This window comes from Salvia splendens, chromosome 6, assembly GCF_004379255.2.
Source record: "Salvia splendens isolate huo1 chromosome 6, SspV2, whole genome shotgun sequence".
Taxonomy (NCBI): domain Eukaryota; kingdom Viridiplantae; phylum Streptophyta; class Magnoliopsida; order Lamiales; family Lamiaceae; genus Salvia; species Salvia splendens.
In genome coordinates this window covers 574,883-856,595 of record NC_056037.1, presented here as the reverse complement: position 1 = coordinate 856,595, position 281,713 = coordinate 574,883, and the positions used below count along the sequence as shown (strand labels likewise).

Here is a 281,713-nt window from a genome sequence, read left to right as displayed (position 1 = left end):
GCAACAATACCACATACGTTGATATTACTCCTAAGCTTTGCACTACAACTGCTTCGGTCTCCATCTTCTTAATAAAGTACGAGGCTAGACAAAGATTTCCAAGCAATCCTGTAAGCATGCCCTGCAACATAAGAGGATTTAATGCACACCACTTATAATTTTCATTCCCCAGCAACAATAAGGCCCAACAAAATCCCTAACCAGCCATGGAACAGCCAGAAGTGCAGAAGTGTTCCCCGACAGAAGATTCCGCGTATTGAGTATGATCTGAGGCAGCTGCAACAGCAAGAATGGCAAATTCGCAGCTCCAGCAAACTTTGCTGTCATTGAATCCCATTGCTGAAAGCCTTCGCCTTTTTCCACCTCGGCTGATTCCTTCATATAGTTTTATTTTGTTAAACACAAATGGTAAGAGGAACAATAAATGAACAAGTTAACAATTAGACATAAAAACCTGACTGCTCGAATGCAGATCATCTGAGCTAGAACAAGAAACAGTCTTGTCCCTATAGCAACAGACTGATTGACCATGAAAGAGAGCCTCCTTCAAGGGAAGCTTGTTCTTGATGCCTCGTCTCAAGTGTATCGGAGGGGACGAGACAAACTCCAAACTTCGTGGATCAGAACTGAACGAGCACCTGATTGATGGCCTAGGCATCTGCAGCGGTATCTTACCCGAGATTATCATCGCACCCGCCATCGATTAAGAAAAAGCAATCACAATCCTCTAATTTGCAGCGCTCCAATAGTGAGAGTTAACTTAACTAGTCACTTTTACACTCAGTTGCAGAAACTTATAACAATCAACCGCAACTTCAACACTTCAAGCTAAAACCTATTGACAGAGCAATGGCAAATAAAGGACACCATTGTTAAGAACAAATTCCCTCAGCTCAAATCAAGAATTATACTCTCCACAATAAAAAAGATGAAATTTTGGCATTGTGTAATCCACATTCAAGTACAACAATCTTTCTACTGCAATGCCAACCAAAAAAACAACAAAAACAATCAAACTTCAAGAATTCTGCAAAACCCTTTTGGGCATTTCATCAAGCAGCTAGGCAGCTTCAGCAAAATAAAGCTCAAATCAATCATCAGTCACAAATTAAAAGGCTCAACTTACATATATCATCTTCTTCCCAGAATCTTGAATTTAAGTCAGAAATAGTGAGTTCTTGTCGAAGATTGTTTTTTTGAGGAAATTTTAAATTTCCGAGCTATCGTTGTGGTTGCGCAAAAAAGTAAAAAAGGTGGTGCTTTGTCTGTTTTCTACTTGCAGAAATATCTCAAGATTCACGATCTTTTATTTAATTTTATGGGAAAAGGGAATTGGAGAAGATAGAAAATTAGGAATCACGGTTTCTCACTTTTTTCGTTTAGCGATCCAATGAGAATTAATATGGGAGTAAATAACTTTGACATGAATTGAATCTAATTTTTCCATAGCCACTTTATGAAATATGCACAAAAAATATGCAATTTAAATAGTAAAATGATTTATGTGATTCCATTCTTTTGGATTCAAATACAATTACGTCTCAACCACACACAAAAAATACCTATTTTCGAGATAATTTTTGAACTTTTATTCGAATTTATTAATTCCACCAAGTTTCAATATACCTATAATTACTACAATAATACATTTGAATTTATATATTTCTTGAGATAATCACCTTTTCCTAAAACTTTGTCAATGTATCCAAATAGACGGTGCTCTTACTTAGAAAATAATATTGCAAAAAATGATACTATTGTAATTATATTCATTGTTAAAAGCATCCAAGATCTTTTTTGTTTATAACTTTTATTTACATTAATTTGTGAATAAATCAAATACTAAAATTTCATTAAAGAACAAAAGTTATACTCATATAAAATAAATGAAAATTCACACACAAAAAAATTGGGGAATGTTTTATAAATGAATAATAATAATAATAATAATAATAATAATAATAAAACCTATTTTTATAATTATTAAAAATTATAATGACACATGGCATGTTTTGATTGGATAGCGGATAGTCTCTTACATGGACCACTGTACGAGCACAACATACTCAACTGTCTGCCGACACGTGCTCAAAATGATTGTAGAGCATGCGGCTACGGTTGCTCTAAGATTAAAAAACTTATGAATAAACTATAGGTTCAAATAAAAATAGTGTCAATTTCAACAATTAATCATTCATACATAAGTTTGTTAACTTCCAACTCCATACTGAATTAATAATCTTGAATAAACCAACAATTTTTAATTATAGTAAGTAGTACTTCACTACTGCTGCTTCAGTCTGCAGCTAAATTTATTTGCTATAATTTTTCCAATAAGCAGAAATTTATCTACTTAGAAGCAGAAGAAGCTCCTTTCTCATTATCAACACAATACATATCATCCTTCTCCTTCTTGTTGAAATCTTTCTCAAACCTCTCATCCTTTTCAATGGATATAGCTTTGGCCTCTCCTCCATTAGGCCCCCTCACAATGTCTTCCTTCACCCTCACATGCTCGTCTCGACGTATCACCCCAGCCTCCTCCTCGGTCTTCTTCTCACCCTTCTTCCTCGTCAGCAAGTGCCACATTGCTAGTAGGCACAGGGCCAGAAGGACGCACCACCCGAACGAGACCACCACCACGATGAAGGCAATATGAGCAGCCATTTTAGTTATGATAATGATGATGATTTGAGTTTGTTTTGTATTTTAGTTTGGGAATGTGGATGAAGAGAGATATGGTTTTGCCTCTCTTTATATTGTGATGGAATGTTCATGTATTTTTATGCTTTGAAGGGTTGAGAGACTTAGCTCCCATGTTAAGGTTTGCTTTTGATTGAAGTGGAAAACACCTTTTATTTCATTCACAAGTTTTTTGGAAAAAAAAAATTGTTTGGGGTGTTACCTACCACCAAGAGATTGTATGAGTTTAGAGGCTTATGACCATAATTTTATTTTAATTATTGGTCTTGACATGCTACCACAAATAGATAAAGTATTGTTACATATGTAAGGGTAATTCTGTTCACAGTCCTCATTTTACTTACTAAAGCATAGTATCTAATTAAAAATGATGAAGGTGATTTGAATATAGTTTTTTTTTTCATCAAATTTTAATTTTGTATACGTTTTAAAATCTACTTATAAATTATATACTATTAAACTATTAATTTATTTAGATTTTGTTATTAATCAAGATTCTAGCGTTGTTTAGTTTTATGGCTTACTTGCTTATGTAGCACTATCGGACGCCAATATTATTCCTAAACCCTATAATCTTTGATATATTTTTAGTTTAACGACATCGTTTTGGTCTAGTTAGATATTTTGACATGCCACATCAGACCAAGAGGCATCGTTTTGGACATTTCAGCATGTCATCTTGAATTCAACTTGAGGGAAATTCAATTTTATAGGAAATTGACTACACATTAAAATTTATGAATATTTCACCATATTCAAAGTTGGTGATAAAAGATCTTATAAACCCATAACTTTTGTACTTTTTTGGCTATTAGTCCAATTTGTAAATTTCAAGTGCTTCGAATTCAAATTAGAAGCTAATTTACTTAGGCATGTGTGCAAATGCATAACCAATTTAATTGGCTAGAAACGCTAGTCTTTCAATTCAATTTAACCTATTCATTAATTTAGTGAAACAGTAGTGTTTCAGTATCTAATTTAATTTACAGTAAACTGTCGTGTCTCAATTAAATTCAGCATGACCCATTTTAAAGCTTATTTAAGGGACATCCAAATTGCAAAATACCATAACCTAAGTTAACAAAAAAATGTCTTCTACTTCAGTGACACTATTATTTGCCACAACATGCTTTACTTTCATTTCGATCGCACTGACGCTCGACATCCCTGACGTAGGTGATGGCAGCTTAATCCCGGGACTTCCCATCCCAAGGTTAGGTGATGGCAATTTAATCCCTGGACTACCCATTCCAGGACTAAATTTGCCCGGCATCCCATGCCTAAACTCGGTGACAGGTGTGTCAGTGTGCATCAAAGATTTGATATCATCCGTTTTGAGCATCCAGTTGCGGCCCATCAGCACAGCATGTTGTGATTCAGTATTAAAAGTTGAAGATAGTTGTTGGCCAAAAGTTTTTCCTACCAACCCGTTGATTCCAGTTGTGATAGAGAGCATTTGCCAGTGGAGTCAAGCTCATCCGTTCCCGTTCTCGACCTCGGCCCCCCCACCGCCGGAACCATCAGCATAGTGGTTGTGTCGATGTAGTCGATGGTTGTTTTAATATTGTCGTTGTGATATGTTGCAATAGGCTAAGGATTCGTCCCTTTCATCGTTAAAAAAAACATTATTAATTGGAATATTAGTATTTCACATGTTCACAAGTTTTTTTGAAATAAGTTTTTGGAAATGAAATTGTTTAGTTTTGTATAATATCCTAATTTCTCATGTTCACAAGTTCAATTTGAAAGTATGTCTAATTTGATTTAGGAGAAACGGTCATGTTTCAATTCAATACAACTTTGGCTCATTTAAAGCTTATTTAAGTGACATCCAAATGCAAAATACCATAGCCTAACTAAACAAAAAAAAATGTCTCCAGTATGGTAAAATTATTATTCACCACATTATGCTTCTCTTCCGTTTTAATCACAATTGCGTTGGACATCCCTAACCTACCCGGCGTGGGATGGTGATGTCAATATTTTGCCGCGACTGTCTAAACTCGTGACGGGTATAGGAGAGTGTGCATCAAAGATTTGACATCATCAGTTTTGAGCATCAAGTCGCAACCCATCAGTTCAGCATGCTTACTTACATGGCATTGTCAGGAGCCAACGACATCACATCATAGGCAGCAAAACAACAACATTTTATATCAAATTAAATTATTTTATTTGTTGAATTAGGATATATAATAATAATAATAATAATTAAAAAAAAGGAATGAGATGGGAGAGAGAATGAAAATCAAGAAACAAGATGGAAGGGATAAATAAGTTCAAGAAAGGCTGTGCAGTTCCAATACACACCCAAAAAAGTTTTAATAAAAAAAATAATTATAGTCCTAACTAACTATGCTAAATGTAACACAAATGCAATACACAACTGTATAATCGAACACTTCATCACAATCTAAGGTCTATAAAAAGAAGAGGGAGAAAAGAAAAGGAAGTGATTCAAGAATTTAAGGTCCATAAATAGAAAAGGGAGAATAAAAAAAAAGGAGTGATTCAAGAATCTGTCTTTTGACAACGGTCCACATAAGCCTGCAGAGAGGGAGAACACAAGTTTGTGTGTTAGCACAAGGAATCAAAACTACTGCTTCACCACATCAGAAAATCCAATAAAATTGACTACAGATTTTGATGATAAATGAGGGATTTGGAGGCTGAGATCACAAACTGAAAGTAGCAATTCAGTCATAGGAAAAGAAAAATGTTAAGCAAAAGCACAGAGTTTACTTTACCTGTACAAGTTTGGTGATTTTGGGTTCGGAAAATGAGAGATACTGCTCAACTTTCTCTTGCGTCTTTGGAACGTGGTCGGTTTGAATAGAGCTTGTTATTTTGTCAACCACCTTTTTCACGATAGTTTTGTGAACGTCTCTGCTCATCCGGCCTTCCTTCCATTTAGGCTTCAGTTTGTCCTTCACAAACTCTACCAGAGAATTTTTAAACAGACGCATCCCTTTATCATCCTTGTTAGCGGTACTTTCATCGACTTTCCCATGGCTATCCAAAGTTTCAGATTGCTTGCCGTCTTGAACTCCTTTACTTTGCTCCCCTGTGCCCACTTTCACTTCATCACATTCTGGATTTTCTCGTGCTGTCTCTTGCGGCTTATGTGGCCTTCCGGGATGATCTATTTCTGAGTTATTTGCCGAAGGTACTTGATTGCCTTCATGCTCATTACTATTTCTACCATTCTCCACAGAACTGATTGGATCATGAGAAACTGTAACTGGATTGAGTTGTAGATTGGCTGTGCCGTCAAGTGGAACGTGGCCGGATGCATTAGATGTAGAAAGCACCATCCCTGTAGAATTGGAGACTTCTTCGACTGGAGGTTTTGTAGAATGTTGATTCTCAAATTTTTGATTCAGGACAGGAGCAACGTGCTGAAGAGCAGCAGATAGAAGAGTGTTTGCATATTGAGCAGACTGCTCGCTGGTTAAATTTGGAAAAGGCAATAAGGTGCTCGTCTCTGTCATCCCAGCCATTTGGATAGCGTTTTGAAGTTTCTGAGAGAGATTCAAATTAGCAACCTGGTGCATCTCAGCCCCATTCAAGGCTGGCATCTCTTTGCAAACGGCTTCCTTTGGAATAGATGAATACCCAGCAGGAAGTACACTTTCGCCATTTTGATGCGAGTTTTGCGCAGAGATAAAAGCTGGAACGGTGGCATTTCTGGAGTCTTTCACCTCATTGATAATGTCAGAATGGAATGAACTTACTACGTTGTTTTCTACTACTCCAAGGTTCTGATGTTGAATATGTAAAACTGGAGGAACATTCTGCTGCCAGGCATTCGAGGGAAACATTTGCTCTACCTGCAATTTGTTCGTACCATCTAGATTTTGCAACTGCAAATCATGAAACGCGAGGACATCCTGTTTGGCCATAATATTTTCCTCTATAACAGATTCAGTAGTACCTACATCTCCATCATAACTAGGCGCTGAAATATTCGTGTGTTGTGGAATTCCCCAATTTATATTCTCATTTCCCAAACCGTGGCTCATTCTATTGTCAAGAGTGCTGTCTGTAACAGTAACAGCAGAACTATTCCTACCTATATCATCTGAGATTCCACCTACATCATCCCATGGTTCCCATCTAGGGCCATCCCTCTTGTTAACCTTGTCGTGTGAGTGACGGTCATTGTCGCGTGAGCCACGGTCATTGTCACGTGAGCCACGGTCATTTTCGCGTGAACTACGGTCACTGTTGACTTTACCCAGCCTGCCCTCTAGACGATTAAAATTTGGATCCTCGTGAGAGAATTTGCAATTATCCCGATCACAATTCCCTGCTAGAAAATACTTGCAAGGTGGGTTCCTATTTCTGTAAGTCGAGGAGGAAAGTTTAGTACCTTCAACAGAAGTTTCATCGTGGTGAGAAAATTTGCAAGCGTCTCCCCACCTACACCTGCCTTTGACAAAGTTTCTGCACGGTACTGCACTTCTACTTTTATGTTGGAACTGCTCATCCTCTCCATGATAAGGATCAGAAACATCACCCCTTAATTCAATCCGAGGACCTCTGCTGTAAGACTGTTTAGATTCATTTCCGTGATCTGCCCTATTTCTCCGACTCTCTGATGTGTCCCCTCCCCCAAGGCCGCCATCCCTGTGACTGGTGTTTTTTGGATGGAAATGTTTGCTAAAACCATCTCTTCTGCCCCTTCCTGAAGCAAAATCGCCTTCAGTTGCCATCTCAGGTAGAATTCTCCTGTCACTCCATCCAGAAGCTTGATGTTTGTAATCTCCTAAAGGGCTACGACTTCTTGTCCAACCCCTTGCTTCACTGTCACTTCTGCTTCTGCTCCTTACGCTCACTCTTTCCCTTTCCCTGCCCCTACTCCTGCTCCTACTGCGACACCTGCCTCTACTCCTGCTTCTGCTCCTACTTCTTCCTGGGTACCTACAATAATAAGACAACAACCAAGCATGCACATTCAAAAAGATTGCATCACAATCCCGACATTTCATATTTCGTTTCAGAACATCTTAAAATAACTCCACTCCACCATATGCCACCTTATGACTAAAGGTAAAAGCTATTTTGTTATATACACAACAAAACACTGTTTAAGCACTCAGTAACATTACAGCTTAAATTGCTGCAGTGAAAGATTATTTAGACTTACTGATAAACTGAGAGAAACTAGAAGAGGGGGAGGGATATTAGAAAACAACAGTCCACATGTCGTAATCTTATTATGTGATGCCAAAAAAGGTCAACGATACAATTATAGCCTAGATTTACAGATACTACTGGTGTACCTGCGAGAATGGCTTCGGTCATCTTCAGGATATTGGTTGTATTTGAACTCAGGAGACATGTCCTGATAATAACTATTTTCACCGCCTATTCCCTTTTCTTCATATGCGCTCTCTCTACCTTTGGGATAGCTGTCATTCATCCAAGCAACTGGGTCTTCATGAATTGATTCCATAGACGGGTGACCAGAATGATACCTGAACTTCGGCACTCCGTGGGATCCAGATGCAGGAAACTCATGATTATGTTCACTATCATGACTGGGATACGTAAAAGGTTTTGTTACAGCTTCCTCGCTCCACAATGATTTGCGTTTTCTGCGCTCACCCATTAAAGAACTCTTGCTACAAAAGCTTGCCGTATATTTGTTTCAGCTCATGCAGCTGGATCTGTACAAAGAAAGCAATATAGCTAAACTCATCATTCTTGCACCATTTCAGGTTTACCAAATGTTTTCTTCTTGAAAAATTTACTCTACCATGTTCTCAAATAAGAAGCACAATTAATGAAACATTCTTCACAAACGTAAGACTTCTGCATTAAAAAAAATGAAATGTGCTGGTCCCTGAGCATGAACTATGATAAGCATAGACTGATTACCAATCAAATTTTGTTAAACAGTAGTAGACATCATTATGCTGCTCCTAGGCAATGCAAGCCAATTCATTCATGCAAGAAATTTATTTTTCTCTCTTTTCTTCGTGCGCGCCAGTGCACACAGGGAAGGGTGGACTATACTTCACAGAACTACACTGAGCTCCTTCCATTCATGTCCTATACATGTTGATTTTCTAAATATATCCTAGAGGTTAACCATTTCCAGCAAAGATCAAAGCTTCCAGTTGATTACAGTTCGCCTATGGAGTACCTTATCGAACTCAACACTGTGCCTACACTATCCATACTTTGTTGATGGTGCATACTCCTGAGTAATCAGAGCATACAGTATCTAGAACTGGCCCAGCCGCTCAGATGAAAAGAGGCTAACTTTTCACTTACGTACTATGGTCAAGTGGAAATATAGACTGGATAGCATTCCAATTATACGATGTCAATCTCAAATGCTCATCTGAAACATGGCGGTTATCTTAGTTAAACAATCATACCGAAGTTATACACTTGGATATTTCCTTATCCTGTAGACGCGCACATGCACTTTGTTGTTAGCTCTGTTAAATTAGTGAACCATTTAAGCAACAGATAGGCATACACAATAAATGGCTTCTCCAGAAGCTTCAAATGATAGTAAACAGCCAAGAAATACCATAAAGAGAAGAAATACGAAATGAGAAAAACCACCCGAATTTTAGCTCTAAGTAACATTCACAGTCAATCCGCAAATGCTATGCACCATCAATGACAGAAACACTAGTCCGAAACTCTCGTTTTGGGTAAACGATACATTAAGCAAAAATATGCTGCAAAAAGTAAGCCCAAAAGTATTGGAAAGTGAATACTCAATTAAAGAACCAATCTTCTACTTGTGGAAGAAAACAAATGCAGAAAAAACAAATCAAACAACTATACCAAATTATTCAATATATGCAGCAATTCACCAAACAGATAATCCCCAACAAACAACTCAATTAATTCCAAATCTGGCTCAAAGTTCACAGCTTTTCAGCTACACCTTCAAAACACCAAGCACTCGTGAGCTCAATTTGCAGGAAAACTCAAAATAAAAAAAGGTTCGAGCTAAACACAGAAATCAAATAACCGAAAACTAATTGAGCAAAAGCACAACCAAAAAAAGAAGAGGACGGCCAAATTAAACCTTTGAATCGAATCCCCAAACCCTCGTGACCAAGCTAGAGAGAGAAAGGGTGCGGGCCTGAGATTTACAGAGAGAATTGACTCAGTGAAAGTCGTTTGGTCGCAGGTTTTATGCGAATTTAGTAGAAAACTGTAAATTAGTAATAAAAAAAGAACCAAACTTCAAACAAAAGGTAAATTTCTAATTGAATCTAATCAAATAAATAGCCTTTGAAATGTGTACATTTGTTCTAACTAAATTAAATCAAATTAGGATTTAATAATCTTTAAATATAGTTTATAGATCCCTACTTATGTCTATTGATGGTAACTTATAATCTAATTATGGTGTATGCACAATTCTTAGTCATGGACAATTATCTACCCATATATATTTAGGTCTCGTTTGGTAATTGAGTTGGGATTTACCATATTATCAAATAATAAGAGTCAAAGAAAGCAAATCAAGATTTGGATCGGCCAGAACTCACCGGTAGAAGATTGAATAGGTTGTGCAAGAGATTTTTCTTGAATTTGCGGCGATATGCAGAAGATTTCTCTTAATTGTTGCGGCGATTGTGTGCCAATGTGCCCTATGTGTAAAATCCCGCTCTTTTATTTGTGGATAATTTGGTAATTAATTATTATTTTTGGGTAAAATTGTCCATTCACAATTTAAACATAAATGAAAATCTCTATATACCAAACAAGAAAGTAAATTTTGCAAATTGATCTAACATACCGAATACTAACTCATGATAATTTAATCATCTAAACCTAATAATTTAACATGATTCTTAACTGTTTAAGTAATCTCAATTCTCAATTACATACCAAACAAATCCAATATAAGTTAGTATTTAGTTTTGTGTAAATAAACTAACATAAGTAGATATTTTGTGTATTATATCAATAAAATAAATATTTAAGTTCAATGGATATATTAGTTTGTATTTAAATATGAAAGGTGAAAATTTTGAAAGCAATATATCATAATTTGACACGCATACCAAATATCAGGTTCATTAGGATAAAACAATAATTTTAATACTCCCTAGTATATAGATTTTTTTATAGTGATTTATTATAATCATATTTTATAATATAAAAAAAATAATAAATAAAAATGGACTTATATGTCTTATATTCCACATATTTTTCTGATATCCAATAGGCTACTTACTTTTTTTACATTCATATTCAAATCGGAAGATTAATGACTTGACTAAATTTTATGCAGTAGTTAACATAAATTGTATGAGTTGTTTACGCAAATGTCTCATATTCCTACGTAACTCGAATACGGGTCAATCGACTTTTTAGTTTATATTTTCAGTATAAATTCAAAATTATTTTAACCTCTCAAAGAGCAACATACTATCACTGCATCGTTCCATCTAAAAAATAAAACAAAATAATAGCTAAAATAGCAACATACTACCACTCCATCGTTCCATCTCAAAATTAAAACAAAATTATATGATAGCTCAAACAGCAATATACTATCACTGCATCGTTCCATCTCAAAAATAAAACAAAACCATAAATATATTTGTTCCAACTTCCACAAAACGAGGCTAACTCAAAATGTGAATACACAGCACAGCAAGATTGCTCTTGTTTGTTCATCACAAGCACAAAAACAAACCTCAAAAAATGTACCAACTTACAGTCTCTCAAATTTAGGCAGTTGATGCCGATTGCAACGTTTTGCTGCTCTCTGTATCTCTCTCCTCAATGAAGTAATCCTGAAGAGCCGTCATTTTAATCTTGTTCGATCTCAAGCTCTTGATCGCCGCAGCAGTAGCCAAGGCGCCGGCCACCGTTGTTATCACCGGAATCTTGTATGCCAGCGCCATCCTCCGGAGCTTCAGGCCGTCGATCTGGTCAAGCTGGTCGCCCGAGCTCGTCACCACCATCATCTGAATCTGCCCGTTGGCGATCATGTCAGCGGCATGAGGCCGCCCTTCATGCATCTTCAGCACACGCTCGACGGGGACGCCTCCTAGCTCGAGGACTTGAGCAGTCCCGGATGTCGCCACGATCTTGAAACCCAGGCTTGTGAAGGCTACGGCAATGGGGCCGAGATGGGGCTTGGTCAAGTCGTTCACGCTGAGGAATAGCGTCCCCGATAGCGGTGGCTTCTGCCCTGCGGCTATCAGCGCCTTTGCGAAGGCGATGGAGGATCCATAGTGGATGCCCATGACCTCGCCCGTGCTCCGCATCTCCGGGCCGAGGATGACATCGGCGCCTTGGAACTTCTCAAATGGGAGGACGGCTTCTTTTACAGATATATGTCTTGGGATGATCTCATCTGTGAAATGCAGGTCTTGAAGAGACTTGCCAGACATAACCAGTGCTGCGTACTTAGCTAGTGGGTGACCGATCGCCTTCGACACAAATGGGACGGTCCTTGAGGCTCGAGGGTTCGCCTCAAGCAAGAAGACATCTCCGGAAGTTGTGATTGCATATTGACAGTTCATAAGTCCACAAACATTCAAGCTCTTAGCTAATTTTGTAGTCCAAGACCTTATTGTCTCCAAGCTCGAAGACGACACTGTTTGTGTGGGAAGCATGCATGCTGAATCACCCGAATGGACACCGGCTTGCTCAATGTGCTCCATTATCCCACCAATCACAACATTACCATATGAATCAGCAAGCGCATCAATATCAATCTCGATAGCATCAGATAAGTACTTGTCAACCAAAACGGGACGGTCGGGATCCACCTTAACTGCAGTTTCGAGATAAGTAATGAGCTTCTCGTCACTGTAAACAATCTCCATTGCACGGCCTCCCAGAACATATGATGGTCTGACTACAACAGGGTAACCAACCTCCGCTGCAATAGCAAGAGCATCTTCCTCGCTCCTTGCAATTCCTCCTTGCGGCTGCTCAATCTTTAATTCTATTAGGATTGCGTTGAATCTCTTCCTATCCTCAGCCGCATCAATAGAATCAGGCGATGTGCCCCAGATGCGAACATTTCCAGAACCACTTCTGCATTTGGGCTTGTGCTCATCTATGTATTGCTGAATAGGAAGAGACAGTTTCAGCGGAGTTTGCCCACCAAACTGCACAATAATGCCATCAGGCCTTTCCAAGTCAATGATGTTGATAACATCTTCCACTGTGAGAGGTTCAAAGTAAAGCCGATCACTGGTGTCATAATCAGTTGACACTGTTTCAGGGTTGGAATTCATCATGATTGTTTCAAAGCCTGCGTCCTGAAAGATAAAGAAAAGAAGATATAAGCATGGACAATCAAATTGATGAAACTGAAATCAATTTAAGTTCCCCATTTGCTTATTCTTGCACTAACTGAATCAGATCCCATTCGGCAAATCAACAAATTCCTCTACCCAACTAATCAAAGACAAAGCTCTTATATAATTTTAGTATCAATAAAATTGATTTGCTAGTTGCTACTACATACGGGCAGTGAGTATATAAATCATACGAAATGGCACTATGGAATGACTTATATTTTCATCTTGGCCTATAATCTCAAAATAAACCATATTACAAGCTATAGTCAGATAGTCAGTGATATTTTCATCCAAGTCCTACAATGACCTATCACATGTAACATCCAAAATTGGAGTAGGAAGGATCAATCGGCAAATATAATTTCTAATCAGTAGCATATTATATTAACTGTTGCACATTTGCTAATCCATTTAGAAGATTTCTTGTATTGTAGTTGGGGAACTAAATTGCAAATGAGAGAACACAAAAGGAAATTAAACAATGACCAACCTGAAGGGCAAATGAAGTATGGCAGCAGCAGTAATCAAATTCAATTCCCTGGCCAATTCGATTTGGTCCCCCACCAAGGATCAAAACTTTTTTCTTGTTGGTAGGAGCTGATTCACATTCAGTTTCATATGAAGAATACATGTAAGGGGTATCAGCCTCGAACTCTGCTGCACATGTATCAACTCTTTTGTAAGCTGGTTTGACACCTAAAGACAACCTCTTTGATCGAACTTCATTCTCAGTGGACTTCGTAGCAAAAGCTATCTGAACATCACTGAAACCTCTCCTCTTCACTTCCCATAAATCATCCTTGGTCAATTCTGACAAACTCCGTGCTAACAGATATTGCTCCACATCCACAAGTTCTTTAAGCTGAGTGAGGAACCATGTGTCTATAAGACTCAACACATGGATGCCCTCCACTGTCATTCCTCGCTTCATGGCAGCATATATGGAATAAATACGATCGGGACTGGGTACCCTCAGGCTGTATTTTAGTTGTTCCCAGTCCCAGTCAAGTTCCTTGACCTTTCCACAACCCCATCCAGAGTAGCCACATTCTAGCGAGCGCACTGCTTTCTGAAAAGATTCCTGAAATGTCCGACCTACAGCCATGGATTCACCAACGGACTTCATTTGGGTGGTCAAAATAGGCTCAGAGCCAGGGAACTTCTCAAATGCAAACCTAGGTATCTGCATTCAAATATACAGAGTATATGAACATGTTTTGTGTTACAACACATCAAACTAAGAGCAACAAGATAGAGATAAATAAAAAGGGGAAAATGAATATTACCTTGGTTACAACATAATCTATAGAAGGTTCAAAACTTGCTGGTGTCTTCCTAGTGATGTCATTAGGAATCTGATCCAATGAATAACCAACTGACAATTTGGCAGCCATTTTGGCAATTGGGAAGCCAGTTGCTTTAGAGGCCAACGCAGATGATCTTGAAACTCTAGGGTTCATCTCGATTATCATCACTTCTCCATCTTTGGGATTAACAGCAAACTGAACATTTGAACCACCGCATTCAACTCCAATTTCCCTGATAATCGCAATAGAGTAATCCCTAAGACGTTGGTACTCCCTGTCCGTCAAGGTCTGTGCGGGGGCAACAGTGATGGAATCCCCTGTGTGAACCCCCATTGGGTCGATATTCTCAATTGAGCAAATAATCACCACATTGTCTGCCAAATCTCTCATAACCTCAAGCTCATACTCTTTCCATCCCAACAGCGACTTCTCCACCAAAACTTGTGTTGTCACGCTAGCCGCCAGGCCCGACTTACAAATAGCTTCAAACTCCTCCCTGTTATATGCAATTCCGCCTCCCGTCCCACCCAATGTGAACGCAGGCCGGATAATCAAAGGAAACTCCCCAATCCAGTTAGCAATCTCAAAACACTCCTCCAACGTTGTCCCAATCCCTGAAGGAGGTGTCTTGAGCCCAATATTCTTCATCGCCTGCTTGAACAGCTCTCTATCCTCAGCCTTCTTGATTGCATCAAGCTTCGCTCCAATCAGCTCCACTCCATACTTCTCAAGAGCACCACTCTCCGCCAATGCAACAGCAAGATTAAGCGCTGTTTGGCCCCCCATCGTGGGCAGCAGAGCATCCGGCCTCTCCTTCTCAAGCACTTGCTCCACCAACTCAGGTGTCATCGGCTCGATGTAAGTCCTATCCGCCAGGTCCGGATCAGTCATTATTGTAGCAGGATTTGAATTAATCAAGATCACCTCATACCCCTCCTCTTTAAGCGCCTTGCAAGCCTGCGTCCCCGAATAATCAAACTCGCAAGCTTGCCCTATCACAATCGGCCCCGCACCTAGGATCAAAATCTTCTTAATGTCGGTCCTTTTACCAATTTTTCCAGCACTAAACCCCTCTACATTCGATAAATCACCACTACTCTTACCACCACCACCACCACCACCACCACGCTCATTCTCACACTTCACACTATTCAACACTGACAGCCGAGTCGACAAGTATAAATTACTCAAATCCCTCCCCGATGCTACTCCCAATTGCCGCGAAACGCGCGGAAACCGCCTTTTTCCGGCGGATAAGTAACGACTGGATTGAGTGGACTCACATAGCACATTACCGCAGCTGTGCAGAGACTGACTCATCTCCTGTCAAACACCCTTATTCAATTTAGAAGCAGAATCCTGCATAAAAATTCATTCAGATAACAGGAAACCAGCAGCAATCATACAGATGCAACAGTGGGAAATACCTCGCTGACGGCGGCAGAGTGAGAGGTGAATGATTGGCGTTACTTTGTCACTGCTAGAGAGTGTGTGATGGTGCTGAAATAGAGAGGGAGGTGTGTTTGCATTTATGGTGAGGCTAGGGTTTACAGAGGAGGATTTGCCGGCGTTTTCTCCATTTGTAGTAAATAAATTAATGCGGTGAAGAAGGCGACAAATAAAAAAGATTTAATCATATAAAACTGGGTATATATTTTCGTTTGTCATCGAAATAGAGATTTTCGAAGTTTATCCAACCTTTTCTATGTGAAGTTTATTATAGTACTACAGTGTGTATTTCGGTTAAGTATGCCATCATCACATAGATACGAATCACATAGTCGTTTTAACAACTTTAGGTTTTGTAAATTCCATTGTATTTTTACCTCTTTGTATTATGTAAGTACAGTTTAGATAAAGTTGGGGACAAATAAAAGAGTTATCGGCATAGTGGTATGACAATTCTTTCTAACGGATGAGTTTTGTATTCCTTCTGTTTATAATATATGTCAGTTTGTTCCATAAAAGATGTTACATTTTATTTTTTTAGGAAAGCTCTCTCTCGTATTTATGGGACGGAAGGAGTACTGATCATAATTTTAGAAACACCAACGAGAAGGGGAGTAAGAGGTGAACCAATGTTTATCATGAAATGCAATTGATCACTATTATGTCTACGGTCTTAATTATTTGGGAGTAATTTACTGTGACTAGTTTTTTTTTTGTTCATTGCTCCTAGTATATGTATTAGTGTTTATATTTACGGTTAATTTTATGAATTCTTAAAAATTGCTTTAATTAGCATCTATAGCTCGTACTCATATTAATTGTTTAATGTTTATTCTATTTTTAAAGCACGTAACTCTGGACTTTGAATGTTAATTTAAGTTAAAAATTATTTAGCCATAAAAAGAGATCAAACTCGCCAATCTTCCGAAAGTTTGAGATTAAATTTGTTGACATTTCAAAATATGACACTTGATTTTTCAGGAAAAAAGATTTTTGCATTTTCTTATTTTCTTATAAAATATAATTATTTTGTTAAATAATTAAAAAAAACACATATAGTATTTTTAGAAAAGAGAAAAAACTAAGAAAAATATTTTATTAAATAATAAAAAATGTATAAGACATGAGATGCCCCATCTTTTTAAATATGATTGTTCAATTCATGGAAAAATAAATTATAAAATTGATTAATTAGAGGAAAAATATTCGATTGTGATATGCTACGTCAATTAACCTTATAATTAATTGTTTATATATATTTTGTGAGGGAATTAATTAAGAAAAGAAATGCAGTAGAAAAATAGAGAGAAATTCAAAAATTTCTTATTTTGAAAAATTCGCTGTGCCACCCTAAATTTTGAAAGGCGAACGGATTTAATTCCAAATTTCAAAGATGAAAGAATATGATCTCTTCATGAAGTTTCTCAAAATTTTTAAATAGAAAACATAGACATATATTCCGTCTATCTCAATTATTTGAATGGTAGTATTATGGATTATCCCTTATAAACCGTTTTACTCTATAAAATTTTATTTTTATTCTAAATAAAAGACCGCCGTCCGACCTACCAGCTGAACAAACGACGTCGTACTGGATCCCCTTCACCTGAATCTCTATTGACTGACTCTCTCTCCCAATTCCGTTTAATCCTACCATTCTTAAACCCCAATTCGTAAAGATTTGTGAATCAAACTGATCAGATCGACAATCCAACTGGATCTTTCGAAAAGGGAAAATGGTGCTGATTGCGGTTGTGCGAGATTACATCAATCGAATGCTACATGACATTTCCGGCATGAAAGTTCTCATCCTCGACTCTCAAACGGTGATTTTCGCTTTTCGCTTTTCGCATGCTCTCTTGCTTCTTTATATCGTTGAAATTTCGGTCTCGATTCGGCAGTTTATGTAATTTTTCTGTTATGGTTCTTAATTGATCGTTGAGCGTCTTTGTTCTGAGGCAATTGGGGTTAGAATTGAAACTTGGAATTTTAGTGGTATGCATTTTCATGATTCGTATTGGAAATTTGGATCACTAAACTGTACCTGAAATATGGATAAACGAGCTCAATTTGTTTGGCTCTATAGTATTAATTACAACTACGTTGAACAATGGAGTGAAATTAGGGAAGGTCAAGTGAACTGATCACATGCTCTGTTATCAGAATTCAAGATGCTAGTTAGCTTTTTGGTTGATGATTCGATGTGCCAACGTATATTTCAGAAACGGAACAAAGTTCAGAGTGTCTGATCGTCCACTTATTTAAGTTGAATATTGAAAATTGGCTGCAGGTTAGCGTTGTGAGTGTTGTATATTCACAGTCAGAGCTGCTTCAGAAAGAAGTGTTTCTTGTGGAACTTGTGGATTCCATTTCAATGTCAAAAGAACCCATGACACACCTGAAAGCTGTCTATTTTCTCCGTCCAACATCTGAGAATGTAGTTCTTGTGAGACGTCAGCTGAATCATCCTCGGTTTGGAGAGTACCACCTATGTGAGTATCATTTTATCTAGACCACGCATTAGTCATCGCGGAAAAGTAGGATATGGTTTGTTAATTTGCTTGTCAGAATTTCATTCAGATTTTACTTCAGAAGCTGCTTATGAATAGTTGGTGGTATCTTAATTTAGTGGAATGTGTTGTGGATGAGTGACTGAAGTCCCTAATGCCTGGTCATATTGTTACAGTTTTCTCCAATATGTTAAAAGACACTCAGCTGCACAATATGGCAGATGCAGATGAGCCTGAAGTAGTTCAACAAGTGCAGGTACTTCAAATTTTGTAGAAGTGCCTCTTCACTGCCAAGGAAACTGACATTTTTTATTACCCTATTGGTTTGCTTCATGTAGATGAAAATTGGCCTTTGTCTATTCTTTGGTATGCAGGAGTTCTATGCTGACTTTGTTGCACTTGATTCCCATCATTTCTCCTTAAATATTTCATCAAACCATATGTATATGCTTCCAGCCGTGGTGGATCCATCAGGTTTACAGCACTTTTGTGATCAAGCTATTGATGGGATTGCTGCCATCTTCCTGGCTCTAAAACGTAGACCTGTTATTCGTTATTCACAGACGTCTGATATAGCCAAAAGGATAGCACAAGAAGCGCTGGTGAGTTAAATTCCTACAGTGAACCTAGCATGCTTACTGGATGCTTTAGGAAGATACTACAGAACTGATTTGGGGTTAATTTTTTTGTTTCTGCAGAAGCTGATGTATCAGCAGGAGAGTGGTCTCTTTGATTTTCGGCGTTCAGAGGTTTCTCCGTTGTTGCTTATTCTCGATAGGCGAGATGACCCAGTGACTCCTCTTCTCAATCAATGGACATATCAGGTCATTGGCTCCTAAAAAAAGTTATTGATGTGGTATTACATACTAATATTCTTTCTGAATATGGCAATTTATTAGCTATTGTTATATGTAGGCCATGGTTCATGAATTGATAGGCATTCAAGACAATAAAGTAGATCTCAGAAACATTGGCAAGGCATCAAAGGACCACAAGGTTGTTTTCAGTATAACGTGGCTTTCTGCTTTGTCATTTCCAATGCATGAGGAAGTTTGTAACTTCAATTTATTTTTCACGCTCTCAGGAGGTTGTACTGTCTTCCGAGCAAGATCCCTTTTTCAAAGCCAACATGCATGAGAATTTCGGAGATATTGGGATGAATATCAAAAAGTTGGTGGATGATTTCCAGCAAATTGAAAAAAGTAATCAGAATATCCAGACAATAGGTTCGTCTTCAGTCATACGTCTTTATCAGACAGACACTCTATGATATTTTTCTTCTTTCTGTATCTGTTCATATGTCCTTGATGGAAATCTCAAACATGATGACATTTAATAATTTTGCAGAGGACATGGCTAAATTTGTTGACAACTACCCAGAATACAAAAAAATGCATGGCAATGTTTCCAAGCATGTGACATTGGTAACCGAAATGAGTAGGATTGTTGAAGAGCGGAAACTAATGTTAGTCTCACAAACCGAACAAGATTTAGCCTGTAATGGTGGGCAAGGGGCAGCGTTTGAGGTACAATGGTGCTTTTTCAAGTATTGAGTATAGATTTTCTTCCAATTATTTTCCCATTGGTCCTGATATTTTAGATGATTGTTACAATAGCTCTTATAGTGCATCTCAATTTCAGCAGTACATAGTATTTAATGAAAGGACATAACCTTAGGTCACTAAGCATGCCTGATATCTGCATTAAGATGCTGGAGATGCCATCCCTTGGATATCGTTGGATTTCATATAATCTGTTCCAATTTAAAAAGTGTCTATGTAACTGTCTTATACTGTGTGCTCCTATGCAGGCTGTTACAAACCTGTTAAACAACGAAAATATCTCAGATATTGACCGACTGCGCTTAGTCATGCTGTATGCTTTGCGGTATGAGAAAGAGAGCCCCGTCCAGCTGATGCAGTTATTCAATAAATTGGCATCTCAATCTCCAAAGTATAAACCAGGGGTATGTCTTTTTAAAACCGACCTGGAATTGGGTTCACATTTCTAACCGATTATCTACTCAATTTATTGGACTATTAGTCTCCCTGTGCGGGGATGGTATTCTGGACTTTGTAATACTGAAGTTGTCGATACGGGAGTACATTAATTGATTTTTGATGAATAGATTTTGTACTTTGCCAACGGGTTCTTTGATAGTTTACAAGATGTATAACATTTGCTATCTTGTTTGACAGCTTGTGCAATTCCTACTGAAGCAAGCTGGTGTTGATAGGCGAACTGGGGATCTTTATGGGAACAGAGATCTGCTCAATTATGCTCTTAACATGGCTCGCGGACTCAAAGTATGTCCACAAACTCACATCTAACTTTGCTTAATTAAAAAAAAAGTATCTCACTAGGTTTTGAAAATAAATCGTCTCTCTTTCTCAGGGAGTGGAGAATGTATACACTCAGCATCAGCCCCTGCTATCTCAGACGATGGAGAGCATTACTAAAGGGCGTTTGAGAGATGTGGACTACCCTTACATCGGAAACCATTTCCAACAAGCTAGGTACAGTCTTTGAAGTGTTCCCTCCCTTTAGAGCTAGTCAGGCGCGAGAAACTGCAATCAGCCACAATTGAACATATAGTTAGTTCTCTTTACAAAATGACATTGTTAGTAGGAGAGTATTCAACTAGTTTGTGTCTGCATAATTGGATTTATAGTGTTCAGCTGTAGATCATCTTCGAATATATTTCTTTGACAGGCCTCAGGATGTCATAATTTTCATTGTGGGCGGAACTACTTATGAGGAGGCCCGCATGGTTTCCCTCCAAAACGCTACAAATTCTGGAATTCGTTTCATCCTCGGTGGTTCAGCAATCCTCAATTCAAAGAGGTATGTTTGACTTTATTTGATTCAAAAGTTTCCCAATTCAAGGACTGCCTAAATCACTGCGACTGCTATATAGGTTTCTGAGGGACCTCGAGGAAGCACAGAGAATCATTCGGACAAGCACAAATGTGATATGAAACGCAACATGATGCCTCACACGAGGGAAAATTTTGGCTTGACATAGAGATTTGATTTCTAAAAATACCTGAGTTCGATGAAGATATCAACCTTGCTATCTGGATGGGTTTAGATTAGAGCAATTTTTGTTGTTCTGTACAACGTTGGTTATGTATTGTTTGTAATTGTACAACTATTTTATTCTTGTTTATACAACAAATCTTTAGGAATTCATTTGCAGTGAAACATTTGTGAAGTTGCATAGTGTTATGTATACATAGAATAGATAATCAGATTAAGGCTGCACTTTTATAAAATGTCTATGAAGTTTGCACATTTGAAAGTTGAAATGCTTTTGCTGTTTGCACTTAGTAAATTTTTTCAAACAAAATTACCCCCAGTCCACTAAATGTCTTTCTCCCCTTATGTATTTCATTTTATTTAATTCTATATTAGTAATTTTCATTTTAATAAATTCATATATTTTTATAATTAATTTACTGGATTGTAGTTTTATTGATGAATTAATTTACTATATATTTTTTATCTATTGATTTTATTTAATTTACTATTGTATATTTTTATTTTAATAAATTCATAGTAATTCTTACTTTAGTATTTTTTTTTAACAAATTCATGTATCATTATAATCAGTTAACTTTGATATACTAGTAAACAATTAGTAAACTACATTTTCCTCCAAATAAATATAGTAGTCTATTTCTTTTTCCAGGTTTACAAATAAATTAAGTCATAGTAGTATTTATTTTTAGAATGTCCCAGATTAAATAACTTATTTTATAATTTATTAAAAAGTAAAAATTCATTAAACACAATTTTCTCTACTTAATTCACTAAATATAACTTTTTTCTACTTAATTTAGTAGTAATAATTTTAAATCTGTGGAAATATAGCCACATCTCAACAGCGTACAGAGAATCTCGCCACGTATTTAGACTGTGAGATACTTGTGTGCCGCGACGGTGACACTAACACGATTCCTGAGTTCCCAACCGCCGAAGCAAAGGTCGATAGAGACGCGCTCGCTCTCTCAAAGACACGCATTCACACACGCTCGAACTGAGACTTTTTTATCTGAACCGAATCTCGATAGTCAGTCCACTTGACTATCGCTCCGAAAATCGGGAGGAAGCAAAACTTAGTTGATTTTGGGGAAGAGTATTTTCGCCATCGGTAAGAGGTTTAGCTCCGGCCTGAAAAAGCACTTTATACCTTGTTTTGATTGTGCTTGGTAAATTTGATGAACTTGTGTTGCTAGGGATTTGCTCGGATTTTTTAAACGATATTTTTAGGCGAATGAATTATTGTTTGGTGAACTGAATGCTGCACGGATTATTTTTGTAATTTTTCTTTAATGTTTGATAGTTGTTTACTAGAATTGATTATATTTCATTCAATATTTGATTGCACATAAGCTATTTGTGATAGGCGAATGGCGAATGTGATGTGATCTGGTGGAATGGGGTTGTTTATCAGGATTTTAGGTTCTCGTTGACGGAGCTCGATTTGCATTAATATGCTGAGAAGCTTGGATGATCTGCTGCAATGCGGTGGAAAGGGGTTTTAGTATCGTTACTATGTCTTGCCTCTTCGGGTGAATCAACAGACTTGATTTCTAGATTTTCTTCTATAGCTTTGGGTACTGAGACGTCTTCCCTGTACAAATGGACGGTTGCCAGTGCGGGGATATTCGTGGCTGTGGCTCTTCTTCTGTCTACATTTCTTATCTTTGAGCATTTAGCTGCGTACAATAAGCCTGAGGTTCGTTATAGGTTTTGCCTTTTGATATTTGTTCTAGCTTCATAGTTGATTGTCTATCTTTGGGTAGACCCGTTATCTTTATCATTTACTCCATTTATCAATGCTATATGGAGTAGTTCTGATTGATTTCTGCAGTTTTAACAAGAATGTCTTTATATGTTCAGGAGCAAAAATTTTTGGTTGGCCTGATTCTGATGGTTCCTGTTTATGCAGTGGAATCGGTAAAGATAGCTTATCACAACTTATGTTTCCTATTCCTCTCAATGTGAGAGCATCACTGCATTCAAGAGATGAGAGTTGAACAAAACCATATAGTACTCCAGTAAATAACATGTTGGAGGAATTGTTTCCATGATTTGTTTTTTTTGTGATGTTTCTGTTTAGTGCATTATACACTTATGCTAAGTTATGACAAGGAACTGGGTTTTGTTTCATGTATGTTGAAATAACTTCATCAAGTCGATATGCGATTTTGTTCACTCTGCTTGGTGTTAGTTATTAGGGAGGGTGTATCTCAATATGATTGCTTTTGTACGGTAATACAATCGTAGAGATCATACAGTTATTTTGTTGGACATAAGATTAAGATGTTTAAGTATTTGACTCCTTAGGTGCACTTCACCGTAATTTCATTATCAATAATCTATGCTCTATAGTCTATATGTTCGCATTTTTCTGGATTTATTTTCTCTAATTAGGATGGCGCAAAGTTTTTATTTTATAAATGATGTCCTTGCTTTTTTGTGAACAGTTCTTGTCGTTATTGAATGAAGATGCTGCTTTTAACTGTGAAGTTATCCGGGATTGTTATGAAGCTTTTGCCTTGTATTGCTTTGAGAGATATCTCATAGCCTGCTTAGGTATGTCCTCTGGTGCAAAACTTGTATTGTAAACATATCATTATGTAATGCTAACATTATATTGAGTTACAAATCATACCTTCTTTTGTGGCCCTTCTTTTGGCATTCTAAAAGTTGTGTTCCAAAATGTTATCTGTTCAGTTAGTGAATAAATCACTTGTACACTAAAGATGTAAAAGGTTCGAATCCCTCGATGCAGTTGTGCTTAAATAACTCATTGTCTCATTCTAATGAATGGCTTCTATAGCAATGAACAATGTTATCTCAACATTTAGATCTTTCATTAATCATTAACTTAGATTATCCTTGGGTCTTTCTAGTCCTCGGGTCTTCAAAACTAGAAAGAGTGTTAAAAGTGGAATGTTGAGTAAATGAGATTCTTGTTTTTTTATTGATTAACATTTTAGATATTTAAGATTTGATTGTTTGATGCTTATCTTTGTGCAGCATGATACTAGTATGTTATTATATAGGCAAAACAGTAATTATTTTGTGTTGATCACATTATTAGTTATTCTTTACATTTTTTTCTTTTCAAGAATAAAAGATGTACTAAGTTGATGGGCATATCAAATCCTGCAGGTGGGGAGGAAAGTACCATTGAATTTATGGAAAACCAGAACTGGATCACTTCTAGTCTACCTATTATAGATGAAACTTATGCTTATGGTGTTGTCGAGCACCCTTTTCCATTGAATTGTTGTCTGAGGGATTGGAAACTAGGCTCCGAGTTCTATCAAGGCGTGAAAATTGGCATCGTCCAATATGTATGCATGCTATTTTTCATTAAACAAAATTTAATGTTATGTATATGTATTGACTGCAATCTGAATGCCTATATCTGTAGATGCTACTGAAGCTGATATGTGCCTTACTAGCAATGCTCTTTCAGTCTTTGGGTGTATATGGAGATGGAAAGTTTGAATGGGGTTATGCGTAAGTTTTTGCTTTGAGGCTCTTTAGTGTACCATTTTGGTGTGTATTTACCCAAGATAGTTTTTTTTGCTAATCAATTTATAATCTGCTTGCAGTTATCCATATTTGGCAGTTGTTCTCAACTTCAGCCAGACTTGGGCCTTGTATTGCCTTGTGCAATTCTATTCTGTTACCAAGAATAAGTTGGCACCTATTAAACCTTTGGCTAAGTTTCTGACATTTAAGTCAATTGTGTTCTTGACATGGTGGCAAGGTGTTGCCGTAGCTTTTCTTTTCTCTTTTGGAGCTCTGCAAGGGTCACTAGCACTGGTTCTGAAGGCACGTATACAAGACTATATTATCTGTATTGAGGTGTGGGAAGTATTTCATAAGCAACCTTCCAATTTAGATAATAAAGATTCTAGACAATGCTGAATTTTACTATCCTTATCCTCAAATTTCCAATATACTTGTTATTCAGATGGGCATTGCTGCTGTGGTACATCTGTATGTGTTTCCTGCTGTACCTTACAAACGTGGAGAGAGATGTGTAAAAAATGTAGCTGTGCTGACAGATTATGCATCATTAGGAACTCCACCAGATCCAGAGGAGGTTCGAGATAGTGAACGATCAACTCGAGTTCGCTTTTCTCGGCAAGAAGACAGAGTGCAAACTCCAAAGCTCCATCAGAGTGTTCGTGATGTGGTCATTGGTAGTGGTGAAATTGTGAGATCATCATACTTGCTTCTCTATTTACTCAATTAATGCACTGCATGAGCTTTTCTTTTGGCCATCACCATAAATAACTGTTAATTTGATATTTTTTCTAGATTGTCGATGACATGAAGTTCACAGTATCACACGTTGTAGAACCGGTTGAAAGAGGACTTGCAAAGATCAACAAAACTTTTCATAAGATATCCGAAAATGTGAAACGGTATGATGAGGAGCGTAAGAAGTCGAAAGATGATACCCATCTCGTCCCTCTGATCTCAGGAAAAGAATTCTCGGACGTGCATGACAACCTTCCTGAAGGCAGTTTGAGTGACAGCGGTGTTTCGGATGGGAAGAGGCCTCGGTACAAATTTAGAAGTTCGTCTTGGTTGAAACACAGATAACATATTTTTATCACAGGTGACTATCTCTAACTGCACTTGCACATTATGAATTTACCCTCTTGACGACTTTCTTTAGTTCAAGTGGGCAGTTTGAGTATCTACTTCTTAGGTTAGGCGTGACGATGCAGGAAAATACATCTTGTAAATCTGAGTAACCTTTTAGGTTTCTAACCGCGACGAGACATTGTTTTTATGGTGTCCGGTCGCATTGTTTCGTAGGAATACAAACTGGCACTTTGCAGAGTTGAACTTTCCTTTACTGGAATAGTTTGTAATTCATCAATTGAAGGATATTCATGTAACAAACATCATATGTAATATCTGATGCAGTTCTATGATCAGTTCTGCAAATGTTTGGTCCTCAATCAAATGTGTTTCTTGATCTTGTAGATGCTTGCTTGAATCATAAATGTGAATTTATATGGAAGCAGCATAGTGAAATCATCTTCTTTGTGGTACTAATGTGTTTTGAACTATTCAACTTTTAACCTATTTAACTGTGTAAGAATTGATAGACCCAACGATAGATGTGAATTTTAAATGGTTAATTAAGTGTTGAGATTAAGATGATCGCTTATTTTTTGATTAAAACAGAAATTCGTAATATTGAGCATTAGAAATTATCAAACATAATATTCTACTATCTATTAAAATCACAATACAATAGTAGTGGTAATATATCTAGAAAAAAAACCATAAAATTAGTACTATTACTTTCTTAGAGCATCTCCAATGGCGGCGAGCTGGCCGGTCCGGCGAAAAAATCGGCGACCCGACGCCGATTTTCCGGCGCTGGCCGATCCGCTCGCCGGTCGGCTGGCCGCCATTGCAGGCTCCCAATCGGCGAGCGATCGGCCAATTCAATTTTTTTTTAATTTTGGGGTAGCCGGGTCGAACAACGACCTCAACGTACTCAACTCGTCGCCCCTTTTCAACGAGCAGTGCCAGAGCGTCGGTCCGGCCATTAGCTTTATCGCCAACAAGGACGTGGAGCGCGCATTTGGTGTGCTCCAGTCTCGATGGGCGGCAATTAGGGGTCCAACGCGTTTGTGGCATGTCGACTGCATTGCTGATATAATGTACGCCTGTATTAGCTTGCACAACATGATTGTCGAAGATGAAGGTGTACAACTGACTAGTTGGGCCAATGACGATGCTAATGAAGCTGGCTCAAGCCACGGCGTTGCCGCCCCCAACGTACGAAGAGGGTACCTCACGATGAAGTCGGCCGCCTCAAGGCACATGCCGACATACACCAAGTGGATGCTCATATTCGACTCCAAAAGGATTTAATTGAAGAGTTGTGGGCACAGAGGACTGCACGTAGTTAGATTTTTTTTAATTAATGTAATTTTTTAATTAATGTACTTTTTTTAATTTAAATATTATTATTGAATTTTCTCGTATTTGTGTCGTAAATTTAATTCTGTATTTTGTGTGATTGTTAATTATTTATTTTTTATAGTTTTGTTTATTGTGGCTAGCCTATTGCTTGTCCAGCTGTTTATCCGGCAGGAGGAGTTCGTGGCTAGCCTATAGGCCAGCTTAAAACCATTGGAGATGCTCTCCTTATCAAGTAGCCAAAGGGTAAGCCGTAATTCAACATAATGATTAGGGTTTTGAATATTTTTCCTTTTATAAATGAGGAGCCTACTCTCTTAATTCCGCTGAATGCATCTGCTTAGGGGTGGGTCGATACGATATATCGTATCGAAAACGTTGTATCGTATATCGTATCGAAAATATCGATATGAAAGAATTTCATATCGTTATCGTATCGAAAGTTTCGATATATCGAACTTTCGATATGGAGGATATCTATATCGTTATCGTATCGATATTTCGATATATCGTACCGAAATTCGATATATCGTACCGAAATTCGATATATCGAAAATATCGATATATATCGTATATTCGATATAAAACGATATATCGAAAATATCAATATATATCTTATATTCGATATAAAACGATATATCGCGATATAAGGAAATTCATATCGTTATCGTATCGAAAACTTACCATACGGTATCGTTTCGTATCGAAAATTACGATATATCGAAAATCCGATAATTTTTCGATATTTTTCAATACGATACGAGTGAATAGTGATATATCATTTTTTCGATATTTTTCCCCAGCCCTACATCTGCTATACTCTCTTGTTTTTGCTCTGTTTCTTTTGACTCTGAAATTAGGCCGTTTTTGAAACTTGAAATCAGTTTGATTTCGAAGGGCGGTGATGAGAATGTAGATAATGTCATGCACCACTCCGACGATCTTCGTGTGACGACAACATCTCATACCCAAACAATTTCTGACCCCTTATCTCTATTCCATTTTATTTTTCCAAATGTTATCTCAATTTGTAATATTTTTTCCAAAATACTTATTTTATCATAGATTTGTTTGATGGGATCTTTCTTATGAAAGTTCAAACCATGATGCGGACCGTACAGCATTTCAATGCTTCTGGGGATAAATTTTGGTGTCTGATGGTTCTTCATTTTTTTTGGATAATTTCTGGAAATGTTGTCAAATTAAAATTAGTTTATTCTATTTTTGGATTAATTCAAAATGTGTACTAGTATTTAGCAGTATGTTTGATATCGGTATTTTTTTTCTATAAATAATCTCGGATTTTATACCGCTTTTTGAAATTGTTGAAGCTAATCGTTCTATACTTGGTCGAAATCTAATACTGTTACAAATTGTTAAATTCGAAACAATTCAGCTTCAATAATTGCAAAGTCTTAATCACAAAATCCTTATGCCATTTTAAAGTAATGTTCTTGTAAGCAGAAATTTATTTTACTTTATTAAACTAATAATCCACTAGTAATAAATTTAGTAGTGATGAATCTTTACCTATACCACTACCTCATTGTAAAAAGAGAGTAAATGAAATGGTTTGTATTGTTAGCCGAAAGTGAACAATATAGGAAGTAGTAGAAGAAAAATAACGTCACATGCATTAAAATTTAAATGAGATTAAATTTTGTAAATGGATCAAAATTGAAAATTTAAGACCATTGATCCTTCAAAAAATAAGTATAAAAAAAATATATTTATATTTCATCAACTATGCAGCTTATGTTGTGTAAACTCAAAAAATAAATTAAGACAAAAGTTATTAAGCCCAAGGCAGCCAACCAGGAAATGGTGCAGTTCCACAATAACTGAACAACCCCTTGATTTCCGGGCATCCATTAGGGTACGGGATCGACCGGTGAAAGGGATCGCGCCCGAGCTTTTTGCGGCTCAACGCACCTAAACAACCATAAGGATCTTCTTGAAACTGAGACCTCACCAGGGCTTCGCCTTTCAGTGCAGCTTCTCTTGAGTTTTGAGAGGACGCCGTGCCTGAATACAGGAACCGGAACTCTGGAAACCTAATCGCCAAACGGTGTAAATGGACGAACCTCTCCTCCTTAAAGTCGTAGCCTACCACCTGAGTAAAGCCATAGGCAGTTCAAATACTCCTTGGTGGACAAGTTCGTAATCAAATCTTACTTAATTCACTAAACAAAACTTTCTCAATCTTGTGATGATGAAAAGAAACGCTTTATTTAACTTGGGACATATGGAGTATGAATAATAGGAATATTAGAACTAAATATTACACAAATTTTTGTAGTTTAAATAATTGAAAGAAATGCTTTTTAGTTCGGAAAAAAGCACACTTTACAAATTTTAACTACCAAACTCAAGAGTTTGAGATTTTACAATTTAGAGACAGGGAAGTGTAATGAACTTACAGTAATGTTGTGTGGATATGTGCCGGTAAGCTCCCGAAAGCGACAGACGCTAAAGAGAAGATTCTCAAAGCTATCTCGAGCATGCTCTTCAGTTAGTGCTCTACTTCTCACGCTGTCTCGTTTGCCTGCAGAATTTTTGACGGTCGGGATATAACCATGAGATGCATTACTAGAAAATAATCAGCAATCTAACATCAAAATAGGTTTCTTTGGTATTAGTCTAACACTGTATCGAGACGAGTAGCCAAAATCCATCAACCTCAGAAAGCCATACGAAAGCAAAAGATTACTAAATAGCAATCATCTGAGGGAAATATCAAAGCGAATACCAAGTTCAAATGTTACCACAAGTCTAATAACTTTCTAAACAATATGAGTCAAATGATGAGCTAAAGAATTAGAGTATATGATTGAGGTCAAGTACCACATAACACAGATTGCAGAACAAACTCTTTCGTACTTCAAATGATGTACATACAGATCAAACAAACAAAGTCCATGAGGTTTGAGTTCTCTCACCTACTTTCCATAGTCCTAAAATGATAAATGATCTTATAACTTCATCAATAATTGGGAATGATCAAACAAACAAATTCCATGAGGTGCAAGTTCTCTCTTCTACGAGCAATACTTGTATTTAGTTTCAAAGACAACTAGTTATTTAGTTGTACAAGTTTCGAAGAATCTTTGGTTGCAATAATATCACAATATTCACTCATACCACTTCCCAAAGGGAATAATCCAAAACCATCCCGATCCTTGTACTTAACCACGTCAATTTGGTTCTAGAGAGATCACCAATGTAGACCAAGACTTCCTAGCTAGGATCCAGAAATGGCATCAAATTATCTCACTTAAATCTGTCAAGGACTAATAGCCATGCTCGAGTCCAGGAAACACAGATAAAACAAGAATGCAGACGAAGTGAGATGTGGAAATGTTGCAACTTAGGTTATTCTAGAATACGAAAAAAGGATGCTAACTTTCCAGTAGAGACAACAAGTTACACATATCATCTTAAAAATCCAGAAAAAATTACTTTTAACAAAAACTTCACAGCTCGAACGCTCAACAGCATCAACCAACAAACAGTAAGTGACTTCAAGAACTATCATTCAGTCCAATTCATGAATCCATGCTTCACTAATATATACTCAAACATCAAAATCATATAAGGTTGATCATCAACATTAGTTTCCATCTCACCAAAACCAGCCACATCCACACAACTTACAAAAACTACAAAAATTGAAACAAGAACTCACCAAACCATTGCTTGGACTCCGCCACGGTCCAATAACTCTGAGCTTCGCTCCGTGGACCAGCTTCCTTCCGAGTCTCACCCCCACTGAACAAGAGCAACGCTGCATCATCCTTGGCTGCAATCTCCACTCCCCTCTCAATATGCGTGACAAACGTTGCAGCTTGCCCCGGATGCTTCTGATACGGCTCCAAATACCAAGCATCCTCCTTATCCACCTTCTCACAGCTACTACTCGTGTAAACCGAATGCCCGGCCACCATCACAAGATTCCTCAAGCTACCAAAAGGGTAACTATCTCTATCCGCATTCCTATCCACTACCCCATAAGAAGACATCATTCTCACACCTCCATCATACACCGAGAACAAAATCAGGACAGCAATGCCAATTGACAAGAAAATCAAGAACACCAGCAAAAGGGGGTGGAGTTTAACACAATGATGTATCCTATTTCCTAGCGATTTGATCATTCTCAAGAGATTATTTTTTGGCTTTCGTGATTTCTTAGGAATCCCAGATTCCAAGTCAAAATCCCTCCTTGGATATGCTTGGAATGACTTGGGACTATTGCTAGCTCCAAATGAATAACTTGGCTTCATAGATTAGATAAATCAAATCCAAGAACCTAGTGCAAATGTGTGCAACAAATCAAGAAAAATAACAGTGGACACCATGAATTTCAAGCATGCCCTTTTCAAATTTCAACACCAATAAATGAGGAATTCGCAACGTTGAGAGTGAAAAAGTTGGGGAATTGACGAAGCCGGTTGGGAATTTGGTCGAATGAAGTGAAATTCGAAGTGATTGTAAATCTGAATTGGGTGATTTCAGATAATGAGCTTTTGATCTTCAAGAATAATGCAGCAGTGCTGAATTCGACGGAATCGATAGAGAAATGAGAGATCAAACAAACAAATCACAGTGATTTAGGGTGATTTGTAATTGATGGGATCTAGCCAAGAATGAGTCAACTGAGAATTTGTTGCTTTCATTTTACATAAATCTGATCAAAATGAATTGAAAAGGCGTTTTTGTACTTAATTTAGGATATACTTATGAATATAATTTACTTATTCTAGCATAGACTTTGAGAATTGACTTTCGAGAAATAATTAAAATCAACGTTATTTTATTTTCTAAATTTATGTTCAAAACATCTTCTGTGTTTTGAGTAACACAAAAGTTGTAATTTAATACTACTATCATTATTACATAAATTTAATATTTATTATCTAAATTCAACCAAATTTCTTGAAGATTAAAAATAAATGCTGGTTAATTAGTTTATAAACTGAATTTTCAGTATTTTAAAGTTTTAATTTCGATTTTGATTTACTTTTGTACAATTTTTGTTTTTTTTTTAAAAAAAAATTATTGTCTGATATATTTTTTGTAGCTTTAACTTCGAGAAATTTTCAATTACTATAACTTTGTAAAAAATTGAAATATTTCAAAAATGTTAATTCTAGAATTTTTTTATAAATAATTTAAAATTGATATTATAAATTTAAAATTAAAAAACAACACTAAATAAATCAAATTAATGATATAAACTGAAAACAATTGAAACTTAAATCTATATAAATGCTTCCAAAACCCAATGGAATTGCAAATGCTATATTGGACTTGGGCTACACCAATTAATTAGGCTACATAGTCCATGTATCTTTATTTTTTGAGTCGCTTGAAATTCATAATCTGCATCGAATATTTTAGAAAATATAGTCCAATAATTTGGAGCTTTGATATATAATAAATATTGGTCCTTGCAGATAATGAATGAACAATAAATTTAGCCCCACTTAAGGTTGTGAGTTATGTGATTCTTGATTTTTCTACCAAACCACTATCAACATTCCACCTTCTTGTCTTCAATACAATTACTTTACATATGTTATATATGGAAAAAAATGTATTTTCTATGAAATTTTGTATTTCATTGAACTTATTTATTTATTCTTCATAATTTATTTCATTGTTTGGTACTCGTATCATATTATTCTCTTTTTAGTCACACTACTATAGAAGTAATGGGGCCCATTAATTACTGAAATTAATTTGGTCCATGAATATTTGGAAAGCCCAACACGGTTTCTAAGTTCGTGACTCTATAAAATTTCTTCTGTTTTTCTTTTGAAATGGAGTACTATATAATACTAGTAATATTCTTTAGTTACGTATAAATAATACTCCCTCCGTCCCATGTTACTTGCACGGTTGCTTTTCGGCTCGTCACAAATTCCTTACACTATTTATAGTTTAAGTAAGAATTAATGCATTTAACGAATATGCTAGATTAAGTTAAGATCGCATTTATTAAGTGATGTCTCATTACACTTAAAATTCTAATTTAATTATAGTAAAAAATCAATCCAAAATTTACGGCCTAAAATGAAAAGTGCGAGTAACATGGGACGGGGGAGTATATAGAATGCATATAAATAATGCGGCAAAGAGCATATTTGTACATATAATTAATATTGAGTTCACTCGTGCTCTGCTTTGAATATAGTTTATTTAAGTGCTCCAACCACTCGTACTTAAAATGTTTGGTTATGGCGACTGACAAGGAGTATAATATTTCGAAGATTTAATAAAATTACGTAACTTCGAGTTTAATTTGTGTTTTGATTTCAAAATAAATTTTAGTGAGAAAGTTGTGAAATACCATCGTTTTGGGTTTCAGAAGTGAAATGTCTGGCTATGCCATAATATACGAGGGGTGTTTTGTTGCTCAAGATTAACTTGTCTTTAAGTTGTTCTAGATTGAATTATTGGTTCGAGATGCATTGTCTCGAAATTAAGTATCGGGCCCTCAACACTGAAAGTTAGCTAGAAAAATCATAAGTTTTGAATTTATTTGTAGTTAGACTAAGAATGTTGTACTCCATTCGTTTACGAATAGTAGTCTCATTTCATTCCGGCACTGGTTTTAAGAAACGTTAAGAAAAAAGTATGTGGAAGAAAGTTAGTAGAATGTAGGTCTTACTTGTTTATACTTCTATTAGTTTTAAATGATATGAGTGGAATGAGTTAGTGGAATGTGTGTTCTCTTTACCATTTATAGTAATTATGAATCGGACCAAAATGAAAAAACGGGACTCCTATTCGCGGACGGAGGAAAATATCTAATATAACAATCGGAAAATTTTACGCAAACCTCACCATCAATAAGCTAAACAATATAGTCTATTCACGAAGAAAATAGTTTAACAATACTATATTACATGTAGTTCATCGGAAAGTTCGGAAATTTTCTAAAATTATGGGACAAACCAAAATTTGACAAAATTTAATGATTTTCATATAAATTACCCAAAACAAACCCAAATCAACCCCGAGCTAAACAATACAAAATCATACTGTATTATTTCTGCTTAATAAACCATTTCATTATGTAAATTACGCACTTTCATCAGTATTTCTCAAAAAAGAAAACAAACAAATTCCAAACAAAATCACACCTTAACACATGTCTAATCTCAACCATACTAGTAGTAGTTGTATTAGTTACGCTAGACACAAATCAAGAATTCAACCAAGTTCCACACTACACCCACCAACAAAAACTAAAATAAACCAAAATTAATCATAAGCCGACAGATCCCAATTGTCACTCATCAAATCCTCGTACGACATTCTCATCCGATCGCCGCCGCCGCCACTCCAAAACACCTCCTCAAATCCCTCCACCTCCACCAACGGCCACTCCAGCTCCGGAAACATCTTAAAATTCTCCGCCGCCGGCGGAAACACAGAGGCCTCCGGAGGAGCGGCTGGGGGAGGGGTGGAGGGGCGGGTTTTGCGGGAGCCACCGCCGATGGGGACGTTGCGGAGGGAGCCGCCGCGGGTCCAGTAGCGGCGGCAGGACTTGCAGAAGTAGCGAGGCTGGGAGACGCTGTAGTTGTTGTAGTAGCAGAACTTGGTGTTGGAGGAGAAGCATCTCGGGCAGCTTGGAGCCACGACGTCGTTGCTCGGCCTCCATTTGTTGATTAGCAATGGGGGCTTGGTGTGATCGAAGAAACGGTGGTTGAAGCTTGATGATGAAGGTCGCATCTTTGTTTCAGCTTGTGTTTTTGGATGTGTGTTGCTTTATTATACTCCATATAGAGATATATATAGAGAGATGGTGTAGGGTAGTGTGGAAATGAATATGCATGTGAGAACAAAAGTCTTAGTTTTGAATATATATTGTTTGTTTGTTTGTTACTAGAATCTTATTATTGGTTTGTTTGTGTTTTTTTTTATGTTATGGGATTTTGCTAGGGGCAAATTGTCGAAAAAATGTGGAGTTAATAATTGGTCAAATTCTGGTCTGTTTTGCATTTAAAAATCAATCAGAAAAAATACGATATTTGAATTGGTTTCGCGACTAAAAAATCTGGTCGCCCACGTGCAATATATTATCGGCGATTTGGTGGTTTATGAGTTGACGCTATTGTTAACTCGTTGTCCATGATGTCCATGTTTGATTTTCGGGCGGATATATTTTAGATACTAGCACAACTTTAAGCATATACATAGTTGGTGATTTGGTGGAAGGGTAATTAATAGTATGCAAAATATGCATATGAAATTTTTTTTTGTTATAGTATATTGTTTGCATGGTTGGTTTAAATGTATTTTTGGTCTTACAAGTATTCGCCAATTAAGTGACATTTTTAGTGTAATTAGTTTTGCTATATAGAATGCATAAATTTACTTTGGTAGGGGATATTCAATTTATACACCTATAAAATATAAAAAAATTGATGATAATATAAGAATAAGAAAAATTAAGTCTCAATAGTGTATGTGTCAAACGTTTTAAAATATTGGTGGAGAATTTTGAGACTGCAATTCAATAATAGTACTCTTTTGTCCTAAAGTGAGTTGGTTGGCAAAAATTGAAATAAATTTACGCACTATGAAGTACAATAGAAATGATGAAATTGTGTACGGAAATTTAATTGAAGCTCTAAATTTTTTATAAGTTAGATTTATAAAACACACTATTCTATAATTAATAATGTAGAGATTACTCTACATCTATTTATAAGGTAAAGCCTACACCCCTAATTAACATTATTCTTAAAATTTCCATTGTATACCGACTATATATAAGTACTTTCAATTAATAATTAAAAATTTTGACAAACAAACAATGGGAAGAAAACAAGTGTGACCGAAAGGTGACTAGGAAAATCTAAAATAGTGGACCAACTAGCTAGTAGCATTGTGGTATATATGGAAAATATCACTTTTAATCTTGAAATTAAAATTTTATTATAAATGTCTTTAACTTTTAAATTATTCATTAATTTAAAAATTAAACTATGGTCTTTACATAAAAAAAATCCATCATCCATTTACGACTCCATTAAAAAGTATCGATCAATTCGATTAATAACAGAATAGAATAGTCTATTAACATGAAATACGGAGTATAACTTGTTGAATGCCAATATGCATTTTTAATAAATGACATGACACAAAACAACGTTAACCATAATACTTAAATGAAAATTTCCATATTGAATTAATTAAAAGAAAATGACATCATTCTTTTAAATAATAGGGCACATCTTACATTCAAAATAAAATAAAAAATTTACACAGTGACATCCAATTATGGGCAACATTAAAATTTGAAGTACGTAAATACGAATGCGTGATATTTTTTATACAAAAGTCAATAATTTGGAATTAATTTAATTGAATATTTTTTATTATTTGAGACATTATATTTAAAAAAATGTGTATATTTTTAGTTTAGAATGAGCAAATCAACAAAAGATTGTCACCAATAGTATGTGCAAAATATTAGGCAAGTTCGACGCACACATTCAGTACCTAAATCGCTAAGTAAATATAAATAAGAATAAACATCAACAAATTATATAGTACTAGTAGCTAATATATAGTTCCATAATTATCAATTGCATTATCCCTTTTTTATGGTAAATAGATATCGATGTTCAAATTCGAAACCGTCACATTCTTATCCATCAATATTGCCACTTATGCTCAATTTTGGCACCTTCTTTTTTATACACTTGAAGATGATATCGATATACGTATTTCTAACATAAATATCAATCTATCAAGTGCAAATTGCAGGAAAAATATATAATTAGCAAAAAAGAGAAGCTTTGACCATCCCTTATCCAAAAATTTGCAAATATTTGGGATACATTTCTCCTCTAATTAATAAATGCATTTTTTTTCAACAAAGCAGATGTTATGTTAAATAAATATAAATTTAAATACATAAGGAATAATGGGTGCTTAATAATTTTTTAAATGCAAACTTTACTATAGTGTATATATATTTTCATAATATGATTACAAGAACCCAAGTTGTACTCGATTAGGGATGGGAATTCATGAGAACGAAGACTTCATGTGGAGTGTTTTTTTTGTCATTTTCGTGTATACATGGCACATGCAATACAAATACCTAGAGGCCTAGATTTGATTTGAAATCTCCATTTTACTTTGAGATTTTTTTCTTTTACTTCTATTTGTTTTCAAATTCTAACTATATATATCTATTACAATAGCATCTTATTTTGACATGCTAGTAGGCTCAAATTGAAAAATCATGACTCCAACACAATTCACAAACATAATTGTCATTAAAGAAGGTAGAGACGCTTACAGTGACAGTCGGTAGATGCAACATCCGATGGAGTATGGAGCCTGAAAGGAAAGTGAATTAGTCTACGACACCAGCAATATGTATTTTAGGGCCAATCCGACCAGAATCCGCTACTTTTTGCCTAAGTATTACCCGTGTGATGAAATATATGGATTGACCGCTCCTAGACGTAGTCGCGTAGATAAACATCATATCAAACTGAATAAACAATTTATGTACACTTGTTTTTAGTATTCATGGTTACTTCAACGTTGGCATTAAAAGTGCTTTCGGCAGTAAGCTGTGGGAGAGAGAGGCGACCATTTGTTTGTGACCCACCCTATTCTTCATATCTCACCTCACTAGTTGTAGACAGAGATTGTGCATATTGAACTAGTGTGACATGTTATAGAGTCCATTTTAAATGTGTTACATAGTATCTTTTCCTCTCTTACACCTACTTAGACTTAAGGGTTGCATTGCATGTGGTTGGTTCTTAGCTAGAAATGGGCATGCAAAGAAGGCCCATAATTTGATGAGATGTGATTGGTGAACCAAATTAGAGAGATGTTTGTTATGAGGGTCATGTGCCACCTAGGGCTAAACATTTTGTGTCAATAGTCTCATAGTTGATTAAAGAATCCAAAATTATAAAATTGCAATCAAATTCAAACTAGTTTTGCTTGGATGGAAAGAGAATTAAAGAGGATTTAATGAAACGAGTATAATTAATTTGTAATACAAATCGAGCTAATATCAAAACTAAAAATAGTGGCACGAACATGTAAAATTACTACATTGACAATGACATTAATAGTAATATTCTTCCTAAGAGGCTACTACATATTTCAAAATAGAGTAATAAATTGAATAACCTATTGAATAATAGAAACTTATAAATTTAAAGTGTTTACCTAAATTTTAAAAATAAACAAACTAAGAAAATAATAGTGATCGATGAAACTCAATTACTTACAAGAAAGAGCAAATTAAATGGCCCATATCTCAAGTCTTTCAAGACTAATGGCCCACAAACAAATGGATCGAGTCAATATGATTGGGTGTAATTACTCCAATTAGTTGAGTTTATTTAGTTTCCTAAAGTCTCAAATCTTAGTTGAATATTGAGGACTCTTGTGATAAACAGAGCTTACTCCCTCTAGCAAATGTCTTGTAAAAAAAAACTACAAAAAGTTTCATTTCCAACTAATGAACTATGTTAATTTAATACTGAGAGCTCTATTCAATGGGCATTGACATCAAATTTTTAATAAATTAAAATAAATAAGAGTAATTATATCTTTTTAATTAATTGATGGCTCAACTTATTTCATTACTAAATCAGTACTAACAGAAATCAATACTTTCTCTCCTAAACTATTTTAAAACATTAGTGATACAAATTAAAATATTATCTCCTAAATATTTTAAAACATTGAATTGATCATGGTTGTCCCTTTTTAAATTATTTTGTAAGAATTCTAACGAATTCTATTTGTATATATATTAACAGTAAAAAAATTTATAATACAATCAATATTATTTGTTATGTATATTTTTTTAAAAGGATCAATAAATGGTTCATCATATATCCGTGGTGACTCATACCCTCAACCTATTGGATGATCGATGGAGAAACGTTTTATCAAGTGAGATGTTCTTCTTCGTCTAGTTACCGTTTATGGATAAGTCTTCTACATATATTGAATAAGTGTTTTATCTTTGTTAAAGCACTAGCAATATTTTAATTAAAACTAATAAAAGTTTTTATTAAGAAGAAACAAGACTCAAAGTCTTATTTTAATTTGGTGTGGGTCACACGTGCGATTTCATTGTCCATTTCCAAGCTGATATGCGACAATTTCAACTAGAAACCTCTAAGACTGAGATAGTGTCAATATATAAAACGAGTTGACTTAGCCAATACACTCTCATATTCCTACTCATTCAAATATTTTCTCCTACATATACATACACACATCATTTTTCGACAAATTAACACTCATCACTCTTTCCCGCCTCCCAACCGCCGCCAACATGTCCGACGCCGCCGCTTCCCGCAGTCTCCGTGGGGCCCGCCCCTCGTCGCTTAGCATAAGCAAACAATCCCATAACATAACAAAGCAAAAGGCTGCGCCGCCGCCAGCAGAGGCAAAATCTCACCGCCGCCACCCTCCACCGGTAATAATCTACGCCGTCTCTCCCAAGAAAATCAACGTGGAGCCCGGAGAGTTCAAGGCGGTCGTGCAGCGCTTAACCGGCTTGAACCCCTCCTCGTCGGGGCCGGCGCTGATCGACGCTCCGCCGCAGCCGGATTTTGGAGGAAACGGCGGCGGAGTGTTCCCGGTTGAGTTTTCCGGCTGCGGCGGCGGCTTTGGGATGCCACAAAATTTATTGTGGAATGGAACTGATTTCGATAATTTGCATGGAAACAGAAATGTGAATAATTTGATGATGAATTTAGCTTCTTCTTCTTCTAGTAATTTTGACGTTATTAATTATTTTTATGATATCTAATTATTAGTCAATGATAAATATGTTAGGCCTCATGTATTAAAAAAATTAAGTCCAGTGAGTTTTAGTCTTTTAGTCAATTGTTTTTTTATTAACAGAGTTCTGTTTTAATTACTTATGTCAAAATTGATGATATGGCGATTGCTTGGAATCTAGCTTATTTACGTGTATATTACTAGTAATTGTTAAAGATTGTGGTAGCCGTAATTTTATTTCAAAATCGTCACTTATTTGTTTGTATTGTTTTTAGTTTTGATTATGTAATTTTTACTTAATTATTAATAATAACAAAGTTTCAACAATTAAATTTTGTAAATTATTGTATTTATCACAACCGTATATTTTACACATTTCTTAAGAACCAAAATATATTTCACCTAGAATTTCATATAGATTTTACACATTTCTTAAGAATTTTTACAGTAGAGCTCAATTCAACAAGTACGAAAACTATAACCACTGCATTTGCTTAATGGAGTACTGGGGCTCTCCCCTCCAAAATTTGTTTCAACAACGCCATTTTCGTCCATGCGATCTCTACGCATCACCGGGTTGTAACTAGACGGACAGCGTGATGCTTCCCGAGCCTGCTTTTCCCTAAAGACCCCCCACATATAATATTTGCCCTGAAATCCTGCACACAAAAAAAGCAACCATGTCAAAGAGAACTTTGTTTTTTCGTCACATGGCTTTATGCAGTATTGTTAAGTGGAGAAAGAATAAAGTAGAGAGATTGATATTTCTATTTTAAAAAAAGAGTAACTGTGACTGGGAGTGGACGGAGGGAGTGTTTACGTACTCCAGTGTGATAATGGCAGTTTCGTCGAAGGAAACACCAAAAGCTCAGCATTCTTAACAATGGCTTTCAGAGCAAGATCCTCTTCCACCATTTCATCAACAAGGTTATCATATAATCGCTCGCTTCTATACCAAAAAAACAGTGTAATTCCCGTTAATGTAACGTGAAGGTAGTGCAACAACATGTTTAACAGCAACGAAGAATGATGTCAAACCTTTCAGATGGAAAGAAATAGAGTGCGATGTTTCCAGCACTCGATTCTGAGCTCTCGAAACGTGGTGGCCAGACATGAGATCTTGGCAGCATTTCTAGGTGGAGCAGTGGTATAAACTGGCGTGCCTCGTTGTATACTTTCTGGCATGCCGATATAGACATGTGAGCCATGATATCCTCGAGTATTTCATCTCCATTGTTGGATATACTGAAACTTCCCCTGTTATTAAGTAGAAGTTAATTCTAATAAATGCAGAAAATAACTTCGATGTAACAACTTTACCATGTTTATTATTTTTCTCACCTCCAAATTGGTTCCATGACTGGTTCGGCTCGGATTTGGCAATCATTTGAATCCTTCGGAAACCCATCACAAGTTGGATTGATGCTCCTTCTCTCAGCAGTCATGCAAGCAGACGGAATTCCTGAGTCGAACCCTTTGTGTTTCTTGACACGTTGAGCAGACAGAGGTTCACGCTCGTGGCTGTTGAGATTAGCTGCAGAAGGCGTGTCAGGTTTCATATTCTTTGAACTTCCCAAAGAAACACTGTCTGACGAGAAACGAGATAATGCAGGAGTAGTCTTGACATCTGACCTGCGATGCAGGCCGTAATATCTCTTCAGAGAGGCCGTAACGCCCTTCATATCTTCCGATAATGTAGATTCACTAGCCAATTTAGCACGCTCGCTGAAGCCAACATTAGTGCATTTGTTATGAGGCCTATCCGAGGTGTTACTACAAAGTGTATCCCGGCCTTTTCTCAGGTCGGATACTGGACTCGTACTTCTCTTTTCCACGGCACAATCTTTCCGAGATGTATCATCAGCCGATAACGTACTCAAAACCAGATTATCCTCGATATTTTCCTCCTTGTACGAATGGGAAGATCTCTGCTCACGTCTTTTGCTTTCACCTGCTGAAAGAACGATAGCATCGTCTATCATTCTCAAGCCCGCAACGTGACAGTCACTGTCAGTTGCAGACAGTTCAACCAAGTCCATCTTTGCACACAGATCATTAGATCGAGACGCGGGCTCTTCTATCGTGATCACCACTACACATTTTTCCTTCGTTCCCGTTCCAGAGTCGCTTGGAATATGCTCTGAAGTTGAGCAGTTTCTTGTTTTGTTACGAGTGTCGTAATTTTTTAGGCGAGGCTGTTGGTTTTTCACCTCAGCTTCACAATCATCACACAACCATCGAACAAATTCATCGAATGACTTGGGTACTACGTTAAGGCAATAGCTGGAAACGAAGAAAAGTTTGAATGAAGTAATAAATAAATTATAAATTCTCCTCTTAAGAAGCTGCTCCTCCGAAAAGGGCCACAGGCCACAGTAAAACGATACATTGAACGTAGGCACATAAACATATATCTAACCTTAAAAAAACAGAAAGCAGTAACATGTCACGTTCAGCTGCCAACAGCTTGAAGATGTATAATAATTATAGATGATGAATGCAACCTAAGCTCATATTTCTGCATTTTCATTTTCTTTGGTTCATGGAGAGGTTAAAACTTTCAATGAGGAAATAGCGGGAGAAAGGAAAAACTTCATTATGCAACTTACCGATGCACAGCATATTTGAGGCATTTGACACAGTACACAAATGAATTACGGAATCCTACGTCACCACACTGCAAACATACTATCTCCTGCACGAGGAATTTATGCACAAGTTCATTATAACAAAAGCTGGTTCATATATATAGTTAAGTTTTCCATCGACATCCTAAATTGCAGTTAAAAATTGGAAAACTAAGCTGGCTGATAATTCTAGAAATCACAATCAGTCATTCAGTTGATTAACAATTGATATTTTCTATGTAACCGGGGTTCACATATCCAGTTAGGATCCTCTAGCATATAAAAATAAACAAGCAGACTAACTCAAATCTTATCTGAGAAGTTTTGTATAGGAGATCAAGTATCATTCATGTCGATAGAATATATCAAAACCACAAAAAAGTTCTCTTTTCATCTGTTCGTGAGGTATTCTGTCTAGTGATTTTCATTCGACCTGTTGTCTTTCGAGTCTAGACTTTCACTGCAGCATCAATGTTTCATCTGCTATTTGTCTTTAAAAAGTTCCAAAATGGAGTACTTTTTTAAAACTCATTTCCATTGAAATCACAGCCAGACTTCATTTAAACAATGAACAGTGGAATTCAAACTTGCAACGAAAATAATGCAAACAAACGATCAAGTCACAACCATTGAACAAAGTAATGAACATAAACTAACTTAAGCTTTCCAAGTAAGATTGCATCGACATTCGACAACCAGCTATATATTCATAGCAGAGACACGACAATGGAGACGATCAGCACATCCATACCGGGGTAGAAGGCCGTAGAGTCATGTTTCCACACGAAGGATATCGAGGATGATCTACATCAACTACGTCCACATCCTCACAATGCCAAGATATTCCTTTAAATCTGAAGAAAGGGTAAAACAAAATTGAAAGCTTAATCATTTCAACCAATAGATATTCACATTAGCTACATTATTATCCAGTAAAATCTAAGCAAACCCCTCCCTATTTGTAAACTGCAATCGAAATTCTCCACAGCAGAAATGATTTTTCCCAAAACAAAACCAATAACGTGTTTAATTTAATAAAAAAACACACACATTCACAATCCACAGAATCCCTAAAAAATGAAGGGCGACAGAAAATGGCAAGAAATTGACATGCAGCTGGGAATGCCATCAAACTCAAAAGGGGGAAACCGAAAACTTGAACGAAATTACTAATCGTGACAGCAGCTTTGAATTGAAGTAGAAAATTGAATAGTGACTCACTATCGCAAAAAAAACAGCGAGAATTATGTGAAAAGAGACGAACAATACGGAAAATTCAAGCTTCGTCATGTCATCAACGGATTAGAAATTTGGACAGAGCGAATTTAATCCAGAAAATCTGCGCGAGATTTCAATTATTTCTATCAGTTTGGTGAAATATTTTTCACATCAGAGTACATTTTGGACTGAAAGAAATCTAAATAGTTAGAGATAAACCGTAAACACTCTAGAAAAAGGAAATAGAAAAACTTTATTAATGGAGTACTTTTTAAAATATTACTCCCTCAGTACAAATAAAAATATGTACAACACGAAATTTAATACACAATTAGTATAAGGCCACAACGCGTCACGCGAGTGGCCCGTATTCCGTCACGAAGGGACGGGAAGGCGGCGTGACGCGTTACAGCGCCCCGTCTCGTCCCCAGCCCGTTCCGCGTTACGTCACGCCGTGACGGTTGGCGAGACGTCTCGCCACGCGCCGAGACGACGTGGCGCGCTCCGGTGCCATGCGTGACGCCCACTCGCGGCCCGCAAGTGGGCATCGTCACGCTGACGCAATAATTCATTTTTAAAAAAAAATCGAATTAAATAAAAAAATGAAAAACGGTAATATTACCGTTATATTACCGTTTTTTTAATTTTTTTACTCTATAAATACTCATAATTCATCCTCATTTCACACACAAATACACATCTATTCTTCCCAAATCATCTCCATTTCCTCTCCAATTTTCATCTAACCTCTCATCACAAAATGTCTGGCGATAGAAACTCTGGCGGTGGCGGCTCCGGCGGGTTCGATATCAACACGTTCGGCGACTGGTTACAATGTCCTCGATGGCTGGGCGGTCCGTTCGGCGCTATTGCAGCGCCCGGATCGCCCAGCGCACCGCCTAGCGCGAAAATTAATTTTTTTTTCCGAAACACTATATATACGCGCTTTGCTCGTCATTTTCATTCGCACCACTTGTTTTAACGAGTACTCTCTCTATCTTAATTTCTGTTCAAGATCAACAACGGGAAATGGATCTCAACAACGAGCCTAGTTCCGGGAGTAGCGGGTCACAAACTCCGACGATCCCTGTGGGAAGTGGATGGGGTCAGGTGCCCGGGTACTACAACATGTACCCGTGGCAGCAGATTATGCCCGGGGCCCCAATGGGGGGGAGTCCGCCGGGGGGGTTTCCGCTGATACCGGGGTGGGTACCCGGGATGCAGATGATGCCCGGGGGAGCACCGGCGACACAGTGGACTCCGGGGGTCGTACCGGCGACACAGTGGACTCCGGGGGTCGTACCGGCTACACAGGGGACTCCTGGGGGGTCCCCGGCGACGGCGGGGGATGTCTATCGCCCCAGTTTTGATTTTTCGACGGGGTCTTCGCACACATCGACCCAAACACCCTTGGGGTTTGATAGTTTCTCCTTAGATGAGTTGGGGTTTGATACTCTCGGAGCTCCGAAGACTCTAGTTCAAGGGGGGGCAGTGCCGGTGCGTGGCGCCCCAAAGAAGAAGGGCAAGAAGAAGGTCGGCGAGTCGTTGCAGCCGGGTGAGGAGGAGGTACGGAGGAGGTGGACGGACGACGAGAACGTCGCGCTCAGCAAGGCGTGGGTGAGTGTTTGCGACGATCCTCTCGTTTCGAACGAGCAAAGGATCGTCAACATGTGGGGCAAGATAGCAGCAGCCTACCAGAGATTTTGCCCGGAGGGGAGGCCCCGCAACGGGGAGGATTGCCGGAAGGGCTGGAACCGAATCAGGGCGGCGGTCTTCCGATTTTTGGGTTTGTACACCAACGCACTCCGCATGATGAGCAGTGGCCAAACGGAGGATGACTGCAGGAGAATAGCGGAGAAAGCCTTCCCACTGAAGGGTTTATACAAGGACTTCACCTACTGGAACTGCTATCTTGTACTGAGCGAGTCCGAGAAGTTCCGAGTAGGTGTCGACTCTGGCTGGCCGAAGAAGCAACGACTGAACTACACCGGCGATTATAGCGGCAGCATGGGAGGTTCCCACGACCTCCCCGAGACGACGCAGGAGTTCCCCACGTCGCGTTCGGTCGGTGGCCGACCTCGTCCGATTGGGAACAAGCGCGCTCAGCAGGCGGCGAGAGGGAACGCCGGGGCTTCCCAGGAGGTCCAGTCGGCATCCCCCCTTGGCCAATCCACCCAGGAGCTCAAATTCTTCGCTCGCGCCCAAACGCGCGCTCAGTTGATCAAGACGATGGCCGAATGGCGGGTGGCGACGGATCCCGTGGAGAAGAGCGTGCTTCAAACCTTGCTCATGAGCCTGCAGGACGAGTTGGAGGCTATACGGAGGGAGACCGGTGGCGGCGGCAGCGGCGTAGGCGGCGGAGGCGACGGCGATGGTGGCGGCGGCGATGGTGGCGACGGAGGCGACAGCGACGGAGGCGACGACGACGGAGACGAGGAGTGAATTGTCACTCTTTTTTATTAATGTATTTTTTTTTAAAATTAATGTACTTTTTTTAAATTATTGTACTTTTTTAAATTTTAATAGTATTATTAAACTTTTCCCGTATATGTCTCGTAAATTAAATTCCGTATATTGTGTGATTGTTAATTATGTCATTTTATATAATTGTTATTAGTGATGTGGCTGGGCTATTTATGATGTGGCTAGGCTATGGCTGGCCTATTTATGATGTGGCAGGAGGATTTTTAGTGCTGATGATGTGGCAATGGCTAGGCTATGGTTGGGCTATTGCTGGGCTATTCCTATTGTGGATGGCCTTAAATCCATTTTTCAATATTAATTTAATGATATTTAATTTATTATAAATTAGTATGAAAAGTAATACTCTATCCAACCTATTAAGATGATCCACTTTCTTTTTTTAAGTATGTCCCAGTCAAGATGATTCATTTGTAAAAAAATGAAATATTTTATCTCTACTTTAATTAGTCCATCTTTCTTACTCTATTCTCTTCACTTAACACACAAAATAAAATTGCATAAAATCTCGTGTTGCGCTTTATTGGGACTGAGGGAGTACTATTTACAATTGACAAATAAGATATAATTATATTCATTAGAACACTATAATATCAAAATGAATAATTACTATAAATTTAATGGAACTGGATTTGAAAAAATAAAAGTGGAAAACGAAGTGGTACACATTGAATTGCAAAAGATGGGAATCTAATATCGGACCCCCACTCTAGTGATATATTGGTACCTACATATTTGCTATTTATACTTACTATATTACTATTTCCATTATAATTAAAAATGCAAGGAAAAATATCAACAAATTAAATTTTAAGAGGCGAAGGACAAAACGGAATTAAGTAATCTCGTTGTGTCTTTTTTAGATATCCTCCAGTGTAATATTAAGACTGTCATATTTGACTCGCATTTCTATCATAAAACTAATATACAAAGAATTACTACATTTCACTTATTTTTCTTGACCGATATTCTTTCACATTTCTTGAAATTCGTGATAATGGCTGAATGTCTGAATCTATATATACTATGAAGAGCTTGTCATTTCATATCTCCACATGAACTGAACTCACTAGTTTTTTTTCTTTTCACATACATTGAGTGATGGCAAAATCATTTGATATAGTGAAAATGTTAGGAGAAAAAAAACCATATTTGGCCATGATATTATTAGTGCAGTTAGCATATGCAGGAATGGCCCTCTTTTCAAAAACAGCAATGGCTAAAGGAATGAATCCATTCGTCTTTGTGGCATATCGTCAAGCATTTGCTACTCTTGCTTTGCTCCCTTTTGCTATATTTCTTGAAAGGTTCATTCTCTTTTTCTCTTCATGTTATATGTTCTTAATTTAATCTGATTTTTTTTTTGCTATTTTTTTCTTAGGAAAACTGGTGATGTGTCATACAGTCTACTATGGAAAATATTTTTAGTTTCCTTATTTGGGTAAGTTATATACGATGTTCGTGTTTGCTTTTGATCTTTACATGTTTTGCCAATAGCCATTTGACAATGTTTGACCGTTTTATAGGATTACTTTGAGCCTGAACCTCTACGTATACGCGCTGCAACCTTCGGTTCGGGTAGCAACAACAGTGTTCCTGTATTCACCTTTGTCCTCGCAGTTGGCCTCAGGTACATCAACCAAATAGTATTATTATGTGTCGGACTGTGTATATAGTCATTTTGATCGGGATCTCGAGATTGTCTGACACGTGACTCTCCCGCTCCCGTGTTATTGATTAGGATTGAGAGGTTTTCAATTAAGGAATTGTCAGGGATTTTGAAGATTGTGGGGACTGTGGTGAGTTTTTCAGGGGCAATGGTGTTTGCCTTTGTGAAATGGCCACAATTTAGTATTGTGAATCTGTCTGAAGGAAAAGCTATGAGCTATCATGGAAACTATATTAGCAGCAAAGAGAAATGGATACAAGGTTGTCTACTTATGCTCTTGTCCAATGTTATTTGGGCTTCATGGCTTGTCATGCAGGTAATGTTTTATTTATACAATAAGATAAAAATTGATATTTTAGTAAATCCGTTGCCAATAATACATGCATGTCTTATTTTGCTATCCCATTTTAATTTTATTATATAGGGAAAATTGCTAACAAAAATTTATAAAGTTTGAGTTTGTTCTAAATTATATAATGATAAAAATATTTTGGTTTTTTCAACCAAACAATGTCTTCTTCTTTATGAATAGACCAAATTATATAATTCATCAACAACGATCACTCACATATGATTTTTTGAATGCCATATGAAAAAATATTTCACAAAAGAAATTCATTATGAGATAATTGAGTATAAATCTAAATTTTATAATTTTTCAAAATTACGAGAATGACCAGATTTTACCAACTTCATAAATTTACCGATTTTTTTTTCTTTTTTTTATATGTGGAGTAGTATATTAAGTAGACCACATGACCTTAACTCATTCGGTACCCATTTTATTATAAAAATAATACCTTTATTTTGACTAATTTTTTTCATTCAGATTCTTCTTATTTCTTCAAAACTTAAGACAATTATTGGTGTATAAAAGAAGTGCTAAAATTGTAAAAATGAACCGTTGCTTGAATATACAGTAAATGAGAATAAAAACATAGATTATTTTTGAACTTTTGAATTGATTCACTTTTCTTTTAGACTCTATGTATACTCTTAATAAAAATATAGTTTTTCCTACATCATTAATTATTATGTAATAAAACACATTATATTGGTATTTGATTGTAGACCCCTCTAGTGAAGATGTATCCAGCAAAGTTCCGATTAACAATGCTGCAATGTTTATTTAGCTGCATACAATCAACAGTTTGGGGCATGGCTGTGCAAAGGGACATTTCTTCGTGGAAATTGACGTGGGATTTCAATCTTTTATCTGTCACATATTGTGTACGTCTTCATATCCCTTTGTCAACCGTTTTGCCATTTTTGTCCATCCGACATTCCTTATTTTATTCACTCTATTATAGGAGTAGTAGGCAGTCACAACATTTAATACTCCATAAAACTACTTGATTTGTCGTAAGTTAATTGATGAGTATTCACTTTTAAAATATCCCCGACTAAACAAACTATTTTCTTTTCTAGAAAAAATCAACCATTTTAATTGTTCTTATTTTATTATTTCTTCAATTATCTATTTTGTTATCTATGCAATACTACTCTCTCCATCCCATAAAAATATGCACGCTTTCCTTTTTAGTACGTCCCACAAGAATACACACTTTCCAATTTTAGAAACTATGTTCACTCTAATGAGGTGAGACTTATTCTCCACTAACAATACTTTAATTACTTTTCTTCCTATCTCTATTTTACTTTCCTAATTTTGCATTAAAACCCTTGTCGAACCCAAAATGCATATTCTTTGGGGGCGGAGGGAGCACTACTTTCTAAAATTTCGTGTCGGAAAGAAATGCCGATTAACTTAGGATTGAAGGAGTAATATATAAAAGTGGAACCAACATTTCCTAAGTCGCCAAAAAGTAATGTGTCTATTGACGGACGGAGGGAGAAATTAATAGACGTTTGTGTTTGAATTTGATACAGGGTGTAATAGTAACTGGATTAAGTTACTGGCTGTTTCTTTGGGCTGTGGAGAGTAAAGGCCTTCTTTTCACCGCTGCATTCACTCCTTTGCAACTTATTTTTACTGCCATCTTCTCTGCTTTTTTATGGAATGAGATGCTCCATATGACCATATCGGAAGGTCAGTAATTATAGTAATTATATAATTTCGTATTTCAATTTCAATTTCAATTTCGTGATTTATCACTTAGTAAAAAATTGTCAATTTGACCTTTACGAAAAATGTCTAACCATTTAGATAATTATCATTTAATCGTGCTACCACTATAAAACTAAGTTGTATGATCAAAAGGCCAGTCTTGTCAACAAGTTTGTGTGGGATAAAAGAAGTGGTAAAGAAACCGTAGTTAAAAGTGAAAAAAGAAAGTGGTTTACAATTTTGTGTGCTATTCTCAATCATGTATAGTGTTATCTTGTTGTACACTATTTTATCATAAAGACAAAATGTCAAAACTAGTGATAAATAATTGTGTTATGAATCTTATGATGCACTATAGTGACTTTTTCACGATTTGAAATTCCAATTAAATTTGGGAGAAAGTTTTAAATTCAAGTAATGTACAAAGCAATGTTTGTATCCATTAAATACGACGTCGTTTGTTATTTTAATTAGGTTTGTCTACCTACGTAATATCACGTGCCTCGTTGAACTCAATTTAGAAGAAATCCAACTAGTGGAAAATTCGCTACAGATTTAAATGATGTTGACCGCCAAATTATAATTTTATAGAAAATATCAAATTTCGGCTAGAATTTGTAATTTTAGGGACAATGACACAAATGAATTTAACAAGCTAAAACGAGATGATACTCATATAATTTCGTCTTTGCTTGGATCTAATTCATAATTCCTCTGATCTTAGCTGATTTTGGCATGTCAAACAATCTGATACAAAATTTACACAAAATTAAAAAGATATTTTCCATTTAATGTGAACTAGTATATGATACCCGACCATGTCATGTCCTTTTATCTGTAGTATATTGTGATGTGCCATGTCGAAAATTGTCTGTTTCTAACGAAAGTGTTCTTTTGTGCAGTATATGCGGGGGCATGTTGCTTATAGTGGGTTTGTACTGCGTGTTGTGGGGTAAGAAAAAACAAGTACAGAGTGAAGCGGATAAAGCTACAATGAATGAAACTAATGTGTAGTTATAAGTTTTGGATGAAGAATACTAAGTCTATTGATATTGGTGATGTTTGTCATTTTTATCTATGTATAAATATAAATCTGGCTATCAGTAACACCTTGACTTTGAATGCTAGTATGATTTTATCAGGTATATACTGATTGCATGGGTTAAATATTAGCCACGAAAATCACGAACTTTGGCCAAATTAATGAACTTCCACGAATTTCAAACCTCGAATGATAATGCATCAAATTTCTAGATTTTAGCAGGCCATTTGGTAAATAAAAAATGATGTGTTAATCAAAATGAATCTTCATATACACAAAAAACGTTAAAACTTAACTGAAAAACATCATTTATTTATATGCACTAACTTAGTATACAAATTATAAATTGTAAAGTATTGTAGAATTATTTGAAATCCAAGCCCATTAGCCCAATCGACTAATGGGCCGATGGACTTAAAGGTGAGTTTGTTGGAGGTATATATATTGTGTGAATATATAATTAAATACTTCCAATATGGATGTATACAGTTAGCACTCCACTTTTCATATGAAAATGTCAGATAATAAAGAAGAAGCAAAAAAGAGGAAAGGCAGATGAATTTAGTTATATTTGCAGCCCATTTTAATGCCATCACTATTTCGGACCCCATCAATCCACAATCATCATAATTCATGAAAATGACGCAATTTCAACCTATTTATTTATTTATTTTGGATTAAACTATTATTTTTAACAAGTGTCCATGAAAAACTTATTCATAGCTTCAGTTATAGTACTTATTTTTGGATGGATTGCCAGAAAAATCATAACATTTAATTGATTTTTGATTAATTGTCTATATATTTAGCTAGATTACAAAGGGATCCGGAGAAAGTAAAAATTGTCGATAGTTCATATATTTACGTGCAATTATGCAAATTGCCTTTTTCTAAATTAAGAGAGAAAATAATGTAGAGAAGACTCATATGTACATTATTATCTCTCTTACTTTATCTTATTTCCACTTTAGCTATTTATTATCATTTTTCTAAAACGAGTGCAGAAAAATGAAATATGACAAATTTTCACGGACGGGGAGTATCATTTTGGAAATTACTTCATTTAAAAAAAAATAATCTCTACTTCTCCAACACCTCTTGACCACCCAATATTGTGGGTCCAAAGATAAATGGGAGGACATCATCAAACAATAAGCATGGGAAAGCACAATGAGGCATTCATAAGGTCAAATAATTGTTACTACTATCTTTCTTATGCATATCATAATGGAGATATATAATAAAACTATTTTATCCTAGACATATGCATACCCATCATGTTTAATGATCTTAATTCATTTTTATCATAAAAATTTAAAATACTAAAACATTGTGATATATTTGTATAAAAGATACATAAATTCAAATTCTATTGTTGCATTCATACAACAAAGATATGTAACTATCTACTAATTAAAGAGATTTGTGATTGAATGGTTAAAATTTTTAAATGGATATGTCCTTACATTGTACTACTATGACTTCTAATTTGAACACCTCCCTATTATGTACATGTGATCGGTTACACTGCAAACCACTCTTAAGACGAGAAACATGAGAACATTTGTTTTAACGTATAAACATATAAAGTAATTGTATTCGCAATAAAAACGAAATATATCAAAATACATTTTACATCTCCTTTAAGATTTGAACTCGGGTTTGCATTCATCTAATAAGAGAAATGCATCTATTTTAGATGTTTTCTAATTGATTTAAAAATAAATCCCGTTACAAAAATAGATTTTAATTTGAACACACACACAGACACACACACACACACATATATAGAGTTGTGATCAATGTCGAACCAATTTTAAAGACCGAACTAGAGACCAAATCTGGGCCATTAGATCTAGTTTTTTTGATGAGATGTGCTGCTGTGTAAATTTTTCGGTGTTCATTACAAGCCCATTTTACTTCATTGTATAGGTTTATTACTTCATTCCGTACGTAATACCTTGAAACTACAACATGTTTTTACTTTCTTCCAGTAGATTTTGAAATGATTCAACATATGTTTCATTTGAATTCATTAAACTGAGTTTTTACTTTATTTACATTAAAAAATACAATTTATTCAAGTGCGTTTATTATTTCATTCAGAAACGTTATTACTTCATTGGATAAGGTTTTTACTTCATTCCAGTAGGACTTCAAATGCTTCTACACATACTTCATTATAATAATTTATTACATCATTCCATATGTTTATTACACCATATCAACGTTGTGGCGGTGGTGATAGATAATATTGTAGAGAGAAAGAACGGCACGCGACGGCGAAACCGCATTTACGTACTGGAATGAAGTAATAATCCTACTGGATGAAGTAAAAACCTACTGGAATGAAGTAAAAACTTACTGGAATGAAGTTAAATCTTCGTAACATGTTAGTATGACTTATTTACCTTCGGATGAATTAAAATAGGCTCGTGATGAAGGCGAAAATAATTGATAAATTTGTGTCTCTCATCCATAAAAAACTAGATCTAAAAACCCTAATTTGGTATGGTTCGGTGGTTCGGTCTTTAAGAGTGGATTTGTGAATAATGAGACTATATATATATATATATATATATATATATATATATATATATATTCCTATATTCTTTGTTCAAGAAATTAGTTCATGAGTGAGTGGTAGGGTCGTATATAGATTGTGACAACACATTGCTAGTTGATAGTAGTATTTGCAAAGTTACGTTGTTTGAAGAAATTATCCACTTCAATTGGCTTTTCTTTTGAAGAAAAGCAAACACGAAACAAGAAATCCTATTATATATTATTATTTATAATTAACATATAAAATAAAAAGAGAATAAATATTTGTACGTGCACAACATCAACAATACCGCGTTAAACTTATAAGTGAAGTACTATTAATTTGTATGTCATTATAAATGGAATTAATTGTTTCGAAATATACGAATTTTGGCTCATTTTACTTATATTTCTCATATGAATTTTATACTCACCGATCCCAGAACACACAAATTAATATTTTCAAAACTTTATTTTAAACCACAATCTTTATATATCCCCATGATTGTCATGTTAAATTTATATTTGGAATATTGCTATACATGAAATTAATTACATATCAAAACTATTTTAACGTTGAATGACTTTAATTAATATCTGGTACCATACCTAGAAACTATTCCAATAAATATCTGCCCTAATTTACCTGCCCAAATCCCTATACTTCAAACCCCACACGTCTTATCCAGTTTGAGTATATTCACTATCTATCATTATAGACTATAGTGAATAATTAATTTTCTATTTTATGTAACAAAATAATCCTTTCATTTTACTCACACGTAAATATTTTTTAATAAGGTACAAGTGTTTCAAATGTTATGCATTGTACATTATCTCCAATTAAATTCTAATCCAAATAACAAAATAGTTTTGATTTGAGATTAACTAGTTTAAATTAGAGAAAAATAAATTCTCTTGAATTTAAATAATGTATCGCACATAATAGTTTTTGCCGACTTCCAAAAACCAGTCAAATTCTTTTATCAGTGATTTATTTCATATGAGGGTTGTAATCCAACAGAAACATTGTTAATATGGTAGACTTCGATTTGTGCATACAAGAGATTTTCATTGCGTTTATTAATATTATTTATCGTTGTTTGTAAAATTCTGTTTTCTCACCAATATATTTGACTAGCTATAGTATTGTAAAGAATCTGAAATGGGTCCAGGTCAATAAATAGGAAAAAAATTAAAGAAAAGAAAAGAAAATCATACACGTATATATCTTCGATTAATTACTCCTTTATATAGACCAAGATTTTTTGGCTTTTTCCCAAATGTAGAATCTTATGCAATTATAGGGGGAAGTACATTTTATCAAGACATCCCGAAACCCTTGTGATATTTCCTCATTTTAATTTGAAATATATACTCCTATTTTAAGTTCGCATAAAAACAATCATGTTTTAAATAACATGTAACACTTGATTTATATTTTGTACAAAATCATATTTTCCTAATATTATTTAGTATTGAAAAATGTGATATCTTGATGAACCGAATTTCTTAATAAAAAATAATGCTAATACTAGATAAAATTTTCAATATAAATCAAAAAAGTTAAACTCTACTTGGATATCATGAATCATGCATGATTAAGGTTTGTAAAGTTCAACAAAAACAAAGAAATTAAAATTGAATAAAAAGGATAGAATCAAACTTAAACAAAATAAATTTTACTAATATACTTTAAATATCATTTTTAGTTATCGCGAAGGTTTACCATATATGCATTTGTTTTATTAGGATGAATGCAGATCTAGGTTCAAATTTTGAGAAGAATGTGGTTAATTCTCACGGAAAATGCAGTAACTTTGTACGTTCTATTCAATGCAAATGTTCTTACATTTTCATTTTAAGTTTTTAACTTTATTTTAGTATAAAGGATCATAATACACACACATATAATATATATGTATATATAGATATAAATAGGATGTGGTTCCTAGTAAAAAAAGTGAGCTCAGACACCTCACATGCCAAATGTTTTATTCTGTTATGTACTGTATGTATTTTATATATTTATTGTGTTCACTTACATTAGAAGCAATAATTTCACAACTGTAAATTGCTCCCAACTTATCTCATTAATTATCTGTATTATTGCACCTTATTACTGCTATATACCAAGTTGCTGACAACAGGTGCATTCATTAATAGATTTGTCTAGTACATATCATCAAATATTAATATCATGTGCACGATCATTTTTAATTTGTACTAGTATACACTTTAGCACATAAAATATAACTCCCTCTTATTGTATCTCATTTTTCAATATTTGTGACTGTTTACTAGATTTAACAATTTTATTATAATGTAATTTAAGAATTAATTATCTTTAAATTATGCATGATTGTTGTAATCATAAAATTATTATCTTGAATGATACTTATATTATAATTTGGACAAATTTATATATAGCAATAAAAACTATACAAATGTAGTTTCCTATTTTTGTTGTTCATGATCATTTCACATATTTACTAATTTGGTGTCTGAAGTCACATTTCAACAAAAAGATAATACTATTAGTTACAAGAAACTGAGTTCATTTGAGTACAATAACAACACCCATGAATTCCTTAGTTTCTTATTAGATTTTTTTCTTTACTAGAAATTTGAAGATAATATACTAAGAATTAATCAAATTGCTTGATTATTTTGTTCTCACAACAATAGTATGAATAGCCAAATAATGATTAGTTTTCATTTGTATATAAATTTGAATAAATATCTGTAATACCTATAAAAAAAATTATATAATAGTACTTAATTATATAAATGAAATACATTTCTTTTTCCTGTAGCTCAACACATGGCAGGACCAATCTGAATATGATCATTCACATATAAAATAATATTAAATTTGTCATCACTTTATCCAAATTAAATACCCCTACATACACCGTAATAAATGTTAGCATAAATAAATAGACACAATTTACGTAAAAAACTTGATTTGTTACAAGTTGCTTAGAATTAGGGTTTATGTCTTGTCAGGTCAATTTTTCTGTTATCCCCACAAGTTTAACATGATCAAGCAAAAAAGATATTTCCAATCCGAAAACAAAAATTATACTCTAACAAACATTATCAAAATCAATAATCTTTGACATTTACACTCCATGAACAAAAAATAAAACAAAAAAGGTAAAGTAATACAAATTTTAAATACTGTCCCCCTCTTATTTCCTCAATTTATTATTTTTTCAAAATAATAAATAAATTGTAAATAAAAACATCAAAAAAACAAAATTAAATTATATAACCTTCCGGCGGCGGCGCCTCCGCCCTCCATGTGAATTCAGAGGTTTTCCACTGCAAATTCAAAACGGTATTCTGACAGCTTTGCAGCTTTTGCCCCCACCATTTTTTCTCTCTCTTCATTCCGGCGGCTGCTTGTTAGCCACCATTTTGTAGTCACCTCCTTCGTCTTCATCGCTGTCGTCGTCGTCGTCATTGTTCTCGCTCTCATGGTCTGGCAAGGGCAATGCAGGGTTCTGCTGCTCAGTCAGCGGCCACTGCTGCTCGGGCCGGGCCATGATCGGCTCTGCGTTGATAGAAACGACGGCGTCGGTCTTCGCCCGCTCTTTATAAATCGCGTCGAGCTGGTGGAAATACGGGCACGTTTTCGAGTCGTCCGGCCTCTTCTTGCTGCTCTCCTTCACCTTCTTGAAGTATTTGTTTATGTTTTCCCATTTCTCTTTGCATCTTTTCGAGCTCCGGTTGTACCCCATTTTCCCCATCGCGGTCGATATCTCCTCCCACAACGGGCCCTTCGGCCCGTTCTCTTGATACTTCGTGTCGAGGCCCGTTCGCAAGTTGATCAGAGCTTCCACCTCGGCCTTCGGCCACCGCGACGAGCTCGCCGAATTCGAACCATCCCCACCGCCGCTGTTGTCCGCTCTTGGCGCATCCGGCACTTTTGCCGTACGCTCTGGTTCCGGTACTGGTACAAGTATAGGTTCTGGTACTTGTACCGGTACTGGAACCGCAGCAGTCTGCTGCGGTGGAAGTGGGGGCTGCGGTTGTGGCTGCATTGCAGGTGTTGTGGGAACTACATTAGTAGTAGTAGTATTAGTGATTGGGGTTGGGATTTGTATTGGAATTGGGATGTTGTTTTGGTCGGTGAGTTTCTGCAAAAAGGCGATCACTGCGGCGTCTTTCTCCGCGGCGATCGACCTTTCCTGGGCCAGGAAATCGTGCTCGCGGTTCATCCTGGCCATCTCCTGCATCCGCCACGCCTCCTCCCGCACCACGCGTTCGCGCTCGCGGCGCTCCAGCGTGTCGAGGAACTTCCGCTGCAAATCCTCCTGCTTGTGAACCACATCCGTCATCAGTCTCTGGAAGAAATCCTTCCATTTCCGCTTCTTCCCCCTCCGCCGCTGTATGTCCTCGTCTGACGATGTCGAGCTCGTCGACGCCGAGTCCGAGCGCGGCTGCGGCGGCGGATGGAAAGGAGCGGAATTCATGACGAGGCGGTCGGAGGTGTGGATCGGAGGCGGCAGCACGGTCAAAGGCGTCGGGCTACAAGTGGATGGAACAGTAGCCGCGATCTGCGATAACGGCGGCATTGGTAAAGAGCTCACCGCCATTGGCCGCGGCGGAGGCGGAGGTGTGAACGGCGGCGGAGGAGCGTTTTCCAACGCCTCTAACTGATCGAAGAATCGATACGTTTTGCCGTCGGATTTCGAGGCGCGGCCGTCTTTTGTCCTCTTGTGGTACTTGTACACGTTCTCGAATTTCTCTTTGCATTTCTTCGCGCTTCGTTGAAATCCAAGCTCCGCCATTTTCCTGATAACAACAACTCGCCCAAATTCATCAATCAAATTCAAATCGAATTCATTTCTCCAATTCCTTTTCCTTTTACACATCGATTAATCACAGAAACTCATCAATAAAGGCTGATTTAGATGAGGCGATCCAGATTAGCTAGCTGAGGAAAACGACGATCGGATTGATTACTCTTTTAAACTTCAATTTTAGCTAAAATTAACAAAAAATTGACAAAAAACCGCAACAATTCAGCTGAATTCCGATCTAGAACCGCCATTTCCACATAAAATCGAAGCTCAAAACAAATCAGAAAAACAAATTACCTGGAAATCTCTTCCCATAACGGACCTTTAAGGCTTGAATCTCGAAAAGCAGCGTCCATATCCGAGCGAATCCGCAGCAAAGCCAGAGTCTCCTGCCGCGGCCAGCGGTTTCCGCCGCCGCCAATCTCCTCGGCGGGGATGGAGCTGGAGGCGCCGACCTCGCTGCTTCCGCCGCTTGCTCCGCCGCTCTCCGCAGCTACCGCAGCGGTGCCGTCGCCGGTGCTCCCCATGAGGCCTGAGACGCCGAGCATCATGCAGCAACAACAACACCACACAAGTCTCTTTCTTCCAAACGCGAATTACTGGAAAAAAATATAAAAATTTATATGGGTGAAATTTTTGTGAGGGGTTTATGAGGAGATTTTAAAGGTGGGGTGAAATATATTTAATTTATTTCCGGTGGGATCTTCCTGTCAATTTCATACTTTTAGATGTATATAAATAAATAACAATTAGCTTTTTAAAATAAGAAAAGGTGAATTATTTTTTATGAGGAATCTTATATTTTTCTGGTCCGATCTGTAACTGTGTGGTAAAGAGCAAAACCATTATTTTTCCAAAAGGGTCACTAATTCCACATCAAACTCAGTAATGAGATAAAAAAAATCTCTACATGCAGCCATCTATATATAGGTAAATTGTCTCTAAATTCTCAATTTATGATTTTGTATAATAACTTTAAATTTATCGGTAACTACGGCGTACTAAATTATTAGTTTATTACTATGATTCTATAATTAATCAAGATTGGCACGACTCAATTACTTGCACAATTGAACATGAACTAAAACGATATCGTATTTTATTAAATTAAATAACTATATTTTTTGAATTATGGTTTATTTTATAAAAATAAAAAATGGAAAAATCTAGAAGCGAGATATATCGAAGTACAATAAAAAAAAGTTAATATGGAGTAATATAATAAAACAATGTTTTGTTGGCTACAATAAATCTAGTTATAGATTTGACAAACACAGATTTTGCATGTTTTTAAGAACAAGATTTGGTTCGTTTTAAATGTTAATCATGCATAGGTTCTTAAATTGCATATGTTATACATTTGGTACTTTTGACGTGTTTGTTGATAAATGATAGAAAAAAACAGAAAAATGTGCAAAAAAGGCCAAGGTGCAGCAGCCTCTGTTCTAGCCCATTCTTCCAGCTAGTTTGAAGTCCAAACAATGCTTACTATATACCATTCTCTTCTTCTTCGAAAGAGCTTCGCGTGATATATTGAACATCTAAATTGAAGTTCTGTGGAGAAAGTTATGGTCATTTTACGAACGTCGCGTAGTGCAGTAAAAAGCTGACGAAAATTAGGCGGAAATTCAGGGAAGAAAATAAATATTGCACAAATCTCTCCCATTTCTTTTCTTGTAGGGCACGAAAATTATCAAAAATAATCATTTTTCCAGCCTATAAATACCTTTGACCCTAATTCTTATTCTCTATCTCAGAGCCTTCAATCATTCTCTCACTCTACACCTTCTTCCATCCCATATTCCACACATAATTCATCCACATTCAATTGGAGCGGAGCTCTGCAGATCCAGGCAAGAGAAGACTGGAGATTGAAGATTCAACCTTGGGTTTTATCAATTTCTTTCATGTCTCGTACTTTAATTGTAGTTCTTACTTGTCTATGAGTAGAACATCATTTGTGGAATTTTTGATGAAGATATTCAATTGTTTTTCCTTGTTAGCTCTTGTAGTTATTTGATTTATCCTTATGCTTTCCATATTCAATTGATTAGCTACCTCTTGAATACATATTAGAGTTGATTAGAGTACTCGGGAGACGAAATAGTTGACTTGAAAAATGAATAATTCACACTTTAATTCAATAGAACTCGGGAGAGTTGAGGTTTCATGTGAGGTCATTGGTCTTAATGATCTTTTGGGATTTAGATGTTAGAGATTTGAAGGGGACTTTGATTTCAACACCAAATTTACTGAATTCTCTCATCTGGAGGGGGTTTAATCTAGTTAAGTGACCGGCTTAATAACTCTAGAGACCGTAATAGGAAGTCAATTGTGTTTTGGATCCTAAAATTCTACATTCGTTCGCCTGTTTTGTATAATATGTTTAGACGCTTTCTGTTATTTGTTTATTTATTTCTGTCTAGTTTAAATATCAATCCACAAATCTCCGTATCTCTAAATAGTATATGACGTTTAGTATATGTAGTCAGTTGCATTCTTATTCCCAAATCTTCGTATCACAAATCTCTAAATAGTTGATATCCGGTACTGACCTTTAGCTATACTAGATCTACCATGTATGCTTGCAGGTATTTTTAGTGCTAATAAATAGTGCATCAAGATTATCGAACATTTGATTTATTCTGATATTATATACTCCTACCAATCAAGATTTCAACACTAACATGACTTAATGGCCAAAACGAGTCCATTGTAGGCATGAAAACAACATCATATCATACTGATTTAAATAATTTCATTTGTTGAATCACAATTTATATTATAAAAAAATCGGATGGAAATGAGAAGCAGAGAAGTTATTCAATTTAGTTGCCTACAATGTTCACATAGATTGACGTACGTTTGACAGTACCACATAAATAAGTAATCAAGCCACGTCAATGCTAATGATATTATTTTGATTGAAGTTTAATACTAACGTCTAAGTAAGCAAGCAAGTTATACAATCACTAGAATCTTAATAAATCTCTATAAATCAATCGAGTAACTTACGTATAAATATCGCTTTTATTTATACATGATAAATACATGATAAATGAATGAATTGTATGTATAGAGGGGGGGGTGTTTTGAAGAAGCAAAGGCTCCAGATAGCGACGGTGGTGATAATAAGTTGGTTTTTGTCTGTCCGGCTAAATATAGTTAAAAGCCGGCCCATGTAGGTCATCCTTGCTTTTTGGGCGTTTTGGATTTCAGTGGCTGTTTTTGCCCTTTTTCATCTTCGAATGCCAAAACTGCCCCTCGCATGTTAACCCCTTTGACCTTTTTTAATCATGGAGCAAACGTATTTTTTTATCTCCTTTTATTGCTGTGAGGAAAAGAGTGCTCTTATCATTGGTAAGCCTTCTTGATTTGACTAAAGTACCCTTATGTGAAGAGATCGGGCACTAGGACTACTTAATTAGCTATATTGTTAGGCTATCCGCAACGCTGTATCTTAACCGTCGCATCTCTTAATTATTCATGGGCTCACTGTACTTTTCATCTCATCTCTTAACTAAGAGACAACACTTGCAACCCTTTATCTCTAAACCGCATCTTAACCATCTTATCCCTTAACTATTCATTCAATTTCATTTTTTTATTTTTATTTCCAACAAATTCAATTAAAAAAACACACTTCATTAAATAAAATAAAATTACAACTTAAAATTCTAAAAAAATTAAAAAAATATATAATTAAAAATCCTAAGAAAATAAAAAATACATAATTTAAAATACAATTAATAGATGTGTGTTTGTGTCTGTGAAAGTGGAGTATTTATAGAATAAAAAATAAATAAATAAAATAACCGTTGAAAGGATATTACCGTTTTTTAATTTTGTTTTATTAAATTCGATTTTTTTAAAAATGATTTATTTCCAGCGCGCGCCACGTCGCGCGGGCGAGTGGTGAGCTGGCCAGCCAGCCGTCTCGGTGAGACGGGCGTCTCGGCGAGACAGGGACGAGACGGGACGCTACAACGCGTCTCGCGCCCGTCTCGTTTCGGAGGGACGAGATAAGAGACACCCGCGGGATGCATTGCGGGTGCTCTACGGAGTACTTTTGTTTCGTGTAATTTGTGGTTAGTTATTGAATTATAATTTGTTTTGGTTTTTGAAACGAATACGGTTTGATGTTTTTTTTATCACACGCTAATTAAAATGGTAGTATTATTTTGTGTGTATAAATGATGTCGTAATATACAAAATTAAATAATTTCGTATCTCTTTTCTGTCTTTTGCTCATTCTTACTTAATTTAAACCTTGATTCAATAAACTAATGAAATTATTTAATTTAGTAATATACAATATTGTTTTGTTGCCTACAATATGATGTCATTTTAGCTCAAAAAATTATTAAATTGCAAAATTATAATAAATTAATAATTTAAAATTTTACAAGAAATTTTAAAGCTATAATCGAAATTAAAAGGGGTTAAATTAGTAAAATGTAATTTTATTTTGATTGAAAAAACAACGGAAATGGAATTGTGAAAAAGGAGAGAAATGGAAATGTCAAAAGTAAATGTTGTGACGTGGCATATGAACTCTCTATGGTAATTGTATTGCCACGTCGAATGGGGGAAGGCCGACATTTAAGGTGGGCCATTTCAATTTGACACACTTTGTTTTCAAACTATTTTAATAATTATTTTTATTATAAGGTTATTTTTAATGTGGGATCCATGGTTGAATTAAAACTTGTTAGATGAAGGTCATAATATTAGGCACAGTCATTTATTGAGTACAAGTAAATTGTGGCCAATCTTGATAGCGTCAACCTACCCTAATAAATGGAACATGGATTCAATTTTATGTATTCTTTTATCATGAAATAAAATAATATGGGTATTATGGTTTTGGTAAAAAAAATTTGATGTGGGTTGGTAAATGGTAAGTTTTTGTAAATTCAAAAATGTATATAGATGGAAGATTCGTGACATTTGATTTAGTTTGGACAATTTTCATACTAATTTTATGATAAATGTGTTACGTTATGTATATGATCGATAAGGATTTTACACTAAAAAGTGTACAACTATTTTTTACGAGAATTATCCTAGAGATGCTTTTCTGAATTAAATATTTCCCAAATTGATTTTAGTTGAGCTTTCAATTATTCTTACAAGTATTTAATTTTTCTCTTTCTGGCTTTTTACTTATGGATTTGCAAATAAACTCTTTACTTAATGTCATTAATTAATATATACTTTTGAATTCCTTTTTTTGTAATCCTTATTAATACGCAAACAATATGACAAAACATATTTGTTTTTGTGGTACTATCTGGAAAATTATCTAAGATACCATAAATTATTAGAAATATTACTAATGGTATATACTTATTTTTGTTGTTCACAGGATGGCTCGTAATTAAATTTTCGACCAAAAGGAAGTCAACGTGTATTATCAGAAATATTAGAGGTGAGTATTCTCTTCAACAGATAATCTAACTTTATTCGTATTCAGTTCTTCAATGCGAATTTAACTTTTGGCATACACATTATTTGCCGAAAATTTTGACTTGTTATCAAGTAAAAAAGATAAATACATATATAGTAGGAGTACATTTGTAATATTTATATATTAGAACTAACAAAAAAATAATAAAGCTAAAATTTTCGATTATAATTTAATTATCCTAAAATTATTTGTTTCTATGCTTCAAAATATTATAGGAAATACTACTATGTATACACATGTATATTGGAAATTTGGAATCATATATAACGTTCTGAAATCTCTCCTTATGTAATTTATTGTTACACCTGCAAAAAAAATTAATTTTTATTTATAAAAGACAATATATCAGACAAAACATCTTAACGGATCCTATACCACTTTCAAATTATTTAATTAATTTCCCAGAAAATAAATTATCAAAAAGAGAGAAGATAAACATTGCACCGCCGAAACACAAATAAAATATAGTAAAAGGATTGCGTGTGATTATGAAATAATTTAACTTTATAACAAACTCAAATTGTCCAAAGTATTTGAAAAATATAATTATTTTAGAGTATAGTATACTACCATTGAAATGGACCAGCCCAAAATAATGCAGGACCAAGTGGGACCCCCATTTAATCAATAAGTGATAAATGCCGAAATCAATAATCCTTTTACAGATATAGCATAAGAGCATCACCGTTTCAAGGACGACGTCAGTCCGTCCGTGCCAGCGGCACGGCACCCGCTGTCCGCCACTCTCGCCGCTAGCACGGCGCTGATCGATGCATCGAGCACGTCCGTGCCAGCGAGCAGCTGACGTGTCCTCTTCTTATTGGCCAACGACAATACCGTTGGCAATTTTTTTTAATCGGATTTTAGTTAAAAAATCGGATTAAAAATAAAAATATATATTTTCCCACTTCTCAAAAAAATTATATCCGTTTTCTCCCCACTTTTAATTTATTTTTCAATCTTTTTCCCCTAAAAATTCACATTTTCATCTATAAATACCTACACTTCCACATAAAAAATTTCACACCACACTACACAATTCTCATCTAAATTCTCTCATTTCCATTCTTACAATTCTCAATCTTTCTTTCACTCTTACAACGAAAAAATGTCCGGCTCCGGCGACGACCCCTCTGGCTCCCGCGGTTGTAACCACGAATGGTTCGGCTCGCAACCATTTCCTAGTATGGAAACAGAATTTTAAGCCCCTCCTCAAACCCAAAGTTCGCAAGCTCCGGGTGGCTATCGGCCTTACCCGGTGGACGATCAAGATGCCCCCGATGGGCAATACGGGTGGGCACCCGAACCACCTGTACCTAGAGCGGGAGGGAGTGACAGCTCTCAAACTCCTCATCTTCCTACTCGTGGTGTCCGCACCCCGTACACTCCGGGGGAGATGGATCAATTATTCAAAGCGTTTTTGTCTATCTCCGAAGATCCGGAGATTGGCACGAACCAATCCGGGGACCATTTTTGGTGGCGCATCTGTCGCCGGTACAATCTAAACTGGCCGGCTGGAACAATCGAGCGCAACGAGAGTATGGTGCGCAATGCCATATACAGAGCCAACGAAGAAATCCTAAAGCTCCAAGGGTATTACCTCCAGGAAGAGCGGTAGACGGGGAGCGGCAGAAGCGAGGTCGACATCATCAGTGCCGCGTTGGCGACCTACCAATCCCAACACTACAAACCGTTCAAGTACCTCAATGTTTGGCAGGAGGTGCGTGTGCATCCTAAGTATAGGGGAGGCGTATCATCCTCCGCTAGCTCCTCCAGCAAACGGTCGAGGTCGGTATCCCTATCCGACGCCGGCTCCAATGAGGTGTCCACCCAGCTCGCCGGAGCTAACTTGGGTAGCCCCGACGCCGGCCCGAGTAGTTCCCAACGCCGGCCGCAAGGAAGGAAGAAGTCGACCGCCAACCTTCATCGCGCTGCGACTCCATCCGCCCCCGATCCCGCTCCTGCTCCCCCACCCTTTGTGCCACCTCAACCCCCCACCAACTCGTTGTGGGGAGTTTTGGCCCAATTCAATTTGGCCGATATGTCAACTATGACCCCCGAGCAACTTCGATCGCATGTGGCAATGATACGGGGTCTCCAAAGAACATTGGGGGTAGAGCCGGATGAGTAGTCTTCCACGGGGGTATTTTTAGCCTTTAATTATGTAATTTTTATTTTTTAGGATTTTAATTATGTAATTTTTAATTTTTAGGATTTTAATTATGTAATTTTTAATTCTTAGAATTTTAATTATGTAATTTTTATTTTTTTATAATTTGTAATAGTATTCCGGGTAATTTTAATGCATTTTAATATCGTGGAAATGTTTTTATTTAAGTTGAATAATAGAATGGTGAGACCCTTGAGCTTATTCTTGCGGAAGAGCACGAATGTGGGTGTTGCCCTCTTGCCTAAGGACAGAGAGTAAAAGTGGGTCCGGGTCCACATCCGTGCTCGTTGGCAAGAGCAGGGGCGGACGCAGAAAAAAATATGATTGGGGGCTGTGATTTCTAAATTTGTTCTAAAGTTATATTTTTGGTGTTTTAGATCATTTATAAGGGCTTTAGCCCTACCCTATTTTTATTAAGGGCTTTAGCCCTACCCTATTTCTACATGGGTCCGCCCATGGGCAAGAGTACGGATGTGGATGCTTTAAAACCAAATTCTTATGTGTACATACATCTTTGTTAAGGGCTTTAGGCATAGTAACTTTAGCAGTTTATCTGTTACGGGAGAGGATCCCCTGCTGTGGAGGAATCACAGCAGGGCTCTGCTGCCGCTCACATTCAAATTTTTTATTAATTTTTTTTCTTTTTTTTAATATTATTTGTTATTATTAAAAAATTGCAATGTGAGGGGGCTGCATGCCATGCTGTGATTCCTCCATAGCAGGGATCCTCTCCCTATCTGTTACATTATTATTTTCATCACGCATAATTATTGTAAGTAGCAATATTTCAGCTTGAATGTATTGGAAGCAACATTGACCTCGATATATGCTTTATTTTATAAGTATATAGATATACAATAAAAGATTGAGACGACAAAATCACTTTCGAAAATTTTAAGTCAACCCTGAGAAATTTAATTGTTTTACCCATTATTTCCATTAATATTGACATTGGTTTCAAATTTATAAATACTACTCTCCACATTCGATAAGAATATGCACTTTTAATTAGCACATATTTTAATACACCATTGATAAAGTCAGAGAGAAATAGAAAGAAAAGGTAATTAAAATAGATGAGTCTTACATTATTGTATGTTGTATTGATCATGCTGTCATTCTTTTTTACTTTGCTCGTCAATTTCCAACTTAGCGATCATAGAAAACAAAATAAAAGATGATAACATATAAATAAGTTAATGGTAAAATCTATACCCCAACAAAATAAAAGTGAAAAAATGAGGGAAGGGCAAAATAGTAAATGAAGAATTGAGAATGAGGGATGGAGAAGTAAGGTTAGGTAAACATCGAAGGCAAATGGGCACCTCTAATATTTGTCTACTTTCATGAGGTGAATGGTACGTAATACATGATGATAACAAGACTACACACATTATCTCTCTCTCCAAAATTCCATAGTAGTATATATTGGCGTATATGTATACTCCCTTCATCCTTAAAATTTGTTACATTTTATTTTCTATACTCATTTTAAAAAAACGATAGTAATAAATAGCTACAGTAGATAGAGAGTAAAATAAGAGAGATAATAACGTAGATGAGAGTCTTCTCTACATTATTCTCTCTCTTACTTTATCATCTCTTCACTTTAACTATTTATTACTCCATCCGTCCCACTTTAGGAGTCTCGGTTTACCATTTTTGGGTGTCCCACTTTAGGAGTCACGGTTGGAATATTCCATAAATGGTATTAGACCCCACATTTCGCTAGCTTTTTTTTCACTCACATTTTATTATAAAACTAATATAAAAAAGTAGGATCCACATTCCATTATCTTTTTCACCAACTTTCCTTTATATTTCTTAAAATTCGTGCCGAACTTAACTGGGACTCCTAAAGTGGGACGGAGGGAGTATCGTTTTTCAAAACGAGTGTTGAAAATGAAATGTGACAAATTTTCAGGGACGAAGAGAGTATTATTTTAATTTCTTGCTTCTCTGGGCTCCCCAAATAGGTATAATATATTATACAAATATATATGTGGTTGCTTATCTTGGAAAGCAATTATTTTTACTAGGGTGTTTGTTTATTTTTATACCTATGCTTCGCTGGCAGTGGGCTTCTTCTCTAGCTGTTACAGATGCTTTCACACTTTCATTCTAAATTTACGGCTCATATAACTGTTTCACTTTGTACATATATACAAGTATTTAAATTAGTATTTGTGCATTTCAAGCCATAATATTATCAATGAAGAAGCAAAAAACTATTTATGGTGATGTTTGAATTAAATAAGGTTTTTTATTTTAATCATTTATAATTATAGAGAAAATGAAAAATTAGGCTTTGATTTTTATTAAATGTGATTTAAAATTTTATTATGCTAGAATCTAACTAAACATACCAAATGAAGATAAACGATAAAACGTGCATTAAACGAGTTTGGTATTCACAAGTGGTGTTCGGTATGCAACTTATCATTTCCTTATGTATATTTATTTTTATTAGTGTATATTTATTGAAAATAACTATCGCAATAAAATTATTATGCTGTAAAATGGATGGGAAATTGTAGAACCTCAGATAACACAACGAACCATGTCATTATTGTAAATAAGTTCTTAACAATACTACTAATTTCAGCGTATAGTTAAAATCTGGTATATTTTAGTAGTAAATAGTTTACACATTCATAATAAAAAAAAAAGTGCTTTATATTTTTTTCCTATAATTAATAAGTATGTATATATTTTTGTGGAGGACTGGAATTCCCAACCGTTACATCCCATTTACAAGTGGGTCACATGGCACGCTCAAAAAATATGAATAATAAATGAGAAAACTGTAAAAAGAGGAGACAAAATAAATAGAAATATAAATTTAAAGTCTGTATTATTAAGACATATAAAGTCATATAGTGAAAAGTTGGGAATAAAGAAACTCTTTTTATTAAAGAATACCAATTATAATTTCACCGATCAAGAAAAGTACTGTACGTGATTATATCCACTATTTAATGTGAGAGAAACAAGACAGTAAAATCTGCAGATCCCAAAGTTGCCAGCCAAACTATATACTATCAATTTAAAAGATTTATATAAAAAAAAATACTATAATCCAATTTGGAAATATTAGCTAAATTGTCGATTAACGCGAGTCTTACAAAGTTGTTCAAATCGATTGTAATAATAGGAGTATATTTGTATTACTGGTTATATATATAATTAAATTCAAAATCTGACCAAATATCCAATATAATTGTGAAGTTTTTTTTTCGTATAGAAGATTTTAGCTTTATTTAATTGTGAAAAGTAAAAAAATATGCTTTGGTGTGATTGCGATGGAGTGTCACTGTCTTTAAGTTGCTAGCACCATTTTTTAATAAGTTATTTACAATTATGAGAAGAGTTTAAAAATAGAAATATCTATACAGTATCTCTTCATTGATTAGTTTCAATAAAAAAAATATGTTAATCATTTTCAGTAACCTAAAAAATATTCTTATGTTCTCTATTATGTACAGTATGTAAGTATAAAATTCTATAAAACCTTTTGCATCTGTTTCACTCTATTTTTCAGTTTGCATCTTCTTCTCGCAAAATTCCTATGTTCTTAAATCCCATCCTCTCAAACTGCATTTTCTGATTATGCAGTTGTCTCTTCTTCTTGCAAAAATCCTGACTTTCTCACTATGTTTTAATTAAATAGAAATAGAGATTAAATAGTGTGTTTTAATCAAAATATGGACGTTGTGGAGACACACTCTCCAACTATAATTACTTATTGAATACTTTTGATTACTTTATTTTGAAGCATAAACATAGTTTGAAAATGTACTTTCATAGTTATTATGCGATTCCTACGCAAATATATTCTACGCAACATGCATAGCACCCTCGCTGGATATGTTCTTAATTTAATTACATATCTTTTCCAGAAAAAAGGAGAGAAAATCGAAACCGATCTGAGAAGTGTACATAAGTTGTAAAGCTAAAGGCTCGATCTCTAAATACTAGGTTATAGTCCCCAAGTGCAACACATAAATACGTCAACAAGAATGAGATTCTTGTTGACGAGGCACAAAATAGAGAGACAGATTCTCTCAAGAATGTTGACATTTGGAAGACGATTTCTCTTTAGATTCTTCAAAAAATAATATGAATACAAGAAACACTTACACTTAATGTTTATCAATCATATTCAACATGTATGACATGTTAATAATTAATTGTGATATTGACCGTCATCTTTTCTTATCTTTTTCAGACAACATATATTGAGCATCGTTTATCCAAACACAGTAACAATAGATATATTGATTGTTGCATAAGCAAACATAAAAACGGATATATGTGGTTAAGAAAGGGACAAAATTAAAAACTAAGAAAAAGTATTCTTCATATATATGTCACACGCGTGAAGTGAATGTAATATTGATGAGATAAATTCGATTCTTGTTTATTTCTTAAACTAGTTGATGAACACACAAAAAAAATGTATTTTGAAAATGGAGAAGGATTACATAGTCTTTTTTTCACAGCAATGGAAATGCTTCACCCCATTTCTAAAAAGGGGTCCTCTCTTTTTAACATTCCTTTTCATACATATCTATATCCACTATAATAGCAACAAAGTATCTAACACCCCACATGAAAAATTATCAACAATAGAATGGCATAATCATTAACTGTTACATCATACATAGAATAAATAGCAATACTAACACCAATCTTTCATTTTCTCCACACTTTTCATTGTGGAGTATCTATTTATATTTTGTGGAGAAGTACATGGGTGCTTGTGAGACTCCATCTCATATAAAATAAATACCTATAGATGTAAATTTATTATTATTATTATTATTATTATTATTATTATTATTATCATCAATATTATTATATTCATCATGTACTTGCAATTTTGTTAAAATTGTCTCCAAATCAATTTATTAAATTTAAATGTTACTAAAAATGTCAATTATAAGGCTATGTGAGTGTATTACTCCTTAGGACATGTAATTTAAACAAAACTTAGAAGTACAATATCTAAGTTTGTTTGCAACAAGAGCAAGTAAGACACTTAATCTATTTGAATGTATTATATCAAATGTGACTATTCAGAATTTTAGCTCTGTGGATGCAACAAATAATCATATAATTATTTGGAGCGGGCGTAGGTGGAACACTCGGCGTCGAATCAGATCAGTATGCATTTCACTGTCTAAGTGGCGTTGAATAAATGAATTGTATACAAATAAACTATCAAGTAAGGAATTAGATAATGAGCTTGATAATTCGAAAGTTTTTAATAAAAAAATCAATAATTATATAAACTTATGAAAAATGGGAATTTAACTGTACTCTCTTAGGGTTTTAGCCCTAAAGCCCGCCCTATGCACCGCCACGTCAGCATTTTATCCTTCTACCCTTCCTCCTGCAGTGGGGCACCCTATAAGCCGCTCTATAGGTTTCACTATTGTTTTGTTAATTAATTTAAATGTTTTCAAATATGTCAATGCAAAATAATTAAAAAATACCACGATTAATTAAAAACGGCAAATCCTACATTGATTAAAAAAAAGTTTTACACCAGTTAGAAATGAAAAAAAAAGTTGACTACTCTACAAAAGTCTCAACTTGCGGCGCAGCTCATCGATCATCCCCTGGAGGTATTGGCTTTGGTCCATTTTATAGTATAATTTTAGTGTGAAAAAGTGAATGGAAATGTTACAAATGAAAGAGGGGCTGGGGGTATCTATATAAATAAATTTTTCGGAATTAAAAAATAAAAATAAAAACGGGTTGCATCGTCTGCGTCGCCCATAGTGGGCGGATGATGGCGCGGACGATGCCCTATCGTCCGCGTATCGTCCGCGGATGATGCATCGGGCATCGTCTGCGCACCCTTGGGCGCGCCATCGTCCGCCCCATTGCGGATCTTATTAAATAAATTCTACTCAACAGCTAGTTTTACTATAAGGTGTAGTGACATGGACCAATATGAATTGTCTCATCTAAATATTTATGAGACTAAAGTCCCAAAATGGTCCCTAACATTTGACGTTTTTTTGATTTTGGTCCAAAACATTATCTTTTGGATTTTTCGGTCCCTCACATTTGAAATCGGGCCATTTTTAGTCCTAAATTGACGGAATTGGTTAAAATTGACGGAATGTCACAGTCAACGCGATTAAAATCAATTTTGACCGGATTAACTTTTTTTAAAATTCGATTTTTTAAATCCCCCAAATCGGAAGAACATCAAGTAACCTAATTGAATCTTGAACCAAAATCGGAGCAAAATTGGCAGCAATAGTCACAAGGAATCTCCTTGGTGGGCGAAGGAGGCGCGGGATTATGACAGAGAATGGCTCTCCCAATCATCGAAATGCTGGAAACAATCCCCACAAAATACAAGAACACAACCAATCCAAGAACCCAAGGCATCAACATAAAACCTAAGTAAAACCTGACCGATCCACAGAGCATGAGCGAGAGCGAGATCCCGAGGAGCAGGGAGGCGAATCCCGCCGGCGTCATGCTCTGGAAGGAGATGGCGTCCCACCTCTGCCGCGGAGAGTGGTGGTCGGCGGTGGGCGGCGAGCGAATGATGTTCAAGACTAGAGCGGAGAGCTCGTAGAAGACCTTGGATTGGTGATCCTGGTGGTTTTGGTGGCCCATCATGATGGATTTTTGGCAAAATTTCCGGGAATTCGAACTGGAATTTGATAAGGGTGGCGATTTAAAGATGGGAAATTTTGTTCAAAGATCGAGGTGAATGGATAATCTCTGGGAATTGAAATGGATAAAGCAGCTGGTATTTATCTCCCTCCATCTCAGCTGGTATTCGAACTGGAATTTGATAAGGGAAATTTTGTTCAAAGATCGAAGTGTTGAAGAAGGGTTTTGTTCGAAGAATTTTTTTTTTCATGTTTAAATTTTACATTTTTAAGTTTTTGATTAATTAGGTTAATTAGGTATTAGCCTTAATAAACTATAGTTATAACTATTAATGTGGTCCGTCAATTTTGACTGTGACATTCCGTCAATTTTAACCAATTCCGTCAATTTAGGACTAAAAATGGCCCGATTTCAAATGTGAGGGACCGAAAAATCCAAAAGATAATGTTTTGGACCAAAATCAAAAAAACGTCAAATGTTAGGGACCATTTTGGGCCTTTAGTCTATTTATGATGGTCCATTTAGGAAAAGTTACATGTACACAAAGGGTTTAATTGAACATGGTTGGCATGTGAATGTAGACATAAATCATGTGTCATCCATGTGGATTAACCCTTTTCCAAATTTTTATTTTTATCTGGCATTAGCTATGCACCATCAGCCACCACATTTTTTTATATCTACTCCCTTTTTTCATCTTTTTCATGACTAGGATTGATTATTTCATCTCTTTAGTATTTTTTTAATTTCTTATTATAGTTACGGTAAATTCCATTCAAAATGACTATTTTCTCAAATAAAACATGATTCTAGATGACATTATTAGGTGCAGTAAAGTAGAGATGAATAGATATTTAAATATTTTAATAACAAGAAAAGATAAATTTTATTCTGAAAATAAATATAATATTTTGGTTAGGATAAACTAAAAAAGATAGGTAGGTGTAAGCATTCTTGATTATCAGTCATTCTATTGTTTGGCTGTGGAATTCTTGATTGTTTGTTGTTGTCAATATATCGGTATTTTTATCTTATTTTTAATTTTATATCCATAAAAAAATTATGATTAGTTTCAATCTATAATTATTGAAATTGGAAAATTTTCAACTGTACACTGAACGTTTAAATAGGCAGTTATGTATAACTAAAAACAAGGGGTTCAGGCATGAAACTAATCACCCTAAAAAATTGCTATTCACCCTAATAATAGGTGATGTATTAAATTTCCATAATTTACCAATATGGCAGTGGCAAGTACAGATGTAAGTAAATCGTACACCTGGAATTGACACTTGATTTTTTTTTAATTTAATAAAATTAATGAAATTCAAATATTTACATAACTTAAATGTATATATAGTTAATTATTAACATAGGCATTTTAATATTAATCAGATTTATTAATTTACGTATTTGTAGTAAAAAATCTTGTGTGGTGAGCATAGTGTTGTTTTAGTTGATTCTTTTATATACTTAGAATATGGGTATTCACTATTATAACAAACATATCACACAAGCGATAATACAATAACAATAGCTAACAATATAAACTAGACGAACACAATAAAAAAAAGGCACATGGAAAAGTGATACAATTCGCTTCTCGGTCATTCTAAGGGCACCCACAATGGGGCGTCCGATGGCACGCCCTATGCGTGCCATCGTTCTCGGGCGCGGACGATGCCTTAATTGTGGGTGCTTGCCATAGGGCGTCCCCTATGCCCACGCCCTACGCTTCAGGCGCGGAAGAAGCACGGACGATGACCTATCGTCCGCGCCATCGTCTGCGGCATCAGGCACCACTGTGGGCTCGGCGGACGATGGGCACGGACGATAGACCATCGTCCGCGGCATCGTGCACCATTGTGGGCTCGGCGGACGATGGGCGCGGACGATGGCACACGTTTTTTATATATTTTTTAAAATGTTAAATTCGAAAATTTTGTATAAATACCCCCTACCCCACATTCATTTGTAACATTTCATTTCACGATTCCACTCTCGAAACTCATATTTACTACGAAATGGATTCAAGTCTCAATAGTCTGATGTTTAGTGGTGATACGCGTTGGTCGGGTACAGAACCCGATGAATATCGGTCGTTCGACGCCAACACGCAGTACGATGCCAAATTCAGTACGAAATCATACGGTTTGTCTGACATGGAGCCATCTCCAAACCGACTCATCGCCCTCTCCCAGTCCCGATCCTGACCCCGACCCCGACGGCCGCCGCGTATGAGTCGTTGGCAAAAGCCTCGATGGCGAAGACCTTGTTGCAGACTCACAAGGCCCTCGCGAAGTGTACGGACCCCGCCCAAGCCGAATATCTCCGGGGGTTGATCGATGAGCTGCGCCGGAAGTTGGGAATTGCGTAGATTGGCCAACTTGAATCGTGTAACTTTTGTTTAATCAATGCAGTCTTCACCGGTTTTTAGCTACTCGTTGTGTTTTTTAATTAGTTTGCATTAAATATTTAAAAAAATTTAAATTAATTAACTAAACAATAGTAAAACATATAGGGCGTGCCATATGGCGCGCCTTAGGGCGCCACACTGCAGGTGGGAGGGTAGGAGGGTAAAAATGATGACGTGGCGGTGCATAGGGCGTCTAAGGGCGCCCCATTGCTAATGCTCTAAACCGAGCAGATTGGGTGGCAACCTCAAATTTGGGGGGCCTTTCTATTTATTTCTAATAAACAAAATTAAAGAAATTTTTTAAATAATAAATACAATTAGTGAATTCCTAACTAGCTGGGGAGTTAATACGAAAACATTTGAACATGTGAATTGAAAGGCAAAACCATGATTGTTAACCACATGATGCAACTGTATATTTACAAGACTTACAGGGTGTGATCATAATTGAGATAATTAATATACCCATATAATTAATTTGTGTAGCTCAATTAGATTAGGCATGAAAATATATAAAAAAAATACCAGCTCATTTATTCATTATTATCTAGCATGCTATATTTGTGTAGATTGGTTTGTCACGATTTAGTTTGGATTATAAAATTTGTTTATTGATGATTAATTATTAGATAATACTACTACTTAGCATTGATTTATAGGAAGATTGCGTGTCGTGACAGGAAGGGCTACAAGCATTAATCATTTTTTTTTTCTAAACGGTACTTTTTTTAATTCAAGCATCCTCTGCCCTATCGTCCGCCACTGTAGGTGGGCAGACGATGCACCTTCCTTCCTTCGCGACCTATGCATCGTCCGCGGACGATCATTGAATCCGACGATTTTCCATATTTGCAAACATAAAATATAAAAAAATAAAAAACAAATTCTGACAATAGGATTTGGCTTTAATTTGTGGTGTTTTTGTATTTATTTTTGTTAATTGATATATTTGCAAACATAAAAAATAAAACTAATACTACAAAATAGGAGTTAAAACTATAGGGCGGACTATAAGACGTCCCACTGCTAGTGGATGAGGTGGAGAATAAAATGCTAATGTGGCGGAGGATAGAACGCCCTATAAGGCGCCTCATTGTGGATGTTCTAATTCAGTAAAGGCACACTGTACTAAACATTGAACATTTTCTGGAAAAAAGAAGTGTTACATTTTCCTATATTTCCCTTTTCCTATATGTGCAAAAAATAAGGTCAAGAATATACTACACGAAATGAGGTAGATGTACATAGCATTGAAAACCTACAAAAATCCATATTTTTAAAGTTTAATGAACTTCTTTATTTCTTTATCCATGAACTGTTAAATAACACTTATTGACATTTAAGAGCTATAATAAATTTGTTAAAAAAAATAACACGGTAATTTAATTACAAGATAAGGCGCAGCATGTAAAAAGGGGTCCCCCTCTCTATACTTAAAATGAAAGTAATTAAATGGGTGATGATTTTAATTGGGAGAGTAGAAAGGACTATAATCATTATTTTGGTGATAATGGTTTTAATTATTAATAATGGAGAAGATAAAACCGGGAAAGTCATGTCAAGAAGCCACAAAAGTCTTTTCATTGTTACCATTGACAAGCCGTTTAATTAATACTCCCTCCGTCCCGGACTACTCGCACATTTCCTTTTCGGCACGGAGATTAAGGAATGAGTGTATATCAAAGTCAACAATTGTGGCTGTAGGTGATAATTTTTACTAAAAATGGAAAGAGTGCAAATAACTTGGGACGCCCAAAAAGGAAATAAGTGCAAGTAGTCCGGGACGGAGGGAGTATGTTCACATACATATATTTACATCAATTATTGTTCAAATTCAACTTTATTCCTTCAACAAACTCGAGCTTGAAATTTATACTACCCCTGTCTCACATTAAATGTCCACATTTGACTCAGCACATATTTTAAAAAATATAAATGAAAGTGGATCAAAAAAGTTAGTAGAGTAAAGAGTCTCACTTTATATATTTGTTTTATATTGAAATGTGTGTGGAATGAGTTAGAGGAATGTGGTGTCTACTTACCATTTCTAGTAAAAGTGAAAGTAAACTCTTATTGTGGGACGTACTAAAATGACAAATGTGGACATTTAACGTGGGACGGAGGTAGTATATGATAATTGAACAGAAATAAATATTTTAGTTATATCTAAATAAGATACATTAATAATTGTTAAGTAAGAATTATTATTGTCATTTAAAATCACAATTTATGTTGACTTTTCTAGCAATTTTATACTCCATCCGTTTCTTCATAGTTGAGGCAAAACTTTTCGACACGGAGTTTAACAAAGGAATGTTGAATGTGTTAAATAAATAGATAAAAAAGTAAGAGATGGAAAAAAGTAGAGAGAATAAAGTAGAAAGCGAATAAAGTAGAGAGAATAAAGTAAGAAAGAAAAAAAAGTTACTATATAGGGAAATGACTCAACTACGAGGAAACTTCTGAAAATGGAAAAATGACTCAATTATGGAGAAACGGAGGGAGTAATTTTTTAAATTTGAATGTTAAACTATAACTTTTCAATTTTGTGCAATTGCTACACGATGGTCAAAATCGAAACTGAATCTTATATCGTAATTACCATAAACTACTAAATTATTAATTTAAATTCGCATTTGAATCTTAATCAACCTCACAATTAGATAGTACTATCCCACATTTAATTTGTCATATCAAAAATACATTTAAAATCCTATAGTTTTTTCAAACATTCTCTCAATTATGAATCAGTCAAAGGCTTCTTTTTTATTCTTTCGAAGTGACAAAATCCCAGGAAAAAATACCTGTTCTTTTGAAATCTAATAATAATTGAAGCAATAAAAGACAAAGATAAAAGAGAAGGAAAAGGGGAAATCACAAAACCCAAAACCCCCACCATGTGATAAAGAAGAAATAAAAAAAAAAGTGAAGATAAAAGAAAATTGTTGCTTTTTGTAAAGTTTACACTATTTTGAGGCCCCATTAACCTAAATTTACCACTGAAAAGCCCATATTTATTACCCAACTTAAACCAATTTTCAGCCCACCAATGTGTGCTGGTTGGGTGGGCTGAAATTACATGCATTCTACTATTTTATTATTTTACACTACATCTTCATTTATTTTTATTCTAATACCTCAAAAGTTATTTTGCACAAGTAATTTACGAAGTATACGACAATCAAAAAGCCGATTTGTTCGTTTCTTCATAACTTGAAATAGATAAATGAATGAACAAATCAGACTTTCATGTTATACTTTAAATACAAGATTTTTCACATTTTCTTTTTAAACATAATTTGTAGCATAACCAATACTACTATTTTATACTCCATGTAAGTACTATTTGCGAGTCTCGCTCTCATTTGGGTCGTGTTATAGCTTTATTTGTTTTGTACAACTCTATTTATTTTGATTTTAATAACTCATAAATTATTATTGACATCAACATAACAGTCAAAAGTCTATTAGTTCATTTTCTCTATAATTTTAAATAACGAATAACAATAGTTGCAAATGTGTGGAGTAAACTTTTTTTTGGAAACCCATGTTCTATTGTGAATGGTTGAGTTCGAAAAAGTGATTTGAAACTAATTGCATAATCTTTTTTTCACTCTAGTAATAATGGCGACGACCTAAAAGTTTACAACAAAAACATGGCACAATATTTTGTTGGCACAATTTATGTCACCTTTGATGTTTGGGGTAGAGGCCTGTTGCGTGATGGTTCAGGATGATGCTGAAATTTGGTGCATATTTTATGATTTAGAAATTGCAAGTAAATGTAGGTTGATGTTTGAGGAAGAAAGTGTATTCTAATAGTTGTTGTTATCATTATAATTTATAGGATAATTTGAAGTAAATGTAGGTTGATGTTTGATATAAGGAGGATTGACGGTCCACAGTTTGAATCTGTATAGGTGTGTCATCTGTATCGAAAATGAACTTATCAACGGATTTCTTGCCAATCCATATGAATACATATTTGAATCGGGGCGTGCATTTTACAGAATACATTAAATTGACATGAACTTTTATAAATTCCCAAACTTCATGACACATAAATTTAAAATCTAATAAAATTAATATTTGATCGGTGAAAATTGAAATTTGGAGCAAGCTTGTGTGGCCGTTATCCATCGCACCGAAGTTCAAAATGAGTATACGACGAGCCCTCTGAAATTTAACCAATGCGAACTTCCAACTACATAATGTCCTGACAGATGGAATATACGCTTCATGAGATGAATATGATTATGTGTTTCAAACTTTTGAATCATAGATAAACTAATTATCTTAAATTTGCATTTTTTATACAATAAAAATCATAATAATATAAGCAATAATTATCATAATTAAAATTTACCAAGTGATCCTATCCGAAGTACCGAAATAGATTGGAATATGACTAAATTTATTTTTTTCAATAATTAGTCCTAAAATATATAATTTCGTAAGTAGACCTCAAATGTTTAACCAATAGTTATACCACATTACATGGCCAAAATGAAAGACTAATTTTTCCTAATATTTTTTAAAAAAGACTCATGTTTTATTTTTAAAAGAAGGCAATTTAGTACATAAAAATCGCGTTTTAAGTGAAAAAAGCGTTGTAACTGCAAACGGCAACCGCGAAAGAACAAAGGTACAGAAATTTTGAGAAAAAGTTGAGAGAGAGAAGAAAAAAGAAGAAAGATGGGAAGCGAAGAGGAGAACGCCGTCAAAGAGCCATTGGATCTCATTCGTCTCAGCCTCGACGAGCGCATCTACGTCAAGCTCCGCCACGACCGCGAGCTCCGTGGAAGGCTCCATGTCTCTCTCTCTCTCAGTTTTTCTATGATTATTGTTATTATGTGTGTGCTGATCTTTATTTTTGTCATGTGCTGCTCGATTTCACTCGTACATGATGATATTATTCGATAATTGAGTAGCTTTGGTAGTGTTATGTTTGAGGAGCAATTGGAATTTGAGTGAAATTATGTCTGCGGTTGGTGGAGGGGTTTTGGAAAGTTTTGAATTGTTTACATTTCCAACTATTATCTTTGAATTGTTTACTTTTTTGTTGATTAGATCACATTTCACTTCTTTCTGATCTATTAGCCTCTTTGATTGGTAAAATTGATTTAGACTGTGTAGTTTTAGGGATTTCAGTTGAGCTGAGAATTTGTGGAAACTAGTTTTGGATCTACTTGAATTGTTAGATTTTACTGTGAACATGTTTCACCGAGGTGTGTGCGGGCACAGACATATGATAGCGACTTTGATAAGACTTCTAGAAACAAAAGGCCCAATCATTGCTCTCACGGTGCCTCTTCAAGGGTAGTCGCACAGTTGCACTGTTACTGAGGCATCCCAGCTTCATTTAGGTTACGATTTACGAATTACCAGTATTGCTGTGAACTCGTTTATCATTGTCGTAGATTAGATGCGACAAAGTGAGCTTTACGAGTTATGCTATTCTTGAGGTTTTTGCTTCCTCTAATTTGTTGTTAAGTTAATTTTGCAGGCTTATGATCAGCATTTGAACATGATTTTGGGTGATGTTGAAGAGATTGTTACAACAGTAGAGATAGATGATGAAACGTATGAGGAAATTGTCAGGGTATGTTGATACATTATTGCATACACTATCGTTAAACATTCTGTTGCACATTATCTGTATATGTTATCCCACATGAAATTTTTCTGTCCAACAACCAGAAATACGATTTTCTAGTTATTCTATGCCAGTTCTGTGCTGATTAACATGTTTTCCATATATGCGAAAAATTTTTTACTCAGTTACGAAAAAAACATTGGTTTACTTCTACCAACTTGGACTTGTTTACGTAGTTTATGTTCAGGCTGAGAGTGGGTTGATCAAAATTCGTCTCACCCTTTGCTCATATATTGCGAAATACATTAGAACTATTTTTTACCTCGAAGTATTGTTGACAGTAGATTCAGAGGACGGTGTTACAACACATAAACTTGATAATTTTATAGGGCTAAGCGATCCTTCAGTTCGGGTTTAATTACTTTTAAAGAGTCGTTGCTTGATAGTTTGTAATGGTATTAACATCTGATATGATTTGTCTCGCGTTTACAGACCACGAGACGCACGGTGCCATTCCTATTTGTCAGAGGGGATGGTGTCATTTTGGTGTCACCTCCACTTAGAACAGCCTGATATGGAAGATTTAAGAGACTTCGAAGGCCGAAAACAAAGGGTTTTTATATGTAATCCTTTGCATTTCTGGAAATTGGGTAGAAATTCTTGATTTGTGTATTTTTACTGCTATGAATGATTGTTTCAACGTTTATTCATGTCTAATGTTGAAAACGCATTGTTCGTTTCTGAGATCATTTGCTTTCAATGCCTTTCTGATATCATTGGTAATATCCTTCGCTTTAAATATAACCTTTATTCAAATATGCATCACAGATTCACAGAGCTTGGATTAGAAATTGAACCTTCAATTTTGAATTAAATTTTGAAATTGAATAGTAGCATCAATGAAACTCTTTCTAGATTCTATACCTAAATCAATTATTTAAAATTGGATTTGAAATTGAATAATAACTTTAAACTCTAATTTCTATGATTTAAATTCTATACCTAAATTAATTATTTGAAACTTGCAAATAGTTGAAATTAAATACTAACTCTCAAACACACTGCACAAAACACAACATTATACATATAAATATATAATGCACAATGCCTACACTCAATACCCCACCCACTAACTTTTGATTAGCGAATAAAGAATTTAGATTAAAATAATTTTATATCAATTACTACTACTTTATAATTGGATAATAATATTATAGCTTCAAATTCAATTCCAAAAAACACAATTGCAACACAATTCCAATTTCATTATACCAAACACACCGATCAAAGAATTGCCTAAACCCTAAATTGCCGATACTGAAAAATTACAAACCTAAATTAGCATAAGCTATCACACAAAATTTTATCCCTATCAATATTAATAACAGTTTGGGATACACACATCAATGTGAATTACAAACAGAGACATACACCAATTCCAAAAGAATATAGCCAAAAAATGCAACGTGACAAGAAGATACAGATATAGTTACCGGTTTATCTCTGTCTTTGCCTGGAGTAACCTGGTGAGCCAGAAAAAGACGGTGAGTTCCTGTAGTTTCGGCTGGGAGAATCCATCGACCCTCTAAACGAAGCATACGCTGCTTTGGCTGATTCTGGTATAGAGTCAAATGGAAGCGATTCCACGAAGCACGCAGTGTTGATCCTTGTCCTCTCCAGCTCAGATTGAAGTAGTTCCGAGCTGTACTGTTGGGCGAGCGCCTGGGAAAACAACAATTTAAACGCGAGAATATGCAAGTCATCGTGAAGAAAGTGGCGAAGCGAAGTGGTTTACTCCTGAAGCTGCATTCATGATGCCAGAAAAGGGAAGCAATTGCCAGATATATGGTACCAAAAATGACGAGTAATATAGTTTGTTGCGCAGGGGTACAAAATATGTAGCTTCATAGAACAAAACAGAAAATGGATTTGAGTGTTTTCTCACAATGAGGTCATCCGGGGATGCAGATGATCCCGACAGCCTGTCATCTGCCACTGCATCATCACTTCCACGTGTAGCCCGGGGCTGATGATTTGGGGTCTCGACAGACTCTGTGACAGTTTCTATAGCCTTCTCTAGCAGGACCCCTTGTAAGGACTTGAGAGACTCTCTTGCACCTTGAGTGAAATAGGGATTCAATATGGTTTCGAAATATTCAAGCTGCAGAAAATGAAGAAATAATCAGCTGAAAAACCATCATAAATATTAGAGAAAAAAGAGCCATAACGAGAAACTAGTTAGTTCTCAATCGAACACAACTAGTGTGCAGACTGCAGCATACTATTACTCAATCTTTCCCTCTCTCTCAACATGTTCTCACAAATAGTTGCCCACCGTTCAGCAAACGATGTGTAATACTATTTTGCAAACAAGTTCTAATCGTGTCCGTGTCTCAAGGCATGTTAATGGTATCTTGGTATTCATTATGCAGAACGAGAAGGAAAAGAATAACACAAACTATAAAACTCTATAGACTTACCTCAAGCATAAGCTGACAAAATCCACTTGGATCCAATGCCCTAAGATCTCTACTTTTGTTTTCATTAAACAGACCAAGAAGTATATCGATCAGGCCTTCAACAAGAATTCCGAGAACCTTGTCCAGCAAAGGCTTGCAGCCAGAAAATACCTGCATGAAGAAATTCCATTCTTGAAGGAGGTCAAAGTGAAACTACATAGCACCTGGTAACTTTGCACATCTCCGAGAGACTTAATTTGATGCACAATTTCAGAAAAGGATATAAAGAACTTAAAGAAATCTGTGCTTGGAATGTGCCAAGTTGTACAACAGAGAACGGAAGAAAAAAATCTGAATTTATTTGTTATGTAGTACAACAAAGAAAGGATGAAGAAGCCGAAGTTTCTCGAGTTGAGAAAAAATACCTCTGCATGTACAGCTACCAAGGTGTGAAGTAGGTCAACAGTGGCATCTCTGACACCCTGGCAAATGTTTTGTATCATTAGAAATATGCATTACTCATCTTCAAGTCAGGAAAGTGTGAAAATTAAGAAGTATACAGAATCCTCACTTTGATCGCAGGTGCTGCTCCCCACTGAACTCCAGCATCCAACAAGTAGTTTGTTGCAGCTTCTCTAATCAAATTTGTCTAGAAAAAATAATGCAAAAATGATAATGTGAATGAAGCATTAAAGTAGTAGAACGGAATTCAAAGCACAGCAGAAACTGAACATCTAACAGTTTACCCCAATAGGAACATACAATGAGATGTACTTTTTCGTCTCTCGGGCACAAATTACAGGCAGGGAATCGAATATAATAATCTTGCATGCCAACAATCCTCACCAGAGTGCCACACGCATACCAGTCTTATGGTAATCAAATCGAACAGGTCAATTGTGGTTTCAAAAACTTAAACATACTCAAGGAGAGATTGCTCAGTGGCAATACTTAGAGAGCAACCTGGAAAACTTCCTAATAGAGTTAAACACTGCTTATACGCAACCAAACTCAGAAAGTGTACATCTTAAGAAATATCACGATTAACTTCAGCAGAGAACATTTTGATGTGATTCAACGCAAAACCCAGAGGTGGAAACATTGTTCACTATTGTCAGCACCCTATCACGGATAACTCCAAGCAGAAAGGTTACTAAGAAGCCACATAGGGAAACTCATTATCTAGAATTCAGTTAGCAAACATTATCATAAGGTAAAGTATACAATAGGTTTCGGGATAAAATGATGATACAAATCAATATGCACTATAGAAGTCTAATAATCTTACAAGCCAACCCAACACAGTTCTCATACCTTGGCCAGAGTATACTGTTCGATGACCTTCTCTTCAAGACCAGTAAAAGATATAACCAGCTCTTGAATGTCACCATCATCCTCAACTATACCGCTGAATAGAAAAGTAAACTACAGCATGTAATTTCCCAGAAGATATAAAAAGAAGGTCACCAAAGCAAGCGACATTCGGAGAAAACATGATAGGTAAAGGAGAATTAGTGCATTAGTTTCCGAGAATGACCAGTCCTTCAGTCAAAGTTTATGGAGAAAATAAAGTTAATTAGCACGTAAACATTCACAGAGTATACACTAGAACTGTATTGATCAACTTTACTCCCACTACGATGACAGATACTACTTTCTCACAGTTTTTATATACAACTGATGCTTTATAATGTACCTGGAATGTTGTAGCCATATATTTTTATATTTCCCATACAACTCCAGAGAAAGTTCGTCTTTGCAATACCCAATATTGCTTAGGACCATCAGGAACTTTTGATGTGGGTCAGTAATACTTCCAGGAAGAGGATCATCAGATATTTCAACTGGTTCAAGAGAAAATCCATTTTGGAAGTGCAGGCTTCCAATGTCTGGTCTATTCTGTGTAAGCTCAGAGCCAATATGCTCCAAGTGACCTGTTTATTGCATCCACAAAAAAAGATAGAATCCCCAGTCATTATTACCTCGATCATTTCAAATTTATACTTCCTCCGTTCCGCCTTAATAGAGACGTTTCATTTTCTGCACTCGTTTTCGAAAAATAATAGTACTAAATAGTTAAAGTGGAGAAAGAGTAAAGTAAGAGAGAGAATGATATAGAGAGGAGTCTTCCCTATATTATTTTATCTCTTAATTTACTTTTTCTCCACTTTAACTATTTATTACAGAGTATTATTTTTCCAAAACAACTGCAGAAAATGAAACACCTCTATTAACATGGAATGGAGGGATTATTAAATAGATTCAGCACAAAGTTCATCATTCTTAATACCAGCAAAATCCAACAAACAGTTCAACAGAGCAAGTCTAACTGATTCTTGAATTTCTTGAAGCTGGGCAAAAGCATCTTCAGATTTTGCTGATTCACTTTGCAAAGAATGAAGCATCCTGAAAACAAGATTTGAGAAGTGAATAGATACCTAACAGGGGCCCAAATTTCTCAATAAGGTGCAGTTCACACATACAACTCTATTTAGCTTTAGTTGTTCAAACTATAATAGCACTAGTACTATGGCATGCATTATCACCTTACTAGATTAATGCATGAGAAGAACATTTATTTGTTAGATGCAGCTAGAGAGGGGCCAGTGAATTTCATTGGAGTGGACAGTTGCATGGGATTTAGATTTAGACAGAAATCAACTCCAGGTAATCAAAGGTCAAGATAACTTAAATGGGCTGTTGGCTTAAGTATTTTCGTGACCTAACCACAAAAATATGATGCTCAAATGAGAGTAACTCAAAAAATTATACTCTTATTTTGTTTTTTTTCTCCTGCCACAGTAATTATATATCCACAGCTTCTGCAGCTGTGTCAAACCAACAAAAGCTTCTTCATATTTCAAAAAATGTTCAGACAGTCCAAACACTCTTACTTGCAAGCATTGTGTCTATGTATCATTGATTATTATATCCTTGATACTGGCATGCCTAAAACTTTTTTCTCTAACCTTTTTTTTTCGTTCCTCTTTCTGTTTCTATATTTCTTTCTTTTTCTTGGTTCAATTGAAAAAATTTAGTCCAAACAGTGGAAATAACAAAATTCTAATTCCAATAAAATAGAAACCCAAAGAATGAGTTTGGATGCTAACTCATTGATTTGATCCATAGCGGAGATCATAACTGCCCGGAATGCAAGAGGCAATGATGAGATTGAATACGGTGATTTGTTTCTTTCTAAGATAGACACAGGAACCCAAGATTCATCTTTTGATATCTCTTCTATTGAACTCCGCATCCAAGAACAAAGCCTGACTATGTAGATTTTTGAGATCTCATATTCAAGTGTCCTTATCGCAGAGACTGCAAATAAAGCAAAACTAATCAAAACAATACTATCTCAAATATAAGAATCTCCTTTTAAAATGGAGTCAGGATAAATAATTCCATTTTCCTGCTTGTTAAATAGTACCAGCAACTGGAGGGGCAGATTCTTTTGCTTCAAAAGCTTGGCCAGCCCTGGAGACCTCCTTTACAGCATCATTCATGTGAGCACTGAGGATGTTGGATTCCTCGAGATCGCGAAATGTACCAAGGACCTGGCACGAAGAAAATAGCAACCTGAGTTCTAATTTGAAGCAAAAAAAAAGTTTACAAATGCACAAACTAAAGCACAATGAAAACTAATAAGCAGAATCCAAGAAGTGAAATCATTAGAAGTGCTAAACTTCAACAGCTCTACTTTTGATAATGAAATTTGAATGGCCATTAAGGAGCTTTGTAAATACAGACCTCTTTTGCTGATCACCAGCCTTGGAGTTCTACACCTTATTTATTACTGATGTGATTCCTTTTAAGCCTTACGACAATTCTGAATCAAACATAAAATGAAGAGGCATTTACCTTAGACTCGTATGCTGATAGAGTATTGCGTATCATCCCAGAAACTTCATCAAGAGTATCGCCCACCTCGACTCTATTCACAGAACCACTTGTACTTGTATCAGCAGACACTTGGGAAGACTGAAGAAGGGAAGATGCATATATTACAATAAGAATTGGCTAAGACCTTAACATTGACTATTCTTGGGATAGAATAATCCTTGATTAATTACGTAAGGACCAACAACAAGCATAAAAAGTCAATTTCTAGAAAAGATATCTTCACACTTTGATAACACAACACAACATCAGGTTCCTCATTGGCAACCAATAGTAACTCTGCAAGTTGTGGTAGGTGTTGGATACTACAATATTATCTATTTCTTAATCCTTAATATAATAAACATAGCCCAGGTGTTTATCAAATATATGTATAGTAAACAGAACCCGAGGTGAAAAAGGTTAGAAGAATATATCACAATAAGCCTTAAGAAAGTCTGGTGGTAACAGGTACTGAAGCATAAATCATGATGTGTAATTCTAAGAAAATGTTTTGCTAGCCACTTATTGTTGTGATGAGGATTATCAGGAGGAGAAGCCCTAATCTAGTATCAGTGAGGTTAAAGTAACCTAACATGACAGACTTGAAAACATACCTTTGCGAATTTTCCGCTTGACACTGAAAGTGCAACTTTCCAGAAAGCAGGTATGTGATGGATAAGCACACCAGTTAATTGGCGAATATATCTAGCGCGAAGAGCATCAAGTTCTTCGCTGGTCATTTCTGCTGGGAGTATATCTCCAGCCAGATAGTGATCCAAAGCTGACTGATAGTTGAAAACAAAACATAATTGTTAGGTAGAAGGATGCCAGCTAAATACAAATATGATAGAACTAAGTCTTGCACTTACTGATTGATTCATATCTTGCTGAATTTGCCTCCACTTAGCATCAGAGAGTGCTTTTTCACGAAGCTCATTCTGCATATTCTCCATTCTTGCTTCATGAGCCAAAGTGCATTTTTCAAGCAACCCTCTAATTTTTTGGTTCTGTGGCACGGTAAGAAAGAGGTAACACCAAAGTTTAGTATAACAGTTCTCCAGTTATTAAGATTGTACTCATTAAGTTTCACAAGTAAACAAGAGGTATTACAAGAGAACTACAATTATCTCATTTTCTATCACATGAATTTTGCACAAATATCTTGTATACATAGAGCATGTTTAAATAACTACCATTACAGGGTGATTAGAAATATATTCACACTTAATTAAATTAAATGGATGGTTAGAGTAAGACCTAGAAACTCCGCACCTGTATATTCAAATAATGCTTTATAGGATCGGACTCAGGCTCAAGTTCCAGTAAAAGCCGCACAGTATTTTCAAGCTACAAAAACATCAAATAACCAATTAAGCAATCAGCCATAGATATATAAAATCAAAGGTAGAGGTTTGTGCTTAACAGAAAGGCTGGGTGATAAAACTAGCATTGGTTTTATCAAAAGAATGCTCATCCATCCAATTTCAATATGCTCAAAAACAAAAACGAAAATACTACACTTTAATATACATTTAATTCTTGATAGACTTTCCTTTTTCTTCATATCTTAATTCTAAAATATTTTTCTTGTTCTGAGAGAAGGATAATATTTCTCTGATGACATCAACGAAGGCCTAAATAACCAGATGGACAACATAACCAATAAGGCATCTCCCATAGGAACTCTATATCTAGACTTGTATATAACAGATCTTACACTTGTTAGATCAATATTTGGATCTTCCATGGTCTTGTAAAGCATGGCTTTGAACTCTTGCATTACTTTTTCGACCTCTTCAAGAACACGTTTGAGAATTCCCACCTGAAATCAATAAGTTCCACACACATATAGAAGGTTCAAGAACAATTGGCGGACATCTCCATTCCCATGGAAAAAGATTAAGCAGTTTTCTTGGGAGAACAAGGAGCACATAACAAATAAAGCACAAGAACGCTCAAAGCATGCCTTCATGATAAGAAAAGTTATATACAAAAGATACACTTAAAGTTGTTTCAGAATGCTACTACGTCAGAGAACACCAATGAGAGGGGTATAAAAAATCCTTACATAAAAAGTAAAAGTGGGACATAAATCTCAAGCTCTGAAATTTAAATCGATACACACAATAAAAAAATTAATAATCAAGATAAAATATCAGCATGAACAAAGTGAGATGGTAAGATGAACAACAATTTCTTAGCCAACAAAATTGTCTGGAGAGTGAATGTTTTTAGCACTAAATCTGGATGAGATATTTACCATTTGCCAGAAAAAAGAACTATAAGAAGCTTATTGAGTAACAGTACATACTTAATGTGAAAGAAAGAAGACTTACATGAGAAGGCAGAACAATTGACTTAGCTTTTCGGTACTCTCTTACTGCCAAATCGTATTCACCCTTACTAATGTTACCACGAATTGCACTGGGCAGGTTAAATAGTGTTCGAAACCTCTGAAGCATTCCTTGGACAGACCTAATCTTCTCCGCTTGAGCCTTGAAAAGAGTCATTGTTTCAATTAGATAATTCTTAGTGTATCAATAAACTACTCCATGATTTGGGTCCTAACTACCTGTCTCTCAAATAGAGGTCCAAAAGCACGATTAGCAAGTGAACTAACTCCCTCAATACTATTGAACAACTGAGTTGTTCCAGCACCATCAGGATCTTCTTCAATTCGTTTCAATTTTGATTCAATATCTGCAACAAACACAAGTATATTAGAAGTTCAGTGTGTTCACTGAAAATGTATCAAATACCATACCATTACCAACTGACCATCAATAGTTGTTTTGCATGAAACAAAACAATCAAAGTTCTCTTTGACCAACTGCTTTCTCTGTTGGGTGCGTCCTTTAAGATCATTCTTTAATGCAAAGGCACCAGCTTCCAATTCGGCCGCACTAGTATCTTGGTGGACTCGTGATAAAAAAAGTTTTGCATCAAAGTTCTCTGAGTAATAGTTCAATTTTTCTGCAAAACATGCAAATAGGGAAGCCTTCAAATCTAATGAGCAATAACTCCAAACAGAATTTCTCTATCTCGAATCATGCAAGTTGAGCAACAGCTAGCCCCACAGTTAATCATGTCTAATGTTGAATTCCTTGCCTCTTCCAAAAAACCATATCAGATACTTTTATCAAGTACCCTGACCATGTTAAAGATACCAAGACAGTAGTGTTTTCACTATTCTGGCATTCGGCAAAAATATAATGGGTCTCTTTTAGAGAGCTTTTGCCCCATATTTTCTGGTGTGAGAACTGAGAACCAACATAAAGTTGGAGCAACCTCCATATGAAAGGGTTAATCCTTGAAGAAAGAAGCCTCTAGACATGAGCTGTTGATGACTGGGACAAAAACACATGCACGTCTACATCATTGATATACTAAAACAAATACCTCGTGCACTTTGATCAAGAGGTTCCACGTCAGTGGTGAAAGTGGCACTTCCCATATTGTCGCTGATCAATCTGAACGTCTTGTGGTTAATTAGCCTGGCCATATATAAGTACATTAGCAAACAATCAGTAAGAAACTCAAATTAGGGAAAGAGGCTCAACTTATATGGCTTACCCCAATCCAAGAGGATCCACCCACTCCATGCCACGGGGAAGTGACTGTACAGTGGTCAAATTTTTAGGCTTGGGGTCATACTTTGGGAGCACAGGAACTACTTTCGCATCCCTCATTTCACGGACTCTCCGAGCCAGCTGATGAATAAATTCACTTGTATAAGTTGTTTCCATGTATTAGAGTATGATAAATAGCAAATATCCAGGATATCAAATAAATTCAGAGGAAAGTAAATATGAAAACAATAGTAGCCTGCAGTCCTATATAGTCTGTGAACTATGGTCCTTTGCATAGATTAATGAAAATAAATTACTCTATGAAAGAAAAACTAGCTCACTCATGAAATGCCTCTTTTGAAGTAAACTAACACATCAATTGGTAATGTCCATTAATCTTAGCTTTGAATCAAAACAAAGCAAAACTCCACTTAAATTAACAACTAAATTAAGAATCCACAGCAGTAAATGATCCAAATTGCATAGATGCATATATTAGAATAGCTCACACAGCTAGCTCGAGATGATGCAAGAAGATCGAGCTCAAGTGTGAAGATGAAGAAGTGCCAGCTGTTTTGGTAGTTAGAGGCAGTTATTCGGTTATGAGTAGTTAGTTTGTTATAGAGCTTTCATCTTGTGCTTTTCGTTGTATATGCACCATGCACCAATCATATATAAGGTGCCTTGTATGTGTTGGAATTCATTCAATAAGATTCAAGTTCTCTCCCCCAAAATATCTTTCTCTTTTCTCTGCAACTCCATCATGGAGTTTCTCTCATAGATTTGTTATGGTATCAGAGCGGTGGTGAAGGATCGACTCCAAGAGACATAATTGGAGCCAGTGAGCTGCTGTTGAATGAGAATGATCCCAGGATTATCACTGGGATGAAGAAAGTGTGGACTAGATGTGTCTTCAGCTGGAACTTGAGGTTGAGCTTTACGATTGCGACCATTCATGATGATCGAGAAGAATGAGATAGGAGAGATCAGATCTGTGGAAGAGAAATTGTGAAAGCGGAGCGATTAAAGAAGAACCAGAGAGAGATTGCGGAAATTTTTCACTGATACCATAACCAGCTGGCACTTCTTCATCTTCACACTTGAGCTCGATCTTCTTCCATCATCTCGAGCTAGCTGTGTGAGCTATTCTAATAGCATACTCAATCATATCAGATACACAATACCTCAGTTTCATCAACATGCTTCCAGCAACTCGGCTCCCCTCCATCCCACGCCTTGTCGGCCTGCTTCTTACCGCCACCGCGGTTCTTAGCAGCCATGCCGCCGCGATCATCCTCGTCCCCGGATGAAATGCTCAGCATCTCCACCTCCGAGTCCTCTTCGTCTTCTTCTTCTTCTAATTGCTTCTTTTTCTTATGGTGCCCCTTCTTATGATGGTGCACTGCGTGGGCGATCTTATGGGCGCCGACGCGTGCCGGAAGCTGGACGAAGTTGCGTACGGGCTTCGACTTAGACGACGGCTTCTGGTAATTGACATTGCGCTGCGATTGCTCCTTCAGAGCCATCTGCAGCAGCTCGTCCTCATCCAAATCGTCGTCGCTCGACATTTTTCAGCACGGAATTCGACAATTAGGGGTGATTGTGTGTAAATGTGTGTGAATTTTGTGGGAAAAAATGTGAAATTAGATCTGATTGGAGAGTTAATTGATCAAAATTAGAGAAATTTCTACAGAAGTTTCTGCTGAAGGCGATGGGTAATAATCCAGTGCCTCGCGCGCTAACTTTGAAATGTCAGTCCGCGGATGCCACGTGGCTTTCTTCTTTTATCAGTGGTGTGATGTGTGCATGTGTTCTACTGTTCGTCACCAAATATTCATCCACATTTGTTCCGGCTCGGTTTTTAAGAAAGGTAAAAAAATTAACTTAAAATAATTACTTGAATATGAGTCTCATTTTTACTATACTAAAGTAAAGAGAATATTTATACAAATATGAATGGAATGAATTAATAAAATAATAAAATGTGAGACTTATCAATTATTTATAGTAAAAAGTGAAAATTGATAATTAACGGGGGATAGAAGAAAATTGTAAAAGTGGACCATTCATAAAAGATGAAAACAGTATCACTAATAGGAAAAATGCATGTTCAACAGTTCAACCAAAAAAAGCTGAAATCATAATAAAATATTCGATAAAATAATAAGATATGCTAGCATTTCATTAATACTCCATATTACCCACAATCGTACTCTTGCCAGCCAGCCCGGTTGTAGGCCCGGCCCCACTTTTTCTGTCTGCTCTCTGGAAAGAGCACAACACCCATAGTTGTGCTCTTCCGCAAGGACGAGCACAATTCAATTTAAAATTCAATTAAACAAAAACATTTCCATAATATTAAAATTCATTAAAAAAACCTAAATAATATTACAAATAAAATAAAAATGACATAATTAAAATCCTAAAAATTAAAAAGTACATAATTAAAAACCTACAAATTAAAAATTACATAATTAAACTCCTAATAATTAAAAATTACATAATTAAAAGCTAAAAATACCCCCGTGGAAGAATACTCATCCGGCGGCACTACCCCCAATTATCTTTGGAGGCCCAATATCATGGTCTCATGCGATCGAAGTTGCGAGGGGGTCATAGTTGACCTATCGGCCATATTGATTTGGGCAAAGAGGGTCCACAACGAGTTGGTGGGGGTTGGAGGTGGCGCATATGGAACGGGGACGGGAGCGGGTTCGGGAGCATTGGCGGTTGCAGCCGCCGCCTTCTTCCTTCCTTGCGGTCGGCGTTGGGAACCGCTGGGGCCGGCGCCGGGGCTACCCAAGTTAGCTTCGGCGAGTTGGCTAGCCACTTCTTCGGAGTCGGCGTCGGATAGGGATACCGACCTTGACCGTTTGGAGGAGCCGCTAGAGGAGGATGTTATGCCTCCCCTATACTTCGGGTGCGTCCGCGTCTCCTACCAAACGTTGAGGTACTTGAATGGCTTGTAGTTCAAGGATTAGTAGGTGCTCATCGCGGCAGTGATGATGTCGACCTCGCTCCGGCCGCTCCCCGCCGACCGCTCTTCCTGGAGGAAATAGCCATTGAACTTGCCAATTTCTTCGTTGCCTCGGTAGATGGCGTTGCGCACCATACTCTCGTTGCGCTCGATTGTTCCCGGTGGACGATTTTTATTGTACCGGCGAGCGATGCGCCACCAAAAGTGATCGCCGGATTGGTTCGTGCCAACCACCTGATCTTCGGAGATTTCCAAGTACGCACCGAACAATTTATCCATTTCCGACGGAGTGTACGGTGTGCAGACACCGCAAGTAGGAGGAGTCGGAGTTTGGGAGGGGGCAGTCGGCCTAGGCTCGGGTGTCCACCCGTATTGCCCTTCGGGACATCTTGGTAGTCGATTGGGTATGGCCGGTAGCCACCCGGAACGCCCGAACTTTGGGTTTGAGGAGGGGCCAAATATTCTGTTTCCGGACTAGGAAACGATTGTGAAGAGAACCATTCGGGGTTCCAACCGTGGCAGCCCGGGGGGTTATTGCCTTGGCCGGACATTGTTATGTTGTATGAGTGGAAGAAAGATTGAGAATGGATATGAGAGAATGAAGATGAGAATGGATATGGGAGAATGAAGATGAGAATTGTGTAGTGTGGTGTAAATTTTTGGGTGTGAAAGTGGGGGTATTTATAGATGAAAATGTGTATTTTTGGGGAAAAATAAAAAAAAATTAAAAAGTGATAAAAAATGGTAAAAAACGGATATATTTTTGTGAGGAAGTGGAAAAATATTTTTTTTCTTATTTTTAATCGATTTTTTAATTAAAAACCGATTTTTAATTAAGAAAAAAAATCAAAGGCAACGGCTATGCTGTTGCCTAATCGCTGCGCGTCACGTCAGTTGCTCGCTGGCATGGACGTGCTCGATGCATCGAGCAGCGCCGTGCCAGCGGCGCAAGCGCAGCGGCGGTGGAGCTTGTCCTTGCCAGCGGCACGGACAGACGGAAGCCGTCCGTCCACCGTTGCAGATGCTCTAATCTTCATTTGAGCTTATTTGTACGATGTCAAGCTAATTTGTTTGGGTTCAGGCCAGCTCATTCGGGTTGTTGGACAATATAGATGCGTGCTATCATGTTATAGATTTTTAACCCCAATTCTTAGACGCCTATTCGCAAACGGTCTAAAATGAAAAATGAAACTCCTATTCACGTTTATCATTTTATAAACGAATATATCATCTTATGAATTTAGGAAGACATTTTAGTCATTGAGGACAATTGAACAATCACGTACAGTATCTAATTTTGGTGACTCATTAGCTTTAAATTACAAATAATTTTCTTAGCTAGTTTTTTACGAAAAATATACGTATCAAATAAAGATTATTTTACGAGAATTCTAACGAAATCCTAATTGCGTGATGTTATAGCAAATGCTTAAAAAATGATATTATAGGATATGAACAATGATACTCTCTCCGACTCATAAAAATATGGATATTTAGGATGATACGAAATTAATGCACAATTGGTAAAGTAATAGAGAAAATGAGTAGCGTAGTTAAAATAATATTAGTGGATAATGAGACTCACGTTATTAGTGTTTAATAGTGGGCCCTAGTGGTATAAGAATAAATTGTATGAGTAATGAAATGAGGAGAACCTTCCATAAATGGAAATGAACTATTTTTATGAGACGGACAAAAAAATTGAAAGTGTCCATATTTTTATGGGACGGATGAAGTATTATTTTTGTCTGATAGCCGCCATACAACACAACTCCATATAATTTTTTATTCGAAATATATCATTTTTAAACCATGAAAACATCATTTCTAACTGCTCAAAATATAATTTCTAATTTAACGAAACAACACTGAACTCTATATCATTTTTCAAAATTAAATGATATATTTGGTTGTTGTTTTGAATATGAAATGATATTTTGAGGGATTTATAAATGATATGTTTGCTACATAAAAGGGATATATTTTGTTTATAAATGATATGGTGTTGTTATCAAACAAAAACAATACTATTATTTTTTTTTCAGTTTTTTATATCATGCAATTAGAAATTCCTTAGAATCACCCTATCTTTAATTTGATATATTTTTTTTATAAATAACTAATTTAAATAAAAATATTATGTGAAATTTGAAAATTTGAAATTGTTTTAGCAGAAATAAATTGATTTCCGCAATGGATTGAGAGGAATAACCGTATGGCTACACCAGTATTCTTTTACAATTAATCTAAAATTATATATTTTGGTCTAAAAATAATATTTTCCGAAATCAATTCAAATCACAAATTTTTGAACGCGTGTACAAAATGAAGTTACTAGTTATCTTTTCAAATATGGATTATAACGTGCAAAAATCTAACCCAACACATACACTGATACACACAACTTACAAAAATCACATGCATGCACACATAAATCAATGGAAAGGTGAAATAAGGAAAAAAGGGGATGGTAATATATAGAAGGGATCTTCAACGACCTTGTTGAGACAAAGAAAATCTCAATTTTCAACCGAATCCCTTGCTATTTTAAATGCTTCCTCCGTCTCTAAATAATATACACTTTGGGGTCGACACGAGTTTTAATGTAAGATTGGTAAAATAAGAGAGAGGTAGAGAGAAAAAGTAATTAAAATATTATCAGTGGAGAATGAGTCTCACCTCATTAGAGAGAAATGACTTTCCAAAATTAGAAAGTGCATATTTTTGTGTGACGGACTAAAAAGGAAATAGTGCATATTTTTGTGGGACAGAGGGAGTATAAAACTATTTATATTTTGGTCCGTATTTTAAAATAAAGAGTTTATATTTTAGAAAAAAGTTATCTCTTATGTGGAGGAACACATTTTATACGAACACATTTTATACAATCAATTTTTTTTTTCTTTTTATCTCTTTCTTACTTTATCACTTTATCAGTCGTGCATTGGAACCTTACTATTTTTAAAAAAATTGTTTTTAAAAAACGAGAAGAGTATTAGGTAAAATGTAAACATTGTCACGACAACCGAACTGAAGTCATGCACTCATGCTGAGACTGAATCTAAGACCAATTTCAGAAACCGAACATAACAATGTATTACCATTCATATCATTTAATATAATTTGCCTCTAATAAAAAAGGGAAATGTATTACCACTCATATCATTTAATAAAACTTTCCTCTAATAAAAATGAATGTATTACACTATTACCACTCATATCCTTTAATATAACTTGCTTCTAATAAAAAAAAAGTATTACCACTCATATCATTTAATAAACTTGCAGACCATCTACAATGTCGCCCAGCCGACCGCCCAGCCGAGCGCCGGCGCTGGGCGGTCTATTGCAGTCGCCCAGCGGGCGAATGGAGAGAGAAACCGCGCAGCGCTGGGCGGTCGCGTGGCGCTGGCCGAATGGCGGGTGGCGACAGATCCCGTGGAGAAGAGCGTGCTTCAAACCTTGCTCATGAGCCTGCAGGACGAGTTGGAGGCGGCACGGAGGGAGACTGGCGGCGGCGGCGGCGGCGATGGTGGCGACAGAGACGGAGGCGGCGACGACGGAGACGAGGAGTGAATTGGCACTCCTTTTTATTATTGTATTTTTTTTTAAATTAATGTATTTTTTAAATTATTGTACTTTTTAAATTTTTAATATTATTAATAAACTTTTCCCGTGTATGTCTCGTAAATTAAATTTCGTATATTGTGTGATTGTTAATTATTTCATTTTGTATATATTTGTTAATAGTGATGTGGATATTATGTGGCTAGGCTATGGCTGGGCTATTGCTGGGCTATTTGATGATGTGGCAGGAGGATTTTGAGTGCTGATGATGTGGCAGTGACTGAGCTATTCCTATCGTGGATGGTCTAATAAAAAAAAGAAATGTATTACTATTCATATCATTTATCATAATTTGCCTCTAATAAAAAAAAGTGTTGTATCATTTATTATAACCTGCCTCTAATAATAAAAAAATGTATTACCACTCATACAAAATTAATTGAAAAAGTTTGACTTCTCTTTTTAGGATTTGCTCTCCAAAAAAGCCAAGCACGACATATCAACGTTAACTGCCGTTTACATTCCCATCATACCCCTGATATGTAACCGCAGCTCGCTTATCCGTACAAGGGTGAAACCGTCAAGTTATATCGTGTTTCCCACAGAACGACGACGTACAATATTATTCCCAACTACCTGAAGATGCTTCCCTTTTCATTTCGATTTTAGGAACCCTACTTCAGCTTTCACAATTATTTCCTAATCATCTTCTCGATTCCGAAAATTAAGTGCTGAATTGGCATTGAAAGGCAGGCAGCTTGTTCGAAGACTCGAATTCAAAGGTCTTGTTTATCAAAAACCCCAATTGTTGGATTAAAGCTGCGAGCTTGGCTCATTTCACCGAATTGCAGCTTTGATTTCCGGATTGGAGATTGAATTGCGGATTGATCTCCGTCGATGGTAGATCAAGAAGACGTGGAGATGAAGATGGCGTTGAGACATGACTCACAGCCGCACGAATCGCCGGAGCCGAAGAGGAGCAAGCCCAGGGACAGTTCCGGTGGGGAGGATTCCCAGCGGCGTATGCAGCGGGAATTGAGGGCGGCTGCTGCGGAGAAGCGGATGGAGGCGGCCAGAGGTACTGCCTCAGCTGCGGGGAGTAGTGTGGTAGGGAGTGGGAAGGGTGGGGAAGTTGAACAGCAACGGGTAGCGGAGGGGCAGAGTGTTGCTGCGGCGGCGGCGACGGCAACGGAGGTGGAGAATGTAGAGAGTGTAGGAGATGTGAATGTTCAGGAGTTAGAGGGTGCTAGTATTAGAGGTAAAGGTGTCTTCGGTGTGGAGGGAATGCAGAGTACAAGTGGAATTTCTGACATCTCGTTATCGGTGTTGGAAGCTGACGAGCTCTTCTTCATGATTTTTGGCAATGGAGTTTCGAAAGATGTGCTTTCGCAGTGGACCAATCAGGGTATCAGGTTGGTTATGTTGTTAAAATGCTGGTGGCCGAGTTCATGTTATGATCAATTTCAATCTACTTTATGTGGAGTGAATGTTCGAATTGATTAGAAGTTTGAAAGGAGAGAGAAAGGAGTGAATGTGGAACTTGTTTCACCATTAAAAGTGGTGATATGTTATGATCATTGTATATTGATTGTTGATGTAGATCTGTAGAAGATCTTATTAGAGTTTTTTGAAAAGGAACATCAAATATGGTATTAGGTCAGTGAGAACAAAGGTAAAAAAGAGCTGGTCTAGTTTATTTGGAAATATGGCTTTAACAAAATGGGAGTTTAATAGAGATATATCAACTGTATTCATTTACCAATGGTTTATTGCAATTAGTGTAAGTGTTTTTATGAAGCACGTTGCGCGTTATTGTGCTCCATGGTGACCTTATAATTTCATGTCATAACTTTAAAGGCATGAAAGCACCTAATATTTAATGATGCATAATTCATAAACTAACGCTTTTAATATTTATAAGGATATTTTTGCTATGCAATTTTCCCTTCATGCTAGACTTAATAACAAGAGAGATGTTTCTATTCATCAATTAAGTTCTGGGATTATGTAAATGTATTTATGAAGCACGTTGCACGTTGTTGTGCTCCACGCAGACCTTACAATTTCGTGTCATAACTTTGAAGGCATGAAAGCATCTAATATTTAATAATGTATAACTCATAAACTAACTCATTTAATATTTGTAGGATATTCTTTGCTATGCAGTTTTTCCTTCATGGTCTGCAAATTGTCATTCACTTAATAACAAGAGAGATGTTTCTATTCCTCAATTCAGTTCAGGATTTTTCTCAGATAAATTTAAATCGCGGAGCTAGTGCTTAATATTCCAGCATTTGGTTTAGGACTAGTTGGCATCGCATATTTTATTCCCTCATACCATTATCATCTTCAACACATTTCATTGAGATCAAGCTAATGATCTCCATTATCTCTTGAGATTATTTTCATTATTACGGAGATTGTTCAAAGATCACTTTAAATGCTGAGGATTTGTTTCATTGTTTATTTTTATGTTGATTCACTGTCCTAGATTAGAGTTTGTAGGAGTCCTACAAATAGCTCCTCTTTAGAAGTACTAGATATTTCGGAAAATAAAGTGTTTTCGGTATCAACCGTAGGCATCCTCGGAAGATTGTATTGGGCCTCTTCGGAGGATTATCTTGGGCCTCTTTGGAGGATTGTTCTTCTTTTGATATTAAATTACAGTTCTTGTTTTCCTTTCGCCTGTCACTCCGTATCAACATTGTTACCATCACTATTTAAGTCAAAGCTTTTGAAGTTACTTTTTGCCATATTAAAGCACTGAGTATCTGAAAATGTAAATCCAATAAATAATAGTTCAGAATATACTCTAAAGCAAGTGTGTTTATCATACTTTAAAAAAGAAAAACTAAATGATAGGCTACTTAGAAGCTGCCAGGCCTGCCTGACGCCAACGAGGCCGACCAGGCCAAAGACGGGGCATTAAGCATTTGTAAAACACTGCTAATGATATTTAAGACCTCATTTAACCTGAGTTGGTGGTAAAATTACTCATGGTAGGGACCATCCAGATAGACACCGACCTTCAGTGTATCAACTCTTCACCGCTTTTGTGATTTCATCAATAATGTCATTTCCCCCCCTTGTCGTTAACTCTTCACCGCTTTTGTCGTTTCGTCAATAATATCATTTCCCCCCTTGTTGTTTCGTCAATAATGTCCTTTTCCCCCCATTACCCATATACAGCAAAAGTCGAGAGATACAGTTTAACTTTTTTTAAACCTCCAATGTCAAGTCATACATGTTGGGCTAATTGTCTATAGTCCAACCTTTTGATCCTTTATTAATTACCTCATCATGGTATGCCCCCTTTCAGTTCATGAATCTCACATATTATTTGTTAACCTGTTAATTTACGAGATTATATATTGTACTGACAATGATCTTTAGTTGTCTAATAGCATATAGAACCATTTGATTTTATCAGCAGGCATGGTCTTGTGTACTTCACTTTTATACATGCCAATTCAAAAGCCATCTCCTGATAGTTGTTTCGAGTGTATCTGTTTTTTCAATGATGAGTTCTTATTGAAACTCGAATGTGCTTCTGTTGCTTTGTCTTCAAATGATCCTAATTATCTTTAGAATCAATTTTATGGTGGTTGCAATTGAATTATTTCATGTCTGTTAATCAGTACATAGTGTGTGTCTTCTGTAGCTCCTTAAAACCGACTTCCCTTGCAGGTTCAGTGATGATCCGGAGACATCCATGGGACTTGTACAGCATGAGGGTGGGCCCTGTGGCGTGTTAGCAGCAATACAAGTAACAACTTTTATATCTCATTTTACCTTCCTTGTTAACATAAATCAAAGTGTTACCTTTCATGGCCTTATCATAACTCGGATATGATAATTTTTTTCTGGTTAGCACTTTTTATATTATGTTTTCCTTCGCAACACATCGCTGGAGAGTTGACTTTTGTTATCTACCTGTAGCATAACTCTGTTTAGATTGGAGATTCATTAGCTAATGTAAACTCTTATAGAGATGACCTAGTTATATAATCGTGGTGTTTATACATTTAAACAATGCATTTAGTGTTACCTTTCATGGCCTTATCATAACTCAGATATGATCATTTTTTTCTGGTTATCACTTTTTATTTTATGTTTTCCTTCACAACACATCGCTGGAGAGTTGACTTTTGTTATCTACCTTTAGCATAAATCTGTATAGATTGGAGATTCATTAGCTAATGTAAACTCTTATGGAGATGACCTAGCTATATATTCGTGGTGTTTATACATTTAAACAATGCATTTTGCTTTTACATTTCAGAGATTACACGCACAGCACATGCACAGAAAAAAAAATTCTGTTTTGGAATACGATATATTCTTTCATCAATGATATTTCTTCTGGTAAAGATGGAAGTTATGAGTTGAGAGTTACCGGCGCATATAATACTGATAACTGGAGGTCGACTCACCTAAGAGCATCCCCATCCGTGCTCTTGCCAAAGAGCACGGATGTGGGCCCGGACCCACTTTTATTACTTTTTTACTCTATGCTCTTCCCCAAGAGCACAACACCCACATCCATGCTCTTCCGCAAGGACATGCTCAGGGTCCCACCATTCCATTATTTAATTTAAATACTTTCATTACTAAAAACATTTCCACAATAATAAAATGCATTAAAAATACCTGGAATAATATTACAAATTACAAAAAATTAAAAATTACATAATTAAAATCCTAAAAATTAAAAATTACATAAATAAATTCATAAAATTAAAAAAACACTACTCGTGGCCGAATTTCGCCCAAACGGATGATGAATGTGTGTATTTATAGATGATTTTGGGATTAAATTTTTTATTAAAAATTTCAAAAAAAATTCAGAAAAACGGTAATAAAACGGCTATATTTTTGGTAATCCGAAAATATATATTTTTAAAATTTTTGGTATTATTTTCGATTTTTTAAAAAAAGAAGAAAATGCCAACGGCCAATAGAAACGCGCCACGTCGCCCTGCTCAGCGGCACGGACGTGCTCGATGCATCGAGCAACGCCGTGCCAGCAGCAAGAGCACATCAGCGGACAGGGGTTGCCGCGCCAGCGGCACGGACGCCGTCCTTGCGGGAGAGCACCGCTGCGCATGCTCTAAGCTTCTTAAGCCTTTTATCTGGAAACTACTAATAAGGGGATGGATGGATGATTGATATTTAGTCTCTACTAGGGAACCTTTTTAAGATATATTTCCTTTAAAAGTTTGGGGATTTTAGGGAAAAAAAGTATATATTCCCTTTTTGTTGATTGTTGTGCATTTAAAATCTGAAGGATATAGATTATTAGACACTTCCCAGATGATGTCCTTTTCATACTTGAAGGTGTAGGTTTCGTTGAGAATATGCATCTGTCAATCTGGTTTCTTATATCCTTTTTTCCGTTTAGTGTGAATCTTTATTTCAGATCCAAAATTTCCCCTAACAGCAGATTCTATTGCTATGCAGGCATTTGTACTTAAGTATCTCTTGTTTTCTCCAGAAGATAATGTTAATGCTGCACATCATATGTCAAATTTGTCTATGAGAAGACTGCCCATAAATGAATTTGTTGCTGCAGATATTTTCTCATCACTTTCGGAAGAGAAAAAATCCAGGTCAAGAAACTTTTTATCCCTTCTCCGTCTGAGACTTACTTGCTGCTTGTTCTTATGATTTATAAACTAAAGGGGCAATTTAGGCTGGACTTCGCTTGAATTATCCCAGTCTTTCTGTTCCCTCTTCCTATTGTATCAATTTTTGTGCCATTACATTAAGAAAATTGTGATATGTAGTTAAATATATTCCCGTCGTCCAGCATAATAGTTGGAAAAAGGATATGACAGTAAAAGACCCATATCTGGTGATATATGGTTGAACCGTTCTCTCCGTTATTAGTGATAATGGAATGTTTTGCGGAGAAACTAATATACATGGAGTATATGCTTCCATAACTTCAAGCAAGACTTGTCATTTGTCCATTTTTATCACACCATAACCAATAATCATGTCCATGTGTGTGTGCGCAGTGTGTGTGTGTGCCGTGTGTGTGCCCAATTTTATAACTATTTGAATTCAAACTATCTACTTTTGATATGGATTCAAATTGTGGACCAAACATTGGATTTGGAATTGAAGGCTCCAATTCCAATTCCGCAGCCCAATTCAATGACACCAAACGGAACCTATGTGTTTTTAGTTCTTGACTTCTTTCTCATTCTTTGAAGACACACATCTTGGCCGATGCCTAAGCCAACAAGTGTTGAGAAGTGTACCTAAGAAAATGGGCTTTGAAAGATTGCTTGAATTGGAAACTGTACCTGGAAAAGTGATTATCTCATCCATTGAAAAGTTTTGTTTTGTGAAACTGACACGGCTCTATTCGGATCTATTATTCTACTTGAAATAATGCTTAAATATTTTCCTTCCATTGTTCACTTCAATTCTCTCGTAAGTGTTTTGTCTACTGTTACTTATAAGTATTTTACCTTCAAACAGAGCCTTGGTAAGGAGTATGTGCGAGATTCTCTTTCTCTGCGGACGTGGTGAAAGAGCTGTCATAGTGTCTCTGAACTCTGACGGCTCTGATTCTATTAAGTCTGCTAATCGCTCAGAGGATGAGGTGCGTTTTTATCATCTTCAACAAACTTTATGTCAGATTTCTTCGGGTTCCTTGTTCATGCTGGAACCAACCTTCATTGTTTTCATTAATGCTTCTTGTGCAAATTTGTGCAGTAATCTTAGCACATATGAAGTTTGTCTCGTGATTAATAATAGTTTTTTATGCAGGTCATTGCCGAGGTATTTGGAGGCCTTTCAGTTGAATCTGGGGCTGACTTGCAGAAGGTTTTAAGAGTGCATACCTGCACTTCATTTCCGACTGCAATTAAGAGGCTGGAAGCCATGCTTCCTGTATTTCGAAGCCGTATGGGAGCGTTGCTTTTTCTCATATCGGCTTTGTTGTCTCGAGGACTGGTACGTTACCTTCTCCTATATCAGGTTTCTCAGTTATATCAGCCAAGACACTCTCATCACATTCATCCATTCTTCGATAAATATATGTGCTCTCGATTTAGTTAGTGGACGAAATGGAAGGCTTCGATATATGTGTGTGTGCAGTGTGTGCGCAGTGTTATTTTGCTCATCCCTTTTGATTTATTGTGATTCCCGATTCGTTATCAGGATAACGTTCAAGAGGACAGGGACGATCCCACTCTACCATTAGTCACTGCTCCATTCGGGCATGCATCACAGGTACTCAAATACAACGAGGCTGTAATCTATGCTTGATGTTATCATTTTTCTTCGTCTTTAACCTTCTCGCGTTTCGACTTCTCCCAAAACAGGAAATTGTGAACCTCTTGCTTTCCGGTAGTGCAGTTCCAAATGTGTTTGATGGGAAGATAGATTTGGGCAGCGGCATGTTCGTGAAGGGCCTTACGACACCCGTAGAAGTGGGATTCCTCACTCTCCTCGAGTCTCTCAACTATTGCAAGGTCGGCCAGTATCTGAAATGTCCAAGGTGGCCTATATGGGTGGTCGGAAGCGAATCTCACTACACAGTCCTATTCGCTCTCGACACCAAAGTCCAAGACGAGAACGAGTTCGAATACAGGGAATCACAGATCCGGAGAGCGTTCGATGCCCAAGATCAGAGCGGGGGCGGTGGCTTCATTGGAGTCGAAGGCTTCCATCATGTCATCAGGGAGACGAATATCAACCTCCCAGCCGACAAGATCGAGCATCTCTGCAGCACAGGGTTCATCGTGTGGAGTGAGTTTTGGCAGGCTCTCCTCGACTTAGACAAGAGCCTTGGAGGCATGAAGGATTCGACCGGGCACATGGGAAGGAAGGTCTTCGATCTCTATCATTTTAATGGGATCGCGAAATCGGTTGTGAATGGCAGCCAAGCATTGGGAAACGAGAGCCCGGTCCAGAGACCTAGGATAACGAAACTGAGGGTGTCAGTTCCCCCGAGATGGACACCCGAGGAATTCATGGCTGGCCCAGACACTAGAGATTCTGGTAACTCGGGTGAGGTATCTAAACCTGCACCGGGTCAGCACGCGCCCCTGGTCGACTGCATCAGAACGCGTTGGCCTCGTTCCGTCTGCAATTGGGAAGGGGATGCACCAAGCATCGTGTGATGGCATCATCCCATGGAATGTTATAGCTTGCAACTGTTTAAGATACAAACTACATATTTTTTCCCATAAATGTATGTTCAGTGAGAAGGATTTGTTTGAGTTTTGGAATTCAAATTTTTTTTTTCAAAGCAAAGAAACGATATACACATACCTTGTCTGTATGTTGTAAAATTAGAGAAGCCTTTTTTTTCTCTTTTTATTGATGTTAATCAAAACGATTTTGCAAGTTCACAAAGTCCCTTTTCTTATTGTTAAATTAAATTACTATCATTTCAGTGTGTGTGTGTGTAATGTGCATTGCATGTATAGTTTGTGCAATGTATTGTAGTGCTATTTAAAATTCTAAATATTATTTACTTTTAATATGAAATTCAAATCGTAAAATTAGTAGGAATTAGAATTGTAATTCAATTTCAATTCCAAATATTTTGTAAGCATTGTAGTTAGAATCGAAAGCTCCAATTCCGCAATCTTAGTTCCATAATACCGAACAAATTAGAGATTTTTTTATTGTTTTCTAAAATAGAAACATCATTTTATATACTTTAAAGCCGGTTCAAAATCTAAAATTAGTTATAACTATCTAAATTCTAAGTTTAATCATAATTTCGGGTCATGACATTCATGGCCGACATTCAAAATTCAAACGAAGAGTAATTTCAAAAATGGAATGCTGATTTAATTTGGGCGGTGCAATAAATCTATCTATTTCAATTTCAAGTTGGGGCTAGAGTAATTGAGAGATTTAATGAAATTTTAATTTGAACGCTTTCCACATAGATGAAAAGGAACGAAAAAGTTTTTAAATTGATTCTAACTATTTAAAACAACACATATTTTTTGTTGTAAGATTTATGCAATATACTAGTAGTAGAAAATAAGATAGGAGCAAAAACAAAATAAAGAATATAATTCTATTTCATTTTCCAAAAAAGTAGTACTCTGTCAGTCCCACTTTAGAAGTCTCAATCACTTTTTTACACCTATTTTATAAAAATGATAGTAATAAATATTTAAAGTGGAGAAATAGTAAAGTAAGAGAGAGAATAATGTTGAGAAGAGTTTACCATTTATCCACTTTAACTATATTTTATAAAATGAGTGTAGAAAAGTGACTAGAACTCCTAAAGTGGGACGGAGGGAGTATAACATGAAATTATGAAAATTATGCCAAATTTATTGGTAATCATATATACACATAATATTTATAAAAACATACATATACATACACACGGTGTATTCACATCCTTACACTAAATATAAACACAAAACTAATATCAAACCCTTAGATATTAAAATCCAACGCTTATAAGTATGCCATTTTGAATTAGTTAAATAATATAAAAAATTCGAAAAGGGCATAAACGGATTGTGCAAAACACCTAGCAGTTATTGACTCCTAAATTCACGCCATCATGATTTGGTTTTCTTAGTTATTGAATTAATTAATTAATTAGATATTTCATATGAAGAATCAATTATTAAAGATTTTCTTTAAGATTAGTGTTTTGTGTATCGCCGTTGTCTTCAATTCCTCTTACCCAAAAATATTCTTAATTCATGACACTATTAGTTGAATCACAAATATTGCAGAAGTTAAAATCATAGTTTATGCATGAGGACTTACAGGACTTCATTTTTGTTTGAGGAGTCCAACGATTTAATTTCTGTTTGTATACCGTAGATAACATGAGTCACGGTACAGTAAACCACTTTATTCGTACATTAAGTGCTGCAAACTTTGTAAAACATATCATTTGGGTTTAGCAATCCATGGGGCTAGGTTGTAGTACCCGCTCTAAAAATGAAACAATCACCAAGGGTATGGAGTTTGAATATGGTTTAACAATCCATTAGGCTAGGATATAGTACCCATGTCACATGCATTGAATTTCGTTTTTTATGTGTTTTGGATTTCATATAGTAAATAATGTACGAAAATTGGCCTTTAATGTACATGTGTAATACCAAATGATGTACATGTGTAAGGATTTAATGTTTGGCGGGAGTTGAATCCATACACTTTGGGTTTAGCAATCCATTGGGCTAGGTTCTAGTACCCACTCACAAATAAAATCATCACCAATGGAAGGGAGTAAGAATCATTCCAATAGGGTTTAACAATCCATTGGGATGAGGCATATTACCAACACATACCTAAAAATTCACTTTCTGATGTGTGTTTTGGATTATACAGGAAATAATGTACGGATATAGTCTTATAATGTACATTTCTAACAGTGAATAATGCACAAAAGTAATCGTATAATGTATATTGTTTTGGATTCTGTTTGGTGACAATTATACTTGTTTTTTGTGTACAGATGCTAGTCGTATGATCTCCCAGAGGGAAAAAGGCTATAAAGGAGCCGAGCAGACCGCTTCGAAAGTGTAGGACATGTGGTGTGATGTGCCATCATGATTCGAGATCATGTCAAGAAAAAGATACGGATATAGGTAAGGGGAAGAAGAAATCTTGATATTTTTTCGTTTGTTTTCCAAACATATTGTTTCTAATAGCTTATTTGAGATCGATATTATTTACTACCGAATGATTACATTATTAATATGTTTCCGTACATTATTCATTAGTGAATGACTACATTAGTTATGTATTTTATTGCAACGCAGGCTGGCTTTGCTGGTGATGATTCTCCGAGGGCAGTTTTCCCGAGCATTGTAGGCCGACCCGGCGAGGATGTTTTTTTTGTTTTTGTAGGGGATGAAGCTCAGTCGAGACGAGGTATTCTCACGTTATAGTAGGCAACTGGGACGACATGGAGGCGATCTGGCAGCATACGTTCTACAATGAGCTCCGTGTTGATCCTGAAGAGCACCCTGTTCTGCTCACTTAGGCACCTCTCAGCCCCAAGGGTAATAGAGATAAAAATGACTCAAATCATGATGCCAAGGCGACGGAATCGCCTTTTTTTTGCTGCAATGACAAGTAGTTCAAGTATTGCTTCTATCCAGAGTCATCACCCTCAACTCTCTTAACGCATTGCTGCGACCACAACAGAGAAAACATCAGTCTGTGTAGCCATGATTGGTCTGCCTAGCAAACAAGGCCGGAAATTGGTTTATCGCAATTGCAAGAGCAAAAATGAAGAGCCTCGCTTATGGTGGGACGGATGGAATAGTATATTTATTTGTGAAACAATGTTATTTAACTAAAAAAATTATACATGTAGGTAGTCATAACTTTTTACTATAGGGTAATTAAGAAAAATTAATTTTTAAAATTACTGAACAAATCAGACCAAACTTTACGACTTTCTAGTCAATTTATTGGGGTAAAAAAAAATAACTAGGACGTCAATTTCATTTCACCTCATATTTGCCTTTTCATTTTTATTTCATATCGCAGCAACAATGAAACCCAAATAAAGAGCAACATTCTCTCTGTCACATGCATGCGTTTGATATTATATACTCTTGGCCAAGAAACTATGATGATGTACACTTGTTACCATAAGCAAAAATATCGGATTCAAACGTAACAAACATAATGAAATAGTAGCAATAAAATTCGTCAAATTCTGGGTGATCCTTCTTCTTGTCAGGGTTATTAAATAGCTGCAACGTCAAATTTTCATTTCTCGAAGCAGATCGTAGGTGAGTAACGAGACCCATTTTCATAATACTGATCGTTTCTTTTCTTTTTATGGACAAATGAATATAAATTTAAAAATTGAACAATTGTGTGTCTCGAAAAGGAATATGAATCGATGAAGTCTGTTTTGTTTTACAGTAAATCAAGATGGGGGAAGGAGAGGCTATTCAAGCCCTTGTTATTGACAACGGTTCCAGTAGTGTAAAGGTGAGCAATTATTTGGTGTATTGGTTTGCATAAATTGGCTTTGGCAATAAATATACATACTAGTGCTATGTTTGGTTGATTAGGCCGGCTTTGGTGGTGAAGAAGCTCCGAAGGCAGTGTTCCCGAGCATTGTAGGGCGGGAGGGGAATGATGTTTATGTAGGGGATGAAGCTGAGTCGAGACGAGATGTTGTCACGTTGAATCACCCCATCGAGCGTGGTATAGTGCGCGACTGGGACGACATGGAGAAGATCTGGCACCACACGTTCTACAACGAGCTCCGTGTTGCCCCTGAAGAGCACCATGTTATGCTCACCGAGGCACCTCTCCATAATATGGCTAATAGAGAGAAAATGACTCAAATCATGTTCGACACCTTCAACGTCCCGGCCTTGTACGTTGCTAACCAGGCCGTCCTCGCACTTTATGCCACTGGTCGCACCACAGGTATGCAGCAGCATGCCGTCTTTCGTTTCACTTAGGCTACGTTCACAGTCACACACACACTATGTAACATATCAAATTCAATTCCAATTATGTGTACATTGAAGCTCGGTTGAATAGAACAGGTATGGTGGTAGAGTGTGGTGAAGGTGTGAGCCACGCGGTTCCTATATACGACGATTATGCGCTTCCCCAAGCTATATTGAGGCTGAATCTCGGCGGCCGTGATCTCGATGCGTATCTCATGACTAGCCACACATCCACTGCGCCAGAAATTGTCCGCGATGTGAAGGAGAAGCTCGCCTTCGTTGCACTTGATTTCGACAAGGAAACTGAAACTAACAACAGCTCCAAGAGCTATGAGCTTCCCGATGGTGAGGTGATGACGGTTGGCGCTGAGAGGTTCGGGTGCCCGGAGGCGCTGTTCCAGCCGTCACTGATTGGAAAGGAAGATGTTGTTGGAATCCACGAAATGACCTACGACTCCATCATGAAATGTGACATAGATATGAGGAAGGATCTGTATGGACACATCATTCTCAGCGGCGGATCCACCATGTTCCCGGGCTTCGCGGACAGGATGAGCAAGGAGATGAAGGCTCTTGCTCCGACCAGCATGGAGATCAAGGTGGTCGCCCCCCCTGAGAGGATGTATAGCGTCTGGAAGGGAGGATCCATCCTAGCATCTTCTTCACGCCCTCAGGTTCGTTTCATCATGCATGCTCTCTTTACTTTCTAGTATAATATCACTCATTTGTGGTTTTCATTTTCATGTAGATGTGGATAACAAAGGCAGATTACGAGGAGTCGGGTGCTAAGATTGTTCACAACAAGTGCTACTAATTAAGCTGTTGATGAATTATATTATATTTATATTGCAGTGTGAGCTTGTCAAGTTTTTCTCTAAGCTCTTATAAGTTCTGGTTTGGAATGGATGATAGAATGAAATAAGGGCAAGGGTAGAATGGAATGAAGGTAGTAATGATAGAATGAAATAAGGGTAAGTGTAGAATGGAATGACAATTTTCTTACTTTTTTTTTGGCACTTTCTTTTGGATTTGAGCAACGTCTACGAGGTACCGCGGGGAATAATCACAGATGAATACGTGATTACCAAAAAAATAAAATGAAAATAGGAATCACATTCCCACTATTTCTCATAGTAGTAAAAAATGGCCTGATTCCGTCACATTATGAAGAGTCAATTGGGCCTGGAATTCTAGCTAGTCCAACGACTCCAATAATTGATTTGCTCAAGAATTCAATAATTAATCCCGACAATAAACTAATCGACTCCCATCATTCCTGAATATAATCAGCCCAAGAATTTAATTAACACTGGCCCAACTATCCTCTCCCAGCCTTCTCTTAAGCAATGCAGCCCAACTAAATAAAGGGCCCAAATTTATGAAATTTAATTTCTCTCTAAAGGGCTTATAAAAGTGGAGGAGTTAGGATCACCAATTTGTCAAAATGGGACAAGAAGAGGTTTCAATATCACATGCAGCCTCATTATTGAAATATTCACAGCTCTTACATGTTAATCGGTTATGTAATGTGAATAGCTAAAGTATTAATCTTGGTTGATAATTTTTCTAACTTATGCAGAAATTATAAATCTACAACAACATTATAATTGATTGATGCGTAGTAGATGCCAGAAATGAGAGAGGAGACTCTAATAAAAAAAGAAAATTTGAATTGGGACAAAAGGGTCACACTTGAAGAAATCGCTGCAACCTACCGCGGTAACAAACATACATGAAAAAATAATGCATTCAAACGTAACAATTCAGCTCAAAAGAATATGATAACTAATAAAATTAGTCATATTCAGGGTGTACCTTCTTCATGTATGGTTATTACTCCAATGCTAATTTCTTTGCTATCAGTCACGCATTCAAACTTCCGTTTCTCGAGGCATATCGTAGGTGAGTTACGAGACCTAAATCTATAATACTAGCATCCACTTGATCGTTTCATTTCTTAAATTTAAAGATCGTGCCGCGGTGGACTTGAATCCAAGACCTTTGGCCTCAGCATTACCACTCCAATTGATCGTTTGTGTTTCACTTAATTGTGTTCCATCTATTCTCTTCAAATGGCAAAAAGTGGAAATGACGCATTTAACTTCTTGAAAAGGAATACGAATCGATTTAACTCTGTTTGAATAATACTCATGCCCTTTGTTTTACAGTAAATTGAGATGACGGAAGGAGATGATGCTCCCCTTGTTATTGACAAGGGTACCAGTATGGTGAAGGTGAGAAATTATTTGCGTTATTGATTTGCATAAATTGGGTTTACCAATGATATCAGGCCGGCTTTGCTGGTGAAGATGCTCCGAGGGCAGTTTTCCCGAGGACTGAAGCACCCCGGCGCACAGGAAAGATCGACCATGGTTTAGTGAGCAACTGGGAAGACATGGTTACAATCTGGCGCAGCACGTTCGACAAGCTCTGCTTGTTCTGCTCACTGAGACACCTCTTAACCCAAAGGAGGAGCTTGCGTACGTTGCACTTGATTTCGAGGAGGAAACTGAAGCACCAGTGGAGAAGAGTTATGAGCTTCCCGATGGTCAGGTCATATACTGCCCGGAGGCGTTGTTGGAATCCACGAAATGACCTACAACTCCATCATGAAATGTAATGAGAATATCAGGAAGGATCTCTATGGAAACATAGTTCTCAGTGGCGGATCAACCATGTTCCCTGGTCTCGCGGATAGGATGAACAAGGAGATAACGGCTCTGGCTCCGAGCAGCATGAAGATTAAGTATAGCGCCTGGATAGGGGGATCCATATTAATTTCCAGCAGGTTCGTTTCGTGCTCTCTTTAGTTAAACCTAAACCTATATAACTGCTTAGATTTACCAAACATTCTGATTTGTGGTTTTGATATTCATGTAGATGTGGATAACAAAGGCAGATTACGAGGAGTCGGGTGCTAAGATTGTTCACACAAAGTGCCCCTAAGCTGTTGATCAAGGTATCGTTGAGTTTTTCGTGGTGAATTGGATTGCAGTTGGGGGGTTCTGAAGTTTTTCTCTAAGGTCTAAGTTCTGGTTTGGAATGTTTTTACAGTATGTGTTTCAGTATCAGTAGTAATATTTTGGCCTGCATTGAACTTTTCACATATTTATATGTTACTCCTATCATGTCTGGAGTGAATGGATTGGTCTCTTTATGTTTTAATGGCTCCTTTTTATGCCCAAAGTTGACAATCTAATTTGGCACTTTATCGTACTAAGATATTTTTGACAAGAGGAAATATATATAAGATTTTATATCGGAAATATATATAAAATTTTATTTCCAATTAATATGTACACCCTCCATCCCTAATAATTCGTCACCATTTGACCCGACACGAGTTTTAAGAAATGTAATAGAAAGTAGGTTGAAAAAGTTGGTGACGTGTGGGTCCTACTTTTATACTCCATCCGTCCCACCACAAGTGATCAACTTTCCATTTTGGGTTGTCCCACCACAAGTGATCAATTTCCTTTCTTAGTTAAAAACAAAACTTCAACTTTCTTTTACTTTAATCTCTCTATTACTTTATTCTCTATTTATTACTTTATTATCTCTTTATCTCTCTTACTTTTTCCTTTCTCATATTTTACTTGATGTGTAATTTTTAGGCTTATTACAATAGATAAAGTATCACTCAAGTTCAATTAATTAACCCAAATATTACCACTTCACTGCAAGATTACAGCTTCGTGTGTAGTATTTTAAGGTGTCGATCCACAGGGAATGAGAGATTATTTAACTCTAAAACAAAGATCACACATGCTAAAAAGGATTTTGGTTTGAAAATTTTGATAAAAAGATTATGCAAAAATAATAATAAGAACTAAAACAAGTAAGGCGATTTAAGAGAAGAACATGTTACTCCAAACACTCATGGATAAAACGGTGATTTATTCTAATATCCAACTCTATCTTATGAATTACGGGACTATGAAATCAATTCTCGATGCTAGCACTGAACATGCTTGACAACCAATAGTTTAAGAATAGTTGAACACATATTCTATAAACTAATTTTCATTAATCTACGGATCCTACGGAAGCGCGAGACTCAAAGATTAATTACTATAAGCACAAGAAATCCATTATCAAATTATTATTTGAACACATCTAATTGATAATTCATTATCACAATGATCCATCTTATTCAAAGTTAAAGAGACATTTGAATAAGAATAAGTATCTACTACAAATGATGCACCACAAGTAATAGATTTAAACAATAAAATTGTGATAAAGACGATCATAAGATAAAGAAGAACATAGCATAAATCACATGAACAAATTATCCAATTACATGTTTGGAGCAACACAAGATTTTTAGCCAAGCATAATTAAACTAGGAGCAATTGACATGGAAGAAGAAGCCTTTGAATTATGGAGTAGCTTGAAGAATTAACAATTCATCAATACAAATCAATCGGCACTTTTCAATTAAATCTCCCCCAAAAGTCAACTTCTTTTTCCTCAATTTTTGTTGAGTGACTGAAGCTGTCCCCTCCGTCTAATCACTGCTGCCTATCCCCCTCTCCCTTTTCTATTTCCTTGTTTTTTTTTTCTCCAGCAACCGCCCACGAGGAAACTGCCAATTTGCAGTTAGAGTCACCAAACGCCCGACCGGGCGAAATTAGAAGGGATAATCGCACGACCGGGCGAACTGCTACTGGGTGCATCGCGGAAAACGCCCGACCGGGCGTTTTGTGTCTTGAAGAATCGCCCGACCGGGCGAACTTTCTGGACTCTCCTCATGCTTTTACGTGTTTCGCCCGACCGGGCGTTTTGAAGCTCATAATCGCCCGACCGGGCGAACTTTCTGATCTTTGCATGCTTTGCCAATTCCACCCGGCGAACTTCCAGCTTCCAACCCTCCTAAACTTCAATACAAATACAACTTGATGAGTTATAATTAACATAAAAATGTGTAGTTTAGGGAAAAAAATATCAGAAATATGCTACGCATCAAATACCCCCAAACTTGAGCTCTTGCTCGCCCTCGAGCAAGGTTTATTTTAAGCACAATAACTCAACACAGGTCTAACCCACAACGAGTTTTAATCACAAAGAATCATGTAGGGACGTGAATGACAAAGTCTAAACCCCCAACAATTCCAATCAAAAATTCCCACTCTCAAGAACAATCACCTATCAACCTAGAACTTCAAGTCAAGGTGCATTTCAAAGTAAGTCCAAGCATAAGATCATACAACTCAAACCGTCATCATTGACTCGTCAAGCATTACTAATCACATAGACTCACGGATTTCAAATCAAACTTCTTTAACTCTACCAAGCTATTTACACAACATCCACAAGCATCAACGATTAGGTCCAAGGTCTTATTTCAAGGTTGTAATGGGGCTAGGGATGAGGTAGGATAAATATGGATAGTGAGCTCAAAAGCTACACATTTGAGTGCCAAATTCTTCCCCCATACACTTCCTTCCAAAGATCAAACAATAAAAACTTACACATTACAACCAAACTTTCACTCCCCCAAACTTGAGATCTACTCTAGACAAGATTACATCAAACAAAAATAGAAGCTCTATCTTTATTCCATCAAACTTATTCTTTCTTCTTTTTTTCTGTTTTTTTTGTAAGACCTCGACTTTTGCAAATTTGGAGGTCGTCTTTTTTTCTCCTTTTTTTTTCTTTCTTTTAGAAGAACTTCATTCTTTTCACAATACATCAAGTCTAGATATGTCTACTCTTTACAAATCACCACCTACACTCAAACTCAAACCACCAAAGCTCAAACTTGTTTTTAGCACCCAAATAGTAGCAAGGTCAATTGATGAGGCTAAAATGAGGCTTATTTAAGTAGCTAAGTGATCGGCTAAGTGTTTACACAAACAATAGGGAATTAAGCTCAAAGTGGCTTCTAGGGGATCATTTGTTGGACTAGGCATGTGATCAATTGGCCATGGAGTTCATCCTAGTGCCTTATCCTCCCAAATCATTAACACAAACGGACGCAAGCACTTCACTCGATAAAGCAAATCAATCCAAAATAATTTCCACAAGACATGCGATTTTCACACTCTCCTCAACTCAAGAAATCGATTGTAATCACAACATGCTCTTTCAAGTAAATTCATGCACCCATTCCATTCATCCTAAGCTTCAAAGTTCAAGTAAAATCAAGCAAGATTTCCCAACCAGAAAGCCGAAGATAAAACATGCATCCGTCAATTACATAGATTCAAAACATCTTTATCATATAATACACCCAAAAACATGCAGCGTGCATCACAAATAATTCACAACCCCCCAAACTTGAATGCTTCATTGTCCTCAATGCATGCAAAGAAGACAAATAAAGTAAAGGGAAAGAAAACTCCCCCAAACTTGGCGTGATATCCATAGTGCATTCGGGTGGGAGGGTGGGTGTAAAAATCCTTTGCAGGTGTGCATCCTCCTAAGCTCCAAATCATTCCTATCTCCATGTTGCTCCTACAAAAAAGAAACAAAACCTACAACAAAGAAACACTCAATTCAAAATAAATGTTAGAGGAAAGAACTGAGCAAACAAAACCTCCACATATGAAATCAAAAATAAAAGAAAAATAAAAACTTGGGTTGCCTCCCAATCAGCGCCTTTGTTTATAGTCGTTGGCTCGACCTTCTTCTTCTCTTGCTCTACACTCTAGGATCCACTAGTGTAGTCACTTCTCTTGCCTCCATGCCACTCTCAATTCCAACATAGGCCTTCAAGCGTTGGCCATTCACCTTCCAAATGTTGTCATTCTTCTCATCTCGAATATCCACAGCACCATAGGGGTACACCTTGTGCACAACATAAGGCGCCCACCATCTTGACTTGAGCTTGCCCGGAAATAGTTTGAGCCGAGAATTGTATAAAAGGACCAGTTGTCCTTCATCAAAACGACGAGGCTTAATGGCTGCATCATGTATCTTCTTAGCACGCTCCTTGTAGAGATCAACGCTCTCATAAGCATGAAGCCTAAACTCATCCATTTCGTTCATATCAAACATCCTCTTCTCGGCTGCAGCATCATAATCCAAGTTTAGCTTTTGCAAGGCCCAATACGCTTTATGCTCCAGTTCTACCGGCAAATGACAAGCTTTTCCAAAGACCAACTTGTATGGCGAAGTTCCAATCGGGGTCTTATAAGCCGTTCGATATGCCCACAAAGCATCATTTAACTTTTGAGCCCAATCCTTTCGAGACGGCTTCACCACTTTCTCAAGCACCCATTTTATCTCACGATTGGAGACTTCAACTTGACCACTAGTTTGGGGATGATAGGGGGTAGCAACCTTGTGTTGGACACCATATTTTCCTAGGAGGTTTTCAAACAACTTGTTGCAAAAATGAGTTCTTCCATCACTGATAATAGCTCGAGGTGTCCCAAAGCGGTTAAAGATGTGATTCTTGATGAACTTCAACACCACTTTGGCATCATTGGTTGCCGAGGCCACTGCCTCCACCCACTTGGAGACATAATCGACAGCTACGAGAATGTATTGTTGTCCATTAGACTTGGGAAACGGTCCCATGAAGTCTATTCCCCAAACATCAAAAAGTTCCACCTCGTGAATGTTATTCATTGGCATTTCATTTCTCCACGAGATATTGCCGGTTCTTTGGCAACTGTCACATCTCTCTACATAGGCTTTTGCATCCTTGAAGATCGATGGCCAATAGAATCCGGACTGAAGCACCTTAAATGCGGTTCGACGTGCTCCAAAGTGGCCGCCATACACAGAATCATGGCATGCAGACAAAATCTGAAGGTGCTCATGCTCTCCAACACACCTTCGAATCACTCCATCACTACAAATACGGAAGAGAAATTGATCTTCCCAAACATATGTGCGGGTGTCACTCAAAAACTTCTTCTTTTGGTTAGATGACAACCCTTCTGGTATAATGCCAGTGACAAGGTAGTTCGCCAAATTAGCAAACCACGGTACATATGTTTCCCGAGCTTCCACTTGCAACACTTGCTCGTCGGGAAATTTCTCATTGATCTTTTTCTTTCTTTCATCTTCCGTCTCTTCCAATCCCTCTAGCCTAGACAAATGATCAGCTACCAAATTCTCGGTCCCCTTCTTGTCTTTAACCTCCACGTCAAACTCTTGTAGTAAGAGAATCCATCTCACCAACCGAGGCTTTGCATCTTTCTTATTCATCAAATATTTGATAGCTGAATGGTCCGTGAACACTACCACCTTCGTGCCAAGTAAATATGCCCGAAACTTCTCAAAGGCATACACTACTGCTAACATTTCCTTCTCCGTCGTGGTGTAATTCAATTGAGCTTCATTGAGTACTTTGCTAGCATAGTAGACGGCGTGTAGGACCTTGTCTCTCCTTTGGCCTAGAACGGCCCCCACAGCATAGTCCGAAGCATCACACATTAATTCAAATGGCTTCGACCAATCCGGTGTGATAATAATAGGTGCTTCGACTAGCTTTTTCTTCAACAATTCAAATGCCTCAAGGCATTTCTCATCAAAGACGAACTTGACATCCTTCTCAAGTAAGTTGCAAAGTGGCTTTGCAATCTTTGAAAAATCTTTTATAAACCGTCGGTAGAATCCCGCATGTCCAAGGAAACTACGGATGCCCTTCACATTTGTTGGGGGAGGTAACTTCGAGATCACATCAATCTTAGCCTTATCCATCTCTAACCCCAACTCCGACACCTTGTGTCCCAACACTATACCCTCCTTGACCATAAATTGACACTTTTCCCAATTTAGCACGAGATTTGACTCCTCACATCTTTGTAGGACCCGTCTCAAGTTTTCTAAGCAAAAGTCAAATGAGGATCCAAAGACGGAGAAATCATCCATGAAGATCTCCATGATGTCTTCATTCATATCGGAAAAAATTGCCATCATGCATCGTTGGAATGTAGCCGGTGCATTACACAAACCAAAAGGCATCCGACGGAAGGCATAAGTTCCAATAGGACATGTGAATGTCGTCTTTTCCTGATCTTCCGGGGCAATTGCAATCTGATTGTACCCCGAATATCCATCTAGAAAACAGTAATGGGAATAACCCGCAATCCTATCAAGCAACTGATCTAGAAATGGCAACGGAAAATGATCTTTTCTTGTCGTCTTGTTCAACCTTCTATAGTCCATACAAACTCTCCAAGAGTTTACTAATCGAGTTGCTAACACTTCATTTTGCTCATTAACGGTCACGGTTATTCCTCCCTTCTTCGGTACACATTGCACCGGGCTGACCCACTCACTATCGGAAATGGGATAGATCATTCCAAATTTCAGCAATTTCTTCACCTCTTTTTCCACCACTTCTTGCATGAGTGGGTTCAACCTTCTTTGTCTCTCCCTTACCGGCTTAGCTCCATCTTCTATCAAGATTTTATGCATGCATATTGCGGGGCTAATCCCTTTGATGTCAGCAATGGACCATCCTAGAGCTTTCTTGTGTGACTTCAGTAGCTCTATCAACTTCAATTCTTCTTCATCATTCAACATCGCCGATATCACAACCGGTAAAGATTCACCCTCACCAAGGAATGCGTATTTCAGATTTGTCGGGAGTGGCTTCAATTCTAGCTTTGGTGGTACTTCGATTGAAGGTTTCACATCTGCCGTGAAAGTATCCACCACACATTCATTCTCGAGACTTGGTTGATCAACTTGAGAATCTTCTATTTCATCAAAATCTACTTTGATTGTCGAACCAAAGTCTCTTTCCAAACTCCCCTTATCATATACACTTCCTTCCATTCTAGCCGAGCAACACATCTTATCAAAGATGCACTTGTCAAGGACATCCACTCTAAAACACGCTTTTGCATCACTAGGATGCTTCATCGCTTTCTCCACATTAATGGTCACTTGCTCACCATTAATTCTAAACGTGACAGAGTTGTCTTTCGCCCCAAGCAACACGTCTCCCGTGGCAAGAAATGGTCTACCAAAAAGAATTGGTACCTCTTTGTCCTCGGGCATGTCCAAGACTATGAAATCCACGGGGATGACAAATTTGTCTACCTTGACCAAAACATCCTCTACTATTCCAGTGGGCTTCACAATGGAGTGATCAGCCAATTGTAGAGCAATGTCGATGGGCTCCATTCTGTTCTCCAGTCCAATGGCACGTGCTGTTTTCAACGCCATCAGTGAGATCCCCGATCCTTGATCCAATAGACATTTGGTGAAAATTGTGTTGCCTATCTCACAAGGAATCACACAACTTCCCGGATCCCTCTTCTTCATGGGCATCATTCCCGAAATCAGTTGTGAGCAATTCATGCTCAATGCCACTATTCCCTCGTCTTGAAGTTTCTCCTTGTTTGCCATCATGTCCTTGAAGAACTTGGAGAACTTGGGGAAATTAGTGAAGAGGTCCACCAACGATACATCCACATTCACTTTTCGAATCACGTTCATCATCCACTCGAAGCTTTTCTCCTTTGGAGCTCTCTTCTTCCTCTTCGGTGGATATGGTGGAGGAGGAATGTGATCAGGGAAGTTGAACTTGCTTTTCGGGTCTAATGCCGGACTTGTCATCAGCTGTCCCTTTGATCCCATCTCTACTTTCTGCTTTCCCTTCTTTTCTACCAAAATCCTCTCGCTTAACTCAGATTCTACACCATTTTCCATACTGCCGGATGCAGCCTGTTCTTGACCATGTTGGGCACCCTGCACCAACGCGGGACTTCCCTTACATGCCTCGTCCGCCCCTGCGTGCGAGGAATGCAAGCCTAACATCTCATCCGCCCCTGCGTGTGAGATGACGGAAGTACCTTGGCCGTCCATTGATGGTGTCGAATCCAACTCACGACCACTTCTCAAAACCACTGCTTTGCACTGTTCATTACCTCTCAGATTAGGTACAGTATTACTCGGGATAGTGTTAGGAATCCTCGTGTGTGATGCCGTGGCAAGCTGCCCAATTTGAGTCTCAAGATTCCTCATTGTCGCCTCCATCTGTCCAAACTTTTCCACTGTTCTTTCCTTGAAATTCTCATTCTCCTTTTGACTCTTAGTCATAAAAGAGAGAATCTGTCCCAATTGATCCTCAACGGTTGGCCTCTTCTCATAACCCGGGGGTTGAGTGTTGTTCCTCCATTGATTACCCGAGTTGTTGCTAGGACCAGCTTGATTCCATCCCGTTTGTTGAGGCCTCCAATTTTGCTGATTGTTGTATTGGTTGCCTTGATTGAACCCTTGGCGATTGTTGCCAATATAGTTCACATCTTCCACAGGTGGTCCTTGAAGACTTGGACATTGATCAGTATGATGTCCACCTTGACACAACCCACACTTCATAACGGTCACTGCTTGGGGTTGAGGAGTCAGTTGAAGAGATTTAACTGCCTTTGTCATCGACGACATTTGAGTGCTAATGTCCGCCAGTTGAGCCTCAATTGCGGTCACTCTTTCCGCATCCTTTGTAGCACCAAATGTATCTCCTGCTCTATCAGCCCCTCGCCTTGGATTGTGCCAATTCCGTTGATTGTTGGCCAGCCTTTGAAACAAAGCCCTCACCTCATCGTGAGTTAGATCATCTAGGTTCCCATTCGAACCTGCAGTCACCAATCCCGTGCCTTCACTGTTGAGTCCCTTGTAGAATTTCAAAAGGTCATGCCCCGGAGCTAGTCCGTGACTTGGGCATTTTCTTATCAATTCCGTGAATCTCTTCCAAGCTTCCGCGAAGGACTCATCATATTTCTGTCGGAATGAGGTGATCTCCTCTCTCAACTTCTCAATCTTCATTGGAGAGTTGTATTCCACAAGAAACAACGACTTCAACTCTTGGAAAGTTGCTATGTTGTAGCCCGGTAATGAGTCATACCACGCTCTTGCCTTCTCCCTCAATGAGAACGGAAATAGGGCCCTCTTAATTCGATGATGCTCCACATTTGGAGGTCTATGAGAGTTTGTCAGCTCGTAGAAGGCATTCAAATGGCTCACCGGATCTTCATCATCCCGTCCATGAAAAAGATTTCCTCCATTCACCAAACTGATGTAGTGAGGTGGAATGTTGACGTTGTCATTTGCGTAGGCACACTCCCCTGGGTACTCAATTCCCGATCTCAGAGTGTCGCCAAACCTCACCACAGGTGGTGGAATCTCATTGTTCTCAGCCATTGATTCACCGTCTGACTCTTGTCTATCCTCCCTTTCTTCACCAAAAAGCCGGTTATTTCTGATTGGGCTCGGATAGTCCGGAAAGATCTCAACTGAAGTACCTCTAACCCTTCTTCTTTGATAACAGAGTAATCCAAACGGTGGTGTACCCTGTGATCGTGTGTGCATTCACTTTTCTTTCTTTTTTTTTTTTAAATTTTACCTACACAACAGAAAATACACCAAGCACAATATATTCCTATAACCGAAAGCGAGACCTCTCGACAACTTCGGGGTAAGTCCTATAAAACGTGTGTGCTTAAGTGAAAACTAAACTACCTAACTAAGAGTTAAAAGAAGTCACCTAGAAAATATACTCCTTCATCTCCAAGTCCAGACGTGGTAGATGACTATCACCTCCAAGAACACGAAATGAGTACCTACAAAAATAAGAGAAAGATCAAATAAAAATAAAACAAAACACAAACTAGAAGTTAAACAATCTATTGCCTTCCCCGGCAACGGCGCCAAAACTTGATGTGTAATTTTTAGGCTTATTACAATAGATAAAGTATCACTCAAGTTCAATTAATTAACCCAAATATTACCACTTCACTGCAAGATTACAGCTTCGTGTGTAGTATTTTAAGGTGTCGATCCACAGGGAATGAGAGATTATTTAACTCTAAAACAAAGATCACACATGCTAAAAAGGATTTTGGTTTGAAAATTTTGATAAAAAGATTATGCAAAAATAATAATAAGAACTAAAACAAGTAAGGCGATTTAAGAGAAGAACATGTTACTCCAAACACTCATGGATAAAACGGTGATTTATTCTAATATCCAACTCTATCTTATGAATTACGGGACTATGAAATCAATTCTCGATGCTAGCACTGAACATGCTTGACAACCAATAGTTTAAGAATAGTTGAACACATATTCTATAAACTAATTTTCATTAATCTACGGATCCTACGGAAGCGCGAGACTCAAAGATTAATTACTATAAGCACAAGAAATCCATTATCAAATTATTATTTGAACACATCTAATTGATAATTCATTATCACAATGATCCATCTTATTCAAAGTTAAAGAGACATTTGAATAAGAATAAGTATCTACTACAAATGATGCACCACAAGTAATAGATTTAAACAATAAAATTGTGATAAAGACGATCATAAGATAAAGAAGAACATAACATAAATCACATGAACAAATTATCCAATTACATGTTTGGAGCAACACAAGATTTTTAGCCAAGCATAATTAAACTAGGAGCAATTGACATGGAAGAAGAAGCCTTTGAATTATGGAGTAGCTTGAAGAATTAACAATTCATCAATACAAATCAATCGGCACTTTTCAATTAAATCTCCCCCAAAAGTCAACTTCTTTTTCCTCAATTTTTGTTGAGTGACTGAAGCTGTCCCCTCCGTCTAATCACTGCTGCCTATCCCCCTCTCCCTTTTCTATTTCCTTGTTTTTTTTTTCTCCAGCAACCGCCCACGAGGAAACTGCCAATTTGCAGTTAGAGTCACCAAACGCCCGACCGGGCGAAATTAGAAGGGATAATCGCACGACCGGGCGAACTGCTACTGGGTGCATCGCGGGAAACGCCCGACCGGGCGTTTTTTGTCTTGAAGAATCGCCCGACCGGGCGAACTTTCTGTACTCTCCTCATGCTTTTACGTGTTTCGCCTGACCGGGCGTTTTGAAGCTCATAATCGCCCGACCGGGCGAACTTTCTGATCTTTGCATGCTTTGCCAATTCCACCCGGCGAACTTCCAGCTTCCAACCCTCCTAAACTTCAATACAAATACAACTTGATGAGTTATAATTAACATAAAAATGTGTAGTTTAGGGAAAAAAAATATCAGAAATATGCTACGCATCAAATACCCCCAAACTTGAGCTCTTGCTCGCCCTCGAGCAAGGTTTATTTTAAGCACAATAACTCAACACAGGTCTAACCCACAACGAGTTTTAATCACAAAGAATCATGTAGGGACGTGAATGACAAAGTCTAAACCCCCAACAATTCCAATCAAAAATTCCCACTCTCAAGAACAATCACCTATCAACCTAGAACTTCAAGTCAAGGTGCATTTCAAAGTAAGTCCAAGCATAAGATCATACAACTCAAACCGTCATCATTGACTCGTCAAGCATTACTAATCACATAGACTCACGGATTTCAAATCAAACTTCTTTAACTCTACCAAGCTATTTACACAACATCCACAAGCATCAACGATTAGGTTGATGAATCCGCGAATTTCTGATGTTTGTAAATGCTGGTAGAAGATAAAGACTACGACACAAAAAATTTACGTGGTTCGATTTACTGAAGTAAATCTACGTCCACGGGAAGAAGGGAGGGCAAGATTGTATTGCTTGATCTGGGATTACAGCTTACAACACAGACTTGCTTGATGATCTTTTTATCTCTAGAGTTAGTAAAAATCCTGGTCTATCAGATCCAAGTTCTATTTATATATTGAACTGAGATCGTGGCTTGCATCACCACCCTAAGTCGTGGAGGTCATGGAGGTCATGAGATCCTGCATGGCCACTGACTAGGCAGCGGCTTACATCATCAGTAATTATGTCGTGGATGTCGTGGAGGTCATGAGAGCCTGCATGGGTCCACCACTAGATAGATCGTGTAGTGGAGGTCGTGGCTCCCAGTTCGGTATTGCCGATGCTGAGACCGAACTGCTGAACTATTGCCGAGCAGCTTTTGCCGACCTGAGAGTAGAGCTTGATTGGTTGGCTTTTACCGAGCTGTAGGCTGGGGCCGAACTCTTTGGTCGTGCCGAACTGAACTCTGATACTCTTTAGTCATGCCGAACTGATACTCTTTCTTGGGCTTTAGGCTGATGGGCTTTACTGCTGTTGGGCTTGTTTAGTACGTACTCCATCACTACCCCCCCCGAAAAGCGAAGTGAATTACTTCGGCATTCTGGATAAAGGTACGGGGTAAGTTGATGTTTGTCCTCGGTCTTATGAAGTGAACTCTTCTTTGACCGGACTCGTCTTTGGTCTGATGAAATAAACATCTTTGACCGGACTCGTCTTTGGTCTGATGAAATAAACATCTTTGACCGGACTCGTCTTTGGTCTGATGAAATAAACATCTTTGATCGGGCTCGTCTTTGGTCTGATGAAATAAACATCTTTGACCGGACTCGTCTTGTGTCCTAATTTGGCGAGTTTTATCGCTCGGATCGGACTTTCCGTTGTCCTAATTTGGGGATCGGACTTTCCCTTGTCCTAATTCGGCGAGTTTTATCGCGTGGATCGGACTTTCCTTTGTCCTAATTCAGGCAAGTTTTATCGCGAGAATCGGACTTTCGTTGCAGTTCGTTTCAGACGAAGTGCTTGATTCTTAAGCCGAATTGCGGTCTTGTATCCTCTTTAGAAGCTTGGACTTCACAATCGTTGGCTTATTGCAGCTCGTTTCAGACGAACTGCTTGTTTAAGCTGAATTGTGGTCTTGTATCCTCTTTAGAAGCTTTGACTCGCAATCGTTAGCTTATTGCAGCTCGTTTCAGACGAAGTGCTTGATTCTTAAGCCGAATTGCGGTCTTGTATCCTCTTTAGAAGCTTTGGATTTTGAGAGACTTGATACATAGACTTTGCGCTAGCTGGAGTCCGGCAAGGAGGGCTTCGTATTCGGCTTCGTTATTAGTGGTTGGGAATGAGAACCGAAGTGAATAGGTTACCTCGTGTCCATCGGGAGCGATAAGCAGAATACCAGCTCCACTTCCCGTTTTATTCGAAGCTCCATCTACGAATCCGCTCCAGCAGTCCGGCGGCTCTTCTTCGGATTCCAAGGGCTGTGCTAGTTCGGCCTTGGCAGAATTTTTCTGTTCGGCAATGACAGGGATTGCTTGATCGAACTTGGCCTCTGCAAGAAAATCTGCCAAGGCTTGTCCCTTGATGGCTTTCCGAGGTAGGTACTCGATTGAGTGTTCTCCCAGCTCTATGGCCCATTTGGCGATTCTGCCTGATGCTTCTGGCTTGGTCAAAACTTGCCGAAGAGGCAGATCGGTTAAGACGCATACCTTGTGAGCATAGAAGTATGGCCGCAGTCTCCTTGCTGCATTTACTAACGCCAGAGCAATTTTTTCCAGAGGTTGATACCTTGTTTCTGGACCTCTTAATGCTCGGCTTGTAAAGTAGATGGGAAACTGCTTTAGGCCTTCTTCTCGTACAAGCACCGCGCTAATGGTTTGATCGGATGCCGCTAAGTATAAGAAAATCACTTCGGCATCTGTTGGAGCAGAGAGAATTGGAAGCTCGGCTAAATAACTTTTGAGCTCGTCAAAAGCCTTTTTCTGCTCGGCTCCCCACTCAAACTTTGGTGCCTTTTTTAACACTTTGAAGAACGGCAGTTGCTTTTCGGCTGCTTGGGAAAGGAATCTATTCAATGCGGCTAGACATCCAGTTAGTCTTTGCACATCGTGTATGGACTTCGGCATCGCCATGTTCTGAATAACCTGAACTTTTGAGGGATTTGCCTTGAGTCCGTCCTTTGAAACCCAACAACCCAGAAATTTTCCCGAATCTACCAAAAAGGTACATTTTTGGGGGTTGAGTTTGAGGTTGGCTTTTCGGAGCACGTCGAGAGTGGATTTGAGGTTGTCTTCGTACTCCGAAGTGCTTTTGCTTTTGACAACTATGTCGTCGACATACACTTCAACCTGTTTTCCGATTAGGTGCCGAAAAAGCTTATCTACCATCCTTTGATAAGTGGCTCCGGCATTCTTTAAACCGAATGGCATCTTTTTATAAGCGAAAATGCCGAAATCGGTAATGAAAGCTGTTTTCGGAGCGTCACTCTCATCCATCAACACTTGGTGATATCCTTTGTATAAATCAAGAAAACAGAAAATTTCGAAGCCGATCAAAGCTTCTACTTTTTTATCTATACTCGGAAGGGGATAGCAATCTTTAGGACAGTGCTTGTTTAGATCGGTAAAATCTATGCACATCCGCCATCCTCCTCCTTTTTTCTTGATCATCACAGGATTGGCCACCCAAGAAGGATATTTCACCTCGAATAGTACATCCGCTTTTAGTAATTGGCGGACTTCGTCATGGATGACTTGGCTTCTTTCTGCCGCAAAGAGTCTTTGCTTCTGTTTTACCGGCCGGATTGAAGGATCAATATTTAACCGATGAGTGATTACCTCGGGGGGCACTCCGGTCATGTCCAACGAAGACCATGCAAAGACATCTTTGTACTCCTTGAGGAGCTGAATGGTCTTTTCCCGGAGTAGAGGCGTTCCTGTGAAGCCGATCTTGACCGTTCTGGATGGATCATCTTCGTATAACTGAACGGTCATTGAGTTCGGCTCTGAAGTGACTTCGGTCATCTCGCTTGCCTCTGACTCCGGTTGCTGTGATTGCTATGCTTGATGGTGCCGAACTGATTGCTCGGCACTTTTAAGCGCAATCTGCAGACATTCTCTTGCTCTCTTTTGATCACCTCGGATGACCGCTATCCCACCTTTAGTGGGGATCTTGATGGTGAGGTGATAAGTAGAGCAAACGGCCCGAACTGTGTTGAGCCAGTCTCTCCCCAGGATGATGTTGTACGGGGACCGAGCTTTCACCACAAAGAACTCGATCATCGTATTGGAGCTTGTAGGCGCTTTTCCCACCGTGATCGGAAGGCTGATAATACCTTCTGGACCTCTTAATGCTCGGCTTGTAAAGTAGATGGGAAACTGCTTTAGGCCTTCTTCTCGTACAAGCACCGCGCTAATGGTTTGATCGGATGCCGCTAAGTATAAGAAAATCACTTCGGCATCTGTTGGAGCAGAGAGAATTGGAAGCTCGGCTAAATAACTTTTGAGCTCGTCAAAAGCCTTTTTCTGCTCGGCTCCCCACTCAAACTTTGGTGCCTTTTTTAACACTTTGAAGAACGGCAGTTGCTTTTCGGCTGCTTGGGAAAGGAATCTATTCAATGCGGCTAGACATCCAGTTAGTCTTTGCACATCGTGTATGGACTTCGGCATCGCCATGTTCTGAATAACCTGAACTTTTGAGGGATTTGCCTTGAGTCCGTCCTTTGAAACCCAACAACCCAGAAATTTTCCCGAATCTACCAAAAAGGTACATTTTTGGGGGTTGAGTTTGAGGTTGGCTTTTCGGAGCACGTCGAGAGTGGATTTGAGGTTGTCTTCGTACTCCGAAGTGCTTTTGCTTTTGACAACTATGTCGTCGACATACACTTCAACCTGTTTTCCGATTAGGTGCCGAAAAAGCTTATCTACCATCCTTTGATAAGTGGCTCCGGCATTCTTTAAACCGAATGGCATCTTTTTATAAGCGAAAATGCCGAAATCGGTAATGAAAGCTGTTTTCGGAGCGTCACTCTCATCCATCAACACTTGGTGATATCCTTTGTATAAATCAAGAAAACAGAAAATTTCGAAGCCGATCAAAGCTTCTACTTTTTTATCTATACTCGGAAGGGGATAGCAATCTTTAGGACAGTGCTTGTTTAGATCGGTAAAATCTATGCACATCCGCCATCCTCCTCCTTTTTTCTTGATCATCACAGGATTGGCCACCCAAGAAGGATATTTCACCTCGAATAGTACATCCGCTTTTAGTAATTGGCGGACTTCGTCATGGATGACTTGGCTTCTTTCTGCCGCAAAGAGTCTTTGCTTCTGTTTTACCGGCCGGATTGAAGGATCAATATTTAACCGATGAGTGATTACCTCGGGGGGCACTCCGGTCATGTCCAACGAAGACCATGCAAAGACATCTTTGTACTCCTTGAGGAGCTGAATGGTCTTTTCCCGGAGTAGAGGCGTTCCTGTGAAGCCGATCTTGACCGTTCTGGATGGATCATCTTCGTATAACTGAACGGTCATTGAGTTCGGCTCTGAAGTGACTTCGGTCATCTCGCTTGCCTCTGACTCCGGTTGCTGTGATTGCTATGCTTGATGGTGCCGAACTGATTGCTCGGCACTTTTAAGCGCAATCTGCAGACATTCTCTTGCTCTCTTTTGATCACCTCGGATGACCGCTATCCCACCTTTAGTGGGGATCTTGATGGTGAGGTGATAAGTAGAGCAAACGGCCCGAACTGTGTTGAGCCAGTCTCTCCCCAGGATGATGTTGTACGGGGACCGAGCTTTCACCACAAAGAACTCGATCATCGTATTGGAGCTTGTAGGCGCTTTTCCCACCGTGATCGGAAGGCTGATAATACCTTCAGGGCGGGTGTCCTCCTGGGCGAAACTTTTCAGAGGAAGTGGAGCTGGACTAAGCCGAGCTGGATCCACTTCCATTTTATCGAAACATTCTTTAAAAAGAACGCTGACTGACGCTCCTGTATCCACAAATACTCTGTGGATCAGTTTGTTTGCCACTCCGGCTTGAATGACAATAGCGTCTTGGTGAGGAGAGATGGCTGGGACGGGATCGGCATCTGAAAATGTAATCACTTCGTCTTTCTTCAGCCTTTTATGTGTCGGCTCCTCTTGATTGGAACCTCTGCGTTCTGCTTTTAGGGACGACTTAGTCTTCCCGGCAGGGAGAGCATCAATAGTCTGGATTACTCCATCATATTGCGGCTCGTCGTCGTCTTCGGGATCTTCATGCCTTTTCGGATCCTGAGGATTGCAGTTCGCACCTCTCTGCTTTTTGTTCTTTTTCGGCTGCTTGCTTTGGTATTTTTTTAACGTTCCTGTTTTCACAAGAACATCAATACCTGCAGCCAAATTTCGGCACTCCTCGGTATCGTGACCGTGGGCTTGATGGAAGGAGCAATATTGATCCTGAGGTCACCGCGCGGCTGATTTCGTCATCCGCTTTGGTTTTTCGAACATATCGGAATGTAGTTCGAAAATTTCCGTTCTTGACTTGTTTAATGGTACGAACTGAGCGGGCGGCTTCTCAGGATTGAGACGTGGCCCCAATCTGCCTTGTACCGGTGCCCTTTGAATTCTTTCAAAAGGAGTTCGGCGAGGAAGCACCTGGCCGCTTTGATCGGGCTTCTTTTTCTCTTCTCGGGATGAGCTGTCTAAAGACCGTTTTCGACGGTCTGCCTCATCCGCACGGGAAAACTGGTCCGCAATGTCCCACATTTCTTGAGCTGTTTGCGGACCGCACTCCACGAGCTTTCTGTAGAGAGCTCCGGGCAGGATTCCATTTTGGAATGCCGAAATGACAAGTAGATCATTGAGATTATCTACTTGTAGGCATTCCTTATGGAATCTCGTCAGGAAGTCGCTGATCTTTTCGTCGTGACCTTGACGTATAGAAAGCAGCTGAGCCGAAGTAATCCGGGCTTCTGCTTTCTGAAAGAACCTCCTGTGGAAAGCATCCATTAGATCTCGGTAGGATCTAATGCTGCCTTGAGGAAGGCTGTCGAACCACCTTCTGGCGTTCCCGATGAGCAGCTCGGGGAACAGCTTGCACATATGGACCTCATTGAGACCCTGGTTCGCCATATTATATTGATAGCATCCCAAGAAGTCATGAGGATCCACTAGCCCGTCATAAGTCATTGACGGTGTCCGGTAGTTCCGCGGCAAAGGAGTTCGGGTGATATCGTCCGAGAACGGAGTCTTTAATGCTCCGTACATGGCGAACCCGACATCTCTTCGGTACGGAGGAGATGGAGTTCTCCTGTGGTTCCGGTACCGAGGAGGAACAGGAACATGTCGGGGTTGAGGATTCTTTCTCCTGGAAGACACGTCACTACTGCGGTAGTGACTTTCATGTCTGGATGAGGAGGGAGAATCCGCCGTTGTCTTCTCCGGCTGTTGGCTCTTCTGCAGGAAGGTTAAGAACTCCTCCTGCTTCTCGGCCAAGAACAGCTTGACAGCTTCATTTAAATCGGGCTGCTGGGAAGACTCGGTGCGATCTCTCCTGGAGTGGCTTGTTCCTTCTTCGTGAGAACTGGAGACAGATTTCTCACGAGGCTGCTTTCCAGGCCTATGGGCTGCTGGATTAGCTTCCTCGTGGTTATCACGGACGGAGGCACGGGTGTTATGTGATCTGGTATGCATTTTTTTTTTTTTTAGTGGTGGAAAAAGGATCAAAAATTCGCTTTATCACAGATTTGGTTCTCTGGTTTTCCCACAGACGGCGCCAGTGATGAATCCGCGAATTTCTGATGTTTGTAAATGCTGGTAGAAGATAAAGACTACGACACAAAAAATTTACGTGGTTCGATTTACTGAAGTAAATCTACGTCCACGGGAAGAAGGGAGGGCAAGATTGTATTGCTTGATCTGGGATTACAGCTTACAACACAGACTTGCTTGATGATCTTTTTATCTCTAGAGTTAGTAAAAATCCTGGTCTATCAGATCCAAGTTCTATTTATATATTGAACTGAGATCGTGGCTTGCATCACCACCCTAAGTCGTGGAGGTCATGGAGGTCATGAGATCCTGCATGGCCACTGACTAGGCAGCGGCTTACATCATCAGTAATTATGTCGTGGATGTCGTGGAGGTCATGAGAGCCTGCATGGGTCCACCACTAGATAGATCGTGTAGTGGAGGTCGTGGCTCCCAGTTCGGTATTGCCGATGCTGAGACCGAACTGCTGAACTATTGCCGAGCAGCTTTTGCCGACCTGAGAGTAGAGCTTGATTGGTTGGCTTTTACCGAGCTGTAGGCTGGGGCCGAACTCTTTGGTCGTGCCGAACTGAACTCTGATACTCTTTAGTCATGCCGAACTGATACTCTTTCTTGGGCTTTAGGCTGATGGGCTTTACTGCTGTTGGGCTTGTTTAGTACGTACTCCATCGTAGGTCCAAGGTCTTATTTCAAGGTTGTAATGTGGCTAGGGATGAGGTAGGATAAATATGGATAGTGAGCTCAAAAGCTACACATTTGAGTGCCAAATTCTTCCCCCATACACTTCCTTCCAAAGATCAAACAATAAAAACTTACACATTACAACCAAACTTTCACTCCCCCAAACTTGAGATCTACTCTAGACAAGATTACATCAAACAAAAATAGAAGCTCTATCTTTATTCCATCAAACTTATTCTTTCTTCTTTTTTTCTGTTTTTTTTTGTAAGACCTCGACTTTTGCAAATTTGGAGGTCGTCTTTTTTTCTCCTTTTTTTTTCTTTCTTTTAGAAGAACTTCATTCTTTTCACAATACATCAAGTCTAGATATGTCTACTCTTTACAAATCACCACCTACACTCAAACTCAAACCACCAAAGCTCAAACTTGTTTTTAGCACCCAAATAGTAGCAAGGTCAATTGATGAGGCTAAAATGAGGCTTATTTAAGTAGCTAAGTGATCGGCTAAGTGTTTACACAAACAATAGGGAATTAAGCTCAAAGTGGCTTCTAGGGGATCATTTGTTGGACTAGGCATGTGATCAATTGGCCATGGAGTTCATCCTAGTGCCTTATCCTCCCAAATCATTAACACAAACGGACGCAAGCACTTCACTCGATAAAGCAAATCAATCCAAAATAATTTCCACAAGACATGCGATTTTCACACTCTCCTCAACTCAAGAAATCGATTGTAATCACAACATGCTCTTTCAAGTAAATTCATGCACCCATTCCATTCATCCTAAGCTTCAAAGTTCAAGTAAAATCAAGCAAGATTTCCCAACCAGAAAGCCGAAGATAAAACATGCATCCGTCAATTACATAGATTCAAAACATCTTTATCATATAATACACCCAAAAACATGCAGCGTGCATCACAAATAATTCACAACCCCCCAAACTTGAATGCTTCATTGTCCTCAATGCATGCAAAGAAGACAAATAAAGTAAAGGGAAAGAAAACTCCCCCAAACTTGGCGTGATATCCATAGTGCATTCGGGTGGGAGGGTGGGTGTAAAAATCCTTTGCAGGTGTGCATCCTCCTAAGCTCCAAATCATTCCTATCTCCATGTTGCTCCTACAAAAAAGAAACAAAACCTACAACAAAGAAACACTCAATTCAAAATAAATGTTAGAGGAAAGAACTGAGCAAACAAAACCTCCACATATGAAATCAAAAATAAAAGAAAAATAAAAACTTGGGTTGCCTCCCAATCAGCGCCTTTGTTTATAGTCGTTGGCTCGACCTTCTTCTTCTCTTGCTCTACACTCTAGGATCCACTAGTGTAGTCACTTCTCTTGCCTCCATGCCACTCTCAATTCCAACATAGGCCTTCAAGCGTTGGCCATTCACCTTCCAAATGTTGTCATTCTTCTCATCTCGAATATCCACAGCACCATAGGGGTACACCTTGTGCACAACATAAGGCCCCCACCATCTTGACTTGAGCTTGCCCGGAAATAGTTTGAGCCGAGAATTGTATAAAAGGACCAGTTGTCCTTCATCAAAACGACGAGGCTTAATGGCTGCATCATGTATCTTCTTAGCACGCTCCTTGTAGAGATCAACGCTCTCATAAGCATGAAGCCTAAACTCATCCATTTCGTTCATATCAAACATCCTCTTCTCGGCTGCAGCATCATAATCCAAGTTTAGCTTTTGCAAGGCCCAATACGCTTTATGCTCCAGTTCTACCGGCAAATGACAAGCTTTTCCAAAGACCAACTTGTATGGCGAAGTTCCAATCGGGGTCTTATAAGCCGTTCGATATGCCCACAAAGCATCATTTAACTTTTGAGCCCAATCCTTTCGAGACGGCTTCACCACTTTCTCAAGCACCCATTTTATCTCACGATTGGAGACTTCAACTTGACCACTAGTTTGGGGATGATAGGGGGGTAGCAACCTTGTGTTGGACACCATATTTTCCTAGGAGGTTTTCAAACAACTTGTTGCAAAAATGAGTTCTTCCATCACTGATAATAGCTCGAGGTGTCCCAAAGCGGTTAAAGATGTGATTCTTGATGAACTTCAACACCACTTTGGCATCATTGGTTGCCGAGGCCACTGCCTCCACCCACTTGGAGACATAATCGACAGCTACGAGAATGTATTGTTGTCCATTAGACTTGGGAAACGGTCCCATGAAGTCTATTCCCCAAACATCAAAAAGTTCCACCTCGTGAATGTTATTCATTGGCATTTCATTTCTCCACGAGATATTGCCGGTTCTTTGGCAACTGTCACATCTCTCTACATAGGCTTTTGCATCCTTGAAGATCGATGGCCAATAGAATCCGGACTGAAGCACCTTAAATGCGGTTCGACGTGCTCCAAAGTGGCCGCCATACACAGAATCATGGCATGCAGACAAAATCTGAAGGTGCTCATGCTCTCCAACACACCTTCGAATCACTCCATCACTACAAATACGGAAGAGAAATTGATCTTCCCAAACATATGTGCGGGTGTCACTCAAAAACTTCTTCTTTTGGTTAGATGACAACCCTTCTGGTATAATGCCAGTGACAAGGTAGTTCGCCAAATTAGCAAACCACGGTACATATGTTTCCCGAGCTTCCACTTGCAACACTTGCTCGTCGGGAAATTTCTCATTGATCTTTTTCTTTCTTTCATCTTCCGTCTCTTCCAATCCCTCTAGCCTAGACAAATGATCAGCTACAAAATTCTCGGTCCCCTTCTTGTCTTTAACCTCCACGTCAAACTCTTGTAGTAAGAGAATCCATCTCACCAACCGAGGCTTTGCATCTTTCTTATTCATCAAATATTTGATAGCTGAATGGTCCGTGAACACTACCACCTTCGTGCCAAGTAAATATGCCCGAAACTTCTCAAAGGCATACACTACTGCTAACATTTCCTTCTCCGTCGTGGTGTAATTCAATTGAGCTTCATTGAGTACTTTGCTAGCATAGTAGACGGCGTGTAGGACCTTGTCTCTCCTTTGGCCTAGAACGGCCCCCACAGCATAGTCCGAAGCATCACACATTAATTCAAATGGCTTCGACCAATCCGGTGTGATAATAATAGGTGCTTCGACTAGCTTTTTCTTCAACAATTCAAATGCCTCAAGGCATTTCTCATCAAAGACGAACTTGACATCCTTCTCAAGTAAGTTGCAAAGTGGCTTTGCAATCTTTGAAAAATCTTTTATAAACCGTCGGTAGAATCCCGCATGTCCAAGGAAACTACGGATGCCCTTCACATTTGTTGGGGGAGGTAACTTCGAGATCACATCAATCTTAGCCTTATCCATCTCTAACCCCAACTCCGACACCTTGTGTCCCAACACTATACCCTCTTTGACCATAAATTGACACTTTCCCAATTTAGCACGAGATTTGACTCCTCACATCTTTGTAGGACCCGTCTCAAGTTTTCTAAGCAAAAGTCAAATGAGGATCCAAAGACGGAGAAATCATCCATGAAGATCTCCATGATGTCTTCATTCATATCGGAAAAAATTGCCATCATGCATCGTTGGAATGTAGCCGGTGCATTACACAAACCAAAAGGCATCCGACGGAAGGCATAAGTTCCAATAGGACATGTGAATGTCGTCTTTTCCTGATCTTCCGGGGCAATTGCAATCTGATTGTACCCCGAATATCCATCTAGAAAACAGTAATGGGAATAACCCGCAATCCTATCAAGCAACTGATCTAGAAATGGCAACGGAAAATGATCTTTTCTTGTCGCCTTGTTCAACCTTCTATAGTCCATACAAACTCTCCAAGAGTTTACTAATCGAGTTGCTAACACTTCATTTTGCTCATTAACGGTCACGGTTATTCCTCCCTTCTTCGGTACACATTGCACCGGGCTGACCCACTCACTATCGGAAATGGGATAGATCATCCCAAATTTCAGCAATTTCTTCACCTCTTTTTCCACCACTTCTTGCATGAGTGGGTTCAACCTTCTTTGTCTCTCCCTTACCGGCTTAGCTCCATCTTCTATCAAGATTTTATGCATGCATATTGCGGGGCTAATCCCTTTGATGTCAGCAATGGACCATCCTAGAGCTTTCTTGTGTGACTTCAGTAGCTCTATCAACTTCAATTCTTCTTCATCATTCAACATCGCCGATATCACAACCGGTAAAGATTCACCCTCACCAAGGAATGCGTATTTCAGATTTGTCGGGAGTGGCTTCAATTCTAGCTTTGGTGGTACTTCGATTGAAGGTTTCACATCTGCCGTGAAAGTATCCACCACACATTCATTCTCGAGACTTGGTTGATCAACTTGAGAATCTTCTATTTCATCAAAATCTACTTTGATTGTCGAACCAAAGTCTCTTTCCAAACTCCCCTTATCATATACACTTCCTTCCATTCTAGCCGAGCAACACATCTTATCAAAGATGCACTTGTCAAGGACATCCACTCTAAAACACGCTTTTGCATCACTAGGATGCTTCATCGCTTTCTCCACATTAATGGTCACTTGCTCACCATTAATTCTAAACGTGACAGAGTTGTCTTTCGCCCCAAGCAACACGTCTCCCGTGGCAAGAAATGGTCTACCAAAAAGAATTGGTACCTCTTTGTCCTCGGGCATGTCCAAGACTATGAAATCCACGGGGATGACAAATTTGTCTACCTTGACCAAAACATCCTCTACTATTCCAGTGGGCTTCACAATGGAGTGATCAGCCAATTGTAGAGCAATGTCGATGGGCTCCATTCTGTTCTCCAGTCCAATGGCACGTGCTGTTTTCAACGCCATCAGTGAGATCCCCGATCCTTGATCCAATAGACATTTGGTGAAAATTGTGTTGCCTATCTCACAAGGAATCACACAACTTCCCGGATCCCTCTTCTTCATGGGCATCATTCCCGAAATCAGTTGTGAGCAATTCATGCTCAATGCCACTATTCCCTCGTCTTGAAGTTTCTCCTTGTTTGCCATCATGTCCTTGAAGAACTTGGAGAACTTGGGGAAATTAGTGAAGAGGTCCACCAACGATACATCCACATTCACTTTTCGAATCACGTTCATCATCCACTCGAAGCTTTTCTCCTTTGGAGCTCTCTTCTTCCTCTTCGGTGGATATGGTGGAGGAGGAATGTGATCAGGGAAGTTGAACTTGCTTTTCGGGTCTAATGCCGGACTTGTCATCAGCTGTCCCTTTGATCCCATCTCTACTTTCTGCTTTCCCTTCTTTTCTGCCAAAATCCTCTCGCTTAACTCAGATTCTACACCATTTTCCATACTGCCGGATGCAGCCTGTTCTTGACCATGTTGGGCACCCTGCACCAACGCGGGACTTCCCTTACATGCCTCGTCCGCCCCTGCGTGCGAGGAATGCAAGCCTAACATCTCATCCGCCCCTGCGTGTGAGATGACGGAAGTACCTTGGCCGTCCATTGATGGTGTCGAATCCAACTCACGACCACTTCTCAAAACCACTGCTTTGCACTGTTCATTACCTCTCAGATTAGGTACAGTATTACTCGGGATAGTGTTAGGAATCCTCGTGTGTGATGCCGTGGCAAGCTGCCCAATTTGAGTCTCAAGATTCCTCATTGTCGCCTCCATCTGTCCAAACTTTTCCACTGTTCTTTCCTTGAAATTCTCATTCTCCTTTTGACTCTTAGTCATAAAAGAGAGAATCTGTCCCAATTGATCCTCAACGGTTGGCCTCTTCTCATAACCCGGGGGTTGAGTGTTGTTCCTCCATTGATTACCCGAGTTGTTGCTAGGACCAGCTTGATTCCATCCCGTTTGTTGAGGCCTCCAATTTTGCTGATTGTTGTATTGGTTGCCTTGATTGAACCCTTGGCGATTGTTGCCAATATAGTTCACATCTTCCACAGGTGGTCCTTGAAGACTTGGACATTGATCAGTATGATGTCCACCTTGACACAACCCACACTTCATAACGGTCACTGCTTGGGGTTGAGGAGTCAGTTGAAGAGATTTAACTGCCTTTGTCATCGACGACATTTGAGTGCTAATGTCCGCCAGTTGAGCCTCAATTGCGGTCACTCTTTCCGCATCCTTTGTAGCACCAAATGTATCTCCTGCTCTATCAGCCCCTCGCCTTGGATTGTGCCAATTCCGTTGATTGTTGGCCAGCCTTTGAAACAAAGCCCTCACCTCATCGTGAGTTAGATCATCTAGGTTCCCATTCGAACCTGCAGTCACCAATCCCGTGCCTTCACTGTTGAGCCCCTTGTAGAATTTCAAAAGGTCATGCCCCGGAGCTAGTCCGTGACTTGGGCATTTTCTTATCAATTCCGTGAATCTCTTCCAAGCTTCCGCGAAGGACTCATCATATTTCTGTCGGAATGAGGTGATCTCCTCTCTCAACTTCTCAATCTTCATTGGAGAGTTGTATTCCACAAGAAACAACGACTTCAACTCTTGGAAAGTTGCTATGTTGTAGCCCGGTAATGAGTCATACCACGCTCTTGCCTTCTCCCTCAATGAGAACGGAAATAGGGCCCTCTTAATTCGATGATGCTCCACATTTGGAGGTCTATGAGAGTTTGTCAGCTCGTAGAAGGCATTCAAATGGCTCACCGGATCTTCATCATCCCGTCCATGAAAAAGATTTCCTCCATTCACCAAACTGATGTAGTGAGGTGGAATGTTGACGTTGTCATTTGCGTAGGCACACTCCCCTGGGTACTCAATTCCCGATCTCAGAGTGTCGCCAAACCTCACCACAGGTGGTGGAATCTCATTGTTCTCAGCCATTGATTCACCGTCTGACTCTTGTCTATCCTCCCTTTCTTCACCAAAAAGCCGGTTATTTCTGATTGGGCTCGGATAGTCCGGAAAGATCTCAACTGAAGTACCTCTAACCCTTCTTCTTTGATAACAGAGTAATCCAAACGGTGGTGTACCCTGTGATCGTGTGTGCATTCACTTTTCTTTCTTTTTTTTTTTTAAATTTTACCTACACAACAGAAAATACAACAAGCACAATATATTCCTATAACCGAAAGCGAGACCTCTCGACAACTTCGGGGTAAGTCCTATAAAACGTGTGTGCTTAAGTGAAAACTAAACTACCTAACTAAGAGTTAAAAGAAGTCACCTAGAAAATATACTCCTTCATCTTAAATCGAAACACACATAAATCACCTACATTCTCATATCTCACAACATATATATTATCACATATATGCACCCATTTTCATTTTTCCATTCAGTTTATAAATCCTCATTTAAATTTCCATATTCGTTTAGCTCGTCTTTGAGCGCGCACATAGTTCTTACGGAGTTCACATTTCTAGTCAGATCACATTTTGTATCCATATCTTTTATCATGGACAAATACTTAGCTTATATCTTTGTCACATCACATCATAATTCATTTTGCCTGATTCCAAACACACATATAATCCATACAGAATTTATATATTCATCCACAACACATAGCTCGACTCGATAACACATATAACCCATTTAAGGGCACGCATTTTCAACTATATCAAGTATCAACCAATTCACATATTTACCTTCTTAACACAAACAATATCACCTTTCAAACATATATATTATCCACATGCTACTTCACAGATAATCATATACACATCATCAAATATATTATAATCGGCATTATCAAATATTTTCACTTATTTGCCCAAATTTGCTGAGCGATAAACACAAGTATGTGTGCAAAGCAAAATGCACCCGCATAGGGCTGATCAAATCCTTCGTCATACCACATATTACCTATTAATCCCTCACATCACATCACATATCGTGTATCATTTCCACCCATCACACCATTTATGCAAATCACATACATTATCACATTCTTATTCATAAACCAACACATATAGATCACAAGCAATATCATCTCTTCTTGACCAATTCTAATATCATCATTCTTAAAGCTTTTTAATCTTTCACCCAAAATGACGCTACCGAGATTCAAGCTATATGGGGTGGCCAGTCCCATATAACTAATTTCTCGGTCACACGGGAATTCCTATCCCGTACTATATATAGTGTGTCAAATCTCCATTTGACAAACTTCTATATCAACATATGGTAGCAGCTGCATCGGGTCACTGATAGTGATAACGACTCAATATTCTGTGGCATGTGTTTAAACTAACTTGAACCCAACCAGAAGCCTAGGAACGCGTAAACCTAGGCTCTGATACCAAAACTTGTAACACCCCCACCCGAACGTCCGCCGGTCGAGTAGGTGATGTCGCAATTCCGGTACCATAAAGTATGGCAATTTAAAATTTTCCTTTTCTAAACCATTCAAAAACAAATCCTTAAATCAATAATTAATATTTACAATTATAGCGGAAGTAGCTTAGTATAATATTTAGTGCTAACATGCCACAACTAACCATTCGAAAATCTATCGGTAACAAAGCTCAGTGGCCCTCTAAGGATGCAGCGCTGGAGCACACATGAAAGAAACCTCCACCGGTACTTCCAATGTTGACTAACCTGTAGCACACTCAACACTTTAGCCAAAATTCTCTACAAGCAAAAATAGTCATGCAACTTAAAAAATTCATATTATTATTTTATTTACCCGTTATTACCACATCTATCATAATATTATTGTCTCGTTAATTTTTAACATATATTGGCTAATTTGTAACATATATTGGCTAATTTGTAACATATATTGGTCAACACTTCCCATATAACCAACACATGCCCAGAAACCAACAATAAGCAATATCAATTCCAGAACTTATCAACAATCATCATTTCTTGATCTCATGGTATTTACCTGGTTCACAATCACAAACCGCTTCATAACTAGTAGGATATCAATCCAACAATTTTACATAACCAAACATATATAGCCAAATATTTCGAATTACTTTTACCTCATTGGCAATTTACTTATTCAGTAACCGAGCATATCAACATTCACATACTAACATTCAAATCTTCACCCACAACATCAAATCTCCAAACTTCACCCACATAAAGTGTATGGTAATACGAATCCTTCACCTATGTCATAACTATTCTCCGCAAGTTCTCGGATTTTCAATATTTATATCATATCAAAATCCAGTTTCATGTATAAGATATTAACCTAACACATTATAACAGATATTTCACATAAACTCATATATCGTCACGTATATTTGATCAACACATCCTAGAATTTCACGAATAGCCCCTTTTTGTGCTTAGTGACAGACTAGGGTACGCGGACCAGATCAGAAACAGAATCAGGTACAGACGCGGTCATGGTCCTCGAGAGGACGCCGCACAGACCACCCATTAGGGTGCAGACAGATAATCAGACCACCCATTAGGGTGCAGACAGATAATCAGACCACCCATTAGGGTGCAGACAGATAATCCCGGGAACAGACCACCCATTAGGGTGCATATCAGACAGATCAGATAGGGCCCATCAGATAACAGCCAATCCTCGCTTCGGTTATCCAGAAGACGAGAGATCACAGATAATGCAGCGGTGCTGTCCTATGGCATGCCAATTGTACCCACATAATACACTCAAGCACGGGGCGTAAACACAATCAAATATACTTTATATCTGACAATTTCCGGCATAACACATCAACGCATACAGATCAGATCAACAACTTCTTTTCACAACATAGCATATCAAATCAACAGATTAATTCCAACACTCTCAAAACCATCCCAGATTCCCATCAACACAAACACATAGATCAGACATCATCACATTTAATCATATTTGTATACATCTCATCATATATCATTTATCATATCCACTTTAATGCTCATTTCCATATTATCTACAGTCACAATCATATTCTTCCCTTTTCACATCTCATTACCAAATCATTCAATAGTTCATCATATTCTCATATTTTACTTCATAAGTCTTTTTATCACATAATTACTCATAATTTACTAAGATATTAATACATCAGCACAGACAGACAAATCAGATCTCATCACAGATAGATAGATCAGACATCATCACATGTAATCACATTTGCATACATCTCATCAACATATATCATTTATCACATTCGTCTTAACACCCATTTCCACATTTATATAACCATCTTCACAGTCACACTCATACTCTTCCCTTTTAATCTTTCGTCATCAACTCATTCATCAATTCATTATATCCTCATAGTTTACTTCATAAGTCTCTTCTTCCATAATTAATCATATTTCATAAAATTCATGAGTTACATATTCGCATATAAACACATAAAGCACATAAGGACATTTAATTATCACCTAAAAGTACATAAGCCATTTAAGTGCTGAGCATGCTACCTGGATGGTGTTTACTTCCAAACCTTTCCTTTTCGACGACTCTTTTTCTTCCAACCCCTTACTCTTTGACATGGTAAATAATTGGGCGTAGCTACCTTGATAGCATTGTAATATACATTAATGCATAGAGAATATAATTTTGCATATAAGCCAGACTCTCTCATCTATTCTTAAATATTATTCTATATGTAAAACGTAAAGTATTTCTATAATTCTTTATTTATCTTCAACATAACCACTGCACTGGACTGATTTATCATTAATGTTCGACCTTCATTAAGAAGAATATAGAGACTATCTTTGACATTTAAAAATACCCAAAGAAGTCTAGTTTATAATCCAACAAGATTTATTCAAAATCCCCTAATGATTTAAGAGATATCACCATTTTCCCACAGACTACCAAAAGCAAACAGTTTCTGGCAACATTTTCAGATCAATTGTTAAATATACTAAAAGTACTTGTAAATTCTTTATAAATTTCAAACACTAACTAGATACCTTATAGTCAATTTAGAAATTTCTTCATCAAATTTACCTCTACCTCAAGCACTCTGAATAATTCAGATAAAACACAGAAAAACTGGCTGTGTTACGAAAATTCTGACAGATATAGATGTATTTTTATAACAATTTATTGATGTATTAAACGAACTCCAAAATTCTCCAAAATATTCAGGGCGTTACTAGACTCATCAAAGGGGTTTTAAAAATTGTTAAACCATAATTTTCACAGTTCTACATATGCCGAAATATTTGTAACAGATCGTTGAAAATAGGGGGTATAATTCGATTCAAACTTTTATATCAAATTCTATTTCCACTTATATTTAATCATCACAATAACCATAGATCTGATCTAACCTGCAGATTTAATCATAAAGACCATGAACCCTAAGCAATAATTTCAATTCTCATGTAATCTCTGTGCTAGAGTTCAATAGATTCTACATACCATAAACCCTACTCATTAAGCACATATTCATCAATTAATCAAAAATTCCAAACACCCTTTACTCCATCAAATTCTGGACATAATTCTCCAAACCCCATCTCAAAGTTTCATCAATTTCATGCTGTAAAAAAAAGTATAAATAGAAAGAGCTTACTTGATTTATCAAGGTTTATGCAATCGGACGATCGATACAACGAAAATCGACAACGAGGCTAGAGCTTGAACCTCACGGTTTCTTTCTCTCATGGTGACCGTGAGTTTTTCTCCCCTTCCATAAGGTTGAGGGTCCAGTTTTTTTAAATATATATATCAATATAAATAGCATCCACTCATTATAATATATGGCTTTCAAAATTGTACAAGTGGCATAACTTCTAATAGCCACATTTAACTTTCTTTTTCTAGAGTTTTCTATAAATTTCAAGATAATATTGAAATCAAAACATCTCCAACATCTCCAAGATTTCGTCCCCTTAGCTTTAATCAACCATATATATTCCTTATCATGTGAATATACTAAAACAACTCTCTAGTCAATCTTATATCCAATTATTTTATTCTCATGATTTAATCCATATATTAAGTTCAACATTTAACTAATATAATCTCTAAATTATACAAGATAATAGCTTAGTACTTTGATTAATACTCTTCATGTTTTCGAAGAAATCGGTCAAGGACTAAACTGATGACTTTCAAATTTTATCAAAACAAATCCTCCTTAACTCACATCATTTTTCAATTCCATCACTTAACTTTCATTTAATCACTTTCTAATCATACACTTTAATATTTCAACTTATTTCCTTCTCAATTTTGAATTAACGTTTCCATAGCATCAAGAATTCCACATGACATCTACCAAACAATATCACATACCAATATACTTAGCACATATACAGACCAACCACATTTTCACATATCCAACCACTATTTTCAAAATCGAATTATTCGACAAGAGTCCTGATTCTCCGGTTTCCTAATCGGAAAAACAATTTCCGACTAAGGTCACTTCTTTGGGGTGTTACAACTCTACCCTCCTTAAAAAATTTTGTCCTCAAAATTTTACATGATCTAAATGGTTATAGACATTTATCGTACTATGTCATCTAATCTCTATAATCTTCTAATTTTACACGCCCCTCGTATCTTCATATAACATCATTAATTTATTATAACCTGGTATAACTTCTTTATTCTATCTTTCATTTCCTAGAACTTGCCAAAGTCATAGTCATATCAACTCACCAACTTCATAGAATATGATACATAGTAAAATCCACAACTTGACAACAGTCTACACAGATTGTCAAGTTAAATTTAAAGAATATAACACATTATCCACACGCCAACACGTTTACAAATCACATTTATTATCATATATCGTGACACATATACCAATCAACAACGCTCTTACATAAAAATATATATACATATTGCTATAACCGACATTCTCTTAAATCGAAACACACATAAATCACCTACATTCTCATATCTCACAACATATATATTATCACATATATGCACCCATTTTCATTTTTCCATTCAGTTTATAAATCCTCATTTAAATTTCCATATTCGTTTAGCTCGTCTTTGAGCGCGCACATAGTTCTTACGGAGTTCACATTTCTAGTCAGATCACATTTTGTATCCATATCTTTTATCATGGACAAATACTTAGCTTATATCTTTGTCACATCACATCATAATTCATTTTGCCTGATTCCAAACACACATATAATCCATACAGAATTTATATATTCATCCACAACACATAGCTCGACTCGATAACACATATAACCCATTTAAGGGCACGCATTTTCAACTATATCAAGTACAACCAATTCACATATTTACCTTCTTAACACAAACAATATCACCTTTCAAACATATATATTATCCACATGCTACTTCACAGATAATCATATACACATCATCAAATATATTATAATCGGCATTATCAAATATTTTCACTTATTTGCCCAAATTTGCTGAGCGATAAACACAAGTATGTGTGCAAAGCAAAATGCACCCGCATAGGGCTGATCAAATCCTTCGTCATACCACATATTACCTATTAATCCCTCACATCACATCACATATCGTGTATCATTTCCACCCATCACACCATTTATGCAAATCACATACATTATCACATTCTTATTCATAAACCAACACATATAGATCACAAGCAATATCATCTCTTCTTGACCAATTCTAATATCATCATTCTTAAAGCTTTTTAATCTTTCACCCAAAATGACGCTACCGAGATTCAAGCTATATGGGGTGGCCAGTCCCATATAACTAATTTCTCGGTCACACGGGAATTCCTATCCCGTACTATATATAGTGTGTCAAATCTCCATTTGACAAACTTCTATATCAACATATGGTAGCAGCTGCATCGGGTCACTGATAGTGATAACGACTCAATATTCTGTGGCATGTGTTTAAACTAACTTGAACCCAACCAGAAGCCTAGGAACGCGTAAACCTAGGCTCTGATACCAAAACTTGTAACACCCCCACCCGAACGTCCGCCGGTCGAGTAGGTGATGTCGCAATTCCGGTACCATAAAGTATGGCAATTTAAAATTTTCCTTTTCTAAACCATTCAAAAACAAATCCTTAAATCAATAATTAATATTTACAATTATAGCGGAAGTAGCTTAGTATAATATTTAGTGCTAACATGCCACAACTAACCATTCGAAAATCTATCGGTAACAAAGCTCAGTGGCCCTCTAAGGATGCAGCGCTGGAGCACACATGAAAGAAACCTCCACCGGTACTTCCAATGTTGACTAACCTGTAGCACACTCAACACTTTAGCCAAAATTCTCTACAAGCAAAAATAGTCATGCAACTTAAAAAATTCATATTATTATTTTATTTACCCGTTATTACCACATCTATCATAATATTATTGTCTCGTTAATTTTTAACATATATTGGCTAATTTGTAACATATATTGGTCAACACTTCCCATATAACCAACACATGCCCAGAAACCAACAATAAGCAATATCAATTCCAGAACTTATCAACAATCATCATTTCTTGATCTCATGGTATTTACCTGGTTCACAATCACAAACCGCTTCATAACTAGTAGGATATCAATCCAACAATTTTACATAACCAAACATATATAGCCAAATATTTCGAATTACTTTTACCTCATTGGCAATTTACTTATTCAGTAACCGAGCATATCAACATTCACATACTAACATTCAAATCTTCACCCACAACATCAAATCTCCAAACTTCACCCACATAAAGTGTATGGTAATACGAATCCTTCACCTATGTCATAACTATTCTCCGCAAGTTCTCGGATTTTCAATATTTATATCATATCAAAATCCAGTTTCATGTATAAGATATTAACCTAACACATTATAACAGATATTTCACATAAACTCATATATCGTCACGTATATTTGATCAACACATCCTAGAATTTCACGAATAGCCCCTTTTTGTGCTTAGTGACAGACTAGGGTACGCGGACCAGATCAGAAACAGAATCAGGTACAGACGCGGTCATGGTCCTCGAGAGGACGCCGCACAGACCACCCATTAGGGTGCAGACAGATAATCAGACCACCCATTAGGGTGCAGACAGATAATCAGACCACCCATTAGGGTGCAGACAGATAATCCCGGGAACAGACCACCCATTAGGGTGCATATCAGACAGATCAGATAGGGCCCATCAGATAACAGCCAATCCTCGCTTCGGTTATCCAGAAGACGAGAGATCACAGATAATGCAGCGGTGCTGTCCTATGGCATGCCAATTGTACCCACATAATACACTCAAGCACGGGGCGTAAACACAATCAAATATACTTTATATCTGACAATTTCCGGCATAACACATCAACGCATACAGATCAGATCAACAACTTCTTTTCACAACATAGCATATCAAATCAACAGATTAATTCCAACACTCTCAAAACCATCCCAGATTCCCATCAACACAAACACATAGATCAGACATCATCACATTTAATCATATTTGTATACATCTCATCATATATCATTTATCATATCCACTTTAATGCTCATTTCCATATTATCTACAGTCACAATCATATTCTTCCCTTTTCACATCTCATTACCAAATCATTCAATAGTTCATCATATTCTCATATTTTACTTCATAAGTCTTTTTATCACATAATTACTCATAATTTACTAAGATATTAATACATCAGCACAGACAGACAAATCAGATCTCATCACAGATAGATAGATCAGACATCATCACATGTAATCACATTTGCATACATCTCATCAACATATATCATTTATCACATTCGTCTTAACACCCATTTCCACATTTATATAACCATCTTCACAGTCACACTCATACTCTTCCCTTTTAATCTTTCGTCATCAACTCATTCATCAATTCATTATATCCTCATAGTTTACTTCATAAGTCTCTTCTTCCATAATTAATCATATTTCATAAAATTCATGAGTTACATATTCGCATATAAACACATAAAGCACATAAGGACATTTAATTATCACCTAAAAGTACATAAGCCATTTAAGTGCTGAGCATGCTACCTGGATGGTGTTTACTTCCAAACCTTTCCTTTTCGACGACTCTTTTTCTTCCAACCCCTTACTCTTTGACATGGTAAATAATTGGGCGTAGCTACCTTGATAGCATTGTAATATACATTAATGCATAGAGAATATAATTTTGCATATAAGCCAGACTCTCTCATCTATTCTTAAATATTATTCTATATGTAAAACGTAAAGTATTTCTATAATTCTTTATTTATCTTCAACATAACCACTGCACTGGACTGATTTATCATTAATGTTCGACCTTCATTAAGAAGAATATAGAGACTATCTTTGACATTTAAAAATACCCAAAGAAGTCTAGTTTATAATCCAACAAGATTTATTCAAAATCCCCTAATGATTTAAGAGATATCACCATTTTCCCACAGACTACCAAAAGCAAACAGTTTCTGGCAACATTTTCAGATCAATTGTTAAATATACTAAAAGTACTTGTAAATTCTTTATAAATTTCAAACACTAACTAGATACCTTATAGTCAATTTAGAAATTTCTTCATCAAATTTACCTCTACCTCAAGCACTCTGAATAATTCAGATAAAACACAGAAAAACTGGCTGTGTTACGAAAATTCTGACAGATATAGATGTATTTTTATAACAATTTATTGATGTATTAAACGAACTCCAAAATTCTCCAAAATATTCAGGGCGTTACTAGACTCATCAAAGGGGTTTTAAAAATTGTTAAACCATAATTTTCACAGTTCTACATATGCCGAAATATTTGTAACAGATCGTTGAAAATAGGGGGTATAATTCGATTCAAACTTTTATATCAAATTCTATTTCCACTTATATTTAATCATCACAATAACCATAGATCTGATCTAACCTGCAGATTTAATCATAAAGACCATGAACCCTAAGCAATAATTTCAATTCTCATGTAATCTCTGTGCTAGAGTTCAATAGATTCTACATACCATAAACCCTACTCATTAAGCACATATTCATCAATTAATCAAAAATTCCAAACACCCTTTACTCCATCAAATTCTGGACATAATTCTCCAAACCCCATCTCAAAGTTTCATCAATTTCATGCTGTAAAAAAAAGTATAAATAGAAAGAGCTTACTTGATTTATCAAGGTTTATGCAATCGGACGATCGATACAACGAAAATCGACAACGAGGCTAGAGCTTGAACCTCACGGTTTCTTTCTCTCATGGTGACCGTGAGTTTTTCTCCCCTTCCATAAGGTTGAGGGTCCAGTTTTTTTAAATATATATATCAATATAAATAGCATCCACTCATTATAATATATGGCTTTCAAAATTGTACAAGTGGCATAACTTCTAATAGCCACATTTAACTTTCTTTTTCTAGAGTTTTCTATAAATTTCAAGATAATATTGAAATCAAAACATCTCCAACATCTCCAAGATTTCGTCCCCTTAGCTTTAATCAACCATATATATTCCTTATCATGTGAATATACTAAAACAACTCTCTAGTCAATCTTATATCCAATTATTTTATTCTCATGATTTAATCCATATATTAAGTTTAACATTTAACTAATATAATCTCTAAATTATACAAGATAATAGCTTAGTACTTTGATTAATACTCTTCATGTTTTCGAAGAAATCGGTCAAGGACTAAACTGATGACTTTCAAATTTTATCAAAACAAATCCTCCTTAACTCACATCATTTTTCAATTCCATCACTTAACTTTCATTTAATCACTTTCTAATCATACACTTTAATATTTCAACTTATTTCCTTCTCAATTTTGAATTAACGTTTCCATAGCATCAAGAATTCCACATGACATCTACCAAACAATATCACATACCAATATACTTAGCACATATACAGACCAACCACATTTTCACATATCCAACCACTATTTTCAAAATCGAATTATTCGACAAGAGTCCTGATTCTCCGGTTTCCTAATCGGAAAAACAATTTCCGACTAAGGTCACTTCTTTGGGGTGTTACAAAAATCCTTTGCAGGTGTGCATCCTCCTAAGCTCCAAATCATTCCTATCTCCATGTTGCTCCTACAAAAAAGAAACAAAACCTACAACAAAGAAACACTCAATTCAAAATAAATGTTAGAGGAAAGAACTGAGCAAACAAAACCTCCACATATGAAATCAAAAATAAAAGAAAAATAAAAACTTGGGTTGCCTCCCAATCAGCGCCTTTGTTTATAGTCGTTGGCTCGACCTTCTTCTTCTCTTGCTCTACACTCTAGGATCCACTAGTGTAGTCACTTCTCTTGCCTCCATGCCACTCTCAATTCCAACATAGGCCTTCAAGCGTTGGCCATTCACCTTCCAAATGTTGTCATTCTTCTCATCTCGAATATCCACAGCACCATAGGGGTACACCTTGTGCACAACATAAGGCCCCCACCATCTTGACTTGAGCTTGCCCGGAAATAGTTTGAGCCGAGAATTGTATAAAAGGACCAGTTGTCCTTCATCAAAACGACGAGGCTTAATGGCTGCATCATGTATCTTCTTAGCACGCTCCTTGTAGAGATCAACGCTCTCATAAGCATGAAGCCTAAACTCATCCATTTCGTTCATATCAAACATCCTCTTCTCGGCTGCAGCATCATAATCCAAGTTTAGCTTTTGCAAGGCCCAATACGCTTTATGCTCCAGTTCTACCGGCAAATGACAAGCTTTTCCAAAGACCAACTTGTATGGCGAAGTTCCAATCGGGGTCTTATAAGCCGTTCGATATGCCCACAAAGCATCATTTAACTTTTGAGCCCAATCCTTTCGAGACGGCTTCACCACTTTCTCAAGCACCCGTTTTATCTCACGATTGGAGACTTCAACTTGACCACTAGTTTGGGGATGATAGGGGGTAGCAACCTTGTGTTGGACACCATATTTTCCTAGGAGGTTTTCAAACAACTTGTTGCAAAAATGAGTTCCTCCATCACTGATAATAGCTCGAGGTGTCCCAAAGCGGTTAAAGATGTGATTCTTGATGAACTTCAACACCACTTTGGCATCATTGGTTGCCGAGGCCACTGCCTCCACCCACTTGGAGACATAATCGACAGCTACGAGAATGTATTGTTGTCCATTAGACTTGGGAAACGGTCCCATGAAGTCTATTCCCCAAACATCAAAAAGTTCCACCTCGTGAATGTTATTCATTGGCATTTCATTTCTCCACGAGATATTGCCGGTTCTTTGGCAACTGTCACATCTCTCTACATAGGCTTTTGCATCCTTGAAGATCGATGGCCAATAGAATCCGGACTGAAGCACCTTAAATGCGGTTCGACGTGCTCCAAAGTGGCCGCCATACACAGAATCATGGCATGCAGACAAAATCTGAAGGTGCTCATGCTCTCCAACACACCTTCGAATCACTCCATCACTACAAATACGGAAGAGAAATTGATCTTCCCAAACATATGTGCGGGTGTCACTCAAAAACTTCTTCTTTTGGTTAGATGACAACCCTTCTGGTATAATGCCAGTGACAAGGTAGTTCGCCAAATTAGCAAACCACGGTACATATGTTTCCCGAGCTTCCACTTGCAACACTTGCTCGTCGGGAAATTTCTCATTGATCTTTTTCTTTCTTTCATCTTCCGTCTCTTCCAATCCCTCTAGCCTAGACAAATGATCAGCTACCAAATTCTCGGTCCCCTTCTTGTCTTTAACCTCCACGTCAAACTCTTGTAGTAAGAGAATCCATCTCACCAACCGAGGCTTTGCATCTTTCTTATTCATCAAATATTTGATAGCTGAATGGTCCGTGAACACTACCACCTTCGTGCCAAGTAAATATGCCCGAAACTTCTCAAAGGCATACACTACTGCTAACATTTCCTTCTCCGTCGTGGTGTAATTCAATTGAGCTTCATTGAGTACTTTGCTAGCATAGTAGACGGCGTGTAGGACCTTGTCTCTCCTTTGGCCTAGAACGGCCCCCACAGCATAGTCCGAAGCATCACACATTAATTCAAATGGCTTCGACCAATCCGGTGTGATAATAATAGGTGCTTCGACTAGCTTTTTCTTCAACAATTCAAATGCCTCAAGGCATTTCTCATCAAAGACGAACTTGACATCCTTCTCAAGTAAGTTGCAAAGTGGCTTTGCAATCTTTGAAAAATCTTTTATAAACCGTCGGTAGAATCCCGCATGTCCAAGGAAACTACGGATGCCCTTCACATTTGTTGGGGGAGGTAACTTCGAGATCACATCAATCTTAGCCTTATCCATCTCTAACCCCAACTCCGACACCTTGTGTCCCAACACTATACCCTCCTTGACCATAAATTGACACTTTTCCCAATTTAGCACGAGATTTGACTCCTCACATCTTTGTAGGACCCGTCTCAAGTTTTCTAAGCAAAAGTCAAATGAGGATCCAAAGACGGAGAAATCATCCATGAAGATCTCCATGATGTCTTCATTCATATCGGAAAAAATTGCCATCATGCATCGTTGGAATGTAGCCGGTGCATTACACAAACCAAAAGGCATCCGACGGAAGGCATAAGTTCCAATAGGACATGTGAATGTCATCTTTTCCTGATCTTCCGGGGCAATTGCAATCTGATTGTACCCCGAATATCCATCTAGAAAACAGTAATGGGAATAACCCGCAATCCTATCAAGCAACTGATCTAGAAATGGCAACGGAAAATGATCTTTTCTTGTCGCCTTGTTCAACCTTCTATAGTCCATACAAACTCTCCAAGAGTTTACTAATCGAGTTGCTAACACTTCATTTTGCTCATTAACGGTCACGGTTATTCCTCCCTTCTTCGGTACACATTGCACCGGGCTGACCCACTCACTATCGGAAATGGGATAGATCATCCCAAATTTCAGCAATTTCTTCACCTCTTTTTCCACCACTTCTTGCATGAGTGGGTTCAACCTTCTTTGTCTCTCCCTTACCGGCTTAGCTCCATCTTCTATCAAGATTTTATGCATGCATATTGCGGGGCTAATCCCTTTGATGTCAGCAATGGACCATCCTAGAGCTTTCTTGTGTGACTTCAGTAGCTCTATCAACTTCAATTCTTCTTCATCATTCAACATCGCCGATATCACAACCGGTAAAGATTCACCCTCACCAAGGAATGCGTATTTCAGATTTGTCGGGAGTGGCTTCAATTCTAGCTTTGGTGGTACTTCGATTGAAGGTTTCACATCTGCCGTGAAAGTATCCACCACACATTCATTCTCGAGACTTGGTTGATCAACTTGAGAATCTTCTATTTCATCAAAATCTACTTTGATTGTCGAACCAAAGTCTCTTTCCAAACTCCCCTTATCATATACACTTCCTTCCATTCTAGCCGAGCAACACATCTTATCAAAGATGCACTTGTCAAGGACATCCACTCTAAAACACGCTTTTGCATCACTAGGATGCTTCATCGCTTTCTCCACATTAATGGTCACTTGCTCACCATTAATTCTAAACGTGACAGAGTTGTCTTTCGCCCCAAGCAACACGTCTCCCGTGGCAAGAAATGGTCTACCAAAAAGAATTGGTACCTCTTTGTCCTCGGGCATGTCCAAGACTATGAAATCCACGGGGATGACAAATTTGTCTACCTTGACCAAAACATCCTCTACTATTCCAGTGGGCTTCACAATGGAGTGATCAGCCAATTGTAGAGCAATGTCGATGGGCTCCATTCTGTTCTCCAGTCCAATGGCACGTGCTGTTTTCAACGCCATCAGTGAGATCCCCGATCCTTGATCCAATAGACATTTGGTGAAAATTGTGTTGCCTATCTCACAAGGAATCACACAACTTCCCGGATCCCTCTTCTTCATGGGCATCATTCCCGAAATCAGTTGTGAGCAATTCATGCTCAATGCCACTATTCCCTCGTCTTGAAGTTTCTCCTTGTTTGCCATCATGTCCTTGAAGAACTTGGAGAACTTGGGGAAATTAGTGAAGAGGTCCACCAACGATACATCCACATTCACTTTTCGAATCACGTTCATCATCCACTCGAAGCTTTTCTCCTTTGGAGCTCTCTTCTTCCTCTTCGGTGGATATGGTGGAGGAGGAATGTGATCAGGGAAGTTGAACTTGCTTTTCGGGTCTAATGCCGGACTTGTCATCAGCTGTCCCTTTGATCCCATCTCTACTTTCTGCTTTCCCTTCTTTTCTGCCAAAATCCTCTCGCTTAACTCAGATTCTACACCATTTTCCATACTGCCGGATGCAGCCTGTTCTTGACCATGTTGGGCACCCTGCACCAACGCGGGACTTCCCTAACATCTCATCCGCCCCTGCGTGCGAGATGACGGAAGTACCTTGGCCGTCCATTGATGGTGTCGAATCCAACTCACGACCACTTCTCAAAACCACTGCTTTGCACTGTTCATTACCTCTCAGATTAGGTACAGTATTACTCGGGATAGTGTTAGGAATCCTCGTGTGTGATGCCGTGGCAAGCTGCCCAATTTGAGTCTCAAGATTCCTCATTGTCGCCTCCATCTGTCCAAACTTTTCCACTGTTCTTTCCTTGAAATTCTCATTCTCCTTTTGACTCTTAGTCATAAAAGAGAGAATCTGTCCCAATTGATCCTCAACGGTTGGCCTCTTCTCATAACCCGGGGGTTGAGTGTTGTTCCTCCATTGATTACCCGAGTTGTTGCTAGGACCAGCTTGATTCCATCCCGTTTGTTGAGGCCTCCAATTTTGCTGATTGTTGTATTGGTTGCCTTGATTGAACCCTTGGCGATTGTTGCCAATATAGTTCACATCTTCCACAGGTGGTCCTTGAAGACTTGGACATTGATCAGTATGATGTCCACCTTGACACAACCCACACTTCATAACGGTCACTGCTTGGGGTTGAGGAGTCAGTTGAAGAGATTTAACTGCCTTTGTCATCGACGACATTTGAGTGCTAATGTCCGCCAGTTGAGCCTCAATTGCGGTCACTCTTTCCGCATCCTTTGTAGCACCAAATGTATCTCCTGCTCTATCAGCCCCTCGCCTTGGATTGTGCCAATTCCGTTGATTGTTGGCCAGCCTTTGAAACAAAGCCCTCACCTCATCGTGAGTTAGATCATCTAGGTTCCCATTCGAACCTGCAGTCACCAATCCCGTGCCTTCACTGTTGAGTCCCTTGTAGAATTTCAAAAGGTCATGCCCCGGAGCTAGTCCGTGACTTGGGCATTTTCTTATCAATTCCGTGAATCTCTTCCAAGCTTCCGCGAAGGACTCATCATATTTCTGTCGGAATGAGGTGATCTCCTCTCTCAACTTCTCAATCTTCATTGGAGAGTTGTATTCCACAAGAAACAACGACTTCAACTCTTGGAAAGTTGCTATGTTGTAGCCCGGTAATGAGTCATACCACGCTCTTGCCTTCTCCCTCAATGAGAACGGAAATAGGGCCCTCTTAATTCGATGATGCTCCACATTTGGAGGTCTATGAGAGTTTGTCAGCTCGTAGAAGGCATTCAAATGGCTCACCGGATCTTCATCATCCCGTCCATGAAAAAGATTTCCTCCATTCACCAAACTGATGTAGTGAGGTGGAATGTTGACGTTGTCATTTGCGTAGGCACACTCCCCTGGGTACTCAATTCCCGATCTCAGAGTGTCGCCAAACCTCACCACAGGTGGTGGAATCTCATTGTTCTCAGCCATTGATTCACCGTCTGACTCTTGTCTATCCTCCCTTTCTTCACCAAAAAGCCGGTTATTTCTGATTGGGCTCGGATAGTCCGGAAAGATCTCAACTGAAGTACCTCTAACCCTTCTTCTTTGATAACAGAGTAATCCAAACGGTGGTGTACCCTGTGATCGTGTGTGCATTCACTTTTCTTTCTTTTTTTTTTTTAAATTTTACCTACACAACAGAAAATACACCAAGCACAATATATTCCTATAACCGAAAGCGAGACCTCTCGACAACTTCGGGGTAAGTCCTATAAAACGTGTGTGCTTAAGTGAAAACTAAACTACCTAACTAAGAGTTAAAAGAAGTCACCTAGAAAATATACTCCTTCATCTTCAAGTCCAGACGTGGTAGATGGCTATCACCTCCAAGAACACGAAATGAGTACCTACAAAAATAAGAGAAAGATCAAATAAAAATAAAACAAAACACAAACTAGAAGTTAAACAATCTATTGCCTTCCCCGGCAACGGCACCAAAACTTGATGTGTAATTTTTAGGCTTATTACAATAGATAAAGTATCACTCAAGTTCAATTAATTAACCCAAATATTACCACTTCACTGCAAGATTACAGCTTCGTGTGTAGTATTTTAAGGTGTCGATCCACAGGGAATGAGAGATTATTTAACTCTAAAACAAAGATCACACATGCTAAAAAGGATTTTGGTTTGAAAATTTTGATAAAAAGATTATGCAAAAATAATAATAAGAACTAAAACAAGTAAGGCGATTTAAGAGAAGAACATGTTACTCCAAACACTCATGGATAAAACGGTGATTTATTCTAATATCCAACTCTATCTTATGAATTACGGGACTATGAAATCAATTCTCGATGCTAGCACTGAACATGCTTGACAACCAATAGTTTAAGAATAGTTGAACACATATTCTATAAACTAATTTTCATTAATCTACGGATCCTACGGAAGCGCGAGACTCAAAGATTAATTACTATAAGCACAAGAAATCCATTATCAAATTATTATTTGAACACATCTAATTGATAATTCATTATCACAATGATCCATCTTATTCAAAGTTAAAGAGACATTTGAATAAGAATAAGTATCTACTACAAATGATGCACCACAAGTAATAGATTTAAACAATAAAATTGTGATAAAGACGATCATAAGATAAAGAAGAACATAGCATAAATCACATGAACAAATTATCCAATTACATGTTTGGAGCAACACAAGATTTTTAGCCAAGCATAATTAAACTAGGAGCAATTGACATGGAAGAAGAAGCCTTTGAATTATGGAGTAGCTTGAAGAATTAACAATTCATCAATACAAATCAATCGGCACTTTTCAATTAAATCTCCCCCAAAAGTCAACTTCTTTTTCCTCAATTTTTGTTGAGTGACTGAAGCTGTCCCCTCCGTCTAATCACTGCTGCCTATCCCCCTCTCCCTTTTCTCTTTCCTTGCTTTTTTTTTTTCTCCAGCAACCGCCCACGAGGAAACTGCCAATTTGCAGTTAGAGTCACCAAACGCCCGACCGGGCGAAATTAGAAGGGATAATCGCCCGACCGGGCGAACTGCTACTGGGTGCATCGCGGAAAACGCCCGACCGGGCGTTTTGTGTCTTGAAGAATCGCCCGACCGAGCGAACTTTCTGGACTCTCCTCATGCTTTTACGTGTTTCGCCCGACCGGGCGTTTTGAAGCTCATAATCGCCCGACCGGGCGAACTTTCTGATCTTTGCATGCTTTGCCAATTCCACCCGGCGAACTTCCAGCTTCCAACCCTCCTAAACTTCAATACAAATACAACTTGATGAGTTATAATTAACATAAAAATGTGTAGTTTAGGGAAAAAAATATCAGAAATATGCTACGCATCACTCTCTACCTTAACTCAATATATATCATTTTCTTAAATCTCGTGCCCAAAAGTAATCCATCACCTGTGGTGGGACGGAGGGAGTATATTAGTTTTATAATAAAATATAAGTGTGGATGAGTTAGTAGAATGTAGGGTCCACTACCAAAAATGGTAAAAGTGAAAGGTGACAAATTTTTAGGGACGGGCGGAAATGGAAATATGTGACAAATTTTCAGGGACGGATGGAGTATATATTACGAAAACAATATTTAATTTCTTAAAAAAAATAAGCATTACAGTAAATTATGGACACCATGCCAAATTTATTGGCAATCACATATACACACAATATTCGTCGCCCCCCCTTGGAGGAAGTATAGTGTCTAAGTAGGAGGCCCGATCCTAGTATCCCTGAGTGCTTTCGACTAGGTTCGTTTCGTATCTAAACTTATATCACTGCTTAGATTTTACCAAACATTCTGATTTGTGATTTTGATATTCATGTAGATGTGGATAACGAAGGCAGAGTACGATGAGTCGGGTCCTGTGACTGTTCACAGGAAGTGCTTCTAAGCTGTTGATCGAGGTTTCGTTGAGTTTTTCATGTCGACTATTTGGGTGCAGGGTGAATCGGATTGCAGTTTTGAGGTTGTGAAGTTTTTCTCTAAGGTCTTAGTTCTGGTTTGGAATGTTTTAGAGTGTATTTATCATTATATCTATGTACTATATGTTTCAGAGTATTGAGTCATGCATGTAAAATGCCATGATATTTCATGAAGATTCAAAAGTAAGACAATGTTATGGTCAAAGAAACTGATGGTTGATCCAATCTTTATTTCATTACTCTAAATTTAATAACTTAATGCACTCAACAAATGCACCAAAACTTATTCTGGAATGCCCAAGTTCTGTTAACAACAGAGCAGTTAACAGGCATTCAGATTATAAAAGCTAGACGGCAGCAGCCGAGAGTTTACGTACACAAGAAAAACGGGCGACGATAGAGCACCACTATGCACTCACTTCAGCTCCTGAAAGAGCTTCGGTGCAACCTACATTCAGGAAATACCATCAGAGGGCATTGGATGGGAAAGAGTTGGCATTCGAAACATTAGAATTCATAGAACTTACACATTTGTCTACGCATGACCAGTAGTCGAAGTACTGCCCTGTGCAGTGCTTCTGTCCAGAGTCATCACTGTCAACTCTCTCAACACATTGCTGTGAGCACAACAGAGAAAACATCAGTCTGTGTAGCCACGATTGGTCTGCGTAGTAAACAAAGCAGAACGGAAAATCGCAATTTTAAGAGCAAAAGAGGTTCAAAAGATGAACTTCCAGCCATTCCACTGAGTACAGGATACACTGACCTATTTTTTCAATCTACCAAAAAATTCGTGCATCTATTTCAAGTAATTGGAAAACATACATAAGGAGATATGGTGTCAATGCTAGTTGTTCACTTGAGAATATTACACAGTTTTACCGAACTGAATCAAGAAGCTTATAGAGCTGAACGCAGACGAGTTATCTAGCCATACAAAATGTTAGATAATTAGCAGAGTTGCTTTCTTTCTTCTCAGCTTAGAATGAACACTAAAATATCGTAATTGAAATTTCACCTCCACCGTCGCGCCCTTCCCTCTTGGACAGCACTATCCGGAGGCGGAGTGGATGAGTGACGATGATATAACTGAATGCTTCTCGTAACTACTGATACTAATCAACAACTAATCCTTGAGCTTCCTCACACTTCTACATCTCCTTACGTACACATTCGCTATTAGATACACTCTGGTTTTAAGGTTTCTCATGCCAAGCATTGTACTCAGACTATGTGTAGCATGTGTGCTATACGTTTTCGTGATACAATGCCAGGCCTTTCAATCACAAGAATGTGATGAGACATAGAGAGAAGCATAATATGGTTTGAAAACAAATTTTAAAGATAATTAGGCACATCTGGACAAACACATTCTCTCCACATTCCAATTATTCGAATGATTAATCATAAAATATCTTCAATTAGCTATCACTCATTGCTGCAAAATAATTCAAATAACAGACTCAAAATTTCAAGATAGATAGATCATAGATAGACAGATTATTCAAAATGGAAAGGTTAGAGCTTGAAAACATTTCGTCGAGCACCTTGTATTCAACATAAGGCTTATTGCATTTGGATTTGCAGGACTCCTCAAGAGCCTTCTTCTGATCCACAGCATCCTCCCTGCATCACATAACAGCAAAATTCAATCAAATCAACCAAAAATATACCGAAAAATAGAAATTAAATCATCTCCGCTGTCAGAATAAGCTTCATACAGTATATGCTTACATTGATGAGCAACTGATGATTTTACAACGAATTAAGCAGAGAAACCTGTAAATGCAAAAACTAATGTGGCTTATGCAATGAAATCAGAGATTCTGAATTCTTTAAGCAGATCTCTATACATTGGTTTCATTAATTCCTTATGCTTGTAATTTTGGCTTATTATAAATATTCTGTGCAAATTTTTTTTTAAAAAAAATGCATTGAATCATGAAATATCAAAACTAAAATTAAAAATTAAATACGATAAACGTTTTGCATGAGTCCTTTTTTCTTATGTAAATTTATTACTCTATATTCGATCAACCTTTCAGTATTAAATTTAGATTAAGAGTCTATAAAAATATTTTAAATATTATTCTCTTTTAGAATATGTTTAAATTATGTTTGAAATAAGTGTATAATTTATTTTCTAGCTTTATTATATGAATTACAATTTTTTGTTGCAAGATTACACATCAGCGATCATTGTATGTTTGTTGCACTATCTTGCTTGTTTGTTTACGATTGTCATAATTGTTCTAGTTGTTAGATGACGCTAGTTAGTTTTGTTGTTGCTTTCCTTAATTTTGATTGTTAAATTGTTGTTGGCGTTGAAAGTTTTCTTTTGTTCTTGTTTGTTTGGATTTGTTGCTTGCCGTGTTTTATCAATTTATTTTTCTTTTATTATATACTCAAAATTAGAATCTAATTCCTTAAATTAAACAAAATTAATCACATACATTAGTACATTCCTTTGGTTCAACCAGCCTATGGTTCACGATCAAACTGTCCGATTTTCCCGATCCAAAGATTTTTATCATTAAATCAGACCGAGCAACGCACCGGTTCACGTTTTAACCGATTAAACCAGCGGATTCAGATCCATTTTTAAAAACATTTCAACACACAAATATTTTTTCAATTTTTTTAGACCGAAAAATTCACAATCCATTTGATCCAATCAACTTAGTAAGTCCAAACGTGACAGCCATCGCCAGCCACCCTCCTATCAAAACCCTCGCCGCCGACCTGGCCACCGGCGCCCTCCCCAGCACCGCCCCGAGCCACCCGAACACCGCCAGCGCCAGCGTCACCGCCGCCACCACGACCCCCACCCTCACCTTATACTCCCTTATAAAGCTCGCCGCCAGCAGCGGCACCATCGCTCCCATGGAAAAGGCCAGCGCCGAGGCCGCCGCCGCCTGCAACGGATTCGGCAGCCCCTCCTTGTCGGCTTCTCCTCCGGCCGAACCGCGCTTCATCTGCGCTAGCTCGATGTCGCGCTGGGAGTAGACGGAGACGAACTCGCCGATGGCCATGGAGCAGGCGCCGGCGATGAGGCCGGCGAAGCCAGTGAGGATCATCGCCTTGACGTCCTGCTTGACGGCGCCGACGCCCATCATGAGGGAGGCGGTGGAGACGAGGCCATCGTTGGCGCCGAGGACGGCCGCGCGGAGCCACTGGGAGCGCGTGGAGTAGTCGAATTCTTCGAGGTTTTCGACGTCGAGAGGCGCCGCGGTGGGGAGCTTGGAAGCCATGGAACAAAAATTGGAGTTGAGCTGAAAACAAGAACAAGGAGAAGAATGGATTGTGTTGTGTTGTGTTGTGATGGAGTAAGCAAAGGTGAGTGTGGTGGACACACGCCTCCAACAAATGGTTATTTATAGAGAAGAAGATCATGTGATCACTCATCTCCACCTTTGTGATTAATGGAATAAGATACTAGTATTACATAGTCCCAAATAAACAAAATCTAATGGGAAAGATAATTAAATTTGGCCCATTCTGATTAGTCACGCAACTTTAAAAATCAGTTGAATTTGTGTTCGCGTGACGAAAATAATTGATGAAATCGTATTTGATAGGACAGTCGAAAAATTATACGTGGATGTGTTACAATAATAATGATGAATGAAGTTGTTGGAATGTAATCTATTGGAAAAACTTCAAATCTAATGAGTAATTATGTAAATGTATTGTAGCGTATATTAACAATAAGTTGAGAGGTTTTAGCAATTAATTAACCACGTACCATACAAAACAAGAGTATACTCTTTTTTTTTTTAAATAAAAAATAAAAGTCTACGTAACATTATTTCAAGTTATTGGAACACGAAAGCTAACTATCCAAATTTGATAACCGTTAATATTTCAATCCTAACGATTACATCCTTATATATAATCAATTATCTTAATTCCAGATGATAAATAAGAAAGATCACAATATATATTTAATTAAGACTATAATTAGTCCGTTTGTAATTTTAAAATTTAATACACCATATTAACTATAATTAGTAAATTACTATACACTTATAAAGAAATAAAGCAATCTACTTACGTAAATGACAATAGAACCATCAACTTTTTCCTTATAAAAAAGCCTTGAATTGTGGGTACTGAAGCATAATATGATGCGATTTTTATGAGGCAGTTGCACCAGAAATTGATTTCGAATGGACATCATGAGGAAAGCATGCATACATTTCTCAAAGAAAATTGACAGTTCTTATTGGATCAAATTATCGGAAAATTTATGAAGTTTGGTCAAATTTTGGCTCCCTCAGCACTAAAAGTTAGTTTAAAAACTAGAAAATTTAAATTTATTTGCAATTGTCCCACAAAGAAAAAAAATCGTGTTGTTAATGTTTTCAACCAAGCGAAGACCTTTTCAAAAATTGAAGTGGAATAGTTGCGAACAAATCTGAACTTTATAATATTTCCTAGCTTATATTTAAGGTTCAAAACGTATCATAACAAAATTGGAAGTTATTATAAAATTACATTTACAGTAAACACGCATAGTGAAGGATGGCGTACATGATTGATAGTTTCGTGTATCATAATTTTAGCATTTATAAATTAAAACACTCGAGCTTAAGGATACAACAAATAAAACAAAATTAACCAAAAACATATGAACCAACCCACGAAAGAATATACAAGAATGAAATAGTGATAGGAATGGTAATTATATGATCTAGTTAGTTATACATAGTCCATAAAAAATATTCGTCATTTATTTAGTTTATTAAAAAATGAATTGCAAAACAAAACAAATCTATCGAAAGTACTTGATTTTCTTGTTTTTTTGGGAGTAAAATAATTTCGATTTATTTTCCATAACTAATTACGACATACTATATATAAGTAGAAATATGCATACCTAACTTATCCACTTTCTTAGGAGCCAATAACGATAGGAATGGATTGATGAAGAGGAAAGCACTAATGAAGAAAATAAATTATTTAATTACTTTTCACAAATATAAAATATGAAAGGAGTGTGCATACCACACGAATCCCACCTTACTCGATATTTAATATTAAAACTACATTAAGCTTTTTTCAACAAAAAATTAAAATTCATTAGTGGGGCATTTGGGTTCCCATTTATATTGCCCAATTATGACCATTTAGACCAACTTTGTTTTGATACGAAAAAAATAAGATAAAAATGAACAATAAATAGCTCCACACACCACTATCCTACTTTTATAAATTTAGAAACAAATTTTACTTTAATTAACCTTTAATATAAAATTGAGATAATTAAATCAACACATAGTAGTACATATTTATAATTTTTGTTACAGGTGAGATGATATCAATCTAGAGCTTTGTCATATGTAGAGTTCATATAACTGTGAGTTATATAGAACTGGATAGATAATAAATTCATTATATTTTATTTTACCACGTCTCGATCGTCGATACCATAACCTATGATGCATATTCACACTCAAACATGCAATAGAGTTTGCAGCTTGATTGCTTTCCATGAACACGACCAATTTTAACATTTCACTTTTTGTATAATCTAATTTTATTACTCCTACCAAGTGATAAAACATTAAGATTGGCTTATTTCTTATTAAGCATGTGAACAATTGTCATATTATCACTCCCCATATGGATATTCTTAAGTTTCGTATGCTATCAACTTAAGATTAGCATATATCACCTTTATATATTAATTTTAGAATAAATAGTACTCCATATAACTAAAGCTCCTACATAAAATACAATTGATTATATTATAACTTTAATATTTTCTCAATTGTTTTATTAATTTAGATTTGAGAAAATTGTCTATCATGTAGAAGCTGAAATTCATGACTTTCATCATATTTGTATATTGCTCATGAAACTCATGGAATTAAGTTCGAAAATATATAGAATACATAAAATTAAGCTTATACATAATTTTCCCTCAAATTTAAACGAATGTGATAATTGAGAACATTGTCAAAGTTATGATATAATCTGACTTTTTCTAAAAAGTTATAGAATTGACCCGAATTGACCAAACTTTGTGTTTTTCTAACCATTTATCCTTCCTATTTTGAGTGTTAGATTAAATAAGCAACTTATTTTTTTTAAGAAAAATCTGTTATACATATTTAGAGATTTTTAGTGATAATTGAGCTTCTACTTCAAAAAAAAAAAGAGTGAGAATTGAGCTGGAGCTTATTAGGCTATGATTTTATTCAATTGATTTTACGTATTATTGAGATTAAATTAAATTAAATTAAATAGTAGTAGTAGTGGTAATTTTTTACGCTAACCCAGATTATTGTTGTCTAGCTTTTACTTTCTGAATTTCGGCCCAATTACGATATTAATGGGCATCAAGTAATACGATGAGACCCAATTATTATTTAAATATTCGTAAAATATGTAAATGTCTGAAAAATCACATCAAGTATTCGAATTCAGTCACGTCCAGTATCTAATTAAACTGTCTTGGTCCATGACGCATCGTATCGTCTTACGCAAAATAACATTATTTATCTAAAATAAAAGCGAATTGCATCAATACTTCAATAGTATACATTGTCAATATAATTTTATGAATTTAAATTTTATTTGTAGGTTTATGGACTTTTTTATCATTATTGTGTTTAAATTTTAATGGAGTATATGAATTGATACCCAATTATTCTAAATTTTGTACTATTAATAACAATGAGAAATTCACTGATTTTCATTAAAAAAATCACTAAATTATAGTAGTATTGATAGAACGAAAATGAAAGACGCAACTTCTTTGTTTTTTGTAACTGATTACTTAATGGATAGGTGGCAACTCAATCCAAAATTATATATACATGTTTTTTTCTCCATAAAATATAAATATTTTTATATTATTTTAATTAGTTACAATATTTTATAGGAGTACTATTATTCTTAGTACTATTTTTTAATAAAAATTAGTCAAAGTTCAAAATATATAAAAGAAAAAAACACTCTCACTCCATTCCTGAAACAAAATGGAAAAAAAAATCGAATTCAATTAGTGTAAGAGGGTAAAAAATTAAATGTCAAATAATATAAAATCTTTAAAAAAATAGAGTAAAAAAACCGAGCTTTATTTGAACTTATAAAAGCAACTGAAAACTGAAACTCTCATTATACACAATCGAAGAAGATGACAATTCAAGCTCTGCTCGGATCGATTCGGAGGCGTTCGTTTGCTACTCGCGTGGCCCATTCTTCGCGATTTGTAAGTCCTCGTTTTTCCAATTTCCGTATCTCAGTAAGAAATCAACAATTCCTTCGTTTTTTTTCCAGTTTCTTGCTTGTAATTTCATTTATGCGAATCGTTGTTCATCACTCTGTGGCTTTGTTTAGCAATGGAGGAGTAATAAGGTGATTTTAGTTGTCCACGGATTGTTTTGAACAGTTGTTAGTGCTTGCAGATAGCTTTATTTGCTGAGAATTGGCATTTGCGTTGTTCTTAGGTTGTTCACATTGATTGTTTAGTAGCCAATTAAAATTTATGCAAAATTGAAGAGTAAATTGGGTAATGAAGAGTTCAACTTCAATGTCTAATAGCTGAATCTTCTGAATTAGTTTCTATTCTCCACTTTTTTTTATATAGCTTAGCACTCTGGTTTTGGGGGAGCACAAGGGCGGATCCATCGAGGCGTCTTCGTTGTGTGCAGTGGAGGCTGCTAAGCGTTTGGGTGGAGACAATTCTGTGTCTTTGCTCCTTGCTGGTTCGGGTCCTTCCTTGCAGGAGGCTGCTGCTCATGCTGCTTGCTTCCACCCTTCCATTTCTAAGGTATTCCCAACTTTGTATGGATGATGATCAATTACATTTCAATGGGCTTATTATGGTGCAACTTGTTTAATGAGGGAAGGCTATAGCTTAGTTTTTGTGGTGTTGTGATTTTTTAAGAGCTTGATTGGAGTTGTGTCGATCGTGCTAAGCTCAAGCCCGGCTAATTTGTTGAGCTTTATTTATCAACACTTTGAGTCTCATGAGCTTAATCGAGCCCAGACAAGCTTACTAGATTTAAATTTAGATTTGCATTTATATAGTTATTGCTTTTTATTATATAACAAATGAAATTAGTTGGATATTCGGTGTACTTATTACTAACTAAAGTATATAAGAATAAGTTGTACCAAGTTAACAATTATAATATCAAGCAAGTTCAGTTCGGCAAGTTCTATAGTGTCAAGCTCAAACTCGAGTTCTTCAGTTAATGAGTTTCACTAAGCAATTTGAACGAGCTTTTATCGGAGTCGGGATCCAAGTAGCTTCATTCATCTGTAGCCTTCCTTATGATGGAACATGTTCAATAGGGAATGGTTGTGAAGCATATTGCTTGTGTTTTGTGGTTCCGTGTAGTTTTTAGAAATAGTGTGTAGTGGACCATGATCTCATTTGTTATAAAAATTATAGAAAAAAATGATAGAATCAAGATAACAAATATTCTTCTTGTCTCTCCTATTAAATGGGGGAGTGTTAGCCTGCTAATAAAGTTGTATTGTTTTAAACTCATAAATTAGGATAACCAACCTACTTTTGTTAAAAACGGAGATAGTAGCTTATTGTTTGGAATGAGTAGTGCACGTAATATACGTGTTGATAGTTGGTTCTTACGTGGTATAAAATGGAAGTCAATCACAGTGGAGTTTGATAAGTTATTATTAACAGAAATGGTTTTGCAACACGAAGCAATACAGTTTTTCAGATATGGTTTTGCAACACGAAGCAATACGGTTTTGCAACATGTGGAATATGTTTCTTTCGGTCTTTCAGATATTAAATATGCGTACCTTTGTTGCTCAGGTCCTTCTTGCTGATTCGGAGAGGTTCACATATGCTCTAGCAGAACCATGGGCTAAACTGGTGCATCTTGTACAGCAGAAAGATAGCTATTCTCACATAATTGCTGGATCGGGTTCTTTTGGAAAGAATGTTCTCCCTCGTGCAGCAGCACTTCTCGATGTTTCACCTATAACCGATGTTACAGAGATTAGTGGCTCGAATCTTTTTGTTAGGTAATCTATTGTTGTCTGGCTGATACAAGTTAATACTGGTCGCATGTCAACAAATATGAATTATTAATTGCATTTTACTTGTGTATTCTTTCACAGAGCAGGCCAATATATGCTGGAAATGCTCTTAGTACTGTTCGATACACCGGTTCAAACCCTTGTATGCTGACTATTAGGGCTACTTCATTTCCTACGGGAATGGCGCCAGCTTCGGTGTCAAATGACAAATGTATTGAGAAGATTGATCTTTCAGCGTTCAACGAAGGTTTTTCATATATTTGATGCTAAACCTCAGCTTCATGGTTTTGGTTGCTTACATAGAAGAGATTGAGTGACTGCATAACCTTATCTATTCTATTGCATCATGTTTAATTCTCCTTTCAGGAACTATAATCTAGAAACATCTCGTTGTTGTTTCAGATGATGCAGATGGAAAATCGAGGTATGTAAGCATCTCCTCTCAGGATACAGAACGCCCAGATCTGGCAAACGCACGCATTGTTGTCACTGGAGGGCGAGGTCTAAAAAGTGCAGAGAATTTCAAAATGATCGAGAAGCTTGCTGAGAAACTTGGTGCTGCAGGTCATTATTCTTAAGGATCTTAGACTCATAAGTCGCAACTTGTGGTCTATAAATCTTTCCTTAAGAAACTTTTAAGTTGCCTGCATCAGTTTTATGGATGGAAATTTAGTATGTGTGATATTGTTATTTTTGTTATTATTCGCAAAATTTCTCTTCCGTCTAATGTCCAATTTCTTGCAGTTGGAGCCACTCGTGCTGCAGTTGATGCGGGATTCGTTCCAAATGAACTCCAGGTTAGACGAAGAGTCTTCATGCATTGTAATCCGTCAATGGTTCCAAAGCTACACATGTGTGGACTGTTGTGGTGCTGCCGTTTTTGTGATATATCGATCAATATTATGTAGGTTGGTCAGACCGGGAAAATTGTTGCTCCGGAACTATACATGGCTTTCGGTGTTTCTGGAGCTATTCAACACTTAGCTGGCATTAGAGATTCAAAAGTCATCGTTGCTGTAAATAAAGATGCTGATGCACCGATATTTCAGGTCATGATCAAGTCTCTCTCACACACACATCCTATCGTTATGCTTTCTAGTTTCCATGTTCCAGTAATATGTATATATTGAAGTCTTGAGCCGTTATAACTGTTAAACTGAGATCTCCGTGCTAATTTGTGCTTCGTGTTCGTCGTCTTGACATATGCTGGAATTGCAGGTTGCGGATTATGGACTTGTGGGAGACCTTTTTGAGATCATACCGGAATTGTTAGAGAAACTTCCTGAGAAAAAATAGACAGATTTGATCATATTCTGGAATAATCCGTTGTTTTGACATTAAATATCTCTGACGTTTATAAAATATAAAGACATGTCTTTTAGATTGTTTAAATATGCAGGTGCCTCAGTTTGAGGCTTTAGTTTCTTGGTATGAAGATTATTATTTGATGGATAAATAAATACTAGTATAAAATTTAAAGGTCGTGATTCAAACATGGGATCATTGGTCTCAGGTAAATTCTCTACTAAGTAGTATGCTACCACATAAAAAGATTATTTAAATTTTACCTAAAAGGAAAGTATGCATAAATTCTCATACACGATTGTACTAGTAAAAAAGTAATCTGATTCTTGGTTTTGGAAATTGCTGAGTTTGTGTGATTTTTCATATGACAAGCCGTTTTATAATCTCAAAAGATAATTTAATTATAAAAATAGTTATTCAATCTATTACTAGTTCGTTAGAATTTCAGTTATATTTTCAACTACACGATTAAGTATTTCATGACTAATCATACTCTTTTATATACTGTCAATTAATGTATAAAAGTGTATGTACGTCCAATGTAAGCTGATTCGATATGATTGTGACCTTTTGGTTCTACATTCAATTATTGTACTTTTTCAAACTAATTATGATATAGTTGCCTTCAATTTAGTTGAACAAGCCCACCAAAAAACTAACCTTATGGTTAAAAATGAGGTAAATTTTTGAGCGTGTTTTAAATATTTCAACATCATATTTATTTTTTTAATACCGAAGCTTACAATATTTGAACAAAAATGTATCGAGTTCATATATTTTCGCAATTAACATCTTAAAACACGTCTGTCTTTCAAAAAAAAATTCCAGATATTAAGTTTGAGTACTATTAAAAGATTCTAAGATTCATGTATTTGATTCCTCATCTTTTAGGACATCATTATCATGTCCGATAACGTTGATTGAAGTTGATGTTTCATATTGCATCAAAGTGATTGGAGGATCACGGTTTTCTATCTTACCAAACACTCCCCTAGTCGGCCATGGATTTTAAGTTAATAAATATTCCCAACGTCCCATACACATACTTTTGGGCTTACACGTGGTTTAATGCAAATTGGTAATGTAAAAAGAAGATAGAATAAAATGAAAAAGTAATGTTAATGATTAGTAAGACTATATCATTCACAATATTTAGTTGTGATAAAAAAAATTAGAATAGAGTAATTTTATGATAGATGAAAATGAAAAAAAAAGATTATTTTTAGGAAGGTAGCAATAATATGAAGTAGCACGAGTGAAAAAAGTTAGTAATATAGGAATGTCCATTCAGAATAACTTTTTTTTTTATCAAATAAAAATGTCTTTAGTTTTTATTTTCTATTTCCACATTTTGCTTCTTCCAATCCAATAACTCTACTTGCATGAAGATCACAAGTGATTATTGGACTTGGAGATGACATAAAATACTCTAATAAAAGAGAATAAAATATATGAAAATGTAAAGTAATAAGAGAAAAAAAGAATAAATAGATAAAAAGTTCTATCTCAATTTCTTGTTAATAGAGATATTTCTTTCAATATGAAATTTAAAAATAATGTACTAAGTGGATGATGAATAAATAAATATAATAAGATAAATGGAGAGAGAATAAAAGAATAATTAATTTTTTTAAAAAAATAAAAATAACTCGATTATATTAAACTCTCTAAAATAGAAAAATTGTCGCGGACAACAAAAAAAAGTAATAAAATAATGATAATGAATAGTCACTTGACATATGGTATGGCGTCATGATGAGATCGAAAAACGTAAGATTGGAAAAAAGGAAGAAAAAAGAGATAGTAAAACAAAACAAGTCTTTCTGCAGTAGCTCAGCACCAACTCTCACTCAAACATGGCGTCTCGGGCCCCACTTTCCCCCCTTTCCATCAACAACCCAATCCCAACTTCAATCGCTTCTTCTTCAATCCTATATCTCCTGCCTCCAATTCACCAATTCCACACTTTCCGCAAACCAATTAGACTATGTTCACCGGTAAGCCCGTGAACTCAGGCACCTACTTCCCGGGCCGGGCCGAGCTCGACCAGATGCCAGACACCCCGACCCGCCGCGCCCAGCACCGCCGCGCTCAGTCGGAGACCCAATTCCGCTTCCCCGACCTCGACGACATCCTCCTCGACGACGACGTCATGGTGGAGCTCAATCTCGACCTTCCCCCGGCGAGCGACGCCGCGCCTCTGAGGAGTTTGTCGCTGGATGCCGAATTCTTCGACGGGCTCAAGGTGGACGCTCCGGCGGCGGCGGAGCCCCGGCCAAAGCATAGGCATAGCAACTCCATGGATGGGCTTTCCGAACTCGCTCTGCTTGACCCCAAGAGAGCTAAAAGGTGTGCTTTTTTTACGAACCCTAATTCAATTGAGCTTTAATCTGATCCAATTTATCTTGAATTGTTGTGAAATTGAAGTTTCTGAGGTGTGTGTTGGAGATATTATGCATTTTGTGATTCTTGATTTGTCTGTTTATTGTAATGGAGCAATGGAGAAGTAAGGAATCCAGACTATCTACCCAGTTGTGTTACCTCTTGCTGTTTTTGATCAATCAAGTTGAGATTTTATTGATGAGTTGGAGAAATTTTGTAAGATTGGAAGTCACCCTTTTTGTAGGATTCTTGCAAATAGGCAATCGGCCGCACGATCAAAAGAGCGTAAAACCCGTTACATGAGTGAGCTCGAGAGGAAGGTTCAGACTCTGCAAACTGAAGCAACCACCCTATCAGCTCAGATTACAGTTTTGCAGGTTACATACAACTTCAATTCAAAACAATTCATGATATGTATATTTCCATCAAGTTCATCTTTGAGTTTATTTCAAAGTTTGAGACTTTGAGTATGTTTATGAGTCTTTAGTTTCTTAGGGTTCTAATTCAAATTGGGGTCTTTAGTTTCTTAGTTTAAGGTATAAAAAAAATAGTTGAAGTCTAGTGATTTGCTGTGAAGGTCTTGGCTGTGGAGTGGCCCTTTTCGGAGTTATCCATTCCTGGTTCGATAGTTTGCTGTTTTCTGTTCTTCGTGCTCTTCTAACAGAATTGCCCCAACAGCATAACTGCAATCTATTGCAGAGGAAAATATGACAAAGGATAAGAGTAGTTAGTTGATCGATTCTGCAATGGTTGCAAGCTTAGTTGTGGTATTCTTGCGCCTCGTTGAGAACTTGAATATGTATGACAGATATATAATGTGACAGCAAGTTATGACTTAAGGTGTGATGTATTATCCAATGCAGAGAGATGCCGGTGGATTGACGGCTGAGAACAAGAAACTCAAGCTAAAGCTGCAGGCTTTGCAGCAGCAAGCAGAGCTGAGGGAAGGTATATCTCTGTCTTATTATGTCTTATGTCTTTGTAGTGAAGAGGTTTTGATGTTGTGTGGTGCATTGATTCAGCTCTTAATGATTCACTGAGGAATGAGCTGCAGCATATCAAGTTTGCAGCCGGTCAAGCTCCGTCTCCTCACTACTTTGCTAACCACCAATTGCAGCAGCAGCGGCTCAGCAGCCACAACGATGCTCGAGAGTGAACAGGGCGGCATCAGAGTCCGGGGTTTCAAGATTGTGCAGAGTTAATTGTGTTGTTTGTGGGTAAAGGTTCGTGGTTAAGTTGCTATAATATGTAGAGGCATACATAGAGTTGTATATTTTGTAGTAGTGAATGTTCAATAAGTGAACATAGTAACTTTAATTGCACATAACATCTACATACTACTAGTATATATGGTATAGAAACACAGTTTCAATTTTCAAATGCTTCAAAATGAAAAAAAGGAAATACAATTTCAACTCATGTATGCAATATTGCAATTTAATTTTGTGGGTACAATTCTTCCTTTCAATATGAAATTTCCCAACTACAGATTATAGATAGAAAAAATGATTTATGAGGGACGATATCTGCAGTAGTCGTTTCAAGGAATTAATTACACCTTTAATTTCTTAGAGAGAAATGAAAATAATAAAACAAATTTCGATTAAATTGAAATACAGTATAGCCCAATTAAAATTCCACAACAAGAAGAAGCCCAACAAAAACAAACTAATAAAATCCAATCCAATTGGAGAATGACTATTTATTGCATGTATAAAAATAATAAAAGAAAAGATATTTAATCTAAACCAAATTTTAAAAAAAGAGTCGATTTTGTTCTCCAATCGGTTTGATTGAACTTGTTTTTAAATTAATACTTATGTTATTAAAATTATTATCACTGAGCAATGTTTAAGAATCAAAATATTGGGTAAAATAAGAAAACGAAAAGAAAAAAGAAAAATGCAGTTCAGTTCGCGCAACATTTTTTTGAATTCTTTCAATTTCAGTGATTATTGATTCATAATATCCATTTGTAATCGAACTTTTTTGTTTGCTGCATAATTCTTTTTTCTCATTTCTAATCAGTACTCAAAAACCCCTTGGCATCAAAATTCCGCTAATCCATTCAACCTTTTATGCCCTAAATTCTGAGATAAAGCTAAAAGTATAGAGCACTGTCGGCGATAGAAGCTGCGCACTTGTTTAACGATCTAAGGTAAGTATGTATTTGAGTCTTAATCGCTTGATACAAAGCAAACATAGTTTATTTTTCTGGATTCTGCTTAGTCATTGCCGATTTTCGTTCGCAACAACTGAGATAGAGAGATACATTGTTTCCGAAGCTGGGAAAGGAATTTCGTAGACGCGACTCAGTCAATTTCTGATCTGAATTCTGCATTTATCTGCTTGTTTATGTTTTTAGTGAATATATGCCCTTGTTTTTACTAAAAATCTGGTATGCAGCTGAAAATAGACGGCAATGTGTTGTGGATACAGTTTTAGCACCTAAAAACAATAAACACTGTCAGTTGTTATGTGAGACACAAGTCATCATCGCTTAGTCTGTGCAACGCATATTGTGGCTAAGTTAACTGTTAATGCAACTATCAGTGCAGATAATTGGATGTGTGAAATCAGGTTTGAAAATTTTGATTTTAATTATAAAAATGGCGAAAACAGCCTAGCAAATTGGCACCAAATGCTGTCAAATTGTGTTTAATAAGTATAGTTTAGTGATATGGTTATAGAATTTTTAATTCGATGTAATGAGTTTTTCTTTTCTTCTCTTCCTTTTGTATCTTTGGGCCAGTTAGATTCCCGGATGCTCTTCTCTTAGCTTACTAATTTCAACCATCAAACATAGAATAAGGACAACTTTCTTTAGGAAAACTGCAATGTGATAGTGTCAGCGCATGTAATTTCCAGTGTGCGGGTGATAAACTTAGCAAGGCATCAAGCTTTGATATTATGGAACTCATACAAAACTTTTAGTCGATGTGTTTCTGTAACTGTAGAAACATACGGAATCTGATTTATGAAAACTGTATAACCAACATGAGAGATCTATGGTGACAGAACATGATACGGGCATGTATCTGCCACACCACTAAATGATCATGTCAAGTTAGTTAGTATTTTAGTAATGCGATTAGTCTTAGTTGGTTTCCCACGTTTCTTAGTAGTGCAGATTAGTTTCCCATGTTTCATTATGCTCCATTATCTTAAGTAGAGTAGTAGTGGTTAGTTAATCATTGCTGTAAGCCTCTGTGGCATTGAATCAGACAAGAATAGAAAAACATATTTCCCTTTCCTTTAGTTTATCAAGTTCCTTTCCTTTAGTGTATCAAGTCTTCTTAAATTTCCATACGTTTAGTTATTTTGTTGGAGTTAGAATCCACTCGAAGGATTCAAGTTTGTAACAGAACATATGCATATTTATTTACTAGATACTGCTTTTTAGTTTGATATCGTTTTGAGTTAGAAAAATGCCTCACTATAACCATACTTTTCTTGTTCCCAGTTGATGGATGAATACCATAAGAACTTGCTAGTTGAACCTTCAATGCAGCTGTTGCATGCTCCGACTGAAGCTTCGAAGCATCCGTCTGCACTTGAAGGATGTAGATCGCAAGTTCCTGTTCAATTTTGGTTTTCTGTACTCAGTTTTCATGATAGAAATTGTAAACTGTAAATATGTATGTGCTAAATCTAATTTACTAAGGAACACATAAAGACAAACAGAACTGGCCGAGAAAATTAATGAACATATGAATCATGAATATATCTGAAGTGGCCTATATATAGAATGTAAATATAAAAATTGGCTCCATATAATTAATTGAATTTAAATTTTAGCCTAGACAATAGCTGCAGCTACCCAGGCAAGCAGCCTAACAAAATTTCGAATTTACAGCCAAAATATTTACTTAGTTTTGGGTGGCCGAAAGTGTAAGATTGCACACATGCATGCCATGTTTTTTTGGCGGGAAAAACTCTTGCAAACATTTTATAGTATTATTCTTTATTGGTGATGTTCAGCTTGTTTCTTTTATACATGCAGTTCCGGGGTGGACAAGCCCATAGGTTGCTTCCATGCAGCAATTCAGGTAATATGTCAAAGTTATATTATGCATTTTTTTAACCATGTAAGTCGTGTCTTGAGCATATCAATGTATTGATGAGATTTATGAATGTTGGATGATATAGTAATGGAAAAAAGTAGAATACTCTGTTGGTATGTGGTTCATGCATTAGTTGGTCACCTCTTACTGCCTATTAAATTGCTATGCTGCCTTCAATCAGTTATGAATATGAGCCGTGCCTTATGCAGGAGTTAATTGTCATTGATGATATCTTGTCAGCATTGGTTGGGATTGACGGACGTTATATCTCTATCCGTAGAGTACAAGGGAAGGATGATACTGTGTCCTTCCAAGTTGATGCATCTATGGATTTGGCACTTCAGGCAAGAAGTCTAATTCATTTCTTTGTCTATTCTAATGGAATGAATGTTTTCCAATTTTGCTTCCACGGAAGGCGTGTTTTCATTAGGACTTCTTAAACCTAATCGTATATCCTGTGTTTGCAGGAATCTGCAAAAAGAATATTTCCTTTATGCGAGAGCTACGTACTTATAAGTCAGTTTGTTGAGTCAAGGTCCCAGTTCAAGAGCGGTCTTGTCAATCATGCTTTTGCTGCAGCACTTCGGACATTACTTCTTGTAGGTTTCTCTCCATCTCTCCATTTCACTCTCTATTAAGTTTTGAACTTTCTTTATTCTGGTGATTTAATCAGCATGATACTCAATTTCTAGGATGGTTTATGGAAGAAAAGGGCAGTTAGTTTTATTGTCATAGTTTTGCATGTCTTGTGTGTGGCATTTTATGCCGGAATGTGGCAGAAGTGTCTTTTATTCTGCTATAGTTGATAACATGACCACAATGAAATGCACAGTTGCTGTTGTAAAAGGTTCTGACAAAACTAAATGACATAACCATGTGGTTGAAGAAGAGCTCACACCTTATATTGTTTTCCGCCAAGAAAAACAAAAGCCAATCTATTTCCAAGCATGTTCAGAAAATTGGGTATTGCTTAATAGGGTTGTCAAACCGAGCTAGTTTTGGCTCCCAAGTCTATATGCTCATCAATGTCATCCTATGTATTGCTTATTTTAGATTTTATGAATAAATTTGTGTATTAGGATTACCAAGCCATGGTGGCACAACTTGACCATCAGTTTCATCTGGGAAAACTTTCAGTTCAAGGACTATGGTTCTATTGCCAGGTTTTACTTCCATACCTAACTTATTGTATTCCTCAACCCCCCCAACCCAGTATCAAGGTTATAAAATGTTTTCCAATGCAGCCAATGTTGGGGGCAATGCAAGCTTTAACCATAGTGATTAAGAAGGCTTCAGCCAGTAATTTTATTGGCTCTGCAATTCTTAACCTCCTACAAAGCCAGGTTTGGCTACAGCTTAGTTAATGTCACTGAATGTTTTTGTCCAGATTATTTCCTGGCAATAATATTTTCTTAACAATTTCAGGCCAAGGCCATGGCTGGTGATCATGTAGTGAGGTCTTTGCTCGAAAAGATGTCACAAAGTGCAAGCCAAGCATATCTTGTAATATTAGAGAGGTACAGTTGCAGTTGATGCTTGCATGGTTAAAAAATATGATTTCTGGATTTACCCTTGGAATTGTTTAGGCATTATTAGACCTGATGCTTAAATCCTCTCCTTCGAAGTACTCCCTCCGTCCCACTCTAAGTAACACATTTTCCTTTTTGGGATGTCTCAATCTAAATGACACATTTCTAAATATAGAAACAACATTCTCTCTACTTTTTCCCTCTCTTCTAATTTATTCTCCACTTAACTCACAAAATAACACTACATAAATTCTCGTGCCGAATTAGAAATGTTCCACTTAGAGTGGGACGGAGGGATTAACTAATAGGAATTTCTACTGTTGTGACAAAGCATCATGTAGGAAAAATAGCAGTGCAGTGCCAATTGGTTACACCCTTTTCTAGAACAGATATTTAGTAATATTTCTGAAGGGAATTGCGTTTCAACTGTAGGTGGGTATATGAGGGCGTAATTGATGACCCATATGGGGAATTTTTTATCGCTGAGAACAAGTCTCTTCAAAAGGTATGTCTTCACTTATAAGTGTGGGCTTCAGGTTTAAGTTATAGGGGCTGTGCTAATTCTTTTAAACAGGAAAGTCTCACGCAAGATTATTACACGAAGTATTGGCAACAACGCTACAGCTTGAAAGATGATATCCCCAGTTTCCTTGCCAATGCTGCTGAAACAATTTTGACCACTGGAAAATATCTAAATGTCATGAGAGAATGTGGGCATTGTATTCAGGTTTATCTCGTGATATTTCTCTGGTTCTAATACGCCTTTGACTTCATTGGTCAACTGATATGATTTGGTTGTTTTAAGCAGGTTCCTGTAGCAGAAAACACAAAGTTGACAATGGTTGGCTCTAATCACCGCTACCTTGAGTGCATTAAAGCTGCTTATGATTTTGCTAGTGGTGAATTATTGAACCTCATTAAAGACAAGGTCTGGTTCAGGAAATAAGCATTCGATTCTACCTCACTGCTTCATTTCCACTGTATCTACCTCTCAACTTAATCTCTATGCTACTACTGCAGTATGACTTAAAGGGAAAGCTGATGTCAATCAAACATTATCTCCTTCTCGATCAGGTATAACTAGCATATACAATTGTGCTTTCTCCGAGTAAATGTGGGATTCAGAATTTCCTTTTCTGCAAATAATTTATTGGTAGATTAGGGATACTTAAATAAATTTCTGAAGTAATAAAAACAGAACCATTATTCCAGTAGAAGTGTAGAACTTTCATCCATTTGTGACTTCTGAATTAGAACTTTGTAGGAAAGCTACTGTGTCTTAGTTTCCTTTTCTTATAAATTAAGATTCCAGGGTGATTTTTTGGTCCACTTCATGGACATAGCTCGGGAAGAACTCATGAAAAAGCCAGATGAAATTTCAGTTGAAAAGCTGCAGGTGTGTAGGTGTATTATTTGCAAGAGAATTTATGTTGGTCTTGCAATTTCTCATAAATAATTGTTGCACTTGGTACTAGTCTCTCCTGGACCTTGCATTACGATCCACGGCAGCTGTGGCTGATCCATATCATGAAGACTTGACATGTTGTGTGGTTAGTGCTTAAAAATTTTGTGGTTACTAATAGTGTCACGGAACTCTACTGTGCTACCTGCTCAACGATATTTACTATGTTGTTTCCAGGAAAAGACAACTTTATTGAAAAGGTTGATTGAACTTAAAGATCTTCAGATCAGCCAGATTATTTCTGGCAATGATGACCTCGAAGAGCCTTTGAGCATTACAGGCTTGGAAACATTTTCTTTGAGTTTCAAGGTTTGTAACAAGTGTTTTTATTTTTTGTGGTTAGACATGGGTCCTGGTCTATTTGCTCATGCAAGAATCATATAATCACGTTTTCCGCAGGTCAACTTGTGTAAATGAAGCCTATCGATGATAACAATCTCCATCATGTTACTGAAAGTCTTAAGTGAATCTTTTATATTTTCAGGTTCAATGGCCGTTATCACTTGTGATCTCAAGAAAGGCTTTGACAAAATATCAGCTAATATTTCGGTGTCTGTTTCACTGCAAGTATGTCAATCGGCAACTTGGTGCTGCATGGCAGCTGCATCAAGTATGATGCTTGTAACTCTTCTATCTATCTCTTTCTATATTCTCTCCTCCGTGATGCTTACTATAGCTGTATATTATAGGGTCTGCGAAGACTTGATAAGCAAGGAATAGCGATTTCAGTGTCATCTTTGCTATGCCGGAATATGCTTAAGTTCATCAACAGTCTTCTGCATTATCTGACATTTGAGGCAGGTTTCCCTACTTCATTTTTCCTCGTATATGTCTATGGACTGGCTGGGGTGGCATTATTAAGTAACTTCCTGATATTCTTTTCGTGATATTGCAATCACTTTCAGGTTCTCGAACCAAATTGGCATATCATGGACAATAGACTTCAGACTGCAAAGAGTATTGATGAGGTTTGCGGATCTATTTTCCTTCATACTTGTTTTTTTTTAATTCTGTAATGTTTTTTACTGTTGCCACTTCATTTTGATGCAGGTTTTACAACATCATGATTTTTTCCTTGACAAGTGTTTGAGAGAGTGCTTGCTCCTCTCACCTGTTCTTCTCAAGGTTAGTAGTGTATTACATCCTACTAACATGCTCTCACAAATGCTCTCCGGAGCTTTTATTGCTTAACATTTCATTTTCTATAACTAATATCTGAATCGGCCCACTTGAGATTCCATTTTTGCTCATTGGTGATTTTGTCCATTGCAGAAGCTAGAGACAATGAAATCGATATGCCTTCAGTATGCAGCAGCAGCGCAATGGCTGGTTACCTATTCCATCGATGCTCCCAAGACCGACAGTCCTGAGCTGGATAAATACAACAAGTTGAAACTAAGGACGCGTTCTCAGACTCAGAAAGTAACAGCTGAAAATGCAACCGTCATTGAATCTATCTTGTATGTTCCAACAATTTCCTGTTATTCTTCTCTCTCGGAGCATTCGACTGTGTCGTTGATGTTCTTGTTGGCTTTCCTCTTTCAGGAAGTTTGAGCGCAAATTTTCTGCTGAGCTTCAGAGTCTAGGACCGATATTGAGCAGTAGTTCTCGTGCAGAGCCATACTTGACTCATCTTGCACAGTGGCTTCTTGGCGTGGGAAGCGACTAAGATGCAGCGACATCTATCTATGGTTTGCCCATTTCCCTGCTTTATGTTCATCTTGTTGTTGGTTCTCTCTTTTCCTTTTTCCCCTTTGTGTATTTGATTAGTTGATGAGATTTGTGTTAGAAATCCATTGCCAATTTGAAACTATGGATAGTGCCTGTTCTATAATAGTTATGTTGTGGGTTCAAAAGTTTATCAAGATAGCCATCGTCCATAACAAATTCGTTTTTAACATTTCGGTTTGTCTATAAAAGTTGGTCCCTTTTCATTTTTTGTAATGACCCTGATCACTAACTTCGATAAGACTATTTTTTATGGAAGAATGGAGCGTTAAAATATGTGCCGTGTACGCTATTGTAAGTGGATAGTGATAGTAGTAACCAGAGACGTGTACGAGTCCTCCAAAAACCTTAGGACTTACTTCAAATTGAAAATGAAGTTCTTTGAAAGTCAAGTCTAGGTCGTGTCGGTCTCCTTCAATCTGACTTGTTAGTGCGGTAACTATATATCGGAAAATTATACTTCCTCTCTGTCCCATAAAATAAAGACACTTTCTTTTTTCATCCGTCGTATAAAAATATTTTATTTTTATTTATGGAAACTTATCCCAAACTCATTACTCACATACATTAATTTATTTACAATTTATACCACTAGGGTTCACTATTAAACACTAATAATAATGTGAGCCTCCCTATCTGCTAACATTTTTTTAGTTACCGGTCACCTCATCTCTCTTACCTTACCAATTATGTAATCCTTCTGTCCACGAAAAATAGGACACTTTCATTTCTGCCCTCGTTTTGAAAAAATGATAATAAATAGTTAAAGTGGAGAGAAAGAAAATTAAGAGAGAGAATAATATAGATAAGAGATTTCTCTACATTATTCTCTCTCGTACTTTACTTTCTCTTCACTTTAACTATTTATTATCATTTTTCCAAAATGAGTGCAGAAAATGAAAGTGTTCTATTTTTCGTGGATGAAGGGAGTATTAATTTATGTCGTCTCAAATGTCCTTATTTTTTCGGGACAGGGAGAGTAGTGCACCGTTGTGAAATTCATCCCTCTATTTTTTCTATTATATATTCTATCAAGTATAAAAGTTAAATATCGGTCATTGAATTTTTTTATTATTATAAATGATACAAAATTTAAAGGCTACTCGAACTCGAATTTGAGATATTTGACATCAGATTTTAACCACATTACCACTAGTCCAAACCACGTACCATTTCATTTATTTTGTTTGAGTGCATGTTGGATTTAGTTATAAATTAATATTTAAGGAAAATGTATGATTTTATATACTCCCTCTGTCCCATAATGATTGTCTCACTTTGACCGGTCACAGATTTTAAGAAATGTAATGAAAAGTGAGTTGAAAAAGTTAGTAGAATGTGAGTCCTACTTTTATTAAAATGTGAGTAGGAATGAGTTAGTAGAATATGTGGCCCACTTCCAAAAATGGTAAAAAATGAAATGAGACAAATTTTGTGGGACGAACGGAAATAGAAAAATGGGACAATCTTTATGGGACGGAGGGAGTATAAGGAAAAGTGTTGTGAATTTGTATTATTGTTTAAATTTACTTGGTTAAAAAACTTTTGTACTGTCATTTTGAGCTAAAAATCACAATATGGCATGATAGAAATTTAGATATTTATATTTTATCGTGAACATACTTCAATATTTCTATTTAGAGATAAAAAGTGTATAATAATCATCGTTCAAAATGAACCAGATTAAACAAAATATGACTCACTTTATAATAAATTCAAAAATGGTGTAAAAAAAATTCAAAAATCATCATATTATTTCTTTATTTTGATTTTAGAGAGATAAAAAAGTAAGCATAATTTAATCCACAAACAGTAGTTTGGAGGTAAAATTTCTCCAACTAATGACGACTTTTAAAAAAGCATGACAATGGGTTTAAAAAGTTGTCGTGATTAGTCTCAAGTTCAAATTTGCGGTATTATTGAAACACTTTAAAAATGAGCCTAATTTGCAACAAAATCCATATTTTTAATTTAAAATGCTAGAGTGTCAATTTTAATGATGAGTGAATTTGTTTAGGTTGATGAGCTCTCAATTGCAGCACACGATTCCGTGAGACTTTTTCTGATCGGGGTGAAGTTTGAACCAACCTGACATCAAACTTGTTCATATAGGAAAATCATTTTATTTATTTCGGTGGACGGCCTACTCTAATATCATGTTAAAATCATTTTATTTATTTCGGTGGACGGCCTACTCTAATATCATGTTAGAAGTTCACGAGTTTTCCACATAAAACCAATTCATGATAAGTAAAGGGATTAATTACAATGAAGCATTTGTTTTTTTCTTTTGCCAATAGAGTTGAGGCAGACTCAATAGCTAATGAATAATACTATTCACAACCTCTAATTCTACTAGCATTAAAATTATTGGCATTATAATAGCAAGGAAATAGAAAGGTCATATAAGCACAATGGTCTCTATATATCTTCCTAATCATCCTTGCAATAACACAACAAAGATGGCCAGCTCAAATCCAAGCATTGCAACTCTATCTTTCTTCCTTATTTTCTACCTTATTACTTGTTTCAAACTATGCAAATGCAACTTTATTTTCTGCCCACAAATTGAAAAACAGTCACTCCTAAGTTTCAAGCAATACATGCAAGATCCATACCATCAACTCTCTACATGGGATGATGATAATGATGTCAACTGTTGCAAATGGAATGGTGTAGTTTGCAACAACTCAACTGGCCATGTTCACCAACTCCATCTCCGCGGTTTGAGTTTGAGAGGCCAAATCAATTCATCTTTGCTCAATCTCAAACACTTGACTCATCTTGACTTGATTCTCAACAACTTCAAACAAACAATCCCTTCCTTCTTTGGATTATTCACAAAGCTCGAGCTTTTCAACCTCTCTTTTGCTGGATTTCATGGAGTGATTCCCCATACCATCGGGAACCTTTCATATCTACGCACTCTAGATATGGCTGGCTTTCCAAACATTGTGCCTGCTGGTCACAAAAACTACTATCACACCACAACTTACGGTGGTTACCCAGACATGGAATTTGCTGCTCATGTAAGCTTTCCAAACCTGCTACAAGTTGATAATCTTGAATGGTTATCGCTGCTTTCTGGACTCGAGAATCTCAATATGAACTTTGTGAACCTCAGCAGAGCTACAAATTGGGTGCAGGTGATCAACACACTCCCTTCTTTGCAACATCTTCGTTTTCAAAATTGCAGCCTAAGTTACATATCTCCTCTGAGTTATCTCAACATCACTTCCTTAACTCTTCTTGATCTCTCTTCTAACAACTTCCATTCCACTGAGGTCCCAAAATGGATATTTGGGCTTCACAATCTTCATTTTCTTGATCTAAGGAACAACTCTTTCATAGGTCCAATTCCAGCTAACAGTAATGCCACCAAACTGAAGTATATTGATCTCTCTTTCAATTTTTTGAACTCCATCGTACCAAGTTGGCTCTATTCTTGTATAGATTTGGAGTTTGTTATCTTGGATTACAGCTTCCTAACCGGTGCAGTTCCAGCAGGATTTACTAACCTGTGCAAAACAAGAAGGTTGTCCTTATCCAACAATAATTTCCAAGGAAATGTATCTGATTTATTTGGAAATATTTCGGAGTGCTTCTTGGAAACATTGGAAGTCCTAGATTTGAAGTTTAATCAAATCTCAGGTCAGTTGATAGATCAACTAGGAGAGTTTAAGAGTTTTGAACATCTTAATCTCAACAAGAATTTACTAACTGGTCCAATTCCAGCCAGCATGGGTAAGTTATCATCTTTGAAAGTTTTGGCATTAAGTGATAACAAACTAACACAAAACCTTCCTCATAGTTTGGGCCAACTTTGTAATCTTGAATGGATTTCTGTCTTTTATAACAAGCTAGGAGTAGTGACTGAAACCCTCTTCGCAAATCTCACTAAACTCAAAGTTCTCTATGCTTCTTCCAATCAGTTGAGTTTGAATGTAAGCCAAAGTTGGATCCCCCCCTTCCAACTTAATTCTCTTGGACTAGGATCATGGGGCTAAGGCTCCGGCTCCAAGATTCCTTCATGGCTTGAGACACAGAAGAATCTTTCGCACTATCTTAATCTGGCTGGTACTGGAATCTCAGGTAGTGTTCCAAGCTGGTTCTGGAATACTTGGGTCTTGAATCTCTCCCATAACCATCTTCACGGAGAGATCCCAGATTTCCGTGGCGCTGCCCAGTTTATATACTTGAGTTCTAATAAACTCGAAGGCCCATTGCCTCAAGTTGGAGACGCTTTGAAGGAGCTTGATCTGTCCAATAATTCATTCTATGGAGGCATAGCCCACTTTCTATGTGATGAGACATATCCAACATATTCGTTGGAGATTCTTCATCTGGGAGAAAATCTATTAAGTGGGGAATTGCCAGATTGTTGGAACAAATGGCCTTCTTTGAGATATCTGAGCCTAGGCAATAACCAAATGCATGGAAGCATTCCAACTTCTATGGGATTTCTTGCTAATCTAGAATCTTTGAATCTTCAAAATAATCGATTCTCCGGGAAGATACCTTTTGCAATGCACAACTGCATTAAGCTGGTGAAGATGGGGCTTGCAGATAACAATCTTGCAGGGAACATACCGGCGTGGATAGGAACAAGCCTAGTCGAGTTGAGGATTCTGATACTGCGCTCAAACAACATGAGTGGTGAGATCTCTTCAGAGATTTGCCAGTTGAGCTATCTCCAGATATTGGATCTCGCCAACAATGAACTCTCGAGCGGAATACCAAGGTGTATTCATAATATCACTGCAATGGTTATAAAGAGGAGTTTGTCAGATCTATTCAAACTGTATGGAGTTGAGAAATCATGGTACTCTTACTCCTTTTTCAACGCGGGAGGGTTCAGAGAGAGTGCACTGATAGTGAAAAAAGGCGGTAAACTGGAGTTCGACCTTTCAGTGAACAGTCTGTCCGGAGAAATCCCAAATGAGTTAACAAGTTTGTCAGAGTTGGGATCCTTAAACTTGTCAAGCAATCAGCTAACAGGTTTGATCCCCGAGAACATTGGAGAAATGAAGCAGTTGGAATCTCTTGATCTATCAAGAAACTCCCTGTCGGGTCGAATTCCCAGCAGCCTTGCATTCATATTTGGTTTGGGTTATCTCGACTTGTCTTACAACAACTTAACAGGAAGTATTCCAGATGGCACACAGCTCCAGAGCTTCAATGCTTCAAGCTTTGTCGGTAACCATCTCTGCGGCCTGCCATTAACAAGCAACTGTAGTGAAGGAGGAATTAAAGAGATGAATGAGAAAGCTACAGAGGTTGAGTGGTTTTATGTGCTGCTATCTTTGGGTTATGCATTGGGATTTTCAGTGGTTTGCACAGCCTTAGTGTTGAAGAAGGCATGGAGAGATGCATGTTTTGGGTTGCTAGAGAGGATGTGGATAAGCCTCACAACATCTACATAGGATTAGCAATGCATTATGCCTCTACTCTCAAATTATTTAGTGTAATGTTGTTTCTTTTTCTCCCAGTTTAGCTAAAACTATTGTAACCTTAAATCAACTTTCCATATGTATGATGTATAATAGCTAAGTTGTTGATCAAAAAATTTGAGCAAAGTGGTTGGGGCATTTTAACATACAGGAACTGTCCATAACATTAACTTACGAAATCCATTGGCAGAAAACAAAGCATTCCTAATTCAATTTATTGATTATTAAGCTCATAAACAGTCTAACCTGAAACGACGCATTGCTTCTTCACCACTTGAAGATTTTTGGTTTGGTAGAGCGGATGTAGGTAAGCCTCACAACGTATACATAAAATTAACAATGCTGTTTCCTTTTTCTCTCAATTTAGCTAAAACTATCATAATCATGTATCAACTTTCCATAGTCAAGTTATTGAGAGCAAATTCTGAACAAAGAATTTACTCTCCAGAAATATGAGAGAAAAATCTGTTTGGGGCATTTTATCAAACCCAAACTGTCATAAATGTAACAGATGGCAAAAAATTGGCTTTTATTTAATTATTTCCAAATCTAACATTCCTTATTTAATTTTCTCGAGAAGACATAAATAAGGTTAAGCCCATTGGGCTCATTCGTAAGCAGATATTGGGCCGAGAGGCCCACAAAACTTCTCACTCAAGAGTAGAAATTGAGATTTCAAGTTAGTCTATTCCAACATTGAACTCTATAAATGACTTACATTTGTATAGTGAATTTAGATTTTCCTTTACGACCATATAAATTATGAGTATTAGAGCATCCCTAACTATGCTTTTGGGGAATGACGTCGTCTGTGCCGACGGCGCGGCACGCTGCTGTCCACTGCTGCACTTTTGCCGACGGCACGGAGCTGCTCGATGTATCGAGCACGTTTGTGTCGCTGAGCAGGGCGACGTGGCGCGTTCTCATTCGCCAACAGCTTAGCCGTTGCAATTTCTATTTTTTTAAAAATAATATTAAAAATTAAAAATATATATTTTCGGATTCTCAAAAATATAGTCGTTTTATTACTGCTTTTTTGAATTTTTTATTTATTTATATATTTTGATTCCAAAATCATCTATAAATACACACATTCATCATCCAATTTTCACATCAAATTATCTCTCATTCATATTTTTTCATACAACTCATCTACATCTTCCACTCTCACTCATACCCTCTCTAAATGCAAAAATGGATATCAGCGATATCATTGCGGAAGCGGAGCGCGAAGAACAAGAATACTATGAACAATATCGTACCGCCTATGATGCCTATGTCGCCGCCGCTGCCCCCGCCCCTCCTCCTCGACCAACTAGATCAAATCGCCTCTACATCCCTCGTGACCGGGAGGGAGCCCAAGAAAGGCTCGTCGTCGACTATTTTTCCTACGAGCCGCGGTTTCCGGAAGATTACTTCCGGTGCCGTTTTCGCATGTCAAAACGGTTGTTTATGCGTATTGTCAACACATTGTCCGCCGTGTTGAATACTTTCAATCACGTAGAGACGCAACCGGTCGGCAAAGTCTCTCGGCGTTGCAGAAGTGTACTTGTGCCCTCCGACAACTTGCTACTGGGCAAACGGCTGACCTCTTCGATGAGTATTTGCATGTGGCTGAGTCAACTGGAATCGAATGCCTCAAAAATTTTTGCGACAACGTTCGTTCTGCTTTCAGTGAGGAATTCCTTCAGGCACCTACCATCGAAGATTGTCAACAGTTGCTTCATCTTCACGAAACAGTCCACGGATTTCCCGGTATGCTTGGCAGCATTGACTGCATGCATTGGAAGTGGAAGAATTGCCCGAACGCTTGGAGGAGGCAACACTTAAGCGGCCACAAAGGCGGCGGCCCAACCCTTATCCTTGAAGCAGTCGCCGACCACCGCCTATGGATTTGACATGCATATTTCGGTGTTGCCGGATCCAACAACGACTTGAATGTGCTCTATTCTTCACCACTCTTCAATGATGTTTTGAATGGTGTATTACCGGTGATCGACTTCACCGTCAACGAAAATCCATACCACATGGGTTACTATTTCGTCGATGGTATCTACCCAAGGTGGTCGACTTTCATGAAGACGCTCAACAATCCGCAAGACCCGAGACGGGTTCTTTATGCACAGCGTCAAGAGGCTGCTCGGAAAGACGTCCAAAGAGTTTTTGGGGTCCTTCAAGACCGATTCAACATTGTGAGGGCCCCGTCTCGGCTGTGGTACGTTACAAATATTTCCGTCATCATATTATCTTGCACAACATGATTATAGCTGACGAATGACCGATGACTGCTAACTTTAACGAAGAGGATGAAGCCGGAAGCTCAACCGCAAGGTCTCCCCCACGCCAAGGTATGCATACGACGGTGCGCGAGAGGATCCAAACAAGACACACAATAGCGATACCAAAACCCACAATGAGCTACAAGATGCCTTAATCAAACATATTTGGGCGAAATTCGGCAACGAGTAGTGAGTTTTTTAATTTTTATGAATTTAATTATGTAATTTTTAATTTTTATGATTTAAATTATGTAATTTTTATTTTTTATACTTTATTATGAAAATTTTAATTTTTAAGCTTTTAATTATATAATTTTTAATTTTTTAGTAATTATTAATAGTATTTTGGATATTTTTAATGTATTTTAATATTGTAGAAATGATTTTATTTAAATTAAATAATAGAATGATAGGACCCTTGAGCATGTATTTGTGGAAGAGCATGGATGAAAGTGTTTTGTTCTTAGGAAATAGTAGGGAGTAAAAAATTAATAAACGTGGGGATGGACCCATATCGATGCTCTTGAAGGGGATGCTCTTATGAGCATAGTGATTAATGATGTAAATTATTGGTTTTAAAAGCAATGAAATAAGATTCGATGATTGTCAATTGGTACAATTTATATAAGCAGTAAAAAAAATCAGGTACTCAACCCGAAGTTCTTATTAAACGATTTATCGAACTGTTATGGATATTCAGATTACTGATTACCAAAGTGGTAAACGGAACAATCATTTGATAGAACTTGAAATTATCGATTTCTTTTCAATTTGTAATTTTTTCCGCTATAAAATTCAAAATTAATACTGTGAGTAAGCCTTAATATTATCGTTGTTGTTTACTGTCACTACTTATCTACATTAGATCATTTAATATTAGGACACATGTCAAATTGAAAATGAAATTCTATGCAAAGTCCAAGTCCCAAGTCCAACTCTTGGCTGTCTTTTTGGAGTAATTTTTAAGGCAACCTGACTTATTAGTGTGGCATCGAAAAATTATAGTCGCAGTTATATTTCAACCATAAATTTCTTTATTTGAAAAGTCTAAGTCTTAAGTCGTGGCTCTCTTTTTATTAGGGCATCTATAACCATTTTCTTAATCCATCAATTCCCTTTATTATTTATGAGCTCTATAATACCCACATTCTACCATTCCAATTTTATTAGTTATTCATGGGTTCCATTATATTATTTTTTTTAATTTAAAAAAATAATTAATTAAAAATATTTCATTTAAAAATTTTAATTGAAAAAACTAAAATCATTATAATTCCTAAAAATTAAAAATTAAGTATGTAATAAAAAAATCATAGAATTACATAAGACAAATTACTATGGCGGTGGTGGCATATGGAAGCTCATATCACACTCGAGAGTCTGAATAAGACGACTATTCGACTCCAATTGTTTTGGCATGAAGTGGGTAGTGTCCGATGTACGACTTTCAGCCGATAATCAATTGAGTGAGAGTTTTTTTTTTGTGAAAAAATATGTGATGAGTAAGATATTCTAAATGATTATAAAATGAATTGGGGGATAAAAAATAGAATAAATAAAAAAAAAGAAAAAATGGTAGAATAACAATTATATTTGGAAAAAGTGTGATAATTTAATAATTATATATATTGTTTATTTTATTATAAAATATCAAGATGTAACAACTATATTATGAAGCCCACTTGCATGGACGAGTGGGTTTCACAAGCAAATAGGGAGACGCCACGTTGGGGGAGGGGTGAAACAACCCCCCTCCCTCACCCCCATCATGGAAGCCCGCCGAGAGGGCCGCTCGCAACACGTTCCCCCAACTCGTCTCGCTGGGATGAGACAAGACGTGATTTTCCACCGTAGTTGTAGTCACAATTAAAGTAAAACCGTATTTTTTTTATTATCATTGCTATAATAATTAAATATCGACCATTTCATTCTTTTTGTTCTAAAGGTACATTTAATTTTAGGTATAAATTCATACAAGACTAAAGTCTAAAATTGATCATTTATATTTGTCTAAAAAAAACTTTTGGGTCCAATACATTATGTACGAAATTTGTTATGACTTTGTACCTTTTGTTGTTATATCTTGAATTCTAGATCATCTAAAAATCAACTGCTATAAATAGTAATTATATGACAAATTTATTGAAATTTTAATCGTATATATATATCTTCCTAACCATCATTGCCATAACACAAACAAAGATGGGCAACTCAAATCAAGTTATGGTCCAATTCATTAGGTATGAAATTTGTTATGACTTTGTACCTTTTGTTATTATATCTTGAATTCTAGATATCTAAAAATCAACTGCTGTAAATAGTAATTATATGACAAATTTATTGAAATTTTAATCGTATATATATCTTCCTAATCATCATTGCCATAACACTAACAAAGATGAGCAGCTCAAATCCAAGCATTGCAACTCTATCTTTCTTATTTGTTTTCATCCCTAGTATTTGTTTCAAACTATGCAAAAGCAACTCTATATTCTGCCCGCAAATCGAAAAACAGTCACTCCTAAGTTTCAAGCACTCCTTGCAAGATCCCTACAATCAACTCTCTTCATGGAATGAAGATAATGATGTCAACTGTTGCAAATGGAATGGTGTAGTCTGCAACAACTCAACTGGACATGTTCACCAGCTCCATCTCCGCGGTTTGAGTTTGAGAGGCCAAATCAATTCATCTTTGCTCAATCTCAAACACTTGTCTCATCTTGACTTGAGTCTCAACAACTTCAAACAAACAATCCCTTCCTTCTTCGGATCATTCACAAATCTCGAGCTTTTTAACCTCTCTTTTGCTGGATTTCATGGAGTGATTCCCCATAACATCGGAAACCTTTCATATCTACGCACTCTAGATATGGCCGGTTTTCCAAACATTATACCTGCTGGTCACAAAAACTACTATCACAGCAGAAATTTGGCTGGCTATCCAGACATGGAATTTGCTGCTCATGTAAGCTTTCCAAACCTGCTACAAGTTGATAATCTTGAATGGTTAACGCGGCTTTCAGGACTTGAGAATCTCAATATGAACTTTGTGAACCTCAGCAGAGCTACAGATTGGGTGCAGGTGATCAACACACTCCCTTCTTTGCAACAGCTTCGTTTTCAAAATTGCAGCCTAAGTTACATATCTCCTCTGAGTTATCTCAACATCACTTCCTTAACTCTTCTTGATCTCTCTTCTAACAACTTCCATTCCACTGAGGTCCCAAAATGGATATTTGGGCTTCACAATCTTCATTTTCTTGATCTAAGGAACAACTCTTTCATAGGTCCAATTCAAGCTAACAGTAATGCCACCAAACTGAAGTATATTGATCTCTCTTTCAATTTTTTAAACTCCACAGTTCCTGTTTGGCTCTATTCTTGTATAGATTTGGAGTTTGTTGTTTTGGATTTCAACTTCCTAACAGGTGCAGTTCCAGCAGGATTTACTAACCTGTGCAAAACAAGAAGGTTGTCCTTATCCAACAATAATTTCCAAGGAAATGTGTCTGATTTATTTGGAAATATGTCGGAGTGCTTCTTGGAAGCATTGGAAGTTCTAGATTTTCAATTAAATCAAATCTCTGGTCAGCTGATAGATCAAATAGGAGAGTTTAAGAGTCTTGAATATCTTAATCTCAACAAGAATTTACTAACTGGTCCAATTCCAGCCAGCATAGGAAAGTTGTCATCTTTGAAAGTTTTGGGCTTAGGTGGTAACAAACTAACTCAAAACCTTCCGCATAGTTTGGGCGAACTTTTTAATCTTGAAAGAATTTTTATCTTTGATAACAAACTGGAAGGAGTAGTGACTGAAACTCTCTTCGCAAATCTCACTAAACTCAAGATTTTCTCAGCTTCTCACAATCAGTTGAGTTTGAATGTAAGCCAAAGTTGGATTCCCCCGTTCCAACTTGTTGTTCTTGGACTAGAATCATGGAGCTTAGGCTCCAGCTCCAAGATTCCTTCATGGCTCGAGACACAGAAAAATCTTTCATACTATCTTAATCTGGCTGGTACTGGAATCACAGGTAGTATTCCAAGCTGGTTTTGGGATACTCAGATTTTGAATCTCTCCCATAACCATCTTCATGGAGAGATCCCAGATTTCCGTGGCGCTAATCAGTTCATATACTTGAGTTTTAACAATCTCGAAGGCCCATTGCCTCGAGTTGGAGATGGTTTGAAGGAGCTTGATTTGTCCAATAATTCATTCTCTGGAGGCATAGCTCACTTTCTATGTGATGAGACATATCCAACATATTCGTTGGAGATTCTTCATCTGGGAGAGAATCAATTAAGTGGGGAACTGCCAGATTGTTGGAACAAATGGCCTTCTTTAAGATATTTGAGCCTAGGAAATAACCAAATGTATGGAAGCATTCCACCTTCTATTGGATTTCTTGCTAATCTACAATCTTTGAATCTTGAAAATAATAGATTCTCCGGGAAGATACCTTTTGCAATGCATAACTGCATTAAGCTGGTGAAGATGGGGCTTGCAGATAACAATCTTGAAGGGAACATACCAGCGTGGATAGGAACAAGCCTAGTCGAGTTGAGGATCCTCATACTTCGCTCAAACAACATGAGTGATGAGATATCTTCAGAGATTTGCCAGCTGAGCTATCTCCAGATATTGGATATCGCCAACAACGAACTTTCAGGCATAATACCGAGGTGTATTAGAAATTTCACTGCAATGGTAATGAAGAGGAAAATGTCAGATCTATTCAAACTGTATGGAAATGAGAAATCATGGTACTCTTACTCCCTTTACAGTCCAGGAGGGTTCAGAGAGAGCGCACTGATAGTGAAAAAAGGCAGTAAACTGGAGTTCGACAACATCCTTCCCTTGGTTACCAGCATCGACCTTTCAATGAACAGTCTGTCCGGAGAAATTCCAAATGAGTTAACAAGTTTGTCGGAGCTGGGATCCTTAAACTTGTCGGGGAATCAGCTGACCGGCTTGATCCCCGAGAATATTGGAGAAATGAAGCAATTGGAATCTCTTGATCTATCAAGAAACTCCCTTTGGGGTCGAATTCCCAGCAGCCTTGCATCCATATCTAGTTTGGGTTATCTCGACTTGTCTTACAACAACTTAACAGGAAGGATTCCAGACGGCACGCAGCTCCAGAGCTTCAATGCTTCAAGCTTCGTTGGTAACCATCTCTGCGGCCTGCCATTGACAAGCAACTGCAGTGAAGGAGGAACTAAAGAGATGACTGAGAACGGTGCAGAGGTTGAGTGGTTTTATGTGCTGCTATCTTTGGGTTATGCACTGGGATTTTCAATGGTTTGCACAGCATTAGTGTTGAAGAAGACGTGGAGAGTTGCATATTTTGGGTTGATAGAGAGGATGTGGATAAGATTCACAACATCTACATAGGATTAACAATGTATTATGCCTCTACTCTCTAATTCTGTAGTGTAATGTTGTTTTCTTTTTCTCCCAGTTTAGCTAAACCTATTGTAACCTTAAATCAACTTTCCATACGTATGATTTATAATATTGAAGTTGTTGGTCACAAATTTTGAGCAAAGAGGTTAAAGAACAGACTAAAAGTTTGGTTTGACATTTTATCAAACAGGAACTGTCCATAATTTGAATTTACGACGACAGAAATTGGCAGAATTCAAAACATTCCTTATTCACTTTGAACTTACGTGGAAAGAAATTGGCAGAATACAAACCTGCAACGATGCTTCTTCACCGATTAACAATGTAAGCACTCTCAAATTCCATGGATGCTGTTTTCTTTTTCTCCCATTTTTGCTAAAACTACCATAACCTTACATCAACTTCCCATATTTATTGTTGATAATTCTGAGCAAATAACTAACTTACTCTCAAGGAAGAAAAGCGCGCAAAAGTTTGTTTGGGGCATTTTATCAAACAGGAACTGTCCATAATTTTAACTGATTACGAAATAACAGGCCTTAATTATGCTCATAACTGGGAACTTATAATGAATAAAATGGGGATTATGTATAAAATTAATAATATAAATCATAAAAGAAAGCAGTCCACAATTTAACTCACGGCGAAAAATTGGGCTTTTGTTATACTCATTAATTCTAAATCTAACATTCCTTATTTAATTTTCTTGAAGTGCAGATATTGGGCCAAGCGGCCCATAAGAGCTCTAACGTAAGGCCCAATTCAATAGAATAAGTAAAAATTGAGATTTTAAGTTAGTCATTTCCAACATTAAACTCTAAGGTCTAACATTGATATAGTGATTTAGTTTTGTCTTTACGACGATATAAATTAGGAGTATTATGTACATAGTGATTAATGATTGTTCATTTTATTGTTGGTTTTTCTATTATCCTTTTATCCTTTACTTTAGTTTGGATGATAGATGTAATAAGTCAAAATCGGGTTAGGTTTTATAACTATTTTAAGACTACATATAATTTTTTGATATGTTATTTGATTTGTAGTTTAAATATTGTATAAAAAAGGTATGGGCCTAAAGTCGGTTCGAGGCCCATAAAAATTTATAAATTATAAAATAAACACGTGTAAAATTCATGTAAAAATTCTTTTCTTTTACATAACTTCAAAGTAAACAGGTCATAGTGTATGTTCTATAATAGTTATGCTGTGGGTTCAAAAGTTCTTTGCCCTAATTTTGTTATGAAGATTACCTCCGTCCAATAGTTTGTTAATAACATTTCAATCTGTCTATAAAATTAATTACTTATCATTTTTCTTAAATATGACCCTGACCGTATTTCCTATATCTCTCACGTTTTCCCTTTTCCTTTTCTATTTATATATCTTCATCAATTAACAATATTTCAATCAATTTTTTCGCTCACAATTTATCAAGTTTGACATTCAACTTCGTCCCTGTTAGTGGAAGAGGTAGCACGATTTAATTATTTGTAGTAATTGCTAACACTAATTTTGAAGAAGATCATGCCATAATGAACTAAGACATGAGATATTCAGTTGTATACATTAACCATTCTATTGTTAAGCTAACATTAATTATACTAGGCCCTAATTATACTACCTTAAACCATATAACCAGTAGTTTCTTTTTTCATTTGGATATGTATATCATACCAATGTTGGGCGTCTACTATTTTGAAAGTGGATGGAAATAGAGTATCTAGATACATGTACGAATCATCTAAATGATTTTTAAGATACGATTCACATTGAAAATAAAGTTCTTAGAAAAGTCCAAGTCTAGGTCGTGGCTGTCTGTATCTTTTAAGTCAACTTGACTTTAGAGCATCCACTACGCGTCCCGCGCGCGGCTCGCATTCCGTCCCGGAGGGACGGTTCCGCCGCGGGACGCGTTGCAACCCTCGTCCCGTCCCGTAGCCCGTCCCCAGCCCGTCCCGTAGCCCGCATCCGCGAGACAAGGGACGCGCCGGCCCGTCACGCGCCCGGGCGACGTGGCGCGCCCCCGATGCATGCGTGATGCCCACTCGCTGGCCCGCGAGTGGGCGTCGTCACGGATGACGCAATAATTCATTTTTTTAAAAAAAAAATCAAATTTTAATAAAAAAAAATTCAAACGATAATGTTACCGTTAATTTTTTATTTTCTTAAGTCGTCATATTATTTGCTTATTTTGATTTTAGAGATATAAATAGCAAAAAAACTTCAAACCACACACGTTAGTTTGGAATTATAATTTTCCAACTAACGATCACTTTTGGAAAAGATTGACCATTTCTCACAAATTTGTGGAAAAAATTGAATGGAAGAATTTGCTACAAAGCAAAAGGTTGAATATTATTGAAATTTTGAAACACTTTAAAATGAGTCTAGTTTGCAGCAGTTGTGAAATCACCCCCCACCACCAATTTTTTTTACTTATCAATTTAATAAGAAGTAAACATACTTCAATCATATTATTTCTCTATCTTGAGAGTTAAAAAGCATGATATATCATCGTACAAAACAAATCAGATATAAAAAATATGATTTAATACTCCGAAAATTCATAAGTCGTCATATTATTTGCTTATTTTGATTTTAGAGATATAAATAGCAAAAAAACTTCAAACCACACACGTTATTTTGGAATTATAATTTTCCAACTAACGATCACTTTTGGAAAAGATTGACCATTTCTCACAAATTTGTGGAAAAAATTGAATAGAAGAATTTGCTACAAAGCAAAAGGTTGAATATTATTGAAATTTTGAAACACTTTAAAATGAGTCTAGTTTGCCGCAGAATCCATATTTTCAATTTAAAATGCAATTATTTATTTTAAACTACAGAGTGCCAAATTTTATAAAAAACTTACAAGTCAATGTTCTTCAACAATCCACACAGTAGAACCTAGAAATGTGGTTAATAAGAATTATACATGCACAAACATTTTAAATCCATAGTTTCAAGATGAATGAACTAATATACTACAATAGCTAATAAATAAATTCTCCTAGCATTTAAATTATCGGCATTATTATAGCAAAGAAATAGAAAAGTCAAATAAGCACAATGTCTACAGATATATATATAAATACATATATCTTCCTAATAATCCTTGCAATAACACTAACAAAGATGGACAGCTCAAATCCAAGCATTGCAACTCTATCTTTCTTCCTTATTTTCTTCCCTATTACTTGTTTCAAACTATGCAAATGCAACTCGATTTTCTGCCCACAAATTGAAAAACAGTCACTCCTAAGTTTAAAGCAGTCCTTGCAAGATCCATACCATCAACTCTCTTCATGGGATGATGGTAATGATGTCAACTGTTGCAAATGGAATGGTGTAGTTTGCAACAACTCAACTGGCCATGTTCACCAACTCCATCTCCGCGGTTTGAGTTTGAGAGGCCAAATCAATTCATCTTTGCTCAATCTCAAACACTTGACTCATCTTGACTTGAGTCTCAACAACTTCAAACAAACAATCCCTTCCTTCTTCGGATCATTCACAAATCTAGAGCTTTTCAACCTCTCTTTTGCTGGATTTCATGGAGTGATTCCGCATACCATCGGGAACCTTTCATATCTACGCACTCTAGATATGGCCGGCTTTCCAAACATCGTGCCTACTGGTCACAACAACTACTATCACAGCAAAACTTGGGCTGGTTATCCAGACATGGAATTTGCTGCTCATGTAAGATTTCCAAACCTGCTACAAGTTGATAATCTTGAATGGTTAACGCGGCTTTCAGGACTTGAGAATCTCAATATGAACTTTGTGAACCTCAGCAGAGCTACAGATTGGGTGCAGGTGATCAACACACTCCCTTCTTTGCAACAGCTTCGTTTTCAAAATTGCAGCCTAAGTTACATATCTCCTCTGAGTTATCTCAACATCACTTCCTTAACTCTTCTTGATCTCTCTTCTAACAACTTCCATTCCACTGAGGTCCCAAAATGGATATTTGGGCTTCCCAATCTTCATTTTCTTGATCTAAGGAACAACTCTTTCATAGGTCCAATTCCAGCTAACAGTAATGCCACCAAACTGAAGTATATTGATCTCTCTTTCAATTTTTTGAACTCCACAGTTCCAAGCTGGCTCTATTCTTGTATAGATTTGGAGTTTGTTGTTTTGGATTTCAACTTCCTAACAGGTGCAGTTCCAGCAGGATTTACTAACCTGTGCAAAACAAGAAGGTTGTCCTTATCTAACAATAATTTCCAAGGAAATATATTTGATTTATTTGGAGATATGTCAGAGTGCTTCTTGGAAACATTGGAAGTCCTAGATTTTCAGTTAAATCAAATCTCTGGTCAGCTGATAGATCAAATAGGAGAGTTTAAGAGTCTGGAATATCTTAATTTCAATAAGAATTTACTAACTGGTCCAATTCCAGCCAGCATGGGAAAGTTGTCATCTTTGAAAGTTTTGACATTAAGTGGTAACAAACTAACACAAAACCTTCCTCATAGTTTGGGCCAACTTTTTAATCTTGAAAGATTTTATATCTTTGATAACAAGCTGGAAGGAGTAGTGACTGAAATTCTCTTCGCAAATCTCACTAAACTCCAGGTTTTCTCAGCTTCTTACAATCAGTTGAGTTTGAATGTAAGCCAAAGTTGGATTCCCCCCTTCCAACTTATTGCTCTTGGACTAGGATCATGGAGCTTAGGCTCCGGCTCCAAGATTCCTTCATGGCTTGAGACGCAGAAGAATCTCTCATACTTTCTAGATCTTTCTGATACTGGAATCTCAGGTAGTGTTCCAAGTTGGTTCTGGAATACTCGGGTCTTGAATCTCTCCCATAACCAGCTTCATGGAGAGATCCCAGATGTCCGTGGCGCTGCTCAGTTTATATACTTGAGTTCTAACAAACTCGAAGGCCCATTGCCTCGAGTAGGAGATGCTTTGAAGGAACTTGATTTGTCCAATAATTCATTCTCTGGAGGCATATCTCACGTTCTATGTGATGAGGCATATCCAACATATTCGTTGGAGATTCTTCATCTGGGAGAGAATCTATTGAGTGGGGAATTGCCAGACTGTTGGAAGAAATGGCCTTCTTTGAGATATCTAAGCCTAGGCAATAACCAAATGTATGGAAGAATTCCACCTTCTATTGGATTTCTTGCTAATCTAGAATCTTTGAATCTTCAAAGCAATAGATTCTCCGGGGAGATACCTTTTGCAATGCACAACTGCATTAAGCTGGTGAAGATGGGGCTTGCAGATAACAATCTTGAAGGAAGCATACCGGCGTGGGTAGGAACTAGCCTAGTCGAGTTGAGGATTCTGATACTACGCTCAAACAACATGAGCGGTGAGATTCCTTCAAAGATTTGCCAGCTGAGCTATCTCCAGATATTGGATCTCTCCAACAATGAACTCTCGGGCATAATACCAAGGTGTATTCATAATTTCACTGCAATGGTTATGAAGAGGAGTTTGTTAGATTTATTCAGACAGTATGGAAATGAGAAATCATGGTACTCTTACTCCATGTTCAACGCAGGAGGGTTCACAGAGAACGCACTGATAGTGAAAAAAGGCGGTAAACTGGAGTTTGACAGCATTCTTCCCTTGGTTACCAGCATTGACCTTTCGACGAACAATCTGTCCGGAGAAATCCCAGATGAGTTAACAAGTTTGTCGGAGTTAGGATCCTTAAACTTGTCAGGGAATCAGCTTACAGGTTTGATCCCCGAGAATATTGGAGAAATGAAGCAGTTGGAATCCCTTGATCTATCAAGAAACTCCCTGTGGGGTCGAATTCCCAGCAGCCTTGCATTCATATCTGGATTGAGTTATCTCGACTTGTCTTACAACAACTTAACAGGAAGGATTCCAGACGGCACGCAGCTTCAGAGCTTCAATGTATCAAGCTTTTTCGGTAACCATCTCTGCGGCCTGCCATTGACAAGCAACTGCAGTGAAGGGGGAGTTAAAGAGATGAATGAGAAAGCTGCAGAGATTGAGTGGTTTTATGTGGTGTTTTCTTTGAGTTATGCATTGGGATTTTCAGTGGTGTGCACAACATTAGTGTTGAAGAAGACATGGAGAGATGCATATTTTGGGTTTCTAGAGAGGATGTGGATAAGACTCACAACATCTACATAGGATTAGCAATGGATTATGCCTCTTCTCTCAAATTCTATAGTGTAATGTTGTTTTCCTTTTCTCCCAGTTTAGCTACAGCTATTGTAACCTTAAATCAACTTTCCAAAGGTATGATGTATAATAGCTAAGTTGTTGATCAAAAAATTTGAGCAAAGTGGTTGGGGCATTTTAACATACAGGAACTGTCCATAACATTAACTTACGAAATCGATTGGCAGAAAACAAAGCATTCCTAAATCAATTTCTTGATAATTACAATGCACATAAACAGTCAAACCTGAAACGGCTCATTGATTCTTCACCGCTTGCAGATTCTGGATTTGCTACAGAAGATGATAAGCCTCACAACACACACATAGAATTAACAATGTTGTTTTCTTTTTCTCTCAACAAGGTAAAACTATCATAACCTCACTCACGTCAACTCTCCGTAGTTAATAATTTTGGTAGAAAATTTACAAATTATAAATTATGAGGGGTTTTAATTATGATATAATATTATTCTAGGTCCTTCTTTATGAATTTTGGTATAAAATATACAGATGATATAATTTGTTTTTTTATGATTTTGATGAAAATAACGTTAAAAGAAGAAGACAATCTTTGTTAATTTGTTTATTATTCGATTCATACTCCATTTTGGAAACAATATCCAACTCTATATATGGAATATGGCCTAAATATTAATTTAAGAATATTCCAAACCTCTATATTCCTCTAGGTATAGCAATATTTAATTCAAATCAGTTCATTATATATAGCCAAATTGATTTACTACATAAATCGCAGCTTTAATAAACGACTCTCTCCTATTTGTACTGCAACATTTTGTGATAGTTCAATTATCTCACCACTGAAACTAATTTTTGCATCCTTATGTGGGCTAAAATAAAATGTTTTTCTACCTTAGCTCAATATTTTCTAATCTCGTTGTATTTGGGCCTATAAATGTCTTCTACTATTATTTAATGAGAAAGCTGGAGTGGTTTTGTGTGCTGCTATGTTTGGGTTATGCATCGGTATTTTCAGTGAAAAGGCCAAGCCCATTGGGCTTACTCGCATGCAGAGATTGGGCCGACCGGCCCAAAAGGCTTCTCATGTAACACACAATTCAATAGAATCTGTAAGAGTTTTTTTTTAATAGAATCTGTAAGAGTTAGAGATTTAAAGTTGAGCCATTTTCAACATTAAACTGCTTAATAAAGATATAAATATAGTCATTTCAGTTTTTTTTAAATAATAATGTACTAGTAGTTTACAAATATTATGCACGCCTGCATAGTACATAAAACAATTCATTAATGATGTAAATTACAGATATTAAAAGCCGTGAAGTAAGATTTTAGGATTGTCATTTGCTACAATTTAAAGTAAATAGTACAGAAAATCAGGTATTCGAACCCGAAAATCCTATAGATTTATTTATAGAACAGCAATAGATATCCAGTCTACCTATTATGAAAGCAAGAATAGTCTTATATCATCTTTGCTATTTGAGTTAGGCCTTATTGATAGATCTAACATACACTAAGGACTCGTTTAGTATGAAAGATTATACTATTCATGATTGAATACGCATTATATTTGGTTCATGTGATTAAATCTTACAACTCAATTCTAAAGATAATCATATGATTATAAATTATAGATAGTCACTTTTTCCAACTAAATATATAAATATTAGTATATATAATAAGTCATAGCAATTGAAAGAGACCTAAAATTAAATTGCACAAGATTCAAATGGCCACAAACAACACAACATTAACTCATGACGCATATTTTCTACCAAAATAAGGAGTCCTACCCACCAAAATATTCCCTACACGTCTCTATGCATCCAAATGATACATTAATGTAGCACAATTATATGTTGAAAAATATTACTCCTACTATTTTAGATTTAGGAACGACAAGTGAAATATTTAATTAAAGTTATGTTATACTATTGCGAATACTAGTGGTCTCCTACACTTTGAATATATTTTGTGTAATATAAATATTTATCCCACGACTCACAACTCCAAATTGAAATTCTTGCATAACGTAAGAATTCTACACCAACATAATGTGAAAAATATACAGTACATAAATGGAATTGCATTGTTATTAAATAAAATAGCACAAGAATTAAATGGGCCACAAACAACACACATTTACTCATGACTCATATTTACTACCAAAATAATGAGGCCTACTTAACCAAAATATTCCCTACACTACACTTCTACGTTTCCAAATTGGACATTGCAGCTCAATTATATGTAGAATTATTATTATTATGTTAGGTTGATATGTTACAAATTAGAAAATTTCAAAGTCAAGATTCAAGAAAATGAGACATGAAAGGAAATTGGTGGCCTATCATTTTTAATTTTTTTTTATCAGATGATAGATTTAAGTGGTTGAGAACCCCACTTTTCTTGTCAACACTACATGCCATTAAATATAACTTTTGAGCATTAGTTAAGAGGGCCCACATTTATCTTGTCACACTTCAATAATACTCCATTTGATACCAACCCATAACTCCCAGTGGTATCCCACATATTGAATTATGTCTAAAAAATTGATATTATGATTATTTGAAGATATAGATAGTGATATATACCCAACATCAAATTAGAGTGATAAGTGTTTATAAAATCGAAATGGTGACTAATATGGATGAATCACTAAACATACGTACACAATCTTATAATTATGTTCTGAATCACTAAAATGGAGCAATTATTTTTCTATTCCATAATTAAGATAATTGAAATTGTTTTTTTACTCTTACAACAACAATAATAATTTTTTTTACTATTTAACAAATTTAGTTCTACTATTTTTACACTAGCAGATGTCATGTAATACTCTTCATTTAATAATTATATATAGTGGTTTTAATGCAAAAGAGAGATAAGAATAGTTGGTAACTTAGGTTTCCCATCTCTTTCAGAAAATCGCATCTAATCTTTAAAAAATTAATGAAAGTAGTAATATTCATGTTTATGAAAATGGTGACATATTGAAATCAGCTTCATTGAGGAAGATTCGGCTTGGCAAGTCGTTCACTTCCTTATTTTGTTGTTGATTAATTTGTATACTTCTCTTTCTTATTGTTATTGACATTTCTCATGTAGCTATTTTTGTCAAGTTTTATGTTGTCTTATTCTGATCTTGTTTATTATTACTACTATTCTTTTGCTGATTCATCGAGATGTTTTTTTACTTTATTGTTCTTGTTATATGTTGTTTTCTTTTGCAGTATAAGGTTGATTTGCATTTAATTTTTTTATAATTAACTAAATACAATTTGTTCATAAATATGTTGACAGCTGTTCTTGAATAGATTTTTGTTGATTTGTGAACTCCATGTTCTCAATGAAGAAGCAGCACACACGTGTCAAGATAAATTTAATATTTGTTCTGCAACTTATAATATAAGTATGTATTATTACTATGATCATATGTAAATGATTTTCTTGGGGGTTTAGGATTTCTGTAATTTTGTGGGCCCGTATCAAAGCCAGCTATTATGTTTTCTTGTCACATATTGTGTGTGCAATATGTTGTACTCAGTCAAAATTATTTCATAAATTAGGGATGTGTTGATTTATCTACAATACTTATTCTTTTTTCCATCTGTTTTCCTTGGAGATGCAATTAATAATTATTCATTTTCTCTTATTCAAATTATTTAATACTATACAAAAAAAAAGTCTTGAACACAACCTGAATTGGAATTGTCAGTTTCACATATAAAAACAGGCAAATACTTTTTATTTTTTTTATTTAATTAGATTATATATAAGCACTTTCGGAATATCTAGAGAAGACTTTTTCACTAATAATTTTATAATATTGTGCATTCCCAACTTCCAACTGATGCCCAGTATTATACACGTACACTTAGTGACTATTGATACAAATCGGTATCTGCAAGACTTTTGACTTTGACTAGTAGAATATTTGTTTTATTTTTTTTATATTTTATACATTCCAGATTGATCAAAGTCAATCATCATACACATAATTCTTTTTTTAATACACACGACAAGATTCTCACTATGTAAATTAATCATCTCATAAATTATACTCCAATTTCTTACGTAGTAGGAGTACATTATTTCTTATACAATACTATATGATTAATAAATTTCATATATAAACTCAAATAATCAGTCAGACTCTACTCAATGCGATCACACACACACACACAAATGAACACATTCTATAAATAAATATAAAACGAAGTGAAAACGTTGAATGTAATTGAAAAATAATAATAATACAAAACGAATTAAAAACGTTGAATCGTATTATATTTATGCATATTACTATTATATTTTTATGACATGTACATATCCGTTGACCACTTCTTTTCTTACATTATATTTCTGTTGACCACTTCTCTCTTACATTCTCTTAACTTTATTTAAACTATAATTATTTAAAATTTGATTTTATAACTCAATATAAAACCAATTATAGATATCATCACAGAGATATACTCCATATTAACACAAACTATTGCATTACAAAGATATCCACGCCAATTTTATTAGATAATATGCATTGTGCTCTATTAAAATTAGATTCATTTAATAAAAAAATACGCTTGAGTTTTTATTAAATATGTAATAACTCAAATACTTTTACACTATTATCCTATATATCCTTCTTGTTTTGGGTTGAGATTGTGGTTATTGGTTTGAACTTTAATTTTATTTATAAATTTTTTTTATGAAAATAATAAGAACTACTAGTAGTTTTTAATTAAAGTAAAAATATGGTAAAGATTTTTCTCTACATTGCATTTTAGTAAAGATTTTTCGAAAATCTCCGAAATAATAAGCATTAATTCGTAGTATTGTGGAAAATACAAATAAATATGTACACGTACATAATTATTTTTCCAAACATACTTATTTACCAATGAAAATTCTAATAATGAAAAGCGTGTCCAATCGCGTTGGCAGCGTGTAAGTTTATTTCGCAACAAATTCGCTTCTTTCCATTTTCGACCCTAAAAATTCCCCTTTTTACTACCAAATTTATTAACAGTTTCCCACTAAACATAGAAATCCATTTTCTTAATTACACATTTAAATACCTCCGTTATTACTCTGTTCTTTTCACTACAAAATCTGTCCAATTTCTCTCTATCGTCACTCCACATTCCTCCCTTTCTCTCCCATCATCAACACCTTCACTCCATAAAGTTTGTGTCTACAAAATTTATTCTCTGATTGGGTATTGAGAAAGAAGATTTCTTGAAGTAAAAAACAAAAAAGATTCAATCTTTCTCTCCAATCCTTGATCAGAATCCATTTTTCCCAAATCCAAGATTCGATTCTTGAATTTCCGGCTTCAATTTCCCAATTTTTCATGTGATCTGAGATTGATCAGAAAATGCCGATTACCGAATCATCATCATCAGCAGCTCCCAGCTCAATTTTCTCGATCCTCAGCCGGCGGCGCGATCAGGTCCATTCAATTGAGCCGCCGCCGCACTCCGCCGCCGACACGGAGGCGGAGGCCTTCCAGCGCCACGTCGCCGACCGGTTCAACGGCCTCGCCGCGGCGGACTCCGGCAGCCTCCTGTCAATCCCATGGCTGCGCAGCCTCCTCGACGCATTCCTCCGCTGCCAGGAGGAATTCACGGCGATCATGGCCAGCAACGCCGCCGTCCTCCGCTGCACTCCGGTGGATCGCGCCGCCGCCGACTACTTCGACCGGAGCGTCAAATCCCTCGACGTCTGCAACGCTGTCCGCGGCGGAATCGAGCTGATCAGACAGTGGAAAAAACAGCTTGAAATTGTCCTCGTCGCCTTGGATGGCCGCCGGAGAGCCACCGGCGACGCCCAATTCCGCCGCGCCAAGAAAGCCCTAGTCGATCTCGCCATCGGAATGCTCGACCGGAAGCAATCCACCGCCACGTTCGCGACGAGAAACCGCTCGTTCAGCCGCCACCACGGCCACAAAAGCCCGGGGGTAGTCCACTCCCGGTCCCTCTCGTGGAGTGTGTCCCGGTCGTGGTCCGCTGCGAAACAACTGCAAGCATTATGCAATAACCTAACCCCGCCCCGTCCCAACGAGACGAACGGGGTTAGTTTATCCGTGTTTACTATGAGCCACGTGCTCGTGTTCACAATGTGGGCCTTGGTGGCCGCGATCCCGTGCCAGGATCGCGGCCTGCAGGGCCATTTCCACGTCCCGAAGCAGTTCCCGTGGGCCGGGGCGATCCTCTCGCTACGGGAGAGGATATTGGAGGAGTCGAAGAGGGCGAACGCGTGCGGGTTGCTGAGGGAGATTCGAGAGATTGAGAGATGCTCGCGGCGATTGAACGAGCTCGTTGATTCTGCGGAGCTCCCGTTGTCGGAGGAGAGGGAGAGGGAGGTGAAGGAGAGGGTTGAGGAAGTGAGGAATGTGAGTGAGGGTTTGAAGAGGGAGCTTGATCCATTGGAATCACAAGTTAGACAAGTGTTTCATTGCATTGTTCGAAGTAGAACTCAAGGTCTTGTTTTTATTACATGATGATTTGAGTGTTTTTGTGTAAAGAAATTAGTAGGAAGGAAGAGGATTGGATTCTGCTTGTGCTGTGTCCATGATGTTCATTTATGTTCTCTATGAATAATGAATTTTGTTTTTAAGTAAATTGTCTTGCTTGGATGGTTTATGAATCAATTGCACGATTTTCTAATCTATTTTCTGTTTGTAGAATATTTCAACGTGGTGTGTAACACAGTTGTGAAGTGCTTGCATAATGGGTTGCTCCTACACAATTATGTATAGTACTTCAGCACAAAGTGTAACTCACATGTTCATATAAAGTTGTAGTGAGATTGTGTCTTGCAGCTGTGAAGTTTTGCATAATGTGTTATTCATCACTCATGTTTGTGTAAGTCGTAGACTCTTGTAGTGGTGAAGTGCTCGTGTAATATGTCCCTTGTTACATAATGTTGCAGAGTGCTCTAACACAATGCATAACAGCATATACATTCGTATAAGTTACAGTTATTGGATTTGTGTATTGTAATTGTCAGGTTATTTTTTAGTGTTGGACTTCCGTATTAAAATTGTCGAGTTACTTTATAGTGTGTCACACACGACATCTATTCATATAAGTCGTATTTGTAAGACACTAGCACTATGTATTATAATTGTAAAAACTTTATTATACGTTGGATGCTCTTATTATTATCAATATTTTATGTGGTTTTTAATTTCAAATAATATCATTCCGATGCTTTAATTATGAACAAGTTGCTTTAGAGCATCCACAGCGGTTGAGCACAGCCGTCCGTCCGTGCCAGTGGCGCGACACTCGCTGCTCACCGCTGCGCTCTTCCCGCTGGCACGGCGCTGCTCGATGCATCGAGCATGTCCGTGCCAGCCGTCCATTGGCCAACGACAATGTCGTTGGCAATTTGATTTTTTTTATAAAAAATCAGATTTTAATTAAACAATTCAATTAAAAATAAAAAAATATTTTCCCACTTCCCAAAAAATTATATCCGTTTTCTACCAACTTTTAATTTATTTTTCAATTTTTTCCCCCAAAAATACACATTTTCATCTATAAATACCCCACTTCCACACCAAAAATTCACACCACACTACACAATTCTCATCTAAATTCTCTCATTTCTATTCTTACAATTCTCAATCTTTCTTTCACTCACAACAAAAAAATGTCCGGCTCTGGCAATCACCCCTCCGGCTCCCACGGTTGGAACCCGAATTGGTTCGGCTCACAACCATTTCCTAGTCCAGAAACGGAATATTCCGGGTGGCTACCGGCCTTACCCGATCGACGACCAAGATGCCCCCGAAGGGCAATACGGGTAGACACCCGAACCACCCGTACCTAGAGCGGGAGGGAGCGGTCCCTCTCAAACTCCTCATCCTTCTACTCGTGGTGTCCGCACCCCGTACACTCCGGGGGAGATGAAACAATTATTCAAAGCGTACTTGTCAATCTCCGAAGATCCGGAGGTTGGCACGAACCAATCCGGTGATCATTATTGGTGGTGCATTTGTCGCCGGTACAATCAAAACCGGCCAGCTGGAACAATCGAGCGCAACAAGAGTATGGTGCGCAATGCCATATACAGAGCCAACGAAGAAATCCAAAAGTTCCAGGGGTATTACCTCCATGAAGAGCGGTTGGCGGGGAGCGGCCGGAGCGAGCTTGACATCATCAGTTCCGCCATGGTGACCTACCAATCCATGAACTACAAGCCGTTCAAGTACCTCAACATTTGGCAGGAGACGCAGGCGCATCCGAAGTATAGTGGAGGTGTATCATCCTCCTCTAGCTCCTCCTCCAAACGGTCGAGGTCGGTATCCCTATCCGACGCCGGCTCCGAGGATGTGGCTAGCCAACTTGCCGGAGCTAACTTGGGTAGCCCCGACGCCGGCCCGAGCAGTTCCCAACGCCGGCCGCAAGAAGGAAGAAGGCGGCGGCCAACCGCCGTCGCGCCGCGACTCCATTCGCCCCCGCTCCCTATGTTCCACTTCAACCCCCCACTAACTCGTTGTGGGGGATTTTGGCCCAACTCAATTTAGCCGATAGGTCAACTATGACCCCCGAGCAACTTCGATCGCATGTGGCGATGATACGGGGTCTCCAAAGAACATTGGGGGTAGAGCCGGATGAATAGTCATCCACGGAGGTAATTTTTTTAGTTGTTTACTTATGTAATTTTTAATTTTTAGGATTTTAATTATGTAATTTTTAATTTTTAGTAATTATGTAATTTTTAAATTTTTTTTTAATTTGTAATATTATTCCGGGTATTTTTAATGCATTTTAATTTTGTGAAAATGTTTTTATTTAAATTGAATAATATAATGATGAGACCCTTGAGCTTGTCCTTGCGGAAGAGCACGGATGTGGGTGTTGTGCTCTTGCCTAAGAGCAAGGAGTAAAAGTGGGACCGGGCCCACATCCGTGCTCGTTGGCAAGAGCACAGATGTGGATGCTCTTATGACTTTCTTTCCCATAAAATTAGTTTATTTATTTATTTTTAACATGTTTCAAAATATACACTACATTTTCTTAATTAAATTATCTTAATATTCACTTAAATAAGCCTACTTGGAGGCCAATATGAAGGACTATGAGGCCAATATCTCTCCCAGCGAAAAGATATTTAGGTTACTGGAAAAGGACAAAGCTTTAAAAGCTAAAAGCTATTTTTTGTTGGCATAGAAGTGTTCATGGGCCCCACTTGATCGTGGTGAAAAAAAGAGCTCATTTTATTGGGCCCAAATTAGTTCCTCAAAATCTTCATTTATCATAGGTTAATTATTTTCAGTTTCCTTCAAAGCTTCCCGCGAAGGACACAGCGGCAATTCTTTTCACACAGTTTTCTTCACAAACGAAACGAAGCAAAGCATATATTCTTTGCTCTCTTGCACCATTACTTTTCTTGATAAATTAACAGTGCTAATTTTCCTAACCTCTCCCAATTCATTTCATCCAAAAACTGCCCGAAATTTCATTGAAAAAATGGAGCTCGAGTTAGGACTCAAGTTAACGAACGCTGCCGACGAGTTCGCCTCCGACTTTCTGATCGCAAAGGACCGTGCCGGCCCCGTGTTCGTGTCTAGAGAAACAGACACCGCATTCTTCCTCCTCACTGCTCATCTCAAAGGTTACGTTTTTCGGGTTTTGCAAATGCAATACTTTTTTTGTTGTTTATAGCTGTTATACTGCTGGCTCGTCATTTTTTGACTTGAGAAATTCTTGCAGGTTATAAGAGAAGGAACATAAAGATCGACATAAACGAAGACGGGAGCTTGATCGGAATAGGAGGCGAAAAGCATGTGCAAGAGACCGTCATGGTGGGGTGGAAATTGTACAAGAAAGAGACAGAGACAAAGGGATTCAAGAAAGTTTTCAGAATTCCACAAGGGGTGATTCTTGACAAGATCAAGGCCACATTCAATGAGGACGAATCAACTCTGTCGATCACCATGCCGAAGAAAGCAAAAGGAATCCGTGGTGGCACTGCCATTGAAGAAGTCAAGGATAGGCCGGAGCTTGTTAGAGCGGGGTCGGGGAGTTTGCAGATTGCAGACGAGAAGAGCGCCATAGCAGAGAGTTCAAACAAGGGGAAAATCGGAGAAGATGGTGAAGAGCAACGCCAAGAAAAACCAGTTTCAGATCACGATCTCGAAGATGTAGGGCGGCTAGTTGCACCATCCATTCATGGTGCTCGCGTGGAAGGTGACACGTGCAAGGAAGACGAGGAAAAGCAGAGCAACATAGATGATGTGCAAGAAATAAAAGATGAACCGGATACTTACAAGCAAGATGTTGATGAAAGATCGTATGAAGGCAGAGCAGAGCCTTCTGCCATTGAACCTTCTCAAGAAACTCCAGAAGCAAAACCTAGGGCGGGAGAGGATGATGAAGAGAGCCCTCGGGAGAAAAGGTTAAAATTGTGTCTACCCATCGTTGCTGGTTCAACTCTATTTCTGACGTTTGTGGCGTTCGTCTTCCAAATGATACGAAGCAAGCACCAAACTAGCAGAAAGAGAGATTGAATCAGTTTCTGCAGATTGTCAATTTGTTTCAAGGATTTATTTCAATTCATTGCCATACAAATATTAACTCAGTCCAAGAATCGATGGATGTAGACTAACTGCGAAAACTTTGATCCTTCGATTTTGACTAAAACTTTGTTCTGACAATCTATGGTAACCTAAGGAAAAGCAAAAACTCACAAGAAATGCAGCATTCTATAGGCTATTATGAAAATGAAAATAGACGAAACAACTTACTGTGTAAGACGCGGATTTTGGTTCAGCGATGATTCATGGTTGTTGTCTCTGTGAAATTGCAGAGATCGAAGGCTTTCTTGTTCTTGAAAATGTAAAGGTTACAGTAAAATCTAATCTGGAAAACTGAAAAAAAAAAAAAAAAAAAAAGACTTACCGAACCAGTAGTTGCCTTTTTGAACCTTAGGAGTTTCCCATTCGGAAACTACATTGATACCTATGTGCTTTAGGGATGCTTCGAATGGTTGATAAAGAAAGGTTCGGGACATAGGTAGTTGCACATCTATGACCATTTTTCACACAGTAGAAAGTGGAGAGAAATTACACTAGCAAAGAGACGGCAGAGAGTAAAGACGAGACCATGATTGGTCGGTCTTTTAGAGTTGCCATTTGCTGCTTTCCTGACTTTCTTTCAGCCTATTATGAATTCTCCTAAAAATGACTAATAACTGAACAAAAAAACTGTCCAATAAACACTAAAGCGATAATTCATCGAGACAAGCAACAAGTCGCAGAAGCCATATTCCTGTGAGAACAAGCTTGCAGCACAACTTTTCCTTCTCAAAAGCATTGTATGCTTTATTTGTATATCAGAAGTAAAGGTGCAGTAGGAAAATGAACGTTTTTCGACAGAACGTTGTCGTTTCGCCGCAGCAATCTACACATTGTAGTGAACAAGATAACGAAGATACTACCCTTATAGAACAACAATGGCTTGAATTATTCAGAAAAACAGATTGCAGCTGTGTTGACAAAGATTACCACTGCATGGAACCGCTTCTCTGCAGGATGTACGGTGGTCTTCGCATCTCTGTAACAGGTATCACACTCTGCATAAGCTGCAGAAAGAATCATGTTATTCATACTGCAGAAACATCTCAAAAGGAAATGAATGTACAAAGTTTTGAATTTACAGAAGAAGATGATTACCTGCTTAAGCCTCTTCTTATTGTTCTCTGCCTGGAACATAATAAGAAGTTTGTCGCTGTTAGTCACAAAATTGGAAATGGATAGAGAATGCGTACAGTTGACCACGACATCACTCTAAAGTTCATGAGTACGAAAAAAAAGGAAGAATGATCAAATAGTTTGTTGTTCGAGGAACTGTTTGTCACAACCAGGCCCTCGAAAATGCAAGATCAGTGATGCATTTATTGGATCTCATGTACTGCAAGTCCACAGAAGTAATGCCAAATCGATACTTCTTGTTAGATAGAGAATGGTTTTCGAATAACATGCCTGAAATGGAAAGATATTTCCAGACACAAGGAACAGCAGTCTCTACTTAAAGATCAGATGGTGTCGAATAACATAAAACGGATGAACTTCCTGAACAAGATTGCTTCACTCTCCATTACGACACAAGCCCACGCATCGGGAAAACAATTAGCAAAGGCGAGAAACGACACCAAATCCATACTCAGAAAATAAAGACACACATTTAGACTCAAAGATCACATAACAAGGATATTTGAGGACACATGGAACAGCAGACTCTACTCAACGATCAGAGGATGTCGAATAACATAAAACGAATGAACTGCACGAACAAGATAACTGCACTCTCCATTACATCACAACCCCACGCATTTGAGAAAACAATCAAAACCAAACAAGCATCCATCCTCAGAAAATCATTCTACACTCAAAGATCACATAAGCATCGCATCAAATAGCAATAAAATTTGAGCTCAAACTTGAAATCATCTTTTTTTCAGCTGATTTTCACTCAATAATCAACAAACTCAAGTTCAGTTCCACAAAATTGATCCAAGCAAATTACCTTTTCTTTCAAGAGGAAATCGTTTTCTTCCTCGAGCTTCGCCGCCATCGACTCCAATTCCGCTTCATAGGCCTAAAAACCATCACATTCCGGCCACAATCAACCAAAAATTAGGACAAAAACCACAAATTAAACGCAATTGAGGAAAATCGAACCTGCTTCCGCTCCCTCGACCTCGCGGCGCTCTCTCTGTTCTTGATCATCCTCCTCTGCCGCAGCTCCACCGCCTTCCCCGGCGCCGCCGACAAGCTGAAGCTCCTCTTAACCCCCGCTCTCGCCTCCCCGGCGCAATTCATAAAATCAGAAATCCCCCCAATCGATCCTCCTTCTTCCTTGAGCTTCACCGCCGCCGCAGCGCCGCTGGAAGCCGCCTCTTCGGCCTTGAGCAGAAAATCTTCCAAGGTCATCATCTCCTTCTTCGGCTGCCGCTGATGAGTTCCTGACACGATCTCCTTCCACACGTCATCGGCCGACCTCTTACCGGCTCTGGGCGGGTCCGAATTATCCGGAGCCATGGCGCAATCAGACGACGAATTGATATTTGCTGAAACTTTTAAGCCTGCAAAGTTGCAATCGTTTTTGAAAACGACAAAAAGAAACACTTTGAACTATTGATTAATTACCATAAAAAAAAACGATTTATTTGAATACTTACAAAAATTTATCCTCTCCAAACTCGTCACCCCTTTCTCTCCCAAAAAATGGCGTTATCTTTATCGGCAGCAATCACAACAAGGTACGCAACCACAGTCCGGCCATGTCCCTCTTCTTCACCAAAATCGAAGCTTTCACACTTTTCTTCTCTTCAGCTCCCATCGGAGCTCCGGAATTTCCGGAGCCAGCACGTTAAGTCTCGCCTGCGACGTCGTACGTTTGCTCTGGTAAATACACATCGTCAAATTACGAAGATTGTGATGAAGCTAATTAATTTATGGGGAATGTGTGAAAATATGTCGATATGGTAGTGATGGAGCACTAATTTTGCTGCTAATTTCTGTTGTACATGTGTGGAAATTGTGAATTGTGAGGAATTTGATGGCTTGCTCTTGTTGTTGCTGCTAATTTCTGTTTTATGAGTTTAATTGTAAAATGAGGAGTACATTATATGTAGTACATAACTGCTTAGCTTTAGTCCAAACTGATTTGATTTGGTTGGTGTTTACTTCCAATTGAATTACTCACAAATACACTATTCGAAGAGATGAAGGTCTGCATGCATAGATAAACTGCCTCTTTTCATGGAAATGTGTGAGTTGTGTTGTATCTATCACAGATTTTGATGTTGAATAAGAGCTTACTTGTTTTCTTTGGTTAACACGTGTGACCGGTGTTCTTCAGGTTGCATCGAAGAACCAGACATTTTCGTCATTTGACGAGTTGTTGGAAAAATCTGATAAACCTGTGTTGGTGGACTTCTATGCTACTTGGTAATGCAATCTTCTTCTTCTTTTCTATACTTGTGTTGCTAGGATTAATTGTGTTCTTGCCTTTTTACTAGGTGTGGTCCATGCCAGTTCATGGTTCCTGTGTTGGAACAAGTCAGTGCTTCGTTGATAGATAAGATCCAAGTTGTGAAAATCGACACAGAGAAATATCCCGCCATTGCTGACAAGTATCAGATACAGGCGCTGCCTACGTTCATCTTGTTCAAGGATGGGAAACCATTTGATCGCTTTGTAAGTGGTGGTTTTTTGTTCCATAACTCTTCTTTCAGTGATTGCAAGCGAACTAGTTCGGACCTCGTCGTTTAGGATGTGTTTTTGAGAGGTCTCGTGATGATTTCTTGTTTCTAATATACAAAAACGACTTAATATGCACACGGCCAAAGAATAATCTAGTTAATCTGGCTAATGGCTGTGATAGTAGTTGCTTCATGAGAGGCAAAATCCGAGGATCAAATTGCTTGCCTTGGTAATTTTACTTTCTGTTCGTTCTCGTGCATTAACTGTCAACTGTCATGCGTGTAAAGATTGAGAACTTGAAGCTTCATGAATGAAATTTAAGTAGCATTATTGTATGTGACTGTTGATATAAGGTTCAAATTTGTTAATTCACATACTGAACTTTTATTGATAAATTCGTCGTTCAGGAGGGTGCAATGGGCGCGGACCAGCTCATCGAACGTGTTGAGGCTTCCCTACAAGTTAAACAGTAGCACTTAGAGGTGAGAGCTCATGAACATTCCAAGAAGATTAGCTTCATAAAAGAAAGAAAACATACATTTGTTTATACTGCTTATCATATTCTTGATCCTTTTCACTTAGATAAAGGTTCTATCTCTCTGATTTTTATTCTGTCTCATTGTTTTATTACTAATATTTTGGATTTAACCCTCCAAACATAAAATCAAGTCTTATTTGTATGCATAATAACCAAACTCAGAAATCATCTTTCTCATGATCCCTCAATTCCCAAGCACCATCTTCCAACTGCACCATCCCTTTGTATTTGTCACACCACCATGCAACAGGAACACAGTAGTCATCTTTCAAGCAATCCAGATGCTTATTAACCAAAGAAATGTCTCTCTTGACCTCGAGCTTGAACGGCCCTTTACTCCCGTGCGTCCCGGCAACTCCATGCAGGTACGATTCCAAGGCGTGGATAGTATTCACACTTCCGGGCCTCTTCAGGTAGTTCGACTTGCTAGTGTCGATCCTCAGCTCCTCCCCGACCTCTGAGTACCCTATCATCGGGTAGGACGGGACGAGATCTGTTGCGTTCCTCACGCGCAGGACGTAAAGATTCTGCAAGGTCGAGAAATATTTCTTGAACTTGTCTTCTCCTACGAGAGGGCTGGCAAAGGCGAACACAGTAACAGGGCACGCCTTGTTGGGCATGCCCTTAGGCTTGTTGTATCCATTCGCCACAATGTCGACTGCACTCAAGGTACCAACCGCAGCACCTAAACTGTGTCCGGTTATCGTTAAGCTGATCTCCTCATTCTTGTATTGCTCTACGAGTCTCCTCACCTCAGTTAGAACCTAAAATCACAGACAAATTCGTGTTTGGTGAGGCGAGTTTAAAAGTTCGTGTACAAAACCAGAAACATTCATCGTTCATGTATACCTGGCTTCGAGCACTGGCTTTATTGAAAGGTGATCTTGGATCATCAGAGGTGTAGAGTGAATGCCAACCAAGATGCACCTTAACATCACTCTTCGCTCCGAAAATATCCGGTGCAGAAACCAGCTCGAACTCGAAGTCATTATTAGTCCATTCGAGAGTCATGACAGTGCCCCTCCACGCGATCACAATGTCCCTCCGGCCTAACGTGGCCTTCCCTTCATCCGTGGCCACGGCTGCAAACCCGATCCAGTTGGACTCCTTGCTCCACGCCTCTCTGGACCACGACTTTACGATGAAGGCACCGGGCAGCGTAGTGGCCGAGGTCGCGTAGAAATACTTGGTGACACGGTATTTGAACGGATTCGCCTTGTCCAGCCCGACCCTGGAAAAGAGGGTGTCCTTTGCGTATCGGCTGCTCCCTGCGTACTTCGAGGCCTGCTGGGAGTTGAACGTGTCGTACGTTGCCTGAGCCATCTCGCCGTAGTGGATTATGTAGCGACGGAGATCGAGGTCTAGAGGGTCTAGCAGACCCTCCCATTTCTTTTGGCCGCTTAGAACCTTCCATCTCTCTGCAATGCTTGGCATGGCTGCTTTCTCCTCTGTGCTGGCTGTGCTTTTACCTAATCAATCTCTTCAAGTTGTTATGTTTCAGAAAGTGGGAAACACTAACCTCACTACACAAAAGACGGCTTTTACCAACGGAACAGTAAACAGTGTTACCGACAGATTACCAACGCCGATATCGGACACTAAAATTTGGGTCGTAAATATGTGATGATGCCGTCGGTATTTATCAACAGATAGATTGTCAAATATACGTCGACGAATTCCGTCGGTAAATCCCACCTTGTTGTAGTGAAAGGTGAAAAGTAACATAAACTCTACGAAGGAAATAATGAAGAGTGGCCTAGATACATAGTTTTATGAAATTGTTTCTTGTTTGATAGTAGTACTTATAAAAGCATACCTATATATAAATGTAGATATATATGAGCACAAAATCATGAGAAAAAAAAAACACAGTTAAAGAAAACAAAATCTAGTAGCTTAAGACAACATGAAATACCTCATAATATTGAGTTGGTTTTTCATAGATTATCTGCAGATTGGGGAGCTTTAAATAGTGGTATGTATAATGTATGCACATGTGATGTGATATGTTATGTTGTGCTGTTCTGATGTAAAAGGAAAACCTATATGTTTGATTTATGCTGACATTTGAATTTGTTTTCTTTTTCTATGCGTTGCCAACTTGCTATCATCACACAAACACAGACAATGAAAGATAGTTGAAGTTTAAGATTGTGTGTATGGATGTAGTAGGTTCAAGTGTCCATTTCTGTTTTGAGATTCTTGGATTCAAAGGACAATATGTCTAAACCTATAAGCAAACATTATTCTGCGTGATTTGTTTAGGCATTGTCACCAAGTTTGATCAAATTCTGAGTAGTCTCGTATGGTTTGAAACACATTACTATATTATTAAGTTTCAATTTTTCACAAATATTACATTTGTATCAAAACGAATGGAATGATGTTGTTTTAAGCCACACTAAAAGACATCATTTTGTAAACATGAGATAATGGTGAAGAAATAGAACTTTTTTGTTTCGAAGCTGTTCCATCGCGTACAAAACAATGTTGTTTCGCTAATGAAACAACGTCATTTTGAGCATCATTAAAAGACGTCGTTTTATACATGTGGGACAGTGGCAAAAAATTGAAACTTCGTGATCTAAGCGAGACGATGGCGCTTTGAGCATCACCACAAGACATCGTTTTATACACGTGGGACTGTTGCGAAAACTCGAAGCATTAATTTAATAATCTTTCATCAAACCTCCTGACTTAAATTGGCATGGTTGTTTTTTATGATGCTTATCTTGAAACGGCAGGAAACATTGTGATGTGTGATTTGTTTTTGATGACGCTTATTATGTAAAACATGAAATAGTGTTTAGGATTAATATATTGCTAGTGATATATACTTTCAAGAAACCTATTCCTTACATCCATTTCCTTGTTTCTTTTTAGTGATACATTTTAAGCAATCAATATATTTTTCATATTACTATACTAAGAAAGACCACTATATTATGAAACGTAAATGCAATGCATGGAGTTTATAATTGAAAATTTATTTTTCTTAAACAATTCTAAATCCACGTAAGTGATCACAAAGAATTCAATACTACTACATATTCAAAATCAATGGATTGTTACCATTTAAATTACAATTTTGCGCTTGGCTTCATGTCAATTACATAGTACTAATAACATTTTAAATCGAAGTATAGAGTCATAAATAGGAGTACTAACTTTTTAAAATTTTGGCAATTGTTAATGAAAAATGAAACTAGTGTAAAAAATTAAATATGATGTGCCAATAAAACCACTTAATTTTAAGTAAACCATTGTCTTTATAGTTAAAACTGAATAGAGAATGATGTCGTATTGCCAAAAACAAAATCGTTTTGTTGTTACTTTTATACTCCTATTTGATTTGTCATATTAATTTTAATTTTGGTCACTGTAGACAGTAGCAAATATTGGGAGGTTATAATTTCATATTCATATTTTAAAATGCTATGGGATTAATCAGAAAACAACGTAAAATTTTTATTAAACTACCACACTCTCCTACTTAATATACAGCATCTTAATTCTTCGAACACGAATCAATTAAGAGTAAAAGTGTGGAATTCATCCATTATTGTCATTTCCAAATGAACTAATTTTAGTAATATGCAATTCGTATTCGTGTCATAACGTAACCATGCAACAACCATAACTATATAGTGGCTTGTGCTTTTGTAAGCTAATTTAGTGTAGAAAAGAAATACTATAAACGTAATTAATTAATTTGTTGTTTTTAGTTAGTGATTATTGCTAAAAATGTTGGCTGGTTGGTGTTGGAAACTACTGATAGCTATGATTCTGAATAATTTTGGTAGAAGACGTTGCTTTGAAGCAAATAAAATAAGACATTTTTTATTGATTGAGGAAATCGCGTGCAAGTTTCTCATATTTAAAAAGTAAAACGATAACCCCCTAAAAATATAATATACTAATATTCAAGTCATATATGGAGTACTTAATTATGGTTGGGATTTATGGGGTACTAAAGGTAATTATTGAAAATAAAATACACATTAGGAGTCACATTTAACGTGGACACGAGTTTTAAAAATTATAAAGAAAAATTAGTTGAATAAGTTAGTGGATTATGCGTCCTACTTATATATATTAGTTTTATAATAAAATGTGAGTGAATAAGTTGGTGGAATGTGAGATATATTTTATGGTAAAAGTGAAATGTGACTTTTATTGTGGAATGGATCAGAATAGTAAAATATGACTCTTATTATAGGACGGAGGTAGTATCAACTTATAAAATATGCTACCTCATATTTATAAATGTTCGTCAAATTCTAGTTTTACATGCAAGATTTAGAGTTTGCTTGTAAATGATTGTTTTAATGGTCTATTTGCAATCGATCAATATTTTGATGCTTAAATAGTTTAATGACTTACTTATGTATTGTCATTGAGTGTCAATCAAAACAACTATCACACTATAGGCGGCACAACTAAACGCCGTTGCATTACTAAATTAAATAATTGCATTTATTTACTTAGTGTTTATATTGAAAAATGATGGAATGGAAGAGAGAAAGGAAAAAACGAGATGGAAGAAAGTACAATGAATGAAATTATTTAATTTAGTGTATATAATATTGGTGGCTTCTTTCTTATCCGATTCATTAATGTGATAATTGGATAATCGTTTAACTAGTTGTATTATGTTTTTTATAAATATATGTTATTTTTGTTCTCAATAATCCCATGAAGGCAATTAATATGGGCCCAGTACTTGGATCTAATCTGGAAATTTTATGGTCTATATATAGCATAGTATCCTTCAATCTTGGCCCAATATTTTGCTTCTTGCCCTCTTTGGGGTTTGTAACAAACATTTGATAAAGGTGTAATATTAGGAAGTTTGTAAATACTTCTACTTAAAATGTGTTAGTGAAATTCAAATATTTTTCTAAGCATATTCATCCAAAATGACTAATCTAGTGCCAGAGTATAAAAAATAAAAAATTATGTATGGTTGTTCATTTGCTTGCGTCATAATTTCGGGCACAACTTCTATATAATAGAACTAAAAACAGAATAATAATTTTAAATTTAGATGGTAAAAAAAAAGGCTTATATCTGTAGTGTGTAGTGTGTGTTTCCTTGTCATAGCGAGTACCGATAAATGAGTTCTGTTTGTGCAAATTATTGTTTTTACCGAAATTTCGTAGTAGAAAAAGGCTCGAATCTTAGAAATTCACTGTCCTTTCTTTTTTATGCACATTAGTATAATTAGTATAATGCTTATGCGATGCACGAATAATAATTCGTGATTCGGTCGCAATAAAGACTATAAATAAATAAATAAATAAAATACTACTATATACGAATTGTATTTGTTTATAACAATATATTATAATCTTACCACCAACGTACGATAAATTTTGAAAGATAATATGTTTATGAGAATTAAATGCAGGTTAGAATCGACACTCCATCTTTCTATGTTAATTCACCTACACTTATCTAAACCCAAAAATCATTAAAAAAAACAAAAGCAAGGTTTGTTTAGAATAATTCCAAAACTCTCCTTTTAAAACACAGATTTATCAAGATTGTTGAGTTTACTCTTTCCAATTAGACCATTTAATTAATTACTTGTATAAGCACATTATATGAAATCAGGAAATTATAATAAAATATGCGAAGTACTGCATATTTACCATCAAGTGGCTGTAGTTTAGTGGTAAGAATTCCACGTTGTGGCCGTGGAGACCTGGGCTCGAATCCCAGCAGCCACAATTTGTATTTTTAGTTCAATTTTTATTTCAAAAATTTAACTTTTCTTCATACTATAATATTTCGGTTTGCTTTCACTTCTAATTATTTTTTTTCTGATTATATTTCAAATAAATCTTTACATTATGTATAATGCTATTGTTTAACACCGTGCGATGCAAGGCTTAAGTGATTGTTTCACACTAATTTGATATTATTAAGCGTATTCATCCTAAATCTCCATGATCGATGCTATAAATTGCAGTGCTAGTTAATTTTGTTTTAATTTACTTACCTTCAACTACCTGTTTGGTTCGTACATTCTGGCAAATCAATGCACTCACAAACTAAAAAAATACTCCTACTATATTGTCCTTCAATCTTCATCAATAATTGAACCTCTAAACTTTTTTTCTCGTTCTTATTTAACTATCTTTGCTCCTTTTCACGATAAATAATTTTTGCACCATAATCTAATTATCTTTTACAAAAGTCTAATCATTTTTACATCTCTTGAATAATAAATAGTCAGTCACGTGTCGGTGGCACAAATAAAAGCAATTAAAGTTAAAGGGAACATAAAATAACAAGAAATTAAATAAATGACAGCCATAAGCATTTTATAAAAAATAAAATTAAAAGGACGAACACTACATTATTGTTGAGACAAAGTGTCGGCAGAGGTGGAGGAATACAAGAATTTATTTAATTTCAATATCAATTTCAACAACCTATGAAAAAATAGTCCCGATGAAGTCGTTTTTAATAATTTATGAAGATTGATATTTTTAAAAACAACGATCTAATTAATTTTGATAATTATATTTCTACCAGCAAGATCTAGATCTATGCCATTTAACAAAAAAATCGAATCCGATCTTTATTTCTTCAACATATTTTAATTAAATTTATAATGGCTGAGACACCACTGCCCCACAAATACTATATTAATTATTAGAAAAATAGTGAGTGAATTATCGAATTATTCAAGTTGATATTTTGAGGTTGAATAAGAAACTTCTAGCATAAAAATAACAAATATAATTTCTTACCAGCAAATTTAAGTTATTTTCCCAAATTATTTACGCATTTAAATGTTAAGTATGCTGATACAAAATTTCGAACGAGCAAATTTTTATTTGAACGTATGCTCAAGCCTTACGCATGCGAGTGTTAGCTAATGAAAATTCTATCTTTTTTCTATTTCTAGTAGGTAATTTTTATTTTCAGAGTGTAAATTATGCAATTTATAGTAGTAATTTTTTTATTAAAGTAGGGTAAAATAATTAAAAACAAAAACACGACCACTCACGATTCTTGATGGTATTTAAAATTCCATAAAATGAATTTAATAATTTGAAATGGAAAAAATCTTTCACAATTTGGCTGACAGCTAATGAAAGCAGGACACCAACTTCACTATTTCTGGCTCCCGCAAAGCTGTAATCGACGACCATACTGAGGGCACGTGGCTTGATCTAGACCGTCAATCTAGTGGGCTGTTTTCTGTCGGCGGAGGTGACGCAATTTAACAATGGCGTATTGAATATTCGTTTTAGGGAGATATTTATTTCACTTTTTTTTTCAAATCTTGTTATTTTTTGAATTTATGTAATTACTACTACTACTCCACCGACGAAAATAGGGAGTATTTATTCTGGAATATTGTTTGACTTTATAATTTCTTCTTTGTTCTCTCAGTTAGCACCCAAAACATTTATAGTATTTTCATTTTATGTTATTTTATTTTGAATAAAACATGCATCTGGAATGAGAGACCAAGAAGAGATCTTTAAAACAATATTCCTTATATTTCGTACTACTATTACTTAGACGCTTCTATTGGCAGAAGAATTAAGAAAATAATACGGAGTATTTTGTAAGTTAAATTGTTATTCAAAAATAAAAAAATAGATAATATATAAAGTAAGAGAAAGTAAAATGATTGAATTTTTGCCAAATAATGAGATTACTTATTTAGTTATTTACTTTGGGACTTCCTGAAGAAATTACAAATCAATTAATTTTGATTGAAGGGAGTGTGTGATACGTAAAAAGGGAATCTAAAATAGAGTAATCAATCAATTAGTATGTATGCCTTTTTTTTCTTCCCATTTTTATTTGGAAAGGTGGAAAGGTGGGTTATATATACATATATATATATATAGATGTATTCATTTCTTTCCTTTTTGTATCTTTTGTTCTATTGTTTTTTTTAATCTCAGTCCTACGATTTTATCATCCGACGGTTAAATTAATGTCACGTGTCATTTAATAATGCAGATTTTCAGTTGAATAATGCACACCGATTAATAACTAACTAACTATATATATATCGAGGGATGTATTCATTTCTTTTTTGCATATTTTCTCCTTTTTCCTTCTTGATCTCAACCCCACGATTTTGTCATCCGACGGTTAGATTAGTGTCACGTGTCATTTAATAATGCAGATTTTCTGTTGAATAATGCACACCGACTAATAATGCACCATTATAGTGTAATAATGCAGATCATCTGGACCTTTGATGAATGAGATCTAACGGCTCATATTAAGAAGAATAGGATCTAAAGGACCTTTGATTTTAGTTTAAAGTCATTCAATGTTTGAAATATTAAAAATGTTAATTAAAACGCTTTAGTGATTTGATTTTCATTTAATTTTTATTAATATATCTAATTTATAACTTCCAATCTGTTGCCAAAAATTAAATATATTAATAAAAATTAAAATAATTATTTAAATATTGTAAATGTTTTTTTATGCATTGTATCCGACCCCACAATCTATATTTTCTGGGTCCGTCGTTGTTTCCTTTTAAGGAAAAACTAGCTCTTATCATCTAATCAAATTTTATTAGTTTTTCTCTATTATATTATACTTATGTTCTACTGCTTTTATTTATCCATTTAACTCATTGTTGTGACTCTCTTAATTCTTGTGTCAAAATAAAATGCTGACTTAAATTTCGCGGAATGAGTTTTATTCTACTTTTGATTAATTAATTTTTGCTGATTATAGATTTTAATTTTTACATTGTGAGAGAATATTTTCCATGATACTGTTAATAATAGATCTATTAATATTGAATTGTTTATATATTTATCTAATGAAAAAAATAATTAATCGTGATTGATACTGAATATTAATTTAGTGCGATGATCAGTGGTGGCCCACATTTGGTTTTAGGGTTAAGTGATTATAAATAATTAATGTGTTGCAGGTGTTGGGTTTGTGGTTACTTGAACATAATCACTATGTAATTAGGTAATGATTGGAGGATGCTACTAACTGGTCACTAATTTTCTCCTCTTCCAAATAGTCTAAGTCATAAGTGGAGTATTATATTTGGAGATAATTCTTTTCTACAAATAGATTATAACCAGCTCTGTTAGTAACACATTTCTCTTCTAATTAATAAGTTGAGGTTTAGAATTTAGAATTGCTATACGAATAGAGAAAAAACTATTATTAATCCTATTTTAAATTCTTACATATTTTCTCATTATGTTTGGTATTTTGAATCAGACAGTGCTATTAACACTGTAAACGTTGTGATGTCACGGTATATTATGGAGTGACTGAGTTGGGCCATGATAGTATTTACTTCATATTGTACGCAAATTGAGCTATAATAATGCTATTTTTTTTAAATCGATAATTCTAATTCATCAATATAGTATTTAAAATATCAATGCGACTGACATTAATATGTCATACAAATTTAGTTGACATTTGGTTTTTAAATATATATGTCAACATAAAGATATAAATATATCAACTAAATTTGTGTTGATATACTAACGTCATCGTATTGCTATTTTTTTACATAATGTCTTGATGAGTTAGCGAGTTAGCAATTAATCACACATCTCTATCTCTATCTATACATATATATATATAGGGATGTATTCATTTCATTTTCTCATATTTCCTCCTTTTTCCTTCTTGATCTTAACCGTCTATTTTCATCATCCTAAGGCCGACAATATTCAACTTAAATATTTAATTTTAATCAGATTTAATTCGAGTAGGGGCATATTAGGGAAACGGTATGTTGGTGGTTATGGAAATTTCCATCAAATCCTCCCTTGAAGATCTTACGGTTTTTTGAGTAATCTCTCGTGTTCCAGAATCAATTTTTGTCGTCTTCAATCTTCGCAATTTTATTTTAGTATTCCGGACGTTGCAATCTTCGACTTTTGGTTCCCGAATCCTCTGATTGTCTATATTATTTCGCCGCGTTTTTGCAATCGTTAGACTCCGAATAATGGAAGAAGGTAATTCAGATTTTTTTTTGCTGCGTATGCGTGTCTGTGTGTATGAATCTCCGGTTTCAATACCAATTCAGTTCCGTTCGTATACTCGACACTTGTTGAAACACTAAGTGCGCGTATTCTTGTACTTTGTAAAAAAATTTGTGCTCACTTTTCCGATGGGGTTCTTGTTATGGTCTGTGATTGCCCAATTTTGGTGGATTGGTGATTTCGTATAGGGTGAGAGACAAAACCATGATGATGGCCCTGTAGTTTTGACGGGTATCCTGTAATTAGTTACTAACAATACACCAACTAGTAATAGATAATGAATTATACAGACTATATAATGCGTACTATATGAAGTGCCATGAACAAGATAGAGTAAATAATGCGCGACCGCGATGTTTGCCGCACGTTTCTTGTTTTCCGTAAGGGTTTAATAATCCTATGGGCTAGGGTATAGTACGTAAACATTACTAACAACGTTTAAGAGTAGTTTGTGTTTGACCTATAAATAAATCACGTAAGTTTCCAATGCACATAGTATACCGAATAAAGTTCGTACTATTAATGCACCAAATCAATATGCGTAATGGATTATATTGTCTGTATAATGCATAACATCTTATTTGCAATGTGTATGTTGTACCAATTAAGATAGGACCGCTAGTAAGAGCAGTTTGTCTAGGGATTAGTTATCGGTTATTAGTTTTGATGTTTGGCGCACGTTTCTTGTTTCCCCTAAGGGTGTAATAAGCCTATGGGCTAGGGTATAGTACGTAAACATTAATAACAACGTTTAAGCATAGTTTGTGTTTGACCTATAAATAAATCACGTAAGAGTCCAATGCACATTGTATGCTGAATAATGTTCGTACAAATAATGCACCAAATGAATATGCGTAATGGATTATATTGTCTGTATAATGAATAACATCTTATTTGCAATGTGTATGTTGTACGAATTAGCATAGGAGCGCTAGTATGCCGTGTTTGTCTAGGGCTTAAATATCGGTTATTAGTTTTGAATTTTGGCACATGTTTCTTGTTTTCCCCTAAGGGTTTAATAAGCCTAGGGGGTAGGGTATAGTACGTACACATTAAAAACAATGTTTAATAATATGGTGCATTTTACGTATACATAAATCACGTAATTATCCAATTTAAATATCTTACAGATTAAATTAATGAAAATCGTGCATTAATTGTCTACTTACTATGTAAACGATGCGACAAGGCCTCTTAGACGGTGTAAGGCGTGCGATGAGATGGGTCATCACTACTCCAGGAACTGTCCACTACTTAAAGAGATGACGATGGAGAAAGATGCGCGTAAGGGTAAAAGAACAGCTTGAGTTGTGTTATTTAAACAGCGCATCACAACTTTTGTTTGGGCTCTAGTAGTATTGTTGTTCAAATTTTTTGTCGTATTGTTATAAGTTGAAACGGGTGGTTGTTGCATTAGTAGAATTTTTCTGTTAATTATTGGATTATATAAAAGTCGAGTATTGAAACAGGTGGTTGTTGCATTAGTAGAATTTTTATGTTAATTATTGGATTATATAAAAGTCGAGTACTGTATATATGTGTGAAGTTAACTCAATGACGCCATGGATACTTGTGTTCCCTACTGCATGCAAAATAATGAGCATTTGTTGATGCATAATGCACTCTTTAAGTTAAATAATGCACATATATACTCTCTGTATCTATATCCACTTTTCAAAAAAAATGCAGCACATAAGTAATGTCAAATTTTATTTGTCTGATGCGGACGGGATACTTCACTAATGTAATATACCAAATACAAAAGTAGGTAAGAAACTAAACAATTGCACGCCTGTTAAGGACTACAAAAATCGAATTTACCCATATAACCAGGATAAATCTCATAATGCATAATATATAGTAAATAATGGTTTACTATTTATTTGTAATGCACTGCATAAACAAACGTACTGCACATAATACATTTCTGAATAAGTGCATTATTTGTGTTATACCGTGCATTATTTACTGTGTTATTTTGCATAACGTGGAATACGTTAAGGATCCTTTAAGTAAATGCACATCATCAAAAAAATAAGGCACACATCATTTGTTGATGCATAATGCACTCTTTTAGTTAAATAATGCACATATCTAGTCTCCGTATCTATAACCAATTTTCAAAAAACAATGCAACACATAACATAAGTAATGTCTAATTTGATTTGTCTGATATGGACGGTGATAATTCACAAATGTAATATACCAAATACAAAAGTACGCAAGAAACTAAACAAGTACACGCCTGTTAAGGACTACAAAAAACCAACTTGCGCATATAAACAGGATAAATCTCCTAATGCATAATATATAGTAAATAATGTCTTTGTATGTATACATAATGCACTGCATAAATAAACGTACTGCACAGAATACATTTCTGAATAAGTGCATTATTTGTATTATGCCGTGCATTATTTACTGTGTCATTTACATTACTTGGAATACGATAAGGATCTTTTAAATAAAATTAGACAACATCAACAACGTTAGGCACACAGTATACGGATGAATAATGGCATGCACTCCATTCATAATCCATATTCCCAAAATCATTGTCCAATATCAAAAAGCTACTAAAAGGTTGTGAAAGCTGTTAGTTCCAATGCAAAAAAGTCAACCAAGCAATCAAGGAATTCATTAACATCCATCACCCTATAGTCGAACCATCACTCCCTACAGTCAATGAATTCGGACGGTGTCCGACGGGAGTAGAGTCGATCTTGTTTTCGCCCTGTAGGTGGTTTAGGCTCACCTTGAGCTATCTCGGCTAATCTCTGCCTAAATTTCTTTGCAAGCGCCACGGGAATAATGTCATCGACAGCATCTTCTATGTTGACTCTAAGCTTCTTATCTGAAATGGCCCAAACAACACATAATGAACAGAGTTTAAAGAATGATTAATGCATATATAACAACATATTATGCTTAAGTCATAATAAATAATGACTTAAGTATGTTTCTTTACCACCACAGCTAATACCAGTAGTAATGGTTAATATTCCGACTATAAAGCATATATCATGGTATATAATGCACAGTTTAAGTTCAATAATGCACATAAAAAATTTTCTTGAAACTAGTTTGTAAAAAACACAATACACTACATACACCTCTACAATGCACCATATACTGCAACATATGCTATTATTCTTTTACATAATGCATTGTATATTTAACAAGACAACATCAGATGAGATAAATCGGGATAAATACGTCCAGCAAGACAAACATGATGCATTACGAACAATTAATGAATAAAACCCTACCCATAACAAACATGATGCATTCAGTCATAACAAATAATGACTTAAGTGTGTTTCTTAACCACCACAGCTAATACCAATAGTAATGCTTAATATTCCGACTATAATGCATATATCTTGGTACATAATGCACAGGCTAAGTTCAATAATGCACATAACAATTTGTCTTACAACTAGTTGGTAAAACACACAATACACTACACACACCTCTAAAATGCACCATATACTGCAACGTATGCTATTATTCTTTTACATAATGCACTACATATTTAAAAAGACAACATCAAATAAAATAAATCGGGTTAAATACGTACAGCAAGACAAACATGATGCATTACGAACAAATAATGAATAAAACCCTACCATAATACAGAATATAAAGCAAATAATGATCATTGTAAATGCACGTTTAATCATTTTCTATCTAATCATCAAACAGATTCCTCTGCAACAAACCAATACAACCAATGACCAATGTTAAAAGCAACATAATGCATACATCATGATACATAATGCACTGTCTAGCCTACAAAATGCACACAGAATTCTTACATACTGTATTCTGCAGCACAATATCTACTCTACATAATGCACAATTTAAAACACGCAATGAATCTCCAAACATATACATAATGCACTAATTCGAACAAACAATATATGTATATACTCTTAAGCACTACACATCTAAATACCCCTAAAATGCATTCTTTACTGCAAGTCATGAAACTAGACATCTAAATAATGCTATGCATATTCATAAAAAGTGAAAACACAGACAAAATTTTAACGAAGCAATTGACCTCAACACATTTACATAACATGGTCCAGTAATCCCCTTTTTACACTGTATAATGAGCAACAAATAGACATGCAAGTAGCAATCCTCACAAACAATAGATACGATATTGAAAAGCACAACCAACGAGTGAAATATACCTGCATCCTGTGATGCTTGAGAGCGCGGACGACCTCTTTTTGGCATATTTGATTTGACATAAACCAAAAAATATAAGATACCTGAATCGAGTCGTGGTTAACTCAACACAATGTCCAGCACTGATAATCAGAGACAACCCTAGACGAATAACTAGGTAATTCTGATTTGCAACAGCCTGGGCATATGCAAAGTTGAATGTTTTACATTTACATACCTGCGAGATTTGTTGAATATTCGACGAAACGCGTCAACGCTTGTCGATTTGTGGCCGATGTAACCACCAGTGGAGTGTAATCGCCGAAATCTGGGGCGGAGGCTGTCAGTTCATCAGCTTTGGCGAACGACTAGGGTTTTAGAGAGTGGAGGGAGTGGGGAGAGTCGAATCTGCTGCTGGAGTAAAGAAGGAGAAAAATGAGGAGTCGGGTGATTGCAAATAGCTTAAAATTCGCGATTGCCAAAAATATGGCGGTTCCATTTTCCCAACTTTACTATATTACCCCCATAATGCACAACGAAAGGTACTATAATGCAACGCGGAAATAATTATTAAGGATTAACGTGGTCCGTTGATTGAAATGATCTAACGGTTATTAGTAAGAAGAGAAAAGGATCTTAGAGTGGAAAAGGAGAATAGTGCTCCCCTATATATATATACATATATATATATATATATATACATATATATATATATATATATATACATATATATATATACATAAATTAAATACTTCATCCGTCCCACTTTAAGTGCAGCATTTACTTTTCGTCACGAGATTTTATGTAGTGTTATTTTGTGAGTAAGGTGGTGAAAATAAAATAAGTGAGATAAAAAAAAGTAGAAAGAGTATTGTTTATATTTTTAGAAATATATTATTTGGAATAGGACCTCCCAAAAATAAAATGTATAATAGAACGGAGTGACTAGTATAGCAGTCTTGAAAGAAAGAAATTGGAGATTCAATTATAAAGTATGATAATTTCTTAGGTATGGGTGTGACATATGTTTATGGGCCAAATGTAATTGCTCACTATTTACGGTTGAGATGGGCCCACAATTCTTACACATAAAAAAATTAGAAAAAGAGCAAAACATGGGCCATGTGACTTCATTTCTGTACACATGCTTTGGTCACACACTCACACACAGAATATACATATAATATTCTTTTTATTGAGTAAATATATATACTACTACTAATACTATCGTTATTTTATATTTAAAAAGCTATTAAAATAAAATCAGCTAAATTTGATATTTAGAATTTTTTTCACTTGTCAGAACTTAGATTAATGAGCCATGACTCATTAATATCTCCTTTTTTATTTGACTTTGCTCTAAGATTAATGAAGTATATTACAAATAACAACTGCCCGAATTTTGTAAAATACTTGTGTTTTTATTTAAAACAAATATCCAGATAATTTCTCCACCATATGTCTATGATAATTGTAAATGATATAAAGATCGATAATTTAGTTTGGGATGGTGTAGTAAATATGCAAGTACATTGTATTATACTAGTACACTTTAAAAAGAGAAAGATGAATAGTGAGTCAACAAAGCGTTTATATTCCATAATATTCAACAATTAATAAAGACCTATGCCAACTTAATAAAAGAATTCATTTCACAAAAACGAATCAAACATGCCAATTGAACAATAAGCAAGCAAGAATAATTGAAGGCCAAATCGTAAAGATATGGACATAGCTAGCTAGGGTTAAGCTTTACAATGAAAAGAATGTAAGTAGGTCCAAACTCTTTATTCACATGGCATTGTACAATATGTGTTGAGTAGAAATTGAAAAATACACTGAATATTGAGATTTCATACATTCATTTATTTCAAATTATAGTACTATGAGATATCATGGATTTTTATAAGAAATAGTCATTTATTTCTACTAGTTGCTTGAAAATTACATGGAGTCGGTACATATATAAATTTCGATTAAAGCATAAGCAGAATCACTGGATTATCATAATGTCAGATATTTATATTGTCTACGTGTAAAATACCTAGGTTCAGTAAAAAAAACCGTTAAGAATTTCTTAATGTAATTAAGGATATTAATTTATATTTTTAAATATAATACAAATGTTTAAAAAAACGTTATTATTGTTAGTGTCCCAACTAAAATTAGAGAACGAAAATTGTAGTGTCCTAAAAATGGTAGTGTTCTTAACTTTGTAACTTAAATTATGTTTTAGTTGTATTATACTTTATGCTAGATTATAAAAAATTTGATAAATATAACCAATTTAACCATGGTCTTATTTTTGTACTCCCTCCGTCCCGGGCTATTCGCTCATTTCCTTTTCGGCTCGGAGATTAAGGAATGAGTGTATAGGAAAGTCAAAAATGACGGCTGTAGGTGAAATTTTTTACTAAAAATGGAAAGAGTGCAAGTAACTTGGGACGCCCAAAAAGGAAATAAGTGCGAGTAGTGCGGGACGGAGGGAGTATTATACTTTGAAAGGATTATGTAGGTTTCCGTTAATGTTGTAACAACCAAAAATTAAAGGCAGTATACCGATTTATTGATTAATTTGTCTAAAGTTTAGCTGATTTTCCCCCAAATTTCTATAATACTCCATAAGTTATACTCCCTAAATAAAACAAGCCCAAATTCATTGTATTTATTGTACAACTGTATACTTAATTTAGGAAGAAATAAATTTATTACAACAATAATTCTTTTAAAAATGCTTGGGGAAGTGTTGCGTATTCAATGCTCTGAATCAAATAATGAAATAAACTCCTTTTCAAATAGATTAATTTTTTGAGATGAGTTCACTGTCCACCTATTTATTTCATAACAGAAAACAACTAATTACATTTATCAAATTCATACTATTAGACACTCAATTTCAAATAGTATTAACATTTCACCTTCTATTTGTTCATTAAATTATATTTTTATACTAGTATATTACTCTTTTTAAATTAAATATAAGTTAAATGTGTTAATTAATGTGTGACTACTTACCATATATAACAAAAATAAAATAAATAATAGAAATCTCGAAATGATAAAATCAGATACTTACTCCTATATTAAATAGCCGACCAAATTTTATTACTGCGTAATGAAAAATAAAACAGTACGAGTATCGAATAAACTCATATAAATAAAAATAGAAAAAGAAGAGAATCACAAAGAAAAGCTGAAGCCGAGAACCACCGCCGGGCCCCACATCATATTTTTACAACTTCTTACTGCTTCCGATCCAAAAATGAATTATTGCGTCACATGACAATAACCACTCGCGGAGCAGCGAGTGGGCGTCACGCGTCGAATGAGAGGCCGCCATGTCGCCTCGGCGCATGGCAGAACGTGTCGTGCCGCGGGCTGCGGCAACGACACTCGGCACGGCATGGGCACGGTTTGGCGACGTTGCAGCCGCCGCGGAATCGTTCCTCCGGAACGGCCTAGGCACCGCAACGACACAGCGTTGCGGGTGCTCTAATCTCTCTGTCACTTGTGCGTTACGCGTTGGACCTTCGATTGTTCTTTCTTTCTTTCTCTCTCTCTCCCCAAAATTATTAGGAATATATAAACACTGTTTTTTTGTCTTTATCGATCCTTTCTTCAACCACCGGTTGGGCATTTGATTTTCTGATCCACACAGCTCACAAACACTAAGATAAATCACTAAGAGAGAGAGACCCTCCATTTCTCGCTGGGGTTTCTCTCTATGAAATAATCAAAGAGAGAAGAAATAAATCAAACCAATCTCTCTCAAAAGATAGCCCACATTTCCTTAATACTGTTGAATTGACACTTTTCCAGTTGATTTAATTTGGAAGAGAGGGAAGAAAAATGACAGTGGGAATCCCGTGTGTTTGTTTCTTTAACGTGTGCAATGTGCGTTGAGCGGCAAACACTCTCTCTTCTTTCTCTCTCTTAGTATTGATTGTGAAGCGGTGCGAATTGGGATACGGAGAGTTTTTTTTTTATTGGGGAAAATTCTTCAATTTGGATGGATACTAAAGGGAGGCTTGTTGCTGGTTCACACAACAGGAATGAGTTTGTGCTCATCAATGCTGATGAGATTGGAAAAGTGAGTGCTCAAAACACATCTGTTTTCTTCATTGTTTTTGGTTTCCTGTTTTGCATTCTCAGTTGTGTTAATTCGTGCTAGTTTTAGGGATTTAAGATTGGATTTCTTTTGTTCTTCATTAATTTCTTGAGGTTGACTTCCTTTTTGGTCTGGATTGTGTGGATTTATTGTTTCGTGATTTTTGGTTTGGGAATTTGAAGCATAATTAGTTTCAATTAAAGTTAATTTAATTGCATTTCAGTTTCATTCTTGCTCTGTTTATTGGCGTTTCCCCTTTTGATGCTTATGAATCTCAGTATTTAGATTTGTAGTTTGAACTAAGCATAATCATTCATAACTTGTTTGATCTGATTCGGGGCGGTGGAATTGATTGATTTGGTGTCGGTAGGTGACTTCTGTGAAAGAGTTGAGCGGGCAGATCTGCCAGATTTGTGGAGATGAGATTGAAGTAACTGTTGATGGTGAGCCGTTTGTTGCCTGCAACGAATGTGCATTCCCTATGTGTAGACCGTGCTATGAATATGAAAGAAGGGAGGGAAATCAAGCTTGTCCTCAGTGCAAAACTCGATACAAGCGCATCAAAGGTAAGGCGACGCCTCCTTCCTGTTGTGTATGCTGCTTCTTTTGAATCTTTGATGATAATTAGGTTGAGCTGCCAAATTCTCAGGGAGTCCTCGAGTTGATGGAGATGAAGATGAAGATGAATTTGATGATTTGGATAATGAGTTCGAGTATAATGGCAATCATCATCAGGTTTCCGAGGCAGCTCTCTCTGGTCGGCATAACATTGGCCGCACTGCTTCTGGTATCACCAATTCCTCAGAGTTGGACGCATCAGCTGTTAACTCGGAGATTCCTCTCCTTACTTATGGTCAAGAGGTAGATTCCAATCCCGAACTGGCTGTTGGCATTTCTTTAGTTTCTGATTCATTTTTTAAGTAAACATTCATCTTGGTGAAGGATGACACGATTTCAGCTGACAAGCACGCGCTCATTGTACCCCCTTTTATGAGTCGTGGAAAACGAGTCCATCCTGCGCCGTATACCGATTCCTCCATGACTCGTAAGTTTTATTTTCTGGTTGCTGTGTAGTTACTTTCTTGTTCTTTATCGGTAGTTAAATGTACCTCCGGCGTTGCAGTGCCACCACGGCCGATGGATCCTAAGAAGGACTTGGCGGTTTATGGTTACGGCACTGTTGCCTGGAAGGAGAGGATGGAGGAATGGAAGAGAAAGCAGAACGAGAAACTTCAAGTTGTTAAGCACCAAGGAGATAAAGGTGGTTTAGATGGAGATGATTTCGAAGATCCTGATCTTCCCAAGTAGGTCACATCTCTCTGTTGCCTTGATGTTTAATAGAACAAATTTTCATCATTTTGTTGAAGTGTGATGGCGCTTGATACAAAGTAAATAAAATCTACTGTACAGAGGGTGTGCTTGAATATATTGTACCATTATTTTATTGCGTATCGTTCCTAATTTTTTGTTAAAATGCTGCAGGATGGATGAGGGCAGGCAACCGCTCTCGAGGAAGCTACCGATACCTTCAAGCAAGATAAATCCGTACAGAATGGTCATTCTGCTTCGGATTGTTATTCTTTGTTTGTTCTTTCACTATAGAATTCTAAACCCTGTCAATGATGCCTACGGGTTATGGCTAACGTCAATTATATGTGAGATATGGTTCGCTGTATCATGGATATTTGACCAGTTCCCAAAGTGGACCCCTATTAAGCGAGAAACATACCTGGATAGGCTCTCACTGAGGTATATACTTCTCACTTTCCGGGTACTCTCAGTACGTGCACTCAAGCGTGTGCAAGTGTCACGTTTCTCGCTGTGGTTGCATTCTGATGTTTGATTTTACTGACAGATATGAGAAAGAAGGAAAACCCTCCGAGCTAGCTTCTGTGGACATATTTGTTAGTACAGTGGATCCATTGAAGGAACCTCCGCTTATTACTGCAAACACAGTTCTGTCGATACTTGCTGTGGATTATCCAATCGACAAGGTTGCGTGCTATGTCTCTGATGATGGTGCCGCCATGCTTACTTTTGAAGCTCTTTCTGAGACTTCCGAGTTTGCCAGGAAATGGGTTCCTTTCTGCAAAAAATTTAAAATTGAGCCTCGGGCTCCTGAATGGTACTTTGCTCAAAAGGTTGACTACTTGAGAGACAAAGTAGAACCAACGTTTGTGAGGGAACGTCGCGCAATGAAGGTGCCACACCGCTCAAAATTTTCCTTTCCTCTGTTATTACATATTGCATCAATTTTGAATTTTAGCTTTACTGACTGATGTTTTAATGCTAATGCAGAGAGAATATGAAGAGTTCAGAGTTCGAATAAATGCTTTGGTCGCCATGGCACAAAAGGTTCCTGAGGAGGGATGGACGATGCAAGATGGAACTCTGTGGCCTGGAAATAACGTCAGAGATCATCCCGGAATGATCCAGGTTGGTGAGCTTGTGCTTTGGCCTTTGCTGATACTCTGCTGTCGTAATATCCGTTGCTTGACTATCAATGTTCTCTCTGCCTGACAGGTTTTCTTAGGTCAAAACGGTGTCCGTGATATAGAAGGGAATGAGTTGCCTCGCCTTATATATGTTTCTCGTGAGAAGAGGCCGGGATACGATCATCATAAGAAAGCTGGTGCTATGAATTCTTTGGTAATTATTCTTCTCTTCACTTTACATCTGTCTGAGATCGATATGTGGCAAATCCATCTAATATATTGTTATCTTGTTTGCTTCCAGATACGAGTGTCAGCTGTTATTTCAAATGCTCCTTACCTACTCAATGTCGATTGTGATCACTATATAAATAACAGCAAGGCCCTTAGGGAAGCTATGTGTTTCATGATGGATCCGCAATCTGGAAAAAAGATATGCTATGTGCAATTTCCTCAAAGATTTGACGGAATTGATAGGCACGATCGATATTCAAATCGGAACGTTGTCTTTTTTGATGTATGTGGGTTTCACACCGGAGGTTATAGTACAAGTCATGAGATTATTAATGAGATTGTAAATGGCTAATACTATCTTACTTGCTAACAGATAAACATGAAGGGGCTTGATGGGATCCAAGGTCCAATATACGTGGGAACTGGATGTGTCTTTAGGAGACAAGCATTGTATGGATACGACGCCCCCAAGAAGGCTAAACCCCCTGGCAAAACATGCAATTGTTGGCCGAAGTTGTGTTGCAATTGCTGCTGTTTTGGATCAAAAAGTAAGGGCAAGAAAGGGAAGTCAAAGGACAGTAAGAAAAAGACTAAAAGCAAGGAACTTTCGACTCAGATTCATGCTCTGGAGAATATTGAGGAAGGAGTTGAAGGTGAGAAAATAAACATTGAAACTTGAAAGAGATACCAATGCTGAATTTCTGATCTAGTTTTACTAGAGATGATGAAGGCTTTATGATTATGTATGTTCATTTTTCTTCTCTATTTTCTGCTGTCAGGAATCGACAGCGAAAAATCATCCCTCATGCCCCAGATCAAGTTTGAGAAGAAATTCGGACAATCACCAGTTTTCATCGCTTCAACACTTCTAGAAAATGGCGGTGAGCCTCATGGAGCGTCGTCTGCATCTCTCTTAAAAGAAGCTATTCATGTCATTAGTTGTGGTTATGAAGATAAAACAGAATGGGGAAAAGAGGTTTGTGATTATGGCATTTAGACAATTACTTCTCTAATACCTTTTGTTGACTTGAAGTATAAGTTCTAACCATTCTATATCACCAGGTGGGATGGATTTATGGTTCCGTCACGGAAGATATCTTGACTGGATTTAAGATGCACTGTCATGGCTGGCGATCAGTGTACTGCATACCAAAAAGACCCGCATTCAAGGGGTCGGCCCCAATCAATCTTTCAGATCGTCTGCACCAGGTTCTACGTTGGGCCTTGGGATCTGTGGAAATTCTGTTGAGTAGGCATTGCCCTATTTGGTATGGGTATGGATGTGGTCTGAAACCACTTGAGAGATTTTCGTACATCAACTCAGTCGTCTATCCATTGACTTCGCTTCCCTTGATTGCTTATTGTACCTTGCCAGCTGTTTGCCTCATAACAGGGAAATTCATCGTTCCCCAGGTGAGTTTCGGTACTTTGAATTGTTTAAAGCTACAATTCTTATCCATTTTGTAAAAATATTGATGGTAACGGCATATTTTACTGTGTGCAGATCAGCAATTATGCCAGTTTAGTTTTCATGGGCCTCTTTATATCAATCGCCGTGACAAGCATACTCGAGATGCAGTGGGGAGGAGTCGGAATTGACGACCTGTGGAGAAACGAGCAGTTTTGGGTTATTGGTGGTTGCTCGTCTCACTTTTTCGCCTTAATCCAAGGTCTGCTCAAAGTTCTGGCTGGTGTGAACACGAACTTCACTGTGACTTCAAAAGCTGCGGACGATGGAGAGTTTTCAGACCTCTACCTCTTCAAGTGGACGTCTCTATTGATCCCTCCCCTGACTTTATTGATCCTTAACATCATCGGAGTCGTGGTCGGGGTCTCAAATGCCATAAACAACGGGTACGAGTCCTGGGGGCCTCTATTTGGCCGGCTGTTCTTTGCCATTTGGGTGATTGTGCATTTATACCCTTTCCTGAAAGGTTTCATGGGGAAACAAGACCGAGTCCCCACGATTATTCTCGTGTGGTCTATTCTTCTGGCGTCCATCTTCTCGTTGCTGTGGGTCCGTATCAACCCGTTTCTGTCAAGAGGCGGAATCGTGCTGGAAGTCTGTGGCTTGGATTGTGACTGATTGTACGCAACTGGTTTCAGTTGGCACATAGAAAAAGCCGCGTGGGATGCGCTAAACACGGAGCAAAGATGATTGATGTCGGGTTTTTGGCTCGAAGCATTTTTGGTATAAGCAACTGGGAAGGCTGCTGCTTTGTAGATGCAAGAAAAGGTGCTCATTTTGTTACCTTATTTATTCTTTGGATTAGTTTGTGCTGTGTCTGTCTTCCTACAAGAAACAACCATGATTTATTATTCCTTCTTAATAAGGAGGTAAATACAGTTGATTTTTTTAAGGAATTGTTGATTGTGATTGCTATTTATGAACTTGATTTTTGTTTTTTTTGTACCTGGATAGATACAGAGATGTATGTCAAAGAAAACAATCTATATTCTTCATTGAGTTTAATGTTGTTGTTAGAAACAGTTTTGAGCTTCATGTTGCTTCAGATGGTTTGCTGTCATGGAAATTGTTACATGAACTTTTATCCAGGAAAATACACCGGTGTAGCCTAAAATATGATTTTGTAATAGTTTTATCCCTATAATTCACCAATCGCCAATGCAGTATTGAAGCCTAATTTTAGACTATTAAGTGATTTCCCGCACTGGCGCTTGAGGCGACATGGACGATGACGCTCGAGGCTAGGCGATGCTCGACTCTAGGCCATCCATGATGACGTCCCTTAACTGTCTCTTTCCTTCACTGTTCAGACCCCATAACACTATTCACGGATTCCATATTTTTATTTTTGTTCATTTTAAAAATTGAACTTGTTGATTGGAAATCATTTGTTCAGGGTTTATGTTTGCCGTTCTTCCTTGGATACATTTCTTCAATCCCGAATGAGGTATTTAAGAATCTCCTAAACATGGAAATTATTAATAATATGAAAATTAGAATAGTAATAAACATTGAAATGATAACAATCTCGTAGAAAAAGTATCTTCAAAACATTCATCTATCTATCTCTATCTAATTCTCGATCTGCATGAATTGTTGAAAGGCGATTGGTGGCCGAGAGGAGAGCCTCTGGTGATGCCCGTGATCCCACAGCGCACTGCGCAGCTGTCTCGTCGGCGGATGCCCTTAGCCTAATAACAAGTTAAATTTAGATTCTAAATTTTGATCTTACCATCATCTAACTCTTTCCGTTTGGACCTATTTAAGATGCTAATCCTAAACACTGCATCATTCCCTATTTCCAATCTCTCTAACAACACAATCTCTGATACTCTGCAACTTAACAACAGCATCAGAAATGCTCACCCTTTCCTTGGCCGAGTCGACCGAGCAAGCTACTCCAACGTTAAGAACCTCAAACAGACACTCTCTGAGCTTATGATTTTCCACGAAGCGTGTGACTCTCATCGGACTTTCCGTTTCTGCTAAAAAAGTGAAGGGTCTACCATCTCCAAAACTCGGTCAGCCAAACAATTGTTGACATAGCTATGAATCCCAAACCCATCTATGAACATTTCATCTGTTGGTCTTTTGCCAGTGAACACCTCCAATCCCGAAGCTGTATACATCACCATGCGCTGTTGGCTCGCCTCCAAACCTGTATTCTGCAATGAAGAAACATGAGTAAAACGTCGAGACAAATTAATAGTTTTATGCCAACGCGGATTGAGCAGTACCTGGAGCAGTGTAGCCAACAGTGCCTCTGATCAGACTGGAGCTCTGCTGATGTGTTGAAGAACTGTCCATAGCTTTAACGAGGAATCTTGCTAGCCCGAAATCACCAACACACCCGACTAAATCGTTGTCTAGAAGGACGTTGCTAGGCTTGATATCACAATGAATAATAGGCGTTGCACATTGCTGGTGCAGATAATCAACTGCACTAGCAACATCTATGGCAATGCTGAGCCTCTCAACTAGGCCTAGTCTCCTGGTTTGTCCTCATCTCTTATCTTCGTGCAGCCAGTCATCGAGGCTGCCATTAGGCATGAACTCATAAACCAAGGCTTTGAAGTCATTCCCCTGCAGATCGAAGCCTGAACTAGCTGTGATCACTTTCACAAGATTCCGATGCCTGACGTTTCTCAACGCCTCACATTCGGCTACAAAGCTTTTCACCGCTCCACGCTGTGAAAGGTTCAACACTTTCACTGCAACAGGCTTCCTATCTTCTCCGAGAGTTCCTCTGTACACTGATCCGTAGCTGCCAACACCGAGCAAGCTCTCTTCAGAAAATCCGTTCGTGGCTTGTGAAAGCGTCTGGTAGGAGACTTGCATCAGAGACTTGTCAAATGGATTAGACGGAGGCGGGGGCTTCCATCTCTTCAGACAACAAAAGACGAGAGCACCACCGAAAATGACAGTTAGTACTACTACTATTGTAGTAGGGATCACTATCTTCAAACTCATCTCTTGTGACGTTTAAGGCTGCATTTTGACAGTCTCAGCTCAGGCACACCTCCACAGAGATTAGGATTCCCTGCTACTGAAACCGCGCTTGCATTCTTGAACACGCCACCTTCAGGCAACACGCCTTCAAGGTCGTTGAACGACAAGTTCAAGGCTAACAAGCTGAACTCTGCCAAGTACTCAGGAACAAGACCATCGAATCTGTTGCGCGAAAGGTCTAAAACTTGAAGCCCCCTCAACGCGCTGAGACTTGAAGGGATGTTTCCTTCAAAGGAGTTCCCTTGTAAGTCGAGGAACTCCAACCTCACACAGCCACCGATACTACTAGGCATGTTGCCTACGAACGATTATTTGAAATATTCAAGTACTCGAGATTCTTGAGGCTTCCAATCTCTGCAGGAAGAGTGCTATTCAGTTGGTTTTGAGAAAGATCAATGCTTCTCAACGAAGGGATGGTTACAACTTCTTTAGGTAAAGAACCGATCAAACTGTTTCGAGTTAGGTTCAGTTCCAACAGCTTCTGGCAATTTCCAATGCTGGATGGTATGAGACCTCCAAAATTGTTGTAGGAAAGATACATATAAATGAGAAGACTCAAATTCCCCAGAGTGGAAGGGATTCTGCTTGAGAATCCGTTGCTAGACAAGTCCAAGAACTGCAGGTTTCGAAGTTTACCAATGCTAGAAGGGATCACACCTAAGAACCTGTTCATGTTGACCCGAAGATCCTGCAGTTCGACATATTTCCCACGTCGTTTGGGACAGTGCCCGAAATCTGATTTTGTCTCAAAAACAGCCTCGAAATGGTAGTGGAAAGGTTCTAAAATGCAGGATGCAGTTCCCCACCAAAACCGTTGCCATCCAGGCCTAAACTAACCAAGTTTGTAGCATTCTTCAACGACGCGACGAAGCTCAAATCCTTTCCTCCTCTTCCCAACATTTTACCGGAAAGGGCCAACACAGTGAGCTTATTCAGCTTCATGAAACTAGGCACTTCCCCTGTCAACTGATTGTATCCCACATGTATATATCTCAGGCTCGTGGCGTTTGACAACGAGGGAGGAATCGAGCCTTCCAACATGTTTATCCCCACGCTGAAGAAATCAAGACTGGGGAAAACAGAGGCCAAGTCAGAGGGCAGAGAGCCTCTGATTTGGTTGGCTGCAAGATCGAAAACCGTGATTTTGGAGAGGTTGAAAACAGAAGGTGGGATGACCCCTGTGATCACATTCTCACCAAACGCAAGAAGCTCCAGCCTCGCGAGGCGGCCTAATGAAGCGGGGAGGCTGCCTGAAAGGTCGTTCAAGCCACAGTATAGTCCTGTGAGAGACGACAGGTTGCCTAAAGTGTCCGGGATGGCGCCACTCAAGGCGTTCCTGATGATGGAGAACAGCTCGAGTTTGGAGAGGGAGCCGAGCTCCAATGGCAAAGCGCCGCGTAATCTGTTGTAGGAGACGACGAGTGAGAGGAGGTTGGTGCAGTTTGCGAGAGTAGGAGGGAGCTCTCCCTGGATCAAGTTGTTGCTGAGGGAGATGTGTTGGATTCTCCTGAGGCGGCCGAGCTTGCCGGCGTAGGAGTTGTTGTTGAGGTTCAAGAGCCTCAGGAAAGTGAGGTTTCCGAGGTGGGGAGTGATCGAGCCGGAGAGGGTGAGGTTGACGAGGTTTAGCCCGGTGACTCTTTGGCGTGTGGTGCTGCACGCGACGCCGCGCCATCTACAGAAGGTGAGGGATGAGTTCCATGAGCTGAGGGAGTTTGAGGGGTCTTTCGTCGCGGCCTCGAACGCGAGGAGGGGCTCGTGATCGGTCTCGTTGCTCGAGAAGCTCGGCGCGAGAGGGAGGAAAGGACTAGAGCAAGAACAAGAAGGTGGTGATTCAACATTATAGGAGAAATATTGCCTTAACTACGTCGTTTCTAGTGTGATTTCATGAAGTGTTTGAAATGGAAAGCGACTTAAGTGAAAACTCAAATCTGACTAAAAAAGCGCGTTTGTTTGACTTGTGTAAATTTGAAAAAGATGGTGTTAAGTCGTTATCCTTTAGAATTGTCGACATGTTTGAAAATATTAGCATAGATAGATCGAGTCCTGAGGAGATTTTTTCCTATTCATTTATAGCCCCTACTCCCTCCGGTAGTCAGTAATTAAGCCCATATTTTATTAATTCATTCTACTTATAATTATTATTAAATTGATATATACTCCTTCTGTCCCATTTTAAGTGGTGCATTTACTTTTCGGCACAAGATTTTATATTGTGTTATTTTATAAATGAAGTGGAGAGAATAAAGTAAGAAAGAAAGAAAAAAATAGAGTCATGTTTCTATACTAGAAAATGTATCAGTTGAAAAGGTTGAAGTTATCCTATCTAATTCTTTTTATAGATCGTTTTTTTATTGATAAAAAAATGAAAAAAAAAAACGATCTTATTGTTTACAAAAAGGTTCGTTGTACAATGAAAAAAGAAAAAAAGAAGGCTTTTTCTTCTATTGGGTTAAGTAAAAAAAATGAATTTGAACTAGCAAGAGTCTCGCGAATCAAAGTCACGGAGCTCTCGTTAGTTCACACATAGTGATATTCATATGTGTTGTATGCTTTTCTATGGTGAATTAAACAAATCTTGAATCATTTTTAGAATAAAAAAATCTTGAATCATATAGTCATAGTTAAACTCCCCTAATCTTAAGGTAGGTCTAGTGGGCTATGAATATTAGTGTTTATAGAGCACAAAGGCCCAAGCCCAATTATAAGATTGGTCCCAGGAATTGAAATCTATTTGTAGAAATTTAATTTAAGATTTGTTCGCTACTTTGTAGAGTTCTCAGTTTTTGCTATTTTTAACTTTTTTAAAAAACTTTTAGTAATTAGGATCGGATGTTTGGATTATTGGAGAAGATGAAGTTCTTTGTTTTGTTTTTATTTTATTTATCAACGATGTATGGATTTTTTCGCATCAGCCTAAAATTGTACTATCATATCATCTTCATATCAATTAATATTGTCCCATAATCTTTCAAGATCATTAAATATTGTCCAAAGATTAAATACTTTAAGTTGTTTCTATTCAGCAGCATTTATATACTCAATCTTGTTCAATTTATCAATCATACACCATCCTAAAATACAAACAAAAAATCACATCCTTATCATATTTGTACCATTCTAAATCGTGAAATAAAGTAAGTATTTGAATAAGATACGCGTGAGTGAATGAGCAAAAACATTTATGCACGCACATTTTGCAACTCCAACTCCCGCCAGGCGCCACCGCCGACTCCTCCCGCTCACCTTCAAGGCCACCACTCCATCCCTTTACCTTCAAGGTCAAAACCAAAATCTGGGCCGGGTTTGACTTAAATCCACTAGATATTAAGATAAATTAATTTACGAAACAAAAAATAATAAACGATGAAATATCTACAACTTTTAGTCAAAGCTAAAAAATGGAACCATTCATACCTGTCCTTATAGCACGCCACTTTAGGGGGAAAAATACAATAAAGATGACACTAACAATTCTATATCATTGTGTGCATGTAAATTATAAGGAGAGATATCAAAAAAAGTCATGGAAAATAAGAACAAAATAGGAAAAGGTAGAAAAAATGAAGCAAAAATACATAAACATTAATCATTCTTCATGTTTGAGTAATTTTAAACAACTTTTTGACTATTGAATATTCCTTTCAACTTTTTGATTTTTTTTTTGTTATTGATTCAACACATGCATGCTATTTAGAATAGTTTAATTTTGATGATTTGTATATTATTCTTAACACACAATTTCAAATGCTAAAACATGACTACTTCCAACCTAATGTGCCACATAATTATTTTATTTAAGTATATACATGAATCTACTTTTCTGACTTGGTATTTCTTTTGGACTTGCCAAGTCGAGAAAAAGAATAAAGAAATTTGTGAATGAGAACGCTTTTTAATTGATCTATCTTTATTATAAATATCGTGGCAAAAAAATCCAGAGGCAATTTAATAAAATTAACTCAAATAGATTGTATTAACAAATAAAAGAGTGAGACAATTACATGTGTGATGTACAGCTCGCAAAAGGAAGAAAAGTACTCCCTGATCATATACTATCAAATTAAAAATGAAACATTTTTTTTAGATTATTCTATTAAAATAAAATACTTTCTAAAATAAAAATAATATCATCTCTATTTTTTTTATCCCTTTTACTTTAGTCATCTCTTCATTAATTTACAAAATAACACTATATAAAATTAATTGTTTTATATTTATTGGGATGGATAAACTAGTGAAGGTTGAGTTGCTTGAATATAATTGATTGGTCAAAATTATTTAAAATAAATACTCTCTCGTCCTATTTTAAGTGACATATTTTACCATTTTATAGATGTCTCACACTAAATAACACATTTTTTAAAATGAAAATGTCACTCTCTACTTTTCGCACTTTTACTTTTATTCTCTCTTTATTTAACTTATAAAACAACCTACGTAAAATTCTATATTAAAAGAAGAAATAGTCCATTTAAAATGGAAGGGAGAAAGTATTATCATACTAAAAAGATAAAGACTAATAATCATCCGGATTGACTTATACTATCTATTCAGTCTACCAACATTCATAAAATTTAATAGTACTCCATATTTATAAAACACAATCTTATCTTATTCATTAAATTAAATATATTTCTAAAATAAAATATTTTATGGGAAGCTTCCTATAAATTGTAGAAACGTGTGCATTGATCTAAACTGACCAGCACGTACGTGTATGACTTTATCCACATCCAAATCACTTCATCGTCATCCTATTTGTACCATTCTTAATCTCCACAAATACTATCCAATATTTAAATTTTATAGGACATACTTCAACTCAAATTCGTCTGCATCGTCTGAATTTTATAAAGTTACGATTACTCTTTCAATCGCAATTAAATCCCATTTTAATTTAAAAAAGTTATACTATATTACTTTTATAATAAATACTCCCTCCGTCCCGGACTACTTGCACTTATTTCCTTTTTGGGCGTCCCAAGTTATTTGCACTCTTTCCATTTTTAGTAAAAATTATCACCTACCGCCGCAATTGTTGACTTTGCTATACACTCATTCCTTAATCTCCGTGCCGAAAAGGAAATGTGCGAGTAGTCTGGGACGGAGGAAGTACATGCTAAATTATTGAAAATTTAAATACATGCTAAATTATTGAAAATTGAATTGTTGATATTCTTAAAATCTTACCTTTGAGAATTCTAGAAAAATCTTTTAAATACTCAAAATAATACTACTATGAAGTCAATTTTAACATGATTTCTCTTATCTCTCACCCGATTTGACACATTCTTGTCTGGTTTGAAAATGTTAGGTTTGCATTGTAAATTTGGATAAATGTTACTACTACTATATAAGTTATAACTATATTCGAAGTCGGTCGACATCGAATAATAATAATAATAATAATAATAATCAAATCAACCAAGAAGATCTTTGTGCCACGCGTGCAGTATTAATTTTAGCACATTTATGTAGAAGCTACTGTTCCGACGACGGCTGTTACCATCCTCTGAATGTAGTCCATTTCATTCTTATATTTTGTTGATTCTTCCCCACCTAAAAACTTAACAATAAAACCCACAAAATAATCCAAATAAAAATAGTACTCCAAATCCACACTTTGTAATTCTAAAGGTGGCGATGCAACATCAAGAACAGTCAGATTACTTGCTTTCAGCTGTGGTGGCGCCGCCGCAATCGGGTTGTATTCAGTCTTCTGAGATGTCGGCGCTGACCTACGTGGACTCTTCTGGTCAGCCGCCGCAACTCTGGTCGTCTTATTCTGGGAATTTTGTCCAAACCTCAATTGATTCTGCCAACTCATCTTCGAGCTCTGCCCGGAAAAGGAGGCATCATCCACAAGATTCTAAATCAGGTTTCTACTTTTGTTAGTTTTATGTTTTATTTTTTTGGAAGCTCAATATGCTCTGTTTTTCAGCTGATTTTTAACATGTTTTTGTTTTTGGTGCGAAAATTCGTAATTTTAAAAATCAGTTGAAAAGTTAATGAAATTATGATAGTTGGAAATCGTAAATGGATGTTACAGACGGTGAGTTAAACAATGTCATTATTCATATATACAAACGACATTGTTTGGTCCTTACGAACAAATTTATAATTTTTCGATGGTTCAAGTTGTGAGATGAAACATAATTTGACTAAACGAAATGATTTTTTTGGCAATTTGCCATTTGTTTTCTTGTTTATTTGTTGGATTTTTGGATTTTTTTTGCTATATGGAGTATTTGATTGTTAGTAGTAGTATACTTCGATTGATCATTCAATTTATATGAATAATGAATAAGAAGCTCATTTACATACGAAAAAATATTTTTGCATGTTTATGGAGAAGTGTTCTTTTATTAAGAAGTATTTTTGCATGTCTATGGAACAGTGTTCTACTATTTCATATTCATATTCTTGTTCTTTAGGTAATTATTCTTAAAAATTTTAACATAAACGTACGAATGTCGTAATATATTTATGATCAACCACCTAATTTTTAGGTAAGGTTAAACTGGATTGTTATTATATACCAAATTAGTTTTAAACTTTAAACACCAAACACATCATTATAAAATAATATAGAGTTCATTATAATTTTATTTGCAGTTCATTATAGAAAATTCAGAAAAACAATGACGTTTTTAAAAAACATAACTAAAATGGTAGGACGTTTTTTTTATATTACAAGAGTAAATGAGGAACCATTACTAATTCCGAACATACCACTTGCAGCTGTGGAAGAAATGCCGCCACCGGGATCCCTGACCGCCTCATATCCGGAAACAGGAGAAAGACGACGGAAATACAGAGGCGTACGCCAACGACCGTGGGGCAAATGGGCCGCCGAGATAAGAGACCCCCAAAAAGCCGCCAGGGTGTGGCTCGGCACCTTCGACACCGCGGAGGGCGCGGCCCGAGCATACGACGAGGCTGCTCTCTGCTTCCGCGGCAGCCGAGCCAAGCTCAACTTCCCGGAATACGCCCAAATCCTCCCCCAACCCACGCAATTCACCACCACATCCGCCCCTCCGCCGACCCCCTCGGCGGCGCCGCCGCAGTCGTTTTTCGAGACTGCCGGTAGAGACTACTTGGAATACTCGGAGCTGCTGGGGAGCTGCGGCGATGTGCAATCGGCGACGCTGTTTGAGAATATGATGTATTCAAATGCTCCTTATTCTTCTTCTGTTTCTTCATCATATCCATTGTTATTCTCTTTCAATCCACAAGGAAGCGATCATCGCATTCAAGAAGAAGGCGTAAGCAGAAGCAGAAGCTTTCCGGCGCCGCCGTGGACGACGGGGTTCTATCCGCCGTCCTCCACCGGATAATATGTATTTTCAATTCTTTTTTTGTTTCTTATAAATTCTTTTTCTCAGTCATAAAAAAGAATATACTTGTTTAATAATGTTAATTAATTTCTCACTTCTGTAATTTTATTCAGTTAATTTTTTTGGAATGTTGAGTTATTATACACGTATAATTCTGGTGGTGAGTATAAATAGTGGTATAGATGTGTATTAGTGTGATGATATGAAGAACTAAACATAGTAGTATTATTTTGAGCTAAAGAAACTAAAAAATGAAATAAAAATTTCAAAGATATTAGACTCGCCAAAAATTGATCAAATTTAATGATTTTTATAATACTTTGTCATTTATTAAATTGATTATGATTTACATTTTAATTCAAAAGTATTTGTATGTCAAGTTTTAATGAAAAAATAAGATATTAGGTGGCAGCCTAATTAGTAGTACAACTAAAAAGCTTAGATTGAGTTTACATTATTGTTTTTGACTGCAATAGTCCAAATGTATAATTTCATTTACTATTACAAGCTGATAGTTAATGAGTCCAATTATTATAAAGCAGCATAATTTCTACTATTCCTCTCATAATTAATAATGCCGAATTTTAAATACGAAATCTACATAGCTTAGGAAAAAACAAGTTACTTGACAGATACGAGATCAATGATGCTTAATACAAGGAATCTCATCCATTTCTATAAAATATTACTCCCTCGTCCCTCAAAATTTATCACATAGTATTTTTTATTTTCACTTGTCCTACAAAATTAGTCACGTTTTACTCTTTTTTTTTTATCATTTTAGCAGTGGCCCACATATTCTACTAATTCATTTTCATTTACATTTTATTATAAAACTAATATTTAAAAGTAGGATTCGTAACATTAACTTTAACTTTTTCAACTCATTTTTTCATTACATTTCTTAAAATCCTTGTCCAATCAAAATATGACAAAATTTAAGGGATGGAGAGAATAGTGTTTTCTTTTCTTTTTTATCTTCTTTTAATATCTTTTGGATCAAATGTACACTATCTATCAGATATGATAATGCTTCGATCCAAATCTAAATAATAGGAAAATAGTCGTTTTCAAAACAATTATCGAGTGTTTCGATCAGAATCTATTGAATAGGAAAGAGGCAGTTTTCACGCTCAAATCATCACTCTCGTAAATCAGCTAAATTAAATTTTAACTTTTTTACAAAGAAAAATATTTATGTACAATGAAATTAATAAATTTTTAAAAATATAAAATTTGCAATGTTGTTCCAACGCGATCGGGTCCTGATTCACGTATGGATTGTAATAGAATAATGAATTAATTTCATCCTCTTTATATTCTTTGTTCCTTTTTTATCCTCCAAAAATCAATATGATTCTCTAATATGTGCCACACTCAATTTTTAATGCCCTAACAATTGGGACAACAATTCCCCACCACCAATCAACCCTCCCTCTCTTTTCTAGCGTGAGTGCCGAAAGCATATTTATGTCTGCACAATCCATGATCACATGCACCTAATCACACCTTTGAAAATTCAACTCTTAATTCTTTCATCATCAAATAAAGCTACATCAACACCTCTCTCTGACTCTCTCTCTATATATATATGTAAGAAACCTAATGCAAAGATCAAACAACCAAAATTCTACACATTCACTACACTTAATTACCACCACCAACTATGGAGAAGAGCCGATCGTTTCCGCAGTACTCTCCGGGCCTCGGGTACGAAGCCGGCCCCGGCCCATACTCATTCAACGGGCCGAGCACGTCGAACGATCCGGAGATGAAGAGGAAGAAGAGGATTGCTTCATACAACATGTTCACTACAGAAGGTAAAGTGAAAGCATCTATGAGAGGGAGTTTCAAGTGGATCAAAACCAAAATTGATGATATTCGTTACAATTTGTAATGTTTGTGTAATACTATATATAGTTTCTTGTTGATTATTTCTTCCCTATTTTCCCTCTTTGGTTGTGTTGAAGCAAGAATCGGCTCTTTGTTTGTTGAGAATATTTCTTCTTGAATGAGAATATGGGATTTCATAAGGGCTTCAAATTAAGTTTTTTTTTCACTTGGTTGCTTAAAAAATAAGTAGTAGATTCTTTGATAATACATGAAATATGTTTGATAGAGCAATATTAGGATCCGTTTGATTCTATGAAACTTGAGATGCAGGTTTGAAATTAGAGCGTTCAATTCTAAATATATTAGTATAAAAATATTTGGATTTGGGGAATTATAATTCCAACTTCTATCCATTCTATCATTTGAAATTCGAAACTGAATTAGAATATTATAATTTGATAATTTCAAATTTAATTCTATAAATTCCAGTTCCAACACAATTCCAATTCCATTATACCAAACAGACCCTTAGTGAACGAAAAATATGATACATCCAAACTTAGGAAAAAGCAAAGAATTGATTATCATATAAGAAAAACGTACAACAAAAACAAGAATCTTCAATATTATGGTCTCAAACATCAAGAGAATGCAGCTTTTGTAAGTGCTTGTTTCCCAAACTCTGAAATGCTCTAGATGATGCAGACCTTTGGACAGAATCCAGTCTGTTTAGACCATCATCAGCTATCATGTAATAGTCGGTCACACGGCCCTTAGCAGCCGGCATTGGAGGCCTACTATTGATGTTTTTCGAAGCTATCGGGGAAGGAGGAGTCTCTTCCTTCCTCGGTAGCCTAACACTTGTAGAGGAAGTGCTGGTCGAACTACTGCCCGGATCTAAGACAGAAACTGATGAATCTTTGCTCGTCTGCACTTGCCCCAAAAAGAAGCCAGTTACCAATGAATTTTGGTCAAATTATGATAAGTCCCAGAAAGTTTGAAAATTAAATCACAAATTTTTTATTTTTCTTAATTGATACAACGTGTACAAAAAATGTCTTTGGTGATGCTGAAAACGACATTGTTTTGTGTTAAAAAAAAGCAAAAAATACTTCTTATAACTAAATAATATCGTTTTGAGCATCGCGGAAAGAAATCATTTTTATGGTTGAGAAAAATAAAACTTCGTGATATTTTGTTTTCAAATCTTATAAAACTGACCTGAATTTGAAATACATTATGTTGAAATGACCATTATCCCTCTAATAACAAATTGGATTGATGATGAGTTTACCTCTTTAAAGCCTTCATTAGCTCCAATTGGTGGATTCTCAGCTGCGTAGCCCTTCTTTCTCTGAGACTGGCTCCTACGCCTCATTTTAGAGCTCCTATGCCTAACAAATTAAATCACACTTTTTTAAGCCAAATAAATCAAGAACCTTTGAAGTCCTCTTTAGGTTTGAAATCGTAATCTTAAATCACAATGTTTTAACTTTTCTCAATGTCTCGTCACTATACAAAACGACGTATTTCAATGATCCCTAAAGCAGCGTTTTGAGCATCACAAAAAGACGTCGTTTTATACACTGATTGATAATTACGAAAAGTTGGTTTAATATTTAATTTTCAAACATGAGGTTTAACCATAACTTGGCAAACTTTGTGATTTAACCCTTGTGCATGCATCCAATCTCAACTTACTTTCTCCTCTCAGTAGCTAAGGAGTAGTCATCTTCTTCCACATGGATCTCTGGCAAACCAGACACATCACAAGCCAAAGGGCTCGTTTGAAAGTACTGCAAAACAAATTAAAAAAAAAGAGCAACTTTACATGGAGTACATTGTTGATGATGAGAATGCAATCATGATGTTGAGGCTAAACTGACCTTATCCTGAAGAGCAGAAGCCGCAGTTCCACGGCTTCCGGGATCGAGAGAGAGGAGAGTGGCAAGAAGATCGACCGCAGCCGGGGGAAAGTTCTTGAAAGCTTCGCGAAGATTAGGCTTATACATCTGTGGAGGTTTAAGAGCTGTAGAGAGATTAAACCTTTTGTAGTATTCATCTCTAGGTGACCCACAAAGCTTGAAAATCCTGTGCAGCTGTTCAACCTGAGTGAATCAACAAGTAACTCACATGTCACAGTTTCCATTTATTCATAACCTATCAAGGGTGAGCAAAATACCTGAAATCGAATATCCGAACCAGATTGATATTAAAAAAAAAATTTAGTTCCGAATTTAGTGAATTTGAGTTTAACATACATAAGTATATTATACCTAAAACAGATTCTATTTTATGATATTTTGATTTTATTAAGAACGTAATTGTTTGAATATATACTTATAGTAAATTAGTTGATGCCATATACATTTTCTATTCAATTCAATTCAGTTTGGGCAAAAAACTGATCCGAAAACCGAATGGTCAGCCCTATTAGACCGATGAAGAAAAGATGTGGCTATACCTCGGTTCTAGCGGGCATGATAGCCCGACCGGCATACATCTCGGCCATGAGGCAGCCAGCACTCCAAAGATCAATCCCAACTCCATAGTCCGTGGAGCCAAGAAGCAGCTCCGGCGCCCTATACCAAAGTGTCACAACTCTGCTAGTCAAAGGCCTCTTCCTCTCCGGATGGAAGAGATTTGAGAGCCCGAAATCAGCTATCTTGAGCATCCCATTTCTATCAATGAGCAAGTTGGAGCCCTTGATGTCCCGGTGCAACACGCCTCGTTTGTGGCAATGGTGGAGGGCAGAGAGCAAGTGGTGCATGTAGCACTTGATCTGTGGCTCGGTGAGCCTTTGGTCCGGCTGGGACAGGACTCTTGAGAGGTCTGAGTACATGTATTCGAAGACAAGGTAGAGGCTGTACTGCATCCTTGAGGTGGCTAGGCCTTGGAGCTTTACGATGTTCGGGTGGTCGAGCTTCTGGAGGATCATGATCTCCCGCGCCATGAACTTGACACTCTCCGGCTCTGAGGTGTCGAAACGGACTTTCTTTAAGGCGACTAGCTTCCCAGAGTCTCGGTCTAGGGCTTTGTATACGTTACTGTATGTTCCTTGCCCTACCTGAAGAATTAGTAGCAAATTTGTTTAACGAAATTGACGGTTATCCCCACAAGTTTTGTGCCGTTCCTTAGAGTTCATCTATATGGAGAAGATGCACTTTGTTGGTTGGTATGAGTAGCACATATTTGAATTCTGCGTATTCTCGGAATCCCTCTTTTTTTCTGGTGTTTCGGTTCATTCATGCACCAAGTTAGTTCACTCTCTAGTTTGATAGATGTTACTCATAACATGAGCAAAGTGCATCTTCTTTTCCTACGATCAAATCTAAATTGGATTCCCAAGGGTATGTGGAGGAGACAGTTCTCATTCTACAAACTGAAATACTGAAAAGACTTTCGCTGCTATGTTAAGACAGCCCTCAATCTGAAAACATATATCCTACTTAAAAATCTATGCTTTACTTATTCCACTAAAACATCTCATCAACTAGTAGTACTACCTAAAAGTGGACAAGAATCAACCAACCAACAAACACAATGTCATACCTTTTCCAAATCCAAAAAAAAACAAAAATATGCCAAAAGATGTAATAACAAGAATCAAGAACATCAAACCTTGTCGATCTTGGTGTAAGAATCAGCACTCTTTGGAACAATATTCTTCAAAACATTAGAGGGAATATTATCAACAAGCCACTTTGGCCATCCATCCACCATCTCATCATCTTCTTCACCACCCTTCTTCTTTTTATCTCTATCAACACTGCTGCTTTTGCTAACACTCCTCCTCGCCTCGGGCACGGGCACGGGCCAGGCCCTTGTCCCCTCCTCGATCCCCACTCTTCCCCGCGAGCTCTGGTTCCTCGCCACTCCTTCCTTGATGCTACCATTGACAAGCCTCATCTTTTCCAGCTCCATCGGAGGAGATTTCACATGTGTTTTAGAACTCTGAGAGGATCCCATGCATCAAAAATGGAACTTTTTTAGATCAGAAATGTTTTTAATTTATAAATTGTTGAATTAGTTATGGAATAAAGGGAAATTGGACATTTGTAGATGAGGGATTAGGACAAGATTTTGAAGTATGAGTGATGTAATAAGCCGGCAGGCCGGCTAGAGGGAATATGGAATCTATTTGTAGATTATGCATTTTGGAAAATAAATTATGATTATATGTTTTGAAAAGGTAAAACGAAACCTAGCTACTTCCGTTGAAAACTAAGGAGGGTTTGTGAATATGATGAGACTTGTGTTTTAGGCTTTTTCCAACGTTACAAAAGCCACATCTTTTCCTATTTTTTTCTTCTCTTTTTTGTTTTTTCATCTTTGGATGAGTTGTATTTATCGGCATATATATTAAAATTTGTAAATATAGCACGAAGAGAAGATTAACTTGCAATATTTTTTCTTATTTGTAAAATCATGAAATTTAATCAAATTCTTATCTATCTTGCACCTTTCAAAATTTGAATGACAAATCACGAAGTTAAAAAATTTACAATTATCTCATGGTGTTTTTTTTGCCGAGCAAATGGGATGTTAAGTTAACGCACACATGTGATTTTTTTGTGACACGGAAAAATAGTAATGTAGATGTGTACAATATTAAACTGCACACTAGGTGTTAAAAAAAGAAATTATATATATTACAAAAAATAGACCTAAACGATGAACAAGGTATATTAAAAGAACTCAATATTAGACCTAAACGGCTAAACCCCCAAGAAAGATTGAATATCCTCAAATATTAAGTGCCTGATAATGTAATTTGCTACTATATCACTTTACACAGATTTTAAATAAATTCTAGTATTTCAATATGAACAACTACGAAATACAAAATAAAAATTATCCCTCGTTCCTCCTTTCAGACGTCTCCAAATTGAAATAAACAAAGCTACAAAACAAATGGCATGTCAATGCCCAACATCAAAACATAATGCCAAAGCAACAAAACTGGAATGCAAGCCTGTATTTTGCATCACCTCCACTTTCGCTTTCCTTCCACCCGCTGGACTCGTGATGAGTTGTTGTCCGGACATTGGTGGCATCACATAGGTCCAGTCAGGGTCGAGAGCTGCCAAGAAAGCTCGGACTACATAATCGTGCACGAACAAGTCTTTTCACTCCCATGATCGAAATCATTGTCGGATCCATCTTCACTGAAGATCAAATGAAGTTTGCTTTATTAGATAAGTGGCAGTTAAGCTATATTGCATAACAGCAAGCACAGGCATAGTTAATATCTCAGTTAACGAAAGCTATTACGTGTCAAACAACCTAATTTTAAATATCAGGTAACAGAGTTGTTCAACGAAAAAGAAAGCTAAAGGCTAAAGCAAATGTGTTGAATTGCAGGATGTCACATAATTTTAGCAGTAACACAGCACTTGGAAAGTTATTCATGACTACAGAGCATGTGATATGAAATTTAACAAACAGCAATTTTGCTTTTTATTCTTTGTATATCTGTGGCCATTTGCTGACTGATCCAGAATGTGATTTTCCGAGCATCAAGTTAACACATAATTTAATTCTAACAGCTTCTTAGCTTTGAGTTCTATGGAGATGCTGAAAAGAAAAGCTTAGATATTGCATAAGAGACCAGTTACTCCTCCTTCTTTCAGTCAATCAATGTCTTTCAACCATTTCTTAAAGAAGAAGGAATGAATTAAACTTTATTCACTTGCACTACAAGACAATAGAAAGAGACTCCTAGTTGAAAACAAAAAAAAGGGAAGAGTATCATAGATGTCTTTCCACCGTTAAAGCGTATTCCTGAAAATATCCAACATGTAACACGTAATATTTTGGTCTAATATATGTCACCAGGAAACTGCATTAAGAAGAATGTGCGGTCTAATATAAAGAGCATGCCTCTACAACTAGTTCTAACATGCCACTAAATCGATACCAAGTATTTACTACCCAAGCTTACAGACACGAAACCTCCTTAATAAGATCCAAGGAATAGGATTGTAGCAGGTAAGATGGGTTCTATATCTTACACTACACCAAGTGGAATAACCATACAAGTGTACAACCAGGTCAAGAAACACACATGAGTTTTTTTATTAGTCTAAAGACTCTAAACTGATTAAATCTCTACAGATTTTCAGTGGAGCAATGAGTCAGTAAGTGTTCATACCTCATCTCAAATTCCCGAATCTCAAAAAGCTCTCCCCCAGTTGCATCTGTCCACTGTATCTTTCTTCTCCCGTTTTGACAAGAAACATCATCATTTTCTCCGTACAGTTTTTCACACGTTCCACCACCATTGCCTTCATCGGTGGAAGCAATAGCAGCAAAGTTGGCTGCTTTCTTCAAGCTGCTCTTAAGACTAACTACACCCCCCTTGCTACCATCTTCATCATCAACAGCAACACGGCCATCTAAATTTTTTAACTCATTACTCTCACTAATAGTTGGTGGTGTAAAGGTTTCTCTCTTTTGAGTTGGTCCAACTTTGAGCGGAGATGGGCTCTCGAGTCCAGCAGCAGTGCAACCAAAACAAACAAAGGAGGCACACCCGCGGACAGGGTGGTTCTTCCCAGAAGCCAGCTGGAGATCAGGATCGGTCCCTTGGTCCACCAACTGGTACTGATTCCACGGCGTCACTTTCATGGGTTTCTCTTCGGTTTTCTGACCCAATAGAAGAAGGGTCAGGCCTTTACAGTAACCAGACGCTGAAGAAGAGAAAAACCCTCCTCCTTCTACGGCAAATAACATTAGTTCTTCTCATCTGAGTTATTCATTTGCATCCATACAACAATTCAATTCCCCTGCCAAGCAATCCATCAAATATAAAGAGTGAACTCAAATTAAATTCACAATTTGAAATGTGTGTCTACAAGAGAATCAAATTACTAAACTACATATTGATTCCTCAATAATAAGTCCTCAAAAGCACACAAAAGTTAAAATCAATACACACTGAAGATCCACTACAGAAAGATCTCAAAACATAAGGAAGATTACTAACACAATTAGCTAGGTCGAACAAAACATTCCTGCAAATACAATTATCATTCAGCAATCTGTAAAACGGCCAAATGTAAACAAAATTAAGAAACTCGAGTGATATCTTCTACAGCACAACATCAGAAAACTACATTATTAAAGATCTCAGAAATGTGACGTTCATTAACCAGCTAATTATTAAACAAATCAGCTCGAGCACACAAAACACCGAAAAGAATCGCACTAATTATTACCATAAACAGCATTCAACATACAGATATTATAGATACAGTGTTTATAAGCATAGAAGGGAGACATACAGATCTGATTGCGATCTCCGGCGACATTCACCGGCCTGAAAACTGCATTTCCGATTGCTTAGGAATTCAAGCAGGCGAATTTGAGTTGGAAAAATGACTGTAAATGAATAAAAAGGTAAGCTTTTTCTCAAATTATTCAAGCATTAAATCGCATGTGGAGAGAGAGAGAGAGAGTTTGTTGGAGTGGATGAGATCATGATATGGAGTGAAAGAAGTGAAAATTGCAGCACAGTGAAAATAATGAGAGACAGAGAGATTTGGAGGCGCAAGATTAGTGACAGTGAATGTGTGGCGCATGAATCATGATAGCGATGGTCCGAATTATAAATTTTGCGGTAAATATTTCCACAAAATGGAAGGATAAGTAAAAATTTAGGTTAGAATTGATAAGTAAAACAAATGAGAGTATAATTCATATTTTAGCATTGTAACAATAATTGGGCTGTCTCTGTATCATGTGAGATGATAATGAGGGTATTGGGGTTTTAGCAAAAGTAGAGAAAGGGTGTGGTAATTTAAAGATAAAGTTTGCTTTTGGTATGTGGCTGGGCTGCTTTACTTTTTTGGCACCATTTTTACTAATCCAACTTTAACTTAAAAGGGGTATATTGATTGGGCTGTTTATTGTTTTTCTTTTATTCTTTTATTTTCATTTTATATTTTTCCAAGATGGAATTTGGTTAATTATGTTGTTTTCTTCGTAGAAATTTAATACTCCATTCAATATTGTTTAATGTATTATCTTTCATTTTAGTGCGGATAATGGGGTACATGTATCCATCAACTGGTTTTAATTTGAGTTTACAAGTAATGTTTTTATTGCACTACAAGTTTTCAGTGTGTCTCATTCTTAAATTAGTCATTTTAATAATGCTTACTATAAGAAAACCATTATAACATAAACATCGTAATTAATGCTAAATAGTAGTAGTATTTGATAGATTGAAATTTAAAAATATTATGTATCCTGTTTTTTACTGTGTCCGAGAAGTTGATCGTCTTTAAAAACAGCTTGCTAATTACACCATTTTCTGAAGATTCTGACTCTTCTTTCTAGTGCTCACAAAATGCTCAATGTTTTGGGCTGTTGCCATGTTGTTCCAAAAAGTGCTATTACGTAAGCAACGATCTTACTTTGACAGGAACCCTTTTTTATTAGGAAAATGGTTGCTTCATATAAGCAACATAATCACGTAAATCATTTGTTCACCTTCACAAAAAACTAATAATGTATAGCATTATTTAATTGTTGAGTTTTCGTCCAGTGTTTAAGTTTATTAAAAAAAATACTAGTATACATTTCGTGAGTTAATAGTAATGAGTTTAAATAGAATATTTATTTCATAGGAGTAGTAATTTTTAGCTCACCATCAGTTTAACTTAAACATTTTGTATCTAACTTGATTGATGTTATTTTGAGACATGAAACATTTGATGGTCCAGACACATTGTCGTATAAGTTTATAACCCTCTGTCCACACATGAGAAATAAGCATAAATATGTTGAGACATATTTATATATGATTATATATGATTTTACAATTCCCTAAATATACAAATCTCAAATCCCAACACCAAATCATGCCACAAACAGCTCAGCCTTTCCATCAATGAAGAGGCTCATGAACTCCTCCCCATCCACGGTCTCCTTCTCCATCAGCAACTGCGCGAGCTTGTGGAGGATGTCGATGTGGGTCGTGATTATCTGCTTTGCCCGTACGTACGCTCTGTCCACAAGCTCCCTCACTTCCGCATCCACCACATCCGCAGTCGCCATTGAGTAGTCTTTCTGGGTCGACATCTGCAGTTAAACAGCACGTGTTTCAGTTTAGCCCGATAATCCAATAAGGCTGGCACGATTAACAGGCCATACGAAGGAGAGAAGGAAATACCTGCTGTCCGAGGAAGGGGTTTCCACCAGGTCCGCCAATGGCTATTTGTCCGATCTTTTTGCTGAACCCGAATCGCTCAACCATTTGCCTTGCGACCCTAGAAACTTGCATGAAGTCGTTTGATGCCCCGGTTGTTACGTTGTCTTGTCCAAAGATAACCTCTTCTGCAATTCTGTAAGACCAAATACAAACAAGGAAAGGAACAATTTAAGATTATGAAGTAAAAGTGTAAAACACTGCATCAGTGGCAGATCCATAAAATGAAAAACTACGTGTCAATAGAATTAGAAACAATTGCACCATTTGTGTCCCTAAACAAAATAAACAAACCTAAATCAACAGTTTATTAAGCTCAGATTTTTAGTTGAAACAAGAAGGGTTGAGGCGGAGGCGAACTGCCGTGAGGTCGGAGGTGGAGCTGACATGGGCTATCGACTTATCGCCTATCAATTATATCAAACTAAAACATAAAGTTTGCAAGGACTCAGAATGAAAAACTGACCTTCCTCCAAGAGCAACTGCCATCTGATTTTCCAGGTAGCTTCGACTGTACAACCCCGATTCAAGTCTCTCCTCACTCGGAGCAAAGAAGGTAAGCCCACCAGCTTGGCCACGAGGAATGATTGAGATCTTGGCGACCGGATCATATTCCGGCATCAGTGCACCAACCAAAGCATGCCCAGCCTCTACAAACGTAAACACTTGCAGTAAGTAACATTGCAAGTGAAAGACGATCCAAAACAAACCTCAATGCGCTTCATACCATGGTAAGCCACCAGCCTTTTCTTTTCCTCCGAGACGACAGCATTCTTCTTCTCCGGTCCAGCAATTATTCTCTCCAGAGCGTCTGATATCTCGTCCTTGCTTATCTCCTTGAGGTCACGGCGTGCTGCAAGAATGGCTGCTTCGTTCATTAAGTTCTGCAAATCAGCTCCAGTGAAACCCGGTGTCCTCCTGGCGATCTTGTCGAAGTCCACATCCTTCGCGAGCGCCTTTCCTCTAGAATGCACCTATTTCAAGAAAAATTGTTCGATAAGAATCATTCCAAACTACTACTAGAAACCAAGCAAAAAAGGTTTTAGATTAAGTTTATGGCAAACTAAACAACGAATCTTAGAAATTAACTCTAATCAGTACAAAAGGTCTCAAGAAAATGTATATCATAGCATTCCAAACAACTATAAACCATGGTTAAAGATTCAATCAAAGATCAGTAAACTAAACAGCAAATCTTAGAATTACAAACTACTACTACTATAAACCATGGTTATAGATTCAATCAAAGATCAGTAAACTAAACCATTATAGATTCAATCAAAGATTAGTAAACTAAACAACAAATCTTAGAAATCAACTCTGATCAATAAAAGTCTCAAGAAAATGTACATCATAGCATCTCAAACTACTATAAACCATGGTTATAGTAAACTATACAACAAATCTTAGAAATTAGCTACTGTATAATCACAAGAAAACGTACTACTACATCGTAAGTCGTAACATTCAAAACTACTAGTATAAGCCATGGTTATAGGTTCAATCAAAGATCAGTAAACTAAACAACAAATCATAGAAATTAACTCTAATCAATACAAAAGTCTCAAGAATATGTACATTATAGCATTCCAAACTAGTACTATAAACCATGGTTATAGATTCAATTAAAGATCAGTAAACAATTTATAACAAACAAAACAATAAATCTAGAGTTGTTGACCTATGAAAGAGCTCACTGACCTGAAGAATTTTGACTCTCCCAGCAACATCAGGTCTGTCCACAGTGACCTGTCGGTCAAACCTCCCGGGCCTCAACAAGGCTGAATCAAGAACATCCGGCCTATTCGTTGCAGCCAGCACTATAACACCAGAATTACCAGTGAATCCATCCATTTCTGTCAAGAGCTGATTAATGGTCTGCTCTCTCTCATCGTTCCCACCACCAAGCCCCGCCCCTCTCTGCCTCCCGACAGCATCAATCTCATCGATGAACACAATGCAAGGTGCTTTGCTCTTCGCCTTCTCAAACAAATCCCTAACCCTCGAAGCTCCCACACCCACAAACAGCTCCACAAACTCCGAAGCAGCGCACGAGAAGAATGGCACCCCAGCCTCCCCAGCCACCGCCCTCGCCAGGAGGGTCTTCCCCGTGCCGGGTGGACCCACCAAAAGGCAACCTTTCGGGATCTTCGCACCCAAAGCAGTGTATTTATCCGGGTTTTTCAAGAAATCAACCACTTCCTGCAGCTCCATTTTGGCTTGATCAGCACCTGCAACATCAGCAAATGTCACACCAGTTTCAGGAACCTCCTGGAACTTGGACTTCGACCGCCCAAAATCCATTGGCCCGCCAAGTCCGCCGGGCCCTCCGGGACCACCCTGGGCCCGTCTGAACAGAAAGAAAAGCCCTGCAAATGCAATCACTGGAAACAACAAATTCCCTATGAAATTGAACAGCCCATTTCCGGAATCCCCCTCAGAAACGGAAATATCGACACCGTTCATCGCCAAAATGTCGATCAAATCGGGATCGTTGGGCACAATAACGCCGGCCCTCCGGCCATCGACGGCGGTGAGCTGAAGGGCGCTTCCGTCTTTGCTAAACCTAACCCTCTCCACCTTCCCCTTCTTCACCGCATTCAAAAACTCGCTGTAGCGCCACTGGGAGCCTTCGGGGAGGTCGGAAGCAGGCTGCTGGGCCTGAGGCTTCGGCGCGTTCAAGACCAAATTTTGAGAGAAGGGCGATGACGGGCCGGGCTTGTCGACCTCAATCACCTGCGGCGAGGGAGCAGGCGGGGGGGATACATCCAGCGCTAGCGCGTGCGGGGTGAAGGAGGAGAAGAGAATAGCTGCGACGGCAGCTTGATTTGTGAGATTACTCGATTTGTTGGGCTTGTTTCCGCCGAGGATTGATTTTGGGATGACGAATTTCCGTGGGACTGTTTTGGGAGTGGGGGCGGAGATGAAGATTTGGTTGCCGAAGAAATTGGAGGAGAGGAGAGGGTTAGTTAATGGCGACGCCATTGAAATTCTGGAGCTGCTTGATTACTGTGATTTCTCGATGTTTATAGGGTGTGAAGGAAGTCGGAAAAGGATCTTGTGTGGAAGGGAAATAAGATTTGAAATTTGGTGAAGAAAAGTTGAGTTGGGAAAGTTTTAAGTTGAGCTACGGCTGAATTGAAGCCATAGATTTGAGTGTTGGATGGATGCGCTCTACGTGTTTGTGATATTATCCAGTCGTGGTTGCTCGAATATGTGAGAGTGAGGACAAAATAAAAGGATTGGAAATAGTTAGTACACACTTACAGCAATTAAAAACACTTAAAATTGATAAATTATGAGCATTATATTTGTCTGAAGATGAAAATTATGTATGTTTATTTTTGTTGAGTTATGTACTTTAAATAAGATGAAGGCTCAAATCGCCAAAAAAAACTACCATCGAGTTTAATCAAATTCCCAAAACTTTAGAATATAACCAAAAAAAATCATACAGTTTTGGTTTTTTTGATGAAACTATATCCGATGAGATAATAGGAGTATAAAATTATATTTGTACAGTCAACAGTCACTGAAATAATACGTGAACTTGTGTCTAATATGATTAAATCGTTCATATGCAAACGTCTTTGATAGTAAGTATATCATGAAAAAAAGTGTCATTAGTGTATATGAGTTTTTTCAATATGAGATAATTGCAAACAAATCCAAACTAAATGATTTTTCAACTAATTTTTTAAATTGAAGGATGAACTAGATTATGATGATTTCATGATTACTACAGAGCTTAGACAATGATAAACTACCAACAAAACTCCATGATTATCAGTGTTTTTTAACCAAGTAAAAGTAGTAGTAACACTTTCTAAATCTTTAAAATTTAAGAGACCAAATGGGATGATACAATTTTTCACATGTTGTTCAAACTTGGGCAGCCATGTCTGAAACTGCAACATTCACATAGTTCTCATATTGGGGTGGCATTAATGACAAGAAATAGTGATACACAAACAAGAGAATTGAAAATTAAACAGAGTCTGAAAAAACTTGTACAATGTCTCAAGCTTAGATGACTTCTCCTCAGTCGACTTTATTGTGCATAACATCCAAAGAGAGTTGCTCAAACCAACAAGCTATAAGACCACTTCTCCTTCACGTTCCATATTTGAATCACACCACTGTTCTGTTAAAAAAGCCACAAGGGACTATGAGGTGGATGCACTATTATTCTGTCACAGTTAGAATAAAAAGAGGATACCCATCTTTAAATCTGGGAAACAAAGCTCATGCTCATTACATATTTGAATATACAAATCCACATGCAACACGAGGGCCTGTTTAGTAACATATGGCCCCTCTGAAACTTTCACTAAACTCCACACAGGTCTAGACGATTGGGCCGAATCATCACCAATTATCAGACTCTTGTCATTACTAACCACTTTGTGGAGAAAAGCAACCAATATGACATATCTAACTACAAATGAAGATCTTAGGGAACCAGTAGTTTTGCTGCCAGGTACCATGCGACTAAACTTAGATGGTTCACGCAAAACCAAATCCGTCAAAGAATCAAATAAGAAAAATCTACATTATCTAAGTGGATGCAAGAAGGCACATTGCAGTTTTTAATGTGTATCAAGTACATTTTGAGTTGTTTGGCGGTAACCAGTTGCATAAATGTCAGGTCCTGAACAAATTTCCCATCCATATTTACATCAAGGTTCAAGAATAGAGTATGGGTTTCTACTTCTAGATTGGTTTTGGAAAATGTTTTTTTAAAGCTTATTTCTTTCTAGAATAAAAATTAGAAAGTTCTTCAGCATGAAAAGGATAAACAAATTTACATACAACAATTAAATGCATTAAGTAAACAAACTAGTATATAAGAAACCAGAGGAACAAAGAGTTGTATATGTGATATTAACAGCTTTCATACCAAATGAATCAAAGTACTCAATTAGATGGGAATAAAAATTACCTAGTGATGATCATCATGACCTTCCCAAGGGTGTCTCAAGCCCTAAGAGCATGAAGGTGGGTCAGAAAATCCTTTCACAATACTACTTTATGGCATGACACCTAAATGAAAAGAATAAACTTCCAAAACAAACAACACCAGAAAAACCAGAACTTACCAACACAACCGGGCCATCTTGCTTTGCTCTGTAGAGAATCCAAAACCTGAAAATTGTACATGTTAATAGGATAACTAATCGGCAAATTAAGAGCCCCATGTCAAGCAAAACTCAGTGGTAAATGCTTATACGCAGTAAATGCTTATATGCAACCAATCATGTAAGTTGCTTATTCTAAAACACTCTTCATAAGCATATCAAGTAAAACATTGCAGATAGGCAGAGTATAAGGATCTTAATTGACAACATGTCGTAGCTTCTTAGCTGCAAGGCCCAGGGCCGGCCCTTAGTAAAGGAGACGTGGGCAAATGTCCGGGGCCCCAAATTTTTATATAAAACACTATTGATATATTGATTATAATTTTTAATAACCAGTACTATTATTAATCCATTCAATAGAAAATGGACAAAAAAATCCTATTTTAATCTAACAGCTCTGCCTTTCATCTCACTTCTCTTTTCTCGCCATCTCTGTATTGTGAAAGACAATGGATAAAGACGTACTGAAGAACCTTAACAAAACCATTTAGACGCATTAACATTTAACACATGATCGATAAAAACAAATCACATCTGCAAATGCACATGCTCGTATTCCTCAAGGAAAAACCTTCAGCTCAAGAACCATCAACAAGAATGCATACCTTTCAGCTCGTTACACTCACCAATTCAAACTTTAAATTGTTAATTAAATTCAACATGTCTACCAAATTGACTAGGCCGCCATGAAGAGACCACGCCACATTTACCCCCAACAAATAAAATAACAAAAACAAAAATAAAAAAACAGAGAAAAGTAAAATCTTGAAATAGCTCGTGAGCGACAGATCTAACATCCAAAGCGACCAATTAGAGCTATAATCAGCTTCAATTAGAAAACATATCAATATAAGAACCGTAACTAGAATCAGCTTCAATTCGCGATGGACACTGATCTAACACTTGACACAAATTTACTCAAAATCCGATCAACCATTTCAACGCGTGTACCGACGTAAAATGTAAGAAGATTCGTAAGCGGTTTCTAACCACATGACGGCGCAGAGGCCTTTGCCGGTGACAGTGTGCCAGCGCTTAGGCTGATGTATAGTCACGCCTTTGTAGGTGATGCCATGGCCGTGTCCGTGTCCTCCGCCCATTTTCTCGTCAGATTGCAAATTGAATTTTGCTAGGGTTAACCTCGTTGAAAGAGCTTCGCAAATTGGGGAAAACTGAAATGCTGATCCAAATTTGTACTACCATCCTCGGAGTTTCCGGTTATTTCTTATTTTGCCCCCAAACTATTGATATTTCCAATTTCAACTCTATGTTTAGAATTGCCGATATTTAATTAGTAGACATTTATCGGATAATAATTTTATGGATATTAAAATGGAAGTCAACCGTAAATACCTTCTAACTATGTCAGACTGTCAGTAATTGTTAGTTCTTTGTATGATGGTGGAGATTGTTTGGTTTCTCAATATTAATTTGTATTGATATTGCTTGAGATTGAATTGGTGTGATATTCTATGTGCATGTTCGGTTGGCGACACTAAATAATCATAGATATAGTATGAGAAAGGTTAGGATGGGCCTTATCTAGGATTGAACTAATATTGAATTAAGGATTGTTGTTTGGTTTACTAGATTAATCTTTAGTTTGATAATTGGTAAACAAGATTAATTACAATAACTCATTTTATATTAGATTTTATGTTTTTGTTTGGTTTACAAGATTATGTCGAAGATATTTTTTTCTCAATATAAAATATTGGATTGATAAGGTTAATTATATTTATATCTCGAAAAATTTTAAAAATTTTAAAAAAAATTAAATTAAATAATCTTAATTATGTACGTGTGACCAAAATATTGGGATTGCATAACTATTGTATAGTGCATGGTTGACATGTGTCGATAACCACTAGACATTTTTTAAAAAGTTCATATAAAAAAAACCTCATCCCAAAAATTCTCCAACCCCAAATGCAAAAACCAAAATTTCCCAACCCCAAGAACAAATTGTCGACCCCATCCACATCCATGACGACAGTTAGCAAAGGTAGGAGAAGCCAGATAAGTTTAGTCGCAGGGGTGGGGGAGAGATGGACAGTCGCGAGATTAAGGTAAATAATGCTGCACCGAGATTGGCCGAGACAAAGAAGACGCGGGCCGACAGGCCGGCGGAGCATGACAATAATGCCAATCGAACAGCAGATTCTCCATGAAAAGATACAAATCGAGACTCTGTCGGGGCAACCGAACAGGGGCTATAACAATAATTTGTTCGAAATTAACAAACATGGAAGTTACTTTTTCTCTCTTCACAAGTGTAAGAATAATTTGTTCGAAATTAACAATAATGGAAGTTACTTTTTCTCTCTTCACAAGGAAATCGTCGGATAATATATTCATTGTTGTTAGCTTTTAGGCTTTTGCATGTTGATGGAGACTGGAGAATGTCTATCACTGAATACTCCATTAATTTGTTTCGATATTATTTGATATTAATTCAATCATATGATTTGATTGAATATTAATTTGTCTTGATATCACCCGGGATTAAATCAATCCCAAATTAATAATATTGCAGACACAATTATTAAAGTTACCTCTTCTATTTGAAAAGGAAATCAAGTATCAAATCCTCTTGATATCCTAAATCCGTTGTAGTCTAGTTGGTTAGGATACTCGGCTCTCACCCGAGAGACCCGGGTTCAAGTCCCGGCAACGGAAATTTTTTTTTTTTTTTGGATTTTATAAACCGTATTTTTCTACCAAAATATTCCAACAACTTCGTACAACTTTACAAAGTTTGATAATCTATCATAAAAAAATTGACAAAAAGAAATGATCAATAATCCTTGCAGCCTACATGGCTGGAAGTATAAAAGTGTGATAATCTATCATAAAAATTTACCAAATGCAATGATCAAGATTCCTTGCAATCTACATGGCAATAGTCTCCCAATTACATAGATAAAGGAAGAAGCATCCTTCGCTTCTTCTTGCGAGCAAGTCTTACTTTCTTAGTAACTTTCATCAATAAAAGCAATACTATAGTAAAGAATATAAAAACAACAGCTAGCGTCACGTGTGTAAAATACAAGGAAACAGCTGAGAAAACGAGGAATGCGAGTATGACAAGCTCCCATATAACAAAGATTGCAACATCGACCCTGCAACCATGAATGAAGGAGAAAAGGTGAATATTTTGGAGGATGGTATGGAGTAATTAAACTGACATGGGGAAAAACAGAAAAGACACAAATAAGTTACTACTAACTAGCTTTGTTCGCTTACGACCTATCTGAAAAGAACAAGAAAGCAATTAAGTATGATAATGTGAACCAGTTAGTAGCTCAACTAACAGCAACATTTACACTATTAACCTTTTACCGACAATGAAATGAGCTTATAGGGAAAAGTAGTCCATACATCAAATGCATTTCATCAACGAGAAAAGTAATAACTGACCGATGACCTAGAAAAACTAGTACCATTTACTCATGATTTTACATTATCTTACACACAAATAGGAGAATTGTAACCTTACTTCACTGAAAAACCAACTTGATCAGTTCTCTCTGTAGGTTACTGCATAAAACCTTTTATATGTACTGTGTAAAGTGAGATTTTATCTGCTGCCCGATTGCCTTCGACGAGTTGAAATAAGCCAAGGAGTTCCTTCATTAGGATCACGCTACTAATCTACATAACATATACTGTAGTACTATGATTTCCCCAAACGGTAATCATTTGAACACAAAAACGGAAGATATTATATCCAGTAAATATGACTTAAAGTCTTAAACCGTTATGAACTCATTATTTGATCAAAACTAGGATCACACTACATCCTTGACAAAAGGTTCAGTAGCCTATGATACCCATAAGCAATAAGGCAGTCGTATTGCATGATCACTGTTTATGAACATATGAATATTAACCGCATATAAAAGGTCAGCTTTAAATTGAGACACCGATCTGTTCTTTTTCCTCATTTGGCTGAGGTTTTCGTTTTTATAGCTTCCATTGACCTTCTAATAAATATCAACAAAGCTTTTAAATTATTTCCTTAGGTGACCATTGCCAAACTATGCTAGGTGAGAAACTGTTTCAATTTTCTCTTGCTCAAAGTATCCGATCCCATACATCTACTTGTGATATCTACCCTCAACACACTCGAAGTGAATGAAGAGATTCTACCAGTTGACATTCTTATTAGTAGCACTTGAAAAACAAAACTACATGCATACAAATTCGATATGATTGAAATAACACGACATCATTTGTCATGCTTGATACACAATTGCCAACATAAAATCTCAAATTATCAAACCCCGAGCTCAGCATGCTCGTGAATCTAACAATTTAAAAAACTCCCAATTATTTTGCAGAATGTCATACACCTCAAATCACAATCAACATTATCAAAATTAAAAAACGATCATATCATATATAAATTCATGATATCACCAATTTGATTACAGAATTATGAAGAATATATAAATGCAACAGTAAAATCCCCAAATCATATACTTTTAGCAATAGAATCTCACCATTTCACCTGATCTACACAATCTCTTCCAAACACGACAATCAATATGTACAAAACTAAAAGAAACTGGCATCAAATTCAGCTTATTTTCATAAAGTTATGAACAATCACGAGTGGTTAAATTACAAAGAAAAAAACAGAGTAGATACCTCGAAGAGGCGACATTGGTTGTTGAGGAGAAAAACGAAACGGAAGCCCAATCATGCTTCGAACGAATCTGATATTCTCTCAGCTGTTCCGCCAATTTCGATCGCGTAATCATTATCTCCAATCCAACGTGCCACCGCGCCTGGTTCCCTTTCCCCCCTTTATCTACCCCGCCTCCTCTTCAGCTACACGGGAATCGCGATGTACCGATACGAAATCGAATTAGGAACCAAATAAATCGCGTTGACGTGTGGAGGAGCCGGCGGCGGCGGAGAAGCTTACTCCCGGCGACGGCGATCTTCAGCTGACGATCGTGTATGGAAAGAGGGAAATGGAGAGGGAAAAAAGATAAAAGTTTTGTTTTTTTTATTATAAGAAAATGTTCATGTATTTAGCGATTTCAACAACTATACGAAATTACCCTTCTAGTCAAATATTCACAAATTTAAATTTTCTAATTTTGATGGGATGTAATTTTATTTTCAGTAATTATAAGTAGATTGCGCACTTGCTTTGTAACAAGAAAATTAAGTATATCAATTCCATCATACTCAATTACCTTAATTGAATACGTCATTTGCATTGCCCAATACTATTATGATTAAATAATATAATAAAAAATGAGTATTCTATCAAAATTATAACTAAATAGTGAATCATATTATTAGCTCGACTACTACATCTATTTTTCTAATGATGCAACCAATACAATGGTGTCTTGTCATTATTTGGGAGTCATTCCTTGTATTTGATCTAAGAACAAATTGAGTGTCGATAATACAATTTAGTTGGTATGTTTGTCTATTTTATAAATCGAAAATTCGAGTCATCGTACTTGAAACAAGACCATTAGTAATCTTCTATGCAAAGGAAAAAAAACATCAAACAAATGAAGTATTGACCACCTTGAATCTAAGGACTACTACATTACATATTGTGTATTTTAATCAATTTTAGATACAAAACAAACGATTTAATAATATAATGCATTAATACTATCCGAATTATACAAGTAGCCTACCTAGTTAATAAATTTCAGTTTTTTCATTTAATATTAATTTGGGCTATAAATTGTCAAATAAAAAACTGTTGGGCCTATGGTTGTGTTGGTTCACGTTGTTTGATTTCAAGAACTGTGCCCTGTTAACAAACTTACTAATCTAATTTTGATACTGGGCTTGTAATCAAATTTGGGTTTTCAACTATATCAAGTTTATGGCAAATTTTAGTTATTAACAAAATTTCTCCAAATTCACATAAAGATGCGGCGAAGCCCTTCCAAGTTAAAATAAATAAATAAATTAGTATTTAGATGATTTCAGTATTTCACCCAATTTTTTCAATTATTTACGTATAAAAACATTATCTCAAATTTCAAACATGAAAATACTTGTATCGTAAACAATTTTGTGCTTTCATACCTAATCCAAACTAATGAGTCACCTCTTTTCATCATTGATATCTCACTATCAAAAGCCTAACTAGGAGTATTGTTTTTGAGCAATCCTATTCCTATCTAATCACGAATTCTCCACAACTACGTATCAAGAAAAATTGCTGCGCCGCACACGAATACTCCTCTGGCATCATTCACAAAATAAAAAATATTTAATCCAAGTCGTGGACCCTCACGCAACAGCTGGTGCCGACGTGTCAGCTTGTTAGTGGACGCTGCTCACATTCTCTATTACTCTACATTCTTCTTTTCTGGTTGTATTTCACTGTTGTTGACAAGTGTTTTCTTTTTTCAGACTTCATTTAGGCTCTCCTACTTTATGGATAATTCTTTTTTTTAGGAATGGTGATTGATATAAAAATGCACATTTGTAAGTCGTAAAAATAGATCGGGAAAGGAAGGGAAGAATATAATGGTTACAAATGGGACATTTGTAAGTCGCAAAAATAAATTATATTTTAAATATTACTAATAAATCACCGCCGATTTCAACCTATAAATAACCGCCATCCTTTCCCCACTTTAAAATCAAACATTCCCAACTTCCAAAATTTCAATCCAGCAGATTTCCACGTTTAGTTTCTCAACTAAATTCGACTCTGTATAAGCTCGATCCTTTAATTTGGTAGAAAATATTAATGGCGGATCAGTACAAGCACGATGAGCCGTCCGCCCCTAAGGCTGGCGATCGCGGGTTGTTCGATTTCGTGGGGAAGAAAGAGGAGGGCGAGGCGGTCGCCGGAGAATTTGATCAGAAAGTTAAGGTTTCGGAGGAAGATTCGAAGAAGCATCAAACCCTTGGAGAGAAGCTTCAGCGATCAAACAGCTCCTCCAGTAGCTCTGTCAGTTTCCCTCCATTTCCTAATTTCTTTCTTAATTACTCTCTCTTTTTATACTGCGATTAATCCCCTCTTTTATTTGAAAAACAAAATCACTAAGCGTTTTAATTACTAACGAAGATTTTTCTATTTTTATATGAAAAAAATAGTCTTATTTTATTTAAACTAATTTTAGGAGTGATAAAATATATAAGTATTTAGTTAAGTGTGAATATATGTATAATAAAATATAGTAGTAGTACTGTACATGAAGTCAATTAAATTAATATTTATCTAACTCTCGAAGTTATGAACAGACTAAGTATCACTTTTTTTATTTTTTTTTTATCATTATACTATTAGTTTGATTTTTTTTTATTTAAAGTTCATCTTTCTCAGAGATAGACAATATATTCCGAATATGGAAAATGAAAAATTAATATAATTATGTGTTATTTGATTGATGATTGCAGTCGGGTGAGGAAGAAATAGGGGAAGATGGAGAAAAGAAGAAGAAAAAGAAGGATAAAAATAAGTGTGATGACAACAAAGCAGCTCAAGAGGGTGAAGAGAAGAAAGGGTTGCTAGATAAGCTCAAGGAGAAGCTTCCCGGCGGGAAGAAAGTGGAGGAGGTGGCTACACCACCGCCGACTCCGGCGGCCACGGCCGAGTGTGCCACCACTCCAGCGGCGGAGGAAAAGGAGAATAAAGGGTTCTTGGATAAGATCAAGGACAAAATCCCAGGCTACTCCAAGACTGATGATGAAAAGGAGAAGGAGAAGGAGAAGGAAAAGGAAGCTGTTTGCAACTAAATAATTAAAATAATAAATATTAATAGTGTTTTGTATATGTTGTTCATGTTTAATTTGCGATTGTGATTATTATTTTGTGATGTTGTTTGGTTTGTTAATGGTGTCAGGTATATTATGAAAACTGGTATTGTTTGGTTTGTTAATGGTGTCAAGTATGTTATGGAAAATAGCACTACTCCATATTCTATCAAAATTATATACTCCATAATTAATTAATGATTCAAGTGCCATATCTATTTTTCTAATGTTTCAACCAATACAAGTGGTTTCTTTTCATTATTTGGGAGTTATTTCATTTAATCTAAGACTATATTTATCTGCAATTAATGTTTTGAATAAAATATTTGTCAACTAATAAATTTATGTGATTTATACAATAATTCATCGGTTGATAGAAGAAATGGAGAATGAGACAACATGATATGTGGTTGCTTTCCTACTGACCTAATTGGTTGAAGTGAGAGAATGGTCATTTCTCTATTTTTTAAAAATTTAAAAATATGATATGGTACAGAGTACAGACCATGGTCACCGATAATCCTAGCCTAAGAACATCATTCAATAAACAAATCAAATATTGAGGTTAAGTGCAATTCAATTGATATGATATTTTTTTATACTATTTTATAGGTTGAAGTTTGAATTACCACATATAAAAATAAGACCATTATTAATCTTTTTTTAGAAATTAAGAAAAACAAACTGTGTATTGAACTTAAAAAATCTAAGGACTATCACATATTATTGCACATACTAATAAATCTAGATACAAAACTAACGATTTAATAACATACGCATACAGTGTATTTCAGTTTTCCCATACAATATTAATTTCATAGTTTGTCAAATAAAAAACATTTTGGCCCATTTGTTGTGTTGGATCGCGTTTTTAAATTTCAAGGACTGGGCCCAATTAACATACTCCGCAAATCACTAATCTAATGGAGCACTACTATTAAACTGGGTTAACAGGATTAAATCTTATAGTTATATGCATTATAATCAAAATTTGGGTTTCAACTACAAAGTTTAAGGAAAATTTTAATCATTACCGCCCGCCCTTCCCGTTGGCGCCCACCAACTGCCGTCCCACACGACGGTGGGACGGGACGGCTCCCTATTGTGGGTGTTCTAAGCTCTTTAAGTTAAAAAAATGATTTGCGGGATGGCTCCCTGTTGTGAATGCTCTAAGCACTTCAAGTTGAAAATTTTATTTTTTATTTATATAATGTTAGCCCAATTTTCAGTTATTTACGTGAATTGTACTGTAAGAGCTCTTATCATAACATTAAAACAGATAAAAAAAATACTAGTATCTCAAAATTTTAAATATAAAATTTGAAATAAAGAATTGAGTAATTAGAATTTTAAGTGTAATAAAAGAATATTTAATAAAAGCATGTTTAACTAACTCTAATATCTTATTAAACAATTTAAATTATTAATTAAAATTAAGAATCGTGTAAATAGTTTCTGACGGGCCGAAAAAAAGTTTATGTAGCATGGAATGGAACAAAGGTAGTAGTAGCTTTTATCGAAACAATTTTCTGCATAAGTCTATGCACCAAACCAATCAATCACCTCTTTTCATAAATGCATTATAATATCTTTCACTATCATTGCCTAACTAACCATTAGTACTATTTACTCCTCCCTCCATTTTAAAGCAGTTGAATCACTTATTTTTTTCATATATTTTAGAAATGTATTTAACTAAATAGTTAAAGTGAGAAAAGAGCAAAGAAAGAAGACTTTTCTACTTTAATCTCTCCCTAACTTTATTTTTTTTTCACTTCAGCTCCCTCCAACTCATAGAAAAATGTCACTTGGATTTCTTTTATTTTCAATTTCCATATATATAGGCTCTTCTCTGCTTTATGGCTAATTAATTGATAGTATGAGTATAAAGAGGTGATACTTACGTACAAAATGTTACTAACTGAATAGTACTCTCTCCATAGCTTCACCCTAAACCCTAAATTAATTAATATTATAAAGAGGTAACAGTTAAGCATGAAATATCCCATTCAAAAATCAAAATGGTCATATTTTTGAGTGGCACTTTTAGATGGAATTGTTGAGTAAAGTAAAATAGAGTACTCTTAAAAGTTAAAAGTTAGTCGACTATTTTAATAAAGAAAGAGAAGAGAAATTATTTATTCCAAAAGTAGAAAATGGTCATTTTAATTGGGACAAATAATAATAATAATAATAACAATAATAATAAGTGGCCATTTTGTTTTTTGAATGAAACGGATAGAGTAATAAATACTAACAAACCGTGGTTGACAAATCGTACCATAAATTAGATTGCTATTGGGTCGACTTGTTACTGCTATAGTTTGTCAAGCTCAAACCAATTACGAATCAGTCTTATTAATGTTGACAAGATATGATAACTATACAATAACGATAAAAACTCGATAATATATGATAACGATATAAAACAATTTGAAAATCATGGACTCTACCTGAATAATAAAAGAAGGAAAGAAATTAAGGAATTACCGACCTACGGAATAGGTGATTGAATAGAGAATGAGAGTTTTTGGACTATTTGCAAAAATGTCATTTTGGAGGGAAACATGGCTATTGGTCAAAAAATCAAAGATAAAAATTGTTGGACATTGCCATTATCCAATAATAAAATGTAGAGAAGTTGACTACGCAGAGAAGTTTTAAACCTATGTGATCTAATTTTTTTTCATATATTTATCGCGAGTTTGTTTAATTGTTTATTTCACACTATTAATAAAATAATTTTAAAAATTGTTGATTAAGATGAGTTTGTAGACATGAATCTATTTTTAAATTTTATTTATATTTAAAATAAAAAAGGTCTCATTACATGTTTATTTGTCAAAGATTAATAGATAAATTAGTCCCGTTTCGTAAAAGGGAAAGATTTTAGGAAAAAATTGACTAATTTTGTACTCGATGGTCCACGAAAAATAATCTCATTTTGCCATTTTGGATGTCCATAAAAAATAATCTCATTTCTTAAAATATAAAGATTCTCTCTCATATTTTTTCCACTTATTCTATCATTTTTCATACTTTAATCACTTTTTCTCTCTATCTCTTTTACTTAACCACTTTTCTCTACTCATCTCTCTTAGTTTACCCATTTTTTCACCATGTTTTTTATTTTACCAATTTCTTATTAAAACTCATGTTGTCCATAAATACGATCAAGGGCTATAAAAGTACTCCCTCCATCTCTCTAAAATTGACAAAATTGTATATGACACAGTGTTTAATATGTAATTAGTAAAATAAGAATGACGTAGGAAAAAATAAAAGAGATGGGAAAAAAAAAGGTAAAAGAGAGGGGGGAAAATAGTGGAAGTAGGATTAGTGGATTGAAAGGTTCATGTTATTACTAGTTCAAAACTTTCTTAATTTAAACTTTGTCGAATTTTTGGGGACGGTCCAAGCTGAAAAACTAGTTTATTTATTGGGACAAAGGGAGTATAAAATTAAGGATGCTCACCAATTTGGTAGGTTAATTTTAATCCAACTAAATATGGAAACGGGCGGGCTAAAAGACTAACATAGATAGGCTAGATATTTATCTTGCATATCAAAAATAAGTTTCGTCAGAATAAATTATACAATGAAAAGTCTCATTTCTTTATGACAAATGTTTTGAGGAATGTGAATTGAATAAAATAGTAAAAGAGTCATACTTTTATAAGTATATTAATTTTGTAATGAAAGGTTAATGAGATGAGTTAGTGGAAAGTCAAATGAAACTCTATTGACCGACATGCCAAAATGGAAAAACGAACTAAGTAACACCAAATCCAAATGGAAGGGGTATTATCGCAACAAAATATAACTACTAATCGAACCCACCCTTAATGAACTAGGTTCATGGGACCGAGTGTTATTGGGCTACATCTATATTGTCTTATGGGGCAACTTCATTTTTCAAAATCAAAACCATTTGTATTTTGATCATTGATATATAGAGAAACCATTATAATATGAAGTAGATTCAAGAGCCCAGCCCAGATTCTACATGCCAATAAGCCATTAAGAGCCCAGCGCAGATTGTAATGTAAAATGTAGATTTTGTATTATTTTATTTCTTTCATACTCAATATTATTGCAAATTATGTGAACCATACAAAATTATACTACAATTCATAATCATGTCTAATAAATTACCCTAGCTTAAATTGCAATTAATTCTCATATTTGCCAGATTTTGGTCAGAAAAAATTGTTCTTTTCTTTTACAACAAGAAATTTAAAAAAATCTAAATATCAATATGAACGCAAATTATTGTGGTAGTAAAAAAAATATATGAACTATATATCAATGACATTATACTACTTACAATAAAATATGGAAAATTATCAGGAAAATAATGATTTTTGGTGTTTGTGATCCAGTTTTAAAAATCCACCGTAAAATATGAATTTATCTTGTGTGGCATTCCAAAAATTTCACAAAAATATCACATGTAAATTTAATAATTTTCTTAATATATTTAACAAATAACACAACCATGTCATCAATTTGAAACACGTGTCACCAAATAAAAAAATGCAGTATTATGAGTGAGAAATCAGAATATTTCAAAAATTTGATAAAATATTAAAATTTATAAATTTTTAAAACTGAATATTAAAATTTATAAATTTTTTAAACTGAATATTAAAATTAAAGGACACATTGAATTAATTAAGAGTAAATAAAAATAAAAAGATCAAGAAAAAGAAAAAGCAGCTCCCAAAAACCGGTTTGACCAATTAAAATGAGCTAGGGCACAGCTTTTGGGCTACGGAGCACGCAGCAAAATCGTCGTGAGCTAAGCAAAGAAGAAACGAAGCCGGAGAAGAAGGATTATCCCTTTACCATCTCATCCTTCCGTACATAAATACGTACACGTACACTTCGTCAAGGTATTACATGTGTGTATTATGTGTATTTTGCGGATCCGTTCCTCCTGTTTTCACCAACAAAACCTTAGCTGATTCTCGCTGTTATTTCCAGTTTTTTGATTCACTTGCTACTTGAATTTAGTTTGTCAGTTTCGCGTTTTTGTTTATGTAATTTTAATGAGATGATGTAATTTGTGTTTTCTGGATTTGGTAGAGCATGGATCGGTACCAGAAGGTGGAGAAGCCAAAGTTGGAGACGCCCATCGACGAGAATGAAATTCGGATTACAAGCCAGGGCAGGATGCGGAGCTACATCACTTACGCCATGACTCTGCTTCAGGTATGAATTTGCTGTACTGTTTGTGGTAGTGTATTGGTTCGTGAATTTATGTATCCGCACTGCTTTTATTGTTAATGAAGTGATGTTATTTAGCGTGTAGTTTCAGTCTTAACTATTGCGGTATGCATTTGTTTATGTAAGTTTTGTTAGACTAGTAGTGTATGTTTTTTTTGTACTTATTAAGTAAATGCTTCAAAACTGGTTATATGATTCTTAAGTAGATTTTGTTACGATTTAAATTCAGTGATGAATAATATACTTCAGCTTGTGGTGTATATATATGAAATTTCGAACATATATTTTTGTAGTATCTTGATCTTTTCTACTATAGCTTTTTCTATTATGTAGTGAAATCCATGTATTTGCCAATTGTGTGAATGCCTTTATACAGACCGCTTTGAAGGAAAGATACATAGAAAGGATTTCCTGGGACAAATTATCTTGTTACATGGAGTAATGATGTTATATTTAGTACTATAAGCTGTTCTGTGTGGGATTTTATACTCTCCTGCACTTTTGTTGTCTTGTTGACATGATTATTCACATACTTTGTCATTTCTCGTAACACTCAATGTTTGGATCTATGCCCATAGTTTCATACAGAGGCTGATATATTTCATTTACTATGTGGTAACTGTAGGAAAAGGGCTCAGATGAAGTAGTATTCAAGGCAATGGGCAGAGCCATCAATAAAACTGTCACAATTGTGGAGTTAATCAAGGTCTCCTTAGCTGATGTTTTTTCATGGTTTTCCTTAACTGTTTTTTCTTTATTGCTGATGGTGGTCTGAATTTATGGTAGCTTTCTTAATTCAGAGGAGAATTGTTGGTCTTCACCAAATTACATCAATTCAGTCCACTGATATCACTGACACATGGGAACCTCTGGAGGAAGGCCTCCAAATGTAAGTTTACTTCAGATGTTTTACAATTTAGGAGTTCAAAATAATATTTCCTATCCTTAGATCATCACAGTGAAGCATCCATATATTACTGGACTAATTGACACTGTTTACTGATCATACAGTCTGGAAACAACAAGGAAAGTGTCAATGGTCACTATTACTCTCTCCAAAAAGGACTTGGATCTGAATAATGTTGGGTGAGTAGCACCTACTATATGTTTATGTTGACTTGATCTTTATGTTGTTTTATTTTATACTTTGAGGTGCTATCTGATTTTTAGCAACTTGATAGATTTGCTTCAAAATTATGGATATCTAAAAGATAATTTCTAAACCATTATTTTATCCTGTTTTAATTCATGGAAGTTGTTTTTGATAATTGTCTGTTATGTGCAACAGGTATCAACCCCCCATACCAGCTGACCAGGTGAAGGTGTCAACAGAGCTCGAATATGAAGGAGGAGGTGTGGCATTTTGTCATTTAGTCTTGTCCGGTACCTTTTAGTTTGACGACAAAGCTTATATTTGCAATATTCTTACTATGTAGAGGGGTCACCTATGGGCCGTGGAAGAGGCAGAGGTGGTAGAGGGAGGGGAAGGCCTAGAGGTGGTCCTGCTGGTATTACTGCTGAAACCTTTTCTTTCTTGTTTTTAGATAAAATGTTCGCATTTTCTCCGTATACGTGCCAAAATTTTAATTCCGTATTTAAATTCCATATATAAGATGTGAATTTGTTTGTTGGGAAGTGCTAGTGTCTGTCCTAGTGCTAGTCCACTATTGTGCAGTGGGATGTCCTAGTGACATGATAGAAGGTGTTTTTGGGAAGTCCTAATGCTACTCCGTAGGAAGTCCTCCCTATCTTGGATGCTCTAGTATTTTCCCGTGAAAATAATTAAAGAAGAAAATAATGCATAAATAATTTTGAAGGCTTAAAAAGCCGCCGCATCACTTGTGCTGATATGGCGTCGGAAGCAGCGGCCGAGACGGCGGCGAAGCCTAGAGGCGGTAAGCTTTGTACCATCTGCAACGCCAAGCGAGCCGCCCTCAAGCGCCCTAAAACCCTCGAACAAGTAAACTCTCTTGCAATAATCCTCAATTTAATTCTCAAACCATTACTGAATTAACATGCCCTTCTTCCTCTCTGCAATAGATATGCAAAGACTGTTTCTACGCAGTTCTAGAAGACGAAATTCACAGAGTGATTGTGGATAATCACCTCTTCAAGCGCGGCGAGCGCGTCCTATTGGAGCTTCTGGAGGAAAAGGTGCAGAAAATTTGCTCTCCTCTTCTATTTTTGCCCTAATTTAGATTGCATTCGGTTGGTACTAATTGGATTGTGTTTCGGCAGATTCAACTGTGCTTGCATATGTGATGTCCGAATTGAATCGCAGACACGATTACGGGCTCGATCTTTTCTTGCTTTCGGTTGATGAAGGCATTACTGGATACAGAGATGATTCACTTGAAACTGTTAAAAGAAATGAAATTCAGGTGTGGTGTATCACCAATTGCTTTGCTTGCAGGATTTATTCTCTTTCATTTCTGGTGTTGAAGTTTTGTTTTCGTTTTCTATGCCGATTTAAGGATTTAGGGTTTAGCTTTGCAATGTGTCTGTTTGAAATTAAAGCTATAGGCTTATGAGGTTAAGGAGAGTCAGCTAGAGAACTGGTTTTCCTCTCACATTTTCAATAATTCTGTAATGTCTAATTGATTGATGCGTTTTATATGCTTTCAGTATGGAATTCCTCTTAAAGTTATCTCGTATAAAGACTTATATGGGTGGACGATGGATGAGATTGTGAAGCTGATAGGTCTCAAGAACAACTGCACCTTTTGTGGTGTTTTTCGTCGCCAGGTAACAAGAATGATGAAACTAGGAGACTGAAAAGAACATAACTTTAGTTTCGATTAAACAACTTCTACGATTAAAATCCTCACATAGGTTACTTAGTTATCCAAATCTAACAATGGTGATCCTGCTTCTGTTTAAGGCTCTCGACCGGGGTGCTTCTCTTTTAAAAGTGGACAAGATAGTTACAGGGCATAATGCAGATGACATTGCTGAGACAGTTCTACTAAACATATTGAGAGGCGACATTGCAAGGTAATATATGCTAAGAGATTGAAAGTAAGACTAAAGTTGGCACTTTTGTGCTCCTTCATTTTCTTTGTCAGCTTGATCATTGGAAACTCCTTGTTAAAATGGCAGGCTGAGTAGATGTACTTCTATTATTACGGGTGAAGATGGGCCTATTCCAAGATGCAAGCCTTTTAAGTACACCTATGAGAAGCAAATTGTGATATATCCTTTTTGAATTAGAAAGTTTTATGCTTTCTTTTCATTGTTGATTGTATGCTTGTAGCAGCCGTTTTATTAGCAATCGTGTCCCCTTAACATACTTTTTTACGTATGCATACTTCAAGCGGTTGGATTACTTCTCAACTGAGTGTACGTATTCATTGCACATTTCCTCGCTTATTTACTGGTTTCTTGTTTGGTCATTGATACTCTCTTAGTACCTAGTGACTTTCCTTTAAGCCCACTTGTCTTCCCTTATACGTGCTTTGATCATCATTACGTTATAATTTGAATTGCAGGCATATACTCTCCCAATGCTTATCGTGGCTTTACTCGAGAATTCATTAAAGATTTGGAGAGGATCAGGTCCTACAATCTGTCCTGATATTGGTGTTGTCTTTGGCACAATATTTTTTTTTGGTGTAACATTGCTTTCCATGGTTGTCATTTTAGGCCAAGAGCTATACTCGACATCATAAAATCTGGTGAAGATTTTAGAATAGCAACCCATACAAAAATGCCAGAGCAGGGAAACTGTGAAAGGTGTGGTTACATCTCCAGCCAGGTAAGAGTGTAACTTGCTTTGCCTTCGGTTTAATCTTTAGAAGAGCACATATCTCAAACAAATTCTACTCCCTTCGTCCCATTCAACGTGAAGCATTTCCATTTTTGCACAAAATTTTGTACTCCTACAATTTTGTTTGCTATGTTAAGTGGATAGAGATTAAAGTAGGGAGTCATGATTTCATTTTTAGAAAAGTGTCGTTTTGAGTGAGACATCCTACAAAAGAAAGTGTGTCGCTTTGAACGAGACAGAGGAATTATATTACTCCTATTTATCTAGTTGTGGTCGTATTTGATCATTTTACTCGACTATTCTGCATTGAATTTACTTTAATCCTAGGCATGCTATACTTTTAATTAAAAAGTACGATGTATATAACCCTCAACACTTACCTTTCTTTGGCATATTCTACATTTGCTTTTCGATGGTCTCTACTTGAGGCGCTAATAACTGCAGTTAAGCTCATCATCTTCAACCCGTAACATGTCACCCTACAGAAGATTGTGAGCGTTCAAAGTTTCTTACACGTCTTATAAATGCAGAAATGGTGTAAAGCTTGCGTTCTACTCGATGGACTTAACCGAGGTTTGCCTAAGCAAGGTATTGGTCGGGCCCGAGGCTTGGATGCCGAGCGGAACAAGGATTCGAGAGAAACTGATGGAACACAGAGTTTGCAGAGCAAGCAATGTGGATCACTTGACTTCTGATTCAGTGGTGCAGTTTGGTATGTTTGAAATTCCCTACTTACTGTTTATAATGCGAAACATATTCATTTGGGTATTCCTGTGTATTTTCTGTATTAACAAAACTATTTAGGATTCTTTGGGTTAATGAAATTTTGGTTTAGCTTTAAGAAAACATGTATACCATCTTTTTCTTCTTCTGTCTACTTTCTTTATTATTAAAAGAATGACTGTTTTCTTCTTACTGAGTATATTTTCACTTTGGCATTTATGGCAATTGCTTCACCATTACATTCGCTTGAATTTGTGCCGTTTTAAAGATTGTTACAAATGTTGCTTTATGTCTTTTTGGTTATAGATGAATATTAAAATTACATAATACTATAACTAAAGACACTAACAAAATTGCCAAATTGCTTTTTTAGGATAAATACAAAATTGCATTAGATTAAATTACTAAAATCCTATAAATTTAAAATAAAAACTTTTCGGAATCAAGAAATTCAAATTGTTCTGTATTAGTTTAAAATGTAATATCTCTAAAAATTAAACACGAAGCTGGATAATTAAAACACCACTCGACAAGGATGAACACATACTTTAAATTAAAAGACAAAGGTCAAATTTAGATTCTCATTGTTCTTTTCAAATTTACCATCTAATAATTTAAGTTGCAATTATATAAATATCTTTCTTTATTTCCTTTATTCAGACAGTAGTCTACTGCTAGGTCAGAAAAGAAGAAGATTATTATAATAACAGCTCAAATGTGATATTGAATTGTGAATAAAATAATTACTACTCCTCGCATGTTTTATAATATATAGTTGCAACTTGTATCTATGACCTATGGGAACGCTAACCCATAGTTAAATAATACTCCTACTTGTATCTGTATATCCGGTCTTCAATGATTTTATCATTTATATTCCAAACTATGAAATTTATGAATTTTATCAATTGTATCAATCTTATGGAGTGCCATTTTTCACAACTTGTATATTAAAATATTAAGATCGAAACCAAATTGGTAAATTGAGTTGAAAAACTGAGTAAAACTAATTCAAATGTTACAAGTGAGATAGATTTGAAAAGGGTCGGTTTTGACCTATATTTTCATGATTGACCGAATGTTTTCTAAATGTATAATTTTGATTTTTGAGATATACAAATAATCTTCAATGCATTACCATTTGTTACCAAATAAATAATTATTTTTTGGATAGTAACTATAAAATCGATGTTTGAATACCACACTATGAAAATTATAGTACTAGTAAAAATCTATGCAAATAAAATATTGGATGGAAATATATATACTACATGCTAGTTTATGCTGAAAATCTACGGCTGTTCTTATGCAAAATTATAAATGTAAGACATAAAGTTTATTATGAATTGCATTTAATTATATAATTAACACATTAGTATTTTATCATGAGGATAACAAGTCATGTGGGGTGCATAGGACACCACCGACACCGTTGTTTTAATTCTACCCTTGTTAAATTACCGAGTCTTGGTAATGATAAATAAATATGATATAAATAGTACTCGTATTTCAAATTTTAGTACTAATGCCTAAATCATGTACTTTGATTTGCAAGTATAACATAATCTCTATAAATTAACTCTCTTAAGTATTTTTTTAATTTACCCTTAGATGAACCATTAATCAAACATACTGGTTTTATCATTGGGGAAGTAAAAAATCTCAGAATCTGACTCTTTGACCATAAATACATTCTAATCATAGTCCATCATTAATTATTACGAGATTTATCATTAAATACCCCTTGGTATAATACTAACTCGTATCGATTTTTTCCCATCTTATTATTATCGATGTACGAGTTGTCAATCTACGCGTTTATTTGAATAGAGTCGCAGTAATAAAATTAGAAGGTGTGTCACATATTCCAAAAATTTATTTATTTCAATGCATATTCTGAAAATTAGATAATTTGGTTAGATTCTGGCCACCTTTATAAGTATAACTTTAAATATCAGTCAAAACAATTATAAAATTTAAATTTGCTCGCAATTATTCAACGACAAAAAAACTCATTCGTCTAACATATTGATATTCTCAACCAAATTATATCGTTTTCTTTACGAATAAACGACATTGTCTAGCTATCCAACATTGTTGTCCATATATAATATCAAGACTAACATATCTAATGTAATTTCACCAATTTTTTTTATAGCAATACGACTGA

At 36.8% G+C, this 281,713-nt stretch overlaps 38 protein-coding genes, 6 non-coding genes and 3 pseudogenes across 68 annotated transcripts in view; 26 read left to right on the top strand and 21 right to left on the bottom strand.

Annotated features, from left to right (window-relative positions):
* The window catches only part of LOC121808614 (maltose excess protein 1-like, chloroplastic), a 3,692-nt gene extending 2,301 nt beyond the window's left edge, over window positions 1–1,391 (bottom strand). Inside the window, exons 1-4 of one of the 3 annotated variants that reach the window (XM_042209185.1) lie at window positions 1,127–1,391; window positions 455–835; window positions 202–375; window positions 1–121 (exon numbers count right to left, since the gene is read on the bottom strand). The exon at window positions 1–121 is cut by the window's left edge and continues 170 nt beyond it. In XM_042209185.1, the coding sequence (XP_042065119.1) occupies window positions 1–121; window positions 202–375; window positions 455–700 (541 nt within the window). In that variant the 5' untranslated portion in view covers window positions 701–835; window positions 1,127–1,391. The remainder of the gene's footprint in view (window positions 122–201; window positions 376–454; window positions 836–1,126) is intronic. The other 2 variants (XM_042209184.1, XM_042209186.1) reach the window with 2 other exon arrangements.
* A 3,586-nt stretch (window positions 1,392–4,977) lies between these two features.
* LOC121808381 (zinc finger CCCH domain-containing protein 55-like) lies at window positions 4,978–10,319 on the bottom strand. Of its 5 annotated transcripts, none has more exons than XM_042208838.1 (6): window positions 10,230–10,319; window positions 9,761–9,817; window positions 9,514–9,616; window positions 7,989–8,375; window positions 5,451–7,626; window positions 4,978–5,250 (listed from the first exon to the last, which is right to left on the bottom strand). In XM_042208838.1, the coding sequence occupies exons 4-6, from the start codon at window positions 8,315–8,317 to the stop codon at window positions 5,215–5,217; spliced, it is 2,541 nt and encodes an 846-aa protein (XP_042064772.1). In that variant the 5' UTR covers window positions 8,318–8,375; window positions 9,514–9,616; window positions 9,761–9,817; window positions 10,230–10,319; the 3' UTR covers window positions 4,978–5,214. The 5 variants fall into 5 exon arrangements, with proteins under 5 accessions (XP_042064772.1, XP_042064773.1, XP_042064771.1 ...); XM_042208839.1 differs by having other exon boundaries at window positions 9,514–9,610; XM_042208837.1 differs by lacking the exon at window positions 9,514–9,616.
* Window positions 10,320–11,238: 919 nt separating this feature from the next.
* On the bottom strand, window positions 11,239–15,982 carry LOC121808238 (carbamoyl-phosphate synthase large chain, chloroplastic-like). Of its 2 annotated transcripts, none has more exons than XM_042208629.1 (4): window positions 15,745–15,982; window positions 14,297–15,676; window positions 13,501–14,193; window positions 11,239–12,968 (listed from the first exon to the last, which is right to left on the bottom strand). In XM_042208629.1, exons 2-4 carry the CDS (start codon window positions 15,635–15,637, stop codon window positions 11,421–11,423), a joined length of 3,582 nt encoding a protein of 1,193 aa, XP_042064563.1. In that variant the 5' UTR covers window positions 15,638–15,676; window positions 15,745–15,982; the 3' UTR covers window positions 11,239–11,420. The 2 variants fall into 2 exon arrangements, with proteins under 2 accessions (XP_042064563.1, XP_042064564.1); XM_042208630.1 differs by having other exon boundaries at window positions 14,297–15,640.
* Window positions 15,983–17,308: 1,326 nt separating this feature from the next.
* Window positions 17,309–21,464, top strand: LOC121809457 (vacuolar protein sorting-associated protein 45 homolog). Its single transcript, XM_042210092.1, has 13 exons — window positions 17,309–17,592; window positions 18,057–18,258; window positions 18,453–18,532; window positions 18,651–18,878; window positions 18,975–19,100; window positions 19,192–19,272; window positions 19,361–19,502; window positions 19,624–19,802; window positions 20,087–20,242; window positions 20,475–20,582; window positions 20,671–20,792; window positions 20,989–21,120; window positions 21,194–21,464. Exons 1-13 carry the CDS (start codon window positions 17,503–17,505, stop codon window positions 21,252–21,254), a joined length of 1,707 nt encoding a protein of 568 aa, XP_042066026.1. The 5' UTR covers window positions 17,309–17,502; the 3' UTR covers window positions 21,255–21,464.
* A 772-nt stretch (window positions 21,465–22,236) lies between these two features.
* LOC121808630 (protein LAZ1 homolog 1-like) lies at window positions 22,237–26,300 on the top strand. Of its 3 annotated transcripts, none has more exons than XM_042209210.1 (9): window positions 22,239–22,429; window positions 22,733–23,017; window positions 23,182–23,238; window positions 23,769–23,877; window positions 24,460–24,644; window positions 24,725–24,813; window positions 24,909–25,164; window positions 25,274–25,519; window positions 25,624–26,300. In XM_042209210.1, the coding sequence occupies exons 2-9, from the start codon at window positions 22,802–22,804 to the stop codon at window positions 25,909–25,911; spliced, it is 1,446 nt and encodes a 481-aa protein (XP_042065144.1). In that variant the 5' UTR covers window positions 22,239–22,429; window positions 22,733–22,801; the 3' UTR covers window positions 25,912–26,300. The 3 variants fall into 3 exon arrangements, with proteins under 3 accessions (XP_042065146.1, XP_042065144.1, XP_042065145.1); XM_042209211.1 differs by having other exon boundaries at window positions 22,685–23,017; XM_042209212.1 differs by having other exon boundaries at window positions 22,237–23,017; window positions 24,909–25,131.
* Window positions 26,301–28,148: 1,848 nt separating this feature from the next.
* LOC121810163 lies at window positions 28,149–28,239 on the top strand. The gene has a single exon (XR_006052420.1). It is a non-coding gene; the product is annotated as a small nucleolar RNA Z221/R21b (small nucleolar RNA).
* Window positions 28,240–28,960: 721 nt separating this feature from the next.
* Window positions 28,961–31,959, bottom strand: LOC121809793 (uncharacterized protein C57A10.07-like). Its single transcript, XM_042210593.1, has 3 exons — window positions 30,938–31,959; window positions 29,673–29,797; window positions 28,961–29,365 (listed from the first exon to the last, which is right to left on the bottom strand). Exons 1-3 carry the CDS (start codon window positions 31,533–31,535, stop codon window positions 29,048–29,050), a joined length of 1,041 nt encoding a protein of 346 aa, XP_042066527.1. The 5' UTR covers window positions 31,536–31,959; the 3' UTR covers window positions 28,961–29,047.
* Window positions 31,960–34,521: 2,562 nt separating this feature from the next.
* Window positions 34,522–34,992, bottom strand: LOC121807860 (dof zinc finger protein DOF5.3-like). Its single transcript, XM_042208206.1, has one exon. The coding sequence runs from the start codon at window positions 34,990–34,992 to the stop codon at window positions 34,522–34,524; it is 471 nt and encodes a 156-aa protein (XP_042064140.1).
* Window positions 34,993–40,362: 5,370 nt separating this feature from the next.
* LOC121809844 lies at window positions 40,363–44,106 on the bottom strand. 7 transcript variants are annotated; one of them, XM_042210659.1, is made up of 7 exons: window positions 43,936–44,106; window positions 43,423–43,525; window positions 42,654–42,739; window positions 41,386–42,327; window positions 41,083–41,301; window positions 40,869–40,993; window positions 40,363–40,703 (listed from the first exon to the last, which is right to left on the bottom strand). In XM_042210659.1, exons 1-7 carry the CDS (start codon window positions 43,959–43,961, stop codon window positions 40,504–40,506), a joined length of 1,701 nt encoding a protein of 566 aa, XP_042066593.1. In that variant the 5' UTR covers window positions 43,962–44,106; the 3' UTR covers window positions 40,363–40,503. The 7 variants fall into 7 exon arrangements, with proteins under 7 accessions (XP_042066593.1, XP_042066599.1, XP_042066594.1 ...); XM_042210665.1 differs by adding an exon at window positions 42,464–42,562 and having other exon boundaries at window positions 42,654–43,525; window positions 43,893–44,099; XM_042210660.1 differs by having other exon boundaries at window positions 43,893–44,099.
* A 3,335-nt stretch (window positions 44,107–47,441) lies between these two features.
* LOC121807526 lies at window positions 47,442–51,134 on the top strand (annotated as a pseudogene).
* A 5,658-nt stretch (window positions 51,135–56,792) lies between these two features.
* LOC121806241 (trihelix transcription factor DF1-like) lies at window positions 56,793–59,187 on the bottom strand. The gene is made up of 2 exons (XM_042206218.1): window positions 58,802–59,187; window positions 56,793–58,496 (listed from the first exon to the last, which is right to left on the bottom strand). Exons 1-2 carry the CDS (start codon window positions 59,053–59,055, stop codon window positions 57,086–57,088), a joined length of 1,665 nt encoding a protein of 554 aa, XP_042062152.1. The 5' UTR covers window positions 59,056–59,187; the 3' UTR covers window positions 56,793–57,085.
* Window positions 59,188–72,375: 13,188 nt separating this feature from the next.
* On the bottom strand, window positions 72,376–72,786 carry LOC121807859. The gene has a single exon (XM_042208205.1). The coding sequence runs from the start codon at window positions 72,784–72,786 to the stop codon at window positions 72,376–72,378; it is 411 nt and encodes a 136-aa protein (XP_042064139.1).
* Window positions 72,787–79,817: 7,031 nt separating this feature from the next.
* On the top strand, window positions 79,818–81,547 carry LOC121806278 (sm-like protein LSM3A). Its single transcript, XM_042206267.1, has 3 exons — window positions 79,818–80,014; window positions 80,709–80,804; window positions 81,291–81,547. The coding sequence occupies exons 1-3, from the start codon at window positions 79,898–79,900 to the stop codon at window positions 81,369–81,371; spliced, it is 294 nt and encodes a 97-aa protein (XP_042062201.1). The 5' UTR covers window positions 79,818–79,897; the 3' UTR covers window positions 81,372–81,547.
* A 569-nt stretch (window positions 81,548–82,116) lies between these two features.
* LOC121807742 (exocyst complex component SEC5A-like) lies at window positions 82,117–92,399 on the bottom strand. Its single transcript, XM_042208044.1, has 21 exons — window positions 91,893–92,399; window positions 90,713–90,849; window positions 90,539–90,633; window positions 89,918–90,112; window positions 89,712–89,839; window positions 89,476–89,634; window positions 88,857–88,961; window positions 88,412–88,486; window positions 88,009–88,146; window positions 87,754–87,924; window positions 87,119–87,238; window positions 86,688–86,814; window positions 86,368–86,578; window positions 85,548–85,663; window positions 84,954–85,191; window positions 84,572–84,665; window positions 83,829–83,906; window positions 83,683–83,739; window positions 83,279–83,428; window positions 82,744–82,959; window positions 82,117–82,520 (listed from the first exon to the last, which is right to left on the bottom strand). The coding sequence occupies exons 1-21, from the start codon at window positions 92,274–92,276 to the stop codon at window positions 82,296–82,298; spliced, it is 3,219 nt and encodes a 1,072-aa protein (XP_042063978.1). The 5' UTR covers window positions 92,277–92,399; the 3' UTR covers window positions 82,117–82,295.
* Window positions 92,400–97,890: 5,491 nt separating this feature from the next.
* On the top strand, window positions 97,891–105,625 carry LOC121809346 (ubiquitin carboxyl-terminal hydrolase MINDY-3-like). The gene is made up of 7 exons (XM_042209922.1): window positions 97,891–98,664; window positions 100,940–101,018; window positions 102,713–102,861; window positions 103,742–103,865; window positions 104,033–104,218; window positions 104,426–104,497; window positions 104,590–105,625. The coding sequence occupies exons 1-7, from the start codon at window positions 98,150–98,152 to the stop codon at window positions 105,388–105,390; spliced, it is 1,926 nt and encodes a 641-aa protein (XP_042065856.1). The 5' UTR covers window positions 97,891–98,149; the 3' UTR covers window positions 105,391–105,625.
* Window positions 105,626–109,141: 3,516 nt separating this feature from the next.
* LOC121809350 (actin-11-like) lies at window positions 109,142–110,497 on the top strand. Its single transcript, XM_042209927.1, has 4 exons — window positions 109,142–109,210; window positions 109,294–109,657; window positions 109,780–110,357; window positions 110,432–110,497. Exons 1-4 carry the CDS (start codon window positions 109,151–109,153, stop codon window positions 110,495–110,497), a joined length of 1,068 nt encoding a protein of 355 aa, XP_042065861.1. The 5' UTR covers window positions 109,142–109,150.
* Window positions 110,498–111,860: 1,363 nt separating this feature from the next.
* LOC121807857 (actin-58-like) lies at window positions 111,861–112,629 on the top strand. The gene is made up of 4 exons (XM_042208200.1): window positions 111,861–111,917; window positions 111,974–112,081; window positions 112,153–112,236; window positions 112,564–112,629. The coding sequence occupies exons 1-4, from the start codon at window positions 111,861–111,863 to the stop codon at window positions 112,627–112,629; spliced, it is 315 nt and encodes a 104-aa protein (XP_042064134.1).
* A 3,143-nt stretch (window positions 112,630–115,772) lies between these two features.
* Window positions 115,773–122,071, bottom strand: LOC121809344. Its single transcript, XM_042209921.1, has one exon. It carries the CDS (start codon window positions 121,960–121,962, stop codon window positions 116,329–116,331), a length of 5,634 nt encoding a protein of 1,877 aa, XP_042065855.1. The 5' UTR covers window positions 121,963–122,071; the 3' UTR covers window positions 115,773–116,328.
* LOC121810149 lies at window positions 121,301–121,407 on the top strand. Its single transcript, XR_006052407.1, has one exon. It is a non-coding gene; the product is annotated as a small nucleolar RNA R71 (small nucleolar RNA).
* A 10,263-nt stretch (window positions 122,072–132,334) lies between the features above and the next one.
* LOC121809352 lies at window positions 132,335–148,942 on the bottom strand (annotated as a pseudogene).
* On the top strand, window positions 137,863–137,969 carry LOC121810147. The gene has a single exon (XR_006052405.1). It is a non-coding gene; the product is annotated as a small nucleolar RNA R71 (small nucleolar RNA).
* Window positions 148,943–153,704: 4,762 nt separating the features above from the next.
* Window positions 153,705–155,086, bottom strand: LOC121807855. Its single transcript, XM_042208196.1, has 2 exons — window positions 153,804–155,086; window positions 153,705–153,714 (listed from the first exon to the last, which is right to left on the bottom strand). Exons 1-2 carry the CDS (start codon window positions 155,084–155,086, stop codon window positions 153,705–153,707), a joined length of 1,293 nt encoding a protein of 430 aa, XP_042064130.1.
* On the top strand, window positions 154,593–154,699 carry LOC121810146. Its single transcript, XR_006052404.1, has one exon. It is a non-coding gene; the product is annotated as a small nucleolar RNA R71 (small nucleolar RNA).
* A 1,169-nt stretch (window positions 155,087–156,255) lies between the features above and the next one.
* LOC121809351 (cytochrome b-c1 complex subunit 6-1, mitochondrial-like) lies at window positions 156,256–159,837 on the bottom strand. 5 transcript variants are annotated; one of them, XR_006052251.1, is made up of 7 exons: window positions 159,412–159,837; window positions 159,293–159,337; window positions 159,106–159,184; window positions 158,086–158,175; window positions 157,936–158,006; window positions 156,982–157,036; window positions 156,256–156,885 (listed from the first exon to the last, which is right to left on the bottom strand). XR_006052251.1 is itself a non-coding variant. In XM_042209930.1 (6 exons), the coding sequence occupies exons 1-5, from the start codon at window positions 159,420–159,422 to the stop codon at window positions 157,974–157,976; spliced, it is 258 nt and encodes an 85-aa protein (XP_042065864.1). In that variant the 5' UTR covers window positions 159,423–159,837; the 3' UTR covers window positions 156,256–156,885; window positions 157,936–157,973. The 5 variants fall into 5 exon arrangements, 3 of the variants coding, with proteins under 3 accessions (XP_042065864.1, XP_042065863.1, XP_042065862.1); XR_006052252.1 differs by having other exon boundaries at window positions 156,256–156,880; XM_042209930.1 differs by lacking the exon at window positions 156,982–157,036.
* Window positions 159,838–159,969: 132 nt separating this feature from the next.
* LOC121809349 (vacuolar iron transporter homolog 4-like) lies at window positions 159,970–160,891 on the bottom strand. Its single transcript, XM_042209926.1, has one exon. It carries the CDS (start codon window positions 160,807–160,809, stop codon window positions 160,213–160,215), a length of 597 nt encoding a protein of 198 aa, XP_042065860.1. The 5' UTR covers window positions 160,810–160,891; the 3' UTR covers window positions 159,970–160,212.
* A 3,769-nt stretch (window positions 160,892–164,660) lies between these two features.
* On the top strand, window positions 164,661–167,974 carry LOC121809347 (electron transfer flavoprotein subunit alpha, mitochondrial-like). Its single transcript, XM_042209923.1, has 8 exons — window positions 164,661–164,777; window positions 165,156–165,338; window positions 166,356–166,567; window positions 166,669–166,829; window positions 166,985–167,146; window positions 167,327–167,379; window positions 167,491–167,631; window positions 167,801–167,974. Exons 1-8 carry the CDS (start codon window positions 164,703–164,705, stop codon window positions 167,876–167,878), a joined length of 1,065 nt encoding a protein of 354 aa, XP_042065857.1. The 5' UTR covers window positions 164,661–164,702; the 3' UTR covers window positions 167,879–167,974.
* A 1,725-nt stretch (window positions 167,975–169,699) lies between these two features.
* On the top strand, window positions 169,700–171,591 carry LOC121809348 (transcription factor RF2b-like). Of its 2 annotated transcripts, none has more exons than XR_006052250.1 (4): window positions 169,700–170,236; window positions 170,514–170,646; window positions 170,847–171,036; window positions 171,133–171,217. XR_006052250.1 is itself a non-coding variant. In XM_042209924.1 (4 exons), the coding sequence occupies exons 1-4, from the start codon at window positions 169,875–169,877 to the stop codon at window positions 171,423–171,425; spliced, it is 714 nt and encodes a 237-aa protein (XP_042065858.1). In that variant the 5' UTR covers window positions 169,702–169,874; the 3' UTR covers window positions 171,426–171,591. The 2 variants fall into 2 exon arrangements, 1 of the variants encoding a protein (XP_042065858.1); XM_042209924.1 differs by lacking the exon at window positions 170,847–171,036 and adding an exon at window positions 171,292–171,591 and having other exon boundaries at window positions 169,702–170,236.
* A 445-nt stretch (window positions 171,592–172,036) lies between these two features.
* Window positions 172,037–179,224, top strand: LOC121806613 (gamma-tubulin complex component 2-like). Of its 4 annotated transcripts, none has more exons than XM_042206727.1 (21): window positions 172,037–172,427; window positions 173,733–173,839; window positions 174,273–174,318; window positions 174,543–174,677; window positions 174,801–174,932; window positions 175,413–175,496; window positions 175,578–175,676; window positions 175,759–175,850; window positions 176,295–176,367; window positions 176,437–176,589; window positions 176,671–176,790; window positions 176,883–176,936; window positions 177,175–177,258; window positions 177,338–177,412; window positions 177,502–177,633; window positions 177,809–177,934; window positions 178,014–178,121; window positions 178,230–178,292; window positions 178,375–178,449; window positions 178,597–178,784; window positions 178,870–179,224. In XM_042206727.1, exons 2-21 carry the CDS (start codon window positions 173,736–173,738, stop codon window positions 178,991–178,993), a joined length of 2,067 nt encoding a protein of 688 aa, XP_042062661.1. In that variant the 5' UTR covers window positions 172,037–172,427; window positions 173,733–173,735; the 3' UTR covers window positions 178,994–179,224. The 4 variants fall into 4 exon arrangements, with proteins under 4 accessions (XP_042062661.1, XP_042062665.1, XP_042062664.1 ...); XM_042206731.1 differs by having other exon boundaries at window positions 172,038–172,427; window positions 173,733–173,832; XM_042206728.1 differs by lacking the exon at window positions 172,037–172,427 and adding an exon at window positions 172,723–172,849.
* Window positions 179,225–181,655: 2,431 nt separating this feature from the next.
* Window positions 181,656–184,475, top strand: LOC121807854 (receptor-like protein EIX2). The gene is made up of 2 exons (XM_042208195.1): window positions 181,656–182,796; window positions 183,145–184,475. Exons 1-2 carry the CDS (start codon window positions 181,656–181,658, stop codon window positions 184,473–184,475), a joined length of 2,472 nt encoding a protein of 823 aa, XP_042064129.1.
* Window positions 184,476–189,179: 4,704 nt separating this feature from the next.
* LOC121807853 (receptor-like protein EIX1) lies at window positions 189,180–192,173 on the top strand. Its single transcript, XM_042208193.1, has one exon. It carries the CDS (start codon window positions 189,180–189,182, stop codon window positions 192,171–192,173), a length of 2,994 nt encoding a protein of 997 aa, XP_042064127.1.
* Window positions 192,174–195,326: 3,153 nt separating this feature from the next.
* LOC121807851 (receptor-like protein EIX1) lies at window positions 195,327–198,320 on the top strand. Its single transcript, XM_042208192.1, has one exon. It carries the CDS (start codon window positions 195,327–195,329, stop codon window positions 198,318–198,320), a length of 2,994 nt encoding a protein of 997 aa, XP_042064126.1.
* A 5,075-nt stretch (window positions 198,321–203,395) lies between these two features.
* Window positions 203,396–204,966, top strand: LOC121809732 (protein ROH1-like). The gene has a single exon (XM_042210503.1). It carries the CDS (start codon window positions 203,721–203,723, stop codon window positions 204,843–204,845), a length of 1,125 nt encoding a protein of 374 aa, XP_042066437.1. The 5' UTR covers window positions 203,396–203,720; the 3' UTR covers window positions 204,846–204,966.
* A 2,258-nt stretch (window positions 204,967–207,224) lies between these two features.
* Window positions 207,225–209,064, top strand: LOC121808055. The gene is made up of 2 exons (XM_042208394.1): window positions 207,225–207,970; window positions 208,069–209,064. The coding sequence occupies exons 1-2, from the start codon at window positions 207,826–207,828 to the stop codon at window positions 208,863–208,865; spliced, it is 942 nt and encodes a 313-aa protein (XP_042064328.1). The 5' UTR covers window positions 207,225–207,825; the 3' UTR covers window positions 208,866–209,064.
* A 593-nt stretch (window positions 209,065–209,657) lies between these two features.
* LOC121808056 (G-box-binding factor 4-like) lies at window positions 209,658–211,477 on the bottom strand. Its single transcript, XM_042208395.1, has 4 exons — window positions 211,038–211,477; window positions 210,883–210,954; window positions 210,030–210,059; window positions 209,658–209,938 (listed from the first exon to the last, which is right to left on the bottom strand). Exons 1-4 carry the CDS (start codon window positions 211,395–211,397, stop codon window positions 209,858–209,860), a joined length of 543 nt encoding a protein of 180 aa, XP_042064329.1. The 5' UTR covers window positions 211,398–211,477; the 3' UTR covers window positions 209,658–209,857.
* A 64-nt stretch (window positions 211,478–211,541) lies between these two features.
* On the top strand, window positions 211,542–213,176 carry LOC121808057 (thioredoxin Y2, chloroplastic-like). The gene is made up of 4 exons (XM_042208396.1): window positions 211,542–211,763; window positions 212,221–212,309; window positions 212,381–212,558; window positions 212,972–213,176. The coding sequence occupies exons 1-4, from the start codon at window positions 211,584–211,586 to the stop codon at window positions 213,035–213,037; spliced, it is 513 nt and encodes a 170-aa protein (XP_042064330.1). The 5' UTR covers window positions 211,542–211,583; the 3' UTR covers window positions 213,038–213,176.
* On the bottom strand, window positions 213,060–215,148 carry LOC121808054 (phospholipase A1-IIgamma-like). Of its 2 annotated transcripts, XM_042208393.1 has the most exons (3): window positions 215,018–215,148; window positions 213,952–214,571; window positions 213,060–213,866 (listed from the first exon to the last, which is right to left on the bottom strand). In XM_042208393.1, exons 2-3 carry the CDS (start codon window positions 214,534–214,536, stop codon window positions 213,261–213,263), a joined length of 1,191 nt encoding a protein of 396 aa, XP_042064327.1. In that variant the 5' UTR covers window positions 214,537–214,571; window positions 215,018–215,148; the 3' UTR covers window positions 213,060–213,260. The 2 variants fall into 2 exon arrangements, with proteins under 2 accessions (XP_042064327.1, XP_042064326.1); XM_042208392.1 differs by lacking the exon at window positions 215,018–215,148 and having other exon boundaries at window positions 213,952–215,011.
* Window positions 215,149–218,762: 3,614 nt separating this feature from the next.
* On the top strand, window positions 218,763–218,834 carry TRNAH-GUG. The gene has a single exon. It is a non-coding gene; the product is annotated as a tRNA-His (tRNA).
* Window positions 218,835–230,399: 11,565 nt separating this feature from the next.
* LOC121807445 (cellulose synthase A catalytic subunit 2 [UDP-forming]-like) lies at window positions 230,400–236,555 on the top strand. The gene is made up of 14 exons (XM_042207679.1): window positions 230,400–231,387; window positions 231,776–231,971; window positions 232,055–232,266; window positions 232,348–232,450; window positions 232,529–232,709; window positions 232,888–233,154; window positions 233,261–233,606; window positions 233,704–233,841; window positions 233,929–234,054; window positions 234,142–234,354; window positions 234,445–234,724; window positions 234,851–235,047; window positions 235,134–235,484; window positions 235,576–236,555. Exons 1-14 carry the CDS (start codon window positions 231,307–231,309, stop codon window positions 236,155–236,157), a joined length of 3,273 nt encoding a protein of 1,090 aa, XP_042063613.1. The 5' UTR covers window positions 230,400–231,306; the 3' UTR covers window positions 236,158–236,555.
* Window positions 236,556–237,122: 567 nt separating this feature from the next.
* Window positions 237,123–244,075, bottom strand: LOC121807849 (putative receptor-like protein kinase At3g47110). The gene is made up of 3 exons (XM_042208190.1): window positions 244,055–244,075; window positions 237,777–240,408; window positions 237,123–237,704 (listed from the first exon to the last, which is right to left on the bottom strand). Exons 1-2 carry the CDS (start codon window positions 244,073–244,075, stop codon window positions 239,329–239,331), a joined length of 1,101 nt encoding a protein of 366 aa, XP_042064124.1. The 3' UTR covers window positions 237,123–237,704; window positions 237,777–239,328.
* On the top strand, window positions 243,980–246,086 carry LOC121807168 (ethylene-responsive transcription factor ERF110-like). The gene is made up of 2 exons (XM_042207370.1): window positions 243,980–244,426; window positions 245,290–246,086. The coding sequence occupies exons 1-2, from the start codon at window positions 244,192–244,194 to the stop codon at window positions 245,883–245,885; spliced, it is 831 nt and encodes a 276-aa protein (XP_042063304.1). The 5' UTR covers window positions 243,980–244,191; the 3' UTR covers window positions 245,886–246,086.
* Window positions 246,087–248,129: 2,043 nt separating this feature from the next.
* Window positions 248,130–251,807, bottom strand: LOC121807407 (probable serine/threonine-protein kinase At1g54610). Its single transcript, XM_042207630.1, has 6 exons — window positions 251,340–251,807; window positions 250,183–250,785; window positions 249,605–249,826; window positions 249,420–249,514; window positions 249,013–249,112; window positions 248,130–248,646 (listed from the first exon to the last, which is right to left on the bottom strand). The coding sequence occupies exons 1-6, from the start codon at window positions 251,685–251,687 to the stop codon at window positions 248,353–248,355; spliced, it is 1,662 nt and encodes a 553-aa protein (XP_042063564.1). The 5' UTR covers window positions 251,688–251,807; the 3' UTR covers window positions 248,130–248,352.
* Window positions 251,808–252,437: 630 nt separating this feature from the next.
* LOC121806168 lies at window positions 252,438–255,301 on the bottom strand. Its single transcript, XM_042206108.1, has 3 exons — window positions 255,005–255,301; window positions 253,873–254,506; window positions 252,438–252,886 (listed from the first exon to the last, which is right to left on the bottom strand). Exons 2-3 carry the CDS (start codon window positions 254,451–254,453, stop codon window positions 252,820–252,822), a joined length of 648 nt encoding a protein of 215 aa, XP_042062042.1. The 5' UTR covers window positions 254,454–254,506; window positions 255,005–255,301; the 3' UTR covers window positions 252,438–252,819.
* A 1,192-nt stretch (window positions 255,302–256,493) lies between these two features.
* On the bottom strand, window positions 256,494–260,118 carry LOC121808571 (ATP-dependent zinc metalloprotease FTSH, chloroplastic-like). The gene is made up of 5 exons (XM_042209125.1): window positions 258,634–260,118; window positions 257,660–257,906; window positions 257,399–257,582; window positions 256,897–257,068; window positions 256,494–256,805 (listed from the first exon to the last, which is right to left on the bottom strand). Exons 1-5 carry the CDS (start codon window positions 259,915–259,917, stop codon window positions 256,584–256,586), a joined length of 2,109 nt encoding a protein of 702 aa, XP_042065059.1. The 5' UTR covers window positions 259,918–260,118; the 3' UTR covers window positions 256,494–256,583.
* Window positions 260,119–264,676: 4,558 nt separating this feature from the next.
* TRNAE-CUC lies at window positions 264,677–264,749 on the top strand. The gene has a single exon. It is a non-coding gene; the product is annotated as a tRNA-Glu (tRNA).
* A 179-nt stretch (window positions 264,750–264,928) lies between these two features.
* On the bottom strand, window positions 264,929–267,070 carry LOC121806892. The gene is made up of 2 exons (XM_042207062.1): window positions 266,724–267,070; window positions 264,929–265,192 (listed from the first exon to the last, which is right to left on the bottom strand). The coding sequence occupies exons 1-2, from the start codon at window positions 266,834–266,836 to the stop codon at window positions 264,985–264,987; spliced, it is 321 nt and encodes a 106-aa protein (XP_042062996.1). The 5' UTR covers window positions 266,837–267,070; the 3' UTR covers window positions 264,929–264,984.
* A 1,579-nt stretch (window positions 267,071–268,649) lies between these two features.
* Window positions 268,650–269,950, top strand: LOC121807004 (dehydrin ERD14-like). Its single transcript, XM_042207190.1, has 2 exons — window positions 268,650–269,019; window positions 269,469–269,950. The coding sequence occupies exons 1-2, from the start codon at window positions 268,816–268,818 to the stop codon at window positions 269,805–269,807; spliced, it is 543 nt and encodes a 180-aa protein (XP_042063124.1). The 5' UTR covers window positions 268,650–268,815; the 3' UTR covers window positions 269,808–269,950.
* A 4,617-nt stretch (window positions 269,951–274,567) lies between these two features.
* Window positions 274,568–279,735, top strand: LOC121806849 (annotated as a pseudogene).
* The last annotated feature ends 1,978 nt before the right edge of the window (window positions 279,736–281,713 follow it).

Coding starts and splice junctions, on each gene's coding strand:
- LOC121807857 (XM_042208200.1), top strand. CDS start 111,861: ATGACGGAAGGAGATGATGCTCCCCTTGTTATTGACAAGGGTACCAGT. Junction 111,918..111,973: donor AGGGTACCAGTATGGTGAAG/GTGAGAAATTAT, acceptor CAATGATATCAG/GCCGGCTTTGCTGGTGAAGA. Junction 112,082..112,152: donor TGAGCAACTGGGAAGACATG/GTTACAATCTGG, acceptor CTTAACCCAAAG/GAGGAGCTTGCGTACGTTGC.
- LOC121809348 (XM_042209924.1), top strand. CDS start 169,875: ATGTTCACCGGTAAGCCCGTGAACTCAGGCACCTACTTCCCGGGCCGG. Junction 170,237..170,513: donor GACCCCAAGAGAGCTAAAAG/GTGTGCTTTTTT, acceptor CCCTTTTTGTAG/GATTCTTGCAAATAGGCAAT. Junction 170,647..171,132: donor CTCAGATTACAGTTTTGCAG/GTTACATACAAC, acceptor TATCCAATGCAG/AGAGATGCCGGTGGATTGAC.
- LOC121808630 (XM_042209210.1), top strand. CDS start 22,802: ATGCGGTGGAAAGGGGTTTTAGTATCGTTACTATGTCTTGCCTCTTCG. Junction 24,814..24,908: donor AAGTTTGAATGGGGTTATGC/GTAAGTTTTTGC, acceptor ATCTGCTTGCAG/TTATCCATATTTGGCAGTTG. Junction 25,165..25,273: donor ACTATATTATCTGTATTGAG/GTGTGGGAAGTA, acceptor CTTGTTATTCAG/ATGGGCATTGCTGCTGTGGT.
- LOC121807004 (XM_042207190.1), top strand. CDS start 268,816: ATGGCGGATCAGTACAAGCACGATGAGCCGTCCGCCCCTAAGGCTGGC. Junction 269,020..269,468: donor ACAGCTCCTCCAGTAGCTCT/GTCAGTTTCCCT, acceptor TGATGATTGCAG/TCGGGTGAGGAAGAAATAGG.
- LOC121807407 (XM_042207630.1), bottom strand. CDS start 251,687: ATGGGATCCTCTCAGAGTTCTAAAACACATGTGAAATCTCCTCCGATG. Junction 250,786..251,339: donor CTTACACCAAGATCGACAAG/GTTTGATGTTCT, acceptor CTAATTCTTCAG/GTAGGGCAAGGAACATACAG. Junction 249,113..249,419: donor TTAGCTACTGAGAGGAGAAA/GTAAGTTGAGAT, acceptor TTAATTTGTTAG/GCATAGGAGCTCTAAAATGA.
- LOC121806241 (XM_042206218.1), bottom strand. CDS start 59,055: ATGATGCTCGGCGTCTCAGGCCTCATGGGGAGCACCGGCGACGGCACC. Junction 58,497..58,801: donor TTATGGGAAGAGATTTCCAG/GTAATTTGTTTT, acceptor TGTTGTTATCAG/GAAAATGGCGGAGCTTGGAT.
- LOC121809347 (XM_042209923.1), top strand. CDS start 164,703: ATGACAATTCAAGCTCTGCTCGGATCGATTCGGAGGCGTTCGTTTGCT. Junction 166,568..166,668: donor GGCTCGAATCTTTTTGTTAG/GTAATCTATTGT, acceptor TTCACAGAGCAG/GCCAATATATGCTGGAAATG. Junction 166,830..166,984: donor TCTTTCAGCGTTCAACGAAG/GTTTTTCATATA, acceptor TTGTTGTTTCAG/ATGATGCAGATGGAAAATCG.
- LOC121807860 (XM_042208206.1), bottom strand. CDS start 34,992: ATGCGACCTTCATCATCAAGCTTCAACCACCGTTTCTTCGATCACACC.
- LOC121807854 (XM_042208195.1), top strand. CDS start 181,656: ATGCAAGATCCATACCATCAACTCTCTACATGGGATGATGATAATGAT. Junction 182,797..183,144: donor TCCAATTCCAGCCAGCATGG/GTAAGTTATCAT, acceptor CTGGAATCTCAG/GTAGTGTTCCAAGCTGGTTC.
- LOC121809844 (XM_042210659.1), bottom strand. CDS start 43,961: ATGACGAAGCTTGAATTTTCCGTATT. Junction 42,328..42,653: donor CTCAAATATGCTGTGCATCG/GTAAGTTGCATA, acceptor CTTCGTTTCCAG/CTATTGCCTTAACGTAGTAC. Junction 40,704..40,868: donor ACTGCCATTATCACACTGGA/GTACGTAAACAC, acceptor TTTTGTGTGCAG/GATTTCAGGGCAAATATTAT.
- LOC121808381 (XM_042208838.1), bottom strand. CDS start 8,317: ATGGGTGAGCGCAGAAAACGCAAATCATTGTGGAGCGAGGAAGCTGTA. Junction 7,627..7,988: donor GACCGAAGCCATTCTCGCAG/GTACACCAGTAG, acceptor TTATTATTGTAG/GTACCCAGGAAGAAGTAGGA. Junction 5,251..5,450: donor AAATCACCAAACTTGTACAG/GTAAAGTAAACT, acceptor CCCTCTCTGCAG/GCTTATGTGGACCGTTGTCA.
- LOC121809351 (XM_042209930.1), bottom strand. Junction 158,176..159,105: donor AGCCTTATGTTGAATACAAG/GTGCTCGACGAA, acceptor TTGTGCTCACAG/CAATGTGTTGAGAGAGTTGA. Junction 158,007..158,085: donor GGTCATGCGTAGACAAATGT/GTAAGTTCTATG, acceptor TCCTGAATGTAG/GTTGCACCGAAGCTCTTTCA.
- LOC121807859 (XM_042208205.1), bottom strand. CDS start 72,786: ATGGGCCACCAAAACCACCAGGATCACCAATCCAAGGTCTTCTACGAG.
- LOC121809457 (XM_042210092.1), top strand. CDS start 17,503: ATGGTGCTGATTGCGGTTGTGCGAGATTACATCAATCGAATGCTACAT. Junction 18,259..18,452: donor GTTTGGAGAGTACCACCTAT/GTGAGTATCATT, acceptor ATATTGTTACAG/TTTTCTCCAATATGTTAAAA. Junction 19,803..20,086: donor GGCAAGGGGCAGCGTTTGAG/GTACAATGGTGC, acceptor GCTCCTATGCAG/GCTGTTACAAACCTGTTAAA.
- LOC121807855 (XM_042208196.1), bottom strand. CDS start 155,086: ATGGCTGAGAACAATGAGATTCCACCACCTGTGGTGAGGTTTGGCGAC.
- LOC121809350 (XM_042209927.1), top strand. CDS start 109,151: ATGGGGGAAGGAGAGGCTATTCAAGCCCTTGTTATTGACAACGGTTCC. Junction 109,658..109,779: donor TGCCACTGGTCGCACCACAG/GTATGCAGCAGC, acceptor TGAATAGAACAG/GTATGGTGGTAGAGTGTGGT. Junction 110,358..110,431: donor CATCTTCTTCACGCCCTCAG/GTTCGTTTCATC, acceptor ATTTTCATGTAG/ATGTGGATAACAAAGGCAGA.
- LOC121808055 (XM_042208394.1), top strand. CDS start 207,826: ATGGAGCTCGAGTTAGGACTCAAGTTAACGAACGCTGCCGACGAGTTC. Junction 207,971..208,068: donor CCTCACTGCTCATCTCAAAG/GTTACGTTTTTC, acceptor AAATTCTTGCAG/GTTATAAGAGAAGGAACATA.
- LOC121807742 (XM_042208044.1), bottom strand. CDS start 92,276: ATGTCGAGCGACGACGATTTGGATGAGGACGAGCTGCTGCAGATGGCT. Junction 87,239..87,753: donor CAAGCGGAAAATTCGCAAAG/GTATGTTTTCAA, acceptor TCCCTTCTTCAG/TCTTCCCAAGTGTCTGCTGA. Junction 84,666..84,953: donor ATATGGCTACAACATTCCAG/GTACATTATAAA, acceptor TTTTCTATTCAG/CGGTATAGTTGAGGATGATG.
- LOC121807853 (XM_042208193.1), top strand. CDS start 189,180: ATGAGCAGCTCAAATCCAAGCATTGCAACTCTATCTTTCTTATTTGTT.
- LOC121808054 (XM_042208393.1), bottom strand. CDS start 214,536: ATGCCAAGCATTGCAGAGAGATGGAAGGTTCTAAGCGGCCAAAAGAAA. Junction 213,867..213,951: donor AAGCCAGTGCTCGAAGCCAG/GTATACATGAAC, acceptor CTGTGATTTTAG/GTTCTAACTGAGGTGAGGAG.
- LOC121809793 (XM_042210593.1), bottom strand. CDS start 31,535: ATGAAGCCAAGTTATTCATTTGGAGCTAGCAATAGTCCCAAGTCATTC. Junction 29,798..30,937: donor GGAGTCCAAGCAATGGTTTG/GTGAGTTCTTGT, acceptor AAAATTCTGCAG/GCAAACGAGACAGCGTGAGA. Junction 29,366..29,672: donor CATATCCACACAACATTACT/GTAAGTTCATTA, acceptor GGCTTTACTCAG/GTGGTAGGCTACGACTTTAA.
- LOC121807168 (XM_042207370.1), top strand. CDS start 244,192: ATGCAACATCAAGAACAGTCAGATTACTTGCTTTCAGCTGTGGTGGCG. Junction 244,427..245,289: donor TCCACAAGATTCTAAATCAG/GTTTCTACTTTT, acceptor TACCACTTGCAG/CTGTGGAAGAAATGCCGCCA.
- LOC121808056 (XM_042208395.1), bottom strand. CDS start 211,397: ATGGCTCCGGATAATTCGGACCCGCCCAGAGCCGGTAAGAGGTCGGCC. Junction 210,060..210,882: donor ATTTCCTCTTGAAAGAAAAG/GTAATTTGCTTG, acceptor ATTATGTTCCAG/GCAGAGAACAATAAGAAGAG. Junction 209,939..210,029: donor ATAAGAAGAGGCTTAAGCAG/GTAATCATCTTC, acceptor TTCTTTCTGCAG/CTTATGCAGAGTGTGATACC.
- LOC121806168 (XM_042206108.1), bottom strand. CDS start 254,453: ATGTTATTTGCCGTAGAAGGAGGAGGGTTTTTCTCTTCTTCAGCGTCT. Junction 252,887..253,872: donor ATTCGGGAATTTGAGATGAG/GTATGAACACTT, acceptor TTTGATCTTCAG/TGAAGATGGATCCGACAATG.
- LOC121808057 (XM_042208396.1), top strand. CDS start 211,584: ATGGCGTTATCTTTATCGGCAGCAATCACAACAAGGTACGCAACCACA. Junction 211,764..212,220: donor GACGTCGTACGTTTGCTCTG/GTAAATACACAT, acceptor GGTGTTCTTCAG/GTTGCATCGAAGAACCAGAC. Junction 212,310..212,380: donor GTGGACTTCTATGCTACTTG/GTAATGCAATCT, acceptor CCTTTTTACTAG/GTGTGGTCCATGCCAGTTCA.
- LOC121806892 (XM_042207062.1), bottom strand. CDS start 266,836: ATGATTACGCGATCGAAATTGGCGGAACAGCTGAGAGAATATCAGATT. Junction 265,193..266,723: donor ACCAATGTCGCCTCTTCGAG/GTATCTACTCTG, acceptor TCATGGTTGCAG/GGTCGATGTTGCAATCTTTG.
- LOC121808238 (XM_042208629.1), bottom strand. CDS start 15,637: ATGAGTCAGTCTCTGCACAGCTGCGGTAATGTGCTATGTGAGTCCACT. Junction 14,194..14,296: donor TAGATTATGTTGTAACCAAG/GTAATATTCATT, acceptor ATTTGAATGCAG/ATACCTAGGTTTGCATTTGA. Junction 12,969..13,500: donor ATACTTCATTTGCCCTTCAG/GTTGGTCATTGT, acceptor TTTATCTTTCAG/GACGCAGGCTTTGAAACAAT.
- LOC121809732 (XM_042210503.1), top strand. CDS start 203,721: ATGCCGATTACCGAATCATCATCATCAGCAGCTCCCAGCTCAATTTTC.
- LOC121807849 (XM_042208190.1), bottom strand. CDS start 244,075: ATGGACTACATTCAGAGGATG. Junction 240,409..244,054: donor TGGACTACATTCAGAGGATG/GTAACAGCCGTC, acceptor GAAACGACGTAG/TTAAGGCAATATTTCTCCTA.
- LOC121808571 (XM_042209125.1), bottom strand. CDS start 259,917: ATGGCGTCGCCATTAACTAACCCTCTCCTCTCCTCCAATTTCTTCGGC. Junction 257,583..257,659: donor AAGGCTGGTGGCTTACCATG/GTATGAAGCGCA, acceptor TTACGTTTGTAG/AGGCTGGGCATGCTTTGGTT. Junction 257,069..257,398: donor GCAGTTGCTCTTGGAGGAAG/GTCAGTTTTTCA, acceptor TTGGTCTTACAG/AATTGCAGAAGAGGTTATCT.
- LOC121806613 (XM_042206727.1), top strand. CDS start 173,736: ATGGATGAATACCATAAGAACTTGCTAGTTGAACCTTCAATGCAGCTG. Junction 175,677..175,758: donor TTAACCTCCTACAAAGCCAG/GTTTGGCTACAG, acceptor TAACAATTTCAG/GCCAAGGCCATGGCTGGTGA. Junction 178,293..178,374: donor CTGCAAAGAGTATTGATGAG/GTTTGCGGATCT, acceptor ATTTTGATGCAG/GTTTTACAACATCATGATTT.
- LOC121809349 (XM_042209926.1), bottom strand. CDS start 160,809: ATGGCTTCCAAGCTCCCCACCGCGGCGCCTCTCGACGTCGAAAACCTC.
- LOC121807851 (XM_042208192.1), top strand. CDS start 195,327: ATGGACAGCTCAAATCCAAGCATTGCAACTCTATCTTTCTTCCTTATT.
- LOC121809346 (XM_042209922.1), top strand. CDS start 98,150: ATGGTAGATCAAGAAGACGTGGAGATGAAGATGGCGTTGAGACATGAC. Junction 101,019..102,712: donor GCGTGTTAGCAGCAATACAA/GTAACAACTTTT, acceptor ATTGCTATGCAG/GCATTTGTACTTAAGTATCT. Junction 103,866..104,032: donor CTAATCGCTCAGAGGATGAG/GTGCGTTTTTAT, acceptor TTTTTTATGCAG/GTCATTGCCGAGGTATTTGG.
- LOC121809344 (XM_042209921.1), bottom strand. CDS start 121,962: ATGCACACACGATCACAGGGTACACCACCGTTTGGATTACTCTGTTAT.
- LOC121806278 (XM_042206267.1), top strand. CDS start 79,898: ATGGGAAGCGAAGAGGAGAACGCCGTCAAAGAGCCATTGGATCTCATT. Junction 80,015..80,708: donor AGCTCCGTGGAAGGCTCCAT/GTCTCTCTCTCT, acceptor TTAATTTTGCAG/GCTTATGATCAGCATTTGAA. Junction 80,805..81,290: donor CGTATGAGGAAATTGTCAGG/GTATGTTGATAC, acceptor TCGCGTTTACAG/ACCACGAGACGCACGGTGCC.
- LOC121807445 (XM_042207679.1), top strand. CDS start 231,307: ATGGATACTAAAGGGAGGCTTGTTGCTGGTTCACACAACAGGAATGAG. Junction 231,972..232,054: donor TCGATACAAGCGCATCAAAG/GTAAGGCGACGC, acceptor CCAAATTCTCAG/GGAGTCCTCGAGTTGATGGA. Junction 234,355..234,444: donor GGAACGTTGTCTTTTTTGAT/GTATGTGGGTTT, acceptor ACTTGCTAACAG/ATAAACATGAAGGGGCTTGA.